General features: G+C 37.8%; 1 protein-coding gene and 1 non-coding gene across 3 annotated transcripts; one reads left to right on the plus strand and one right to left on the minus strand.

The window, feature by feature from the left end:
• Positions 1-245: 245 nt before the first annotated feature.
• TTC27 (tetratricopeptide repeat domain 27) lies at positions 246-240,323 on the plus strand. 2 transcript variants are annotated; one of them, XM_036752705.1, is made up of 20 exons: positions 246-538; positions 8,787-8,964; positions 10,894-11,023; positions 21,096-21,236; positions 27,359-27,461; positions 50,145-50,309; positions 56,024-56,157; positions 58,144-58,256; positions 60,481-60,547; positions 109,403-109,516; positions 137,931-138,026; positions 142,975-143,097; positions 157,644-157,871; positions 178,415-178,513; positions 179,376-179,428; positions 204,062-204,227; positions 222,216-222,413; positions 227,434-227,545; positions 234,843-234,943; positions 240,079-240,323. In XM_036752705.1, exons 1-20 carry the CDS (start codon positions 451-453, stop codon positions 240,199-240,201), a joined length of 2,532 nt encoding a protein of 843 aa, XP_036608600.1. In that variant the 5' UTR covers positions 246-450; the 3' UTR covers positions 240,202-240,323. The 2 variants fall into 2 exon arrangements, with proteins under 2 accessions (XP_036608600.1, XP_036608601.1); XM_036752706.1 differs by having other exon boundaries at positions 292-538; positions 240,082-240,323.
• On the minus strand, positions 26,543-26,650 carry LOC118845125. Its single transcript, XR_005010009.1, has one exon. It is a non-coding gene; the product is annotated as a U6 spliceosomal RNA (small nuclear RNA).
• Positions 240,324-288,358: the final 48,035 nt, after the last annotated feature.

A 288,358-nucleotide genomic window follows, 5' to 3' on the forward strand; every position in this document is an offset into this window, starting at 1 on the left:
CAAGTACGATCCGTCACCTTGCCTTTCCCTCCCAGGATCCCTGCCGAAAGCCCTTCCGCCCGCTCCAACTTCAAGTTCTGTTCCTCCCCGTTTCCAAGCGCTAATCGCTTTCCGCCGGGGAGAACACGTAGCTCCACCCCCGACGGGGCGGGTGCATATTCTGGGCATGCTCTGTAGCTAGATTGAGGCCACCGCCTCCTAGGCGGAAGTGAGAATGCTCCTCCTCTGGTCATTTTATTTTTCCCAGAGTGCCCTGAGGCACTGTCATGGACGCTCCCTGGGACCGTTTCTAGCACATGGGACTGTAGCACACCAGGCATAGGGGGTCGGTGCGGCAGCCGGAAGGAATAGCGGGCTGACTTAGCGTTCGGGCGCCCTTGGGCCCGTTTTCTTCGGTCCCCCGGAGCAGTCCCCGGAGAACCCTTGCTGGTGCCTGGCTCCGGCTCTGCCATGTGGCCCCCAGAGCTGGCGGTGCTGAGGGGCTACCCCACCGACGCGGAGCGGCAGCAGTGGAAACAGGTGGACGTGAGCGGCGCAGGTGAGGGAAGGGCCTCGCTGCCCACCTGCTCTGGGGCGGGATGCGCAGGCTGCCTCGGGGGCCACCAGCCCCGACGTCTCAAACGCCAAGTTCCCGGCTGACACCCCCTCTTCTATTCCCGCAGCCACCACCTTCGTCTTGGTCTTCCTCATCTCACGTCCCAGCCATTGTCAGCAAACACTTACTGTGGGCCAGGCATTGGTCCCTCTCACTCTCAGCCATCCTTCAGCTGCCAAACTGATTTTCCTGAAGCACAGGTCTAATCGTGTCGCCCCCCTACCCAGTGAGTTCCAGTGACCTGGAGTATTTGAGCCTAGAGATATTAGGGAGCCATTGGAACTCTTTGAACTGGAGGGTGACATGCCCAGCATTGGGAATATCAATTTTGTAGCTATGTTAAGAATGGATTGGAGATTGGAGAAACCCAAGGCAATGAGTCAAGTTAGGAGGATATGCAATACACACTTCAGGCAAGAGATGACTGTTACTTCTAGGATCAAATAAATCCGCCTCTCTGCCCTTTCCATTAACCTGGCTCTATCCTGCTTTTCCAGTCTTCTTACACATTACTACTTTCCATGAATTCTATGATCCCCTACATTTTGCTTGTTCTGAAACCTGGGTATACTGCCTCCCATCTCTCTTCTTTTTGCCATAGTTGTCCCCCACTCCTGGAATGCATCCTGTCCTCAACACCTCTCTGAATCCTTGGTTTCCTTTAAGACTCAGCTCAAGCTACCTACATGAAGCCTTTCTGGATCCTAATTAATAGTGTATTTTCTCTCCAAACTAACCTGTATACATTTTGTATATATAATGTATGTATGCCCATCTCCCTGATAATAATGCAAGCTCCTTGAAAACAGGGACCCTTTCACTTTTGTCTTTATATCCCTAATGCTTTGTGAAGCCTCATAATATGTACTTAATAAGTGCTTGTCATTTGGTTGACGGGAGTGGAGATGACTAAGGGACCCACAAAAGATGAATTATCCAGCACTAGGGGCAGAGACCTGGCCCTTTTCTCCTTCTGATCCCTGGAGTCTGATGGAGATAGTACTTTCAGTGCTGGTGGCTTTCTTTTTAGGGGAGGGAAAGTTAGGTTTGATTGTGCTTCAGTGTTTCCTCTCTCCAGTAAAAAAGGATTTTGAGGGTGGGCTACTTTTGGGATGTACCAGGAAAAGAAGTAGAAGCACTTGTAATTTAGCTCCTGTTCCTTAATTATTGTGGGTGAAGTATGGAAGGTGGAAAGGTGATGCTTTAATTCAATTCAACACACATTTATCAAGCAACTACTATGTGACAGGCACTGTGTTGGGCACTGGGGATACAAAGACAACAAAAGGGGCGTGTGTGTATGTAGAAAATCGTGCACACAAGTAACTAAGTATGTGATAAATTCAAAATCTTTTTTTGTAGGAACGGGGGCAATATTAGCTTGGTGGGGGGATCGGGAAAGGTTACATGTAGGAAATGGCATTTCAATTGAGTCTTGAAGGGAGCTAAAGATTCTAAGAGGCAGTAGTTATAGAGGACAGCATGTGCAAAGGCATGGAGGTGGTAGATGGAATATCTTGGATAGGGAACAGCAAGTATTCCAGTTTAGCTAGAATGTGCATGGAACCAAGTGCCAAAAAGCATTTTTATTTAAGCCTAGAGGCACCAGGGAGCTATTGGAACTCTTTGAGCAGGGGAGTGATATGGTGAGCATTGGGGAAATCATTTTGGTAGCTATGTTGAAGGTGGATTGGAAGGTGGAGTGACATAAGGCACTGAGTCAAATTAAGGAAATATTTACAATATGAGATGATGAGAGCCTGAACTAAAATGGGTGGCTGTGTGAGTGTAGAGAAGGATATGGATGTGAGAGTGGTGATGATGGCAGAATTGACAAAACTTGGGCTAGATCTGGGGATAGAGGAGGTAGTGGTGATCCAAAGCGACTCCATTGTCTTTCAATCCCGGAAGGATGATGATGCCTTAAATAGAAAATTAAAAAGAAAGAGTGATGGGTTTGGGGCAAAAAAAAAAATTCTTGACTTCCAGTATTGAATTTCTAACTGCTTATTAGAAATTCTAGAACTGGATGTCCCGCAGACATATTAACTCAACAAGTCCCAAGTCCAAAACTGAACTTATCCTTCCCCCCAAACCACCTCTTCATAACTGCCTTACTGTTGAGCCTACCATCATCTTCCCAGTCACCTAGAATTGTAACCTAGGTGTCATCCTCAACTCCTTCTGCCCTTTCTATCCATCTGCCCATCCTTCCTTGCCAAGGCTTGTTGATTTTACCCTTGTAATGTTTCTTGTAATATAGATGTTTCTTTTGCATGTGTTGCTTTCTTTCCTCTGACACTGAACCTCCTTGGTGCGCATTCTCATCACCTCATGCCTGGACTTTTGCAAAAACCCAGGTTGGTCTCCATGTCTCATTCTTTCTCCACGTCAATCTTTCCTCCACTCAACTGTCAAATTGACCTTCTCAAGAATATTGGTTTGACCTTATCACCTCTCTGCTCAATAAACTTCAGTGGCTCCCTATCATCTCCAGCATTAAATATAAATATAAAGTTCTCTTTCCTTTATAACCCTTTGTAATCTGGCCCCTTTCTGCATTTATAGTTTGGTTATACCTTATTCCCCTACATGTCCTCTGCCATCCAGTGGCCCTGGTTGGTGTTCCTAGCATAAGACATTCCATCTCTCAGCACCAAGTGTTTTCATTAGCTATTCTCCATGCCTGGAATTCTCTCCCTCTTCATCTCTGCTTCTGACTTCCTTGACTTCCTTTAAGTTTCAGCTAAATTAGTTCCACCTTCTGCAAGAAGCCTTTCCCAATTCCCCTTAATGCTTGTGCATTCCCTCTGTTGATTATTTCTAGTTTATCCTGTATACCGTTTGTTTGTACAGGGTTGTTTACCTGTTGCCTCTCCCATTAGACTGTGAGCTCCTTGAGGGAAGTTGTGAACTTTTGCCTTCCTTGGTATCTCCATTGCCTAGCATAGTGCCTGGCACATAGTAAGTTCTTAAAAGATGCTGGTTGACTGACTGATATAGGACTAACGATCAGGAGAGACTAAGGTTTTATTTTATCGAATAGAGATAACAATTCAACACACTGAAGCCAGTGAAATGACTGAGAGGAGGTGAAGAGATAGAAGAGAGGACACAGGGTAGAGCCTTTGGGCACACCCATATCTAGTGGGCTGGATGTGGATACTTGGGTAAAGGAGACTGAAGTGGCTTCACTAGACAAGTCATTGACAGCAGACAGAATGAAGTAAGAACAGGGCTCCATGCCTGGAATGCCCTCCTTTCTCTTCACCTGCCACTTCTTAAAATTCTTAGCTTCCTTCATAACTCAGCTCAAGCACTGCCCCCTCGGTGAGGCCTTTCCTGATGTCTAACCCCCTCCCTCCTTTATTTATTTTGTATATATTTCCTGTATGTACAGGTTTATACTTTGTATCCATAGTACCTCACATAGTTTCTGGCACATTGTAGGTACTTGTTAGTTGGTTGCAGTCGAATATATTCCATTTCAAAATGTCTTGAGTCATTCATTCATCCAACACTTTTTTTTTAAATTTTAAAATTTTAACTGAAATTTTTTTTTCATCCAATACTTCTGAGTGCAGAGCACTGTGGTAGGTACTTGGGGAGATAGAAAGTTAAGGTAGAGACACTCCCTGCTTTCTTGAAATTTTAAAAGAGACAAATAAGCAAATATAAGTCTAACTAATAATACTGCATGAGTTAGAAAACATTGCCTTGTTAGGGCTGAGAGAGATCATTGCCAATTTTGAGTATTGGGGAAGGCTTCACGGAGATGGTGGCATTTGAGTTTGAGTTTGAAGGAGCATGGGAATTTAGCAGGTGAAGAGCAAGAGGAGGGGCCCTTCCGGTTTGGGGAGCATGAACAAAGGCATATGGACAGAAGAACATAGTTTGAGGGTCAGTGTGGTCCGAACTGTCTGTGGCATGGAGGGTAGTAATATGTGGTAGACTGGTGTCAGATTTTGGAAGGTCTCAGTGCTAGGTTTGAGAGACTGAGCTTTACTCAGTAGGGAGGCATTGGTGATTTTTGAGTGGGTGAGTGGCATGATCCTATAATCAAGGTAATTTTGGCACCATTATTTAGGACACTTTGGAGAGAGATGAAAATAGAGGGGAGAATACTTTTTAGGAGTCAATGAGTATACACCATTTCCTGAGTTCTGTCCCTTTTCACTGTCCATTTTCACCCCATGCCTGGAATACTCTTCCTCTTCACCTCCACCATCTGGCCTTCTTCAAGACTGTGCCTTAATCCTACTTTCTGCAAGAGGCCTTTGCTGGTGCCCCCTCCCTATCCTCAAACTTCCTAGATTCTAGGAAGTAGGGCCTTCCTCTAGGACTCTAGGACCTCTAGGACCTCTGAGATTATCTCCCATACATAGTTCACATTGTTTTCCCTAGTAGAATGTGAGCTTCTTGGGGGCAAGGACTCTGTTTTTGCCTTTTCTAGTGCTTTTTTTTTCCCTAGTGCTTTTCTAGTGCACAGTGCCTGGTATTTATTAAGCACTTGATAAATGCTTGTTGACTCAGGAGCCTTTTGAAATAATCGAAGTGAGTGGTAAGGAGAGCTTAAACTAGGGTGATTTCTGTGAGGACAGAGAAGAGAGGACTGATGTAATGGATGTTGCAGAGGTGGAATTGATAGAACTTGCAGATAGATTCTGTTCCCTCTTCCTCAACGCTCATATCTGAAGATAACCCTGATATGAGATGTAGAGGAAGTGATGGTGTCACGGGCAGAAATGGTGAAGTTCAGAGGTGCCAAATTTTGGAGGAAAGATAAGTGAGTTTTTTAATTTTAGGTAATGGGAAGATATCTAAGATTTGGGAGTCAGTAATTTCGAAAGTTATTAAGAGATCTGGACAAAAACAAAAGACCATGGAGGACCAGGGGGTCAATTTTTTTTTTTTGAGGGAGAAGGCAGGGCAATTGGGGTTAAATGACTTACCCAAGGTCACACAGCTAGTAAGTGTGTCAAGTGTCTGAGGTTGGATTTGAACTCAGGTCCTCCTGACTCCAGGGCCCGTGCTCTATCCACTGTGCCACCTGACTGCCCCCAGAGCAATTTCAGTAGAATGATGGGTTTGGAATTATGATTGCATAATGTCAAGCCACTCTTAATAAAGAGATCAAGCTTTCAAGAAATTTAGGACAGAATGTGGAGTAAAGAAGATAATTTGAAAAGATAAGAGGATCAAGGGGGAGGGCTTTGTTAGGATTAGGGAAATAATGTGAAGCTGAGGAAGACCTGGGTTCAAGGCCTGCCATATTTTAAGAAGGCACATTCCTTTGTTATCAGTCAGTAAGCTTGTATTAAGTGCCTACTGTATTCCAGGCTTGTGCTGAGAGATGGTGCTACAAAGGTAAAAGACAATCCCTTGCTTTGAAGGAGCTCCAGTGGGAAAGATAACATACCAACTATGTGTAAATAAGCTATTTGCAGGATAAATTTGAAATAATCAACAGAAAGAAGGGGGATCAGGAAAGGTGAGATTCAGGATGGGACTGGAAGGAAGCCGGGAAAGCAGTAGATTGAGATTAAAAGGAAATGCATTCCAGATATGGGGGTAGCCAGTGAAAATGCCTGGAGTTGGGAGAAAGAGTATTTGAAGAATAGGCAGCAGGACCTTGGGACTGGATAGCAGAGTGCTAGGGAGGTAGGGGGGTATGTAAAGTGTGAGAGGACCTTGGAGGTAGGGAATGGGGCAGGTTAGGATTTTATTTGATCCCAGAAGTGATAAGGAGACACTGCAGTTTATTGAGTCAGCTAGGCAGAGCAGTGGGTAAGGTGCTAGGCTTGGAGTCAGGAAGACCAGGATTCACATGTGGCTGCAGACTACTAGCTGTGTGGACCCTAGGCAAGTCACTTAAACTCTTTCTCAGTTTCTTCAGCTGAAAAATGGGAATGATAATAACACCAACTTTCCAGGGCTGTTGTGAGGATCAAATGACGTAACTGTGTGTCTGGCACGTAGTAGGTGCTTAATAGATCCAGCCTTCTTTCCTCCCTGTTTCCTTCTTTCTTTCCTTCCTCCCTTCCTTTCCCCCTTCCTTTCTTCCTCCCTTCCTTCCTCCCTCCCTTCCTTTCTTTCTTCCTCCCTCCTTTCCTCCCTTTTTCTCTTTCTCCCTTCCTCCCTTCCTCATTTCCTTGTTTCCAGGGAGTGGGGAGACATGGTTGAACAAAACTTTGTACCTTTAGCAGGATCACTTTGGCAGCTGAGTGGGGGATGAACGGGAGCAGGGAGAGACTTCTGGTAGGAAGACCAGCCAGAGGGTTATTGCCACAGCCCAGGCATGAGATGAGGGCCTATACCACAGTGGTGGCAGTGTTAGAGGAAAGTAAAGGGCACATGAGAGAGGTATTATACAGGTAAAATCCACAGGCCTCCGCAGTGGATAGAATGTGGGGGAGTGAGAGAGAGTAAGGAATTGAGTTTGACACCTAGGTTTCAAGCCTGGGTAACTTAGGAGGGAATAATTGTTCTCTTTTTGACTTTACACAAGTTATTTCCTCTCATCTATAAAACTAAAGGGTTGGATTAGATAACCAGTAACATCTCTTTCAGCTCTAAATCCTGTGTTCTTTGTTCCAGTCCTTTGTATATATTATTGTGAAATTAATCTCCATAAGGCACATCTGTTCAAAAGCATTCAATGGCTCCTTGATTGCTTATAAATTTAAATTTTGTACTCCTTACAGTGGTATTCAAGGGTCCCTTTGGTATATGCCTCAAGTTGTCTTTCTAACCTTATTTCTCATTCTCATACACAAACCATCTGTTTGAGGTGAACTCTACTACCCATGGCATCCTTATCATGCTGAAGTTTTTTTTTCCCCTTTCTTCCATGACTTGGTTCGTTTCCTATCCTTATTTCAAGGCCCTCGCCATCCATAAAGCGGGAAGGTTGTAATAGATATCTTTACGGTTCTCAAAGGCTTTGCACAGTATCCATAGTAGGGCAACAAGGCTGTTTGTGGGATGTTGAGTTCCGCTGGTATAAAGATTGGTTGATGAAATTGTTTAGCCCGGAGAAGAGAAGGGTGTGTGTTGGGGAGGATGTGGGATGTGGGAAAGTGTTGAGGAAGGAAGTAGAGACATGGTAGCTAGCATTTCTTTGTGAATTGGAAGGACTCTCTTCTGTGAGGAATAGATCTGTCCTGCTTGACCCTAAAGGTTGGAACTAGGAACAATGGACAGAAGTTGCAAAGAAGCCAATTTTGGTGTAATGTGAAGAAAAACTTCCTAAATAGAGAGAGTTATCCACAAGTGAAGTGTGCTTCTTTGTGAAGGTTGGGGACATGAGAGAGGGGCTCTCTTAAGCCTTTGGATTCCTCCTAGCTAGGAATGATAGATATAGCCCTTTCCTCAGGGCTGCTGTAAGTCTGTTTGTACCTCTATCTACCATAGTCTTCCTGCTATCAAAGGTCATGCGTGTTAGCTAGGTATGTTACAATGCTATCTACACAAATCATACATGGTAGCTACATATGTCACCTGTGTGTTACATAGGTCATCTGAATATGTAAAGGGCTTTGCAAATCTTAAAGCATCGTATAAATGATAGTTATTATTGTTAATTTATGAACTTGTATTATTCTCCCTGGTATTTTATAAGGTCTTTGAGTTTAGAGGCTATATTTTACTTATCATTGTGTTTCCTGTAGTTATTAAAAAGAGGCAAAATGGTATAGAGGAAACAGGAAAGATGTGGATTCATATCCTTCCTACCCTACTTTACTCTGCTTATCTGTGTTGTAAACTTGTTAAAGGCAGACCTTTTTTTTTTTTTTTTGGTATCTATCTCCATTGCCTGGGAGTGGGTGGTGGTGGTTGAGAACTTTGATTTGACAAAATATGCCTCTTATGTGGTACATACTGTGTGTCTTTGCCAAATTTGTGATTTTGAGGTAGATTTAAAGAAAATTTACATGAAAACTGCCCTCTTTTTTTAACTATAATAAAAAGCACGTAAACATTAATTCCTAATTTGCCATTTGTAGTAGCTATAATACGGTGGTGACTTTGTTAGTCTAGGAAATATAGCTCTGGATGTTATGAATTTGCCCATTATTTTATGGCTAATGAGCACATGTAGAATATAGATTCTTTGTTTTTCTGATTTTTTAAAATGTCAAATGACTACATCATTTGCTCCAGCTTATTTATTTTTTTCTTTGAATTACAGATAGTGGATCCTTTTTACAGTTGCTCTTAGAAGGGAACCATGAAGCCATTTTTCTAAATACAGTTACCCAAAACATTTTTACTGAATCCATATCAAAAGAGGAGAAGATTGACAGCTACCTGGAAAAGCAGATTCTTACATTCCTGGACTGTTCAGGAGATTTGTATGAAACTGAAAGGTAGGACTTTTTTTTTTTCTTTTTCTTTAATTGTAGTTGTTATAGTGGAAACAGAATTGTAGTTAACCTGAATAGAAAATTGTTAACATTAATTTCATTCTTCATCACTTTACGTGGGTGTCTGAATTCTGCCTAATAATCTCAGTTTGAGATTTCTGCAGCATTTGACCTAGATTTTGTTTTGTTTTGCTGCATTGGTTCAGGATAAGAGCGCTTGGTGTCACAGAACCCAGTCTTCAGGTACGCATTTTTTGGACAAATATGTCAGCTTTATTTTGTTCTTCCTTTGTACTGGGATACAGATTCTATAACAAGTTATAGGAGAAGCCATGCTCCTTTGGTTGCATTTTAAAAAAATTGATTATGCTGGTGCTGTATTATCCTGTACCTAGGTTCCCTAAGGATTTTTTAAAAAATAAGAAGTAATTATTTTTAGGGTCAAGTGATGGAGGGTGGGTCTTCCCAGAGACCACTTTTCCACCAGAGACTCCCTCATTTTCTAGTTAATTTCTTTAAAGTAAATAAGAAGATTTGCTGCTGCTTCTACTCGCCTTAGCCTACTCTTCCTTCTGAGCAAGGGTGTATCTCACCCATGACATTCTTTTGGAGTTTTTCTCTCCATGCTCAAATGTGCTCCACTAGGTATTTTTTTCTAATAAATTTCCTATATCAAGGTTGTTAATTGTTGTCTCTTAGATTTTCCCAGTGTGGGCAGCAGCTACCCTGGTATTGAGAATACAACTTTGAACCCTTTTTGTTTTGGCTGGTATTTTCTGTAATTGAATTTAGAACTAGAATAAACCAGTCTGCGATGGATAAATTATGCCCCTAACAAATATAGGCTCCATACTAGCTCCAGCTTTCTGTTCTAAAATTACTTTGTATTACCCCCTTACATGCATTCTATGTTCCAGACAAATTAGACTACTGGCTGTAATTCTTCTTACCGTATCTGTGCATTTTTATGGATTCTCTCCCAAGCTTGGGCTGTATTCCTCTTAGCTTCTCCTCCTTAGACTCTCTAGCTTCCTATAAGGCCCTTCTCAATTGCTAGCCACTTCCCTTTTGAAGCCTTTTCTGATTTCTATAGTTTTCACCATCTTAAAGTTATTTTGTATTTTTTTTATTCATTTGTATACGTTTCTCCCCTTATACCTTGCCCCCTTTAAAATGTAGGCTTCTTGAAGGCTGGTATTTTGGGTTTGCCTTTGTATTCCCAACATAGTGCCTTGCACGTAGTATGCACTTAATAAATATTTGTTAAAATGTATTGAAAGTGTTATTGACTTGGAGTTTGTAGTTTTCTTTGCTCTATTTAGATGGGTTGACTTCTTTCCAGCCTGTTCAAGGATATTTTAGAGGATAGCATTTTTTTTTAATTTTTCTCACAGATATTTATATGGCTGGTGCAGCATGAGAATTCCTTTGGAAAATGAACTCAACAAAGCCTTTTATCTAGGGTTTTCTTTCTGTTTTCAGATCATTATTCAGATATCTTCAGAAAATGTGAGAGCTACTGAAATTAGAAAAGGCCATAGGTTCACAGGATCATGGCTCTGGAGCTGGAATGGATCTTAGAGGTTATCTAGTTCACACTCCTAATTTTGCAGATAAAGAAACTGAGGCCCATAGAAACTAAGTGGCAGTCCCTTAGGTCGTAGTCTACAGAGCTAGGATTTGAACTTCAACCCTGTGGTTTTAGTTTCAATACTTCAAGTTCAATGTTCTTTCTACCATACTATGGTACCTCATGATTGGGATGGGTTAGTTTGTTCCAGAACTGTTTTGATAAGAATGCTAGATATTCTCAGCCATTCTGAACTGACATCATAGATTTTCTTTTTATATAACTAAGACCAGACCACATGTACCTGTACATGTATCCATAAAAGGACTTTGTGTTTATGTTTTTCACTTTCTCCTTTGCAGACAACAGATGATATTTCTGCTTGGAGTGAGCAGCTTACAACTGTTTGTTCAGAGCAACTGGACTGGCCCTCCTGTCGACTTACAGCCCCAGGACTTTTTGCCATCTGTTTTATTACAGCAGTTCAGTGAGGTATGTTGGCTCAAGCTTCCCCTTTGGGTTCTTACTGTGTGTACCATCAGAGAAAAGGTGTGAATACACGTAGAACTGGGGACCTAGAGGATAGTAAAGATGCATATACGATTCTTCATCATGTAGGAAATTACATGAGTCCTTTTTCCTTCATTAGATTTCTGAATATTTTGAAAAATTCCAATTCTGCTACTTTTTATTTTTTTTTAAATGAATTTATTTTTTATTTTTAGTTTACAACACTCAGTTCCACAAGTGTTTGGGTTCCAAATTTTCTCTCCCTCTCTCTCCCCGGCCCCATCCCAAGACGGCATGTAATCCAGTGTAGGTTCTGCATATACCTTCACATTGAACTTATTTGCATAATAGTCCAGTTATAAAGAAGAATTATAACCAATAGAATGAATCATGAGAAAGGAGAAATGAAACCAAAAAAGAAGGAAAAAAAATGATAGCAAAAAGTTTGCCTCAGTCTGTACTCAGACTCCATAATTCTTTCTCTGGATGTGCATAGGTTTTTCCATCATGAGTCTTTTGGAGCTGTCTTTGAACCTTGCATTGATGAGAGGAGTCAAGTCTTTTGAAGTTAGCCATCACAGATACCGTGTGTCTGTAATTGTGTATAATGATCTCCTGGTTCTGCTCCCCTCACTCTCTGCTGCTTTTTCAACTCCTATTCAAATGATGATAACCTAATTTATTACACATTTGGTTGTGTTTCTCATTATAGTGCAGATACCTCCACCTCTTATTTGCAGTTATGTCTGGAATATATAAAAATGCTAGAAAAATGTATATATGTGAAACTTCTAGATCATGTTACAGATCAGAATTATTGTTTGTGGGACGTGTGGTCCAGGAAATTAAAGAAAACAGAGTTATGTTTCAGAATGGTAACTGGTTAAATTTACTATGGGATCCAGGGCTTTGGATATAGAAGACACCCTAGATAGCTTTGTTCAACTCTTACATTTTATAGATGAAGAAACTGAGATGTAGAGGGTTGAAGTGACATATAGAAGGTGTCAAGATAATATGTCAGATTGATGCTGCTGATTGGTTAGTTAACCAACCATTCATCATGTTAAATATCTACGCCATGCATATATAGGACTGTGTTAACTACTGAGAGTGATTAAAAAAAAATCCAAGAGCCAAGAAATAGGAAATATACTGCCTCCTCCCCACAAAGAGAAAGGCTTCAGAGCAGTCACATAGATGTTATGAAGTCCATTATTGTCCACCCACAATTCTAACAATTTTAGTTAGTTGCCTGGTTTCCTAGCCCCATAGCAGAGGGGAATTGTTAAGCTAAAATTTGTAGGGTTGTTAGAGGATGATCCTCACAGCAGTGGAGGAGACGAGCTCCAAGCAGTAAGAAGCTATAAGAAGGAGATCAGAATTCAAAAAATGCAGTAATTTGGAGCCAGGAGGTATAAGGGCAAACTGTCCTGCATAACTCAATAACCTCTGAGACCATTGCTCTTCAGTAATTGATGGTCATGATTATGCTGAATCATCAAAAAGTTAAAGTCAATGAAGGTCATAATTTAATGAATTCGCTTTAAGAGAACAGGGAAACGTGTACTGAGCCATGTGGACAGAAAAATGGTTACTCAATGCTTCGGGAAAGTTCCACTTAAAATTTTCGTAGGGACCTCTGAGGTCCCCTGGTCCAGCCTCCTCATTTTACAGATGAAGAAACTCAGTCCTAGGAATGTAACGTTATTCACCCAAGGTCACACAAGTAGTAAGTCACAGAGAAAACAGGTCCTCTGACTCTAAATTCAGCTTTTTTCTATCACACAGTATTGTAACATCCTGCTTTTCAAATATTTAAAATTAAAAAAAAAACTGTGGCACTTTAACTGCTAGAACTTTACCCTTATAGGACATGTTTAGATTATTTTAATGAGGTAATGTACCTAAAACATTTTACAAAGCATAAATATTATATAATGTCAGTTATTTTTTTTTTAATTTATTTAATATATTTAGTTTTCAGCATTGATTTTCACAAAAGTTTGAATTACAAATTTTTTCCCCGTTTCTACCCTCCCCCCACTCCAAGATGGCGTATATTCTGGTTGCCCCGTTCCCCAGTCAGCCCTCCCATCTGTCACCCCACTCCCCTTCCATCTCCCTTTCCCTTCTTCTCTTGTAGGGCAAGATAAATTTCTATGCCCCATTGCCTGTGTATCTTATTTCCTGGTTGCATGCAAAAACTTTTATTTGTTGTTATTTTTTTTTGAACGTCTGTTTTTAAAACTTTGAGTTCCAAATTCTCTCCCCTCTTCCCTCCGCACCCACCCTCCCTAAGAAGGCAAACAATTCAACATAGGCCACATACGTATCATTATGTAAAACCCTTCCACAGTACTCATGTTGTAGAAGATTAACTATGTTTTGTTCCTTCCTACCCTATCCCCCTTTATTGAATTTTCTCCCTTGACCCTGTCCCTTTTCGAAAGTGTTTGTTTTTGATTACCTCCTCCCCCTGTCTGCCCTCCCTTCTATCATCCCCCCTTTTTTATCTTTTTCCTCCTTCTTTCCTATGTGGTAAGATACCCAATTGAGTGTATATGGCATTCCCTCCTCAGGTCAAATCCGATGAGAGCAAGATTTACTCATTCGTCCTCACCTGCCCCCTCTTCCCTTCCTACAGAACCACTTTTTCTTGCCACTTTTATGCGAGATAATTTACCCCATTCTATCTCTCCCTTTCTCCTTCTCTCAATATATTCCTCTCTTATCCCTTAAATTGATTTTATTTTTTTAGATATCATCCCTTCATATTCAACTCACCCTGCGCCCTTTGTGTGTGTGTATATATATATATATGTATAAATATATATACCTACATATGTACATACATAGACACATATGTTTATGTATGTATACACGCATATATATATATACATATATATGCATATTCCTTTCAGCTACTGTGATATTGAGGTCTCATGAATCATACACATCATCTTTCTATGTAGGAATGTAAACAAAACAGTTCAACTTTAGTAAGTCCCTTATGATTTCTCTTTCTTGTTTACCTTTTCATGCTTCTATTGATTCTTGTGTTTGAAAGTCAAACTTTCTATTCAGCTCTGGTCTTTTCACTGAGAAAGCTTGAAAGTCCTCTATTTTATTGAAAATCCTTATTTTGCGTTGGAGCATGATACTCAGTTTTGCTGGGTAGGTGATTCTTGGTTTTAATCTTAGCTCCATTGACCTCTGGAATATTGTATTCCAAGCCCTTCAGTCCCTTAATGTGGAAGCTGCCAGATCCTGTGTTACCCTGATTGTTTTTCCACAATATTCAAATTGTTTCTTTCTGGCTGCTTGCAGTATTTTCTCCTTGACCTGGGAGCTCTGGAATTTGGCGACAATGTTCCTAGGAGTTTTCTTTTTGGGGTCTATTTGAGGAGGCGATCAGTGGATTCTTTCAATTTCTATTTTACCCTTTGGCTCTAGAATATCAGGGCAATTCTCCTTGATAATTTCCTGAAAGATGATATCTAGGCTCTTTTTATGAACATGGCTTTCAGGTAGTCCAATAATTTTTAAATTATCTCTTCTGGATTTATTTTCAAGGTCAGTGGTTTTTCCAATGAGATATTTGACATTGTCTTCCATTTTTTCATTCCTTTGGTTCTGTTTTATAATATCTTGATTTCTCATCAAGCCACTAGCTTCCACTTGCTCCAATCTCATTTTTAAGGTAGTATTTTCATCAGTGGTCTTTTGGACCTCCTTTTCCATTTGGCTAATTCTGCCTTTCAAGGCATTCTTCTCCTCATTGGCTTTTTGGAGCTCTTTTGCCATTTGAGTTAGTCTATTTTTTCCTCTACTTCTCTAACTTGCTTTTCCAACACCTTTTTGAGCTCTTCCATGGCCTGGAACCAGTTCATGTTTTTCTTGGAGGTTTCTGTTGTAGGCTCTTTGACTTTATTAATTTCTTCTGTCTGTTTTGGTCTTCTTTGTCAGCAAAGAAAGAATGCAGAGTCTGAGACTGAATCTCGGTGTGTTTTCGCTGCCTGGCCATAATCCCAGCCAACTAACTTGACCTTTGAGTTTTTCAGTGGGGTATGACTGCTTGTAGACTACAGAGTTCTATGTTCCACGTTTGGGGGGGAGGTGCCAGCTCTGCCACACCAGCACTGCTCCTTCCCCAAGGACCCCCAACCCGAACTGGGCTCAGATCTTCGGCAGGCTGTGCACCCCTGCTCTGATCCGCCACTTAATTCCTCCCACCAGGTGGGCCTGGAGCCGGAAGCAGCAGCAGCCGTAGCTGCCCCACCTCCGCTGCCCCCGGGGCTGGAAGCCGAACCGCGAACTCCTTCCGCTCCCGCAGCTTTTCCCACTACCCTTCTCAGCAGTCTTTGGTGTTTGTGGGTTAAGAAGTCTCGTAACTGCCACAGCTCACTGAATCAGGGCGCTAGGGCCCCCTCCGCCCGGCTTCTGGTCTGGATGGTCCAAGTCGCTCAGGCTGGGCTCTGCTCCACTCCGTTCCCAGCTCCCAGCTCCGTGTGGAATAGACCTCACCCAGAGACCATCCAGGCTGTCCTGGGCTGGAGCCCTGCTTCCCTCTGCTGTTCTGTGGGTTCTGCCGTTCTAGAATTGGTTCAGAGCCATTTTTTATAGGTTTTTGGAGGGGCTCGGCAGGGAGCTCAGGCTGGTCCCTGCTTTCCAGCCGCCATCTTGGCTCCGTCCCCCCTAGTCTATTTTTTAAAGTGTTATTTTCCTCAATATTTTTTTCAGCATTTTTTTGGGTCTCCTTTAGCAAGTCATTGACTTCTTTTTCATGGTTTTCTTGCATCATTCTCATTTCTCTTCCCAATTTTTCCTCTACTTCTGTAACTTGCTTTTCAAACTCCTTTTTGAGCTTTCCCATGGCGTGAGACCAGTTCATGTTTTTCTTGGAGGCTTTTGGTGTAGGCTCTTGGACTTTGTTGACTTCTTCAGGCCATATGTTTTGGTCTTCTTTGTCACCAAAGAAAGATTTCAAAGTCTGAGACTGAATCTGGGTGTGTTTTCGCTGCCTGGCCATGTTCCCAGCCAACTTACTTGACCCTTGAGTTTTTCGTCAGGGGTATGACTGCTTGTAGAGCAAAGAGTATTTTGTTCCAAGCTTAAGGGGATGCACCATTGATTTCAGAGCTATTTCTATACAGCCAGCTCTGCCACACCAGCACTCCTCTTTCCTCAAGAACCACCAACCCGGACCTGATGCAAATCTTCAGCAGGCTGTGCACTCCTGCTCTGATCCGCCACTTAATTCCTCCCACCACGTGGGCCTGGGGCCAGAAGTAACTCCAGCTGTAGCTGCACCTCCTCTGCTGCCCCTGGGGCGGTGGCTGAACCTCAAACTCTGTCCCCCGCAGCTTTTCCCACTAACCTTCTCTGTTGTCTTTGGTGTTTGTGGGTTGAGAAGTCTGGTAACTGCCACAGCTCACTGATTCAGGGTGCTAGGGCCTGTTCTGCCCAGCTCCTGGTCTGGTTGGTCCTGCTGCCTCCCTGCTGTGCTCAGCTCCTCTCCACTCCATGTGCAATAGACCTCATCCAGCGACCATCCAGGCTGTCCTGGGCTGGATCCCTGCTTCCCCCTGCTATTTTGTGGGTTCTGCAGTCGTTATTCTTGTTTTTGTTATTTGGAGAACACAAGAAATGCCGTGCATCTTGATAAGAGGCATAGGGATTCATTGTGTGATTTCATGGGTATGGGAAACTTGCAAGTTAGGAAATTGTTTCTCCTGGTGCAGGTAAGCACTTCTTATTGCAACTTAGAAATATTTGTAGAGAAACTTAAGTAACTTGTGCTGAGTAACATAGCCAGTATGTTTCAGAAGTGGGACTTCAACTCAGGTCTTCCTGGCAGCAAGGCCAGCTCTCTGTTTTCCTTGCCTTTCCTCTTCATCGTACTCTATAGATAAAGTATTAGTAAATAAGAAATAATCTTTAGTTTTCAGGAGCTTGTAATATAGTTGGTAATTTGAGAAAAATCCATGAAACAGTTAAGTAGTAATGAAAGACAGTATGTGATTAAGTTGAGTGACTAAAATTTGTCGTAAGTGCTATAGAAGTTCGGAAAAGGGGGAAATTAATGGAGGAAGCAGTTTTCAATGAAGACCTCATGGAACAGATCCTTGATCTGGGGTCCAACAGGCAGGTAGGAATGGTTGGCAGCATCTAGGAGAGAACAAGGATCCTAGGTGGGAATATAGAGAGGTGAGGCTTTAAGCAGAGCTGAACTCTTATACTGCAAGGTTGTAGAGGCATTTACTCGGTGAAGGGGTAGGGTATAGGTTGAAGAAGTAAGAACAGTGTTTGCAGAGCTAGTCTAGGGTCATTTTGTAGAGGACATTGAGTGTCAGGTTTAGTGGTTCTTCATTTTATGGTCACAGAGGAGCTGCTGGAGGTTTTTGGGCTGGGGAGAGACCTTAGCATTGGCTGTGGATTTATGCTGATGCATCTTCCTCAGTTCTCCTGGTGTATTTTTGAGACAGTTTCTGAGGAAAAGGGTATGGCCAAGGATTTGTAGCACCACAGCAGAGCTAATCTCTTGTGATCCAACTCATTACTTTCATCAGGTTTGTTACTTTAGCCTGCTGAGCTAACTAACCACAGACAGCAATATGAACTAAAGTTTCATGTACAACCTTTGTACATCTGGCTTGATCGTTGTTAACTGATCCTTCATTCTTTTTGCTCTGCTCCTTTAGATCGGTAGTTCGTTATCAGTAGTTCAGTATCTTTTCATTGCCATTTTATTAAATGATTTTTTAAATATGCCACATGCTTGACTGTGACTGACTATTTTATTCCTATGAGCATGATAGCCTTAGCCTTTTAAAGTTAGATACATAAAGCCAGATATAATGCTGAACTCCTGTAATCCTTGGCTACCAAGGAAGTTGAGGGCAGTGTATCTCTTGATTAGGAGTTCCAAGTTGTAGCAGGCTCTGCCAGTCAGGTGTCTGCACTAAATTTGGCACTGATATGGAGAGCCTCTGGGATCAGGGACCTAGTAGGTTCAGCTTGGAAAAGGAGCAGATCAAAGATCCTATGCTGATCATTAGTAGAATTAGGTCTGTAAGTAGCCCTTGTACTTCCAACTTGAGTGAAACCAGTCTTTAAAAAGAATTAAAAAACTCAAACAATTTCCTTTTAAAACTACATTGTTACCTGAACCCTTTGGGAGCACATTTAGAAGTCAAATCAGAATGCCAGTGTTAATTCGTAGGCACAGATGAGATACTTAAACTCTTTAATTTTCTTGTTTTGAAAAAAAAATGTTTAATTACTACCATATTTCATGTGCTTTCAGAGGAAAGTTGAATAAGAAATCAGTGATTTATGGGGTATCTAGCAGAACCCAAATAATTTCCAAGTTAGTCATCAGAGAGTGAAATATTATCTGATTAAATGATGCAGTGCTTTTGTCTAAACTACATGTCTTATAAATGTGTAATGTGACTCTCTCTCTGATGCTGTTTATAGCCAGTGATTCTGCTTTCAAGAAAATGGTCTGAAATTTATGCTTAGAGCTGATAAGCTTTGACATCAAGTCAAGTCAAGTGGGTTAAGGATGAGTTTTCTCAATGTTGACTCTTCTCCTGTCACTTTTCCATGGTGTCAGTTTAACTTAGCTTTTTTCTTTCTTCCAAGTTCTCCAACTTGAATGTTAAAGGATAAAGCTTGTAGATCCCCTGCATTATAGTTTATGTGGATCAAAGAGAGATAGCTGTCTGTGTTTGACCATGTTAAGAGTGTATCCATTGGAATATAATATCCTGGATTCTAAAAAATATAGTTTTTTATTTATCAAAGTTGTGCTTTTTTTTAGGAAAGAAAGCGTAGGGGCTCCAGTACCCTACCTCTTTGCCCTACTTTAAGTAAAATATAGTATGAGGGACATACTTTATTTTTTGAAAAATACATTTTATTGATGCCTCTTATCTTTACATTACAGTCAGTTTAAATCCCTCCCTCTGGATTGAAGCCTTCCTTGGGACTAGGAAAAACAATTAAGCAAAAATGTCTGATACAATGATTATATATGACAGTGTAAATAATAGTCTTTCTTATTGTTCCTTTTCCGTTCTGATATGAGGGAGGTCCATTTCATTATCTAATCCCTAGGACCTTCATTGATTTTCTCATTACTCAGAATTTGACATCCTTTGAACAATCTTTTCATTTATATGTTGGGAACCATTGTTTCCTTGGTTTTGCGTATTTTGCTTAACCTAAATTCGCACAGATTTTCCCTTGTTTCTCTGAATTCTTTATTCATCAGTTTTTCTGTGCAATAACATTCCATTGCATTCACATGTTATTTTCTAGTTCTATTTTTTTTTTGAGGGGGGAAGGCAAGGCAATTGGGGTTAAGTGACTTGCCCAAGGTCACACAGCTAGTAAATATGTCAAGTGTCCGCAGCTGGATTTGAACTCTGGTCCTCCTGACTCCAGGGCCCATGCTCTACTCACTGCGCCACCTAGCTGCCCCAACACGTTATTTTCTTAGCTATTTCACAGTCGAGAGAGAACTCTCCTTTGTTAATCCCATACTTTCGTGCCTAAGTGAATACAAGAAGCCTCTTTAGTTCATTCCTTGCTTTCAAAATGGTTTTTTTTTCCTAAAACAAATAGTAGAATAAACATTGAATTTTGGAGTTTAAGGATTCTTACTTAGTGTTTGTGTGACCTTGGGCAAATAATTTTCCTTCTCTGGGCCTCAGTTTCCTTATCTGTAAAATGAATAGGTTGAGCTAAATGGTCTCTAAAGTCTGTTAGTTCTAAATGCTAGGATCCTATCCTCCTTTCCTGTAACTTTTATCATGGATTCATCCATTCATTCACAACTGTTTATTAATGCCTGTACTGCATACCTTCTCAACCTCCCCTCAGATTACTTTCTTCCTTGATAAGTAATTCTCCTGCAGTTGGGTGATAGAAAGAAAGCTTTTTTTTTAAAAAAGGAGAGACCTTAGCATGTTCATGACAGAGAGGAAGAGAGCCAGTTGTCTTAGAGATGCTAGAGAGAGGAGAGAGGAGAATAACTGAAATATGCTGGAAGTTTCTGTGTGTGATGTTCATTGCAGCTGTTTCTTGTGTTCCTCACACTGTAGGAAAAAATCTTCCATGTGGTAACTTGGGACACTGGCTGCCTTCTCTTCACCTTAATGGCCCACAGAGCATTTTTCTCCCCTACTGTGATGATAGGGATCCCTCAGGAGGCATGGGAAGGCAGCTAAGGATAACAAATTAGGAGACCACATCCAGTGAGGAAAAGTTGAAGCAACTGGTGATGTTTAGCCTAGAAAAGAAAAGGCTTGGGCAATGGTACATAATTGCCGTCTTCAAATATTTGAAACTCTGTCATATGGATGAGGAAATAGACTTGTTTTGTCTGGGTCCAGAAAACAGAACTAGGGGCCGCTGTGTGGAAGTGACAGGGAGGCAGATGTTAGCTCACTATGTAGAAAAAATTTCTAATAGAAATTAGAGTCATATGCAGTGGGGGAGAAAACCAAAAGTTGAGCGAGTGTCTCTTGAGGAATAGAAGGTATTTCCTGTACTCTGTGAGAAGTTCTACTGAATAGAATCAGTGAGGTTCAGAAACTGGGTTCAAATTCCAGCTCTCTCACTTACTACTTTGGTGTCTTTGGGCACAGACTTTATCTCCTGGGCTTCAGTTTGCTCATCCAAAAATTGAGAGAGATAGATTAGATGATTTCTAAGGTCCTTTCCACCTTTAAATCTATGAGCCTATAAATCATATCTCTGTGATGCCTTGTAATCTGCAGTATACTAGTTGCCCCTGGTCAGGAGTGGAGTACTTAGTTAGTTAATTGAGATATGATATATTCTCTATAAGAGAGCAAAATTTCTATATGTCACATATATACATATATGTCACATATATACATATATGTTACATATATACATATATGTTACATATATACATATATGTGTATATATACATGTGTATGTTTTCTTTTTTAATGAAAGATATCTCATCAGTGAGATCGATATGTGATCACTTTGCATATAATTTTTTTTCTTTCAGAACAAAGAATTTTGCACAGTTGTTTTGAGTCTGTTGGTTCTAGATGGCGAATCAATCTACAGTCTGACTTCTAACCCTGTATTGCTGTTATTAGCTCGAATAATACTGGTGAACTTAGGACATAAATTCCCCAATTTCCAGGTAAGAAAAAAAATACCATGTAAGTTATTTCCCTGGTGGCGTGTAGTAGGTATCAGTGTTAGACTATTTAAATGGGAATGATAATGCTTATATTTCCTACCTCATAGAGTTCTTATGGGTAAACCTTATAAAGTGTTAGAAAAATGTGAAATGTTCAGTTCAATTCAACCAATATTTATCAAGTTTCTGCATTTGCCAGGTATTGGGTTAGGTGCAAAGACAAAAGAGAGAGAAACTCTGCCTCAAACCATCTTATATTTAAGTGGGGTGGAAGGTACATTGTATACATAGATGAATAAATATGAGATACGGGGGAATTGAGAAAGGCCACTCGTAAAAAGCAGCACTCAAGTTGGTCCTTGAAAGCTGAGCATCAGAGTCTAAGAGGCAGAGGTGAGGAGAGTGGCTATTCTATGAATAGGGACAGCCTATGCAAAATCATGGAGGACCATAGGATACCATGTACAATGAACAGTAAGTAGGAATGTGTGAGGGGTAGTGATGTGGAATCACTGGAAAGATAGGCCACAGCTAGATTGTCAAGGGATTTAAATGTCAAATAAAGAAGTTTACATGTTATCCTTGAGGCACTAAGGGAACCCCTGAAGCTTCTAGAGCAGGCGAGTGGCATGGCTGTACCTGTGCTTTATTAAATCATCCTGAAAGCATGAAAACAAACCAGGATGTTAGCAAGAACTCCACTAGGCTATATTTGTTTATTTTGACTGATGAAATGATACCTCAGGAAATGGGTGTTTAAGTAATGTTTCAGGTTAGGTTTATATTAATCAATCAACAATTGGTAAACATTTATTAAGTGCCTACTGTGTTCCAGGCACTGTTCTAAGCACTGGGGAAACAAAAAGGCAAAAGACAAATCTATGCCCTCAAGGAGCTTTTGTTGAATTGAAGATTATATTTAGACTCTGTGGAAATAAAATTTTAATTTTTTTCATAATACGTTAGTGATAAGTTCAAACATAAATCACCCTTCACACACCTCTACTATTACACAATTGTCTTCAGCCTTTTCTAGGTTGTTGTGAACAACAACAACAATCTGAAGAAGTGGATTTCATAAATGCAGAGAATTTAAGTTCATTCTTTGTTTTTGTATCTTGGCATTGGATTACTAACAAACATCTCACATTTCTATCCTTCATTGATGTTACTGAGTGGTTTCCTCAACACAATCCTGTCAGGAAGGCAGTATGAGAATTATTTCCATTTTTTGGCTGAGGAAATAGAAGCTGAGAAGGGCTTACATAGCTTGTAAGGGTCAGACAGCTGATCTGGCTCCAAATCATCTGCTCTTTCATTAAATGTGGCTGCATTGTAATGGTTTGCAATACTTTTGGTGTTTATCCTGGGCTGATATTTGGACCTACCATTTAAGCTCTGGAATATGAATATATATTTATATGAACATTTAAATGTATGTATATACACACATATATGTATTTGCATGTATATGTGTGCATATATATAAATATGTATATGTGTATATCTCTCTATATCTATATCTGTAGAATTTGAGGTGGAGGTGTTGGATCTGTGATTCAGGAAACTCCTGGTGTAGAAACTTCCTCCACCAGCTTGGCTTGATTCATCTCTAGACTATTTTTAGTGAGGTACATGGGTACGTTGACAGGTACATTGAGACACTTGCCCATGGTCATTCACGTAGCCACTGTGTGAATCCATATCCAGATTTCCTAATTCCTATACTGCCTCTCACTGAGGAAGTGCCAGGACAGCTGCAGAGTGTCTTAAAATGGGCTTTTCATTTATTTTAGTGTGAAAAACCCTAGAAATGGGACTTAACCTGAGTCTATCAGAAGCCTGTAAGACAGTGGTTGTTAAATACAAGAAAACACTTCTAAAACATTTTAGTTTGTAGATTGTAGTGTTAACTCTTTTTTCTTCCTTTACTTTTGTTTTCCTCCTGACCAAGATAGTCTTGCTACATAACAATAAAATGCTGCAAGTTTGCTTATGGAATGAACAGAATCCCAGTCTTCCTCTTCCCAATCTCTGCCAGCAGGTGGCAGGCTAGGTTAATATCAAGCAGTACTGTGACATTGTCATAAATCTTTTACTCAGAGGTTTTTTAAAATTTTGTTTTGTTGGCATAAATTTATACCCTCATCTCCCTTTTGTATTAAAATACACGTATATTTTCTTGGTGTTTTAAAGAATAGACCTGAATCCATTGCAATTAGGAAACTTCCCAAAATTCTTTCAGTGTTCTGATAAGGGGGGATAATAAATTGTCTTTATCTTACAGTATTGTTTCAAGGATTAAATGATTTCATCTACATGAGAGAGCTTTGAAGGGCCATGTACATGTCTGTCCTTGTTGCTATTAATCTTATGGTGTAAAGGCTGCTGAATTTGCCTTCAGGGGACCTGGGTTGCAACCCATCTCTGTCATATGGTGTATGACGTTGGGCCAGTGCTTAACCTTTTTTGGGTTTCATTTTCTTTAACTGTAAAATGAAGTGGTTAAATTAGATGCCCTCTGAGATTTCTTTTATCCCTAAATCATGATTCTGTGATCATAAAATTTTAGTCATTGTTTAAGGGTAAAAAAGGGTGAAGGAAATGGAGGATGTACATGTTAAAAAAAAGAATGAAAATCACTTTTGAAAATTTTAAAAAGAAGGAAGCCTGAGAGGCTTTATATTTGAAATGTTTTTAAATAAAATGTGACCAAATTGATGTGTTCTCCTGGTTCTTTTCCAGAGCACTTCTAGGATGAGAACTTGCTAACTAACCACAACAAATACATAGAGAGTTTAGAAGAAATTCTCATCATTGAATGCATATCTTCTCCCAAATAACCTCTAAATGCAGCATTTGGAATTTTCTGGGATCTATTTCCCAAACCACTTAATTTTGAAAATTTTTATTTATATTGTCTCTGTGTTGCATAACAAAGTGATGAAATATGTGGGTTTAACCTTTTGACAGAATCTTTTCCTAGTAGTCCTCTCAGTCATTTTGTTAGATAACACTTATTTCTTAACTATTCATAGTGTAGTACGCATTTGAAAAAAATCATTTTTGAGGGAGGTTATATGAAGTGTATGTAGCTGATTTGTTTAAACATTTGGGTTGATCCTCTAAAGCTTTCAGTGACCTTTGTCCTTTATTACACGTTTGCGATGTGACCAAATCATACTGTTGTTGATTCTTTAATGGGCATGTCACTTGGTTTCTCTGTGGCTCTACTAACCATCCCTGTGACAAACCCAAACAGTTTTCCCTGATTACTTCTCCCTTATATGTTTTGTTTTTCCTTACTATAATGTAAACCCCTTAAGGACATTTGTATTTGTATACACAGTACTTGGTATATACCAAGCACTTAACAAGTACTTTTCATTCATTCTTTCATTCATTCATGATAATTATGTATTAATGAACTTTTCAGTGAACGTCAGCTCCCTGATAACCCGGATTGGGTCCTTTGTTGTACTTGTATCCCCTGCATAGTAACTCGCTGCCTGGCGTGTAGCAGATGCTTGTTGTTGATCAATAAATTGATTGCTCAGATGTGACATTTATCATATTGGTCTTTGAATTAATTTCTTGAATGCATGAAATGACAATGTAATTGAATATGCTGTCAACAATTGGCCAATAACCTTGAATCATGGCCCATTTATTATATTAAAGAGCAACTGCTTTGAGCTCTGTTTTTGAGTTCAGGATGTTTGCTTCAAAGAATACACCCTCTGTGGTCCTCTGAAATGTAGGAGCTTCTGAATTGTTTGATACATTATTTGATAAGAGTGTGAATTGAGAAAAGACAGTCCTGGCTCTAGATGTGGGCCATGTTTTGAGTGTTAAATGAATAATCTGTTTTGAATGTGGAGTATAGATTTAAGCCCCTGTGTAGAAGACTAGTTTCTTATGTTGATAAATATAGTCCTTGACTCTTCAAGGAGAGGGTTCAAGAGTGATAGTGGTGGTCTCCATCAGCTTTCATATACTCACAGCTTCTGCATTCAGTACATTTGCACAAAGAGAATCTTCAAAAATGTGGGTAGCAGCGTTGGTGCCAAATGTCACCAATACTGAGAATTTGTATTTTGTAGTTGAACAATGATTTCTTGTCATGTGGATTTTAATGACATTACTCTGAATAGAAAATTCTTTTCTTAAGTTGGTCTTAATTAAAATGTCCTTGGAGGCAGAGTATATCTTTCTCCATTGGAGACTAACTAGCTATGAGCTTCAGAAAAATGTAATATGTAGGCATAAGGCTGCCATATGACATTTTTTTTCCTTTCAAGTGAGATTAATGGAGCAGTAATGAGTGAGCAATGCAATCTTAAGTTCTGTCGGTCATAAACCTTTCATCGATAACTATGGTGAACGTTATTTGAAAGAAGATACTATTCACTATCATCAATACAGTGCAATAAGTAAATAAGTTAGCCATCCAGCTTGGACTTCATGTTTTGTGAGATTTAAGAAAAAGCTATCTTAATTTCCTTGCAGTTGCTAAATGTCTCTTGACTTTGGTTTAAAGTCCTCTCTCATAGTTTTGTGACTTTTTATGTAGACATCATTTTTTGTTCAGCTTTTCCTTTTAAATGAAAACTGGCCATTCTAGCTCATATATGACAGTTCCTCGGACTTAAACTCAGAGATTTTTCTATTTCCTTTACCAAAATAGGGTTGATTTTGTTGTGGTTCTCTGGGCAGGCTGATTGGTGGGTCATGGCCTATCTGTTATTTGAAAACAGCCTCTCTGCTGGATATTGTAAAGAGTAGCCACAGTGTAGGAAGAAGAAAAACTGTAGATACTTAATAGAAATTCATAATAGATAAAAATCCAAGAAAGCAGTTAGCAGTAAAATCCATGACCTCATTGTTTACACCCAGATGCACAAAGTATGTGTAATATGCAAGTTGGACCAGCTATTTTAATGCTGGGAAGCAAATCTGACTTCATAGGTGCTAGAGAGTCATGGTAGCTGTTGATGGAATATGGCTTTGGAAGGACATCCCTTACCCATATAGTTCATGATTTGTAGAAAGGTTTATAATTTGGGATATCAGCTGGGGTATCAATTTTTTTTTTTATCACGAACTTGACAAACAACAAACATGAACATTTTCAAAATTCAGATGAAATTGCACTTCTATTTAATAAAGTTTTTCAAAAAGCGTAAAGTAGATTTATCATGATGATGTCATGATAGTGCTTTGCTTATCTCTGTCCCTTTTTGAAGTTCCTTTATTTTCTTTTTTATATTTTTAAATGTTTCATTTGTGCTCCTTTCTTTAAAAAAAAAAATCTGGAATGCTTTACTAGTTTGCTTGTCATCCTTGCCTAGAGGCCATGCTAATTTTTCTCTGTATGGTTCCAGTTTTGCTGTATGTGCTGCCAAAGCAAGCACAATTCTACACTTTTCTTGGATCAGTGAGTTGTCAGTTTTGTCATTTCTCCCTCCAGAACATTTCTCATGTCTGTTCTCTTATGTCTACTCACACAGCCTCTACCCTAGTTTAGGCCCTCCTCATCTCCCAACAGCACTGTTGTAATAGCCTTTTCATTTGTCTCAGTGATTAATTTGTGGCGGTGATGGGACATCCAAATGGAGCTGGCCCCATAGGCAAATAGAGTGCATGTTAGAACTCATGGCAGTGCGTAGAGTTTTGATAGTAATATCTGCTGGAATCATCTGATGAATAAGTTGGACTTGTTTAATCTGAAGATCAGGCTGGAGAGGGGCACGAATTAGATTTAAGCTTGATATAAGGAAAACTCTCCAAGAGTTAGTACTATCTATCAGCGGAATGGTCTATCTCAAGAGGCAGTGGGTTCCACACTCTGGAAGTCTTTAAAGTCTTTTTGACCACTTGTTTCGTATTATTGAGAGAATTCTTCTTCACATATGACTTGGACTTTGACTTTTGAGAGTTCTTCCAGCCCTTAGATTCTGTGATTTTGTGAGTTTAACAAACTCGATTAAAAGTTGTATTTAAATGAGTCTAGAGGTATACTAAATATTTTGTTATTTGGTAAACTAAATATTTTATGGGGTGTGGATTTTTCTGAATTGTGGATTTATTTTACCTTATTAACTTTATTTTTTCTGTTTTAGACCTTACCATGGTGGACCTTAAGATGTGTGAACATTCACCAGCAGTTGTTAGAAGAGCGCTCACCTGAGCTCTTCAGCCTTGCCCAGACCAGTATTGAGCAAGGTGTGTGTTGAAATTTTCATTTGTGTTAGTATAAAATTTCAGTTGAAATGGTTTGTATTTGTTAAGTTGTAACTTATGACTTAACATCTGACTTTTTAAATAAGTGTTTTTATAATTCTGATAAAAGCATTGAAATCATGCAGTTACATGTGTTTAACTAGATGTTTCTGACAGAGGCAAATAACCAAAAACCAAGTTGATAGTTTGGGACTTGGAAAAAAAAGAGTAATGGGTCTGAATATAGTCTCAACAACAACAAAACCAAATAAGTGTATGTTTATAGCTATTTACATATTTTGTGGGTCTCATCTAGAATCTTCTCTTGATTGAAAAAACTTTTTCTTGATATCTTTTATTTTTACATTACTAACATTTCCCAACATTTAAAAAAAAACCCTAGTATATCAAAAATCTGATTGTATATGCAATTTTTCATACCCAGCGTCACTTACCTCTGTCAAGAAGGATAGGGGAGTTACCTGTTTACATTTAAAAATGAATAATGGATTTCAATACATACTATCCTCATATTTGCTTAATAGTTACTTCTATATACCCATCTATTTTATGTTCATTAATTTCTACATTCATATATACATTTTAATTTTTAGGTAATTGTAGTCATTGAGAATTGTATAATGTTATGTCTGGTTTTGCTTTCTTTAAATTGCTTTGCTTCATCTAATTCTTTCTAAATTTTTTATATTCCTATATGTTTATCATTTTAAAATGTTTTATAGTTTTGCATTTTATTGGTATATCATAGTTTATTCAGCCATTCATATCTATTATTTCTTTATTAATCATTTTAGTAGATTTGTCATATTGATGGCTCTTATTATAGTTTTCTTTATTTCTTCATGACCTATTAATTTTTATTAATCTAATTGTTGACTTGTTTGGTATGCAAACTTAACATTATTGTATATTATTTCAATTTATTTTAGTACTTTTCTGCTTTTTTTTTTCTTTTTATAATTTTTTGGCTTGAAATCAATTTTATCGGCCTTTGTTAATACTCACCGCATGATCTTGGGCAAGTCACTTCATTTTCCTGGGACTCAGTTTCTTCATCTATAAAATAAAGACAAGGCAACTTCTTTGGGTATTCTGTATTATTCTGTGATATTGATGAATTTATTCAAACTGTTCTGTAGCTATACTTTTTAATAGGAAGGTTCAGACTATTCACATTTAAAGTATAATAAATTTGATTCTGTCACTTTCATTTTTTTTCTTAATTTTATCTAGTGGGAATAGTTTAGTTAAGTTTTCTACAATTTCCACTGCTAAAAGAAATGAATAAACATCCCCTTTTAATTAAAAATAAAAGTTTCATTTTCAGGCTATCAACTCCTTTTATTCTTTCTCTCTGACTCTTTTTTGGAGGGTGGGACTTCCCAAATGTTTTTGAACTCTTCATATTTTCCTTAATTACAATATGTGCTTCTATTATAAATTAATTTTTTTACTAGTGTTCCTTTGTAAATATTTAATATTCCTAAGTAAAAATATTGACAAACTTACTGTGATGGACCCTTTTCATTGATGATATCTTGTTCTTATATCTGAAATTCTCCTCTGATTGTAGGGATCTTTGACTTTGTGGACTTTTAAAAGGTGTTAGGGTTTTGTTATTATTTTTAAGTGGTTTTTTTTTTTTGGCCCCAAATAAAATGTTCAAATTAGGAGGAGCTTATGTAACTTTTGCTGCTTTTAAGTTGTGTATATTTTTGATCAATTCTTCCTCCTTTATCCTGGGGTAATGATTCCTCATTGAAAAATCTGGGAAGATTTTAATGGGTATAATATTTATCATAGAATCATAGATTAGACCCAGAAGCATCTATGGAGGCCATGTAGTCCAACCCCCTTATTTTACAGTTAACGATCTAAGGACTGGAGGGGTTAAATGGCTTGCCCAGTGACAGGAATTAAGTCCTCTGAGTCCAGATTCAGTACTATTTTCACTATACTTTGTTGCTTCCAATTTAATTTTTCTTAACTTTCTTGACTCATTTGTAATTCTTTCAATGTCATAATTTTCAAATGTGGTAATTTTGTTTCTTGGAAAGTTGAGTTTGGATTTCAGTGTGGTGAGGTCAGTGACTTTTTTCTATTTGCTGAGTAATTCCTATTGTTCATTTATTCATTCAGGGAATAGTTTCTGATTACTTCTTTTAATATGGTGCCAAGGTTTTTTTTTTTCCCTTTTACTCTCTGGGATCCCAATTATGTTTGAACTTCTCAATTTATCTTCCAAGACTGTATTTCATCCCCTATTGTCATTGTTTCTCAAGTTCTGCGACAATCTGTTTATTTTCTGATTTCATTCTTCTTGTCTGTTTATCTTTGCTCAGCTGTGTTTTATTTTTTACTTCTTCCATTGATTTTTGCATTTTTTTTTATGCTGTATTGCATTTTCTTTAAGTTTGTTTCTTTTTCCTTTCCTGTTTTTGAACTGAATTTAAATATTCCTTTGATTCCTTTAATATGTTTATTATACAGTTCATTTCGTCTTTTGGCATTCTATTGGTTTTATTACTGATTTATCTTATAATTCTGTCTTATTTTTAAAAAAAATTTGAAAACTTCTTTTTCTTTGATTTGATTCATTAACTATCATTGAATTTTTTTAATTCACTATGGTTTTGGTGGAAATTTTTTCCTGTTTATTGAGAGGTGGATAGATGACATTCTATTTAAGAGGTGATACTTGTCCAGTTGAGAAGGTGGTAGCTGGAATTCAATCTGGATTCTATTACTCCTTCCATATTTTATGGGAATATCATGGAGGAAAAGTAGATTGGGCTGGTATTGTAGGAAAATGGTAGTTATTTCTAGGTATTTAAGGACTCTTATTCTCTTGGTTGGGCTGTTACTATCCCATTGGGCGTTTGCTGCAGGTTTTCCCTCAAGGCTGAGAATTGACTCTCCCTTAACTGTCCCTCTTGTTTGAAATATGTTCTTTTATTTCATTGTGTTTTTCTGGGAGTACAATACCAAGTAGATTTTTTAAAATGCTATTTTATAGGGCTTTTGTTTCTAATTGTAGATATCTTACATGTTCTTTCAATTTTACTGACTTCTGATACTGACTTACTGTTACTGAATCATTTAACTTTTGAGCTGTTTTTGCTCCGTTTTCTTTTTTCTAAGTGGCCACTCCTCTTTTATTCTAAGCCGTTAATGCTCATCTTCAGTTTTTCATTATGAGTTCTACTATTGATCCATACTGTTGAACTCTGTCAAAAAGCCCTGAATTTCAATCCCAGCTCAGCTTAATGTATGAGCTTGAGCATATAATTTAAACTCTCTCAGTCTGAATTTCCTCATCTTTAAAATGAGAATAATAGATTTATGTCATTTACCCTACTGGGTTGGTAAAAGGCTCAGATGAAATAAGGTGCTTTGCAAACCCTACCTTGATTATTAAATGCCAGCAATTTTTATTGTCTTGATTGTTCAGTTCCTTTATTAGACCTTCAAACTACTTTTGTTATTTGTGGCCAGTCAGTTTTCCAGTGTACTGGTGTAAAGAGCACTGGTTTTGGAGTCTGAGAGATTGGTTTCAGATCTCAGTTCTGTTAATTGTGTGACTTTAGTCAGTCAGTAAACATTTATTAAGTGCCTACTATGTGTTAGGCACTATTCTAAGCTCTGAAGATACAAAACCAGGCAAAAAATATTTATTATTCTTAAGGAGCTCACAGTCTAATGGGGGAGACAACATCTGCACACAAATATGTATAAACAAGCTATGTAGGGTAAATAGGAAAAATTCACAGAAGGAAGGCACTAGCATTAAAAGGGCAAGCCACTGAACCTCTATGGCCTTAGTTTCCTCATCCACAAAATGATGTTGGACTGGGTATAACTTCAAAGGACTTCTCCAGCCCTAAATCTCTATTTCTAGGATCTGTGATCCTATTCTTTTCTCTTGAAGTTTTGGTCTGGATTTCTCATACCGTGTAATATTTTTTTCCTTCTTATCAAGAATATTTCTTTTACTCATTTCCCTAATTTGTCCATTAGTTTCTCTACCCCCACATTCCCTCACAGAGGTGATCTAATCCTTGCTCCCCATGATAGCCCTTCAACTATTTGAAGACAAATATTTCCCCTAAATCTTTCCTTCTACAGACTAAACATCTCTAATTCCTTCAGGTGAGCTTTAGTAAGGCATGCACTAGAGACTCTCTTAAACATTCTGATTACCTTTCTTTGGATGCTTGCTAGTTCATGGGTTCTTAACCTGGAATCCACAAAAATAGATGGATTTGATCAGGTCCATGAATGGGTATGGGGAAAAAAAATTATAGCTTTTAAAAGATCTTTTATTTTTAACCCTGGACTGAAGTTTATAATTTCCTTCATTATTTAAAAATATTATTCTTAGAAGGAGGTCCATAGACTTCACTGTATTGATCAAGGAATCTGCAGCGCAGAGAAGCATAAGAACCTCTGCTGTAGTTTATGAGTGAAATTCCTAGTGCGTATCATCTCGAACTTAACAACAGATTGAGTCTCACTGGGGCAGAGTGCAATGGAACTATTAACTAGATGGCACAGTGATAGAGTTTTGGGCCTGGAGTCTAGAAGACCTTAGTTCAAATATGTCCTCAAACATTAGCTATATGACCCTGCTTCACTTAACTGCCTGCCTCAGTTTCCTCAGTTGTAAAATTGTGATAATAATAGCAACTACGTACCAGGGTCATGATGAGGATCAAATGAGATAATATTTGTAAAGTGCTTAGTATCCAGACTGGCACATAGTAGGTGCTATATAAATCTTAGTAGTTATTATTATTAATTATTACTTTAGTAATACAGAGGATTTCATAGAAGGAATTTAGTTGATGATGGTATTCTCTTTTCTTGATGTGCTATTCTACAACTATTACCAATGAAATTATGATAGATTTTTTTAAAGCTTAGTAATATATATGTACATATATGCATGTATATTAAACTTATAGAATTTAAAAATGCATGTTTTATACCTTGTTATTATAAACAAAACATAGAAAACATTTAAGTGTTTTTTTTTGATTATAAAATAAATTGGTACATTAGTTGTAAAACCATTCTGCTTGTCTGTTTCCCAGATAATCTCCTTCTGTTCCCTTCTGTGTATTTAAAAAACATACTTTAATGATACTTTTTTTTTTTTTTTTTTTTGGTTTTGCTCTTACTGATTCCCCTTCTTTTGCCTCTTAATAGGTGTGCCATCCCTCCCCCAAACCTTTGCATGTAACAAATAAACATAATAAAGCAAAATGAATTCACACACTGATTTCGTCCCAAAATATATGTCTTATTTTGCTTCGCTAGTCCATTACATCTCTTTCAGTAGGTGGGAAGCGTATTTGGTCATTAGTCCTCATGGTTAATCATTGCATTGATCAGAGTTCTTAAGTTTTTCAAAGTTGTTTTTCTTTATACTGTCATAATCATTGTATAAATTTTTCTTCTCATTCTCACTTCACTCCATATCAGTTCAAAAGAATCCTTTCACTTTTTTTCTGAATTTTTGTCCCTTTTGTCATTACTCAGGGAATGTAATGTGTCTCATTAACTTCATATATCGTAATGTGCCTAGCCATTCCCCAATTGATGGGCACTTCCTTAGTTTCTAATGCTTTGCTGTAACAAAATTGCTGCTGAGAATATTTTTGTGAGTATAGATCCTTTCTCTCTTATTTCTTGTGATATCACTGGGTCAAAGGGTATGCACAGTTTGATCACTTTTTAGGTATAGTTCCAAGTAGATTTTCAGAATGGGTTGAACAGTTCTCAGTCCCCCATCATTTATGTGTTGGTGAATAGTTCATTTCTTTTTTTTTTTTTTCCTGTCTCTGCCCTCCTCCCCACTCATAGTATTTTATTTTTTCCAATTACATATAAAGATAGTTTTCAACATTCACTTTTATAAGATTTTGAGTTCCAAATTTTTTTCTCCTTCCCTCCCCTCCACTCTCCCCAAGACAGCATGTAATCTGATATAGGCTATACCTTTACAATCATATTAAATGTATTTCCACATTAGTTAGGTTGTAAAAGAAGAATCAGAACAAAAGAGAAAAACCGTATTAGAAAAAAAAAAAGAGAAAATAGTATGCTTTGATTTGCATTCAGACTCCATAGTTCTTTCTCTGCGTATGGATAGTGTTTTCCATCATGAATCTTTTGGAATTATTTTAGATCATTGTATTGCTGAGAAGAGCTAAGTCTATCAAAGTTGGTCATCACACAGTGTTGCTGTTACTGTGTGTAGTGTTCTCCTAGTTCTGCTCACTTCACTCAGAATCAGTTCATGTAAGTCTTTCCAGGTTTTTCTGAAATTTGCCTGCTTATCATTTCTTATAGAACAGTAGTATTCCATTACATTCATATACCACAATTTGTTCTGCCATTCCCCAATTGATGGGCATCCCCTCAATTTTTAATTCTTTGCCACCACAAAAAGAGCTGCTATAAATATTTTTATACATGTGGGTACTTTCCCTTTTTTTATGGTCTCTTTGGGAAACAGACTTAGCAGTGGTATTGCTGGATCAAAGGGTATGCATAGTTTTGTAGTCCTTTGGGCATAGTTCTGAATTGGTTGGATCAATTCACAACTCTATCAACAGTGCTTTAGTATTCCAATTTTCCCACATTTTCTCCAAGATTTATCCTTTTCCTTTTTTGTCATATTAGCCAATTAGATAACTGTGAGGTGATAACTCATAGTTGTTTTAATTTGCATATCTCTGCATTTCTCTAATCAGTAGTGATTTAGAGCACTTTTTGTATGACTATAGATAACTTTAATTTCTTCATCTGAAAACTGCCTGTTCATATCCTTTGACCATTTTATCAATTGGGGAATAGCTTGTGTGAGTAGTTTATTTCATAGAATTTCCTCTCTGGTAGGGATCTTAGAAGATCATCTTGTCCATTCCCTCTCACCTGCCACATACTGCATCTCTCTTTTTTTTTTTTTTTTTGCTTTTTGGCAGGGCAGTTGGGGTTATGTGACTTGCTCAAGGTCACACAGCTAGTAAGTGTGTGTCAAGTGTCCGAGGCCGGCTTTGAACTCAGGTCCTCCTGACTCCATGGCCGGTGCTCTACTCGCTGCGCCACCTAGCTGCCCCTCTGCATCTCATTTTTACAAGTGACAACACTGAGACCTCTACAGTTTTGTTTCATTGATTTTATTTTAGATAGGCTTAGATAGCTGTGATTTGTTTTGTTGAAAGGAATAGCTAAATTGAAAAGATGGCAGATTCATTGTTATTTTGGGATATAATAAGTAATATGTTTTAGAAAGGCCACTGTAGAAATTAAATTTCCTTGCCCACCTTTGCAAGTATGATGGGATATTTAGTTGATCAGAGACTCTTATTTCTTAGAATATGAGAAGGCTTTCTTCCTGTGTCATTCATGGTTTCTTCTGTGGGTAGCAGTTGCGGCCTAGCAGCTGTAAGGAATTCCTAAATATCAAAGCTGGTAGGTTTTTTTGCCCTAATTCTTTACGGAATTTATTTTTCATGGCCTCTTAATGTCATTTGAAACAAGTTTTAGCATATACGAAAGAAGGAATGAATATCTTTTCATTTTGGGAAGGAACCTCTCTCCAGTTGATGTTTGTTGAATGCGTGGTTGTTGTATGCCAGGTGACCTGCAACATAGTTATCAGTCTTTCTGATTGTACTTACTAAAAGTAAGTGATGTAAGGATAAGGTTAGCTTGGAGGGAATCCTGAGGAAGTCAGAGGAGGAACTTACTTCCCCATGTATTCTGTTGAAGAGTTTATTTGAATATAAACCATAGCAAACTTTAATTGTTCTTTGAGGGGTAGCATTTGCTGGAGACCATAAATATGGCCAAAGAATATGGAAATGGCACTTAGGAAAGTTGGGATGGACAGCTGGCCACAGACTAAGTACCCACATACCCACATACCCACACAAGAGGTATGTGTGGTAGGTGATAGGACTTTGAAAGCCTTCAGGGATGAATTGTCAAGACATCTTAAATGAAGAGAGGAACCAAGCCATTGGGTAAAAAAAGGGGAAAAAGTGGTGATTGAAGACCTTTAGTGAGGGGGAAAAAGCCTTATGACAATAACACATTTAAAAGTGGAGTGACTGAACATGTTCTTTGTAGACAATAGCACAAAAATTTGATAATACAGGGAGAACATGCAAAAGATACAGACCTAAAAGGAGCCTTAATAATGACAACCTGAGTAATGAGTTGATTGAAGAAAACACTATAGAAATAGTAACTGTGAAAGAGAATGAAAAGGAAACATAAAAATTTCTGGAATGTGGGTAGAGTGGCCTTCAGGGGAAAAATTATATCCCTGAGAAAATTAACAAAAAGAAAAAGAAAGGATTAATGACCTGAACATGCAGTTACAAAAATAAAAAAAAAATAAGTCGAGAGTGGTAGATAGAGCCCTGGACTTTGAGTCAGGAAGATACAAGTGTGAATCCTGCCTCAGATTATTGCTAACTGTACAAGTCTTTGAGCAAGTCACTTAATCTCTGTCAGCCTTAGTTTCTTCATCTGTAAAATGAGGACAATAATAGCACTTCACAGGGTTTCTGTGAACATCAAGTGATGTAAGACATGTAAAGTGCTTTCCCAATCTTAAGGTGTCCTTTAATTGTTAGCTCTGATTGTTCTTATTATTGGTGGGTTCTCTCTTACTGGAGCTCTTTAAGCAAAAACAATCACTTTTCAGGTCTGATGTAGAGTGGATTCTTGTTTAGGTGTGGGTTGGAGTACATGTATATTTTGGCCTTTGAGGTACGTTCCAAGTAAGATTCTGTGGTTCTTTTCTTCTTATATTATAGCTATTCTTTATGGTATCCAACTTTTTGGAGGTACACACACGTGTACACACACACGTGTACACATTCATATACACACAAACATGCAGTTTTTTTCCCTTTTCCTTTCCTTTCTAGTTTCAAACTCTTTTTATTTTGTTTTAAGAGTCTAGACAAATATCATCTTATCAATCTTCATTTACATTTCTGGCCAGAAAACTATCATTTCCAAATTTTAAGGTGCATTCCAGAAATCCAAACCAGTTTTTAGATGTGATCCTGTTAACCTGAATTGTTCACTTTCCAAACCTGCCATGTAGATTCTTTTTCCTTTGTTCTCGTTTTGAAGCACTTTTATTAATATTTGGTCATGGAACAATAATTCATTCACTCCTTAACAGGAAAGTAGATAGGTATTCTTCCAGCTCCTTTAACTTTTCTTCTAATAGGGAGATCACCTTGCCTTTTTGTGCACACAGCTTTTAATAGCAACCTGGCAGAAACAAGAATGTAACCTTCAAGCTTTTATCATTCACCTATACTAGAGCAGTGTCCTCCTAGCTAGTCTCCCTTTTTAAATCTCTTGCTTTTCCAGTCAAATTGTTATTCCTAAAGCACACGTCATATTTCCTGCTCAGAATGCTTCAGTTTCCTCTTGGATGAAATAGAACCTACTCTGTTTGGCATTTAAAGTCTTTCGCAGTCTGGCTCCAGCTTATTATTTTTTCCCCAACAAAATCAGAAAACATTTATTAGATGCTTTCTAAGTGCTGCAGATGCAGAGATAACAGCTCTAAAAGATTCCATAGAATCCTATTTTTGGATAAGACCTTAGGACTCATCTAGTCCATCCTCCAGCTCTGTTCAGTGTCTATCTACCTTTTGCTTAAAGACCTCTAGTGAGGGAGAACACCTCTCAGGGTATTTCTTCAAGATAAAGACAATTTCCTCTTTGTACTTTCTTATTTTGCCTCACAGTATTTTCTTTACTCCAGAGTAGCCCACTCCTCACCCCATAACCCAGTCCCTGACCCTTCTTTTTCCTTTAAAAATTTCTTTTTTGTGAATTCAGTTATCAATAAACATTTAAAGAAGTAAACAACAGGGAAGAGAGTTGTATTAGAAACTGTCAACTCATGCAGTGTTTTTTTTATTTTTAATTTTTAAAATGTTTTTATTTAATATATTTAGTTTTCAGCATTGATTTTCACAAGAGTTTGAGTTACAAATTTTCTCCCCATTTCTACCCTCCCCCCCACTCCAAGATGGCGTATATTCTGGTTGTGCTGTTACCCAGTCAGCCCTTCCTTCTGTCACCCCACTCCCCTCCCATCCCCTTTTCCCTTCCTTTCTTATAGGGCAAGATAAATTTCTACGCCCCATTGCCTGTGTATCTTATTTTCCAGTTGCATGCAAAAACTTTTTATTTTGTTTTTGAACATCTGTTTTTAAAACTTTGAGTTCCAAATTCTCTCCCCTCTTCCCTTCCCACCCACCCTCCCTAAGAAGTCAAGCAATTCAACATAGGCCACATGCGTATCATTATGTATAACCCTTCCACAATACTCATGTTGTGAAAGACTAACTATATTTTGCTTCTTCCTAACCTATCCCCCTTTATTGAATTTTCTCCCTTGACCCTGTCCCTTTTTGAAAGTGTTTGTTTTTGATTACCTCCACCCCCATCTGCCTTCCCTTCTATCATCCCCCCCTTTTTTTATCTTCTTCCTCCTTCTTTCCTGTGGGGTAAGATACCCAATTGAGTATGTATGGTATTCCCTCCTCAGTTCAAATCGGATGAGAGCAAGATTTATTCATTCCCCCTCACCTGCCTTCTCTTCTCTTCCTACAGAACTGCTTTTTCTTGCCACTTTTATGCGAGATAATTTACCCCATTCTATCTCTCCCTATCTCCCTCTCTCAATATATTCCTCTCTCATCCCTTAATTTGATTTTATTTTTTAGATATCTTCCCTTCATCTTCAACTCACCCTGTACTCGCTCGCTCTCTCTCTCTCTCTCTCTATATATATATATATGTATATATATATATACACACATATATATACATACATATACATAAACATATATATATGTCATGCAGTGTTTTTAAAAAAAGAAATAGCTAACAAAATCACTGTTGTATTCCCTTTTGCACTTTTTCCCCAAGCATTTCAAACATGGTTTATTGACTTTTTTTCTGAAGTCTACCACTACCCCAAAATAGACTCTTTCTTCTGTAAAGCAAATGTTTATAAGCCAAAAAAAAAAAATCAGCCATTGATCATGTCCGAGAGTCACATCTGATTCTGTAGCTTTAGTCTATCATTTTTATGCCATGAGAGGTTTAGTTTGCTTCTTTCTCAGTCTTTTGATGTCATAGTTGGTTTGGTTGGAGTTCTGGTCTTTCAGAGTTGTTTCCTCTCACATCATTATTTATATTTATTGCTTAAATTGTTCTCCTGGTTTTGCTCACTTTACTCCTCATCAGTTAATACAAGTTTTTACATACTTCTCTGAATCAGTCATATTTCTCATTTCATATAGCACAATAAATATATTTATGTGCATATGTATATGTTTATACATATATGTATTATATATGTATATATTTATGTGCATACACACACACATATATATATGTATATATATTTATGTACCTTGTTTTGTTCAGCCATTCTCCATTTGATGGGTTCCTTGTTTATTTCCAGTTCTTTACTACAAGTGCCACAATTAGTATTTTTATACACGTGGCTCCTTTTCCTCTGTCTTTGACCTCATTGGGGTACATAGCTAATGTAGTATCTGTAGATCAAATGTAGTTTAGTAACTTTGGGGATATCATTCCAAATTGTTTTCCAGAATGGTTTAGTCAATACACAGCTCCACCAACAGAACAATAATGTGTCCATCCCCCTATAACTCCTTCAATTATTGCTGTTTTCCTTTTTTTTTTGTCAGCTTTGCCAGTCTTACGGGTATGAGTTAGAACCTCAGAGTTGTTTTAATTTGCATTTCTCTTATTGTTGACTTGGAGCATTTTAATATGGTTCTTGATAGTTTACATTTATTCATTTGAGAACTATTTGTATCCTTTGAATACTGAGCTCTTGGAGAATTGGTATTATTTTTATGTTTTTTATACCAATTTTTTATAGCTTTAGAGCTTGGATCGATTTACTGTTAAGATTTTTTCCAGTTGTTTCCTTCGTGATTCTAACTATATTTAATAGGGTTATAGAGAAACCTTTATGTAATTGAAATGACTAATTTTATCCATTTATGATCATTTTTGTCCCTTGTCTTCTCCTAGTCATGGTTATGAAAAACATTTCCTTTCTTTGTCGTTGCGTTTTTGAGAATAGTATGACCTTTTCTATTTAGGTCAAGAATCCATTTGGAAAGGTAGCATGGTATGGTGAAGACAGAGCCAGCCTGGAAGTCAGGAAGAAGTGGGTTTAAGCCCCACCACTGACACATGCTGGCTGTGATGTTAGGCAAGTCACTTAATATCTCAGTGTACTAGGTGACTCTAATACTATAAATTGTGGGAAAGGATCTGATCTGCGTTGATAGAAAGTTTCCTTACCTGGGAATTCCCTTTTTTAATGAAATCATAGTCCTAGTCCCTATCCACATAGTGTCCATTTGGAATTTATTGTGGTTTATTGTATAAGATGATATAAACTCATCCTCTGTCCAAGTCCTTCTGACAGTTTTCCTTGAAAGGGGGAAGCCCTAAACCCCTTAATAGGGATATTTGGTTTTATTGGATGCTATGCTACTATATTCATTTATTTCTTAGTCTTGCCCACTTGATCTTTTCCATTGTTTAGTTTTTCTGTTTTTTAAACTAATACCAAAGAGTTATGCTTACTACCTGATAGTATAGTTTGAGATCTGGTACTATTGTCCAGTCTATCTTATCAGGCTAATTATACATCATTCCCCTTCATTCACTCTACCTTCCTGTCAAACTGTCTTACTTACTCTTCCCCATCTATGTCATTCTGTCTGCCTCCACTGTACTTTTGCCCAGGTTGTCCTCCTTGAGTTACCATGTTGTTCCTCTTTATCTCTGCTTCTTGGATTCCCTAGATCCATTCAGAACTCAGCTCAAGTGCCACTTCTTTCAGTAGACCTTTCTTTTTCTCACTAGTTGTTAGTATTTCTTATCATTCCCCAAATGCTCATCACTTTGTGTGTATATATACACACACACAAAGAGTATTCAGTTGTCTGTGACATATTTCACCCTCCTACCCCCCTGGGGTGGAGGTGGAGAATTCTGGAAAGCCTAGAGTGGAGGTGACTGAGAGCTCTCTACAGACCATTCCTGTCTTAATCTATGTACCAATGGGCTTGTGAAACAATACAAATTAGATATTATCTTCTCCCAGTAATATATGCTTATTCTGATAAGAAGGGAAAATTAGTATTATTTTCATTATTAGCTAAGCTACTACTTTTTATGTGAGTACTGCTTTTAATGTTTAGTTTTGGGGTTGTCAGTTTCAAATTTGTAGTTTTGCTGATGCCCCAATTTGCTCTGTAATCTTGGTCAAATAATTTAACTCTCCTCAAATTGTAATACTCTTCAGTAATATTGGACTATTAATGCATCTCTTATACAGAAATAATAACTATGACTTAGATTTAAAGAGCACTTTATAGTTTACAGAGTATTTTTCACATTTTCTTAGTGAGGTAGGCAGGTAGTGCATGTATTTATTATTCCTATTTTATTGATAAAGGTTGGAAAAATTAAGTGACTTGCCCAAATTAACCTAACCTAGTAATTTTGTACCTGGAACTGGAATAGAGATCTCATACGTCCAAATTAAGGGCTCTTTACATGATACTACATTGCTACCCCAAATCAAAAACACTTGGCTGCTGTAAAACTTTTATATAAATGAATAAAAATTGTTTTGTATTTCCTGCTTTCTATTAGTTTGCAAATTTAGTACTCATATTGATATTTACACCTAGTTGAACAAGACCCAGTTTTCAGCTTGGATATGAAGCTGGGTAATGTAATATATTTGTTTCCCAGTCAACACAGAAACAAATTTAGTGCCAAAAAGTTGTTTCTTAAAAAAATCATGTCAGGATTATTGGGATATAAATTTTAAACTTTCAGCTAACTCCGCTGCTTTCAAAATAGAAGTGCTGAAATGGAAATTAGATGTTATAATATGCTGGTTGATTTAGGTGGAGATAATTCATTTACATATCCAAGTGGTGTTAATTTCTCATGTACTTGTCTTCATATTTTCAGACTCCGCCTATATATATCCTGGCCTTCTGACAGACTGCTTCAGCAGAATCCAATTAATGTTGCTGTCATTCATTTCATCATTGAATTTTAGGAATGTGTGTTGTTTCTACCGTCCATAATAGGATTTAAGAAAGGATGGTTAAAAATACATATTTTTTAAAAAGACAAAAGAAAATAAAAGCAGTTTAGTTGACATTTCCCACAAGCATTTACCAAACTCCTTATTAAATTATTTGTTCTTAATTTACCAAAAGTCATGGCCTAATCAGATTTTCATCTAATGCATAGGAATTTGCTATGAGAAACCTTTCTTAGTTGAATAACATTGTCTGAACGTCTTAATGAATTTGTAAGCAGCACTGTTTTTCAAGTAGTACATGATTTCATCTTTTTCTTTAGAAACATTTACGGCTTTATTATTTTTTTTGCTGCCTGTAGTAAGGCTTATGTTATGAAATGATCTAAATTTTACTTCACTTCTGCACAACTCTGGCAGTCATTTTATCAGAAAGAAAGGACCTTTTCCATCATGTTGAAAGTTTTGGTCTTTTAATGTCAGATTCAAATTTCAGAACCCAATTATGCGTTTGTCTTATTATATGTGGTTAGCTTCAGAGAAAAATTTGATATAAGGCAGGTTTGCTTGTATAAGTGCCTTTTATAAAGTTCTTTTGTTTATTAATGATGGTTCTAAGTACTTTCCCCCAGTGATTGAAGTTGTCACAAAGATTTAACATATTCTGTGTTCTTCATTTCTCCATTTTACACTGAAGCAGAAACATCCAGCAACAAACTGAAAGAAAGCACAGAGAAAAGTAAGCATGGTACAGTAGGAAAACAGAAACCCAAAGCACTGGATTTGGAGTCAGAGGACCTGGGTTTAAATCTTGGCTCTGCTATTTACTGTGTGAATTGAGGCAAATCATCTAATCTCTGTGGGTCTCACTTTTCTCCTTAGGGAGTTCATTAATGATTTGTTCAATTTCTTTTTATGAGATAGAGTTATTTAGGCATTCTATTTCCTCATTTGTTAATTTAAGTAATTTATATTTTTGTAAATATTCATCAGTTTAATTCAGATTGTCAGATTTATTGGCACATAATTGGGCAAAGTATTTCCTAATGCTTGCTTTAATTTATTCTTCATTGGTGATGATTTCACTCTTTTCATTTTTGACGATGGATATTTGGTTTTCTTCTCTCTTTTTAAAAATCAAATTAGCAAATATCTTATATATCTTACTGGTTTTTTCATAAAACCAGCTCCTAGTTTTATTTATTAGCTCAATAGCTTTCTTTCAGTTTTATTAATCTCACCTCTCATTTTCAGATTTTCCAATTTGGTGCTCCCCTGGGGAGTTTTAATTTGTTCTTTCTCTAGTTTTTTTCCTAGTTGCGTGCTTAATTCATTAATTTGTTCTTTCTCTGTTTTGTTAATGTAAAAATTTAGAGAAATAAATTTTCCCCTAAGTACTACTTTGACTGCATCCCATAAATTTTGATATGCTGTCTCATTGTTGTCATTCTCTTTAATGAAATTATTGGTTGTTTCTATGATTTGTTCTTTGACCCACTTATTCTTTAGGATTAGATTATTTAGTTTCCAATTAATTTTTAATCTATCTTTCTACTGTCCTTTGTTGAATGTAATTTTTATTGCATTATGATCTAAAAAGTATACATTTAGTATTTCTGCCTTTGTACAGTTGATTTTGAGGTTTTTATGCCCTAATACAAGGTCAGTTTTTGTGTAGGTGCCATGTACTGCTGAGAAAAAAAAAGTATATTCCTTTTTGTTACCATTCAGCTTTCTCCAAAGGTGTGTTGTATCTAACTTTTCTAATATTTTATTCCCTTCCTTAGTTTCTTTCTTGTTTATTTTTTGGTTGGATTTATCAAGTTCTGAGAGAGGGCAGTTGAGATCCCCTTCTAGTATAGTTTTGCTGTCTATTTCTTCCTGTAACTCACTTAGCTTTTCCTTTAAGAATTTAGATGCTATTTAAAAAAAATATTTACTTTTAGTTTTCACCATTCACCATTCCACCATTCACTTCCATAAAATTTTGAGTTCCAAATTTTGAGTTCCAAATTCCCCATCCCGCTGACCCCCACCCCAAGACTGCATGCAATCTGATACAGGCTCTACATATATATTCATATTAAACATTTTCATGTTAGTCATGTTGTAAAGAAGAAATAGAACCAATGGGAGAAACCATGAGAAAGAAGAAACAAAAAAAAGAGAGCAAACGGTATGCTTTGTTCTGCATTTAGACTCCATAGTTCTTTTCCTGGATGTAGTTTCCTTCCTTATCTCTTTTAATTAGGTCTATTTTTGCTTTGTCTGAGATCAGAATTACTTCAGCTGAAGCATAATAGATTCTGCTCCAGTCCTTTACCTTCACTCTGTGGTGTCTCTCTGCTTCAAGTGTATTTCTTGTAAACAACGTATTGCAGGATTCTGGCTTTTGATCCACTTTGCCATCTGCTTCCATTTAATGGGAGAGTTCATCTTATTCATATGTTTACTAACTGTATATTTCCCTCCATCCTATTTTTCCTCTTTTTTTCCTCTCTCCCCCCGACCCTTTCACTCCTCACCAGTCTTTTTCTTCTGTCTGCTATTTCCCTCGAAGTGCTCTCCCTTTTGTCTTCCCCTTATCTGCTCTCCTCCCCTCCTACTTTCCTGTTGGGTAAGATAGATTTCTATATTCAGCTAATTGGGTATATTATTCCTGCTTTGAGCCAATTCTGATCGGAGTAAGGTTCAAGTGGTGCCCATCGCCCACTTTCCCTCTTCCCCTCCACTGTAATGGGTCTTTCATGCCTCTTTGTGTGAAATAATTTATCCCATTCTACCTCTCCCTTCCTTCTACACCCAATGTACTCCTCTTTCTCATCTTTTAATTAATTTGTATCATTCCCTCAAATTGACCTTATAGCTGTACCCTCTGTTTATGTATATTCCTTCTAGCTGTACGGTTGGTGGTACAATTTTTTAAGAATTACAAGTATCATCTTCCCATGTAGGGATGTAAACAATTTAGCTCTATTGAAACTTTTATGTTTTCTTTTTCCTTTTTGTGCTTCTTTTGAGTCTTGATGTCGGAGAACAAATTATTTGTTCAATTCTGGTCTTCTCCTTATGAGAGCTTGAAATCCATCTATTTCATTGAATGACCATTTTTTTCCCCTTTAAGTATTATGCTTAATTTTGCAGGGTGGGTTATTGGATGTAATCCTAGGTCCTTTGCCTTCCTTCACTTTTCTTACATAGGAACTGAGGGTGTAGGTTTAGAGACTTCCAAAGTCCCTTTCAGTTCTAAAACTGTGATCCAAAGTATGGATGCCTCTTTGTTAACAAGCATTTATTAAGTGCCTATCCTATGTCAGACATAATGCTAAAAAAAAGCAAAAATAGTTTCTACTCTCAAGATCACAGGCTACTGAGAGTATAAACTTAATAGTACAAATTCTAAATCACCATTGCTACTTGGATGAAAGTCAAGTTTCATCAGTTTGGGTAATCCTCTTGTTCTGAGCTGTTCTTGTCCTTGTTTTCCCATAAGTTTACCATAGAACATCTACCAAGTGCATTGCATTTGGGGGTGGGGGTTAAAAGTCAAGAGTTTTCTTGACTTTATAAATTTTAGATGCCACTGTGCCACTAGGACTCTATCTTTTTTCTTTCATTCTCAGAATGTTTTTGGTTTGCTCTCTTTTATAGTTACATGGGACCTCTATCTTTTATGACATTTGTTCCTTGCAAATCCTCATTGGTAACATAAGATCATAGGAACATATATTTAGAGCTGAAAGAGAACCTTAGAGGCCACTGAGTCCAGGCCCCTCATTTTACAGATGAGGAAACTGAGGCATAGTTGCCAGACCCTGCTTATACCTGAGATCGATGTCTCGTGTTACCTAATAATAATAATAGCTAGCATTTATATGTTACCTACAATGGGCCAGACACTGTGCTAAGTGCTTGTAGCAACAACTCAGCTAGCAGCTGTTGTGGGGTGTAAGACCCAACAAGACCAGCAGCAAGAACTGTCAGCACAGGTTCTTTTGATCTGCTTTACTAAGGAAAGTAACGTTAAGGGGTTAACAGTCTTACTTTAATCCAACCTACAAATATCATTCACTTAGTTCAGGAGGAAAAGACAGCAACCTGAACTTCAGAGCAAATACAAACCAATTACAAATATACACAATATAAACAGACCAAATCACAATTCATAATTACCAGGAAAGCATCAACATCTTGGTTGAGGAGCCAGGAGGCTCTTAGAGCGGCTGCCCAGAGTCTCCACATCAATACTCCTCCAGGAGTGAGAGCCTCAAGCAAACAACTCTATTCTCTCTTTTTATACAGTCTTTAGATGTCATCAAGCATCATCTAAGCAACCAGACTTTAGGCGCCTAATATTGGCTCTGGTCTTAGCAACTCCCCTTAGAGCCCTGGCGGTTTCACGCCCGCATCGGCTTCAGCACCTAGTAGTTAGGGGTTTGAGCCTGGGGCTTTGTACCTAGTAAGACTCAATCAAAGACAATTAATTTAGCATTCTAAAACAGTAAAAAATTCTCACCTTAATTAATATTACAGTGCTTTACAAATATTATCTTATGTGATCCTCACAGCAATCCTAGAGGTATTTGCTATTATTATCCCTGTTTAATAGTGGAGGAAACTGAGGCAAGCAGAAGTTAATTAATTTGCCTGAGCAAATTGCTAGTAAGAGTGAGCTTAGATTTCAACTCAGGTCTTCCTGACTCCAAGCCCAGTGCTCACTCTACTGTGCTGCCTGTCAGCTTCTGTCTTGAGTCTTCCATTTCCTTTCGAGGTATTTGTAATTTTAATTCTTCTGACTATGTGGTATTCTATGATTTGTAACTATATAACAATTACATTCTTAACTAAATCTTAAAGCTCCCTGGAGACAGAGACTATACAAGACTGAAGGCCATTTTATGGCTTTGTCCATTTCTTAGATTGTCATGGCCTTTCCTCTCCTCCCAAAAAAAAGGTTTTTTTTTTTTTTTGGACTGGATCAGTAATTGGAGTAGGGAACTCCCACAAAGAAGTTCTCTGAAGATCAGAAACTATTCTGTAATTTGTTGTCTTGACAGTAGCCTGGAATACTAAAAGGTTAAGTGATTTGTTTAGGGTCCCAGTATGTGTCAGGCAGAACTTTCCAGGTCTTTCTTATTTTATCTATGGCTATTTTATCTACTTTATCCACTGCTCAGAGCCACAGTGGCTCTCAGTCTGTAGAATTGCCTGAAACAATTTTGGCTTTTGTAGCATTAAGCAATTTGGGATCATTGAAAGCCCTGTGCATTTTTTCAAACAAGAACCACCCCAATTTCTTTTACTAAAGCCCTGCTCATTTACCTCATTATCATGACTGTGATGCTGAGTTCTTCAAGGCTTTGCACAGAAGGCCATTGCTGGCAGGTTCTACTGATTTGGAAAGTGGAACATGGTAACAGACTATTGCTGGTTGTTGTTTGCGGTTAATCCCAGCTTCCTGTAAGAACATTCCTAACCAGAAGTTTGACTTCAAGTTGGTAACTTTTTTTGGGAGGAAAGGAAAGGCCATGACAATCTAAGAAATGGACAAAACCATAAAATGACCTTCAGTCTTGTATAGTCTCTCTCTTCCTGGAGCCTTCAGATTTAGTTAAGAATGTAATTGTTATTTAGTAATCATGTATAAGGAATAATTTTCCAATTGTTTAATTTTAATGTTCTTCAAAAAAATTACTATAATTGTCTCCTTGTTAGGGTCAGACCACATCAAAGCTATAATCTATTTAAACCTGGGTGTCACTTTCTAAGAGCAGCATGGATAACCTATAACATATACACAAGAGGTTAGCTGGGATAGTGGAGAATCCAAAAGCGTGATGTGATTAATGGTTGGGGGACTTGGGGCTGTCTGGTTTCAAGAAAAAAATTTGGAGGAACTTGATTATTGTCATATGGAAATAGAGAAAGGTTTTTTTTTTTTTAAATTCTAGAGCCCAAAACCAAGACTTAACAGATTGAGGTAGATATCTACTCAGTGTAAGAAAGAACATTCTGACAGTCAGAGCTATCTGGCAATAGAACAGGATTACCTTAGGAATTAGTGAGCTTGTTTTCAAACAAAAGCTGGAAGGCCACTTGCCAGTGGTGCCAGAGAAGGGACTTGTGACTATCAATGCCTTGCACATAATAGTCATTTGTTATTTAATAATTGCTTCTTGTTTGTTCAGTTGTGTAGGAAGTCCTGTTAGACTACCTTTTATATTACTTATGACTCTTAAGTATCTATGGTTCTTATATTTGTGTGTGTGTGTGTGTGTGTATGTAATATATTCTGTAATAAATGAATGTTTTATTTAACTACAAACACCTATAGTTATAATTTAATATATAATATATAGTATATATAACAGTTATCATTTAATACATAATTTATATATGCACTTGCTGGGTCACTATTTTTATACTGCATGAATATTTTATTTTTAATTTAAATTTTTTCATGAACCATAATTGTTTTTCTCACCCTCTTTTCCTGCCACATTGTAATAAAGAGGAAAACAAATCCCTTGTAACAAATACAAATGCATAGTTTTTTCTGAGTTACTGTTTTCCTACTCCCCACTCTTTTTAGTGGAATAATTCAGAGGTCATCTCTATTATTTAGACCCTATGAACTCTTCAAAACTCCATGTCTTTAAAATCTTCCCTGATCACCTGGAATTTATTTTCTACTTCTCTGGAACTTCTTTTCATTGGAACTCCTTCCCTGGGGCTGAGCTGTCCTGGTAGGTGTGTCACATAGCTCTAAAACAGACCAGACTATGTTTCGTGTTCTATCTAGTTATCCACTTTGGCCGTTTTCTTGCCATTTACCCTGATTTTATGTGTTCTCCACATCTTCCATACATCTTCCTACAACCTCCACTTTCCACTTTATGGTCTAAGAACCTTGATCAAATCAGTACTAACATTGTTTATGAAAATGACTCATTTGACTCCACTGTAGCTCTATTCACTGTACCTATGACTTCTTTTGTCTTTGTATCCTCAGGGCTTAGTATAGTGCCTAGCACATAGTAAGTGTTTGCTAAATACTTGTTTATTCATTCATCAGGCAGCTAGATGATACAGTGGATAGAGCACCAGGCTTGGAATTAGGAAAACTCATCTTGAATTCAAATCTGCCCTCAGGCATTTACTGGCTGTGTGACCCTGGGCAAGTCACTTAATCCTGTTTGCCTCAGTTTCCTCATCTGTACAATGACCTGGAGAAGAAAATGGCAAACCACTCCAGTATCTTTGCCAAGAAACCCCCCAAATGGGGTCACAGAATCGGACATGATTGGAAATGACTGAACAGCAACAAAAATTCAACAAAATTGTGTCTAACAATATTCTTTATTTTCTATGTGTTTTCAACATACTTCCCAACAAACAGCTCTTCCTATGAAGTGTATTCCCTGAAAACAACTTATTGACTGTTAAGAGGAAGGAGGGATATATGCCCTTTATCTTTAACAGTATATTAGTACCAGTTTGTTTTAATGTGGATTTCTGTATAATATGTTTGTTATTGGGAGGGCAGGCCCTCCATCATTTGTTGCCATTTGCATTTTTGGCTAGCTCTATAGGCTGTTGTTGCATGTCCTCCCTTAATTCCCTCTGCTGCTGCTGCTACTGCATCCTACTCTTTTCTCTTTGTCTACCATCCCAGTCCTTGACAGCACGTGGAGACAGCTTTGGTTCCTGCCAGGGGGAGTCTAGGGATCAGTCCATGGCAGAAACTGTAATGATGATTGGAACAACTGCAAAAGTTATAGCATTTTCTTTGAGATCTCTCTTATAGAATCTTTTTCTGTTTCTTTCCCTACTGGCCAGTGGTTATGTATGGTTATGGCTCAGTGTTTTTCTCTAGCAAAATAGTCTCAGGAGCGATACTGGTTCTTACCTCTACCCTGAGTCCGTGGATGGAGGATCAAGCAGGTAGTGGGAGCATATTGTGGGTATATCAGAGGTATCTTAAAATGCCTTCTCACTAACTGTCCCTCTGAAGCCAGATCTTTAATCACTATAACTTATTATTATAACTTTTAACAATTACTATTACTTTCTTCTCTTCACCTTTGAATGGGGACATCAGCTGGTACTTTGCCTCTGTAGAATTTTCTTTTAGTCCTGGAGGAAGACCTTGTGCTTATGTCCGGGGTAGCTGTGCCTCTGGGCCATGGTGAGAGATGGATAGCAAGCAGTAGTGAAAACAGTAGTAGATTATAAGTGGTAGAGGTCAGAGTGTATCTCATTTTTTTTTGTCAGCGCTTGGCACGTATGTGGAGCATAATAAATTGTTGTTGATTTATTGATGGGTAGCTGTAGCAGCAACTGGATCCCTTGTTGTCAGCTCTATTCATTGTTTTTCCTCTCATTTTGGCCACAGTTCTACATTTTTTATTGGTGATTGATGTTAGGTTTTCTTGCCTTGTGAGTACAATAATATCTTTGCAGGAGATAAATTCTTAATGTCTTCTCTTGTCTTACAGTGATGAAACTAGAAAATCTATTGGCCAAGGAGACATGTGGATACCTGAATGTGCAGTTCCATCTTGAGTGTGCTCATACGTATTTGTATTATTATGAATATACAAAAGCCAAAGACCAGTTCAACATTGCTAAAGATATAACCAAACTGAAAATTAATTTAACAGGTAAAAATCTACTTTCTTTTCATTTTAAAAATTTATGACCAATTCATGTATTCAAGTTTTAAAATTAAGGTTAATATATCTTACTTTTATGTTTGCTGAGTGCTTTGGAATACCTTCTTTGCCATGCTCTGCAATTTGTCTCTTCTGTTGTCCTTTTCTATAACAGGGTTTAACATTTTATTTAAATTTTATAACATATGCCAAGTTTAAATATGTGCACTCAAGTTATTAATGTCAGTAAGATGGTTTATTATTCAGTTCTATTTGAAAAACTTTGTTAAGGTTCTACTATGTGTAAGGTACTGTGCTAGGTCTTGGTGGATGCAAGGTCAAAAATGAAAAACTTCCCATTGTAGGAGCTTGCATTTTTTTAATTTAAAATTTTAATATGTTTTTATTGATATTTTCCACCTTTATATTGCCGTAGTATCCCATGTATCCTTCCTCCTACCCCTCCTAGATATAACAAATAATGTTTTTTTAGAGAGGAAAAAAAGTCAGTACAATTGATTGATACATTGAACAAGTCCAAAAACATGTGCGTTTTATAATACCTATGGATTTCTCACCATCACAAAGGGGAGGTTTAGGGCTATCTTCTTGTATTTCTTCATTCTGTTCCCACTTGATCTTTATAATTTTGTTATATTTGCTTTTGATTTTTTTGGTGTGTAGTTTTTTTTCTTATTTATATTGTTGTAGTTACTGGATATATTGTTTTGTTGACCCTTCTTCATTCTGTTTCTCTGTAGTCCTCATGCACATCATTTCTTCTTTTTTTAGTGGTATTTAATTTTTTCCAATTACATGTAAAGACAATTTTTAACATTCCTTTTAAATAAGATTTTGAGTTCCAAATTTTTTTCTCTCTCTCCTTCCCCTTCCTATTTCCATATTAGTTATATCGTAAAAGAAGAAACAGAACGAAAGGAAAAAAACTATGACAGAAATAAAGAAAGTCACAAAGAGTTAGATGTGACTAATCAACAAAACCACCACAATTTGGTTAGCCATTTGCCAGTGCAAGAGTTTACATTTATAGGAAGATAGTGGAGTTTTGCCTTGGCTAGAGTATTTCCCCTAAGCTAGTATTTACTTCCCCCTCATTCTGTGGTGGGCTTTGGCCAGGCCCTACTGCAACCTCTGCTAAGGCTAGATTGCTATCCATAGAAAAGCACCCTAAGTATAGGAGGCACAGTAGCAGTTTAACTAGGTGGCAGCAGGAAATAGAGTTGTAAAATAAAGGAAGGAGTAAGTGTCAAGAAGAAAAAGGGTTGTAAAATGTATACTAGACATGCTTTAAGTTCTTTAGACCCTGTCTTGACAGTTCTGAGCAGCCCTTGAGCATTTGGGAGAAGGGTCAGGTCATAAATAGGCCTTGAACTTGAACTGGTTGTTGTGATCGCGTACTAGAATGAGGGATAGGCTTGGGTAGTTGCCCCAGTCACTGACTGCGCTTGTTTTGGCTTTGATTTTACATCATTCATACTTTCCCTGTGTCTGAAAACTATATTCTTATTAGCTAAGTAAACACAGATACACACACACACATAGACACACACATATATACACATATCCTTGCTTATTTTAGGTCATCCATTGCATCATTTTAATGCCTGATGTTGGAAGGACCATAACCTTATACCACATCTTGTTTCTGGCTGATAATATATTGAATTTTATTTTCTAAAATTATCAGGGCTTTTTTTTTCCCCTCTCTCACCTCCCCCCTCCACTAAAGAAAAACAAAAGATACATACTAGAAATCTATGTAACATAGATGCATAGTCAAGCAAAAGAAATTTCTTATATTGGCCGTATCCAAAATATGTCTCATTCTACATATTTGGATTATTTCCACTTTATCAGGAGGTGGGTAACATTCTTGATCATTGGTCCTCCGGAACCAAGATTGATCATTGCATTTGGCAGATAATGCGTCAATCAATCAACAAACATTTATTCCACGTGCCAGGTAGTATGCTAGGCATTGAGGATATAGGTACAAAGAATGATATAGTCCTATCTTGCATGGAGCTAATATTCCAGTGTGGGAGGCAGCAAGTACATATATAAATTACACAGCATAAATATAAAATGAATAAACAAAGTAGATTGGAAGGGAGGGTACTAGCAGTTTCTATGATCAGAAAATAAGATTCATATAAAAGTTGGTGATTGAATTGCATCTTAAAGGAAAAAGGGGACTCCCTGAAATGGACATAAAGATGGGTGCGTTCCAGGTATCTGGAATGGTCCATGCAAAGGCAAGAAGATGGGAGATGTAGTGTCATGTGAGGAACTGGGAGAAGATCAGTTTTGCTAGATCGCAGATTATGGGGGAGAGAGTAATGTCTGGTAAGGTTGTGGAGGGCTTTAAAAGCTAAACAGATGAGTTTGTATTTCTCCTAGAGGCAATATGGAGCTGCTGGAATTTATTCAGTAGGGGAGTGATACATGTAGTCAAATCTGCACTTTGTCAGCTGGCTGTGTGGAGGGTGGATTGGAGTTAGGAAAGACTGTTAGGCAGGGAGATGAATTAGGAGGCTATCATAGAGGTCTGTGCTAGAGATGATGAGGGCTCCCACTAAGGTGGTGTCTATGTGGTCAGAGTGAAGGAATGTTATGGGATGATGTGGAGCCAGAAAAGGCAAGATTGGGCAAATGACTAGCTATGTCTAATGAAGGAGAGCGGGGAGTCAAGGATAATGCCAAGATTATGAGTCTGGGAGACTGCAAGAATGGTGGCACCTTTGACAGAAATAAGGAATTTTGGATGGGGTGATACTTCGGGGAAAATATTACGAGGGGATGGGATTTAGGGCACATGTCAAAGTTGGCCTTGGCACCACTTTTGTTAGAGACTGGGGGAGAAGGAATTGGAAGTGATGTGGAGGTGTTTTGAGATGATAAAACTGGGAGAAGAGGGAGCTCACATTGAGTAGCTCCAAATTTCTCAGTACAAATAAGAGGCAGCCTTCAGTTAGAGGGGAGGTAGGGGAGGCTTGTGGGCTGAAGAGAAGGTTTTGAACATCTTCTGTGGGGAGGGAGATGGGGAATCAACTAGGAAGGAGTAAAAGGACTGTCTTGCTGCAGTGAGGGTACAGTTGAGGCTGGATGACAGATTTGTAATATACCCAGTCAATATGGTTGTAAGATATTAAAGATAGATGTGGATCAGGAAGGTGGAGGTCAGTAACTTAATTTTTTTCATGTAACTTTTGTTCTTGTTTAATTTCATTTGTATGCCAACCTGGAGGATAATGGGAAAGATATGGGTGCTTTTTAACCTTTATTTCTGCATACCCTGTGCTTTAGAAAAATTTTTTTTGGCAATTCTACAAATGACTTTTGGGAAGACAAGATCCTTGTCTTGGGTTAAATGGGAGCAGTAAGGCATTTTCTAACACTGTTAGTAATCCAAGACCAAGGGGTTTGAATCAGCCTAAGACAAACAATCAAAAAATCTTAGCTTGAGGACACTCTAGCTGGTTTTTGTTGATTCTTCTCTGCTGGACATCTCTTTCTCCTCTCTGCCACATATTATATTGTTTTGGCTTTAAGGCTCCCTTGTTTTTGCTGTCTTCTCTCTGCTGTCTTCAAAATTTAAGCTCTTCAAGATCTCTCTTGGGTTCCAGAGGTCCATATCCTCTATTGGGGGGGAGCAATTTCTGGAAAGCCTGTCTCTGACAAAGAGGCTAACAGCTCTTTTTGCCTATAGCCAAAGCTATAAGCCACTGCACCCACCCTTTTATTCATTGAATACCAATTGTTGTCATTCAATATTTTAAAGTTTCTTTTAAATTATAAATTTTAGGTTTTTATCTTTTTTTGTTACAAATACAGTATTTCCCCTAACATGGCTATATACCTTGAGTAAAATTTTATTTTGTACTGAGAGAATCTGTTTTATCATCAAAGTTTCTTTTTTTGATGCATTAAAATTTATCTCTCCTGTACAATTGAGATAAAATTGCATTCTATTCCATTTTTTATAGATTGATAAAGCCCCAAACTTTTTGCTAGAATTTATTGTGGTACATGCCATAAGATGTTGCTTTAAATTTATTTTCCTGATAGTTTACCATACAAATTTCCCATTTATTAAATAATGAATCTTCTTCCCAATTTTTATTTTTTATATTTTTTCAAACACCAATCTCTCTGGGTATATTTTGGGTCAAGGACATCCATTCAATTACAGTGATCTGTTTCTTTCTTTTTTTGACCAGTCCTTGATAATTTTGATGACAGCCTCTATGTATAAATTTGGTGTCACCGGATTTTTTTTTAAGTGCCACCTGATGTTCTAAACAAATAAAAACATTTGGGTGTGTCATTCAAAAGACCAGATATAGTTTTCTTTTTTGAATAGAAAAGACCAATCATTACCTAGAACTGATTCTATATTATTGGCAAGTCCTCTGAACATCCATAGAATTTGCTTTTCCATGTAAATTTTGCTGTCATTTTACCTAGGTCAGTTAAAAAAACCAATGTTACAAGCAAATAAGAACATTCACTTCATGTTATTAAGTACCTATGATGTGCCAGGCACCTGGAAAACTTTGCCTGCTTATAGGGAATCATTCTGTATTTTGACTTTGTGAAGGATGTGTTATGTGGTAGGGAACAGTGGTATTCTAATGTTAATCCTACAAATACCTTTTTTACCTTGTGATTATAGTATTTCTGTCCCTAATATTCTGTGAAATAGAAATGATGAAGGTGGGTACCTTTGTTTTGTGCCTCTTTTTTGTGAGGATACTTCTGATGTTTTGCTACAAAATTTTGGCTCTTGGTTTTAAGTATATACTTTTAATCATTGAGGAAAACTATCTCTTCTAGGTCTTCATTGTGTTTTAAACATGAATGAATTTTGGATTTTTTTATTGATGTAATTAGAGATTATGATGCTTGATCATGTCATCAATATTTTTAACCCTGCAAACATTTATTCATTGCTTACTGTGTAGAGAGAACTTCTAGTGACCTGAAGGGTAATACAGAGACACCTGATGGGCATCAGTAGCCTGCAACATATTATCAATTCTTCTCCTTCCCTCCCCTTCTCTCCTCTCTTTTTCTTTTGACTCTTCTTTCTCCTCTCCCTGCCCCCCCCCCGCCCCCATTTACTCTAGCATGGATGTGACTATAGTCAAGATGGATTATGAAGGACCAAGAAGCCACTAGACTTAATGGAAAACCTCTCTCCCTTTTTCTCTCTCCCTCTCCATCTTGCTCCGATTGGCAGAGAAGAAGTAGTGGCACAGTGGGAAAACCAAAAGGCTGGATTTGGAGTTAGGGGACCTGGATTTCTGTCCTGGTTCTGCTCCTTACTTACTACTTGTATTACCTTGAGCAAATCACTTAAACTCTGCGGGCCTTAGTTTTCTCATCTGTAAAATGAGGGAGCCTCCAGTGCTCTTTGCCTCTAAATGTATGATGAGATGGTCATTTGACTCAATCTTTTATTTTCTTGTATTATTTAAACATTTCATAAGTCTGTATTGTAGCAATAAGTGGGATGAGATAGACGTGATGATCTTTCAGATTTACTACCTCACGGGAATGTTTGTTGAATAAAGTTTGAGAATTATTGGCCTACAGCATGTTTTTACAGCCATATAAAGCAAAAATTTTTGATTGTCTTTTAATAATTAGGTAGCATGCCTCAGCAGCAATTAAACCATTGTATCTTATTTTTTCAATAGGAGCTTTGGGGAAAAGGACACGGTTTCAGGAGAATTATGTGGCACAGCTTATTCTAGATGTACGGAGAGGAGAGGACAGCCTTCCACATGATGAGCTTAGCCCAGAACCTACTCCTCTGGAGAATTTAACAAAGGTAAGCAGGGAAGCCAGGTGGTCATAACTGACCTTTTCAGGCTTAACACTCTCAATCACTGAAAGCTAGTGCAGAAGAACACTGAGTTTGCTAGCAAGAAATGTAGACCTAATACGAATGTGATGGAATACTATTATACTGTAAGAAATGGGGAAGACAGGGACTTCATAATAACCTGGAGAAACCTACACGATATAATGCTGAGTGAGTGGGGCAGAACTAGGACAACATTATACACAACCACAGATATATGGATTCTGTGATGACAAACCTTGATAGACTTCACTCTTCTCAGCAATACGAGTTTCAAGGACAACTCCCAAGGACTCATGATGGAAAGAGGTATCTACATCCAGAGAGAGAACTCTGGAGTCTGAATACATATTGAGGTGAACTATTTGCTCTCTTTTTTCTTCTTTTTTCTCTTTTTTTTTTTGGTTTTGTTTCTTCTTTCTCATAATTCATTCCATTGGTCGTGGTTCTTCTTTGCAACTTGACTATTGTGTGGATAGGTTAGGTGGGAAGTTGTATGTAGGGGATATGTCAGATTCCATGCCATCTTGGGGAGGGAGGTGGGGAAGAAAATCTGGAGCTCGAGATCATGTGGAACTGAGTGTTGCGGGCTAGAAATAAAAAAATCTTAATTAAAAAAAAAAAAAAGAAAAGCAGGTCCAAAAAAAAAAAAAAAGAAATGTAGACCTAGCTTTTACTTTGTCTAAGACTTCTGAGGTCACCTTTTTCTTTAAGTCTCTGGCATGCTCTATTTGAGAAAGAATGGAGACTGGTGTTTTATTAACTTCACTGTGGTTTCTAATTAATCTAGTGTTACCAGTCTAGCTGGATACTTTCCCTCAGGTGGAAATGAATAAAACAAACTAATCACAAACTCATTATGTTCATTATGGTGTTGCTTTTGTCTCCCTTGTACTTGTTACAGTATCCAAAAACTTATACTTCTTACTTTATCATTTTTACAAAGTATTTATAGGCTGTTTCACTGGTTTTATAATTTGTGTCACATTCCTCTGAGTCATCAGTGGGTCGATTGCCAAGGATACCGTCTCTGCCCTGGTCCATCAGTTATCCTTTCTTATATATAGAGTAAATTCTTCTCTTTTCATTGACTTTCAGCATTTGTCTTCCAAAAAGGCACTGCTTCCTCCCTCTCTTCATGCAGCCTTTCCTTCCCCTTTCCCAGTCCTCCATTTCATAGCATGATAGATTTTGAACTGGAAGGGAACATAGAAATCATCTATTCCAATCTCTTCATTTTAAGGATAAGGAAAATGTGGCTTAGAGAGACCAAGTTACTTATCCAAGGCCATAAAGTTATTACCTGCCACAGTTAGGACTGGAGCTTAGTGCCTCTAACTCCAAGTCCCATATTTTTTCCACTGTAGAACACTACTACCCTATGGAAAGTATTTGTATAGGTTTTATTTTTCCCAGAGGCACAAATCCAACATTATAGGGGATCTTTTGTTGATTCTTAGTGTTATAAGCCAGTGTTCCCCAGCTTTTCATTACTTGACAAACATATCAGTCTTCGCATTTGTAGTGATCCACTAGAAGTGTTCCATAGAGGTCCTTATCATGACAGATAAGAATTGGCATGGGTTAATGGTAGAATGTAGGATCTGCCATTGAAGCGAGTCCATATTTCTATGATAATAAAAAGAGAAGGCAGCAACCATTCTTTTACATGGCTCAGATTAGATGCCATAGGCCTCCTGCACCCATACCAGGTGGCATCTTGATTTGGTAAGGTAGATGGAGGAAGAATTATGTGTAGATGGGCAGATAGGGAAGAGCAAAGAGGGGCAGGATGAAGCTACTGTGGAACCAGATATGGGTGTCAATTTAAAAAAAAACTGTGCTGTACTCGATGTAGTTTAGGAGATTAAAGATAATATAAAACAACCAGTAAGCATTTAATGAATGAGTTAAATGATCTCTTTTGCTGTGTCCTGTTTTTTCCCATAACAGAATCTTGAGCTAAATGATGATACAGTATTGAATGAGATAAAGTTAGCAGATTGTGAACAATATCAGATGCCTGACTTATGTGCTGAAGAGCTTGCTGTTATCCTTGGAGTCTGGTAAGTTACTTGGAAATCTTTATACTTTAAATAGATCTTATATTGGTATTCTTATGAGCACTTCGCATTTGAGAAGACTAGTATTTTCAGGTGCTTATGAATAGGGGAGTCTTTGAATACCTTTAATTTAAAAAAAAAAAAGAGTAAGTGAAGTAGCCAAGGGAATATTTGTCTGAAGTAAATGACAGAGGATCCTCAATCCTCCATCTCCCAATCACCAAGAGATGCTTCTTAACCCAAGGGATTCTTTACTTTGTGGAATATGGGAGGATAAAATAGATTAAAGAAAGAGGAAAAGAATGCTACTGTTCCCTAAGAAATAATGTAAGGGATGGTTTCAGTGAAATCTGGGAAGCCTTGTATGAACTGATACAGAATGAAATAGTATAACTGGGAGAATACTTTATGCAATAACAGCAACACTGTAAAGACAAACTTTTTTTGAAAAACTTAAGAACCAACCACAATTCTAGACAACCAGTGATGAAGCACGTTACCTACCTCCCGACAGAGAAGTGATAGATTCACTTTGCGGACTGAGGCATATATTTTTGGACACTGAATTTGTTTTGCTTCAATATTTGCATCTGTTACAAGGGTTTTTCTTTTTCTTTTTTTTTTTTTTTTTACAGTGGGTGTGTGGAGGTAGGAGGGAGAAAAAAGAGATTTTTCTTCATTGATAAGATAAGAAAAACTTAGTTTAAAAAAAAACCCATAGAATAGTTGGCTAGGATTTCCAGCTAATTCAGTCTGCACTTTAAAAGGAATCACCTTAACCCTTTTTCTTTCCCTCCTTTACCCACACAGTAAGCAATTATCTATCTACTGTTCAGAGACCCCAAGTAATGGGCAACTTGTTACCTTTTGTTTTTGCTTAATCCACATTTGTACAGTTCTAGTTGTTAATAAGTTAAATTATACGAGTATTTGCCTTTATAAAATTTCCACTTATCACTCTCAGTCCTTTCCTCTGAGGCCAAAGCCTAATCTTCCTTCCATCTGATGGCTTTTCAGGTTTGAGGCGGCTTGGTTTTCTTGGCTTATCCTGGCTTAGTCACTGAACCCCACAAATATTAGTCTATTAAAGAATAAACTATGAAATTAGTAGTGTAGCATGTTAGCTGTATATACCACTTCTTCATCTTTGTGATCAGTTTTACCCCCTCACTCCCATTAGTGACAATAAGACTGAACCCTAACTAACTAGAAACCTCTATTAACTGGATTACTGCAGTTGTCTTTTAGGAGACTAAACCAAAGAAAACTGTCAGTAACTGCTATTTAACAACAAAACAGAAAAATATTCTTCCATCCTATATCCTGAGGCCAATATGCACAGTCATCTAAATTTCTTCTACCTTCTGTAGCTATAATAATACTATTCGGTGTTGAGTGATGTCCAGAATCTTTTGACTCCATGCAAAACTTATAATCATTAGATAAGAAAGTATTCTTATATATTTTAGAAAAATTCATAACAACAAAGTTTAAATTAAAAAAAATTCTGCTTCATTTTTAGGTTTTTTTCTCTTTTAATCACTTAAACAGGATAGCCATTCCCAGGCATTCTGACTACAAGGTATTACTATTTTAGTTTTGTGTTGGGAATGAACCAAAGATAATTGGAGTGTCTGTGTACTAAGAAGCTTCAAACTTCCTTTTGTTTTTTTAAATAAAGAATTTTGTTCTTAAAGTCTCCTTAACAATAAATGTGTAAATTCATGAGACAAGTCTTCCATAATAGACTCTCAGCTCTGAGGCCCTCTTACATATGCTTGATGTTGTCACAGAGTTGTGCTGAAATTGGAGTCAGTGCCAGGTGTCCTGTAGTTCAAAGCATTCAGTTACTTCAGAGAGAAATAGATCTGTTTTTCTGTATAGATTCATACACACATATCCACACACTTGTATATGTATATATACACACATATGCATATGTATACAAATACATATATCCACATGTGCATATGTGTATATGTATATTTTATATACACACATACACATATATCCACACACATATGTATGTATACATACATATATAATTAAATGCTATTATATTTGTAAAATGCTAAGTCCAGCACCTAGTACATAGTAGGCAGTTAACAATTTCTTGTTTCATCTTCCTCCTTATGTGCACGCATTCCTGTGGCATACTGTTTTTGTGTTTTAATCAAACCAGTTCTGTAAATTAGGATTCTTGAAATCAATATACTTTTTTTTACAGTACGAATTTCCAGAAGACCAACCCAGTGCATAAATTAACTGAAGAGGAATTGTTGGCATTTACATCAGTATGTAATCTTTTCTTCTTTAAAATTTCTTTTCTTGCTTTGTCGATTGTTTTGCCCTTTTCTTGAGGCATTCTCCCATGGTCAGAGGATGTCAGGAATGGAAGTAATGAGAAATAGAAGCAGAGTTGTCATCCAGGCAAATTACAGACCACCCTAAGAGAAGGATAAAATAAATGATGTGTTCCAGGAACAGCTCCCATGCCTGGCCCAGAGGTGTGATGTAGAAGTGATGGGAGACTTCACTCATTTAGTCATTTTCTGGATTCCTTTTTCTGTGCCTACAGTAGAGCAGTTCATAGTTTTTTGGCTTGCCTTAATGATAATTTCATCCTTGAAAAGTTCATGAAAGCAATAAGGAAAACTTTTTAATTTCATTTTCAACAGCAAGGAGCAACTTTGGAGGAAAGTGACCTCTTTAACTTACAGTTTTTAATAAAGAAAGAGAGGAAAGCCAACTGTAGTTTAAAATGCATTCTAGCTTTTGGGATGAAAGATTTCAAGGATTTAGAAAAGAGACTTCATAAACTGATAATTTACAGAGAAGTCAGCCCAGAAAGGCATGAGGAGCAATCAAAAATGAAATTCTGAAGATACAAAGAGAAGTAAGTTGGGTGAGCAAATGCAGTGTTGGCTAAAGGGAGCAATGTAGACTGTACAGAGAACTAATTGACCAAACTTAAATTTTCAAAAAGCACATGTAGAGGATGGCAAGTAAAGGAGAATGAGTGCAAAAGTATGGGATGGACCTATAAGAATCATGTTATGAATACTAGAGCTTTAATGAGCTGAAGTTGGTAAAGGATACTAATTAAAAAAAAAGATTTCTTAGATTTATTTGGGAAAAGGAAGAAAATCAGAGAAAGAAAAGAACTACTCCTTGGGTTGTATGAGAATGATAACCAAAGATGGAAAGAAGCCAGAATTGATTTTTTTCTGATTGGTTCTTTGACAAGAAGAATTTGTGTTCATCATGGAAATGGAAATATGAGATAAGTAGGACAATAGAGAAGATGTAGTTGCCTTTGCTGAGTTTAAGCCACCAAGCCCAGGTAGAATATGTTTATGGATCTGCAGCTTTAAGGGTCCTTATAGGTCATTTACGAGGTGTCCCTAAAGTCTGGACACATAGGAAATCTCATTAACATCTCATTAACCGTTTCACCGAAGGCTCTGTGTTGTTCAGCAACTTCTTTTTTTCTGGAGTATGCTAAAGGAGAAGGTGTACTCAATGAAAATCACAGATACAACACACTTGATTGAACGCATAAAGAGTGAATGTGCTAAAATTGATGGCAATGTGGAGTTATTGCATCGAGTTCACGTGAATCTTGCAAAGCGCATCAACCTTTGCACCACAAGTGATGGAAATCATATTGAAGATGTTATTTGTTAATATTCCAATTAAATAAAATGTTGTTGAAAATTTCATTCATTTCTTGAAAATATTCATTTTTGCCTGTGTGTCCAGACTTTAGGAACACCCTGTAGTACATTCTCCTTATTTTAACAGATGAAGGAACTTAGATGAGGAGAGATGGTGACTTTTTCAGGTTCATATATGTGGTGTGTGTATATATATGTGTGTGTGTGTGTGTATGTGTGTGTGTGTGTGTGTGTATATATATATATATATATATATATATGTATATGTATGCCACGTATATAGTTTAAACCCAGGTCTTCTGATTCAACAGACTGTGACCTTTTCAGTATTCTATAAAATGGAAAGAACTGTTAGATAATTAGGCAGCTAGGTGGTGCACTGGATAGAGTATCAAGTCTGGAGTTGGGAAGACTCATCTTCGTGAGTTCAAATTTGGCCTTAGACACCATCTGTGTGACCCTGGGCAAATCACTTAACCCTGTTTGCCTCAGTTTCCACATCTGTAAAATGAGCTAGAGAAGGAAATGGCAAACCACTCCAGTATCTTAGCCAAGAAAATCCCAAATGGGGTCACAGAGTTGGATAAGACACAACAACAACATTAATCTCTAAGGGGCAGCTAGGTGAGTGATGCAGTGAACAGAGCACTGGGCCTGGAGTCAGGAAGATCTGAGTTCAAATCTGGCTAATTAGCAATTAACCTGAAAAGGATCTGGGAGTTTTAATAGACTATGTGTTCAGTATGACTTAATAGTATAATATGACACCCAGCAAAGCTAACACATTTTTTTGTTGGTACAAGAAAGTTGTGTCAGGCTGAACGTCTTTGAAAGTTATGTGTTGAATTTATTATATACTTAAAAGAGAAGGCATGCTATGTATAATATTCATATTTTCATGTATGGTGCTCTTTCTATTTTTTTTTGTATGTGGAAATGCTAATTTTATTTGTATTTATTAAATACAGAAAAAATTTAAAAAACCCACCTAACTAAAGGACCATGCACAGATCAGTTATTATTACTTAAGATGCAAATTGTCTTATAAAACTATATACAATATTTACAGTGTTCAACTATTTACCTATCTCTACCTACCAATCAATTAAATGACAGTAGTAGGATAATTTTAAAACAATGTCCTACAAATGACAAAATGAATTTTTTAGTATTGAAAAAAATAAACTTCTTTACTAGTTATAATTAAAAAAAAAAGTTTTACTGTCCAGATCTAGGGACATTATAATCCATCTGTCCTCTTCTGGTCAGACCACTTCCAGAAGACTTTACTCTGTTCTAAGTGCCACATTTTGTGAAGAACATTGATAAATTTGAGTATCTCCCTAGTGAGGCAGCCATGGTGGTGATGGGCCTCGAATGACCTTTAAACAAATTGAAATGAGGGGATTAGTTTGGCTTATGTTGACCTAGCTTCCTCAAGATGATTAAGATGCCATTTTATTAGCTCTGAAGTTGTAGAAGTTCTAAGGACAATTCAGGGTTAGCCACTCAGGAGAATGGCAGATAATTAAGAACAAACAAGTGAATTCTGAGCACTGGCCAAGGGAGTATTGTTGGATGGCATTGTTTGGACCACTCATTAATAGAGTTGAAGGAGCATTCTTGGAGTTTGAGAAAGCTAAGAATGAGGGGACCTTGATCAGGTTTGTCTCTCCATTGCAGTTCCTTTGTTTGGTGACTAATACCTCTCTAAATGAGTGACTGTGTAATGACTCAATCATATCTATGAAGTACAACAATTTTGTGAGATATTATTACCTTTATTCTTTAGAAATTGAGTCTTAGAGATATTGAGTGATTTGGAGGAAGTCACACAAGCTTAAAAGTTAAAAAGCCAGTCTTCAACCTAGGTCTTCTCATTCCTGGGGGTGAGAGTTACTTTTTATCAATGGAGTTGAGAATATTCTAGATACCAGGATCAGAAGGAATGGAGTTTTTACAACTCCCTTTGTGATCACCAGTCATGATAATATTTCTGAGGCTGTAGGATCTACTTTTGAGGCAAATTTAATCAATTTTTACTTTATGGTAGATGAGGAACTACAGTAGTCCATTGTATAGTCCACTAAAACTTTGGCAGTAGGAACCAAAGATTCCCCTCTTTGGCTGAGCCTTTAATATTTCAGGTAATGGAGAATTCAAACAGCTCCAGCCCTCTGTAAGGTCCAGCCCAGTTCACCTGTTGTGTGTTGAATTGAATCATACTTAGCTTAGCCCATTCTGACTCATGAGTGGTTATTGATATATACCATCTGTTCCTTTTGGAGGAATTTGACCAAATGCTGCTAAGGGAAAATTCTGGGAGGCAGTGACTAATGCTGGTGAAGGCTCTGGGTGAGGGTTTGCCACATTTGCTGATTGCCCCAGCTGTCTCCCATCTCTATGAGCCTTTGTTGCCACATGGAGACTGGAATGGGGAACAGCAGGAGAGAATGCAGAAAGGAGAGGGGAGCTAGTGGTATACCTCTCTTTTGTTTTCCTATGTGGATTACAGCCTTTTTTTCTTGGTTCATTTCAGATGGTCAGGGGCGCACTTTTACTTCACTTGGGCATGGAGTTTGAAGGTCATCTTATCAGCTTTTAGCCCGCTTGATTAAGGTCCTAATGAGGAGATTGAGGCCTAGAGAGGTCATGTAACTGCTTAGTGGTCAGGTTTTATAACTGCAGTGCCCTGGAAGAGCAAGTCTGTCTCCTCTCATTACTGCCTTTGAGCAGGTGGAAAGTAGTGGAAGTAATAATCGTCATCATCATCACTAACATTTCTATAGAGTTTACTCTATGCCAGGCATTGTACTAAGTGCTTCACAATTATTATCTCATTTGAGCCCCATGACAACCCTGGGAGGCGATGCTATTATTTATCACCCCCATCTTACAGACAAGGAAACTGAGGCAAACAGAGGTTAAGCAACATGCCCAAGGTCACACAGCTAATGTCGCAGGCTGAATTTGAGCTTAGGTCTTCGTGACTCCCAGCACTCTGTCCACTGAGACAGTAGTAGAACAGATGCCCTGAGCTTCGAGGCTACAGGTCCAAAAGATAGTAAAGCAGAGTCATAGATCTCAAAGTCTTGGAACTTTAGGTTCCAGAAATGGAAAACACTGGCAATCGAATGTGAATTATACAATTCTCCTTTCATTCTCTTCTTCCTCTTGTATACTGGATTGGTTGGCATTGAAGCAATTTGGCTCCAGGGTCCAAACTGTCCTGTTTTTGAATCTCACTGATGATGCTTTCCACTGCTCATGGAAGGAGAAATGCAGTGACTTACTCTCTTTAACATTTTCTTTCTTGAAGATACTCTGTAAATTTAAAAGCCCAACTAACCCTGGGTCTCATGTGTGCCTTGACATTTTTTCCAAGATACTTTTAATAGGAAGTTTATTTCAGGATTCTTCTTAGCTCTTCTGTAACATGGTATCTGATTTCATTTATTCTCCTCCCCTCATTCCCCCTGGCTTCAAAGGCAGAGAGCATATCATATTATTAGCACCTCCCTCAAAGGGTTGTTGTGAGGATCAAATGAAATATTCCTAATAAGCAGCACAGTCCTTGGCACATAATGAGTGTCATATAAAGCTTATTCCCGCTCTCCCCTCTTATTCATTTTGGTATGACTCACTATGCCTAGCTGAGTGCTTGCACATTATGGTAGGTGCTCAGTGAACATTTGTTACTTGAATGAATAACTTGCTAATCTTGACTTCTGTCAAATGGTATGCGATACTTGGTTCTTTTAAATTACATTTTATTGATGTCTTTTGTTTTTTACATCACCATAGTTTCCCCCAGTATGTTCCACCTTCCTTTTCCAAGAGGGACATCTTATATAAGAAATAAAAAATTATTAAGACAGAAAATAAAAATAAGAGAAACAGATCAGCACAGTTGAACGGTAAGTTGAAAAAGTCCAAAAATGTGTGCAATTGTTTAATACTTGTGGACCTCCCACCTCTTTGAAGGGGTGGGTTGGGAATGACCTCTCATATCTGTTTTTTCAAGCCATGCTTGTTCTTTGTAATTTTGTTCTTTTTTCAACAGTGTAATCACACTCTTCTTAAGTGGTGGTTTTAGGGAATACTGAAATTCTGGCATAGTGTACTGAGCAGTATTAGTGTTTCAATTCAAAAGTGTCTGAAGTCTTTTCTCAAAGAAATACTTTGCTTTTCTTAGACTGTCATTATGATAGGCAGTCCACCAAATCTTGCAATTACACATTTCAGGAAACAGAATGAGTCATAACAAAAATAACCTATATTGTGCTAGTGGGCCATTTGTGTAATATCAGCTAGATAATTTAAAATTAGCTGTGTTATCTACGTTATTTCCTTATAGATGAGCCAAGTTCAGGGGCATTCAATGGTGTTTTTAATTTCCTTTCATTGTTGAAAATGTGAATAATCTAGTTTATACATACAGGTGTTTAAGTTTTCATTGGCAAAACTTTTGCTTAGGTATGGATTAATACTGGCAGCTTGCCCTTTTTTTTTTTTTTGGCCTTTGCCTGAAATCCCAAGGTCTTTCTGCAGTTGAAGAGATGAAAAAGGGCCCTTTCTGCTGTGAATTCCAAATGTACTTTATGAATAGGGTACATGTTTCATAAAATAATTACATCTTAACACCCATTTCATAAAATTATGGTTGCCCTTTATTTTTCTTTTGGAGAATTTGGGTCAGCTTTCCTTTTTTTTTTTTTTTTTTTAAGTAAAATTTCTTAGTAAATGGAAACACAAAGTAATGGTAATTTTGTATAAGAGATGCCTTTTGTGCTTTAGTAGTTGTTGTTAGCATATGAAGGTGACCAGATGTTTCACATTATGATGTATGTGGAACATAAGCCTTGCATTTTAAAATCTTTTCTGTCCAAACTCTTTTTTCTTTATTTCAGTTCAGCACTTATTTGCTAATTTTTTCATTGGAACATGCGGAAATAGAGAGTCTTCATTCTTCTTTCACAATCAGTCAATCAACAAGCATTTCTGTAGTGTTTACTGTGTGTCAGACACCAAGTTAGGTGATGGGAGTATGAAGACAAAAGTGAATAGTTCCTGCCTTCAAGGAGTTTACCGAGGATGAAGACAGGCTAGGATTCTGAGCCCCAGACCACCAGCCCTCTTTCCTGGCCAGCCTTGTGCTGTCGTTTGGGGAATCATCTCTTAAGGAGATATGACCATAGTGCCTCAACAGCCACAGTGGTTGAAGACTTGAAAAGATTTCTTGCCACCATAATCTTGAAGGGAAGAAAATGAAAGCCAACAACTATTTGGGATTTTTATGCCAAATTTAAGCCAAAGACACAAACATTTTACACGTATAAACTGTGCCTGGTGGCATAGTTCCTAACTTGCAATAATAGATGTAAGGAGATGATTTCATTCTTTGAGTGCTGAAACTAAAAATCTACATACATCATGAGGGATGATGGCAAAGGGGATGAGGGATTTATGGCAAAGCTTAACGCAGATTACCAATATATACCAGGACTTGATTGTCATATGATATTTGCAGTATCTTTATTCAGGAGGTCTCATTTTGTTAGGGATTCATTAAATTTCTTTTTTGTTGTTGTTCAGTTGTTTTCAGTCATGTAAAACACTTTATGACCCTTTTTAGGGTTTTCTTGGCAGAGATACTGGAGCAGTTTGTCATTTCCTTTTCCAGCTCATTTTATAGATGAGAAAAATGAGACAAACAGGGTTCAGTGACTTGCCCAGGGTTACCCAGCTAGTGAGTATTTGAGGCCAGATTAGAACTCAGGAAAATGAGTCTTTCTGAGTCCAGGCCTGGCACTCAATCCATTGTATAACCTAGCTGCCTGAGCTTCATTTTATAAAAGAAACTAATTCCTGACAGTGATAGCTAACACATATAGCCCACTATTTTCCCCATTACACCATGCTACTTTTAAAAATTTTCGTTAGAAGACATAGTTATAGGCATTCTTTAGTAAGAAGCCAAGGGAATATTTCTGTTTACTCTGTGATAGGGCAGAAGGCAAAAAGATGTTGTTGGTCAATCGGGAGAGTAGAGATAGAATGTTAAAATGCCTCTTTAGAGTTAGGAATCATTGGGATAGAGCATTGGGAAGAAGGACATAAATGATAAATGGAAGAAAATTAAATTTTTGAATGTTGAATTATCAATAAGGTAGTAAGGAAGTACTAGAAGGAAAATGAGTAAAAAGAATGAGAAAGTGATTTAGAAAAGCAAAAAACTTTAGAATAGAGATCAACTTTAGACATTTTAAAATGATTAAAAACAGAAGAGAATGGAAGAGCTGAGACTTTAAAAAGGAAGATTCTATGTACTCTGAAAGGGAAAGATAACTTCATCTAAAACTTTGAATCTGCTCCCAAAGCTGTTTTACTGTGCTATAAAATTTGAGCTGCTGCTGTTGCTAGATATGCTGTTTCCTTGGCAGCCCCAGAACCTGTCATATCTCCTCATAGCATCTTTTTAAGACCATCCATTTCCTGAGGTTTTTTATTTATATTTTTATATATTTTGCCTTTTATCCTATCTGCTACCATCTGGAATGTTCATATTGTATGCAAAGTAGAAATCCCCCCTGAACATTTCTGTATTGGGCAGTGTGAAGAAAGTTTGGCAGATCGGGAAAAAATTACATTTGGTATCCTAGATCTAGATCTGAATGACAATATCAGTGGCCCTCCTTTTCTTACAGTTGAGGAAACTGAAGTTAAGTGACTTGCCCAAGGTCAACTGGGTAAATAAATGCACCTTGTCTTCTGACCTCAAAGACTCAGCTTTGGTCCCTGTATCAGTGGCCTCCCTTGGTTTGGAGTTGTTACCTCTCCTTCTGGGCTTGAAGAAAGATTCTTATTTAGTCCCACTTATTTTATAGGTTGTTCAAAGTAGCACCCATTCATTCTTACTAAGTGATTAAGTTAGTGAAATGTCTACTTCAGATGTCCACTAAAACATTATTAATTTGAGTACTGCTAATATGAAATTTGTTATAATTTCATTTAGGAATTTGGCTATTCTTCTTTGCCTTCATTGTATCAAAAGCATCTGTTACTGTCAGGATTGAATTTTAACAAAAGGGTAAACTGAGGAAGATCTCTGTGCAAGATAACATTTTTTAACAGGGGCATGCTACATGTCAATAAATGGGTCCATGGCTTGCCATCATTTATGTCAGAGACTCTGAGCAACAGGGCAGTTTCCCTTATATAGGTTTTGGGGAATAGAGAACCAAGAACAGAACAGGGTAGATGACATTATAGAATTAGGGGCAACATGTTTGGTTCCAGTACTGAGGCACAAGGAACAACATAATCAGTTGGAAGGTTAGTAATGAGGGGTAGCAATGACCCTCCCTTCTGTCTTTTTTTCTCATTGAGACTAAGAAGTGCTTTTTTAATCCAGATGGGAGATAATGGCCCAGACCAGGGGTGGGAAACCTGTGGCCTTCTAGGTCCTTTGGTACAGCCTTTTGACTGAGTCCAGGTTTTACAGAATATTAAGGGGATTTGTTCTACAAAGTTCGGGTTCAGTCAAAGGGCTGTACTTGAGGACGTAAAAGGCCACATTTAGCCAAGAGGCCACAGGTTCCCCACCCCTGGCCCAGACTTTTGGATAGCAAATCAGACATCCTTGAAGGATAGCTTGGTGGAGTAAAGATACCATGCCTAAACTCCCTTGCTTTCTCACACATTCTCCAAGGTTAGCAAAATTCCTTGAGCAGTAGAGCTGGATTTTTAAACTTAACCCATTATAGGACAGCTGAACTCTGAACTACACTCAGAGACACTTAAGCATTACAGGACAAAATCAATTAACTAAATGGGGTCCATAAAAAAAATACAAAATCAATTTTAATTTTCTCATATTGTTGGTGGAGCTGTGAAATTGTACAACCATTCTAGAAAGCAGTTTGGAATTTATGCAAATAAAATGACTAACATATCCATACTTTTGGAACCAGAGACTCCATTACCGGGTTTATATCCCAAAGAAGTCCCTATATGCTCCAGAATATTTATAGTACCACTTTTTGTGATAGCTAAGAATTGGGAACAAAGTAGATGCCCATCAATGGAGTAATGCCTAAACCAATTGTGGTACATCAATATAATGGAATATAGTTATAGCAGAGTGAGACTAACAACAGCTACAACAATAGGAATGGAAGGAACAACACAGCACAAAACCATTATAAAGGTCAAGCAGAACTTGAATGGAGATGGGAAGACACCTCCAACTGTCCCCTTCATGGAGATAGGAGGGCCACAGGTATTACATAGTGCATGTTTTTGGACTTTTCCAATGTATTAATCAGTTGTGCCAATTTTTTTTCTCAAAAAATATTATTTGTCATATGGGATGGTTCTTGGAAAGGGAAATGGGAGACCATGATGATGTAAGAAACAGAAAATATCAGTAACAAAAAAATTAAGCTTTTTTAAAAAACACAATAATATGTAAAAATTATAAAGGTAGAATGCTTAGAAAATTGTGAAGACAAACTATTTTCAGTAATGATTATGAAAATAACAATTGTTTACATAGTACTTTAAGGTTTACAAAACATTTTACATGCAACTACCTCCCAAGGTTGTTGTGAAGATCAAATGAGATAATAATTGTGACTGGCACAGTGACTGGCACATAGTAAATGCCATATAAACGTTAACCATTAGATATTATTGCCATTTTTTAATTACTTGATCTTCACAATAACCCTGGGAGGTAGGTGCTATTATTATCCCTATTTTGCAGATGAGGAAACTGAGGCTAAGAAGGGTCAAATGACTTGCTCAAGGCATATACCTGATTCTTTAGAGTCTAATTGCCATATAAGTAGGGACCACATGGTATAGTAGGATAAGCATTAGGTTTGTCAGCTTACCTCCTATGGCCTTTGCCAATGCTCTGACGCTCCTAAGTTTCAGGAAATATGCTGATATGTATTGGTAAAGGAAGATATTCATTGGGAGCTCCTAACAGATGAAATCACAGGTCAGACAAAAACAGGAACAAAAATGTACTGGGCTCTAAATCAGGAAAACTGATTTAAATCTTGTCCGTAATGCTAAGTATCTCTGTGATCATAGGATGTTACCTTAGAGACCATGGAGTACAAACTTTTAATCTTGTAAATGAGGAAACTAAATCACAGAGAAGTTAAGTGAGTTGCCTAAGACTGTGTGTTTACCTTTTCAGGATTTGAACCCAGTTCTTCATAATTGCAAGTTCAGTGTCTTATCCATTGCACCATGTTGCTTCTCAAACACGAATCAGTTAAGCTTTTCCAGCCTCAGTTTCCTCATGTTAAATCAGACATAATTACATAGGGTGCCAGATCAAGTGGGGAAGATTCAAGGAGAGTTCAAGGGGGCTCTCACAGTTTAAACCCCATCATTCTCCCCTCAAACAGATGGGACCCAAATTCCTTTTGGGTAAGGGGTGAAGGTCTCAGCTTCTGAAACTTCTTCCTGCTGTCAAGGGGTGTAGAGCTGTCCCTGCCTTGATGGGTCCAGTTCAGAGGGTACATAGTCTGAGCAATCCTCTGGAAGTTGATGGCGTGGAGCCTGGAGGAGACAAACCTGGCAAGGAGGTTAAGCAAACAAGGACCAAAGAGGCACAAAAGGAATATAGAGAAAGGACAATCTCCCTGGCATAAATGACAATTTCCCTGGAGGGAATTAAAGATGACTATGGCAAGGCCAAAACATAGAAGGAAAAGGATATGTTTGATAGGGCAGTTTTTTTCTGTCAGATACCCCTTTTCTTTCCAAATTGTTCCATGGGCATGTAAAACGTGGAAAGCATATTTTGAGTATGACTTCTTTTCTTGTCAGGGTAGAAATGAGACCTTTGAAGACTTTAGCATTTGTCAATCATCCTTTGACCTATGGTCAAATTTCCAAAAGAAACACAAATTCACATTTATTTTTTTTTTGTCCCTAATCATGATAGACTCTGGTAGATATCATTGTGTCATTGAACATTTATCAGAATTAGTGAAAATCAGCTCGCTGTTTCCATCTTTGTCCAAGTAGCTAGGTCATTGATTTGCCTCATTGGTCTTATTGTATTGGAAAGAACAATAGACTTAGAGTCAGAAAATCTGAGTTAAGGGCTCACTCTTCCACTCACTAGCTGTGTATCCTTGGTCAAATAACTTGCCTTATCCAAGATTCATATGAAGAATCAGAGCATTAGGCTAGATGACCTAAGGTCCCTTCATTATCTAATTATCTTTGAGTCTGAATTTTTGACTTCCCTTTTTACTATTTGTGATCCTGTGATGTTCAATATATTGTTCAGGCTAGCCATCTCTTATCAGTTATCTTTTCTGCATGGCTAGCCTAATAGCCTTTCTGTTCTTCCTCAGTCTCTCATCCTTCTCACATTGACCTCACCTGTTGTACTTATTGCATGCTGTAGGATTATATTAATTTGTGTACCTGACTCATCTCTCAGTAACTTCTAACTGCTTCAAGGATAAAGTGCGTGACATTTGAAATTTTTGTATCTTTAGTACTCAAATACACTCTGTGTTATTGATACTTAATACTTGTTGAATGATTACATCATAGACTATCTCCAGTACATTTGGGACTCTTAATCACCTAAGGAAGTCTTCTTTTGTGAAGTAAGCTCAAAAAACATTTTATGTCATTCTTTCCTTTTGTATGACTTGGCAGCTGAAACTATGTTCTTTGAACTTTTTTTTTGGACCAGCATCATGATCATTGTAGGCAGCTCTGCAAAGTTAAATGGTTTCTGTTCCAGTTCCTATCCATGGCTCCTTGTTGTTCAATGTTTTATGAATGAGGAAGAATAACCTAAGATAGAATGATGTCCAACAGAGTTTGTCATGATGAGAGACAATAGATACAAATAGGAATTTGATGATCTTTTGGAAACTTGAACATAGGTCAAAAAATGATTTACACGTGCTAAAGAAGAACAGATCTCACCAGAATCTTGCCATCTATCAGCAAGACAGTTACAAATAATATCCCTTATTTATTTTTGTAAAGTACCTTGTATGTGTGGATTTGCGCAAATTTGGTAGAATTACATACTAAGGAAAAAATTTATACTTGTAAAACAAGTTTGTTTGATTTTAATTTTTTTAAACCTTAAGGGGGAGAAAAGATCAGCACATTTTTCTGTTATTTATTTTAAAAGGTTTAAAAAGGCATAAATTATTTTTGTACTTATCTTTTGCTTTGTTATGTTTTTTTCGGTTAGTGGATATTAGTCTTTCAGGGGCACATGATTCCATTGGCTTTGAGGATGAAACATATCAATTTTTGTCATATTTGTTCATTAAATATCCTCCTGGAAATGTGAAAACTGTTATTTTGGAGATTAGTATAGCGCCTAAAACATATCCTATCTCATTAGTGGATTAGGTAAGTGATATTAATGGGTTAGGGCCTCTGATCTGGTTAGACTTGTTATCTGGTTTATTTATCAAATGCTGTTTTTTAATAGAACTTTGAAAAGTTAAAATAATTAACTTAAAAGAGCTTCAGGCTCCTCGGGGGGCAGAGCCAAGATGGCAGCTGGAAAGCAGGGACTTGCTTAAGCTCTCCCCCAGGTCCCTCCAAGCACCTGTAAAAAATGGCTCTGAACAAATTCTAGAGCTGCAGAACCCACAAAATAGCAGAAGGAAGCAGAGCTCCAGCCCAGGACAGCCTGGATGGTTGCTGGGAAGGGTCTATCGCACGGAGCTGGGAGTGGAGCAGAGCAGAGCCCAGTGTGGACCACTCCAGGACCAACCAGACTGGGAGCTAGGCAGAACAGGTGGTAGGGCCCTGAATCAGTGAGCTGTGGCAGTTACCAGACTTCTCAGCCCACAAATGCCAAAGACAGCAGAGAAGGTTAGTGGAAAAACTTCTGGGACCGAGTGAAAGGAGTTCCCATTGGCCACCGCCCCAGGGGCGCCAAAGGGGTGCAGCTCTGGGGCTGCTTCCAAAGCTCCAGCTGCAGTTGCTTCCAGCCCCAGGCCCACTCTATGGGAGGAATTAGGCAGTGGATCAGAGAAGGAGTGCAGAGCCTGCCTAGATCTGGGTTGAGGTCTGGGTTGGAGGTTCTTGGGGGAGGAGGAGTGCTGGTGTGGCAGAACTTGCTGTGTAGAAGTAGCTCTGAAAACAGTAGCAAAGCCCTTAAAGCCTGGGACAAAGTACTCTCTACTCTACAAGCAGTCATATGCTGACAAAAAGCTGAAGGGTCAAGTAGTTGTCTGGGAACATGAACAGGCAGCAAAAACACTCTCAGATTCAGACTCAGACTTTGGAACCTTTTTTTGGTGACAAGATCAAAACATACAGCCAGAAGTCAACAGAGTCCAAGAGCCTACATCAAAAGCCTCCAAGAAAAATATGAATTGGTCTCAGGGCATGGAAGAGCTCAGAAAGGATTTGGAAAAGCAAGTAAGAGAAATAGAGGAAAAATTGGGAAGAGAAATGAGAGTGATGAGAGAAAACCATGCAAAACAAGTCAATGATTTGCTAAAGGAGACCCAAAAAAATACTGAAGAAAATAAAAAATAGACTAACTCAAATGGCAAAAGAGCTCCAAAAAGCCAATGAGGAGAAGAATGCCTTGAAAGGCAGAATTAGCCAAATGGAAAAGGAAGTCCAAAAGACCACTGAAGAAAATACTACCCTAAAAATTAGATTGGATCAAGTGGAAGCTAGTGACTTTATGAGAAATCAAGATATTATAAAACAGAACTAAGGAATGAAAAAATGAAAGACAATGTGAAATATCTCACTGAAAAACCACTGACCTGGAAAATAGATCCAGGAGAGATAATTTAAAAATTATTGGACTACCTGAAAGCCGTGTTCATAAAAAGAGCCTGGACATCATCTTTCTAGAAATTATCAAAGAGAACTGCCCTGATGTTCTAGAGCCAGAGGGTAAAACCAAAATTGAAAGAATCCACCAATGGCCTCCTGAAAAAGATCCCTAAAAGAAAACTCCTAGGAATGTTGTCACCAAATTCCAGAGCTCCCAGATCAAGGAGAAAATATTGCAAGCAGCCAGAAAGAAACAATTTGAGTATTGTGGAGACATAATCAGGATAATACAAGATCTAGCAGCTTCTACATTAAGGGATCAAAGGGCTTGGAATATGATATTCCGGAGGTCAATGAAGCTATAATTAAAACCTAGAATCACCTACCCAGCAAAAGTGAGTATCATGCTCCAAGGCAAAATATGGATTTTCAACAAAATGAAGGACTTTCAAGCTTTCTCAGTGAAAAGACCAAAGCTGAATAGAAAATTTGACTTTCAAACACCAGAATCAAGAAAAGCATGAAAAGGTAAACAAGAAAGAGAAATCATAAGGGACTTACTAAAGTTGAGCTGTTTTGTTTACATTTCTACATGGAAAGATGATGTGTGTAATTCATGAGACCTTTCTCAGTATTAGGGTAGCTGAAGGGAATATATGTATGCACACACACGCACACACACACAGGGCGCAGGGTGAGTTGAATATGAAGGGATGATATCTAAAAAAATCAAATTGAGGGATGAGAGAGGAATATATTGAGAGAGGGAGAAAGGGAGAGATAGAATGGGGTAAATTATCTCACATGAAAGTGGCAAGAAAAAGCAGTTCTATAGGAAGGGAAGAGGGGGCAGGTGAGGGGGAATGAATGAATCTTGCTCTCATCGGATTCGAACTGAGGAGGGAATAACATACACACTCAATTGGGTATCTTACCCCACATGAAAGTAGGGGGAAGGGAATAAAAAAGGGGGGACGATAGAAGGGAGGGCAGATAGGGGGAAGTATTCAGAAGCAAACACTTTTGAAAAGGGGCAGGGTGAAGGGAGAAAATTGAATAAAGGGGGACATGATAGGATGGAGGGAAATATAGTTAGTCTCTCACAACATGACTATTTGTGGGAGTGTTCTGCATAATGATACATGCGTGGCCTATGTTGAATTGTTTGCCTTCTTAGGGGGAGTAAGTGGGGAGGGAAGAGAGGAGAGAATTTGGAACTCAAAGTTCTAAAAGCAGATGCTCAAAAAAAACCTGTTTTTGCATGCAACTGGGAAATAAGATACATAGGCAATGGGGCATAGAAATCTATCTTGCCCTACAAGAAAGTAAGGGAAAAGGGATGGGAGGCAAGGGGGAGTGGGGTGACAGAAGGGAGGGCTGACTGGGGAATGGGGCAATCAGTATATATGCCATCTTGGAGTGGGGGGGAGTGTAGAAATAGGGAGAAAATTTGTAGTTCAACATCTTGTGGAAATCAATGCTGAAAACTAAAAAATATTAAATAATAAAGTATGGAATTAAAAAAAAACCCCAAAACCCAAAAAAACAAAAACAAAAAAAGAGCTTCAGCAATAGATGGTCCATTTTGTTTGCTGACTGACGGAGTTTTCTTTTTTGAATCAATACTTCATGGGGAATGCAGGCTAAGAGGAGGGGACTATGCATAAAAAATATTCTTTTATGTGCCTTTTCTACTGAGCAGAAATTGGCCTTATTTTAAAAATATCAGATGCTCATGTGTGTACAAAATAAATGCACATAGTATTTTGTCTGGAATTGTTCACCAAATCTCAGAAGGCTGGAATGAGGGAAACCCCTTGCAGTTTAAAAAAGATAGTTTTTAGGGGCAAAATAAGAAGTCTAGTACTGCTTTGTACATTGGGTAGTAAACATATGGAACTTAAAGAGGAGGCTGAAAATAAAAATAGCTTCAAGAATGGTTTAGAAGTATTGATTGAAAAATAGATTAATCGTAGATAACTATAGCAATTTAGCTATATTTGAGATATATCCTATTCTTTAGAAGTTGGTGTCAGGGACTGATGATATGTGAGTGACCTGGTATGGAATTTCTAATTTTCCTATGCTCTAATTTGTTTAAATTATCACATTAGTTCATCAGATTGCACTTTCAAGTTACTATTGTCACACTTTATCTTCACATACTTTAGAGGTTAGCATGTTTCTTTTTTAAAAGTTATACTGATATCTTTTGTTTTTGCACCAATCTTATTTTTCCCATACTCCCATTGAATCTTGCCTTCCACCAAAAAAAAACTTGTTAAGCAGAACCATCTGATTAGGAAACCAAGTCTGCAACCTTTAGTCCTCCATTTTTCTAACCAATGTATTTCATTAATTGGTAGGTTTTGAACCCTTTTTTTCAGGGTGTCATATCAGGGACTCAGGAAGAGGAAGGCATGATAAGCTTGCTTGTGAAATGATAGTAGAGGCAACTATAAATGAGGTTTATAAGAAAAAAATCTTATAGGCTAAGCAGTAATGCCTAATATTTAAGTATAACTCTTTTAACTGTTAGGACAGATGAAAGAAGCTTGATATTGGTGGCACAGAAGATGATTGCAGAGAAGTGACTAGTATGGGACATGGCCAGGAGGAATAAAAATCAAATTGGTCTTTTAAAAAAGATTGCTTTTTGTATATTTTTGCCGTTCTGTTTTTCTCATTATTATTCTGTAGAACAACTGGGCCTTACTTGAAATCCTAAGTTTTCAGTAATATTTTAACTTCATTTTTACCTCCTTACTAAATTTCATTTTTCTTAAGATACCTGCTTTTCTTTTCTTTCTATCCTTATTTGATCTTTGCTAAACACTTTGGACAAATAATGATTTCCAAGTTTTGGTTTATTTTGCTAATATGATTTCATTGTACTTTGAGTCTTTTACTTGACGTATTTAAGCTGCCACCTCTCATCGATAGGTGGTTAATATTTTCCCATTTGAATGGGAGAGTTTTTTTTTTTTAAACTCAATTTGAGTTTTGGCCATAGAAAATGATTACTCTACTGTGAGGTGTGCTATAAAAATCTTCTAGTGTCATGGGATCAAATCTAAACCCTACATCTTTAAGTGGAGATGATTACATTGTTGCCAAGCTGGCAGTGGTAGAGTAAATGGGCATACATCTTTGGAAAACTAAGAGTAAATGGTACTTTTGGGAGAAGTCATAATTGCCGTTTTATTACTAGTGAAAATGGAAGCCATTGCCTGGTGTGATTGTTAATCAAATGGCTCCATTAAAAAAAATAATTTTTCCTTTTTCTTTGGGGTTTTACTGTGGATCAAGACACTATGTAATAAAATCTCAGAATTTAAAATTGGCTTTAGAATTTTAAAATTGCTAAGGTTGTTTTCTGGAATGAATGAATGAAAAGCATTTGTTATGTACTCATGTGTCAAGAAATGTGCCAGGGATTGGGAATACAAACAGGAAACCTGAGACAGCCCCTTCCCTTCAAAATGATTACATTCTAATAAAGGAAGGCAAGGTGGTGGCCAGGAGAGGGGTACATTGGTTCTGCAAGTTACAGGGATGGAGATTGGAGTCACTGGGGGATGGATTTATACACCCATTCCAGGAGCAGTGTCAGAACTGATTTCATCATGATTTTGGAATTGGAGGTAGGGAAATGTAGCAGTAAGGTGACTGGGACAAAGATCGTTAGGAAGTAAGGAGTGAACAGAATTGTTGGTGAGATCTCTCTGAAATGAGAGACTTGGTGAAGTAATCACCAATCAGGACAAGTATGGCCTCACTGTAGAAATTCTGGAGATGAAGAGATGAAAATTTCTTGGATGTGGTCAGCCTTCTCCAAACCCTGCACTGTGTCCATCCTCCTCATCTCTCTCCTACTAGAACTTGGACTCTGCCCCTGGGACCTTGTGGTCTTATAGATGAAAAGAACCTTCCTTCTTTCTTCCCTCCCCCCTTTCCTTCCCTTTCTTTTCCCTCCACTACTTCGTCATCTGAACAGATAAATATGTCCATATGTATTTGAAAAGGGATAGAACACTAACCAGTAGGGAAAACTAGGATCAAGAAAAGTTTCCTATACGAGAGTGTGCATCCTCTGAGCCTTGAAGAAAGCTAAGGGTTTTAAGAGGTAGAAATGTCTTAGAATATAGAGTGATGTCAGAAGTGGATGGCTTGGGGATGCTTAGTTAGAAAGGGTACTGAATTTGGAGTCAGAGGGCCTACCTTCAGTTCTTAGCTCTAGCACTTACCACCTATGTGAATAGAGTAGATCCCCTTCCCTGTTTGGATCTCATTTTCATCTTTTGTAAAATGAAGTGGATGGACTGTTTTACATGTAAGGTCCCTTCCAGCTCTCAAGTCCCGAATGCTCTGGCCTATTGAATAACATAACTGTAGGGAAATTGTTAGGACTAGACTGTATCCCTTTGAGTTTTGAGAAATTTCAAAGGTGAATTTGTGAAATGCACTGTAATACAAGACTTGTCCATAGCTCTGCTTGAATACTGGCATATTGCTAATGAAACTTACTATCAAGAGCTAGGTTCTCAGGGGACCAAATATTTAACTAGATGTCTACTGCAGGGGAAAGACAGAATGACTATGGACTTGTGTTAGGGGAAATCATGCCTGAGCATCCTGTTAGCATTCTTTGGGTAGTGCAGGTGATGTATATAGACGATTAACAACAACAAGAAGCATTTATATAGTGTTACAAGATTTGAAATACACTTCACAACTATTATCTCATTTTATCATCACAACAAGCCTAAGAGGTAGGTGTTATTATTATCCCCATTTTACAAATGAGGAAACTGAAGTAGATAGAGATTAAGTGATGTCACCAGTCATGTAGCTACTATCTGGAGCACTACTTGAAATAAGACTGACTCCTGACTCCAGGTTCTATACTTGTTGCCTCTTATATATCTATATATAAGATGATTGATTGTCTATAGATAAGGGGGAACCAGTGAGGCTGTATTTTAGACTTTTTAAAAGCCTTTGCCAGAGCTCAATTTAATAAACATTTGGACTATTGTAAAAAGTGAGTGATATAGAGAGAACTGACGGGTTCTTGGGAAAATGAGTAGGAAATTTTGAGATGGAAAAGAGTGAACTTTTGATCCCTTAATGATTAATATTAGATTCAGATTACTTAATATCTTGTAGATGGTTTGAAAGTGGGAGTAGAGAGCAAAGTTATGAAGTTTATAAATGACACTGTGCATTTAACATTCTTTATTATTTAGCAGCTACAGTAGCTAAAGTAGCTACAGAGCTACAACTCTTCCTGTGATTTAATTCAGATGGGGAAATCCCAATGAGAAAACTTCTTCCAGCAATATGGATGGGTACCTTCTTTACAACTTATAGAGGTTGACTAGGACGATGAGAAGTTAAGCATATTAAAAGATCACAAAGCTAGTATGTATCAGAGACAGAATCGAACTCAGGTCTTTCTAACTTCTAGGCTAGATTCTTGTCCATTACTTCATGCTGCCTCTCATAGCCAAAATAACGTGTCAAATTGTTAACATCAAGGGGCAGCTAGGTGGCGCAGTGAGTAGAGCACAGGCCCTGGAGTCAGGAGGACCTGAGTTCAAATTCAGCCTCAGACACTTGACACATTTACTAGCTGTGTGACCTTGGGCAAGTCACTTAACCCCAATTGCCCTGCCCCTCCAAAGAAAGCCCCTCCAAAGAGTAAGAAAAATGTTAACATCATCATGAGCAATGTTAGAAATAAAAGAGAAACTCTTAACTTTGTACAAAAACAAGTGGAGCTACATTTGAATACTTGACATCATTTTGCATACCCCAAGATAGGAATAACAAATGATCAAGGGAGTTTGAGGAGGCAGGGATGGATGTTGAGATAGTCATAAGAGAGTGGATTAGGGTTGATATCCTCATGCACTAAAGCTCTTGATGCAGCTGAGTTGACCATAGATTTCACCCAGTCCTGTGCGTCAGGTATTTGAAGGGGAAGCAGAGCAAGGATCCAACATCTTGTCATATGATAGGATTCCTCAGCAATCTTCGAATTTCCCAAAGGGTGGCCTAGGAGAATTTCACTGTTGTCTTGATAGATTCCTAAATTACTAGAGTTGGAGGGGAACTTGATATCTACAGCAGGAAATAGAGTATTGCTCTGTATCCATTCATTTGTTCATTCATTCAACATATATTTATTAATGCTGTGAACTAGGCACAATTACAGGTACTGGTGATAAAAATACAAAAAAGAAAACAATCTTTTTTTTTTCTTTTTTTCTTTTTTTTTTTGATGGGGGAAGGCAGGTCACACAGCTAGTAAGTTTGTCAAGTGTCTGAGGCCGGATTTGAACTCAGGTCCTCCTGACTCCAGGGCTGGTGCTCTACTCACTGTGCCACCTAGCTGCCCTAAGAAAACAATCCTTATGTTTAAGGAACTTATATTCTTTAAGGGGGAAACATGTCACAGATAAGTATACACAAAACATATGCAAAATAGATTCAAAATAATTGGGGGAGGGTCAGGAAGGGAGAAGTTAGCAACTGGGGGGATCAGGAGAAGCTTCATGGAAGAAGCCCTTGAGCAGAGCTTTGTAGTAGACTAAGGATTCTAAGAGGTGAGCACGAGGGGAATGACGTTTCAGGCACAGGAGCAGCTTTGCAAAAACACAAAATGTGGAAGATTGAAGGTGTTGTGAGAGGAACAGGAAGTTGACCATTTTGGCAGGTTAGAAGAGTCATCAATAAGCCTGGAAGTCAGGTGAAGAGAAACTGAAGGACTTTAAATGTCTACCAGAGGATTATGCATTTTATCCTAGGAACAGAAGGAAACCACTGGAACATCTTTACAAGGGGAGTGATATGGACCCAACTATGTTTTCAGAATGTCACTTTAGTAGTTGTGTGGAGTTTGGATTTGAGTGGGGAGAGATTTGAGGGAAAGAGAGCAATTAGGAGTTTATGGCAATAGTTCAGGTGAGAGGTGATGAGAACCTGAAAAAGGTTGGTGGGAATGGAAAAAAGTTAAACATTTGCCTGATTAGTTTTAAACTATTCAATAATTTGATGCCTTCTTGAATAAGTTGCCTTACGCCAGATATGTATACCTAATTTTATTAGCTCCATTTTATTCTCGAGGGATAGATTATTGCCTGGTAGTATTATGAGGAGCTATTTGATTTCTCCTGGAGGACTTGGCTGCAAGGCAGGGGTTTTCATTCAGCTGTAGGGTTCTCCTTCCTTGGCTATATTTAGCTCAAGTCTTTTTTTACTAATGCCATATTTTGAATTAGGCTTGGCTTTTTTTTTTTTGTAACTGGAGTGATGTCATCAACCCTAGAAGTTTACCACAAAATTGTTTACCACAAAACAATGTTCTCTCTAATTGGAGGGGAAAGAGTACATTCACAGCAATAGAACGAAACTTTTCATAGATTCCTTTCTATTTTTTCCTAATCTCTTTAGTCAGAATGAGGGAGATTTGGTTGCAATATGTCAGGAGAATTGAGTTCATAGGGATTTGCACATCCCTGTAGACTAATATACTGTTTAGAGTTACAGACAGTCAATATCTGGAAACTTTTTAATGTAAAAAAAAATGAAGTTGGTGAGTATTCTTGATAGAAGTGAGGAAGAAATGGAAAGATAAGAGAAACCAAATTCAAATGGATTATCTGTTGTCTGTTTCCAATAATTGCCTTTTGAATACAGAATTAAAATAATTAATTAGAAAAATTTTATTATCATTTAACATTATAGGTTGCTTCATTTGAATCTAAAGTTGATAGTGGAAATTAGAAATATAGTTTATATTTCTGATTAGCATTTATATTTCAGTGGAGAAATTACCAAGCTAGACTAGACAAAGTGCATCTCTAAAAGTCTGTTTCTAACTAGACAGTCCCTTGGTATAGATTGATCAGGATGTCTTGGCTTTGATTTCAAGTTTGAAATTAAGAGATGTGTTTCTAATTGTACTGGGAAGAACTTTCAGCCCAGCTCTGCTTATGATCAAGTAACACCTGTTTGAGAGGAATGTTACTTAACTACCAGGATTAGTTCTGTGTGTGGAAATACATAACTTTAGTTTCTGGAAAAGGCATTCTGATTGTGCAGCTTTAAATCAACTAAGAAATATAGAGTAGCAGATTAATAATGAGGTATTTGTTGGAGGTTCTTCCACTAAATTTGAATAACTTTGTTGTGAAAGTTTGTGTTCCTTGAGTTACACATGTATATGTACACATGCATATTGTACAGATTCTATGTCATATTAAAAAGGTTATAGGAAATAATTTTGTTCAAGTTTGGTGAGGAGATTCAGTTCAGGTACAGAATGTTACTATTTTAAAGAATTTCTCCAGTAGAATATAAATTCTTTGAGAGAATGGGTGGTTTCATTTTTGTCCTTGTATCTGTGGTGCTCAACATGTAGAAGTTACTTTGTTAATGATTGCTTGTTATAGGATTGCACACTGAAAAGAAAGCAGATAATATATAGTGATAAAACAAGACCAACATTAAGAACTTTTTGGTAGAAACTGGTCTTGAGAAATTTGAAGAGAATACCCAATAGGACCACAAGGTTTTAATTTTCAACTTGGTCAAGACCTTTCTGGTCCTTCATAGGTTTTGGCATATAGCCTTCACAGAAAAGGTCTTTAATAAAATCCAAAATTCATTCATGTTTAAAACACAGTGAATTGGAATATTTTTCCTCGTTACTTAAAAGTATACACTGAAAACCAGAGTCAGAATAATATAGAGAAATATTAGAAGTATCCTTACAAAAAACAGGCACAAAACAAGGTGCCCACTTTCATCACTTCTTTATAAGAGTATTGGAGAAAGAAATGCCGTCAGCCACAGTGGAGTAAAAAAAGGTATTAATTACTAGGTTTAACATTAGAATACCATTGCCTCCACCTTATAATATGTCCTTCAAAAAGTCAAAATATAGAATGATTCCCTATAACAGGCAGTATTTTTCAGATGCCTGCCATATCATGTATATTTAATAAATGTATGTCATGTGATGTGAGGTGAATAGAATGTTCTTATTTGCTTGTGACATTGAAATTATGGTGTTTGATCATGTCATCAATTAATTTTGCAAATTTGTATTCATTGCTTACTGCGTAAAAATGACTTCTAGTTCTTTTACCCAAAAGACAATACAGGGGCACCTGATGGGCATCAGTAGCCTGCAATGTATTATCAATTGATGAAGAAATGTCATTAGAAGTTGGCGTATGAGAATGAATTAGAAAAGAAGTTGGACTGGTCATATAACAAGAGTGAGAGGGCTTATAGATGGACAGACAGCTTTAGAGTTTTACTAGTATCATAGAGAACATTAAGAATATTAATAGAATATTGAGAAGCTATAGCATGTGCAGTGGCCACACCCAGGTAAAACCATCTTGTCAGATGGGCCATACCCATTCGGTCGAGGGTAACTGACAGGCCTCAAACCCATTGGGACATTTGGGGAGTGTCTACCCCAAGCATGTGAAGACTTCCCCAGGTGGAATAGGTGGATGACAGCAAGTTATTCTGATGGCCTTGAAGGCAGCTGAAGCAGGTGCTGTGGCACGCTTAGAATTTGGTCAGATATTGAAGACACCAAGGTCATATGCTGCATCCTGGGCCATTGCCAGTCATCTTGACTTTTGTCTTACCACTGGACTTTGATGACTCTGGAAGAGAGAACGACGCTGATGACTTTCTGCAATTCAGTCTCACTTAAATCCGATTCATGTGCAAGTTAAGACATCATTCTGTGATGTCATTGATCTTTGAAAACAAAGGACAAACAACAAAAATAACAACATATGGCTTTTAACTCTATAATAAAGTTGATGGAGAGAGTGATGATTTGTGATGATTGTTGGCCTGGCACTGGCAAAACTTCTGGTATAGTCCATTTGTGCTGAACCTATCTATTTCAAATCATCTTAGTAACACTTGTGAATGCCAAAAAAGCAAGGCATATTTATTCTGTGATATTTTATCACAGAATAATGTTAGATTTCCATTTTTTCTCTTGGGTTCTTTCAAATGTGTTAATCAGTATAATGTTTTTGAAGTGAAACTTTATTTTTGCATAATTTTTCATTGTGTGATCATCCTATACAGCCTATATGCTTTTGCAAAATGGCTTGTGACTTAGTGATTGTAGCATTATCACATTTACTTTAACACATTTGCTCAAATTGTTGCTTTGTGTTTAGATATAATTTCACCCTTTGTGTTTAGAGGAGGGATTTAGGGTTTGGAGTTCTTTCGGTCATCTTTAATTTTTAGCAGTTCAACTTTCAATCTCCAAATTCTCTTGATTCTATCTCAAGACAAGTTAAGTTAAGTCACTACTCTGATGTAGACTTTCATCACCTCATGCCCAGGAAACACAAGACTCTCCCCTTTCTGTCAAAGTGATCTTCCTAAAGCTCAGGTCTGAACTTCCAGTTTCTTTTTTTTGGGGGGGGGGGCGGTGGGTTAACAATCTCAGTTTAATCAAACATACATATATCATTCACTGAGTTCAAGGGGAAAAGATCAGCCTCCAAACTTCAAGGCAAATACAAACAGAAATTACAAATATCAGTAGACAGACCTGGTCTGATTCAAATGACAATTCGTAGTTTCCAGAGAAGCACCAACCTCTATCTGGGTTACAAAGCTGGGGGAGGGAGCTGGGGGGCTGGTTCAACAGCTTGCCCAGAGTCTCATCACTCACATTCTTTCAATGAGTGTACCCTCCGAACTTTCACTTTCTTTATTCATGAGCTACAGTGGATCCCTATTACTTCCAGGATCATATATAAAATCCTCTGTTTAGCTTTTAAAGCCCTCCATAACCTGTCCCCTTCCTACCTTTCCAGTCTTTTTATACCTTAATCTCCTCCCTGTACTCTAAGGTCTAATGACACTGACCTCCTTGCTATTCCTTGCATAAGATACTCCACTTCTTGCTTTAGGCATTTTCACTGATTTCGCTGTGTTGCCTATGCCTGGAATTCTCTTTCTCCTCCTCCTTTTTAATTCCTGGCTTTCTTGACCTTCACGTCTTAACTAAAATCCCACCTCCTGCAAGAAGACTTTTTCAGTTTCCTTTAATGCAGTTGCCTTCCCTCTGAGATTATCTCCAATTTGTCCTTATATATCTTGTTTGTACATAGATATTTTCATGTTGTCTTCATTTTTTTACCCTTCTTCCCCTTGCTTCTAACTTCCCCAACCTTACCAACATGGTTCAGCTGCTGTCTTACCCCTTACCCCTGGAACTTCCACCAGCACCTGAGAGTTCCTCCCAGAACATTTATCTACCTCTGCTGCCTTCTAACTCCTGGAACCTCCCTCCAGCCAAATTCTTTCTTCTATTGGTGAGTTCCTCTTGAGGCCTTAGAGAACAGAACCAGGAATAACGGATGGGAGTTTCAGACAAACAGATTTTGGATTAATGAAAAGAAAAAACTTCTTAATAATACAATCAAAAAGAGGAATAGGATGATTTGGGAAATAGTGGGTACCTCTTTACCACAAGTCGTTAAGGTGGAGAAAGGTTATATTTTATATATATATATATACATACATATATATTTGCCAGGTATGTTATAGAAAGAATTCCTATTTAAATATTGATTGCATTAGGTGATCTCTTGGTCCTTTCAAACTAATTGATTCTGTAAGTATACTACCTTCCTTGCTGTTTTTTCTGTCTACATTCTCCCTCCTTTCCAGGCTATCCTTCATAACACTTCCTGAGTGTAACCTTTTTAATATTTCGCTTTGATATGACAAGCAGCATGGTATAGTGGAAAAAGTGCAGGCCTTGGCATTAGAAGAGATATGGGTACAAGCCCCAGTCTTTCACTTAAAAGCTGCATGACCATGGGTGCATCACTTAAACTCTCTGGGCTTCAATTTCCCTTTCTGGTAATTGGAAATTATAAAACTTGAGTACTTACAGGGTGGTTGTGAGGGTCATACGAAACAGTATAAGTAAGGCCTTCTACATACTGGCTACAACCTTCCTTTCCAGCTTTTTACATTCAGTGGGCTTCTGTTATCTACCTCCTAGGTTGACTGTGAGAGTGGAGAGAAAGGGATATAAGTGAGAGTATTGAAATAGAAATGATTAAATTTATATGTTATAGGAGAGATGAGGGGTCAAAGATTTAGGACCTGTGTGACTAGAATGGTGGTACACTCAAAAGAAAGAAGATTAGAAGGAGGATGGGTTCGAGTGGAAAGATGATGATTTAAGTTTTAGCCATGTTGAGTTAGAGATGCCTATAGAACATTGTTTGAAATGTATAAGACAACTAGTGACATGGGATGGGAGCTCAGAAGAGATGGTTGGGTTGGTTTTATTGATCCTGGGAATCATTTGTATAGAGATGATAATTAGATCCATGGGAGCTGATGGGTTTGTCAGGTGAGTATAGAGAGAGAAGAGAAGTTGATGCTGCATAGAGCCCTGGGATATATCCACCCTAAAGGGATGAAATATGGATAATGAGCTCACAAAGGAGGATGAGAAGATCATACAGCTAAAAGGAGAACTAAGAAAAAGAAATGTCACAAAAATCCAGAGAGTGGAAAGTTTTTCAACAGCGCCAAATGCTTCAGAGGTCATGAAAGATGAGGATAGAGAAAGTAAAAGGTGGCTTTTGTTTTTTTGTCTTTGTTTTTATAACAGAGAGACTTTGACAAAGTTGTAGGTGTCAGGGAAGGAGACAATTGACCATCAGAGATTGAATATTGAGTTCGGGGAACTCACAAAGTCTTCAGCCTCACTCTTTCTTCAGAGTTATTGTAATCCAGTGGCAGAACAAAAGTAAAGATGATTGGCAATCGCCCAAAACTTGGCAAGATATCCACCTAAGCAAAGTTATTCAAAAGGACTTTCAAAGGTGAAACTGGAAGGAAGAAATACAAATAGAAGAAAATTGTGAAAGATTCACTAAAGCCATTTTCACAAACTATTGCCTCCATCAGACATAGTGGAACTTCTGTACTTGGTCCCTGATGTTCCAGTCCACATTTTGCTTATAGAGGTTGTACTGTTGAATTGGCACTAAAGAGAATTGGGAGGGGATAGTGGTAGCAGTGGATTGAACCCTGAACTTGGAATCAGGAAGACATACCTTAAGACTTTAACTACTAGCTTTACAACTCTGGATAAGTTACTTACATTCTCTGAGCCTCAATTTCCTATCTGCAGAATTAAGGAGTAATACTTGAGAGTCTCTGTGGTCCTTTCTAGATCTAAATTGATGATTCTCTGATCTTAAGATAAAGGATTTCAGCAGAGTTTTGTTCTTCTTTCCCTCCCCTCGCCTTGTGTCCCTTCCCATCCCATCTTTTCCATCAGGTTTTCTTATCACTATTTTTGCAGATAAGGATGCTGAGTGCCAGAGAAGTCCATTAAGTTGGCAAAAAGTCTTACAATTAATATTCAAAAATTAGATTCAAACCAAGATCTTTTGACTCCAGTGGTTTTTTCCTTTTTTTAATTCTTTAACATTTTTATTTAAAGTTTTGCATTCCAAATTCTACCCCTCCTTTCATCTCTTCCCCCTTTCTGAGATGGTAAACAATCACCTATGGATTATATATGTCAGCAAGGAATTTCATGATAGGAAGACCATATGGTTATGGATATACGGTAAGAGCAAGAGATGATAGTTGGACCTCCAAAATTTTCCTTTGGTACATCAAGGATATGAGCAAGTGAGAAAGCCTCCTGAAATTTGGTGGACTTCTTGTGTTGAACTTTTTGGAGAACATAGGCAAGAGATGCTCGGGACGTGTTTCTGTGGATGTGCTACAGTCTGTATCCTAGGAGAGCACTCAAAAATGGATGGCATGTCAGATCCATTTAAATATAATATAGTTATGTATGTAAATGCTGTTTCCCCAATAAGGCTTCTTCAGGCCAGGGACTATATTATTTTAGTCCATTATATTGCTTTTCATAGAATCATAGCGTTTTAGAGGTATGAAGGTCCAAGTCCTTCATTTTATAGGTGAGTTGACTGGAGTCCAGAGAAATAGAGAGATTTTGTCCAAAGTTCAGAAAATTGTTATAGTGTGGCTTGGGACTAGAACTTAGATGATCTGATTCCTGGGAGGTGTGTGGGGGAGGGTGGAAATGTCATCTCAGTTTTTACATTAAAAAAAAGTCATGTTGAACTACACTAGAACGTTATTATAATACCATTAGTTGTAGAATGTAATTCAGTATAATTGATCCCTAACCTGTGATCAAATCATGTTGCCAAAGGCTTTATAAAAATTTCTTGCATTTCTTGGAATTGAAAACAAAATTTGGATGCATTTTCCCACTGAAACGGTCTTATAAAAGGGGGCTAAGTTTCTTTGGGACTGCTTAAAAAAGTCTATTTATCCTCCATCATGTATCTCAAGAATAGTAATACTCTCATCAACCCGTATTTTATAACAATGTTTTTCTTGGAAAATGAATTCTACTTCTAGCTAGGCAACATTTTCCTTCATTCATAGCACTTGGGAAAAAGATGCCTTTCTTTTGGGAGAGGAAATAGATATTCCTGACTGTCAGGTTTTTTCCTGTCTCTACCCTTATCATAGTAGAGGGATATTTCCCCATTTTCGAATCTGCATAAAAGAAGACATCTTTTTCTGACTGACTGCATTACATGAGGAGCCCATTTCTGAATTGTAGGACAAAGGATGGGGTGAACTGACCTTTGTTTTCTCCTCTGCCTCTTCAGACAGATGAAGGACTTGTAAGTTGAAGACAATTTGAGCATGGTAATCTGACTTGGACATTGTCCAATGGACTCTGTTTCTGAAGTATTAAAATGTCTTGTTAAAATACAGTCTTGTTCACAATACTGTTCCATGGCATGGACCTCAAGGGCAGCATAACACTGTGGCTCTAGGATGTTTTTACTTTTCCTCTATCAGTGTCGCATCAATGTTATTACTGATGGCAGTCCTTAGAAGGCATTTATTTTAAACATGCCCTATCTAAAGTTGACCCCTTCTAGAAAAAGACTTTGTTAAATGTTTTTTCCCTAGCCAGACTCATCAAAGAGAAACACATTCTTTAGTGATATCATTTCCCAGACTTTTCTTTCTTTGGAGCTTTTCAAATGTCTCTTTTCATCAGATTGCATTTTACTTTTAACTTTCCATGAGATTATTTTGCTTGTCATGTACACAGCCCTCTGGTCTTGCCAGGGTGGAAAGAGGCTGCTTTTGCAGTTTTCTGGTGAAAATGTTGGCTTGTTTTGTATGTGTTCCTTTGGGACAGCTATGTTTGATTTTGGCCTAACATGGAAAGCCTTAGTGCTACCCTGTGGTTCTTATGTTAATAAAAAATAAATGGTGGATTTGGTAGGTTTGGCCCACTGTACCTATTCTGGTTACTAAGCAAGGAAGATTGAGAAATGTCTCCTTATGATTTTCTGCTGAGTGTAAGATTTAGCATTATAAATGGCATAAGGAAAAGACAAGTTAAAGGAAAAAGTGTGCATTTTTCAGCTATTAATTGTCAGGAAATACCCTTTTACACTCTAAAATGGATCACTCTAAATAAGCCTCAGAAAGATAGTGTCCTTAAAACATTGTTTAAAATCTACTGATTCAGTATACAGAGGACCTCCTCCAGACCAGTCTTATGATTTTGGCACAGGGTTATAAATGAGTAATCTTCTTTTTGTAAGATGATGCAATGAGGATCATCCACATTGTATTTAATATAATCAGTCCATACTTTTAACAGAATGCAAATAAAATTCTTCTCATGAAAAAATTCTTACATTAAAGCTTTGTAGTCAAATCTTAATTCTCCCAAATACTAAAACCAAAAATCCTAGAGGTATCTGAGACCTTACTGGTCATCTAGTTCTACCTCACACCTGGTGGATAAATAATCTCTGAAACATTCATCACCACGAGTTGCTCAGTCTCTGAATGGACAACACCCAAATTAGGAGATTCAGTGTTTTTTTTTTTTTTAATGAATTACTATAGTCAAGGGAAACACCATTTTCCAGTTGCCGAGCCTTATAAGTTAGATGTCATCTTGGACTGTTTTCTCTCAATTCTGCTCTCCCCCCTTCCCCCACATCTAGTCAGTTGCTAAGGCCCGTTGATTTTACTTTCACAACTTCTCTTGTGTATGTCCCCTTCTCTCCTCTGATGCTGCCCCCACTCTGGTGCAGGTCCTCATTACTTTATGCCCAGACTATTGTAGTTGTCTGCTGGTGGATCTGCCTGCCTCAAGTCTCTCCTCACTCCAGTCCATCCTTCATTCAGCTATCAAATTGATCTTCCTAAAGCACAGGTCTGACCATGTCTCTCTCCACCCCATTCATTAAACTCTCCATTATCTGTAGGATCATATATAATATCCTCTGTTTAGCTTTTAAAACTCTTCATAACCTGGCACCTTCCTACCTTTCCAGCCTTCTTACATTAGTCCCCTCCATGTACTCTAAGATCCAATAAATCCAGTGATACTAGCCTCCTTACTGTTCCTTGCACGAGATTTTCCGTCTCCTGACTCCAGGCATTTTCAGTGGCTGTACTCCATGCCTACAGTGCCCTCTCTGTCTTCATGTCCTCCTCTTGGCTTCCTTGGCTTCCTTAAGTCTCAGCTAAAATCTTACTTTCTACAAGAAGCCTTTCTCTGTCTTCCTTAATGCTAGTGGCTTTCCTTTGAGGTTACTTCTAACATAGCCTTTATATTTCTTGTTTGTACATTATTATTTTTGTGTTGTCTTCCTGATTAAATGGTGAGCTCCTTGATAGCAAGGACTGTTTTTGCCTTTCTTTGTATCCTCAGTACTTATCACAGCCCCTGGCAAATGGTAGGTGCTTAATAAATGTTTATTGACTTGACTTTCATCAGCCAGAGTATTCTTCTTTCAAACAGTTGTTCATGTGAAGAATTTCTGCTTTATATTGAGCTGAAATTTGCCTTCCTACACCTTTCATCCATTGTTTCTTTTCTTCTTTTTTGGAGTCATGCAAAGTAAGTCTAGCCAGTCCTTCTTTGTGGCAGCAGTTCAGATACCAAACAGTTATCATATCTCTTCTAAAGATTCTTATCTCCACGTTAGCTCTCTTTTCCTAAACCTGGTCCACATACACTTACACATTTTGAACAATTAAAGAAATAGAAAAATAAAATGAGTATCACTAGAAATAAATATCAGTATTAAATATTAAAAAATAAAATGAGAGTAAGATAGAAGAAAAATGGAAAAAGACATATAAAAACAAGCTTTTTTTCAAACATTAAGGTTAGTCAGTGTACCAAACTTGGACCCCCAGCATATCATGTGTACATGTAGAGGAAATTGAAATACGACCAAAGAAAACAAAGATGGAAAAAGCGTCCAGGTTGGACTAAATATATAAATGTGTGTGTTTGTGTGTGTGTGTGTGTGTGTGTGTGTGTTTGTGTGTGTATGTGTGTAAGTGTGTGTACACAAACCACTGAGGAATTGTAAGACAGGAAGAGACTATGTCCTTGTCATGTGACATGAAGAAGAGATGATGGACGGAATACTCCCCAGGTATCCTTGTATGGGTGGGACCTTTGATTCTTTTTTTCTTTGTGGGGGGAGCTGTACTATCACTAACTCTCTTTTGTCTACCTCTCCATTTTTAAAAAAAAGGGAAAAAAAACCATCAAAACAAATAAGCATAGCTAAGCAAAATATATCCATGTTAGCCATGTATGAAAACGTATGTGTACTTCTTCACCTTGAATCCATAACCTAACCACTGTCAGGAGCTGAGTAGCTTGCTTCATCATCAGTCCTTTAGAATTGTTTTTACTCATCGTGTTGTTCAGAGTTCTTAAGTCTTTCAATTTTAGTTTTTTTTACAATGTTGCTATTGTGGCATAAATTATTTTCCAGATTCTACTCACTTTATTTGCATCAGCCCATACACGACTTCCCTGAAACTGTCTCTTTCCTCATTTGTATGGCATATTAATATTCCATTGTATTCATATACCAAAATTTGTTCAGTCTATACCCAAAGAGCTATAAAACTGGGCATACGTTTTGATCCAGAAATACCACTGCTAGGTCAGTATCCCAAAGACATCAAAAAAGTGGAAAAGGACCTATTTGTACAAAAATATTTATAGCAGCTCTTTTTTGTGGTGGCTAAGAATTGGAAATTGAAGGGATGCCCATCAATTGGGGAATGGCTAAATAATCTATGATATATGGTTGTAATGAAATATTTTGTGTTATAAGAAATGACAAGCAGGATAATTTCAGAAAAAACCTGGGAAGACTTGCATGAACTGATACACAGTGAAGTGAACAAAACCAGGAGAATTTTGTACACAATAACAACAATATTGTTTGATGGAGAATTGTAAATGACTTAGCTATTCTTAGCAGTACAGTGATTCAAGATAATCCTAAAGGACTAATGATGAAGCATGTGATCTGCCTCCAGAGAAAGGACTGATATTGAGTGAATACAGACTGAAGCATGCTATTTTTCACTTTCTTTCATTTTTTTCTTTTATTCTAGTTTACATGATTGTACATGTATAACGTGTATCTGATTGTTCACCATCTAGGACAAGGGAGAGGGGAGGGAGAGAGGAAGGGAGGAATAGAATTTGCAACTCAAAACTTTATTTTTTTTCTTTTTTTAAATTTAACATTTTTAGTTTTCAGCATTGATTTCCACAAGTTTTTGAATTACAAATTTTCTCCCCATTTCCACCCTCCCCCCCCACTCCAAGATGGCATATATGCTGTTTGCCCCATTCTTCAGTCAGCCCTCCCTTCTGTCACCCCACTCCCCCCATACCCTTTTCCCTTACTTTCTTGTAGGGCAAGATAGATTTCTATGCCCTGTTGCCTGTATATTTTATCTCCTAGTTGCATGCAAAAATAACTTTATTTTTTTGAACATCTGCTTTTAAAACTTCGAGTTCCAAATTCTCTCCCCTCTTCCCTCCCCACCCACCCTCCTTAAGAAGGCAAGCAATTCAACATAGGTCACACATGTATGATTATGCAAAACACTCCCACAAATAGTCATGTTGTAAGAGACTAACTGTGTTTCCCTCCATCCTATCCTGTCCCCCTTTATTTAGTTTTCTCCCTTCACCCTCTCCCTTTTCAAAAGTGTTTGCTTTTGATTACCTCCTCCCTTCTATCATCCCCCCTTTTTTTATCTCCTTCCTCCTTCTTTCCTGTGGGGTAAGATACCCAGTTGAGTGTGTATGTTATTTCCTCCTCAAGTCAAATCCGATGAGAGCAAGATTCACTCATTCCCCCTCACCTGCCCCCTCTTCCCTCCCAACAGAACTGCTTTTTCTTGCCACTTTTATGTGAGATAATTTACCCCATTCTATCTCTCCCTTTCTCCCTCTCTCAATATATTCCTCTCTGATCCCTTAATTTGATTTTATTCTTTTAGATATCATCCCCTCATATTCAACTCACCCTGTGCCCTCTGTCTTTCTATACATGTATATTCCCTTCAGCTACCCTAATACTGAGGTCTCATGAATTACACACGTCATCTTTCCATGTAGGAATGTAAACAAAATAGTTCAACTTTATTAAGTCCCTTATGATTTCTCTTTCTTGTTTACCTTTTCATACTTCTCTTGATTCTTGTGTTTGAAAGTCAGATTTTCTCTTCAGCTCTGGTCTTTTCACTGAGAAAACTTGAAAGTCCTCTTTTTTATTGAAAGTCCATATTTTGCCTTGGAGCATTATATTCAGTTTTGCTGGGTAGGTGATTTTTGTTTTTAATCCTAGCTTCATTGACCTCCGGAATATCATATTCCAAGCCCTTTGATCCCTTAATGAGGAAGCTGCTAGATCTTGTGTTATCCTGATTGTGTTTCCACAATACTCAAATTGTTTCTTTCTGGCTGCTTGAAATATTTTCTCCTTGATCTGGGAGCTCTGGAATTTGGTGACAATATTCCTAGGAGTTTTCTTTTTGGGATCTTTTTCAAGAGGCCATTGGTGGATTCTTTCAATTTCTATTTTTCCCTGTGGCTCTAGAATCTCAGGGCAGTTTTCCTTGATAATTTCTTGAAAGATGATGTCTAGGCTCCGTTTTTGATCATGGCTTTCAGGTAGTCCAGTAATTTTTCAATGATCTCTCCTGGATCTATTTTCCAGGTCAGTGGTTTTTCCAATGAGATAGTTCACATTGTCTTCCACTTTTTCATTCCTTTGGTTCTGTTTTATAATATCTTGATTTCTCATAAAGTCACTAGCTTGCACTTGCTCCAATCTAATTTTTAAGGTAGTATTTTCTTCAGTGGTCTTTTGGACCTCCTTTTCCATTTGGCTAATTCTACCTTTTAAGGCATTCTTCTCCTCATTGGCTTTTTGGAGCTCTCTTGCCATTTGAGTTAGTCTATTTTTTAAGATGTTGTTTTCTTCAGTATTTATTTGGGTCTCTTTTAGCAAGTCATTGACTTGTTTTGCATGGTTTTCTCATATCACTCTGATTTCTCTTCCCAATTTTTCTTCTACTTCTCTTACTTGCTTTTCCAAATCCTTTTTGAGCTCTTCCATGGCCTGAGACCAACTCATATTTTTCTTGGAGGCTTTTGATGTGGGCTCCTTGACTTTGTTGACTTCTTCTGGCTGCATTTTTGATCTTCTTTGTCACCAAAGAAAGATTCCAAAGTCTGAGTCTGAATCTGAGAGTGTTTTTGCTGCCTGTTCATGTTCCCAGCCAACTACTTGACCCTTGAGCTTTTTGTCGGGGTGCAACTGTGTGTAGAGTAGAGAGTGCTTTGTCCCAAACTTGAGGGGATGTGCTGCTATTTTCAGAGCTACTTCTACACAGCAAGCTCTGCCACACCAGCGCTCCTTCTCCCCCAAGAACCGCCAACCAGAATTGCGGCCCAGATCCAGGCAGGCAAAGCAGGCTCTGCACTCCCGCCCTGATCTACTGCTTAATTCCTCCCACCAGGTAGGCCTGGGGCTGGAGGCAACTGCAGCTACAGCTCTGGAAGGAGCCTCAGAGCTGCACCACTTCTGCACCCCCAGCGTGGTGGCCAACAGGAACTCCTTTCACTGTGTCCCAGCAGCATTTCCCACTAACCCTCTCTGTTGTCTTTGGTGTTTGTCGGTTGAGAAGTCTGGTAACTGCCACAGCTCAGTGATTTAGGGCCCTACCACCTGTTCTGCCCAGCTCCCAGTCTGGTTGGTCCTGGCATGGCCCATGCTGGGCTCTGCTCTGCTCCGCTCCCAGCTCCATTTGATAGACCCTTCCCAGTGACCTTCCAGGCTGTCCTGGGCTGGAGCCCTGCTTCCCTCTGCTATTTCGTGGATTCTGCATGTCTAGAATTTGTTCAGAGCCATTTTTTATGGTTGTTTGGAGGGACCTAGGGTGGGGGAGTTTAAGCAAGTCCCTGCTTTCTAGCCGCCATATTGACTCCATCCTGAAACTTAAAACTTTAAATGAAAATGTTAAAAAATTAAAAAAAAAATTGTTCAGTCATTCCCTAGTTGGTAGGAACCCCCTTTCCATCTAGTTCTTTGCAAAAACAAAAATAGGTGTTATGGATTTTTTTGTACAAATAAGTTCTTTTCTTCTTTTTTAATCTCTTTGGGGTAGAAGTCTAGTAATGACATTGGTGGGTGTATTATGAAGGCAGAATTTATGATTTCAAAGAGAATCTCATATATTTCTGAAAGGTTCGGAACTGCAGGATATAAGGAATTCTCTAGGTAGAAAGCAGAAGAACTAAAGCATGTGTTTAAACTCTGCAGTAACAGACCCACAAACCAGCGTCCCCATTTTGATATTGTGATCAAAAGCTTCCAGGCCCAATAAGTCCACCTCACAAGAGTAACCACGAGGCCACAGAGAAGCATGATGGTGTAAAGCAAAATTGTGTACATGCTTCCCCTCTACGGTAAGAAGATTACCCACTGGTCACAAGTCCTTGCTCAGCACTCCTTGCTCCGCACGTGGGTCAGCTCTGCTACCGGCAGCTCCTGCATCAGCTTCGGCTGTAGGCGTCTCTGGCTCCAACTGGAAAAGGAAAAAGGAGTCTTCAAGCCGTCTTCTCCCCTCTTAAAGAGTTTTTGACATCATCAAGCGCCGCCTGAGTGACCAGGGCGATTGGTTCTTGATTGGCCCCTTCCCGTAGGTTAACACCCAATAGGGCATGGCTCTGGAGTCAACACCTCCCCTCAGCCAGCCCCATGACTCATCACACAGGAAGTTCTCTGTTTCCAGGCATGGGCTCTGGGCTTCCTGCCCTGGAAGAGAAGCCCCAGCACCCCGCAAGGCTCAATGAGGTAAGCTGAGTCATTCAAAGAAAACAAAGGCCATTCTGGTCACAGTGGGCCATAAGACACACACATAAATACATACATACATATATGTATGTGTCTATACACATAGACACACACATATACACACACATATATTTAGTGACTTTTTGGCCATAGTTCTAAATTGTTCTCTGTAGTAGACTAATTCACAATGTACTAGTATGCCCACCCTCTCCCAGCTCCTTCAACAGTTGTCATTTTCCATTTTTGTCATCTTTGCCAGTTGAATAGGTCTGATGCAGAACCAGAGTTCTTGTGATTTGTATTTTTAAAATGTCAGTTATTTAATTTTTTCATATAATTTGGATTGATAGGTTATATTTCTTCCTTTAAGAGCTACCTGTTTTTATGTTTTGACCATTTGGCTATTCAGGGATGACTCTTATTCATATGAATTTGAATCAGTTCTTTATAAATATTTGCTATTGAATATTTTTCAGAGAAACTTGTTGCAAAGATTATTTTCCAAATTATTTATTTTCCTTATAATTTTAATGTAGTTGACATACAAACTAAATGCTGCATAATCAAATTTACCTATCTTGAGGCACTGGGATACATTATTTTTAACTGCATTTTTGCTTATTTAAAAAACCCCAATTCTATATAATCAAAACCATTTTGAGGAATTGTGATACATCAGATTTAGGTCTCAAGTTCTGGATTTAAATTGCAGCTCTGTCCCTCTCTGTGTGAACTTGGTCAGGTTACTTTTTGCAGACACAGTTTCCTCATCTGTAAAATAAGGGGATTTGATTAGATCATGTTTAAGTCTGTTCCATCTCCAAATATAAGCTCCTGTGATCCATTTTTTATTTTCTGATCCTCTCTATCCCTTTCTTGGTCATGAACTCTTCACCTGGCTTTAGCTGTGAAAGGTATGTCTTTCCTTGCTCATCTGATTTTTTTTTAAAACTTTATTTATTATTAGTTTTCAACATTCACTTCTGTAAGTTTTAAATTTTCTTTGCCTCCCTCCCCAGCCCCCTCTCCCCCAGACAGCATGCAATTCAATATAGACTGTCTGTATACATTCTTATTAAATATAATGTCACATTAGTCGTGTTGTATAGAAGAATTAGAACACGGGAGGAACCATGAGAAAGAAAAAACAAAATAGAACAAAAAAGGAGCAAATAGTATGCTTCGATTTGCATTCAGACTCCATATTTCTTCTTTAAAAAATGTATTTATTTATTTTTAGTTTACAACATTCAGTTCCACAAGCTTTTGAATTCCAAATTTTCTCCCCCTTCCTTGCTTCCCCCCTCCCCAAGACAGCATGCAATCTGATATATGCTCTACATATACATTCACATTAAACATATTTTCACATTAGTCATGTTGTGAAGAAGTATTATAACCAATGGAACGAACCACAAGAAAGAAGAAACAAAACAAAACAAAAAAGAGAGAGAGAGCAAATGGTATGCTTTTATCTGCATTCAGACTCCATATTTCTTTCTCTGGATGTGGATAGCATTTTCCATCATGTGCCTTTTGGAGATGTCTTAGAACCTTGCAGTGCTGAGAAGAGCCAAGTCTATCAAAGTTTGTCATCACACAGTGTGGCTGTAACTGTGTACGATGTTCTCCTAGTTCTACTTACTTCACTCAGCATCAGTTCATATAAGCCCTTCCAGGTTTTTCTGAAGTCAGCCTGCTTGTCATTTCTTATAGCACAATAGTATTACATTACATTCATATACCACAACTTGTTGAGCCATTTCCCAATTGATGGGCATCCCCTCAATTTCCAGTTGTTGGCCACTACAAAAATTGTTGCTATAAATATTTTTGTACATGTGGGTACTTTCCCCATTTCAATGTTCTCTTTGGGATGTATGCAGCCCTGGAAATGATATTGCTGGGTCAAAGTGTTGAGGTTCAGTCTCTGCCCATCTAGGGCCAAAAATTGTTGCAGTTTCATGATGTGTTGTGGTGGAATTGTCTCAAAGAATTCAGAGTCAGACAACCTCTAAACCAAGTGTAGGCATTTATTGAGATTGAGATGCTTCTCATGCAGCAAGCTAAGTCCAAGAGGAACCAGCAGCTTCAGAGAAAGCAAGATGGATTTTTATAGGGTAAAGATGCAATTATGGAATGGAAATTTACATAGAATATAGGAATATGATTAATATTAATAAGGCAGGAGTTAGTTAAGGAATTAGGCAATGGAGGAAGGGTCCTAGCCTCAGTGGAACTGTGCAGGTGATATTGTAGGGTGGGCCCCTTCTACAGTTTGGTGGTCAAGCATTCTGGTCATGCTGCCCTCCAATTGACTAGCTATTGTGATTGTCTCTGGTGAAGATTGATGATGTGATTGTGATTACACAACTGTTTTGTGGGAAAGGGTTTCTGTGGGGCAGTGCTGGGTTTCTGTGGGAACAAAGTTCAAGGACATGCCTGTTGTTCTAGTGAGCAGTGAGGCATAAGTTAGGACATTGGGGGCTGGGGCTGAGTGGCTAGGTACAGTGGAGAATGAAGTTAGAATATTGGGGCCGGGGGACTCCATCAAAAGGGCATGCACATTTTTATAGCCCTTTGGGCGTAGTTCCAAATTGCTCTTCAGAATGGTTGGATCAGTTCACAATTGCACCAACAATGAGTTAGTGTTCCAATTTTTCCACATCTTCTCTAGCATTTATAATTTTCCTGTTTTGTGATGTTAGCCAATCTGATATAATATTTATATGATATGGTACTACCTAAGAGTTGTTTTGATTTGCATTTCTCTAATCAATAGTGATTTAGAGCATTTTTTTTTCATGTGACTATAGATAGCTTTCATTTCTTCCTCTGAAAACTGCCTGTTCTTTCCTTTGACCATTTATCAATTGGGGGATGACTTGTATTCTTATAAATTTAACTCACTTCTCTGTGTATTTTAGAAATGAGGCCTTTATCAGAGACACTAGTTGTAAAAATTCTTTCCCAGTTTTCTACTTCCCTCCTAATCTTGGTCTCATTGACTTTGTGCAAAAACTTTTCAATTTAATGTAATAAAAATTATACATTTTGCATTTCATAATGTTCTCTATCTCTTGTTTGGTCATAAATTCCTCCATTATCCATAAATCTGACAGGTAAACTATTTCTTGCTCTCCCAATTTGCTTATAGTATCAGTCTTTATATCTAAATCGTGTACCCATTTGGACTTTATTTTGTTATACAGTGTAAGACGTTGATCTATGCCCAGTTTCTGCCATACTTTTTTCCGGTTTTCCCAGCAGTTTTTGTCAAATAGTGAGTTCTTATCCCAGAAGCTGGAGTCTTTGGGTTTATCAAACAGTAGATTACTATAGTCAATGGCTACTGTGTCTTGTGTACCTAACGTATTCTACTGATCCACCACTGTTTCTTAGCCAATACCAAGTAGTTTTGATGATTGCTGCTTTATAATACAACTTAATATCTGTTATGGCTAGGCCACCTTCCCTAGCATTTCTTTTCATTAATTCCCTTGATATTTTGGACCTTTTGTTCTTCTTTGTTATTATTTTTTCTAGATCTATAATCTAATTTGTTTTATGATATGACTTTTTATATTTATTTGATATATTCATTTGGAGTTTATCTTGGTATGCTCTGTGAGATGTTGGTCTGAGCTTAATTTTTGCCACATTCCGTTCTATTTTCCTCAGCAGTGTTTGTGAAGTAGTGAGTCCTTTATCCATTAGCTGGGGTACGGAGTGGTGCCGGGTGTCTTTGGTAGGAGTTGGCAAACTCCTCCCTGAAAGTCAAATCCTGCCATCAACTGGCCAGATTTGACCCTTGGGCTATGGTTTACCAAGTGCTGGTCTTTGGGATTATAAAACACTATGCAACTATGTTTGTTTGCTTCTATATGTTGTGTACTAATCTGTTCTACTAGTCATCTTTTCTGTTTTTTAACCAGCATCAAAATAGTTTTGATGATTGCTGCTTTGTAGTACAATTTGAAGCATTGTAAAGTTAGTTCTCCTTCCTTCCCACTTTTTAAAAAAATATTTCTCTTGTAATTTTTAATCTTTTTTTTCTTCCAGGCAAATTTTCTTTTTTCGTAACTCTCTAAAATAATCTTTGGCACTTTATTTGGAGTGGCAGTGATTACATAAATTAATTTAGACAGTATTGTCATTTTATGATATTGGCACAGGCCCAAGCATCAGCAATTATTTAGGTTTGTCTTTTTTTATAAAGTATGTTTTGTTTCTGTTTTCATATAATTTCTGTGTGTGCCTTGGTAGATGAGCTCCCAATTATTTGATACATTCTATAGTTATTTTGCATGGAATGCCTCTTATTTTCTCTTTTGTTGGGTTTTATTGACAAAATACTGAAAAGCCACTGATTTGCGTGGGTTACTTTATCTTGTGCTTCTTTGTTGAAGTTTGAAGTTGAATTGTCTTTTTTAGTTTATTCTCTAGATCCTTTAAGTGTACTTCATATCTGCAAAAGATATGTTTCCTTTTATTCCGTCAATTTATTTTTCTTCTCTTACTGCTAGAGACTTAGCAGTTCTGGCACTATAGCAATTAATGGTGCTGATAATGGATATCTTTTCTTTATCTCTTAGTGGATCTTATTGGAAAGGCTTCTAGTTTGTCTCCCTTATGTATACTGCTGGCTTTTAGTTCTAGATGTTCCTATACTTTTTAGTGTCTTTAACAGAAATGATAGTTATATTTTATTGAAAGTGACCTATTTGTTGATATAGCCTTATGATTTTTTGTTTTAATATGGACTAATATGTGTTATTAATATGTTTATAGTTTTCCCAATATTGAACCACCTCTGCATTTTTGATGTAAATTTAGGCTGATCATAGAGTGTGTGAGTGTGTGTGTGTGTGTGTGTGTGTGTGTGTGCATGTATATATATATATATATACACGTATATATATATTTTGATATGTAGTAAAATAGCCTCTTTGCAAATATTTTAGCAAAACATTTTCGCATTATTGTTCCTTAGGGATGTTAGTCTATACTTCTTTCTCCTTTTTGTTGCTCTCTGCTTTAGGTATAAAGATTATGTTTATATGGTAGAAAGAATTTGGAAAAATCTCATTATTATTTTACAACATATTAGAATTGATTCTTTGCTAACTATTTGGTCAAATTTACTTGTAAATCCATCTTGTCCAGGATGTTTTTCTTTTGGTAGTTAATTTATATCTTATCAATAACTTTTTCTGCGATTGGGCTATTTATATTCTTGATTTGTTATTCTCTTATTATGAGTATTTTATATTTTTGTAAATATCCATTTCAGTTAATTTGACAGTTTTTTGGGGTGTATAACTTGTCTAAATAATTTCTGATAATTTTTAATATCTTTTAGTTGTGAATTCTCCTTTTTCACTTTTGATACTAGCAATTTGTTTTTCCTCTCCAAAAAAATTAGACCAACTAAATGTTTGTCTTATTAAAAAAAAGACTCTTCTAGTTTTATTAATTCAATTTCATTTAGAAAAAAATTATTACTCTTTTTTTTGAGTTTTAGGATTTATATTTTGGTATTGGTTTTTTTTTATTTCCTGTTTTAAAATTGCACAGTTAGGGAAGTCACTTGTAATATTATGGCAGATGATAGACAGGAAATGGATAGGATCAGCTGTGACCCATGGAGGAACTCTTAATTCGATGAGATCATAGATCTGTTTGTGAGATCTTTTTAATTTGGTGTCTAGTATAGTGCCATATAATTTAGCACGAAAGCGTGAGTGAAATAAATGTGTTCATGTTGGTGATCTAGTTTTTATAGGAAATTTAATTTAGCAGTAGTTAAGATGGAAAATCTTACTAAACTTAGTAGGACTGGAAGAGGTGTTTTAAAAGCCTGATTACTTTCTTATCTGATTTCTAGTTAACACAGTTAGTTATGTGATGGTTTCTGACTTCATATATGTGAGTGAGGTTTTGGAGATTAGAATTTTGTGCTATTGAGGGAAGAGAAAATGTAGTTAGGATAGGAGACCAGATGGTAGGATTCCATTATAATGCTACCGTTGGTATTTGTAGCCTCCTGTTGAACTACATTATGGCATACAGAGAGGATGTAAATTGACCCATAGTATAAATGTATTTAGAGAATAGTAAATGTTTTATTTAATGAATTTGGACTGTATTTTGTGTTGTTTGGCACATAGATGCTTAGTAGATTAAATTGAATTGAAAATGCAGATCATATTTAAAAACCACAAAGTTCAAATGTGCTTAGTAAAGCCATTCTCATGAGCATAAATGCTCTTGTACAGCATGTAAAGACATTTTAAGGAGAATTTAGATTTTTAAATGAATTTGCAATGTATTTGAAAACCCCACCTCCCATTTTATGATCTTGGTTAAAAACAAACAAGCAAACAACAACAACAACAAAACCACACATGTAAATGATAGCAAGGGAGGGAAGGAGAGAACGGTATTTATTAGCCAAGCTTGAGGAAAATCACAAGAAAACAATAAATTCACATTAGATATTTTATCTTTTGGTACCCTCACACTTCTCATTTCAACATTTTCTCAGTCTCTAATGTGTTGCTTGATGACAAAGTTATAATAAGAATTGATATTTACAGTGATCACTGAGGCAGTGTAAAATTCTGAATTATGAGAGAAAAATTAAATCATATTTAGTGTATAATCTGTGTCCACCTTGTCATTACTTTGCATTTTGTTATTTTCCTCACTTAGGGTCATTTATTATGAACATGGGAAGCCATCTAGTGTACTTCATTTTATGGGTGAGAAATCTGTCCAGAGAAGTTAAGAGCTTTTCTTAAGGTCATAGAGCCAATACTTGAACCCACAGCTGCTGATAAACTCTAAATCCAGTGCTCTTTTCCCTGGGCCATGCTAACTGCTGCCATAGTAAAAATTGATGCCTCTGATTTCTTTTTTACTTTTTCTTGGAATAGTTTTTTAGCTTTTTAATGTTCTCCTTAAAACCACAATAGGAGTTGTTTCCCTCAGTGAATAACCTTTATTTTTACCTTTTTAAAACATCTGAATCATTTCTGGAAGTATCCTGCTTCTTTTCTTCTGACACTATATGCATCATTCTATATCTATAATTTTCACTTTCTCTATTCACACAAAGGAGATATTTTCCGTGTTAAAAGGATTGGCCATTGCAATTTTGTTTTCATATGCATCACTGTAGTAATATATATTTTTCTCTGTGTTCTCCTCTTTACTGTGCATCAATTTGTCTGCCTTCCCATGTTGCTCATGTTTAGGTATAAAGATTATGTTTATATGATAGAAAGAATTTGGAATAGCACAATAGTACTTCATTTCTTTCATATACCATATATTTTTTAGCCATTCTTCAGTTGATTGGTACCCATTTGGTTTCTGTTTTTTTGGTAGTACAAAGTACTGCTCTGAGTAATTTGTTATTTATGAGTTCTTTCTTTTCATCATTAACCTTAATTCTATACATACTCACTAGTAGGATTGCAGGGACAAAAAGTATTAACAATTCAGTGATCTTCGTTGCATAATTCCAAATTGCGTTTCAGAATGGTCGGACCTGTTTACAGCTGAGTTAACAGTGCATTGATATGACTGTTTCCTCAAAGCACTTAGTGCCATGTTTTGTTGTCTTTGACAATTTAGTATGTATGAGATGAAACCTTAGTTATTATACCTTACATTTTTCTTATTATTTGTACTTTACTTGTTATCTTCTTTGCCTCTATTCAGTGATTTCTGCTGATGGCTAAATGACAGAATCCTAGAATTTTAAAAGTTGGGAGGGACCTCAGTGGTACCATTTAGTCCAACCCCTACACAAAAGAAATTTTGTGTGTGTGTACCTTTTTACTTATACCTTCTCTTCCATCCTTCTAACCATCATTTAAGCCCCCATTTCATCTTTCCTAAACCATTGCATAATCTTACTCGTTTTTCTTGATCTAGGTTCTCTGCTACTTACCAGTCTATCTTATATGCTGCTTCTTAAGACTAATCTTCTTAATATGTAGCTTTAGTTATGTTATTCTCCAACTCAAAAGCTTTCAATGTCTCCCCGTTGCTTACCAAACTAAGTCAAAACTTCTTAATCTAGGAGTCAAAGTCTTCTGTATCCTGGCCCCATTTTGCCTTTCTAGCCTTACTTCCTACTACTTGCTAGTACGTACCTTGCCCCTAGATGCAACAGTGTCTTGTCATTTTTTGAACGTGCCTTCCATTTGCCCATCTCTGCATTTTTGTTCGTGTTATTACTATGGTTATCATTATTCTCCTTTTTTTTCTACTTGGAGTATGTTCTCTACCCCACCATCAGCTTTGGAAATAATACTCGTTCTTTAAAACCCACCACAAATGTGCTTTTTACTTTCTTTGTGATATTCAAATTCTGCCTTGTATAGTAGTTATTTTCATATTTGTCTCACCTCTACAACTGGAATGTAAGGACCTCTAAGCAGGGACCTTCTTATTTAAATTTGTATCCTTTATAGTATTTACAAAATGCTCACGGTGTGAGACACATAGTAGGCTCTTAATAAATACTTGTTCCCTCTCTTTCTTCCCTACCTTTAATTGCTGTACTTTGCCCAGGAATTCAATAAATATTCATTGTTGACAGTATAATTACGATTTAGCACGTATATACTAGGGATTTTGCATAAAGCAAAATAATCAGCTTCAAATATCTTTAGCCATGAGTGCATTATGAATAAAAAGCAGGTATTGCTTGTACAACATAGGAAATGTGCTCACATTTTAGAAAGATAGGAGTAAGGTTTGAAACAAGTGCATGATCATTGTTCAACCACTGAAGTTCTACTCAGTCTCATCTTGGCATGGAGGTGGTTTGAGTTCTTGAAGGCCATGCTGGTATAACAAACTCTGTTAGGGAACTTAGAAGACTCTGGATATGTTCTTGATGGACCGTATGGCTCTTAACTAGACTGGTTGTCAGGTAAGCACAGATTTTCCACCTTTAGATGATTGTCCACTGGGTGATGGATGGCTGTGGCCCTCAAATTCAAGGAGTTTTGATTTGCTTTGATGGCTGGAGAGGGTAGTCACAAAGGTGAAGTCATAGAACTTTCAGAATATCAAAGTAAGATGGTGTTTTTCATAAAACAAATATAGATTTCTGTGTAACCCTAATAAGTAGAAAACTGTATATTATCAGGCTTTCATTCTACAAGCATTTATTAAACACTTACTATTTGGAAGGCATAATTCTAAGTGCTAGGAATATGAATTCAAGGAGTTTGCACTTGAGTGGGGAAGACCACCCATAAAAGGGAGCCGAAAGGGGACTGGGGTATGGATGTGGGGGTGAGGGACAGTGAAGTGCTGAGTGCATCCTTGGAGAGAAATGAGCCCTGGCTGGCCTGGGCACTCTCCTTAAATGGAGGTCCTGGAAAGTTCTGATTGGGAGCATACAGGGGTGGAGGATTCTTTTAAAGTCTGAATTCTAGGGTGTCCAGGATGAAGAGGTTTCTGGGACATGGTAGGAAAAAGTCTCTTGTGCAGCCTGGAGAAGAATGAGTGCTCTCTTAATGTTCCAGTTAATGACCAAAGTTATCATTTCTTTTTCCACAGTATTACGCATACATATCCCTTTCTCTCCACTCATACAGTTCAGACTCTCATTGCCTTTTTGCTGGACTGTGGCCTAAGTGATTTTCTTAAAGTGTAAATATGACTACATCAGCCCTCTTCCTTCCTACCGTAAACTCCAAAGGCTCCCTCTTATCTCTAGGACTCACTATAACCTCCTCTCTGATTTAAGGCGCTTCCTTATTTAGTCCCTTCTCATTTTTCCTTTTTCTTCCTATATCTTATGACCTTTAAGCATTCTGTGGTCTAGTTCTGCTGGCCTACATTTTGGTCTTTTCACACAATGTGCAATCTCCTGTCTTCTTGCCTTTGCATTGGCTGTCTCTAGTACCTGTAATATTCTCCCTCTTTACCTTTGCCTTTTCCTGGCTTTCTTCAAGACCCAGTTCAAATATCATCTATGCAGAAGGCCTTTCCCAGTCCTCTGAGCTGCTAGTATCTTCTCCTCTAAGGTTATCTTTCATCTACTATGTGTATATTGCATGTATGTATAGATATCATGTAATGTGCTATTTGTATACTGTCTAAGTATGTACATATGTATGTGCATATGCATTTGAGTACATGTTGTCTTCCCCATAATATGTGAAATCCTTGAGGGTAGGAACTGTTTTTTCTTTATATTCTCATCAACTGGCATAGTGCCTGGCACATAGAAAGTCCTTAATGCTTGTTTATTAATTGGTGAACTGGGGTTTTAATTAGTGAAAAATATGTGTTTCATTAATATATAAGGCATCTTGAATGTTTTAAAGTGAAATGTTAGAGTCTTGTATATTTGTATCTATTGGTTCAGTAGAGGATATTTTAATAAAATTGCAGTATTCAATCTAGTAAACACTTATTATGCATACACTGTGAGCACCCTTGTGTTAGGGTCTAGGGATACTAACATGAAAAATAGTCTTTGCCTTTGAGGAATTTATACTCTGATTGAGTTAGGGGTAAGATTGAAAAGGAAAAATTATTTTGTTTATTTTCTTATGTTTACAGGTGATAAATAGTTTCACTTTTTTTGTGTGTGGAAAGGAAATATTGGCCATGTGAGACGCTTAGAATTCTTATTCCTGTTCCATTTTCCTTGATTAATTTATTCAATAGAATTCTATTGTCTAGGTCATTTTATGCTTCTGTTTAAAATGTGGAATATTCCAGGAAAATACTTGTAAGAAAATGTAATTTTGTTTTCAGTGTAACTGTAATTGTTCTTTTTATCATGTCCCTTTATAGCAAGGATTCTTAACCTGGAGTCTGTGTATGTAAAAAAATTTTTTTTTGAATAACTGTATTTTAATAGAATTGGTTTCCTTTGTAATACTATATATTTTATTGTATGCATATAAAAACATTATTCTGAGAAGATGTCCAGGGGGACCATAGTCCCCATTTTGGTCCATAGGCCAAAGGAGTCCATGATACAAAAAAGATTAAGAACCCCTAGTGTTAGGGCTTTATGGTTTCCTGATAAATGAAGGGTATGGAAGGAATGAAAATTTTCTTTGTAAGACAAAATCTTCAACTTTTAAAAATACAATTTTATTGATATATTTTGTTTTGTATCACCTACATTTCATAATATACCCCATTCTCTCCCTACCTCCAAAGCCATTCTCTATTATTAAAAAGAATAAAAACAGAAGAGGAAGCAGCCCACCAAAACTAATGTATCAGAAAAGACTGACATTATGTTTTCCATAGCTATAGTGTCCCCCTTCCCCAGCTCTGCAAAGAAGTGGTAGAAAGTAAGAGGGGAAAGGTACCTTGTCACATCCTTTTTGGGGGGATTGAGCTTGTTTTTTGTCATTTCTGAGCATTTTTTATTTTGTTCTATTTACATTGTTTTCTTGGTTCTGCTTATTTCAGTTTATATAAAATCTTACCATCTTCCCATGTTCCTTTTTATTCATCATATTCATAATTTCTAATAGTGCTGTAATATTTCCTTATATTCATGTGCCACAGCTTGTTTAGCCATTCTCTAGTTGATGGGCACCTACTTTGCTTCCATTTGTTAGCTAGTACAAAAAAATGCTACCCTAAATATTTTTATTTTTATGAGGCCTTAGGTTTTTCATTGAATTTCTTGGAGGGTATGCCTTGCTATGAATTTTCTAGGTCAAAGGATATGGACATATTTTAATCAACTATGTTTGATTCCCAATTGAATTTGAGAATGATCAGGCCAATGCAGTTTCTTTGCTTGATTGTAGATTACTTTCCAGAATGTTTGGGACAATTCACAGCTCCATCAACAGTATGCCTATCTTTTTGCAACCCCTCCAGCATCTTTTGTTATCTTTGCCAATTTTTACTGAGTGTGAGATGAAGCTTCAGGGTGGTTTTGTTTTGCATTTCTCTTATTTGTAATTTGGAGCATATTTTTGCATGGTTGTTAACTTTTACAGCTGTTTTCACAACTATTTGTTCATTTTCTTTGACCATTGGGAAATGGCTTTTGGACTTAACATATTTGTTAGATTCTTAAGTATTTTGGATATCGAACCTTTATGAAAGATATTTGATATAAATTTTTTTCTCTATTTGTCCTTTTCCAGTCCTAGTTGCATCAATTTTGTTCATGCCAAAATCTTTGCGTTTCCATGTAATCAAAATTATCTTCAACTTTAAATATATTATTTAAAATGAAATGCAGTGTTAAGGAAAACATTTTGGTCCATGCAAAGTGGGATGTGGAAATCTCATTACAAAGTTTATGCTATGTCTCTTTTATGCTTTGTTTTTCCAGTGTTTACTTTCACAACCTAAGTTCTGGGCCATTCAGACAACAGCTTTGATCCTCCGAACAAAACTGGAGAAAGGGAGCACTCGCCGAGTGGAACGGGCAATGATGCAGACACAGGTAGGGATGCTATGACTTTGTGTACTTCTCATTTTTTCTTCTTTTTCCTTCATCAGCCTCATCCCCTTACTCAGTATTTATGTTAATCATATAGCCCTTCTTTAAATACTGAATTTTATCAGTATCATTATGTTCACTTCTTATTTGGTTTGATTTCAAAGAAAAATGTTAATATTCCCTCTCCTGCTCCTTTATTACTTTATCATAACTTTTTTGGCATTTAAAACCAATTCCTCCTCATTCTCATCCTAATAAATTTATTTACTAAGCAGATTTTTAGGTTGTTTAATTTTTTTTTATATTTTATTCAAACTTTAAATTTAAAAAAATTTTTGGGCTTTTCTCATATTTTGCTTTTACATGACCTTCATGTTAAAATATATCCTTTCCCCCTTCTCTGCCAAGAGAACTATCCCTTTTTAACAAAGAAAAAACAAAGATGGTGGTGAAAGAGAAAGCAGTTCAAAAAATTACCCCACACAACTGAACCTGCCATTATATGCAGTGTTCCAGATCAGGCCTGGTTGTTATCATTTCACCAGTGTTCAATTTTCCTTTTTGTGTGTTCACTTTGTTGACGTTGTTGCAGTCATTGTGTGTGTTGTGTTTCTGCTTCTACTTGTGAAGCATTGAGTCTCAGCTGAAATTTTTTCATTGACTTTGAGTCATTCATAAATATCAAGTTTTTTTAAACTTTTCTGTTAAAATTTCATGTGTACAATATAGGGATTGAGGTAAGCTCTACCATCTGGAACTGAATTGCAAAATATTTTACTAGTCAGCTTGGCATAATGGACTACATGCTATATTTATTTGGAGTTTGAAAAACCTGAGTTCCATATTTTGCCTCCAACAGCGACAAGCTCTGTGGCCATGGATAATTCACATAACATGTATGAATGTGAGTTTCTGCATCTTTAAAGGGTCAGTGTTTCCCATGGTATTTACCTCACAAGGTGTTATAAAGTTGAAATGAGATAATATATGTAAAGTTATATATAAATGTAGTTATCATTAGCAATTTTTAATATGAAATGTACTACTTGAGGTAGAATCTCCCTTGGACTTGCCATGGCATCAGATATTAGCTGTGAAACAAATTATAAGCCTAATGGCAGTTAAAGAATTGATTTTTTGCTGGGGGGTAATAACAGTCCTTTATAGTTTTATCATTGTGGTACTACTTTGTATCTGGAATTATAATGATCTGAAAGAATTCATTTTCCAAATGTGCCTCATTATCTCAAGAGAATACGTAAGGCCTGAGCTGATCAGGCTTATTATGTAATCCTTGAGCTACCATCTAAACCCCAGTATTTGTTGGTTCAGATGTTTTTAAATTTATGGCATTTTTATATGTGTTGACTTCTTGGAATGAGTCATAAGTTTGATTTATAGATTAATTTAGTTCTGCTCTAATTTTAAACTAATCGTAAAACACTATTCTGGATTGCAGAATGTGGTTGTATGTCCTCTTAAGGGCCTTAGAAAGAAATGAAGCACCTAGCCTTCTTTAAAGACATTTTCCAAAGTAAAGCCATTTTTAGTATAGAAGCTATGAATGATCCATGATCAGTGAATGAGGCAAGTTCATTAATTTTTTGATTCAGAATCATAGTCCTTCAGAGCCAGAGGGGAGTGATGAGGTCCTATAGTCCAATCTATGCCTGCTAACCCTGCCAAGTGATCATTGAGTTTCTGCTTGAAAGATCTCCAGTAATGAGGAACCCACCACATCCCAAGGCAACCTATTTCATGTTTGGATCGTTCCAATTCTTACGCAGGCAGTATCTTGTAGTGAATAGAGAGTTAGCCAAATAGTCAGGAAGACCTGGGTTTCACATCTTGTCTCTGATACCTACTGGCTAGTGATCCTGGGTGAATCCGTTCACTTTTCAATGCTTTGGGCAATTCTCAAAGTTGCAAAAGAAAAAAAAGGCATCAATCTGCACTGATGGAAGGACTTCCTTAATAGGGGCATCTTACACTGATGAGGAGAGGCAGCTGGATGTCTCAGTGGATAGAGCTGTAGGCCTGGAGTGAGGAAGATCTGAGTTCAGATTCAGGCTCAGATGCTTAACCTCTGCCTCAGTTTCTTCAACTATAAAATGAGGATAATAATATCACCTGCCTTGCAGGGTTTGTTGTGAGGATCAAATGAGATAATCTTTGTAAAGTACTTGGCACATTGTTGTTTGTCCTTCTTACTTGAAGAGGACCAATGACATCATGATGCTGGGGTCAGAGTACAGTGTGTTTGACTGTAGCTCATCAGTCCAATAAGAGCTAGGCTGGCTCTACCCCAAGTCAGGCACAAATAGTCCTTTTGAACATTTGGGATGAGGATGTCTCTGAATTTATGCATTGCATGTTTCCTTTGTGTTGCTGCTATCCTGCTTTGCTCGTATAGCACAGAGCCTTCTTTGATGTGGGCAGGCCATGCTGGGCCATCCTGTGCTACCATCTCCCATGTCTCACTTTTGATACTAAAATTCTTCAGGACACTTCGAGAGTGTCCTTGTACCTCTTCTTCTGACCCCCATATAAATGTTTACCTTGTGAAAGTTCTCCATAAAGTAATCTTTTAGGTAAACATGAATTTGGCATTCAGACTATATGGCCTGAGCATCTATCTCTGCAGTAGAGTTTGAATGCTTGGCGATTCAGCTCTAGAGATCTCAGTGTCCAGTACCTTATCTTGCCAGGTCATCTTTGGAATCTTCTTAAGATGATTTAGATGGAGGCAGTTCAGTTTTCTGGCTGGCACTGGTGTACTGTCCAGATTTCACAGGCATACACAACCAAGTCAGCATAATGCTTCTTCCCTGCCTTTCATATTTCACTAAATTAATTATGTTCATCATTCCTTATGATGCAGTAATATTCTATTGCATTTATATACCACAGTTTATTAAGCCATTCTATAATCAGTGGACACATAATTTGCTTCTAATTTTTTGCTACTACAACTATTGCTGCTTTGAATTTTTTTTAATACATGGGGCCTCTCTATCAGTGACCTTTTGCGGTATAAACCTCAGTAAAGGAGCATTTTATCCAATGACATAAGCAGTTTAGAAACTTTTCATTCACAATTTGTAATTGTTTTCCAGAAAAACTATATCAATTCACAGCAATACAATCATTTTATAAAAATTTTCAACATTGACTATTTTTCTCCTCTACCTCCTTTGCTAGTTTGTAGGGTATGAGGTGATAGGTTAATGTTGTTTTGATTTGCATATCTCTTAATTGTAATTTAAAGCATTTTTTCATAGTGTTGTTGATTGTAGCTTTTCTTTTTTAAAAACTGTCTTAATTTTCTCTGACCACTTATTTATTAGAAGACAAACTAATTCTTTCTAAAATGCAGGTTTTTCTCTTGAGCTAATTTAAGAGAGCAGGACCACTGATATGTGTTTCTTTTTTGAATATAGGCAAGGAGACTTGCAATTGCATGCATAAACCAGTTTTTACAAATTTCTTCTTTTGAATTAAAGATATAGTCTTTAATTTTTATTTAAAATACAAAGCAAAGCAAAAATACATTTCACATTTAAAACTTTACTTTAAAAATTTGAATGGTTCTGTGACTTCATTAATATGTTCTTTCCATGAGTATACATTGAAACCCATCGATACTTTGTTATCCTTTTAAGTTCTATTCTCAGCCTTCCAACAATCCTGCATAGAAAATCCACCCAATGCACTGGGGAGGTGTCTCAGGTTCTTTGACTATTCGTATGTACTAGGGCAACACTTAAGTCTAGTGTAATTTTTTTAACCCTTTCTTATGTAAAATGTGATTGTTCCACACACTTTTTTGGTCATACACATCTACTTTGTCAGTGATTGCCAAACTTTTTTGATCCCTCATTCCTGTCAATAAATTTTTTAAAGTACACCCCGTCTAATATGTGTATATTAACTTAATAATTTATATATGTACTACTATACTGTTTACCCTGAAAAAATTATGCAATATGAATAAAAAGAATAAGATAAAGATAAAATCATATTTGATCCTAAATAAGGAGCCAATGGAGATCATTTTTAATAAAACTTTTTTCCAATTGTGTGTAAAAACAATTTTCATCATTAATTTTTTTGAAATTTTGAGTTTCAAATCCTCTCCCTGTATCCTTTCATCCCTCTGAGATGATATAGGTTGTATATTGTTGATATAGGCTGTACTTGTGCAGTCATGCAAAACATTTCCATATTAGTTGTGTTGTGAAAGATAACACAGACCAAAAGCAAAAACATGAAAAAAAAGTAAAAAGTGAAAAAATAGTATGCTTCAATCTGCCTTCAGACCTCATCACTTTTTCTCTGGAGGTGGATAGTATTTTTCATCATGAGTCCTTTGGAATTGTCTTGGAGCATTTTATTCCTGAGAATAGTTAAGTCATTCACAGTTGATCATTGTACAATATTGGTGTTTTTTTTTAAACCATGTGCAATGTTCTCCTCGTTCTGCTCACTTCACTTTGTGTCAGTTCATGTAAGTCTTTCTAGATTTTTCTTGAGAGCATCCTGCTTGTTATTTCTTATAGCACAATAGTATTTCACCACTGTCATGTACTTGCTCAGTCATTCTCCAGTTGATGGGCATCCCCTCATTTTCCAGTTCTTTGCCACCAGAAAAAGAACTGCTCTAAATATTTTTGTACAAATAGGTCCCTTTCTCTTTTTAAAAATCTCTGTGGGATACAGACCTAGTAGTTGCTTTGCTGGATCAAAGAGTATGCAGAGTTTTATAGCCCTTTGGATATAGTTCCAAATTGCTCTTCAGAATGTTTGGATTAGTTCACAATTCCACCAGCAGTGCATTAGTGTCCCAATTTTCCCACATCCCCTCAATGGAGTTTATTGAGAAGGTGAATGATATGCTCAGATCTACCCTATAGGAAAATCACTTTGGCTGCTGTGAAGAGGATGGATTGTAGTGGGGAGAGATTTCAGGCAGGGAGAATAGTTAGGAGGCTGTTAACAATAGTCCCAACATTTGGAATTATGGAAAACCTCAGTTTCTGAAATGAGGGTGTTCTTCCTTTCCTTTTCTGGACCCAGCTTATTTTCCATCTCTAGTGTTTCCATGTCTTCCACTTCCTCGTGAAATGCACTAACAACCCAATGGGTGATATGTCCAAGTACATTTTGTAATCTGTGCTATGTGTAGTCTTTGTTTTGGCTATCCAACAAAAAATATTTCTCCTTATGTTTTTTTTTCCTCTGTATTGTTTTAGGAAGGTACCTCACTTTTGACTGCATGTCTCATTAAGGAGAACTTAAAATATTCCAGGGCTTAATATATTCTGCACAGTATTATCTGCAAACAAGATTATCTGAACAAATTCACCATCTATTTGGAATCCTTCTGTTAGGATATTGTGCAGGACATTATCCATGGCATTGGTAGATGCCTTTAGCAGATAGGATAAGCAAGCTGCTGAGGTTAAAGCATTGCTTTTTGAGTTAGAAATCTTTGGCTTGAGTATTGGTTGCTCTGGGCAAATTACAAAATCTTGGGGTCTCATTTTCCCCAACTACAAAAGGGGGATAGTTCCTCAGGGTAAATAGGAAATGTTACGAAAACCTTATGGAGACTTAAAGGACTATAATCATTGTGAGTTGTTGTTAGGTCTCCCTATTTTATGCCTTTTTTGATGATGATCAGAGAGCATCATTGTACAAAGTTACCTCTATAGTTGCCTTCATTGTAGAATATTGTATAGTCTTAATATATACATGGGTGATATTTTGAAGAGAAATATCAAAGCTATGCTTTGTTTTACTGAATGAAATGTTTTTTAAAAATAATCAACCAGTAGAGCACTGGCCCTGGAGTCAGGAGGAACTGAGTTCAAATCTGGCCTCAGGCACTTGACACACTGACTAGCTGTGTGACCTTAGGCAAGTCACTTAACCCCAATTGCCCTGCCTTTCCCCCTTCAAAAAAAATCAACCAAAATAGGCACAATAGAATTTTACCTTCTCTTTATCTGAGAGAGAGAGAGAGAGAGAGAGAGAAAGAGAAAGAGCGTGAGTGTGAGAGAGTGTGTGTGTGTGTGTGTGTGTGTGTGTGTGTGTGTGTGTGTAAAGATGTGGGTTGCTATGAAAAATAATCTACAGAGGTTTGCCCATTTCTTTCATGTAGTTTCATCAAGGATACCATCAACGCATGCCTAGATATTCTATTCTAACTGTGGATGTTTCCTAAAATTCTATTCTAGACCCTTTTCTTTTTTCCCTCTACTTTCTCGATGATGTCATTAGCTCTCAAAGGTTTAAATGTCATCTCTAAGCAAATTACCCCCAGATTTATATAATCTAGCCACAGTCTTTTCTCCGAACTGTAGTCCTACATTACTCATTGTCTATTGGACATATTAAGCTTGATGACCTAGAGACATCTCAAACTTAGTGTAAACTGAACTCATCTTACCCTCCATATGTTGCCATTTCTACCCTCACAAGAGTTCTTTTCTTTACTCACACAGCTACCACTCTAGTTCAAGCCCATATCACCCCTTGACCAGATGATTCCAACAACCAGTTTATTCCTCTCCCTGCCTCAGATCTTTCCCAACTTGAGTCCCTCCTACACGTTGCTGCCAAAGTGATTTTCCTTAAGCTCAGATCTGACCTTATGACTCTCCTACTGAGTTAACTCCAGTGTCTCCCTATTACCTCTGCTTGTAAAGCCCTTCACAACCTTGCCCTAGCCTGGCTAGTCAATCAACAAGCATTTATTAGGTGCCTAGTATTCACCAGGTACTTTACTTGGTACTTAACAAGTGCTTGTTGATTGGTGAAGGGTCTGTTGCAGAGAGGTAGATTTCAGCTTGGAGTAAGGAAAAACTTCCCAATAACCACAGCTGTCCACATGGAGGATGTGCTGCTTCCAGAGAGATCCCTGACTTCAGATCTTTAAATAAAGACCAGATACTGGGTTGTAGAAGGGATTCTATTTCAGGTGTAAATTAGACTCCTGTGTCTTTTCCAGCTGTGAGATTATGTGACTCTAAAAACTGCATAGGCTTTTATGCTTGCTGAAGATGTTCAAGATACCTCCTGAAGATACTTGTTTGTTTCCTGAAGAATTTTTTTTTAATAATTGTATCTGTGATTTTATTGGCATAGAAGACTCCTGTTGAACAAAAATCCCTCTACTACACTAGCTTGGCCCCTGGTCTGTGGCTTAGGGAGAAGCCACCTTTGTGCAATTTGGGGATAAGTGATTTGCTGAGAATCATGCAGCCAGGATGTGTAAGAAGTGGGACTTTAATCTAGATCTTTATGGCTCTTAGGTCATCTCTCTGTGCACACTGTACCATGTAGTTTCTCCTGAAGAATAGAGGGGAAAAATGACTAGTTAACTGCATACATTATGGAAGACCCCTGTCCCACCCATTTTTTCTCTTACTGAGTATTTTCCTTTTCCTATAATTTTAGGAAATGCCAAGGAGTTTCTGTTTTTGCCACCTCAGTCAGAAATGAAAGTATAATTCTTTTGTTATTTTATTAAAATCCTTTGATCTCTCTGTGATTTTATAGATATGAGTTTTGGATCACAGCTTCTTCTTTTCTTTTGTATCCTCTGTGGTCCTTGTCCATCGCCTTCCATAAATCTTCCACAGAAAATCCACCAAGCATGCTGCAGACCCTTTTTTGATTGTATTAATATTTTGTGGTTTCTAGTATAGTATATAGTCTGTTTATGGTTTACCTTCAGACAGCAGAGGTAGAGACAGGAGAGCTTTGATCAGGGTTATCATTAACATTGTGGGACTGGTTTCTGTGTGGTCTGAAAAATCCATCTTAGAAGAGTCCTGTTCCTGTATAGTGTTTTACATGTTGGTAATGGCTAACGTCCTGCTATAACAAAAATACAATTTAGCTAGGAAAAAGGGGCCTTACAGGTACAAATGTCAGTGTTAGATTGATTCCAGAATATTAAAATCTCTACATTGAGGCTTGTCCTCATGTCTGAGAATATTTAAAGAACATGGTTTTACATATCTTATATTTATTAAGTTATGCACTGCTAGAATTTTATGTAATACTTGGACATAATCCAAAGTTAATAGCCCCAGAAGCTTTTTTTTTAAAGAAAGAAAAATACCAGCAATAAGTTAGAATAATTTCATTGCCTAATCCTTTTTTGAATAATTTTTCTAAAGTCAGGTTTGCTTGCCATGTGACTTGTCAGGCAGGCAGCTAGGTAGTGCAGTTGATGGTCTTGGAGTCAGGGAGATTCATCCTCATGAGTTCAAATCCAACCTCAGACACTTGTTAGCTGTGGGACTCTGGGCAAGTCACTTAACCCTATTTGCCTCAGTTCCTCATTTGTAAAATGATCGGGAGAAGGACATGACAAAACACTCTAGTATCTTTGCCAAGAAAACCCCAAAAATGGAGTCAGGAAGAAACAGACACAACTGAAACAACTGAACAACAATGAGTGTAGGAGCTAAATGTAGCCCACAATTGACTGAGTGGAGGCTCTTACACTCATTCACAGGACTTTTGAAGGCATGTTCTTTATTTTCCCCACATAAGTTCTTTTATTCACTATAGAAGTCATCATTGTGATACAGAGGAAACCCAGAGTTTCCTGGCTGTGTTCATTCTACCAAACTAGAAAGGTTTCCCGCATGGCTCTTGAGACAGACTGCTGTTTAGGGTGGCCAGCTAAATACAGAGTTGGTTCACCAGAAGGATTAGGCAATCGAATTTTTTGATCATGATAATCCATGAACTGGATATGAGTCAAAAATTGCTCCCAGTCTTGTTGGGACCCTTTCTCTTTTGTAGTGATAATGGTGGAGTTAAAGAGTCTAAAAACCACATAAAGTTTTTAGACTGTCCAGGAGCTATAATTTAACTGTGGCTTCTCTTAATGTGTAGTCTTTATCCAATGACCAGTGAATTGATATGGTACTGGATGCAAGGAAAAATCTCCAACACATTGATTAGATTCTCTGTGGAGTGTTTATAGGACAAATGAATAAGAATCCATGGATGACAAGGAGATTGTCATGATCCAAGTTAAGGTAACCTGAGATGCAAAGTTCTGAGCACACTCAATTTATTGGTAAGGCTAGCAGTTACCAGCAAAAGGAGTCTCTCAGCTCCCCAGCAAGCCAAAACACCCCATATCAGGCAGACAGATCACTTTTACAGAGAAAAAGAAGACTGTCCTTTAAAATAGAAGGCAGCATCATAGATGAGGAAAACAATATGGTTACAACTTTGTGTGAGGAACAATATGATTGGCTGGAAATTGGGAGTGAGGGGCTAGCAACAGCCCTTTCCATCTTGTTGCTAAGAAATGGTTATTGTTTGCGTCTACCTGCAACGACAGGTCACTGATAGTGGACCAAGTTACAGACCACATTCCTTGAATCTACCTGCATCCTTCAAGGATAACAAGGGTTTTTCAGGTTAGAATATAACAATGATTAGCAGGAAAACTGAACTTTTAAACTTAACTCCAAGACCATGAGTAATTCACAGGAAAGCTGAATTTCCAAACTTAACTTTGAGGTAAATGAAACATGAAATAGGCAGTTACCAAGTGTCAGCAGTGATACAGAATGAAATAAATAACAAAATGGAATCAATGACAAAAATGGAAGCACGAAGGCAAAATCAGCTTGATTTTCTCAAGATAAAAGGGTCATCATCGGCACTGTCAGAGATACTTCCCATATGGAAGAGATCATGTATTACTCTTAGTGTGCCTAGGTAATTCCGACACTTGAGTTATAAAATTAGAAAATTTTATCAGTAGAATCCATACATTTCATTGTACAGACCAGAAGACTTAAGACCCAGAGTGATTAAATGATTTGCCTCGAGTCACAGAGCAAGTTAACAAAATAATTTTCTACTCTTTTGCTGCCTTTCTATTTTATAAGACCATCTCCAGAATTTTCTTTTGTTCTATTTTTACATGACAGTATGTGAAGAAAAGAAAGATGAATACACGTAAGTTAAATAGTTAAACGTATCTAATTAGCAGTCAGCATAAAATATCTTCTAACCTTTAGGCATCACCTCTTCTCCTTTAGGGCCATGATTCTTTCAACCTGATAGTCAATCATTAAGCATTTATTAAGTTTTAACTATGTGCCACTCAGGTGGCTCGGTGCTAGGGATACAGAGAAGAAAGTGAAATAGTCTCAGCCCTCAAAGAGCTTATGATCTCTTACTGCTGACAATATATATGTGGAAAGATCACTTACTCTGAATTCAGAGGACCTAGGTTCAAGTTGACTGTGATGCAGATTACCCATGTGACCTTGGTCAAGTTTTTTAACTTTCTGGAGACTCAGTTTCATTATCTGTAGAATGACAGGAGTTATAGGAATAGATGGCCTCTGATGTTTCAACTTTAGATCTATTGTGCTATAATCCTAAGTATATACAATGTAGATATGAGGTGACTGGGGAGCATCTGGGGAATTCAGACAGACTTCACATAAAAGGTCATGCTGTAATTGAATCTTTTTAAAAATTTTTAATAATTTTTTATTTTTAGTTTACAACACTCAGTTCCACAAGTTTTTGGGTTCCAAATTTTCTCTCCCTCCCATTCCTCCCCCTCCCCCCCAGGACAGCATGTGATCCAATGTAGTATAACTGAATCTTGAAGGAAAAGAAGTTTTAAGGGCAGAGTTCAGGATAGGGTGTATTCCAGCATGAAGACTGGAGATAGAGTACTCATAAGAGGAATAGCAAAAAGGTTATTTTGGCTGGATTGTAATACCTGATTGAGAATAATGTGTAATAAGACTGGAAGGTAGGTGGGGGCCAGGTTGTGAAGGGCTTTAAATGCTGAACTAGAAGAATATCTATTTGCTTTTAGTTTATTGAATCTGAATGGATTTTCCTAAAGGGTGGGTCTGATCAAATCCATTCAGCAGCTACGTGGAGGATGGATTGGAGTTGAGAGATACTTAAGGCAGGGAGACTAATTAGGAAGCTATTGTGATAATCCCTGCAACAGGTAATGACAATGCAAATTAGAATGGTAATTGTGTGGGTGGAGAGAAATGGACATATGCAAGAGATGTTGTAGAATTAGAAATGTTAACATTTGCCAGTTAATTGGATATGTTAGATCTGTGAGAATGAGGAGTTGAGGTTGTAAACCTATGTGTGATGGTTCTCTTAAAAGGAATAGGGAAATTTGGAAGAGGGGTGTTTTTTGGTTTGTTTTGTTTTTTTGGTGGAAAATACTGAGTTCTGTTCTGGAAGTGCTGAGTCCCAGATAGTTATAGAATATCCAATTTGAAATGTTCAGTAAGCAGATCAGTCTGGATTGCAGGTAAGGAGAAAGAGTAGTAGTGGAAATATTCACACTCATCTCTCTGTCCCTCTCCATCTTTATATTTCTATCTCCATTTCCATCTCTATCTCTAGGAACCATCTGAATAGAGATAATAATTGAGCCCATGGGAGAAAATAAGGTTATGAAGTGAGAAAATGTAAATAGAAGAAATGGGTGGCCAAGATTGAGCATGGTGGTACACTTACAGTTACGGGGTGTGGCATAGATTAGATGGTGATCTATCAAAGGGTACTGAGAAGGAACAGTTTGACTAGAAGGAAGATAACTAAGAGAGACCAGGGTCACAAAACCCCAGTGTAGAGACTGTTTAGGAGAAAAGGGGTTCAGAAATGTCAAACATTACAAAGAAATCAGAAAGGACAAGAATTAGATTTAGCAATTAAGAAATCATTCATTACTTTGGAATGCAGTTCAGTTGAATGATGAGCTTAGAAGCCAGATTGCAAAGCAATGTCCCCAGTATCATAGACTCCAGCTCTTTTATAGGATCCCCACTACCTATTTCAAATTCTAGTCTTTTGGCCATCACTGTTGTCAACCTTAGAAATAACTGTTCATGTTGCGTGGATTATTTGTACACTTTATTTCTCCCCAATATAATGTGAGCTTTTTGCTGGTAGGGACGGTTTCTTTCTTTCTTTTTTTGGTCTTTGTATTCCTAGTACTTAGCCAAACAACAAACACATAGTAAGTGTGTTAATAAATACTTGTTAATTGCTGGAGTTGAGTATGTGGGTGACCAAAGTTGTCTATTTCATTGGATGTCCTTCCTGAGTCCATTACAGAATGATAGATTGGAACAACTGTTTGTTGGGAACAATTGTGAACACATACCGAGTTTTCTACTTAAAAGGGAAACATGCCTTTCATTCTGCAGGCCAAAGTGAATAAGCCTGTGCATTTCTCTTTTGCTTTGTGAATTCACAGATGTGCAAAGAGATTTCCAGCAAAAGCTTAGATTGGATCCAAGTTTTCTCAATTGATGTCAAATTCTGGCAGCTTTTCTATGCCCATAAATGCAGTTATGGCTATACAAGTTCAAACTCTGCCATCAGAATTCTGAAGAATTTATAATTTTCCTAGTGATTCCCACTAACTCTTCAAGGAGAGAGTCTTGCTTTCAGAATGCTGTTCAATAACTTTAGATACCAAAAGAGTAGCAGTGATTTGTTGCTGAGAAGTTGCTTCTCTAAAGCATTATCTCCTTTCCCCTCAAAAAAATCTTCCAACCCAGGCAATTTTATCAGTTTGCATTAGAATTGGGAGCCCCTCCCCTTACAATTTTCTTGGTATTCCTTGCCTGCCTCTTACTGATCTGGTTCCCTCTGCTTCGTTCTTGAAATACACATAATTTGAGTTATTTACCTAAAAGAATGAGCAGGAAAGTCATTCAGCCATCATTTCATTTTTACTTGCGTCCTCTAATGCAGCAGACAGTACATTCTTTCTCTTTCAGAACTGCACATGTGAAGGAGAAAATGCACTTTAATTAGCCTTCTGTGCCCTAGAGCAAGGAACTTGAGAGGGGAATTATTATTTCCACCAGTGGGTTGACTGCACATCCCATAGGAATGGAGGCAGTGGGAACGCTGTCTAGCTCCACTAAGATTTATAGGGTTTGAGTATCTTATTAATTAAACATGCTGGTTGTTCCAATATTGCACTTTTCAGCACAAGAGATTAAGTGCCAGCTCCAGAGAAAAGGGAAAAGACCTTGGGAGGTTATGAGATTTAAGTTTTTTTTTTTTAATTTAAATAACATCAGAGGGCATTTACATGAAAGGCACAGTTTTGTTCATTTGGAATACTTTTATGTCATTTCTGTTTTTTTTCTTTTTGGTGTTCATAAAAGTCGAGTTCGTTTTTGTTTAGTGGTTGCCCACTCTAAACTTAAAGAAAAAACTGGTGCTGTTTTGTTTCAAAATGAGATACTTTAATGTTTGGTTTTCATCCCTGAAAAGTTGAAAATGTCAGCTGTGAGAGATGGCATAGGGTAATGGGAAGATTACAGAAGAGTTGGATTTAGGGTCTTTCTGCTTTGCTTACTACAGCTCTGCCTTTTCATAAAACCACTTAACCTCTTCATTTCTTGGTTTCTTCATCTTTAAGATGGGAATAAAAACCAATTAGCTTCACGAGGTTGATATGACTAAAGCCACATTAAACTATAAAGCACTATTTGAAAATAGGCTGTAATTATCGACAGAAATGGAAATAAATTAGACATTTAAAAATAGAGATGTGGAATCTCAGTTTAAAGAGTTCAAGGGCCAAAGGACCTGGATTCAGATTTTGATTCTGACACTTTTGATTTGTGTGATCTTGAGAAATCACTTAACTTCTCTGGGTCTCAATTTTCTTAACTGTAAAATGGAAGAGTTGGGAGCCATCATTCATTTCAGAACTAAATCTGTGATTTTATAACATGTTCATAATTATCAACAAATACTTACTGAAATAGAAATGTTTAGTCTGGAGGTGAAAGTAATTCTCTTACATGCTTAAAACCTTAAAGCACCATATAAATGTGAATTGTTGTTTCTATGGCACTGAAATAATTCTTTCCTGATACCTATTACAGTAGGTGGTGCCCTCACAATGCCTTGAATTTTTAGGCTTTTAGTTCTTTTAGATACTTAGACTTGTGACCTGATGTGAGATGAGCCAAATTCCATCCTCCCAGACAGATGCATGAGACTTTAATTCTTGGGTCTTCTCAAGTGATTCTTCTCCCCTACCCTGGCCTTTTAATCTCAGGTTTCTAGACCTCAGAGTGAGAAATAGTATTTTTGTAAACCCTAACTCATTTGATCTTCAAATGGGGAGAAGTTTTGGAACAGCTGTAGGGAGTGTTATTGAGTGCTATTGAGAATTGGTTATAGAGGAATAAAAGGATTGCAATCTTCTAATCCTGTGTTATTCTTGTTAATGTCCTTCAGTAAATCCTCTAGAGTGAATCTACACAATAGATGCCTTGCCCTGTTGGGAATATTTTCCTGTCATTGTAATGCTTGGGCTATCCGTTTTTTATCCTCTATTCCCACTACATGACTATCTCATCTCCTTTTTCCTGCACTCAGTTGTGTGCCTGCTATCATTGGTTGTGCTGCTTCCTTACACTAACTCACCATTGCCCTTGGGGTCATCTACAATTATGTTTATTAAAGGTCATCATTACACATGATGCACAGTTAATATAGCATAACTGAGTTAGTCATGGTGCTGAAATGATGAGTCTTGATATCAGAGACAGTCTTTGATCTTATATCCTACTTTACCCCTTCTGTTCAATTTTACACTAAAGTTCTAGAACTATTCAGTTGTAGATTATTGTCTGTTTGCATTCCTTTTCCAAAATACTGTTGCACAAGTACACACATACATGTACTAATTAGTACTAGCCCAATGTCTTCCCATTCAACTGGTATTCATGATTTGTTCAGAGTGTATCCTTCTTGTGAGTTTGAGTATAGTGTGAGGTGTGGGATTCTTTTGAATGGTCAAAGGTCTCACTGTGGTTTGGTTGAAGGAATTAGGGATAGTCAGCCTGAATGAGAAGGGTCTTTCATAGTTCAAGCATTTGAAGGTCTGTCACTTGGAAAAGAGAATAAACTTGTTGACTCCAGAGGGCAAAACTAGGAGCTATGGGTGAACTTTTTAAGATTACTATAATGGAAATTTTCTTAACGAGTAGAGCTAACCCCAAAATGGAATGGGCTGTCTTTGGAGTTAAGGAGTTCACCTTCACTGGCGGCTAAATGACCACTCTGTCCTATTCCTGATTGGCATCGACATTCATAAGATTATTAGACAAAGTTATTTTTGGGATTGATCTAACAAGGAATATTTTATGATGTTAACATTTATGGGAGACACTTTTTGGGAGGAGACCCTGAATTTTGCATTACGAAGTCAAATGCTTTCATATAATCAAACAATAACAAACACCATCCACTCTCTATAGTAAATTTTATTTTTATGACCATAATATGAAGGAATGCTATAACAAATCTATTGCAAAACCCTGTTTGTTCTCTTCTCATACTTTCATCCATGGCATCCTTAATACACATGTAAGCCATTCACCTATTTTTTTTAATTGAGGCAAGAAGGTAGACATATAATTAGGTGATTACTCATTTCTTCTCTATTGCCTTTTGGGAGGTACAATAGTACCATCTGATTTTTCCTCCCAAGCTTGTGACTATTTTCCTTGAAAATTGCTTCTTTAAAAAATTGTGTGCCTTTGAGTACAAGTTTCTTCTGAACATATGGGCAGGGAATATTATGACAGGAAGTTGATACCCAAGATAAGCAAGGAGAGATAGTAAGAAAGGTCTTGGTTCCTTTTGGTGAATCACCTGGCTCAGGTGAATTACAACTTCTGGAATGAAAAAAAAACCAAAAACTTCTGTGACTGCTGAGTCACTGATGTTTGAAAGATTATGGAGATCCTGAGAAGTATGGGTAGTATGAAGAAGGGCAAACGTCCTGATTTTTTTAAATAGTGGAAAAGACTTAGGTCAGTTAGCTTGTCTTTGATTCTTGGGAAAATTCTAGAATTGGGCATTCAAGAAATGGTTAATTAGTGTCTAGTAAAGCAAAGAATTATTACAAAGAGTCAGTATTGTTTCATCAAAATAACTGTTTCCTTTTTTTGGCAAGGCCACTAAATTGGTACATAAGGGTTTAAGTTTACCTAGATTTTGACACTGGAGGGACCAGGCACATCAGACAATGAAAAAAAAGGTTGTAAAAAAGTTATAGATCTGAAATAAAATTTTTCTTTCTACAGTCTCTTGTTTTCTTCACCTTATGGATTAAAAAAAAAGTGCACTGGATCAACTGACACAGCTTGGTCCTCTGAGGTACTCTTAAATTCCAGTTCTAGTGTTTTTATTTTTTGGGGAAGGGGATGGGTTTCTTTGGTATGGATATCAAAACTATTTTTCCCCCCAATTTATTATTTATTCATTTCAAGCATTCTTTTTTTAAAATTTTGAGTTCCGCGTTCTCAGCCTCCCTATTACTTCTTCTCCCACCCACTGAGAAATCAAGCAGTATGATAGCAGTTATACATGTGAAATCAGGCAAAACATATTTCCATATTAGCCATACTTTTTTAAAAAAACAAGAGAAATAAAGAAAGTGAGAAAACTTTATTTCAATTGGCGGATAGCATTTTTTCATCATGACTCCTTTGAAATTGTCTTAAATCCTGTATTAATCGGAGTAGCCAAGTCTTTCACAGTTGATCATCATTACAACATTGTTGTTACTGTGCACAGTGATTGACCTCACCTTGCATCAGTTCACATAGGTCTTGCCATGTTTTTCTGAAACCATTCCCCTTGTCATTTCTTAGAGCACAATAATACTCCATCTCAGTTATATGCCACAACTTGTTTAACTATTCCCCAATTGATGAATATTATGTTGATTTCCAATTTTTTTACCACCACAAAAAAAGAGCTACTATAAATATTTTTATACAGATAACTCAGTTTTCTTTCTCTTTGATCTCTTTGGGGTACAGACCTAGTAGTGGTATTGTTGTGTCAAAGAGCATGCACATGTCTTTTGGGCATAGTTCCAGGTTGTTCTTTACTATTTTGCCAACAGTTCATTAGTGTACCCATTTTCCCCTCCAGCATTTGTCATTTCTGATTAATGGAAGGTGGTACCTCAGAATTGTTTTAATTTATATTTATCTAATCAGTAGTGATTTAGAGCATTTTTTTAACATGACTATAGATAGCTTTGATTTCTTCTGAAAACTGCCTATTTTTCTCCTATGACCTTTTATCAATTGAGTAATGGCTCTTATTTTTATAACTTTGACTCAGTATATATTTGAAAAATGAGGTCTTTATCAGAGAAACTTGCTGTAAAATTTTTTCTTTTAGGCCTGCAGTATGTAATGTAATTTCCCTGATTATCTCTTTTAATTAGTTTTAGTTTAGCTTTTGCTTTGTCTGAGTTCACGTTTGCTACCCTTGCCTTTTTTTCCTTCAGCTGAAGCATATTAGATTCTGCTCCAGTCCTTTATTTTAACTATGTGTGTATCTTTCTGTTTCAAGTATGTCTCTTGTAAGCAACATATTGTTGAATACTATTATAATCCATTCTAGTTTTTAATTTTATGGGTAAATTCATTCCATTCACATTCAGTTATGATTACTAACTATGTATTTCCCTGCATCCCTTCCTCTTCTGTTTCTTCCCTTTTTTTATCCTGTTCCTCTTGAAAAAAATCTATTTTGCTTCTAATGTCTCCATTAATTTGCTCTCCCCTTTCTCCTCTGCCATTTCCCTCCTATTTCTCTATTGGGTAAGTTAGATTTCTATATACATGTGAATGTGTGTGTGTATGTGTGTGTGTGTATTCTTCCCACTTTGAACCAGCTCCATTCAGAGTGAGGTTCAAGCATTGTGTGTCACCCCTGCCTCCATTTCCCCCTCTACTTTAAAGCTTGAGTGCCCCTTTTATGTGAGAAAAATTTCCCCATTCTACCTCTCCTTCTCCCAGTGCATCTTTCTTTCTCACCTTTTCATTATTTTGGGGCATCATTCCAACATAATCAACTCACACCCATGTTCTCTGTCTTATGTTAACTACTTTTAACTGTTCTAATAATAGTAAAGTTCTTGGGAGTTACATGTATCATTGTCCCATATAGGAATGTAAGCAGTTTAACTTTATTGACTCTCTCTTGATAACTCTTTTATGTTTACCTTTTTATACTTCTCTTGAGTCTTGGGTTTGAATATCAAATTTTCTGTTCAGCTCTGGTCTTTTTTATCAGGAATGCTTGAAAGTCCTCTATTTCATTAAATGGCCATTTTTTTTTCCTCCCTAGGGGATTATACTCAGCTTTGTTGGGCAGGTTATTCTTGGTTGTAATCCACCTAGCTCCTTTTCTCTCTGGAATATCATATTATAAGCCCCCCATTCCTTTATTGTGGAAGCCACTGAATCTTATGTTATCCTGATTGTGGCTCCACTATATTTGAATTGTTTCTTTCGGGCTGCTTGCAATATTTTCTCCTTGATCTGGGACCTTTGGAATTTAGCTATAATATTCCTAGGAGTTTTCATTTGGGGATCTCTTTTAAGAGGTGATTGGTGGATTCTTTCAATTTCTGTTTTACCTTCTGGATATTGGGGCAGTTGTACTTGATGATTTCTTGAAATGTGTTGTCTAGGCTTTTTCTTTTATTGTGGCTTTCATGTGGTACAGTAATTCTTAATTTATCTCTCCTGGATCTGTTTTCTAGATGAAATATTTCACATTTTCTTTCAGATGAGATAGTTCACATTTTCTTTTATGTTTTCATTCTTTTGACTTTGTTTTATTGTTTGTTGGTGTTGTTAGCTTTGACTTGAAAATTCTAATTTTTAGGGAATTATTTTCTTCAATGAGATTTTTTACTTTTTTTTTTTCCTATTTGCCCAATTCTACTTTTTATGGAGTTCTTTTCTCCATTGAATTGTTGTACCTCCTTTTTTATTTGGCCAATTCTGTTTTTTAAGGAATTCTTTTCTTCAGTGGATTTTTGTGTCTCTTTTACCATTGAGCCAGTTCTGTTTTTAAGGTGTTATTTTCTTCAGTATTTTTTTTGTCTTTATTTACTAAAAATTAGCTCTTTTCATAATTGTCTTACATCATTCATTTCTTTTCCCAGTTTTTCCTTTATCACTCATCTCTTTCTTTAACTCCTCCAGGAATTTTTATTGAGCTTGGGTTCAATTAGCATTTTTCTTTGTGACTTTGGTTGCAGCTGTTTTCACATTCTTGTCTTCTTCTGAATTTATGGCTTGGTCTTCCCTGCCACGATAGTATCTTTTTATGGTCAGCTTCTTTTTTTGTTGTTTGCTTGTTTTTCTGGCCTATTTCTTGACTTTGACCTGTATGTTAAAATTGGGCTCTATTCACTTAGGGAGGCACTCTCCCAAGCTTCAGGCGTTTTTGTGCTGCTGTTTTCAGAGGTAGTTTTGGGCATCTGAAAGTTTTTTTGTGCTTCCAAGATGGTGTCATCTGGGAGAGGGATGGTCACTGCTCTCCTGGTCTGCACTTTGGTTTTTGCCCAGGAACAAACCCTGTTCCCATCCAGCCAGAAGCCCTAGCACTCTTCTTGGCTCTGAAACTGTGACTAGGACCTCCACTCCCTTTTGAGTCACCATCAGTACTTCTCTGTTGCCTGAAACTGTAACCTAGAACTGCTTATGGGCAGTAGAGTTGCCAAACTGCATCTGGTCCTATGCCCACTGACAACACAGGGGTTTCCTATAATCTCTTTCTGACCAGTTGTCTGATCTCCTTTCTGTCTTGAGGCTGTGAGCTCCCAAAGCTGCTGCTGTTGCTGCTGTCACAGCTGCCTCCAGCGCCCACAGCTGGAACTGCTGCCACCCTGCAGGCCATGCCCTCCCTGGTGTCACAGAGCTCTCCTGTCAGCTTCCTAAGTTGTCTTAGGTTGGAAAAATGTCTCATCCCAACAATTTGTTATCTCTGCCACTTCAAAATTTGTTTGGAAGCATTATTTTAAAGCTGTTTGGAAGGAAATATTGGGAGAGTTCAACTGGGTGGCTACCTTTATTCCACCATCTTGGCTCCAGTTCTTCTAGTGTTAAAGCATTTGATCAGATATTTCACCCTGTTTTTGTGGAATAGAGGTGTTGGCTACATGACACTACAGTTAAGTGGATTTGGACTTGGATTTGGTGTTGGACTGAGTCATCATTAACAGTTTGCTTTCATCTTGGCAGAAGATCTCCAGGATGTTTGCTATTTGAAAAAAAAATGGGGGGAGGGCTGACATGGATAAAGGGACAAATTTCATACTTATTGAATTTTCAACTACTACAAAGCTAGGAGAGATAGCTACCACACTGTTTGCTAAAGTGATGATACAAAGATATCTTGATAGGCTAGTACACTGGGCTGAATCTAATAAGATAAAATTCAATAGAGATAAAAATAATCTTGCACTTGGGTTCAAAAAAATCAGCTTGACAAGTACAAGATGGAGGAGGCATGGTTAGGTAACAGTTTGTCAGAAAAATATCTCTGAGTTTTAGTGCATTGCAAGTTCTATGTAAGTTAGCAATGATGATATGATGGCCAAAATAGTTAATGTGAGCTTGGGCTACTCTAAGAGAAGCATAGCTTCTAGGAACAAGGAAGACATAGACTACCATAGTGTGTCTATTCAGACTACCTTGGAAGTATCGTGTTCAGCCCTAGGGGCCACAGTTCAGGAGGAACTGTGTAGAATTGGGCAAATAGAAAAAAAGAAATAAAAAATCTCATTGAAGAAAATAATTCCCTAAAAATTAGAATTTTCAAGTCAAAGCTAATGACTCTATAAAATACCAACAAACAACCCCCCCCCATTTCTTCCCCTTTGTACACATATACTCAATCATGTATAATACACACACATATAATCATCTATATAATACGCATATGTAGGTACGCATATAAAAGCTAGAGAGCATATAGAGCAGGGCAGCCAGGATGATAAAAGTCCCTCAATTCATGCCACATAATATATAAGGACTGGTTGAAGAAACTGTTAATATTTTTACCTTGATGAAGAGGTGACTTGTGGGGGTGGAGGATTGTAGCTATGTTAAAATATTTTAAGTTCTTCCACGTGGAAGAGGGCTTTGATGTCTTCTGTTTGGTTGCACAAGACAAAACCAGCACCAGTGATTGCAAGTTGTAAAGAGGGAAATTAGAGTGCTTTCAGCAAAGATTCTTAACAATTAAAAAGCTATTATGAAATAGAGTGGATTATCTTGGTAATTTCTGATTTTGCCCTCATCCAAGTCTTAGGTAGATGTTGGTTTGACCACTGGTTGGTATATGTAGGATAGTGGAGATTTATTTTTGAGTATGGGCTGCGCTAGAGAGCCATGGAAGTGTTTATCTAATTCCCATTGCTCTGATGTAGTTTCAAGTTCATAATATTCCAGTTTCATTTATAACAAGGATATATCAAGAAACTGTGCTGTTTCTCTTCAGGAAAGACAAAGTTCATTTCTTTTAGTAGGCATTACCTTTGTTCATTAGATGATGATCTCACATGAACAGTCATATTCTTGAGTAAGGTTTACCACCACCTCTTCTAAGGTATTAATGCTCCTTGCCATTTCACTTTGTTTTTTCGCTTGCCAATTTCATCTCTGTTTTATTTCTTCCAGTTACACTTTTGGCCTTTGTGACCAGGACATTCTTTTCTCTGAGGCTTTACTTGGACATGTAGAATTACTCTCTTCTGCTTTTACCTCTTGGGCTTCTCTCAGTCCGAGATATTTCTGGTGTTTTTTCCTCTTCATTCATATTTCCAGCTTCAGTTTTTGGATTGTAGGCTTCAGCTCATGGGTTGGACTTCACTCCCCTATTCCTAGGTAGAACGGGTAGGTACTGCTAGATCCTCAGGTTCGTGGCAAAGTCTAGGCCCCACTTTCTGCAAGAATCATTTGGCCTTGTCTCTTTCCTCAAATGGTGACCCTGGCTGGGGTGCTGGTTAAACTTTGTTGCTGTTGATGATGCCCTTGGTTCACCAGTGTTGGCTTCTGGTCTGGCCTTGTCTCTTGCCATTGATGGAAATAGAGCTTCTCAGTCACCCTTGCTGGGCCTGGGTGCTGGTCTGGCCCTATTTCTTGATGACAGTTGTGCCTCTGTGTGATCCTACTCTGGTTACTGGTCTGGAACAGATTTGTGTACTTTGTTGCTCCATGTTTGGTCAGCATGTGAGTCTGGACATCTTTTGTTGCAGATGAGGATGGGATCCTTGGTTTGATTGCACTAAGCATGCTACCCTGGCCCTCTCCTGTGAGATTGGGTTGTTTCACTTCCCCTTCCACCTACCCTGGCTTGTCTTTGCTCTGAAATTCCACAGAATTCTTGATGTCTTTTTGTGTAGTCCTGGTCTGAATAAAGGAGTTCATAGCTGATTCTCTTCAGTGTTCCATCTGGTGAATTTTTAGATCTTTACCATGCTATTTGTGGGAGTTCTAGGCTGCTCTAAGTTCTAATATACTGCTTGTGGATGGTTTAAAATCAGGGAAATTATTGGTATCCTCAGCTCCCTTTCTTTCCTATTTTTATTTTTGTCCATTCTTCCAATTGCAACTCTAGAAATTATAAGGGACCATGCAGGCCTGAGGGCTGTTTTGTATTCATTTTGTTTCATGAGTCTTCATAACCAGAGAATTCATTACCATTCTTCTGCTGATCTTTTTACTTAGCTTGGCATGTCCTTAGGCAGCAGGCATAGTCTATTCTTGGGTCATTTGAGAGTCCAGGACCATATCCACTCCAGGATGAGGTCCTAGAATAGGACTTTTGTGGAGTGCATGTTTACAAATTAGTATAATTAACATGGTTGAAGGTAAAGCTGGGGAAAGGAGAGATAGATACAAACTGCTCTAGAAAAGTTTAAGGAAGGAGAGAGTGCTTTCAACAGGAATAGATAAGGAACAGAGGAAACACCAGAAGAACTGAATCTTTATTGAAAAAAAAGATTTAAGCTTGAGGACAAAGAGGATTAGTAATTCAAGGGAGAAGGACAGTGCTTTGGTAAAGTGGATTACTATAGGATTAAGACCTTTGAAGGGAGGGAACTGAGGACAGCAGAGAGTGATGGACCAGGAGAAGCAGGGAAGCTTGAAATTGAGGGCCAAGAACAAGTTCAGGAGAGTGACAGTGGGAACAGCTTACTTTCCAGTAGAATGCTTCTTGAGGCTGAGATTATTCTTCATTTTTTCTTTGTATCCCTAGTGCCTAACAAAGTGCCCTACACATAGTAGGCACTTAATAAGTGCTTATTGGATTGGATTAGGAAAGGCAAAAAGATGAGAGATTGTAATCTGCTAGGGGGTAGTCATTTTAATTGATAGCTTAAGGTGTTCCTCTGTTGGTGGTTGAGGTAGGGCACAGATGAAGGTTTTGGAGCACTGAGGATATTGACCTGGCAAGCCAGGATGTGGAAGGTGGCATCAGTGGGATTACTGAAATTATCAAAGATGTTACTCAGCTCTTGAGGAATACTACTGTGAGGCAAATGTTGAAGTCATTGTGGAAATAGGGAGACTGAGATGGGGAGGTAATAGCAGAAAGAATCTACTTGGGCTAATATATTCAAAAGCATGAACTTCAAGAACAGAGGTTGTGCCTGATGGTGGCAGAGGGAGAGAGTGTGGAGAATAGTGGGGAATGAAGAGTAAGCAGAATTCTCCTCCTGGCCCTGTATCTTGTAGGGTATGAGATAGTTTTTTTTCTTTTTCATGAAATAATTCAGTAATTTCTTTATTCCAGTATTGTAATCATATGTTTGAAACTAGAAGTCATTCTCTCTCTCATTTTTATCATTCCTCCAACCTTTCCACCAGCTAAAGAACACTGGACAGAACTATGTGACCCTTTTGTTGTTTAGTTTCTATGAAGGAAAGCCAAAAAACTTTCAAAATATTTTCGCCAAGATAGTTTAAAAGTCTCATTATGTCTTAATTTGTTCTGACTGCATTTGACCGAAGGACTGAAAGACTTCTTGGATGGACAAAAGAGTGATGTAATCAGTATTGTCTCACACTGAGAATTGTACACAATATTTTATAGTGGAAGTGGTATATAAATTCAGTTAAGTATGATATAGGCAGCTCCCAGCCCTCCTCACAAATGTCACTTAAGTATGAATGTTTAGGCTGGTCACGTATTCATCTCTCTCATTTTACCTTCTGGGATTCCTCAGTCTCTTCTTTGTTCTTGGCAGAGCCTCAACCTGTCCTCTTTACATTTTGTCTTTCTGAAAATTGTGCTTCTTCACACTCACATTTTATGAGTTTTTAGCAAATAAAAGCTCTTTCCCTGCTCTGTTCAGCTACCACACTATTCATATACAAAATTTATAAGACCACTCAAGCCTTTTATTTATGCAAAAATTTTATATTCTGCCCTGTTTGGAGACCAGACTGCTCAAGTCCTACTTGAAAACTATGGGTTTTTTACACATGGATTTTTAGCAATTTTTATTAAACAAAAGTGTTCTTTTCCACTTTCAGCTATGAAACCATTCACCTATGAAAGGGATGTTACCTTATATTTTTTTCCCCAAGATGATTTATTTTTTTTTCTTTATATCAAAATATTTTTTCTGCTCTTTTCAGCAGCAAAACTGTTATATCTTAAAAGGCAATACCTTACATAGAACAACAAATAATTATTTGATTTTGTATGTATGCTGCAAGATAATTTATGCAATTAAAAGCATTTCTGGGGGGTAGAGCCAAGATGCTGGAGAAAAGGCTAGGACTTGTCTGAGCTCTCCCAAATTCCCCTCCAGATAACTTTAAATAATGCCTCAAAATAAATTCTGAAGTGGTAGAATCCATAAAAGTGTGGGGTAAAACACTTTTGCAGCCCAAGTCAACTTAGATGGATGGCAGGAAAAGTCTGTCACACAGGGTTGAGAGTGGAACGCAGTCCAGCTCCAGTGCAAACTGTGCAATAACAGACTGAGCCCCAGCAAACCAGCAGCAGGCTTCAGGCTTTGGGGCTAATTGAATCAGTGCCAGCAGTGGCGCCTTTCAGATCTCTCAGCCCACAGACAGCAAGGGGGTCAGACAACTGGTCAGAAGGAGAATATAGAAGTCCCTTTGCTGGCACAAGGTGCAGGACTCTCTTGCATTGCCTATATGCAGATTTGGGTTGTAGTCCTATGTTGCAATCCTGGGTTGCAGTCCCAGGGCAAGGTGGAGCACTCGTGCATCAGAATTTGTGACTACAGGAAGGTGGGACTTCTGGTCACAGTCCCAGAATGGAAAAGAATGCTTGTGATTGCTCATAGACCAGAGCACAGGCCAGGAGAGAAGTAAACACACCTCTCCTTAGATCATAGCACCTGGGAAGAACTGAAAACTTACAAACTCCCAGAACTAGCTTTGAAAACAGCTGCACAAAATACCTGAAGCTTGCCCCTCCACCCTGGGAGCAGAGCCCGATTTTAACATATAAAGTTAAAAGTCAAGAAATAGGCTGGAAAAATGAGCAAACAACAACAACAACAAAAAGAACCTGACCATAAAGTTACTATGGGAACAGGGAAGGTCAAAACACAAACTCAGAAGAATACCACAAAGTCAAAACCGCTATTTTCAAAGCCCGCCCCAAACAAAACAAAACAAAACTGAATTAGTCTCAAGCCATAGAAGAGCTCAAAAAGGATTTTAAAAATCAAACAAGAAAAGTAGAGGAAAAATCAGGGAAAGACGTGAGAGTGATGTAAGAAAATCATGAAAAAAGAATCAACAGCTTGAATCAAAGAATCAAAGAGGAACAAAAAAAAATAAAGAAAATAACACCCTAAAAAACTGATGATAAAAAGGGACACAAAAATCCACTGAAGAGAAAAATGCCTTAAAAAGCAGAATTGGCCAAATGGAAAAGGAAGTACAAAAAGTCACTGAAGAGAACTCCTTAAAAAGTAGAATTGGTCAAATGGAAAAAGAGATATAAAAGCTCAATGAAGAAAATAAGTCCTAAAAATTAGAATTGATCAAGTAGAAGCTAATGATGCCATGAGATATTAAGAAACAGGAAAACAAAATCAAAAGAGCGAAAAAATAGAGGAAAATGTGAAATTTCTAATTGGAAAAGCAGCTGACCTGGAAAATAGATCAAGGAGAGATGATTTAAGAATTGTTGGACTACCTGAAAGCTACGATCAAAAAAAGAGTCTAGACATCATCTTTCAAGAAATTATCAAGGAAAACTGCCCTGATAATTTAGAACTGGTTGATGAAATAGAAATTGAAAGAATCCACCAATCACCTAAAGAGAGATCCCCAAATGAAAAATGTCCAGGAATATTATAGCCAAATTCCAGAGCTCCCAGGTCAAATAGAAAGTAGCCAGAAAGAAACAACTCAAATATAGTGGAGCTGCAGTCTGCATAGCATGTGATTTAGCAGCTTCTACATGAAAGAATCAGAGGGCTTGGAGTATCACATTCTGAAGGGCAGAGGAGCTAGGATTACAACCAAGAATCACCTATTTAGCAAAACTGAATATGATGTCCTTTGGGGGAAAAATGGCTATTTAATGAAATAGAGGACAGTCAATCATTCCTGATGAAAAGACCAGAGCTTGTCCAGGGCCACATAGCAAATGAGTATATAGGGACAGATTTAACTCAGCTCTTCTTGACTCCAGACTGATCCTTCTATCCACTGAGCCACCTAGCTGCCTAAAAAAATTTCTCACCCTTTTTGTTGTTGTTCAGTTGTGTCTAACTCTTCAGTACATACTCTTCATGATCCCATTTGAGGTTTTCTTGGCAAAGATACTGGAGTGGATTGCCATTTCCTTCTCCAGCTCATTTGACATATGAGGAAAGTGAAGCAGATAGGGTTAAGTGACTTGCCCAGGGTCCCACAACTAGTAAAAGTGTCTGAGACTAGATTTGAACTCAGGAAGATGAGTTTTCCTGACTTCATGCCTGGTGCTCTATCCACTGTGCCACCTAGCTGTTGCCTTGTAGTTCTTTACAACTCTAAAATTAGTGTGACTATTCGATCCAAGAAGCATTTATTAATTTGTTTAGCCTTTTATGTTTTAGAAAGCATCTCAAAGGTGTGTTGAGATGAATATTTCACTTAAGACTTGTCAGAGTTCACCCCAAGCACCTTTTGTGAAAGCACTACTCAAATCAGCTTCTATTTCCTCATCTATAAAATAAAAGGGTTAGACTTAATGGCTTCTAAGGGTCTTCGAACTCTAAATCCATGATCCTATAATCTTCAGTATTCTAATGGAGCTGTTAATGTTCCCTCCAGTAATGTTGATTATAGTCCATCTATGGCTGCCCTTGCCCATGCCCTCCCATAAATTTGTACAGGTTGGTCCAGCCAACATATTCAGACTCTTCCTTGCTTTCTTTTGACATTGTAAGGATACCAGTGGAACACATTGACTGTCTAAAGTTTATCCCTTTTTCTTGCTATGTGACTAGCATGGTTATCTGTTTTTTTTCACTTATACAATTCTTTGTTGACATCCTTTACTTTCTTTTTGTAATTTTTTTGGGGTGGGGGGTAATGAGTCACAGTCTCCTCACACCCACGAAGGTGCACCTCTCTTTAGTTCATCAGATACTACAGTCTTATAGCCACGCAGCAAATTAAATCAGTCAAACCATATAAAAAGATGTGATTTATGCAGAGAAGGTCATGATGATTCAGAGTTAAGATCTGTAGGAATTTGGAGGTGAAAAGAAAACATACCACTTTTCCAATGTCCTTGTGAAGCTGGCTCCTAGCTGTCTTGTGATCCTGATGATATTGTTCTGCGTTTGTGTGTTTGTGAAAGAGAATTGCTATATTAATTTTAATAACAGATTATGTGAAAACTCTTACAGCTGTAGTTGCTGTTTAGATAACTGGTCACTGTTTGCATTACTTATTACCCCTTAGGGCATTGTAGAGGTGCAGTGCTTTTTCAAAGAAGGCTGCTTCAGTGCCATGCTGCTCTGTTTGTTGGTATAATTTCCTAATGTTCCATGGCCATGTGTTATTCTAGAGTATGCTACACATGAGTCCTTTGCTCATCTGTCATCCAGTTATTCCACTCCAACTACACATATAACTGCTTTAATCAAAGCTATATTTCAATAATATTGAAGAAAACTTTATAGTCAGGATAATCTGCTTTTGTTTATGTTCAATAAACAGCAAAATATTCTTAAGCAATTAAGTCTTTAATTGGTCAATGGGATTTTACTTATTCCAGAAAGTACTCATTAGAATTGGAATGGAAATGCTAATTTGAATTTATTTGCATTAACAGATATGAAAGTAGATGTTCTTTATATATCTTGAATATGCCTTTGGGGAACTGGATTATTGTGGTTAAATAAAACCATTGTTTCCTAGTCAATTTTTTATTCATGGTTTTGTTAAATTGCTTTAAAAATTTTAAGTTTCATGTTTATTAGGACACTCTTTCTTGTGTATAAGTTCCTTAAACTTGCATCATTATTATTTTTCAGGCTCTTGCAGATCAATTTGAAGATAAGAATACTTCTGTATTGGAACGTCTGAAAATTTTCTATTGTTGCCAGGTGCCAACACGCTGGGCTATACAGGTTAATTTCAACACTACCTCTTTTTTTTTTTTTTTGACATTACTTTAAGTGGTTTCTTAAATTTCACTAGAAATCACTGGTCTCAGATGCTACGAATTATTAATTTGAATCACTAGTTATAATTTACCATGTTTGAATTTTTAAAGTTTTAATTAAAACAGTTGGACATCTAGCCTGAAGAAGAGAATAACTGTTACTCCCAGTTAATGTTTTCTTTAAAATCACAGTCTGCAGAATCTTAGTGAAGTAAGAGTTTAAAAAAAAAACCTATACTCATATTAATCCTGGAAATAATACAACTGTTTTGGTACAAGCATTTATTTTCCAAAAAACTTCATACTTTTAAGGCTTAATTCTGCAGCTATAGTCACATTTCAGTTGTACTATTCCCAAGGCATCAAAAAGTTTTTTTTTCTTTAAAGAGGGGAAGTTTATTTGTAAGATCACAGCATATTAAGTGTGTAGCATAATATTAATATGTACATGGTACTTTTTGTATATGGTCCTTGTATCTGAGTTCAGTAGGAAGATAATCCTGGCCCGGACCTCATATGTAGAGCTGCATGAATACCTGGTGCAATTTGAGAAACGCTGAATGAGGGTAACAGTCCCTGGTTTCTACCACTCACAGTTTTGCAGTGGTGCAGGTGTGCTGACTTAATGTAGTGGAATGATAGAGCTGAAAGGGACTTGGTGGTCCTTTAGTACAAGCTCCTTAATTTGCCTCTGAGATATCTAAGGCCTATTGAGGTAAGTTGACTTTTCCAAGAACACACAGCTTAGTAAAGAAACTAGGATTGGAATTTCAGTTTCCTCTTTCCTAATCTTGTTATCTTCTCATTGATCACTTTCCTGGGTTAAGTACTGTGAGTTCCTCCCCTCCTTCCAAAAAGTGGAGTGATGTATTTTCCAGCCCTAGCAGAGGCAGTCTGGAAATGCCCAAGGTGATTCTACAGTTCTAATCTGAGTGTAATCAAAATAATAATTTGAAACCATTGCTGTCTTAGGAGAAAAAGAGATACATCAGAATTCAGGCAGTAGCTTCTTTGTGATGAAACCACTATGTGTTTAGACAGTTACATTAATATAGATTCACAGTATGGATTATATCTTAATGTTCAGTGACACATGAGTAGGTCTGGGTGCTTGCTTGCTGGAGGTCCTTTTATATTTTGAGGTAGTCTGCAAAAAATATTGGAAAGTAAAAGGCTTTAATACATCATTCCCAAAGTAATAGCCTTTTCATCAGGAAGGTGTTAAGTTAGCAGCTGAAAGATTTTTGGCATCTGTATGATTCTGAACTACGTAATTTGTTAAATGCTTTGGACCATGTGGCTTGTAGGATAAAAATATCAAAATCTGTAAAAGTACTATAAAGCTTATGTCTGTTGAATGTCCATCTTTTCTTTGGAATCTGTCTAGAACAATCAGGCATTGCTCCAAGTCATTGTTATTCCACCTTCATAGCTCTGGCCATTGTATGGCATTATTCAGGAGAGATTGCTGATGCTCCCTTTTTCACTGAATAATTGATATAATCTCACAGTGAGCAATCACTATCCTTTTTACTCAGAGACCCATTTGTATTGTCTATTCAGAACACATTCCCAAACGAATACTTTAGTTTTCAGGTTTCCCTATTCAGGTTTTGAAAATATCTCAAAATACTGTGATTTCCCCCAATAGTTCATGTTTATGTTACATGATAGGATAATTTATTGTTCTTTCTGTCTGTTCCATTGTGTTCCATATTTACCTTTGAGAGGCACCATAGTGAATAGAGGGCTGGACTTGAAAATAGAAAGACCTGAGTTCAAATTTTGCTTCTGTTACATATTGGCTATAGGACCATGGATGTGTCACTAAACCCCTCTGATCCCAAGGTAACTCTCTAAGACTATAAACTTCAGATGAGTTGCCATCTACACTCCCACAATCAAGTGTGTGCATATATATGTGTGTGTGTGAATATGTGTGTATGTACACACAGATTTGTTTATAAATTTATATATAATAAATAGGTATTATAAGTTATATATGTGTGAAAAGTAAGATGTCATATACATATATAATGATTCTGTGTGCGTGTGTGTGTGTGTGTTTGTGTGCATGAGAAAGAAAGAGACACTGATATAGTAATATACAGGGTGTTCCAAAAGTCTTAGTGCAGTTTAAACCTTTTATTTGTGTGTATCGCACACATGCAATCTATGTATCTATATTCACACAGAGAGTCATTTTTTAATCTTAATGGTAGCCTTTCAGATTTCTCTCTTTTTATCATTTTGTCACTTTTGGGACAATGGTTTTCTTCTTGTTAAAAAATTTTGAAACCCTGTCATCACACTAATCCATGAAGTAATTTAACGAAACTTTAGAACTTCAGGGATTCAGCCATTAATGTGAGTGCTAAGACAGACTGCAAGCCCTCAACCCCTTAAGACGAATTTCGAAAGTTGCTATGGCTGAAAATTCAATCCTTCTCCAGCCAGCCTGGTGATGAATTATTCAAAACTTGGCTGGGGGTTAGTCTTGGAAGACAGAGGTATAGTCCATCATCCATCCTTGTTGCAGGCCACTCTGAGCCTTTCTAGCTTGCTGTAATGCCTATCCAAGTCTGTGATGCACTGATAGAACCTTTGAAGACCTCAAGCTACTGCCTCACCACAAGGAGGAAGGGGCTTTAAGTGGAAGAGTGTGATGATGAAGAGAAAAGCCAATTATTATTCTGGTCTCACTAAGATGAAGGAGTGTCTTGTTCAGGAACCTCACCTACTTTCCTGTCTTTCCTTTTTCTTCCATTTTTAGGGCCATTTATTAGCCGCCAGAGCTTAAAAGTAGTCCCCCAACATGGGAATGAATTTGTAACATTAAGTAAGTTGATGTTCTCCAAGAATATCTTTGGAGTATATTTGAAAAATACTTTGTAAAAACTGTTTCTTTCAAATTGTTTATGATGTGTATCTGTAGAAATACTGCTAATTGAGTGAATTTAAAATATTGTGGGAATAGTGTATTAAAACCTCATTGATTTGGGTTAGTTTGAGAAGGTTAGACTGAAGTAGGTAAAAGTACTGAATCTTTATTATTATTTAAAATTAAAGGTTTATTATTAGTACATTGCAGATGCCTCAGTATTTAGGACAGTTTGTTTTATTAAATGTATAGATAGTATCAATTTGTCATTGCGAGGTGATGAGCTCATTTATCTAGCATCTTCAGGAACTACAGTAGTTCATTTACCTTGCATCTTTATTTTCACCATTGGGGATAGAAATTTTATAAAATATAGCATAGTACAGAATTTGACCTTATGCTAACTGGCCCCAAGTAGCTTTGCTTTTTGAGCTTTTATTTTTATATAGCTTCCTCCTTTTCTTCCCTTGCTTTTGGACTCTATCCTCCTCATTGCACACTGTGGTTTACCCTATGTAACTTGCTAGGAGTGAGCTGATGAACTAAGTTTATTGGAATTGTATCTATATTAAGAGTAAATTGGTTCTGAATGAGAGCCTGTGTAGTTTACATATTAAGTTATCAAAATCACAATCTTTTTAAACTTAATTTTTATTAGCATCTTTTGTTTTTAGATTGTCATTTCCTAACATATTCCTATCCCCATCCAGAGAGCTATCCCTTATAACAAAATAAAAAAAAAAAAAAGAAAAAAGCAGTTCAGAAAAGCTAATCAGCATCTCAATCCAAAACCACATCTTTAAGAAAGTTATCCCTAACAGGCCACATTAGTAAGATGCAACTGGCTTTTGTGATAGAAGTAGGCTAGTTGACAGCCCTTCTCTTGTATGCATAAAGCACTTAAGCTTTCCTGTTCTAGCCATCTCTGTATGTGGCATTTCTGACTTCACAGATTAGCAATGAATATAGTATTACCACTTACCAGCAATACATATCAATTATGTAGTCCACTAAGACTTTTGGAGTACTCTGTATATAAGTGCTTGTGGGCATTTGATACTCCTTTGTTCTCTTAAATATTTTAAGAGACAGCCCTCCCCCTTCCCCCCCCCCCACCTCTCTTCCTTCAGTTTTCTCATATGTGTCCACCTTCACTCTTTATGGAGCAAGAGCTTATTAAACAAAGGTCACATTCCACAGAATTCTAATAAAGAGGCTTTCTGCTTATCAGCTGATCCGCCTCTCTAAAGAGAGTGATTATGATACTATGTTGGTCTCACGTAGGCCTTACCGCTTAAATAGGATCTCTGTAAGAGGAAAAGACAGACAGAAGAGTATCGGCCTGGAGTCAGGAAGACCTGAGTTTAAATTCAGCTTCAGAAGCTTTCTAGCTGTGGGATCCTGGCCAAATAACTAAACTTTTTTCTGCCTCAGTCTCCTCACCTGTAAATCTGGGGAATAGCACCTACCTCCCAGGGTAGTTGTCTTGATAAGATGAGATATTTGTGAAGTACTTTATAGACTTTGAAGTGCTATATAAATGTTAACAGTTTTTGAACACTAGATACAAGTGTCTCAAGTGGACTATTGTTAGACCATTATGGGATATGTGTATGTGTGTACATGCAGACACACATTCATGCACATACACATGCGTGTCTATATGCATATATATATACACACACTTATATGTATATATAACTCTGCGTCTGTATCAGGGAATGTCAACTAATATTAACTTGACTCAAAAATAACACTGATTGTAAGCCTCTCTCAAGCATCCTAGTATAGTGTGTGTGTGTGTGTGTGTGTGAGAGAGAGAGAGAGAGAGAGAGAGTTGTCTAAAAGTCTTGGTGCAGTTTAAAGTTTTTACGTGTGCTCGTGTGTATGTGCGTGTGTGTATACACATAGAGTATTCCATATACACACATATACACACATATATACATAATGTTCTATACATTGCATTCCATATATATGTCTTCCTGTCTGTATTAAGAAGTGTTAACTCATATTAACTTGCTTTTCCTAGCGCCAGCTTGCAACTTTGCTTTTCGAATTGGGATGCACTAGTTCAGCCCTTCAGATCTTTGAGAAATTAGAAATGTGGGAAGATGTTGTCATTTGTCATGAACGAGCTGGACATCATGGGAAGGTATGTAACCGAAAATCATCTGTACTGATGTGACACTTCATTTATTGTGCATCTTCTAAATAGTTTGTTTTTTCCAGTGTGGTATGTCTGTTTAGGTTCTTCACAATTGCCCATCTCTCCTCTAAGTGCTTTATTTAATATGCTCTTCCAGACCTTTTTTTCAATATGATGTTCCCACTTCATTCTGTTCATATTGTGTGTGTGTGTGCTAGATATTAAAAGTTTCAGGAAGAACAGTGAACTTTTAGAACCCACTACGTTTTATTTTAGTTTTCTTTCTAACTGTTCTTCCATCAGTTTTATGTAGAACAACATATGGAAACTTCACATGCAAGATGCAGAAAGTTAGACGATTCCTTCTTGATGTCCATAGGTTCCCTGTTGTGTAGTCAGCTGTGGGACAGAGAAGTGACGTAACTAAGAGGGAGAACAGCTGGCAGACCCTATTCAGGAAGGTCCAAAGGGTGTGACAGTCCCTCTTGAGGAGGACAAATTGTCAGACATGTAATGCATGTTGGATTCCACCCTTATGTTGTGTGATAGGGAAAATGTTGCAATATTTCTGTTGGTTGCTAGTACTGTTGTTTCCCCCCTCCTTCTCCCAGATGAACATAACTTGAAAGGATATCAGTGGGTGTTAGATTATAACTGTCCAACTAGGTGGACATACTGAAATCAAATAACTTTGTGAATTGAAATTTAAAATGGATAAAAAGCTGTTGAAAATATAGAAAATGTAGTATAAAACAGTAAGTCAACTAGCATTTACTAAACTCATATTTTGTGCCAGGCACTGTGCTAAGTGCTAGGGATATAAAGAAAAGCAAAGGCCAGTCCCTGCTCTTAAGGAGCTCACAATCTAATGAGAGAGACAGCATGCAAATAACAATATACAAGCCAGATATAGAGGATAAATCGGAGATAGTCAGTAAAGGGAGGGCACCAGCATTGAGGGAAACTAGAAAAGGCTCTTCACAGAAGGTGGGGCTTTAGCTGAGACTTGAAGGAAGCCAGGACAGCCAGGAGGTAGAGATGAGGAGGAAGAGAGTTCCAGGTATAAATATGTACTGAGCTGGGAGATGGAATGTCTTGTGTGTGGAACAACAGGGAGGCTGGTGTCACTGTGTCAGAGTCCATGGAGAGGGCACCAAGGGATAAGAAGACTAGAAAGGTGGGAAAGGCTTGATTATGAAGGGCTTCAAAAGGCAAACAAGATTTTATATTTGATCCTGGAGACAACAGGGAACCATTGGAGTTGCTTGGATAGAGGGGTGACATGGTGAAATCTAGGTTTTAGAAAGATTGCTTCTGCAGTTGAATGGACGGTGGATTGGCTGAGCAGCCCCTCAGCCGTCGCATTACTCCAGGCGTGACATCGTGAGGGCTTGCACCCACCGGTGGCAGTGTCAGGGGAGAGAAGGGGGCGTGTATGAGAGGTGTTTTGAAGGTAGAAATGACAGGCACTGGCCGCAGATTAGATATGGAGAGTGAGAGAGATTTCAGGATGACCCACAGGTTGTAAGCCTGGGTCATTGGGAGCATAGTCTGCTTTGGACAGTAGTAGAGAAATAAGAAGAGAAAGGAGAGGGTTTGGGGGAAAATCGTGAGATCAGTTTGGGATGTGCTGGATTTGAACGTCAGTGGGGAATCCCATTCAGGACACCCGCTGGATTGCTGGGGATGCAAGGCTAGAGGCCAGGGCTGGACAGGCAGACCTGCACAGTGATGATGATTGAGACAGTGGGAGCTGATGAGATTGCCAAGGGAAATAAGATCGATCCAGAAGAGAAGAGGCCCAGGCCCGAGCCCTGGACTGGCATCGTGTGGGTGGACACGTAGCAAAGAAGGGGAAGTGGTAAGACAGAGAGCAGGAGAACCAGGAGAGAGCGTTGTCTAGGAAAACCTAGAAGGAAGAGAATGTTAAGTAGAAAACGGTGACAGCGGTAAAGGCTGCAGAGAAGTCAGAAGGAGAAGGATTAAGGAAGCCAGATTTGGCAATTAAGAGATCATTAGTAACTTTGGAGAGAGCAGTTTCAACTGAGTAATGAACTCAGTAACCAGAATGCAAAGAGTTAAGAATAGACATAGAGGAAAGGGAATGGAGGCCCCTACTGTAGATGGCCTTCTAAAGGAGTTTAGCCACAAAGGAAGGAGAGATATAGGATGATAGCTAGGTGGGGACAGGTGGATCGAGTGAGAGGTTTTTTTTTTTTTTGAAGGATAAGGGAGATATGGACATGTTTATAGGTAGTAGGGAAACAGTAGACAGGGAGAGAGGGAAGATTAGTTGAAAGTAAGGATGATAGAGGGGACAGTCTTCTGGAGAAAATAGGATTGAATTGGATCACTTGTGTATGTAGAGGAGTTTGCCTTGGTAAGAAGAACCATCTTATGTGAGATGGGGTGAAGGTAGAGGTAGTGACAGAAGCCATCTGGGAGGTGTGAGATAAAGAACAGGGGAGAAAAAGGAGCTGCGAATGGTCTGGGCAGAGAGATTGGAGGAAGCCTACTTATTCACCCCTTTACATCTACTTTATAGTCAACTCTTTCTTGGCTACGCTAAAGCAAGAAAGTAGAAGCATAAGTGACCCAAAATAGTAGATAATGAAAAATAACTTGTCTATGAAATGGGCATGTATTCATATCATCTTTAGTGTATTTTGTGTAGCTTAATAGCAAAATTCATTTCTATTACCTGGGCGTACCAATTGTTTCTTTTTTTTTTTTTTAGAGCAGTTGAATTAAGTGAATGATGTATTATGGCAAAGCCGATCTAGACTTAAAAATTTGCTCTGCGGTACTATAGAATCATATAATTTTAGATTTTAAAAAAGTGACATGAGATTCCTTTCTCATCCTTCTCATTTTAGTGATGAAAAAATTGAGTCTCAGAGAGGTTAAAAGACTTCTCCAAGGTCTCTTATTGAATCTAGATCTTCTGATTCCTAATCAGGTGCTCTTTTCACTATACCACACTGCCTTTCTCCCCTAAGTAGACCATCCACCTTGGTTAATCAAAAGTTAGAGATATAAAAGTCTCAATTAACATTTTAGATGAATAATGTAAGAGTATGAACTCCAAAAAAAAAGAATCTGGAGTCCTTGACTTAGAAATGTGGTAAAGTTTCCTCCTTCCTTATAAGCATTCCTTTGACACTGAAGCAGCAAATTTTGAATATTCTTTTTTGTATATTTCCTTGGACATACTATGTGCTTTATAAATGTTTGTTGAATTGAGTAGGATCTAATTGCCCTACTCTTTCCTTAGGGAAGGGTTTTACTATATTCTGGTATCTTTCTTTCCTTTTCTCTGTCCTCCCTCCCCAGTTGCTTTTTAAAATGTTGAAAACCATTCTGTAAAATGTAAATTATGTTAATGTATATGAAATGCATGTATTTTATGAACGTGTGGTTATTTGTAGTTAATCATTAAATGTTTATTAAATGACTGTAATATGCCAGGATTTGTGCTAAGGGCTAGGGATACAAAGAAAGGCAAAAGACAATCTCTGTCCTCGAGGACCTCACAGCAGAGTGGGAGAGGTAACGGGTAAACAAGTATGTGCAAACAATCTATATACCGGACAGATAAGAAATAGTCAACAGAATGAAGGCACTAGTATTAAGAGGAATTGGGAAAGGCTTCCCTAGAGAATGTAGATTTTTAGCTGGGAATTAAAGACTGGGAAGATATCTAGTGAAAATGCCTAGAATTGGGATATAAAGTGTCTTGTGGGAGGAATGATCAAGAAGCCAGTGTCACTAGATTGCAGAGAGGGAGAGAAGGAAAGGGAGAGACAGAGAAACAGAGAGAGAGATAGAGAGAGGGAGACAAAGGGAGTATGCAGGGGTTGTGAGGGGGTTGAGGGGTAAGAAGATTGGAGAGGTCACAATAGGTCAGATTATGAAGGATTTTGAATGCCAAACAGAATTTTATATTTGATCCTAGAGAAAATAGGGAGCCATTGGAGTTAACTGAGTAGAGGGTTAATATGGCCAGATCTGAGCTTTAGGAAGATCATTTTGACAGCTAAGTGGAAGATGGCCTGTAGTGGGGAAAGATTTGAGGTAGAGAGACCGACCACCAGGCTACTATGATAGTCCAGGCCTAAGGTTACATGGGTCTGCACCAGAGTGATAGCAGTATCAGAGGAGAGAAGAGCGTGTATGTGAGAGAAGTTATGAAAGTAAAGTGTACATGCCTTGGCAGCAGATTGGATATGGGCATGAGAGAGAATAAGGAATTTTGAGCATGACTGAATGGAAGGATGGCGGTACCCTCAACAATAATAGGAAAGTTAGGAGGAATGGGTTTGTGGGGAAAGATAATTAGTTCAGTTTTGGACATGTTGAGTTTAAGATGTCTGTGGGACATCCATTTGGAGCCACTGGAGATGAGAGACTAGAGATCAGCAGAGTAAAGTTTAGGGCAGGATAGATTTGAGAAGCATCAGCATAGCGTTGATAATTGAAACAGTGGGAGCAGATGAGATCACCAAGTGAAATAACATAGAGTGAGAAGAGAAGAGGGACCAGGCCCAAGCCCTAGGGACACCCATGATTAGTGGGCATGACTTGAATGAAGATTGAGAAAAGGAGATTAAGGAGTGTCCAGACAGGTAAATAGTGTCACAAAACATAGAAGACAGTATCAAGGAGAAGAGAATAATAAACAGTGTCAAAGGCTGCAGTAAGGTCAAGAAGGATGAGGATTGAAAAATGCTGTGAGATTTGGCAATTAAAAGGATATTGGTAATTTTAGAAAGAATAATTTTGGTTGTATGATGAGGTTAGAAACCAGACTGTAGAAAGTTAAGAAGACAGTGAGAGGAAAGGAAGTGGAGGCACTTATTAGAGATGACTTCTGAAGGAATTTAGCCATAAAAGAGTATAGAAATACAGGACAATAGCTAGGGATGGAGGACTCAGACGAGGGTTTTTTAAGGATGAGGGAAACATGGGAATGTTTGTAGGCAGTAGGGAAGCAGCCAATAGACACGGAGAGATGGGAGATTAGTGAGATAGGGATGGTAGAGGGGGCAATCTTTTGGAGAAGATGGGATAGAATGGGATCACTTGTAGATGTAGATCAGTTTGCCTTGCAAGGAGAACCCTCCTGTGAGATGGAGTGAAGGTGCAAATGTGGCAGAAGCCATCTTCTGTGATGAAGATGTGAAATGAGAAACAAGGAAGAAAAGGGAGCTGTCTATGAATGATCTTAATTTTTTTCAATGAAATATGAGGAAAGGTCAGTTGCGAGGGTGAGGTTTGCTATGACTTATTATTAAGCATCTTTTGTGAATTACAACAAAACATCAGAGATGATTTAGATCCTATGTATTTCAAAACTTATCAAACACAAATACTTATATCACCAATTTTTATTATATTGCATTTGCAGAGAAGTTTACATGTGGGCTGAAGTTTTTTCTTAGGAAAATATAGGAACTCAGCTGGTCATTTCATTGGTACAGGGAACCTCAGGGTGAGAAACCTTCCTGTGCCAATGTTGGTCTGCAGCTACGCTGCAATTTATAGTTTGAGAGAATTGCCTGGAACAGTCAGGTTAAGTGACTTGCCCAAAGCCACACAACCAGTATATGTCAAGAAGTGGAATCCAAATTTTTAAAAAATAAATTTATTTATTTTTAGTTTTCAACATTCACTTCCATAAGATTTTAAGTTTTGAGTTTTCTTCCCCCACTTTCTCCTTCCCCCTCCCCAAGATGGCATGCAATCTGATAGAGGCTCTACTTATACATTCATGTTAAACATATTTTCACATTAGTCACATTTCACATTAAAGAAGAATTAGAACTAATGGGAGGAACCATGAGAAAAAAGAAACAAAACAAACCAACAAAAGAAAGGAGAGCAAATAGTATCCTTCCATCTGCATTCAGACTCCAAAGTTCTTTCTCTGGATGTGGATGGCATTTTCCATCGTGAGTTTTTGGAGTTGTCTTGGATACTTGCATTGCTAAGAAGAGCTAAGTCTGTCAACGTCAGTCATCGTACAATGTGGTTGTTATAGAATCCAAATCTTGTTGACTTCAATGATGGCTTTCTATCTGCTATGCAATATTGCCTCTCCCCGAAGAGGCTAGCAAATATTTTTTTCCTAAAATAGCACCTTCTTACAATTGAACTAATCTCAACCATTTTGATTTAATTCAGGGTTTTGTGAAGTTTCAGTCCTAGTTAATGGCATAATATTCTTTTAAATAGAAGATTCAGAAAAACACAAGTTTTGTGATCTAGAAGCATGTGTGAGTACCCACCCACTTTTGAGATTTTCTCCACTTTTTTTAGTCAGACATGGACATCATAAGGGGGCCATCACATGTTTGAATATAGACTGATAAAGTAGGTGTCAGAACTGTTTCTCATTTGCCAGCAGTATTTCCTTGAACTCATTTGACTCACAAAACTCCGTTTTCCTCTCTTTTGTAGAGTCAATTTGGCCCAAGTCTGAAGGGCAAGTGCTTGTTGTCATTTTTGACTTAGGGGAAGATTCTTGCTGTAAGTGCTGTTTACCAACAATTTAATGATAAGGGGAGAAACATCTTTCTAGCCCTTGTTGCACTCATACTGACAGAGAAGGCAACACATTAGAGATTGTGATATTCTCTCCCTTCAGATCTCATCTCTCCCGAATGAATGAAAAAGGAGAGCAACCAGATTTAAGTATCTAGGGCTGTAAGGGCTGAAAGCATTGGGGGATTCTTCTTTCTCGTAGTGGTCACTGCTTAATTGTTTTTAAAACATGAATTAAATCAGTAAATTTAAACTGTGTTTCCTTCAAATGGGAGAAATGGGCCAAATATGGAAAATACTATATTACTTTATAATGCAAAAACAGGAGGTGATTAGCTGATCAAATGAACAGCCTGCCCAAAGCTACATTTCTAATTATTCTAATATATTTTGGACTTGGAATATTTGTGTTGGCGGTTTGTCCTCCTAAAACCAGGCCAGAGCAAACTCCTATAAGGCACCTAAATGTAGAATGCTGTGAGTGGACAGTTTGCTTACTGGGACAAAGATTAGTGCTAGGAACTACCACACAAAAAGAGCTGTGATTGGGAGTGACTTTGTGGGGTGAGGTGAAGGGGCCTGTGTGTCTTGTACTTTTCACCTCCCAGTTCTTGCTCATACAGCAAGAATTCAGTCCAGGAAGAGCTTGCCTCTTTCTTTCCAAAGATGAAAGGATTGTGTCTGGCAGCTGTTAGAAGAGAGAGCTGTTCTCTCACTGCATGGAGTCTTTCCAAGATTTTTAGCCTCATCGGAGTATCCCTAATTGAGTGACTTGCTGGGAGGATGTGTGTCCTGCCTCTCTGTTTATGTTAGGGACATCAACATGTGGCCTCTAGTGTTTCCTCTTCTCTGTCTATATCAACAAACAAGGGGACACCCATGTGTTTCCCTCTCATTATTTAGGTCATAGAGATCTGACACTGGGGCATCAGTTAGTGATTCCCCCTATCAGAAGTTGACAGCAGTATAGCAAGCCCCTTGTACTGTCCAGCTGTACAGTACCATTGAGTGGTCAGTCCATGACCATATCTCTTAGAAATAGCAGTTGCCAAAGATAGAACCCTCCACTCCTAAACTAGCTACAAACTATGCTGTTTTTGTCTAAAATACTCTTCTAAGAAAGCAGTTTTCTACAATACACTCTGCTTCAAAGGTTTTAGTGGCAGACTGGGCCTTAGCGTTCACAGTCCAGTTTCTTTTCATTCATCAAGCTATTATTGTCATCTGTGTGCAAGGCACTATACTAGATGGGGATGCAATGACTTTAGTCTTTTTTTGAAACTGTCCTTACCCTCAAGGAACTTACATTTCACTGCAGGGAAAGAAGATATATACAGATAAGTCAAGACAAAATATCTACAAAGCAACATAAAGGGGACATGGGGAGGCTACTGACACCTAGAGAGATCAGGTGTGGTTTCTTGTAGGAGGTGGCACTTGAGCTAAACTTTAAAGGGGCCTACCTAGGGCTTTGGAGCAGCCGGGGTGAAGAGTGAGTGCCTTCTAGGCATGGGGAATGGCCAGTGCATAAGCACAGTGACTGGAGATGGAATGCTTGAGTGAATAATCTTCAAGTAGACTGATATGTCTCAGTCTGAAAGAGGGTAATGTTCAATAAGCATGAAAAGATAGTCTAGAACCAGACTGTGAAGAGCTTTAAATGCTAGTAATGTGTGTTTTTATTTTATTCTAGAGTTACTAGGTCACTCTAAAGTGTCTCAAGCAGAGCTGTCCTTTAGGAAAGTCAGTTTGAGAGCTGGATGGAGGATGGATTGGAAAGGGGCAGGATTAGGGGCAGGGAGACCAATGAGGTGGATATGGCAGTATTGAGTAAGAACTTGAGACCCAGAGGTGTTAAATGATTGGCCAAAGTCATGGAGGTGGTCAGTGACAGTTTCAGGTTCTGAGGTGGTGTGCTTCCCTCTTCCTCCATTTAACTCATGAGGTCTAGTCAAAATGCTAGTGTTAGATATATCACAGATTTAGATCTGGAAAGGACTTCAGAGGTGATCTTTCATTTTAGAGAGGAGAAAAGTGAGCCCCAAGGAAGAGAGTGCCTAATGTCACACAGGTAGCAAGCAGCAGAGTTAGGTATTGAATCCAGGTCCTGGAACTCCAGAACTAGTGATCTTTCCATTGAACCCCTCCGCCTTCAGATTAAGAGAGGTCCCATATCGGCTCAAGCAGCTACTGTTATGGAATGGAAAGAACATTGGGCTTGTAGTCAAAAGATGTGAGTTCAAATGCTGGTTCTCCCACTTCTCGTTTATGTGAATCACATCACTCCAGGGCCTCAGTTTCTTCTACTGTAAACAAGGGAAGAAAGACTAGATGACCTCTAAGGTCCTTTGTTGCTCTGAAAGTTATGATTCTCTGTTCTGTGTTTCAAGTTCCCATCATTCAGACTGCGAACTTAATCTCTACCCTCTCCCTGACGTTCTGAGGCCGTAGAAGTGGTCAGAAAGTTCTGTCCCTATAAGCAGAAATAATTCACAATCGGGTGTGTTAGGGAACGTTCGAGCCGTTACACCCAGAGAAGGTAATGTTCATAGGTATCCACTATCCTTGTACCTTCTGATCTTAATGTTTGACTGTTTCTCTTTAAATACAGCCCATGGCTGGGTACTCTTTCAGTTACAAAAACCCCTCAATTCCTCATTTCTTACAAAGACTATTGAGCCTCCTTACCCTCCAATCATTAATGTGATCCTAACCTTTCTGGCACTTTACCATAAGCCTCTTTCTCCAGTAGTGCTCATCGTGACCAGAATGGTTAACAAACTATAGGCTCAGGGACACACTTTCTTTGCTCATTAGAATAGCCTAGGGAAATAACTGTTTATCTTTCTTTCCTAATTTCACCTTCAAGTCATGTGTCTAATTCTGCATCAATCAAAATATCATCCCCTGACACAGCTCTAGCTCTGTGTTCTAGCTGTGAGGAGAGCTTTGTTTTCACCTAGAAAGCCTTAAGAAGATCAGACAACACCAACTGTTCTTTGCTTCCTTTGGCATCGACTCTGTGGGCCAATCATTTTTACAAAAGAGCCCTTTCCATCTGGCCAGCAGATTCTATTTCCTTCTGTTAAAAGGAACCAGGCTTCCCCCTCTTCCCTAAAGTTATGACCTATTGGTTTGGGGGCAGGGCAGTTTTAGCTATAGTTCTGAAAGACTTTCTTCTACCTTAGAGATCTGTAAGGCATCTGTCTCCTCCTTCACACTCAATTGTATTCAAAAACAAAAGTAACCCTAAAACCACCATTGCTTAAACTTAGCCTCCTTTAAAAAACAAAACTTTATCGCTATGTATGCATCATTCATTTTAAGATATTCTCCACTGCCTCTCTCTCTCCCGTGTTCTCAGTGAATTTCTGCTTGTGTAACAAGGAAAAACAGTTAAGCAAAACTGACGTAGGTACCTCATCTGACAGCCTAATGCAACATTCTGTGCCCATAGTCTTCCACCTCTTCAAGTAAAGGACCTAGGTGCATTTTGGACCTAACTTCTTGCCAAGAATATCAGTTCATTGTTGTGGTCCTACAGTAGATAGTCCTAATCTTGACCTATCTCTGGTCATCCAGCTACATTGTCACCTTTTCATGACAATTGATAAAGACAATAAAATTTTTGTTTTTTTTGAGAAATTCTAGTTAGTTACCAAGTTTTTTTCCCCCTGAAGAAACTGTTGAGTCCATCCCACCTTCTTGAGAAAAAATCTCAGCCAAGTCATTCTCTCACATTTTGGTTGCCTCTTTGGTCCTCAGGCAAGATCAGAAAGTTTGGAGTGGTCTCCTGCTGCTGATTTTCTGTCCTAATAGAATAAGGGAGTTCAGGGATCTCATTCCTTCCAGATGATGATAGGTCTTTGAAGAAATTAGAGTTGTAATTTGATGCTTCTTTGTTGTATGGATGTAAACCTGGGTTCCTGAATTATGTACCAGTGGAGCAGAAGTTCCACTCCTGTCAAGCAGTGTGGTGAAATGCAATGAATTCTGCATCTGGAGTCAGAAGTCTTGGGTTCAAAGCTTGTTACTATCTGTGTTACCTTGAACAAGTTACTTTATCTCTCTGGGCTTTAGTTCTTCATCTGTTCTGTGAGGAGATGACCTCTCAAGTCTCTTCCACAGTTCTAAATGAATGATTTTGTCATTCTAAGCTAGAAAATCTGGCAATGGACCATGTGGTTATCATCAGAAGACCAGCCTAGTTAAGTACAAAGAAGCTCATTACCAAAAGTTTTGCTACCACTGATGAATTTTTTACTCGGCTTGTTTTTTATTCAGTATTTATTGATACCTTATGTTTTTACATCACGTTCATTTTAAAATACGCCCCTTCCCTACCCACTGAAACTTCCCTTGTCACCAAGAATAAAAAAATAAGGAAAAAAGCAGTTCAGCAAAACTAGCCAACACATCAGTGGAGTCTGACAGTATATGCAGATATACCAACCTGTAGAAACTCACCTCTGCAAAGAAAGGAGGTCCATTGTCTTTTTTTCTTCTCTGAGTCTAAGCTTCATAGCAAACTTATGAAATGAAGCAGCATTGTTTTTTGTTGGTGGAGGAAGTAACCACACTAATGAAATCACAGATCTTGCCAAGTACTGAATGAAATTCTCTTAGTCGTATCTCATTTAGTCCAACTCCTGTGTATTTTCCACTGGTGTGTGTAGGCCCTCCTTGAGGCTTTTAATGTACTTAATTTTATATTGAGATCCATCATCAGTGTTTACCCATCTCCCTAAAAGTGAACTAAGAACAAAAATTAGAGTCATGGGACAAGTTGCAACAAATACATTGCAAAAACTGTCCATTTTGGGGCAGTGGCAGCACTTCTGGAGTTTTAAAAATCTAATAAATTTTCTGCAGATGTGTTCCAGAAATTTTGCAGGCAGTTCTTTATTACATTTTTTTGCATATTTTGGTCAGTTTTTTACCTTATTGAATAGAGTTTTACCTGAATAACCTCTTGCATGCTCAAAAATTTTGCTTTTCTATTTGCTCATTGCTCATGTATCAGCCTACAGTTAGGAATGATATATCTTTTTCATGCCCTGAAAATTTCCTGCTACCCACACGTGAGACTCGGCAGAAGCTCAGCATAGCCCTTTATAGTGCCTTTACTGTGCCATAGTGCAGTCAGCCAATGCAAAAGGAACATTTTTGGGTAACATTTCTAATAGGGGAAAAACACTGTGCTATGAAAGATGTGCTCTTTGAAGACCACTGATTGAAAATGAATGTATAAGTAGAGAGAAGAGGGCCTTTTGGAAAGGAGGTGGCATAGACTGAGGAGTGAAATGTGACTAGGGAATAGAGGAAACATATTGCATGTGAATTCTGCCCTTGGGAAAGATCATTGTTTTGGCAAGAGGGAGAGGTGTCAGTATTTCAAGGAGAAACAAATTAATTTATCCAACACATAAATTTGGGCCTAGGAACATTGAAAAAAAAATTAAAAATAGAACATTTTACCCTAAAGAGGGGCCTTGTGTTTTTTTGCCTCTCTGCCAGTCACCTCCCCCCCCCCAAAAAAAAAAAAGCTCAACATTCTTAACACCCCACAGTTTGTCTGGCAGAGAGTGAAATACCTGGAATCAGCATTGGTTAATAGCATACAGCTGCATAACATCAATACTCCTCACCTTTCCATGTGACTCATTCCTCCTCCTCCCTTACCACCATCAAAGTAAAATAGTCAAGAAGAGAATGGAGGTTGCTCTGTGAGATAATTTGAAACCACCCAAATTTCCTAAATTAATTTTTGGCATGTCAGTGTTCTTTTTCTATGAATAAAGTGTAGGCCTTTGGAGGGACAGATACTGTGTGCTCAAATTCTGCAGGTACTCACATGGTAACCAGCCTAGCTTTGAAATGGTGATGACCCTTGCTCTTAGAAAGCCAGAAACACAAACTTACAAAAACATATAAATGACAAAATATACAGTACTATTCCAACTGTGCTTTGGGGCACTTTGTTTAGAGGTCCACATCCCTGTGAAATACTTAGGACCATGCTCAGAGTTAAAATGACTCCTGGTTTGGCCCTGGCCACTGTGAGGCGCTAGGGTTGTGTTGCCCATTTGTGGGTAAGTGGTTTTCAAAGAGGAGGGTATTGTGGATTCTAGGGGAGAAGTGCATTGGGGCAGATGATATGGACAAAATTAGTTTGGGACGTGAGTTGGCTCTAAGTTAGTGACATGTGAAAACTTTCTTGGGCAAGTTAATTTTAAAAATCTGTATCTAAACCTGTGATTACATTTTGGCCTTTGGTTCTCAAAGTGAGTGGAGCCAAGTGGGACAAGAGCTAGGAAGGCTTCATAGATAAGATCAAATTTAATACAAGTTTGGAAGAGGAGGCAATTGTTTTGTGGAAAGGCTTTTTAGGGCTGACAGTATTATTTTGTCTGATTTCATACACACACACACATATATACACACATATATATGTATATACATATACATCCACACACATATATTTTCTAGCATTCTCGAGTTTTTAAAATAATGCTTTTCATTGACAGTAAATAAAACTGATTTGAAAGGGTTGCCCTGGCCTGTAGTCCCAGTAGGCAGTAGACAGCTAAAGCCCATAATGGTGGCAACAGGAGTTAGGAAAGTGAGGAGTCAGAAGTGTGAAGTATAGTATGACTTAACATAGCACAACATAACATCACAACTTATACCACCACACACAAAGATGCACAACACAATAAGACATAATAAAGATGGATCTCTCTTTAGTATTCTTTGTGTTTTCTTACAAGCTATCCTCACGTACTTGAAACGAAATTACTCCTTCTCTTTGCCCCTCTGAATCCTTATCTTCTTTCAAGGCTTGTCTCAGGTGCCTCCTGCTCCCATGAAGACTTTTCTGCTAGCCTCAGTTTTTAGTATTTGGACCCTCCTTCAATTATTCTATGTTTGCTTATGCGTATTTATGCCAATAGAATATTAGCTCCTTGAGGGGTAAAGAGTGATTCATTGTTGTCATTATGCTTTGCATATAGTAGGTGCTTAATAAATGCTTGTTGAATAAAATTCCTTTTGAGGTGATTTGTATATTGTGTGTATGTGTATATAAAATACATTTCATATAAAATATATAATACACAATAAATGCATAGATATTAAATATAGAAAATATATAAATACATTATAGCACAAATTATATATAAATATATATAATACATTTAAACTAGTATTATCATTCCTGTACCTTTACTGGAAGAGTTCAGGCAGAGGCTGGAGGACCATGTGGTGGTGGGGAAAATGATTTAGAGGAAAATCCTGTTCAGCTGGAACATATATATGTTGGAATATAACAACAGGAACAGAAACGATAATAACTAGCATATGTGCCAGGTACTATGCTAAGAGTTTTACATATATATTATCTCATTTGAGCTTCACATCCACCTTGCAAGATAGGTGTTATTATTATCCCCATTTTACAGTTGAGGAAACTGAGGCAAACAGCAGTTAAGTGATATGCCTAAGATCACGTAGCTATTGTCTGAGGCTAGATTTGAACTCTTGTCTTTCTGATTCCAGGCCCAGCATCTTATCTTCTGTACCACTTCCCTGCCTTGTATGTAGACTTTGAGATCCCCACCTATGCTGAGATTTTGTGATTCCCTCCGTGATAGGTCAGCGATAATGTATATATTTCACACATCTTTCTTCACAGTCTGGGTGTGAAGTTGCCTGTCTGGTGTTACAACTTATGGTCAAAGCAGGCACATAACTCTCAAACAATGGAGTTGACTTATTTCTTCTTTCTCCCTTAATCGTAAGTATTCTTGGAAGGGTAGTTCTTTTCTGGTGTTCATCTCTAATTCAGTCTGTGTCCAAGATGTTTTATTCAGTTGGATAGGTATTCCTAAGAAACCAATAAAAGTTTGGAAACATGTGGGATTACTCTGTGATTGAGTAATGTATTGCATGCTTTAGATTGGCCGTTGGCTTTCTTTATTAAGCAATTGAATTATTTCTGTTATTATCAGGCAGAAGAAATCTTAAGACAAGAATTAGAGAAGAAAGAAACACCATCTTTATATTGTTTGCTTGGAGATGTGCTTCGAGATCACCATTACTATGACAAGGCCTGGGAGCTGTCCAGTCATCGAAGTGCTCGTGCCCAGCGTTCCAAGGGGCTCCTTCATCTTCGCAACAAAGAGTTTAAAGAATGTGTGGAGTGCTTTGAACGTTCTGTGAAGATTAATCCCATGCAGGTCAGGAAACAAATAGACTCTCACCTGCTTTGTTGGTGGGATTATGCTCATTCCTGTCTCCCCCCGCTCCTGCCCCATTTACTCTTAGTGAATCAGTACCATTTTTCCCTCCTAAATGACTAAAGTGTCTTTAAGATAATGGTACACAGACCTTTTCCCTTCTCTTTTAGCATAAATAGTGCAGAGATAATATGGGTTTCCTCTGTGTACTACAAATTGCTCCGTTTCCCACATCATTGCTTCTCTCTGAACCTCATTCATCCCATCCCAGGATTCAGCTGAAAGAATTCACTTTGAGGTGTGGTATAGAGGGTGGAATGACTTTTTAAAGCAAAGATTTTTAGAAGAATGAGAATCATGAACAAGAAGCAAAGACACAATTGGCTCTGCAAGTAATTGCTGCAGTTGCTAACTGGTGTTAAAGATAAAAATGTACATTTTACTGGAAAAAGATCTACAAAGATGACTAAATGCAAAATATGTACAAAGTGAGCACAAAGCGATGACAGGCATGTTGTCTGGAACAGAGAGGAAAGAGCATTGAAGAAGCCCTGAGACTACGAGTGAGAAAAATAACATAAAAACCAGAGGTTTTTGTAACAGAACTTAGTGACAGTTGAATGTAGCACCAAGGATATCTGATTCATAATAAGAGTTTGTTTTATTCATATCATGTTTTAACTTTTATATCTTTTGTTAATAAATGAAAAAGTAGGTAGAAAAGGAACAAAGAAACAATCTTGTGCCCATAAAGAATTACAGAGGAGATGGAAATGGAGTGTTTACCACATTATCATAGATTTGGGGTGTTTTCCAATAATTTCCAATCATGATTTTTTTTAATGAGGGTGTTTTTTTCTATAAGTTTTGGGAAGAAGAGAGAAAGAAAAAAAAGCCCCCCCCCCTTTTTTTTAGTAAGTGGGAAAGTTTAGTATGTATATGGGCTGAGGAGAGTAGAAAAGATGGCAAATAAAGTTTGGCCAAAGCAGAGGCTTTATAGAAAGTAGGAGTGAAATTAGAGAAAAAGCAGGAAATAATGGTTGTGAACAGAGAGTGAGTTGCTGTAAAGTGCCAAATTAAAGATGTTTGGATTTTATTCTGTAGGTAATCATGAAACAAGTTAGGTTTGAGAAAGTAGAGAGGCAGTATGTGCAAAGAGGTGTTTTAGGACCAGTAATCTGGCTCTCAGTTTGACTTGCTTAGAGAGACTTAGAGCACGAAGAGACTGGAAAGAAAAGATAGCTAGTTAGGAGGTAGTTGTCATAAAATAATCCAGTCAATATATGAAAGGTTAAGGCTAGTGCTAGCAGGATTGGAAAGGAAAGTACAAATGTGAGAGATGTTATGGTGGAGTAATATAATTAGGAACTAATTATTCCAGGGAAACAAAAGGAATGATAATTGTTAAAAACCAGACACAATGTAAGCAGATGTTTTAGAAGGTTTTCCCGCATCACCACATGTGAATCCAATTCAGGCAGGCTCTAAGTCATGTCAGAGTAGACAGTTCAGAGGATGTATGGTACTAACACAAGACAAAGATGGAAATACACTTTTGATCCAAATCTAAACTCCCTAGAGAAGAAAGGTTAGTATAGACCATGGAGTTTTTAAAAAATTCTTTTTCAAATCTTAGCAAAGAGAAAGTAAGAGAAATTGAAAGCAAAATAGAAAAATCTATCTTTCAGTGGATACACTATTGTCAATTTCAGGTATTTCCAATTCACTTGGTACCATGCTATGCTCTTTTGAAAACAAAATTAGGGCAGAATGAAGTGCTATTTGAATAATTTATGTGGTCTTAACCTCTTGTTTGTTCGTGTTAGTGTTAAGTAACATGCATTAATATGGATACAGTGTTTTTCCTATTCATTTATATTCAAATGATATTTAGAGTCCCTGTTCATATTACTTCCTGATAGCTAAAAGGTTCCTACCTCACAAAAGATCAAAATAAACATATTTAGATACATTGCAAATGTTTGTAGCAACATTTACTAATTGTGTAAGTTGCATATATTTCCCCTCTGAAGTTTGAGAGCCATAAAACATATCTGATTCTTACACTTTCATACTGGAAATTCCACTTTTTTTTACCCATCAGTTTTCATTCTTTTGTATTTTCTCCCAGTCCACAAATTGTAACTTCTGAAGCCACTACTGCCAAAGTTACTGAAGTTTCCATCCTCAGTTTTTTGTAATTGGCGTGAAGAAACACATTAGAGAAGGTGTTTGGGAAGTTACTATGAATTTTTTCCATACCAGTAGCCATTGGACCTATGTTATCTATATCTCGCTCTGTGCAAATATTCCTTAAACCTAAATGCTGATATGTTCTCAGCAAAGTGGGTACTTTTTCCAGTGATATAGATCATAAAGTATCTATGGCCACTATGAATCCCTCGCAGAAGGAATCCTCCATTGAGGATCTACATTATGGGGGCACAGTGCAGTTCTTGGTATGCCCCTCTGTTATTACTTGCTTGTGCTCCACAATCTGCCTTCTTTTCCAATTATACGTTTCTTGGACATCTTTCATGCCAGTTCTTGTCCTCAAGCCATGTGTGCAGCATCCTGCATATGCCCTCAGTGTGTCCCCATTGTCCTTTGTGTCACCCCTAATAATTCTCATTCTTTTGAGATAGTCGTGTTCTATGAATTGTAGCTCTGCAGTCTCACCAGAAGAATACTGATGTGAAAAAGATGGTTTGTCTGTTTTGTTTTTTTTTAAACATATTGCAGCTTGGAGTCATTGAAAACATTGCACAGTTTCTCAGATGCAGTCCAAGTCTTCTTCTTGCTGTTTGACTCTGGACTCAGCTCATTGTCTACCTTGAATCCTTCCAAGACAGATACACTGATGCACTAACTCAATGAGTGGCCAGTCCAGCTCCCTGTTATAGTCTGGATGGATTCTTTTTCCATTTTTTTTCTGTATAGATTATTGTCAATCTCTTTTGAGTGGCTCCAAGATCATAGTTTTAGAGCTGGAAGGGACCTCAGTGATAATCCAGTCCAGTTGCTTCTTATCACAGGCGATAGTGTGGTGGTGGCACCAAGCATCAGAATACTACAGAATACCTTACCCCCACCCCAAGAGATCCACGCCATGATGCAGTACCTCTGTATTGGGAGCCAGAAGACCTAGGTTTGTATTTCAGCGCTGCCGTATGCTACCTGTGTGGCCTTGGGCAAATCGCTTCACTGCTCTGGGACTCAGTTTTCCCATCTGTAACATGTGAGGGCTTGACTAGGTTTTCTCCGAGTTCTGATTGTATACTTCCTCTTCCCTTGGGATTTTGCAGAGTACATCTTTTGTGTTGGTGGTATGTAGTCTGATTAACATGTAGTCTTCCTGTTCTATGCTTTGCTTAATATTGAGAATCAGAGGGTTGCTGAACAAAATTTTCTGTCTATATCAATCAGGGAATCTCATGAGTTTGACATAGACATGGAAGACCCATTGAACAAGGAGAGTCTCTGAACTTGCATTTTGCTGAGTCAAGTGCTTGAAAAAATCAGTAAATAATAAGCCCCAGTAAAAGGTTATGTTCCCTATACCCTTCAGTAAGTTGCTCTAAGGCTTTCAGTTGTGTATTTGTGAAGATAAAGACACTTTTAGAAAATTGTGCATGAAAATTTGCTTATTCTCTTCTATTTTCTTCAAAGATATTTTTTAATGCAAGTGTAGATTACTTTCATAAAGAGTTTTTAGAGATTGGGATATAAATGTGGAATGGTTGTTACTGATGTCTATTGGATCACCATTTTTTGCAATACAAGTTGTGACTTTTCTCAATTTTTTTCATATCTTCTCCCATTTCAGTATCTGGGAAATCCATCCTTCATTGCTTTAAAAACCCAGAGTATGGATTTTTTTTTTTACCATGTCCAGATCTGGTCCAGATTTGTGTGCTTGTATAAGGGGCAAGAGGAATGATAGCACCTTGCTCACATCTTATGACCCCTTGGGCACTGAGTCTAAATGTAGAGGCCTCATAGGGACTGTCTTTTGCTTTTCTTTGTATCCTTAGCATAGTGCCTAGCATCTAGTAGGCACTTAATAAGTGTTTATTGCCTGCCTGATGGATGAGAATAAGTCACTATAGAAACACCTGCAGGTGTTCTATTTTTCATCCATTTGTTCTCCCAGTTTCATCTATAAATACGCTTGGGATAGTCTGACTTACTTGAATCTCAGGCTAAACTTTCTACAGACTTCTTTTCTCCTCTAGCATTCTTTGTGCTTTTATAAGGCAGTACTGATCATAATTTTCCATACTTCTTCTCTGTGAAGTTTTATAAATTAGTTTATATTTTTAATGTGTGTGTTCTGGGACTGCCATGTTTTCCAAAGAGTTCAAATGTTTGTTGGTCAGTGCAGTTTCTGAAATCTTCTGGACTGCTGTCTGAAAGGATGATTCCTTTGCATATTTAAACTTCTGTTGGAAAGTATGATAATTAAAGTCATTTTTTTCTTTTACCCATTTTCCATTCTTCAGTAGTTTGTTTGAGTAGGCCAGTTGGGTTTTAGCTGTTGTAATTGCATGCAATGCTGTCGTCTCATATTTCTTTCCTCTAGTTTGGTGTTGATTTTGACCATTGCTCAAACTTGTTCATGGTTTGACTGTCCACTGATAGCTGAGCCAGAAACAACTTCTATATTGGTAACCATTCATTTTCTGTCTTTTAAAATATACTCAGGTTCATTTTGTGATGTTTTTCAGGGCCTGTAATGTCTAGGGCATTCTGACTCTCTGCTGGGAGAAAGTATTCATGATGTATAAGTGTGCAGCTTTTGAATAGTACATAAATATTTGTCTTTTCCTAACCCAGAGCCACATTTTCCAAAATGGTTTTTGCTGTCTTCTTCATACTGACACATTGAAGTAACCAAGTGTAAATTTATATATTCACATAATTTAGAGTTAGTCATAGAATTCTTTTATCTTTTCATTCTCTCTAATAATTGTTAACCCATTAACTGTAAATATCCTGGTTATGCCAGCTTCTAGAACCTCCTCTACTAACTTTCCATTTACTTTATTTGTATCATTGTATATATGTTATTTATATTATTTTTGTATATGTCATCTCCTCCATTAGAATACAAATACCTTGAGGGCAGGAATTCTTTACTTTTGTTTGTATCTCCAGATTTTAGTGTGGTACCTGACAGATGGTAAGCAGTAAATGCTTGTTGATTGGTTGGTAGTCTTTTTGCTTCTGCTTGTCATGAAGATTATAAGATTAGATAAAAGGCGGTCATATCTATATTTCTTATTACCTGTGGATACCTGATTAAATCAACTTCCTTCATTTCCTTTATTTACTTCTCCAAGGAAAACATATGAGCCATACTACCATCATGCAAATAGCTCCAACAGATATACTTATAACAACTGATATGATGAATACCCAACTCAAAACCTTTTCCTCCTATCTCTGGTCTTTCCCAAGCTAAGTACTTTTTTCCTTTCCTTATTCTTTCTTAATCTTCTCTTTAACTTCTTGCATTTTTTTTTTTTATAAATGCAGAGCAGAGGTCCCAGAATAGTCTCAGTTTTACACAGTGCCTTAGATAGAAACTAGGTAAGTAATCCTTTCTTCCTTTTTTTCTTTTAAGTTTAATGCCTTTTTTCTTTTACATCATAACCATTTCCAGATATCCCCACCACTCCATGCCAAAAACAAAGAAAACAAGTAACAAAGAAAAACAGCTAAGCAAAACCAACTATCCAAGTGATTATGCATGCCAATGAATGCAATGTTCCATAATCAGAGTCCTGTGACTCTCCACCTAAAGGATCATGGTATACTAGGGAAATGAAGGACAGGCTATCCAGCAGGTTCCTAAGTGAACTCTAAGGTTTTACACCCGTGTCAATACATGTGACACCAGCATCCTATTCAGTTGCCTTGCTGTTAACAATGTTGCAGTAGGAGGGAGAGAGTTTATTATGGAGACCACTGTGTTGTGTGGTTCCAATTAAGAGCACCTTTTTCTTTAAGCATTTTAAATTTGTCTTTGGGGATGGCAGGAGGTCTGAAATGAATACCCGGAGCCTTCCTTAATTTGTTTGATTTTAGAGAATGAAACAAAAAATAAGATACTGTTTAGACTTTTGAAGTGTTTATTTCACAAACCCTGATAATGTTACTGTTTCTATCCATTTGATGTAAAGTATGTGACTGTAAAACCCTGTGTACAATAATCACATTTGAATAACTAAAAATAAGTGTCTACTGTTTAAAGTAAACAAAACAGCATAACAGTTTTAAGTTCAACAATGTTAAGTATTATAATAGAGGTGTCAAACTCTGACCAAAGTTGCCTGTAAAACTTCTAAGTAGGGCTGTACCAGATTAAAGTGTCATTGGGAAATGTTTAACAGAATAATTAAAAATACAGTGCAATATAGATAATGTTATTTTATCATTTTCTAAGTCAATATGCAGCCCACAGGGATCCATTTCTATTTGAATTTGGTAACATCGTTGTTCAGAAACATATATTTATCTGACATTTAATTGTTAATAATTATGTGTATAATGTTACTGATGTAAATTATTTTTAAGAAAGAAAATAGTATTATAAAGGATCATGATATCATAGGATGGAGGCGCTTCCTCGTCTCTTCTACTTGAGATAAGATTGATGATCATAATCACTCGGCTTTAGGCTTTATTTTTTACCCCTGTTAAATTATTATGTTCATTGTGTATTGTTCTCTTGGTTCTGCTTGCTTCACTTAGTATTTTCCTCTTTTTTTAAAAGATATTACAAAGTTTAATGATCTGCACTGATGGAGAGTTTACAAAGACTAGGCAGAAAATCAGTAGCACATATTCCCTAACCTCATGAACCTTAAAATCTGGGGGCTGGGGGTAAGGAGAAACGGGAGAGCTAAGACCCAAACACTGATAGCTATAATTGGTAGTATTCTATGACCAGTACTTTAGCGAATTTTTTTAAAGAATGGACTATTGGAGTTTATTGTCCACTAAAGTAATCAGAGAGGATTTTATGTAGTACCTCACATTTTATAAAGTTCTGCAAATTACAAAGCCCCATGAACTAATAAGCAGTGCAGGTAATATCCCCATTTTACAGATGAGGCAACAACCTCAGAAAAGACATCATTTACTCATCTCACACAGCTAATAAGTTGTCAGTGTCTAAGTATCTCTGGACTCCAATTCCAATACTTTTTCCTTCAGTCTACACAATCTCTTCATAGCCAGTTCATGGAAGAGGTGGCTTTTGAGTTGGGTTTTCACGATTGTGTAGGAATTCAGCAGTGAAAGGGGGGGAATTAGAAAGACATTCCAAGTATAGGAAAGTGTGAGCAAAGACCCAGCAGTGGAGAAATGCAGTACCTATCTGGGAGGAAGAGAATATGTCTTGTTATCTAGAGCAGAGTACATAAAGGGGAATAACAGATTAAGGTTGGAAAAGTAGGAGGTAGGTGAGACTGTGGAGGGCCTTGGAAATACCAAGGAATACCAAGGAAAGGTATTTGGGCTTTACTCTCCAAAGAAAGGGAGCCACTGAAAATTTTGGAACAGAATAATGGCAGGTGTGAGACTGTGTAGGGAAAACAGAGCTATTTCCAGAATGAGGAAAAAGAACTTGGTTTGATTATTTGTAGGTCAAGAAAGTAAGAGAAAACCATCAAATAATGACTGACCAGGGAAAAGGAAACCAAAACCAAGTGCCAAGTGAAGCAAGTACTTATGGAAATCATTTGAAATAGAGAAAAATCCTTTGGAGAAGGGCAATCTTAAGGAGTGTGAGATCTCTGCTTCCTTAGGAAGGGGAATATTTTAGACATAGTAAAATAATATTTCAATTTTTTTTTATAGTTGGTGGACTTCCTTTTCAAAAAGTAATGCCTGTGGACTAATTTGCTTTTTTTTTTAAACAATATTGTTCTCATTGTATGATTTGATATTGGGCATATTTTTTGATGGAGTCACCTGTATTTTGACATTGCTGGATTAGGGTGGAATGTGTGTTGGTTTAAAACAAGGTTAATACTTTAAGCTTCACTGCATATGACTAGTTTTTAAAAGTCCATTCTTTCTTCTCTTTGAAAATTAAAGTCCAAAGCAATTGTTCCCTAGAGTATGTTTATTTTTTTTGAGTGATTCATCAAGAGAAGTGAGGAAAATGAGTACCTCTGATTGCTCATCCTTTGTAAACTCTGTGAAATGTGATGGCAGCTGTTGAGACAAAGAAAGGTTGTCTGTTGAACCCGGAAGTTAGAAAAGAGAGACAGCTGTTTTACAAATAAATTACCTTCATCTGTGTTTCTAATGATTCTTGGTCTTTGTGAGTCACCTAGAGTCTCTAAAGGGTGTATAGAGTGTTAAAGGAAGATTGGTATCGCTGGTGTGAGGGCTGCTGTGCCTTTCAGGGCTACTTCCCAGCTTTGATGTCCACTTGCCACCCAACTCTCCCCTGTGCCTCCAAGAAGCTATACCATGCACAGCAACCACACCCTTGTAAAACTATTTTGGCAGATGGGCTAAACCAGGCTGAGAATAACCCTGTCAGTGAGTTAAGGGAATGTCTATCCCAAGCATATGAAGACTTCCTTGGTGGAAAAGGAGGATGTGAACAGTTTGATCTAACAGGCCACGAAGGTGGAAGAAACAGGTGCTGTGGAGTGCTTAGAGCTTGGTTAGACATTGACGATGCCAAGGTTATCCACTGCATCCCAAGCCATTGCCAGTTGTCTTGACTTTTGTCTTGCTACTGGACTCTGCTGACTCTGGAAGGGAGAGGCTGATGACTTAGTGTAATCTTGCTTCACTTAAATACAATTTATGTGTGAATCAAAAGACATCACCCATACCATTTTACCTACCCAAAGTCCTGTGGTGATGGGCAGATGATGAAGCAGCAGGTACAGATACACTGGGAGCTGTGATCACAGTCCTACACACAGGTGGCCCAGGCTATAGGATCATCTTTTTCCCTGGGACTAAAGCAACAGTGGGAATCGGCAGCCCCCGGATATCTGAGTAGCCTTTTTGAAGGACTGCATTGCTCACCTCCTGGCATGAGGAAGGGGCTAGAAAAGGTACCCTAGAAATTGTCTGCTTCACCAAACCTAACCCTGGCCTGCTTACCACAGCAGGTAGGCATCCTGCAGTTGAAACACAAAAAAGATCAACAAAAACTTTTGTGAAGATGATTCCATTTACCATTGGTACATGGAATGTATGTACACTTATGGACAGCACAAAACTCAGTAGACCTGAAAAACAAATGTTTTGTTATAAGAGAACTCAGCAAGTATTGCATCTAAATAGCAGCCTTGAATGAAACAAGGCTGGCCAATGAAGCCTAACTTGCTGAAGTCTGAACTAGATAAATTTTTTTCTGGGGTGGTCACTGATGAGGGGCGCTGTGAAGCTGGCATAGATTTTGCAATTAGATCTGATCTAGTCAACAAGCTTGTATGCCTCCTAAAAGAAGTGAATGATAGATTCATGATCCTTCACCTGGAAGATAGTTACCTACCTGAGAGCCAGTGTGGCTTTAGAAAGGCTGAAGAATGATTAATATGGTGTTTGCTGCCTAACAGCTTCAAAAGAAACCACAGGAACAGAACAGAGGTCTTGTACATAATGTTTGTTGATCTAACCAAGTCCTTTGATACTATCAGTCACAAGGCCTTGTGGAAGATTGTGGCAAAAGAGAAATTCATCAGTATTGTACACCAGCCATATGATGGCGTGCTTGCAAGAGTTCTGGATAACGAAAAATGGGCTTGTATTTTCCCAGTCACCAGTGGAGTGAAGTAGGACTGTGTGCGTGCTTTTTAGCATGTTTTCAGCGATATTGTTGGATGCTTTCAATGAGGATGAAAATGGCATCAGGGTCTGCTACCTCAATGACAATAAATTATTTAACTGGAAAAGGCTACAAGCCAAGACTAAAATGGAGGGAGAGTTGGTGGGACACTTTTTGTTCGTAGAGGATTGTACATTCAACGCCACCTCTGAGGTGAGATGCAACAGAGTATAGATTGATTCTGAGCTCCTTGTGCTGATTTTGTCCTGACAATGAATACCAAGAAAACAGAAGTTCTCTGTTAGTCAACACTATATTATCCATATGTGGAACCATCAGTTAAAACAAATGGAGAAATTCTGAATGCTGTGAATAAGTTCACTTACCTTGGCAGCATACTTGCTAGGAATATACACATAGGTGATGAAGTTGATGCATTGCCAGAGCTGGCTCAGTGTTTGGGAGGCTCCGAAGGAAAGTGTGAGAAGAGGTATTAGGCTGCCTGCTATATGGTTATGCTGATCTCATTGTTGTAAGCCTGTGAAACCTGGATGGTATATTAGTGCTATGTCAGAAAATTGAATTGCTTCCATTTGAATTATCTTAGAGAGATTCTGAAGGTCACTTAGCAAGATAAGGTATCGGACCCTGAGGTCCTTTCTTGAGCTGAACTGCCAAGCATTCAAACTGTACTGCAGAGAGTGAAACTACTCTCAAGGTCTTTCTGAAGAACTTTGGAATTGGTAGTGAGATATGGAAGACACTGACACAGGACCATCCGGCATGGTATGCCCACATCAAAGAAGGTGCTGTGCTCTGTGAGCAAAGTAGTTCAAAGGAAGTGTGACATCTGCAAATTTAGGGATATCTCCATTCCAAATGACCCAACTTGTAGAGTCTTCCAAGATCATTTGGGTTTGATCAGCCATAGTTGGACACACTATACATTATGTATGTCTGACATAGTAATGTCATTTTGGTCCTCTGACTGCAAAGGACAACAAACCAACCAGTGTCCCCAAACATCTTATATAGGCTGGGACACAAATATTAAGTGTCAGGGTCTGTGCAGTTTTTTAAAAAAAATTCTGCATTATACTACTCTGATGTGCTGTGTTCCACCTGTAATATGCTTATTTTGTCACTAGGGGGCACTTGTGCCTTTTTAAAAATTAGTGGCACTTCAGGTTGGATCAGTCAGTCAGTCAACAAAGATTCCCACGATACCCACTTCTAAAGAACATTTTAAATGAGAGTGCTTCAGATTGGTAACTATTCAGATTCTTCCATTAAAAACACAGTTATATATAGGGAGATATAAGGATACAGACTAAACTTATAATTTCATTGATACTGTGAATTTCAAGATGAGGAAACTATTCAATGTGGGTCAGCACCTTCTCTAAAATGTACAGTCTTAGAGAGTTTCCTAGAGGTTCAGTGACTTGCCCAAGGTCACATAACCAGAAGATGTCAGAGCCAGGACTTAAGGCCAAGTATTTGTGGTTTTGAGGCCAGCTCTCTATCCACTCTGCCATGATGCCTCCTGAAAGTTGTATGCGTCATTAAAGGCTTGTTAGTATCAAACATAGTATACATATAGTATACATTTAGAGTAAGAGAGGAATTAAAGGCATAATAAAAACTTTTCTGTCTAGCCAGAGGTTCTTAACCTTTTTGGTGTCATGGAACCCATCTCAGAATAATGTTTTTAAATGCATAAACTAAAATAAATAGGATTAACAAGGGAACCAGAATAAAAGATGTAATTTTTTTCCCCTGTCTAAGGTAATGGATTCCCGGAAATTTATCCATGTATCCCCTCTGGCTCTCAAGTTAAAAGCCCCTGATCAAGACTCTCTAAAATTCTCTAATGTTCCTTTGGAATCGGGAGACCTCTGTTTTTTGGATCTTCTAGTTCAGATGCTGTGCTCAGCGTTTTTGATCTTGACTTTGAATATTTAGCTAAGCTTCACATTTTTCTATGAAGATAAATTCTTCATAAATTGTACTTGAGTACTCTTTCACTTATTAGTCCTTGTTCATCAAACTTGGCTGCCCTTATTCAGCCTGGGTGATAAGGTCAGATTGACTGCCCCCGGGTACTTTTGGGTTCTTTGCGAAATGTAAAGTCAGACTGTTCCCTTGCTTCCTCTTTCTTTGCCTGAGTGGTCTGTCGAATCAGGAGAGGTTTTTAGTAAAAACTCTAAAAACTTGATTTCCTAGGTTTCCTCAGCATATACTTTAGCTGCATGTTTTCTTATGCAATAGATCAGGGCTGTCTAAAATGCGGCCGGCCGGTTCAATTTATGTGGCTGCCTACAAGCATAGAAATTTACGCAAATGCTTTAGTAAATGAAGCTGAGCTACCGCAGAGCTCTCACTAAAGTGGCAAATCAAAATATATTGTCTGTTGTTTCAATAAAAACCTAAGGTTGGACAGCGTTGCATTAGATTGTTAGAAACCTCAGTTCCTTCTGGATGCTGGCCTGCCAATTATTTTTCTGGTAATCACTGATTTATCAAAACTGTAAATTACGAGAGTATACATCCCTTGTATTTCTCCTAAGCTCTAATCTCATATCACAAGCTGTGTTTTCAACATTTTTGAACTGGATGTCCCATATGTGTCTCAAGATCAATATGTCTCATCATCCTCTTTCCACCAAATCCATCCCTCCTCTGATCTTCCCTATTACTGGCATCACCATACCACCAGTTACCCAGGTTCAAACCCTTGGTGTCATCTTTCAGGTCCTCATTCTTACTCATGTCCATATATATATATATATTCAGTTGCCAAGTCTTGTCACTTTTATCTCCACAACATCTCATATATATCCTCTTCTCTTTGCTCATATAACCACTACTGTAGTTGAGGACCTCATCACCTTTTTGTGGACTATTGCAATAGTTTTCTGTTTGGTTTCCCTGCCTCAGATCTCCTTACTCCACTTCATCTTCTACCTAGCCAGTGGTTTTCTTGAAGTACAGCAGGTCTTACCAAGTCACTTCCCCATCTGTGCAAATCCAGCGGTTCCTCCATTTCCCCTAGGATCCCAATGTAAATTCCTCTATTTAAAGCTCTTTAAAGTGGTTCTTTCTTATCTTTCCAATCTTCTTGCTCATTGCTCTCCTTCTACCTCCCCTTTTCTCCCCCCCTGCCCCATGCTGTGGTGAAGGCAAATTGGTCCACTCACTGTTCCTCACACATGATGATCCATTTTCCAACTCCATGCCTTTATACTGGCTATCCTCTCTATCCTGGAATGCTCTCTCTTCACCTCTGCCTCCTGGACTCCCTGTTTTTCTTTAACATTCAGCTCAAGTGCCTTTCCTGATCTGGACTGCACTGTTTTCTCTCACCACAGAACCCCCCCCCCCCCATTTCCTTCCCTTCCAAGATCATTTTGTATTTGATTCGTATGTATCTTGTGCATACCTAACATATGTACATCTTCCCTCTCTTGTTAGAATGGAAGCTCTTTGAAGGTAGGTGTGTTTTGCTTTTGCCTTTGTATTCCTGATGCTTGGCATATTACTTTGCATATAATTAGTGTGTAATAAATGCTTGTTGATTGATTGAGACATCATATAATGGGCAGAAGCTCTTTCCTAGTGAGATACGTTATAAGAAAATTTCTTAAGTAGAAGCAAACTACTTTCCTGCTTTCCTCACATGTCCAATTTGATACTAAGTTGTGTTTTTTAGCTGAATATCATCATTAATTTAGTTTTATTAAAAAAACAGTCATTACTTATTGCATAAATGTCAAGTAAATATCATTTTCTTGACTTGATTGCACTAAAAATGTGCATAAACTATGCACTCAAAATGCAGTAACTGCCATATGCCTTAGGATGTAGGACCAACCATAGATAGGATAGAAAAAGGGAAATTGATGTCTTGGCCAAAGTTGGTGGCTTTTTTGTTTGCTATTCCTTTGATGTTTGTGAAGTAAGGGTGTTGGTGGTATTTTGTGATTTTTCAAGGAAATGTCTGGGGAGTCATTCTTTTCTTCGCTCTTAGTCGGTTTTTCTTGTTCTTTCCTCTACTCATGTCTTCTTGAGAAGTACTACATTATTCCTCTTTAGTTAATATTTAGTCTTGCTCACATACTGTTTTTTTAATCATGTGATAAGATAATTTTATATGTTTGTTTTTGATTTCATTTTTCCTTTCTAGTACTTTTTTTGCAGGAATGTGATTATTCACAAACCTTGGAATTTGTCATTTCTACACAGTAGTTCAGACGTGTATAATTAGCTTCCAAATAAGGATCTGCCACATGATTTCATGCAATAGAATCTATGTAGCATCTCCATAACCATTTTTATTTAGTGCATAGTTTTACTTTATCCATAAATAAAGGTAACCTAAATGTCTATTCTTAGCACATAGACCAAAATTCTTAAGATCACAATGTCAAGAATAGTAGTAGCCAGGAAAAAAATAGTAAGAGCGTAGTGTATTAAATTAGGCTATCTACTTAATTCTCTTACCTTTCCCCTTCTTATTTATTTTCTTTTCACCCTATCTCATTTTCCTTTTTCCCTTTTCCTTTCTACAGTATTTTTGAATTCTTTTTAAGCCCTAGTTATAAGAGCTGATCTTGCTTATGTAATAAAATTTGTTATCCTGGGCAAAGTTGAATCTATCCCTCAATTTGAAAGGGAAAGACAGCAAGATGGAAAAAAACCTTCTGGTCATTTATGATCATTGTTAGGTCTTTTTTAAGTGATTTGAAACAAACAGCCTTTATTTATAGCTTGAACTTATACTCACTAGTGTGTTATACCAATTTATATGCCCATGTTATTATGGGAATAGTTTGTCCTTTGCTGCCACCAAAATAGCAAATAGAGCACTTGGTGGATGTGAGTCCCTTGGGGATAATTCCTGTCATTTTTATTTTGGTACCAGAGGAAGGTCTGCCTGAAATTTCTTGAACAAAGAATGAACCCTTCCACTCCACAATTAGAGCTCAAACTTAAAATGCAAGTATATCTTAACAGGTGTATCTGCTGGGATGTACCAGTGCCTGAGGTCATGGGACTGGCCACTGCCTTTCCCCTTCTGTCATCTAAATATTTTTCCCATTAAGTTGTTTGGGGAATGTTTTCCCTCTGGTAAAAAAAAAAAAATGCATGTATTTACTTTATAATAAGTCAAGGGAACAGTAGGATTCCCTTTATTTACATTGATTTTAAAAGCCATTTTTCCTTGAATGTATCCTAAAACTATCTCACTTTTGTATAATTATAGCATTCCTGAAAAATATGCAGAAGATTTTTGCATAGAGTACCTAATTCATAGTGTTGTTATGAGGAAAACATATGTAAAGTACTTGAGAGTAAAGTAGAGAGTTGTATCAGATGGTCTAATGTCTTGTGATACTTTTGAATACTCAAGAATTGTGATAGTTTTAGTAGGAGGTTCTCTTAAAATTTTAAAGTATCAAGTGATAATTTGATATATATACACACACATCCATGTAGTGGTTATTGTTTGTTGTTATGTAAACATCATTAGTCTAACCTGTCATTTCATTGAGAAACTATCAAAGTGAACACCTCTATCAGTACACATTAGCATCTTATCTGTTATTCCTTTGGTGTGTGTATGTATATGTGTATATTGTGGGGTAAGGGTGTTGGTGATATTTTATGATCTTTCAAGAAAATGTCTGAGGAGTCATTCTCTTCTCTCTGTTTTTCTTATTCTTACTTCTACCCATATCTTCTCGAGAAGTGCTACCCTATTTCTTTACATTTAATACTTAGTCTTACACCCATAGACTTTATTTTTTTTTGCATTTTTTAAAAATTTGTTTAACATATTTAGTTTCCAGCATTGATTTTCACAAGAGTTTGGATTACAAATTTTCTCCCCATTTCTACCCTCCCCCCCACTCCAAGATGGCGTGTATTCTTGTTGCCCTGTTCCCCAGTCAGCCCTCCCCTCTATCACCCCCCTCCCCTCCCATCCCCTTTTCCCTTCCTTTCTTGTAGGGCAAGATACATTTCTATGCCCCATTGCCTGTGTATCTTATTTTCTAGTTGCATGCAAAAACTTTTTTTTTGTTTTTGAACATCTGTTTTTAAAACTTTAAGTTCCAAATTCTCTCCCCTCTTCCCTTCCCATCCACCCTCCCTAAGAAGTCAAGCAATTCAACATAGGCCACATGCGTATCATTATGTATAACCCTTCCACAATACTCATGTTGTGAAAGACTAACTATATTTTGCTCCTTCCTAACCAATCCCCCTTTATTGAATTTTCTCCCTTGACCCTGTCCCCTTTCGAAAGTGTTTGTTTTTGATTACCTCCACCCCCATCTGCCCTCCCTTCTGTCATCCCCCCCTTTTTTTATCTTCTTCCTCCTTCTTTCCTGTGGGGTAAGATACCCAGTTGAGTATGTATGGTATTCCCTCCTCATTTCAAATCTGATGAGAGCAAGATTCACTCATTCCCCCTCACCTGCCGTCTCTTCTCTTCCTACAGAACTGCTTTTTCTTGCCACTTTTATGCGAGATAATTTACCCCATTCTATCTCTCCCTTTCTCCCTCTCTCAATATATTCCTCTCTCATCCCTTAATTTGATTTTATTTCTTTTAGATATCTTCCCTTCATCTTCAACTCACCCTGTGCCCGCTCTCCTCTCTCTCTCTCTCTTTCTATACACACACACACACACACACACACACACACACACACACACACACACACATATATACATACATACACACTTACATATACATATATATATATATATATATATATATATATATATATATATATATATATATATATATGCATATTCCCTTCAGCTACCCTAATACTGAGGTCTCATGAATCATACACATCATCTTTCCATGTAGGAGTGTAAACAAAACAGTTCAAGTTTAGTAAGTCCCTTGGGATTTCTTTTTCTTGTTCTTTTTCTTGATTACCTTTTTGTGCTTCTCTTGATTCTTGTGTTTGAAAGTCAAATTTTCTATTCAGCTCTGGTCTTTTCACTGAGAAAGCTTGAAAGTCCTCTACTTTATTGAAAGTCTGTATTTTGCCTTGGAGCATGATACTCAGTTTTGCTGGCTAGGTGATTCTAGGTTTTAATCCTAGCTCCATTGACCTCTGGAATATCGTATTCCAAGCCCTTCGATGTCTTAACGTAGAGGCTGCCAGATCTTGGATTATTCTGATTGGGTTTCCACAATACTCAAATTGTTTCTTTCTGGCTGCTTGCAGTATTTTCTCCTTGATCTGGGAGCTCTGGAATTTGGCAACAATATTCCTAGGAGATTTCTTTTTGGAATCTATTTGAGAAGGCGATCTGTGGATTCTTTCAATTTCTATTTTGCCCTGTGGCTCTAGAATCTCAGGGCAGTTCTCCTTGATAATTTCTTGAAAGATGATATCTAGGCTCTTTTTTTGATCATGGCTTTCAGGTAGTCCAATAATTTTTCAATGATCTCTCCTGGATCTATTTTCCAGGTCAGTGGTTTTTCCAATGAGATATTTCACATTGTCTTCCATTTTTTTCATTCCTTTGGTTTTGTTTTATAATATCTTGATTTCTTATGAAGTCACTAGCTTCCACTTGCTCCAATCTAATTTTTAAGGTAGTATTTTCTTCAGTGGTCTTTTGGACCTCCTTTTCCATTTGGGTAATTCTGCCTTTCAAGGCATTCTTCTCCTCATTGGCTTTTTGGAGCTTTTTTGCCTTTTGAGTTAGTCAATTTTTAAGGTGTTGTTTTCTTCAGTATGTTTTTCAGCATTTTTTTGGGTCTCCTTTAGCAAGTCATTGACTTGTTTTTCATGGTTTTCTCGCATCCTCCTCATTTCTCTTCCCAATTTTTCCTCTACTTCTCTAACTTGCTTTTCCAAGTCCTTTTTGAGCTCTTCCATGGCCTGAGACCAGTTCATGTATTTCTTGGAGGCTTTTGTTGTAGGCTCTTTGACTTTATCTACTTCTTCTGGCTGTATATTTTGGTCTCCTTTGTCACCAAAGAACGATTCCAGAGTCTGAGACTGAATCTGGGTGCGTTTTCGCTGCCTGGCCATATTCCCAGCCAACTAACTTGACTCTTGAGTTTTTCAGCGGGGTATGACTGCTTGTAGAGTTAAGAGAACTATGTTCCAAGCTTGGGGGAATGTGCTAGCTCTGCCACCCCAGCACTCCTCCTTCCCCAAGAACCCCCAACCCGGACTGGACTTAGATCTTCAGCAGGCTCTTCACTCCTGCTCTGATCCACCACTTAATTCCTCCCACCAGGTGGGCCTGGGGTCGGAAGCAACTGCAGCTCTAGTTCTGCAGCTGCCCCACCTCCTCTGCCCCCGGGGCAGTGGCTGAACTGCGAACTCCTTTTTAAACTCTGTCCCCAGCAGTTTTTCCCACTAACCTTCTCTGTTGTCTTTGGTGTTTGTGGGTTGAGAAGTCTGGTAACTGCTGCAGCTCACTGATTCAGGGCCTGTTCCGCCAGTTCCTGGTCTGGTTGGTCCGCGCCGCCCACGCTGATCTCTGCTCCACTCCACCCTGCTCTGCTCCCAGCTCCCTGTGGGATAGACCTCACCCAGAGACCATCCAGGTTGTCCTGGGCTGGAGCCATGCTTCCCTCTGCTATTTTCTGGGTTCTGCAGTTCTGAAATTGGTTCAGAGCCATTTTTTATAGGTTTTTGGAGGGGCTCGGTGGGGAGCTCACACTAGTCCCTGCTTTCTAGCCACCATCTTGGCTCCGCCCCACCCGTAGACTTTTAAAAAAAAATTAAATGATGAGATAATTTGATGTGTTTGCTTTTGCTTTCATGGTTCCTTTCTAGTTCTTGGTCTGTAGGAGTGTGATTATTCACAAATGGTGGAATTTGTTTTTTTCTATACAGTAGTCAGGCATGTAAAACTTTTTAGTACTTAATTTTTTAGCAAATAATTATTTAGCATTTTAGAGAGTTTTGTAGTATGGAGAAGTTACTATCTTGCCCATAGTTACACAGCTAGTGTGGATCATAGTTGGGACCTAAACACAGGCCTTTCTTATCTCCAAGGTTGGCTCTCTCTTTGCTGTAGCATGATTCCTGTCATTATTGATAATAATAAATCATATTTTTATAAGAACTCATTATTCAAGGTGCCATGTGATGAATCTTGTTTAAAAAGAATCCTTTTGTAAACTTGAGTTCACGACACAAATTATTTCATGTGCAAGTTTTAATATATTTGGTTTTCTTCTTCTTTTTTTTTTTTTTTTTAAAGAAAGGGTACTTTTGTGTTCCTTGTGAGAGACATCTATATTAGAATATGGATGAATGCTTGGTAATTCACACTTTGAACCCATTCATTCATTCAGCATTTGTTAAATGCTTCCAAGGCACAAATTACTGTGGCAGGTGGGCAGAGGTCATACAGGCAAAAAGAAGATGCCTTCTCTAATGAGCTTATTTTCGGTTTTGGAGAAACAACATGTGTTTAGAAAATTAAACACAATATATATACAAAGTATTTCTAGGGGAGGGCAGTAATAACCAACAGGCTTCTGTAGGAGGTAGGCTTGCCTTCCTTTGGCCAATGACAGAATGTCCCTACAGAGCTATTTTCTGTTCAGCTTCAGGGTATACTTTTGAATGTATTGAAACGATTTCTTTTTTTAAGACAGGCAGGAGAGACATGTGAATTGTTTCTTGAAAGTACTCCATCAGTAACCCCCCAAAGCTAGAAACTTTCTACGGAAAATAAATCCTAAATAGCACAGTCCAATCCAACAGCCATATATTAATCCTCTGCTATGTACAAGGCACGATCATTATAATAGTGCTTTTTCAAATTGACTATTCTTATACACACACATATATATGTATGTATGTATTTACATATGCTTATATATAGAACTGCTGACTTGATTTGTTATTGGAAAGATTTGTAAATAGAAATCTGTACTGGCCTAATGGAGACTACTTAAAATGAGTTGACATTTCATTTCCTCTTATGCATTTAGCATTCCACACAGTTCCATTAACTGTGCCTTCAAGACGGATTAGCATGCTTTAGTGAAAAGGGAATTTAAGTGGGAGTCTGAAACCTGGGTTCCCCTCTCAGCTCTGCCACTGATTCACCAAGTGTTCTTATGGAAGTCTTTTAATCTTTCTCAGCCTCAGTTTCCTCATGTGTAAAAAGGAATGGTTGGATTTGATGCTTTAATGCTTTGTGATACTTTTAAAATACTAAACCATTCTGTGATACTTTGACTAGGAATCTCTCTTTTAAAGTTTTAAAGTGTTAAAGTTTGTGTGTTTATGAAAGATAGATTGAGCATCTTTCCATCTTTTCTGTTAACTGTGAAAATAACCAAAGATGTATAAAACTCATTTTATGGAATCATAGCTCTAGAAGCAGATAGGGACTTCAGAGGCCATCTACAGAGGTGGAAACTGAGGTCCAGAAAGATGGTGACTTGTCCTAGGTCCTGTAACTAAGATTTGAACCCATATCATCTGGATCTGAAGCTAGTGTTCTTTCCACTGTCCAGATACTGACCTTATTGTGTTTCAGGGATACCAAGTTTGCGAAATAAAAATGATGACAAGTTAGTGTTTCTATACTATCTGCTTAGAAGAGAAATTAACATTTGGAGTAAATCCTGTCCATAGCTTTATAAATATCATTAAGTATTGCCCCTTGGAAAATGTTTGTTTAATTTTATCTTCATGCTAGAATGACTTTGACTTTTTTTTTCTCTTTTCAGTTGGGAGTATGGTTTTCCCTGGGGTGTGCTTATATAGCGCTGGAAGACTGGGGAGGTTCAGCAAAGGCCTTTCAACGCTGTGTGACATTGGAGCCTGACGTATGTTTGGTTTTATTGATTTTCTTTCTCTGTTACAACTACAGGTGACCATCCCTAATCAGTCATTGAGGCTGTGGACCAGTTCAGCAGAGGGTTGTGATATTGGGAGGAAACCATCCCTTCAGGGAGACAGGAACAGAAAGAAGTATAGTGTGTCTAAAACCAGAGTTACCCTGAAGTCTGGGGATTAAGCAGACTGTCTTCTTGTTTTAATGAAGAAAAAACTTTGGGTAGATATAGTACCTACTGCCCAGGTTTGTTGTGAGGATCAAATGAAATAACAACTTATTTGTTTAACACTTGTTGTTGTTGCTATTTAGAGCTATTTCTTTAAAAAGAAGTCTCCATTTTATACATCCCTTACATTAAAATAAAGTTTCTTAGTCAGTATGTTCTTATTATCAGGTGATATCATGTCCTGTCTATAGTAACAGTACATGTTTAATTAAACCAGTTATTGAAACTCTTCTTTGGTGAAAAGCTAAAAAGTTTAATTCATGATTGGGCTTCTCAAAAGTACCATGTTAAGCCATAATAACAGTACCCTACAACTTTCTATGGAAAATAAATCCTAAATAGCTCAGTTCATTCCAATGATCATTTATTAATCCCCTACAGTGTACAAGGCATTATTATTATAATAGTGCTTTTTCAAATTGATTATGCTTATAGCATTTTGAAGATTAAATTTTAAAATTTATCAAAATTATTGTCATTAAAATTAAGTTTATTTTCTTTTTCTTTTCTGGAGTAAGAAATATAAAAAGATATTAGAGATGCCATGTTTTAGATACAAACATTTTTTCCCACCAAATTAGAAATACTTGGTTTTGTTAATTACATTCTCTTTATATCATTATAGAATGCTGAGGCTTGGAACAATTTATCTACTGCTTATATCAGATTAAAACAAAAGTAAGTACTTCAAACAAATAAGAAGAACGTTGCTTCCAAAGTAAACAAATCAGATTTCCTTCTATCTTGGCACTGAACCTATCACTCCCACAGTTTTTATTACTCTTTGACTTTTTCCCGTTCTCTGATTTTAAGTTTGCTCACACATTAGTTTGATCTGGGGTTTGCTTTTTAATGTAACAAATACACACACACACACACACACACACACACACACATACCTTTTGGGTATTATATGTGAAAAACACCAATTGTGCAATAAAAATTTAAATCTTTTATCTTTGGATACTAAATCTACAAGGGCAAGTCAATAAATTTAAACCATTTGTATTAATCATCAAATATTTACTGTGTTTCAGTGATTATAGGCCCCTCTCTTCCCTCCTCGAATCAAATGTATTATAGACATCTCAGTTTCCCCCTGCTGTGCACTAAAATAAAGTTTCATATAGTGCTACGTTCTTATTTCTTGTAATAGTATGCTGACCAATGTTAACTATGGGTATTTAATTAAAATAGTTGTTGAAATTTTTCTAAATGTGACCTGTACTCAGGCTGTTAGTACTACAGACAGGGCCTCAGAATCACTGGTCTTCCCATTAGCAACAACTTCTCCATAGGCTTATGCTCATGTTTCTACCTGGAGTGGGTTCTAGTGCTATATACAAGGTGGCTCTTGCTACTTGTGCCTTCGTGGTGACTGACTGTACCCTGGCCTTGGTCCCTTAGACATAAGAGCTCATCATTTCTGTTTCCTTCCCTTCCATCTCCCTCATAGATAGATCTGATCTAATCCTTGCCTGCAAGGTAGAAATGCCACAGTGCATTGATATAAACCTTGGGAAGGTGTTCCTACCATCCTAGAATTTGGGATACAGAAGGGAAGGAAAATCAGACATAGCCTGTTGTGCACCCCTAGCTTTTTACCTCAGGGAACACATTTCAGAGGGTTCAAAGGCAGGTTATCATTTCATGGCCTAAAGTTCTGCATTGTAAATCTACCCAGGACACACGGGAAACTCACCAGAATGAAATTCAGAAATAATGAAGAAAAACAGTTCAGGGAAAGAGAAGAAGGAGGAATTGTCTAAAGAGAGTGATCACTTACCAACTAATTCAGATTTTACAGAAGGTGGAAACAAGGGTAGGTAAACTAGGATGGAAAGCTTTAGGAGTGTTAAAGCCATGGCAGACAAAAAGGTTTCTTTCAAGCTGTATTGAAGGCCGCAAAGGGAAGGTTTACAAGTGACAGTGTGTATCAAGGAGTGTATGTACCCAGTGTGTTAGGGGCATGAGAGAAGGATTATATAATATTGGAGAAAATGGCCAGGGCCAGTGTCTGCCAGAGGAAGTGAGGTTTCTGTAAACATAAGATGGAAAGAATGTGACAGGAAGAAGTCTAGGTTGAGTGGGAGCTTGCTAATGGTAGAATGAAAGGTTTCAGAGAGCATGATGAAAGAGAAGGAAAGAAGGGGATTGGTACTATCCTGGAGTAGGGCTAAGCAGGATGTGAATAAAAGAGGAGGGAGAACTAACAGGCTGAGGGATTTTTTTTCGTCAGGGCCTACAGTGATTTTAAATCATAGGGATAAGGAGAAGAAGGGAGCGAAGTTTCTTAGGTATAGAGGAGGTATCAGATGAGCAGAATCTGTACGTTCTAGGGTCCTGGGCCGAATGAAGGAAGGTTGCCTCAGCTTATTCTTTCTTCAAATAACAGAGATAGAATATGGAAACAGAAGGGATATCAATTCAAGCACTTGAATTGGCAAATATTTGGTTATTGGTTGTGAGTCCCTTTTCTTATACCATAAAGGTGAGAGATGAGACCCATCCAGAAGGTGCTTGCATGCAGAGCATGCACTCTCTTCTCCATCAAGCCTGGTGTCTAATCTGGGATAGGTTTGTGGCAGTAAAAGACCTGGTACCTGTTTGCTCAGTTGTTGTAGAGGACCAAAGCGTTGTGGATTTGTTTGTTTTTTCCTTACTTGGGATACCATCCTCCACTTCATTTCAGGTGCATCTGAATGCAGTTGGAGAAAGTCATGCAAACATGCTACTGGGTCAACTACAGAATTGTTATTTAACCTCAACTGGACCCTGACTGCCTCAAAGCAATGCTTCTAGCCCTCCTTAATGGATTTTTTTTTAAAAAATAAATTTTTAATGTCTTTTTGTTTCCCCCCTTTATATCTCTCATTCTTCCCCCTCCCAGAGAGCTATCCCTTTTAACAAAGCATTTTTTAAAGTAAAAAGACAAAGAATGGAAAAATTGTGCTAGAAAGATCAATGCATCAAAAAAATTTGACAATATATACCGTGTTCTATACCTGTGGATACCCTACCTCTACAAAGGAGTGGGAAGAAGTATTTTCTCATATCTCTTCTTTGGGACCAAGCTTGCTCTTTGTAATTTTGTAGTGTTCATTTTTTATTGTTTTGGGTCATTATTTTTTTCATTTCAATGTTATAGTCATTGTATATATTATTTTCCTTGGTCTGCCTACTCACTTTGCACAATTGCCCTAAGTCTTTCTATGCTTCTTTTTATTCATCACGTTCATTGTTCTCACAGAACAGTAATATTCAATTACATCCATGTACCACAGTTTGTTTAGCTTTTTTTCATTCAGTGGTCATCTACTTTGTTTCCAATTCTTTGATACCTATTTTATCTCACACACTATAGGATCTATTCCATATCATCCCTGCTTGGCTAAGGACCTCACTTAATACTTGACTGAGAATATTGAGGCCATTTGTCATGAGTTCATCTTTTCTCCTCTTCATCTCATAATTCCTCAACACTGTTTTGTACTCTTTTCTCCTTTGATGGTCTCTGATGAAGAGGATGTGTCCCTTTTTGTCCGCCAACTCCTCTACATATAACTTTGGCTTTTCATGACACTGCTCTCTCTTGATTCTGCTTTTAACTTTCTGACATTGTCCCAGTCTCCTTTGCTGGATCATCATCCATGTCGTACCTCCTCATTTTGGGTGTATGCCCAAGACTTTGTCTTACCCATCTCTTTTCTTTCTATATTCTCTCACTTAATGACCTCACTAGGTCCCATATGTTTAACTTATCATCACTAAAGTAGATATGCATATTCATGTATCTATATATGCATTTGTATTTTACATAATCCATCCACCCATCCATCCATCTATCTGTCTATCTATCTGTCTATCTCCTGCCTTAATTGCTCAAGTTCTAGTTCTGCATCAAGGAATGTGCCCTGGATTTAGAAGACGTGGATTTATATTCTGCTTATGAAACTTACTACCTTTGTGACTTTGGAAAAGTCATTTTGACTCCATAGACCCCAGTTCCCTTATATGTAAAATGAAAGGGATTAGATTAGATAGCTTCTGAGCTTCCTTTCAGTTCCAGAACTAGGATTCTGTGATCCTATAATCACTATCTATTGAGCACTTTGAACTGGGTTTCCCATAGTCTCAAACTCATCATGCCCCAGATAGAACCCATTTTCTTTCCTTGCCTAATCTAGCTGTCTTCCAAACTTCTCTCCTTCTTTTGAGGGTATCATGCTGGTTTTCAGCCTAGGAGTCATTCTTGACTCATTCTCATTCACCCCATATATCCAGGTTCACTGATTGTAAAGGGTGAGGAAAGGATAGGTCCTTGAATGACAGTAGCATTCCTACTTTACTTTGTCATGGAAACTGAAATAGAATAGGTACAGCCTTCACATATTGTGGGTTCTGGGGTGAGAGATCCTCTAAACACAGGACCTTGAATTAAACTGGATGTGGTACCCTACGCTATTAGCTCTAGTAATGATGAAGAGGGAGTAGATGCTCGTGTAGGGGCCTTTTGTCTCATGCCTACTTATTTCATTTCCCTTGAGTGAGTCTGCAGTAGTTTAAGGGGAAGGGAATTTTTTTTTCCTATCTCTTTGAGATCCTGAAATGCTTCCTCTGGCATAAGCTAACAATCTCCATGAATAACATACGGCTTGTTCTTCCTTCACTCTTTCAGTAAATCATTAATATTAGGTTTGTGATAGCAACTGATTATATTAAACCAAAAGTCAGCCAAGTAAGTTTTAAAAGTGGTAAAGGCACTGAGGGGGAGGCAGGCCTGGCATACTTGCAGGATGATCTCAGCGATATTTTCTAGTAACTCTGATAATTTTGAGTTACTAGACTCTTGGTGCTCCTTGTTTTTCTTTCAGCCCATCAATCTTGTGAGCACAGCTCTTTCCTAGGAGTTCCTCCCCCTTGCCTTTTAGCAGCTTCTCTGAATTAGCTCATTGTATAGAAGTAAAGTTGTAACGTCCGAGTTAAGGCTCCTTTCCATTCCTTCTCTCTTCTTGTGGCCGCGCTACACGTAGCTCATGTTAGGCTCGTGAGATCGTGACATCAGGAGTAAATCACTGTTGCTTCTTTAAAAAAAAATGCTAGAGTTGATTATGGTATCTTAAATCATCTTGTTCTCCCCACCACCGCAGGATTTTTTGCCATATAGTATTTTCCAACTGCTCTGTTTAGTACAACTTTAAATATCTTCAGTGATGGTTTCCAAAATTCCGTTGGGAAATTTTCCTTTTCTTGTTAGCTTTCCACATTAGGCTTCTCTAGTAGAGGGATACCTTGATTAATAGATCTTCTGGAAATGAAACTCCCTTTTTGAAGAAGTCAACTGAGGTTATGGTGTTTTGTTTTGTTTTTGTTTTTAAAGAAGTTTCACCATTTGTGGAGCCTAAGAAACCTTGGCATAGAATAGGATTGGGAAGATGAAGTTAGGAAGTTCTGAACCTCACCCTTGGGTTGTGGCAGCCATGCTGGATCTTAGACAAGTCTTTTTCACCTCTCTGAAAACGAATTCTGTCATCTGTAAAATGAGATCAGTAACATATTTGTACTCACTACCTTATAGGGTTGTTATGAGGATTAAATGAGGTAATCTATATGGAAAAGCTTCTGAAAAGTGCTATGTCAATGTAATTTAATAGTACTCTTGCATACTGTATATCTAGCTGAGTGATTTTATTTTTCATGTGCTCTACATAGATACACTTAGAGAAATCTCTTCTTTTTGTGTTAGTTTCAGAATGATTGCTTCTTTTTTTGTGTTATGTATTTTTATATATTATGTGTGTCTAATGACCCCATCCTTCTTTTTTCCCTCTTTTCTTTAAGAGCAGTCATTGAGAGCCAGAAATATGGAGCTATGATATTGCAGCCAGAGAGGATGATGGGAGAGAAAGGAGCAGTCTCCTTATTGAACAAATTAATGAATGAAAAACATTTATTAAACCTTTACTATTTTGCTAAATGCTGGGAGATGGAAATATAAAAACTGAACTTCCTCAAAGATGCTTACATTTTCATAAGGGGAAATGATATTGATAGAGGACTGGCAGCTAGGGAGGAACAATTTGTAGGTTATAGAGATGGGGAGTAGAGAGCCTTAGGGCAGTAGATTGATTATCCCTTCCAGAAGAAGCAGTAGTATTGATTGGTTACTACTAGATGGGTTTTGAAGTGTGATCTAAAGCAAAGGTTCTTAACCCTTTCGGTCTTAGGACACTTTATACTCTGCAAAAATAATTGAGGACCTCCCCAAGAACTTTTGTTTATGTGGGTTATATTATATTAGTATTTAATACATTAGAAGTTAAAACATCTTAATTTTATAAAAATAATTTTGTCTTTGTGGACCTGTGGGAAGAATCTCAGGGGTTCCTCAGGAATCCCTGGACCACAGTTTGAGAGTCACTAGTCTGGAGGGTCTGGACTGGGGCCAGATAGATATAATATGCTTTGGGAATTTGTGTTCATGCATTCAAAGATCAGAACAGCTTGACTCAAGGGTGAGAGTTCCAAAGCTGAGTGAATTAAATAAAGCGGTGTTCATAGTGAAGGTGCCATGAGGGAAAAAACTGAGATTAGTATATAATATAGAAAATACTGACCTATACTTGGCCTCTATAAGTTTAATTTTTACTGCAAAGAACTAAAGTTTAAAAATATGACACTGGAATTTATATAGTGGGTTCAGAGTTTCTTTGCAACTTAGAAACAGTCTAGGTTAACTTATAAAATTAAAAATAAGAAAAAAGGATGATATTCTCTTAGAGCAGCCTATCTAAGAAAATTGCATGTTAGAATTTTTTTTTTGTGGAGAAAAGTAGATACATGATTTTTATGGTAGAGAGAAGATATAGCAAAATAATGAGACATTTATTTTGTTTATTATACTTTTGGAAAGTAATCAGTCGTAAATACATTTGAAAACCAATAAATAGAAAGAAGAACTAATAGTACTGGTTCAGATTTCAATTTCTGGCAAAAACGAAACTGCTTCTTTATTTACTGGTTACGTTACACAGTTTGATTTAGATTTGTACTTTTGGGAAGAGTGCTGGACCTGGAGACAGAGAACCTGTGTTCAAATCTCGGTCCTGCTGCTTCCTACCTTTGTGAATAAGCCTTTCCCTCGTTTGTTCTTGGTGTCCTCATCTGTAAAATGACCTCTGAGGTCTCTTCCAGCTCCAAATCTATTATCCTATAATCCTTTTTTCTCCTTGAAATAGTTTGTAATAATAATAATAATAATAATAATAATAATAATAATAATAATAATAATAATAATAATAATAATAATGTCTTCTTGTGATTTAGTCAGAAACCTCAGTCAGAACCAATTCAGAAACCTCTAGCAGAAATGAGATTTGGCTTAAGCAAATGGGTTTGGGAGTTAAATAGAGATTCCTCATTTTTGCCAGTGTCATTGTGCATTTTTATTTTGCTTAATTGCTTAACTTTTCCCCTTTATCCCTTTGTCTGTTAAGGAAAAATTATGATGGTCACACTCATTTACAGTGAACTTAGTAGAACTATCCAAATTATTTTGCCTTGGTAGAATTACTATCATTACCATTGGGAGAGGGGGAGAGGTGAGAGTTAGTCATAAGTGTAGGGAACTCTTTCCACTAATGCAAATGGACAACTTTATAGTCTTAAAGAGTCACCTGGTGCACTTTGAGGTCAAGTGACTTTCATGCGGCTAGTATGTGTTGGGGGCAGAGCTTTCTGACTGTTATAACAAATATTGTTTGAAATAGCAGGGCCATTAAGAGATCATTTTTCCTCGAAGATGTTTTGATTGTCATAATGTGTCATAATGAAAATTGCTCCGTGGTGAATCATAAAACCACTGAGTGTTAGGGCAGTAAGAAAACTTAGGAGTCATCTAATCCACCTCCCAGACTCTAGATGAGAAAAATGAGTCTCAGAGAAGTAAGTTAACTCAACCAAATTTAACCAGTTAATGGCAGACATGAGACTAGAATCCAGTATCCCACTACCTAGTCCTTTTTACCACACTTCCTCCATTTTCCTGGTTTTGCAGAGATTTATAGCAATCAATGTTGTTGTTCATACTTTGTTTTCAAAGAGAACCATGACACATCATGGGTGATGTCTTGACTTGTATGTGAATTGGATTTAAGCGAGGCAGAGGTGCATATGCTTAGTTAGCTGCAAGTAGCAGCCTGGATTTAGTGAACTGCATGTATAAGGTAGTTGTAGTAGATAAATGGTAGGAGACGCTTTGGATCTCAACCTTGGAAGTCAGTAAGGAGGACTAGGTTGGGGGGAAGGGGAAAAACCTTTTCCTTGTCTTATTCTTACACTTGTAAAAAGTGCTAGCTAATAGCACGGATTTGCAAGATAAATGAGCAGGGCTAGGTTGTGCACTTTGTTCAGCTGTTAACAAAGTTCTGTATGATAAATCAACTGTTCTGTCTGGAAGTCAAAACTCTGGTTCTCTTAACTCCATGATTTTTTTGTTTTGCTTATGAACTCCAGAGCACTGTTGACAGAACTTAGGGTTTAGAGTTATCCCTTCCACAATCGTGACTTTCCCCACTGTGGTTTCGATATATCACAGGTTGGCATAATAAATTAAATAGGAATTTGGCGCAGAAGCCACAGATGACACACAGAAGCCAATAGACAGAGAGAAAGCTTAGAAACTCAGAAATGCATAAAATATATAGTATTGTATAATATCGACATATTTTATCTTTTAATACCATAATAATTCAGACTTCTTCTCTGGTATGGAGGGAAGGCCAAAGTATTTTATGCAGATTTTCCAGAATGTAAGGGCACTGTGCCCTTAATCCCTGTGATGTGTAAGGGAAAGGACAACTGTAGGTTGAAGTTACCATTATAAATGATCCTGCACTAGAACAGGAGTTCTTAACTCGGGGTCCTTGAATTTATCTTTAAGATATTTGAATGATTCAATATAATTGGTTTCCTTTGTAATCTGTTTTGCTTCATTCATTCAAAAAGCCCTCAACATTCTGGAAAGAGATCCACAGGCTGCCCCAGATTGACCAGAGGGGTCAGTGGCCCAAAAAAAGTTTAAGAAGGGTCAAAAGCTCCCTGGCTGTAGGAGGTTATGTCTAAAACTTATATGTAAAGCCCAGTGCCTTCTACTTGGGCAGCTAGGTGGCCCCAAGTCTGGAAGAGTGATCATTCTGCATTAAGTTCTGGCCTCAAACTAGCTTTGTGACCCTGGGCAAGTCACTTAACCCTGCTTGCCTCAGTTCCTCATCTGTAAAATGTTCTGGAGAAGAAGATGGCAAACCACTCCAGTATCTTTGCAGAAACCCCCAAATGAGTCCGTGAAGAGTTGGACAGGACTGCACACACTGAACAACAGTAAGCTCTGAGTGTAGTAGTCACTTAACGAATGTGTCAAGTTGAATTCATTTGAATTGTGAACTTTCCAATAAATTTATCAGCTAATTAGAATGGAGTGTTTAGTTTTCCTTTTACATAAGAGCAGCAATACTTACTGGACTATAATAATCAGGTCAGGCACATTGCTTTGGGGTGGGGATAGTAGAGTGAGTCCAGAACACACCACTTTTATGTGTTAAATTGCCTTTTGAACTCCTGTATGATTTATCTTTATTTACCATTCACTAAGCACATGGTATTTTGTATTGTTGTTTTCCATACATATACATATATGCATTCATGTGAATGTCTAAGTGTAAATACATGCATCCAGCCTCTTTTAAAAGAACACATATGTCTAGATTATAAATTTCTTCAAGGCAGGGACTTTACATCTAGCCTTTTATCCTAATACCTAGCATAATGTCCTATACTTTAGCTTGTACTCAGAAAATATTTATGCATGTTGATAATGATGATGTCATCAGAAAATTGGAAAAAGTTATTAGATGTAATGGGCTGAGCCTGACTGAGGAAGGTCTCTTAGTAATTTATGTCTGGTACTGGAGTGAAATGAAACATTCCTAGGTCATTCAGCAGTGAGCCAAAGGAGGTTTACTTAGTCATTTCATAGAAAGGATACTGGAAAAGGATGTAGCACTCATTTTAATTAGACATGGCCCCCTTACCTCCATATGAAAACTTAAGTGGTCACACAGGGCCGGTTACTATGACTCATCTACCAAGTCAGAAGGGCCCAAACCCCTCAAGGGATAATGTTTTCTGCCTTTATGTGAGCAGGAGCCAAGTCAATATGGACTGAGACTGTCAGGCCGATGAGTCAACAGCTAGGTGGCTTGCCTTGGTCCCCTAGGCCAATCAAGTCTTGGGGATGGGTCCTTTGTCTTTTATGCAGAGGACTAGCCTAACCTTCATGGTCATAAGCGGGGGAGGAGAAGAGGACTTAGCATATCATGTTTGGTTATTGCAATTGAGGGCTGCTGTTTCACATATACGTTTCCTAGGAATTGTTTCTTTAGAAATAGGTGATACACTTAAAAAAATACCTTTAGTTAAAAGTTCACAAATAATATGTAGATTACAGTGCTTTTAAGAAGAGCTTCTGTCGTCTCAATTAAGTATTAGTCCCTTTAATTATCTGATTGAGGTTAGGGACGTTGTTGCTTTTGGATTCCTTGGACCTTAGTACGGTGCCTGGTACATAGTCTTTACTTAATAAATCCATGATGATTGAGTTGATTGTGAGAGCGTCTTTCATTATGTGTGTGTGTGTATACATACACATACATATATATACACATATATACATATATGTATATAGATACATATAGTGATATATGGATATATAGATATGTGATGGGGATATTTCAAGCTTGAAAAGGTAGAGATAGGGACTGGACCTCTCATTACATTGGCATAAAGAACTCCCTGGTGAGTTAACTCCTTCTATCCACACAGGTCGACACCTTCTCCATTTTGTTTTGTTTTGGTTTTTTTGGCATGGCAATTGGGGTTAAGTGACTTGCCCAAAGTCACACAGCTAGTAAGTGTGTCAGGTGTCTGAGGCGAGATTTTAATTCAGGTCCTCCTGACTCCAGGGCTGGTGCTCTACTCACTGCGCCACCTAGCTGCCCCTGACATCTTCTCTGAAACTTGTAGTTTAAAGGAATTCTGAAATTTGCAGAGTGTGCTTAGTATATATATTCAAATGAAATCCTAAAGGAATCAGAAAATTAATACCAGAATGTCCAACTCCTACTCAAACAAGAATCCTTACTACAAAATACTTGAGAAGTGGTCATCCACTTTTTGCCTCAAGACCTTTAGCAAAGATGAACTCACTACTTCTTGAAGCATCCTGTTCCATTTTTGAAGAGGTCTTATTGTTAGAAAGTTTTTCTTATGTCAAGTCTAATTTTAGTTCTTTGCATCATTCTATTAGTCAACAAACATTTATTAAGTGCTTACCATGTACCAAGCACTATTGGCCTAGTACTTACCATTGGGGCCAAGCAAAATGTCTAATCTCTTATACTTGTCAGTCATTTGGTTATTTTTTATAAGTCGATTTATTTATTTTTAGTTTTCAACATTCACTTCCATAAGTTTTTAATTTTCTCCCTCTCCTTCCCCTCTCCCTCCCCAAGACAGCATGCAATCTGATATAGGCTCTACATAGATATTCCTATTAAACATACTTTCACATTAGTCATGTTATATAGAATAATTAGAACGAATGGGAATAACCATGAGAAAGAAAAACGTAAAACAAAACAAAAAACGAAAATAGTCTGCTTTGATCTACATTTAGACTCCTTTTTTTTTCTTGATGTGGATGGCATTTTCCATCATGAATCTTTTGGAATTGTTTTAGGTCCTTGCATTGCTGAGAAGAGCTAAGTAAAGACTAAGTAAGTCATCACACACTGTGGCTGTTACTGTGTAAAATGTTTTCCTGGTTCTGCTCATTTCATTCAACATCAGTTCATGTAAGTCTTTACAGGTTTTTTTGAAGTCTGCTTGCTCTTCATTTCTTATAGCATAATAGTATTCCATTACATTCATATATCACAGCTTGTTCAGCCATTCCCCAATTGATGGGCATCTCCTCAATTTCCTGTTCTTAGCCACCACAAAAAGAGCTGCTATAAATATTTTTGTACATGTGGGTCCTTTTTCTATTTGTATGATCTCTTTGGGATACAGCCTTAGAAGTGGTATCGTTGGGTCAAAGGGTATGCACATTTTTATAACCCTTTGGGCATAGTTCCAAGTTGCTCTTCAGAATGGTTGGATCAGTTCACAGCTCCACCAATAATGAATTAGTGTTCCAATTTTCCCACATCCTCTCCATCATTTATCATTTCTCTGTTTTATCATGTTAGCCAATCTGATAGGTGTGATAATGGTGCTTCAGAGTAGTTTTGATTTGCATTTCTCTAATCAATAGTGATTTAGAGCATTTTTTCATGTGACTATAGATAACTTTAATTTCTTCCTCCAAGAACTGCGTGTTCATATCCTTTGACCATTTATCAATTGGGGAATGACTTGTATTCTTATAAATTTGGCTCAATTCTCTATGTATTTTAGAAATGAGGCCTTTATCAGAGACACTAGTTATAATTATTCTTTCCCAGTTTTCTGCTTCCCTCCTAATCTTGGTTGCATTGGCTTTATTTGTACAAAACTTTTCAATTTAATATAATCAAAATGATCCATTTTGCATTTCATAATATTCTTTGTCTCTTGTTTTGTCATAAATTCCTCCATTCTCCATCAATCTGACAGATAAACTATTCCTTGCTCCCCTAATTTGCTTATAGTATCAGCCTTTATATCTAAATAGTGTACCCATTTGGACTTTATTTTGGCATATGGTGTCAGACATTGTTCTATACCCAGTTTCTGCCATACTATTTTCTAATTTTCCCAGCACTTTTTTTTTGTCAAATAGCGAGTTCTTATCCCAGAAGCTGAGGTCTTTGTATTTATCAAACAGTAGATTACTATAATCATTGACTACTGTGTCTGGTGTACCTAACCTATTCCATTGATCTACCACTCTATTTCTGAGCCAGTACCAAGTAGTTTTGATGATTGCTGCTTTATAATGCGATTTAAGATCTGGTATGGCTAGACCACCTTCCCTAGCATTTCTTTTCATTAATTCCCTTGATATTCTGGACTTTTTGTTCTTCCAGATGGATTTTGTTATTTTTTTTTGTAGCTCTATGATATAGTTTTTAGGTAGTTTGATTGGTATAGCACTGAATAAATATATTAATTTAGGTGGAATTGTTATTTTTATTATATTAGCTCAGCCTATCCATGAGCAACTGATGTTTTTCCAATTATTTAGATCTGACTTTATTTGTGTGAAAAATGTTTTTGTAATTGTGTTCATATAGTTCGTGGGTTTGTTTTGGCAGATAGACTCCCAAATATTTTATAATGTCTATAGTAACTTTAAATGGAATTTCTCTATCTCTTACTCTTGGGTCATTTGAATATTTTAAGACAGCTAACTGCTGCGAAGTCTTCTCTTCTATTGGAAACTCTCTCTCTATTCCCCTCTACCTCCAGTTCTTTTACCTGACTCTCAGATACATTTGGTTATCAGTCTCTGGACACTCTACTATTTGACAATGTCCATACTAAAATGTGCCCAGAATTAGATGTAATTCCCAAGGTATGGTCATACCAGGGACTTACCACCTTCCCCAGTACTTGACACCATGTGTTTTTTAATGTACATTACATTAGCTTCCTTGGCTGCCATATCACATTATTGGGCTTTTAGCCACCTGAAATCCACAGGTCTTATTTTTTTTTAAACATGCTCTACCATCTATCTCTATGACTCTCCTGTATGCTCACTTTTCTGGATTCAAGTATAAGACTTTATATTTGCCCTTATTGAATTAATAGGAGATTCAGCCTAGTATTGTTTGAGTCCTGAATCTGACATCTACAGTGAGAGGTTTCCTTCTCAGTTTTGTGTCATATGCAAATCTGATAAGCATGCCATCTATGCCTCTATTAAAGTCATTGATAACAATATTAAAATAGCTCAGTAAAGTTAAATATTTCAACGGAGTTGCTTCTGCCCTTCCCCAAAATACTCTCCTGTAGGTAAGTATTTCAAATTTGTGTAATTTGGTGTCCCAGCAATTCTAACACTGTGGAAATAGTATTTCAGAAAAGTTTGTTGCCAAGTTATCAGGCTCCTAGGGTTTTTGACATTTTACAGATCTGTTCAAGGAAGCAGACTTGTATGTGTGTATGGGTATGTGTGTGGGTATGTGTAGTCTAGTATTTCTAGACTTGTTTTCGTAAAGATGATAACTGCAGTATTTGGAAAAAACCTGATGGGACTAAAATACCTGCTGTTCCCTGTGGTTTTGAAATTGTTAGGTCTGTGATAAGAGGAGACAGCTTCTTTCGAGAGGAAAAAGGACAGGCATGCCAAGAGTTCCTTTTATAATTGTGAACAAAATATACTGCTTATAAAACTTGATGAGTTGCTTCTCATGTTCTTAAATCACTTGCCAATTAAAGGCATTCAAATCTAGAGGGAGGCTACATGGAGGAGTATCAGTCATTTAGGACCCACTTCGTATTGAATTTCTTGATTCAGTCTGTGGGCAGTTTGTGTGTTATTTAGGCACATTATATTGTTTGCCATAGGGGGAAAAGTCGGTCAATCAGCTAGTATTTATTAAATGACTACGGTGTGCCCAGCACTGTGAAGAGGGCTGGGGATACAAAGAAAGGCAAAAAAAAAAAAAAAAAAGAATAGATAAAATCCCTGCTCTCAAGGAGCTCACAGAGTAAATAAAGGAGACAGCAAGCAAACAATTATGTACAAACAAGATAGAGAACAAATTGGGGCTAGTCTCGGAGGGAAGACACTAAAATTATGGAGGGCTGGTAAAATTTTCTTGTAGAAGGTGGTATTTTAGCTGAAACTTGGCAGGAGGCAGAGATGAGAAAAGAAAGCATTCCAGGCATGGGGCATAGCCAGTGAAAACACCTCGAGTCAGGAGATAGATTCTCTGGTGCAGGGAACCACAGAGAGGCCAGTGTCACAGGCTGTGTGGAAGGGAGTAAGGTATAAGAAAACTGGAAAGGTAGGAAGGGGCGAGGTTACAAAGGGCCTTAAAAGCCAAATGGAGTGAAAACCAGGTTATGTCAGCCTTGTTCATTTCACATAGTATTGTCACAAAATTGGCACAGCCAGTTAAATGAGGACAAGGACCAAAAATTTTCTCCCACCTTTAACCTGAAGTTATAGAAGCTGTAGAATTCCAGGACTAGAAGACACCCCATTTAAAAGATAGCAAAACTAGAGACCTAGAGTGGGTCAGTGATCTGCCCACAGTTACATATCAGGTTCTTTGCTGACCCTGCTCTTTCCACAATACAGTCAGTTGTCTTAATCTGCCTTGTAGGCTGAGAACCTAAGGAGGTAACTTTTTCATAAAGCAGACTATAGATCTATTCCAAAGGTATTTTCCATGAGGATTTCTATCAGAAATGACCATATAACTTACTTCTCATTCGTTTTTCTTTGGATGGTTAAAATCTAAGTAACAAAAGGAGTCCTTACATATTTACAAGGTTGTATATGCTCCTTCTGTAAGAGCAGGCACTGTGGATTGTATCTTGCCATTCTTTATATCCATAATGCTTAGCATAGTGCTAGTAAATATTAAGTGCTTAATAAATGCTTGTGGACTGGCCAACTATTGTGGATTGGCCAACCTCTGCTCGATTTTTTTTAAATCATGTGTTTTGTTTTCACTGTGATTCCTCATGGAATCTGGAGAGAGCTTGGCATAGTAGATGGAATGTGAACCTGAAGATAGAAAGACCTGTGTTTGTATTTCACCTCAGATACTTAGTAGTTGTGTGGACTCTATGACCAAGTCAGTTCACTTCCCTGTAAGTGAATTCCCTACCCATAAAATGGGGGTTATAATAATTATAATATTGACCTCACAGGATTGTTAGAGAGAACAAATTAAATAATGCATGTAAAAAGTTTTGCAAACCTTAAAGCACTATATAAAGGCCTACTTATCATTAATAATAATAATGAGTCTCTAAAATGCAGAGTTTCAAAATAACTCCTAAAGTTGCCTGAAAGTTTGAAAAGATCTTCATTAAGTTTATATGGGTTTACTCTTCATTGAAAGTCTGTTGGGGATTCCTTCATTGCTGTTTAGGGATCAATAACTCTTTAGATTCCTTCTCAAGCATTCTGATGCATACTTGGTTAGTAGCTGCCCAGACCATGTGTTATTCTGTTTCTTCCCTTCTCTGTCCTGCCCCACCTAAGCCTTAATTCTCTTTTACAGACATCAGTCATGGCTAAGCAGAGTGTTCGAATTAGAGGTGATAATTACCTTTGAAATTGACCCCTATTCTTTGGGTGTTTTTAAATTTGGCAATACAAATATTTTTCTGGCTGTAGGCGGGGGGAAGACAAGAAAAGAAAATCATAGGCTTAGTAGAAATCTACATTGAGGAGCTGGAAAGCATCCTCATATTATAGAATTAAAATTTAGGTTAGAGTTAAGATTTTTACATTACTGTCCCCAAGGGACGGTTTTGGTTTGAAGAGAAATTGATTGAAAGAAAATTGGGTCTTGTTTTATTTTGTTTAGTTCCAGTGAATGTTTGCATTTTACTCCATTCATATCCTAGTTCTAATTTTCTTTAGGACTAATAGACTTTCATATTCTTGATTACAACTATTTAACTTTTTTTTTTTAACCTGTAGCTATATATTTACAAAATCTGGCATAGGAGTGCTCAACCTTCTTGTAGTAGTTCATTTCATTTCTTTTTTGAAATTAAATTAAATTTATTTTCTCTTGTTCCCATCTTACCCCAACTTTGAGGGAAAAAAATAATAAAACAGAATCAAACCCTTGTAGCAAGTGTGCCTCTCAAGAAAAACAAATTCCCACACTAATCATGTCCAAAAATACCTTTCTCCTTCTACACCCTGAGTATGATCTCTCTGTCAGCAGGTGGGTAACATCTTTCTTCATTGCTTCTCTGTAATCATAGTTCATCATCGCTTTCATCAGAGTTCTCAAGTCTTTCAAAGTTGTGATTCACTTTATTTAAACCATTCATTAAGCACTTTACTTTCTCTGTGCTAGGCACCTGGAATACAAAAGACTAAAAAAAGAGTCTACCTTCAAGAAATTTATGTTTCACAGGAGAATATAACACATAAACAGAATGGTCAGTTTATAGGAGGGAGAGAGCTTTAACAAAGGGAGAGACCAGGAAAGATCTGGAGGGATAGCTCCTGAACTGAACCTTAAAGGAAAATAAGCCTTTTTTGGCTGTGACATAAAGTGCATGAAGGAGAATAATGAAATAGGTCAAGAGAGGCAGATTGGAGCCGGATTGTGAAGAGCTTTAAATGCTAAGCTGGAGAGTTTGTGTTTTATTTCAGAGAGTTTATACGGTATCCAGTAAGCATTTTGTACTTAACTGTGTTCACAGCACAGTGCTACACCGTTGGGGATATGAAGGTGAATAAGATACAGATCCATGTCCTCTGTGAGTTGAAAATCTAGCAGTTGAAAGAGTATACTGATGTACAGGTAATAGGAGAGGTAGAAACAATACTGAGAAATATCGGAACAGAGAGAGGTTACTTCTGTAGGAGAACCAGGAAAGGCTTCATGGAGTACACAGCATTTGAGCAGGGCCTTGAAGGATAGATGGAATTTCAATAGATAGTATCAGAGATTACTAGGAAATAGTGTCTGTCTAGGGACCTCCCAGAGATGAGAGATTACTAGGAATTGGAAAACATGGAACAACTCATGGGAGCAGTGAGTCGGTCAGTTTAAAGATTACAGAAAACCTTAAATGCGAAGCTAAGGAGTTTGAACTTTATGTAATTGACAGTGGGGAGCCATTGATGATTTTTGAAGAGGGCAGGGACATGATCAGCATATTCATACTATGGCTGTGATATGTAACAAAGATTCAGGAGACTGGATTCAGGGAAATAAGTTAGAAAGCTCCTGTGATATTCAGGTGAGATATCATTTAGCCCCATAATTTAGTACTATGATGGTAGCAGAGGAAAGGGAAAAGAGGAAATGGATTTAAAAGATGGGTGTGTTGTATGTGTGTTGCAGAGCAGACAAAAGTAACTGTCATACCCTCCTTCTTCTATATGCATTATTGGAATTTGAAATGGCAAAGTGAAGAGAACCACCATACCCTCTGGCTTTATAAGCAGTGAGGCACAAGGCTAGTGTGTGTTTTTGGCCGGGAGGGGTCTCTACTGCAGATCTGGGCTTCACTAACTTGGTCAGCAAGTGATGGAATAGGGATCCACTTTAGGGCTTCTGGGTGATTGTGGTGGAGTGGCTCCTGACTTGTGATCAACGTTTAAGTCAGTAGGCTGAGGAAGTCCCAAGACTGTGAGGAAGTTAAGTAGGTCACAATTTCACATATACTGGGGATGATTTCATCTTATGTTGAAAACATCTGTGCCGTACCTTGGCATATTCCTAATATAGAAAAACAAGATAGACATCAAAACACTGACCTCCCCCCTGCCTCCTCACCCTAGTCTTATTTTACCAGTGACTGAGCACAAGAAGGTAGTATTCTATATTTCTTTAATACATGAAAAGCAATTGTAAGGACTTTTTCCTTTCCCACTCCAGCCTGCCAATGGGCAAGCCAACAGCCAGGCAGACGCTAGTACCTCTGGACACAGAGGTGGATACAGAACCATGGGCCTTTCCCTTCTACCCAGTCCACTTTCAGCTGTTTGGCTGACTCTTTCCCCCCTGCCCCACTCCCAATGCTCACCTCTGTTAGAGGCATCCCTAATCTCAGTTCCTTCAGACCTTGCCACTTCCCCTGCTAAATACTTCCTGACCTTTCCATCTGCCATGAACTTAATCCTCTTTTATGTATTGTCTTTGAGAGGAGAGACTGTCTCACGTCTTTATTTGTATCCCCAGCACCTAACATAGTGCTTGGTCCATAGGAAGTACTTAATAAATGTTTCTCCATTCCATTTTAAGGGCAACCTAAACAGTATCATTTGTAATGGGAAGCACGTACCTGAGGAATCAAGGTCCTTTGGTTCTAGCCTTGGCTTTGCTAGACCCTTGGCTGTGTAACCTCAGACAGGCCTATAAATCCCTATAAACCTCATTTTCTTAATCCTCAGAATAGTTGAAAAATCTACCCCATAGGATCGTGAGGATATGTAAAGCATCGTGCAGGTGTTAAAATGGTATATAATTGTCAGCTGTTATTTTTTCCCTAGGAGAACATTGCAGTGGTAGTACCCTTCTTGATTTCTGTGAAACCATAGTCTGACCTATAAGTGGTGTTTTGTCTAAGGGTTTGACAACAGTCAGGAATTTGTGTTTATAAAAAAGTAGAACTCTATTAACATAGCAATGTTAGCCAATATTATATGGGGCAGGTTTTTAAATAAATAAATTGCCTAGGTAGAGGTTAGTGCCTTTCTTGTTTATCTTAGACTGAGTCACAGCTTCATCTTTCCTTGGTATTTGATTAGAATGCTCATTCTAACTCACAGAGGATTCCCTCTTAAGAGTAATTCTGTACTTAGGACTGATATATAACTGGACATTTCAACTGAGGATCAAAAGTCCTTTCCAATGATTTTTTCTTAAGTATTCTCCTGTACAGCACAGTGTACCTTTTCCAGCTTTTCATAGCCACTGACTATAATAGAACTGAAAGAATATTTCCAGTGATTTCAGGCTTCTTTATAACCATTGAGGCAAATTCCCCCTAGTGTTTGTCTTCTCCTCTGTGCAATCTCAGAAGGAGAACACAAGAACCATATAAGGTATCTCTGCATTGAAAGCACAAAAGCCCCAGTGGCCAACCCCACCTTTTTTCCTCTCAATGATCAGGAGTAAACTGCCTTTAAAGAGAAAAACAGTTTCCTTTCCAACAGACTTTTTGTTAATATCAACTGTGTAGGTGTTCACATTTGAATATAATGATTTCCTAGTAATAGCCATAACTTTTACAAGTTTTTAAAAATTTTTTTTCCTGATAGAACTTCTCATATTGCTCTTACCATAAGCCATTTAAACAAAATATGAACATGGTTTTCTGAACACATTTAAAATAATTTCATCATAACTAGAAGATCTTTAAATCAAATTGAACCAAGTCTGTAGTGAATTCCATTAACTTGCTAAAGCCTGAAATGACCTCACTTTTTTTCACCTGAGAAATAACTTAACCAAATTAAAAACTAGGAGGCCAGTTTGAACTGGAACTCAATTTATTTTATTTTTTCCTTTTAAAAATAGACATATAACAAAAATAGTTATTATTTTATATATGTGTGTATATATACATATGTATGCATATACATGAATATATATACAAGTATATGTATACACATATATACACATATACATATATGTGTGTGTGTGTATGTGTAAATGTATGTAAAAACACAACTCATACCTTCCAGTAATTTCGTTGTTGGTTTTTGTATAGACAGCTAGGTGGTACAGTGGATAGAGCACAGGGCCTAGAGTTGGTCTTGAATTGAAATCTAGCCATACTCACTAGCTGTGTGACCCTAGATAAGTCATTTAACTTTTTTTTGCCTCAGTTTCTTCAGTTGTAAAAAGGGGATAATAATAGCACCTACCTCCCAGGATTGTTGTGAGGATCAAGTGAGATTATAGTTGTAAAGTGCTTATTAGCACAGTGCCTGGCACATAGTAAGCACTTGATAAATACTTGTTTGTTTCCTTCTGTCATAGTACATAAGTATGCTGCTTTGTTTCTGCTTTATATTATTTTTTATGTGTTAGTGAAATTCTTTATGTATTTCGTATTCATCCTTTTGAATGGAGCAGTGACACTCCATTGCAGTTATATATAGTAAGTATTCTGCCAACCCTCAGTCTTTGCACAAAGAGCTTTTTTGCTTTCTATTTTGTTATTTTTACATTTCTTTTAATATCCTATTATAACCTATAATAGGAAATAATGTCTTATATATCCTAATATAGGATATAATGTCCTATTATAAAGAACTGTCTCTAGTACGGTCCTTTACAGGTCTCTGCTGAACCCACTGTCCTGTCAGCTTTTGGATATGCCTAATTATTCGGAAGTTTTCCTTACATCAAGCCTAAATTTGTTTCTCTTCAGTTCCTACTTATTACACTTAAATAGTTCGTAGGAATTTTCCTAAAATTTTGTTTAACAATTTTATTAATGACTTCAATAAAACCCTAGATATAATCATTATCACATTTGCAACCGAAAGAGATTTGAGAGAGAGAGCCAGTGCGCTAGATGGCAGAGTCAGGATTTAAAATGATCTTGACATTACTAGAATACAAGTCACTCCCCAGTGGATAAATGGTCAAAGGATATGAACAGGCAGTTCTCGGAGGAAGAAATTAAAGCTGTCTATAGTCATATGAAAAAATGCTCTAAATCACTATTGATTAGAGAAATGGAAATCAAAACAACTCTGAGGTACCACATCACACCTATCAGATTGGCTAACATGACAAAACAGAGAAATGATAAATGCTAGAGAAGATGTGGGAAAATTGGAACACTAATTCATTGTTGGTGGAGCTGTGAACTTATCCAGCCATTCTGGAGAGCAATTTGAAACTATGCCCAAGGGTTATAAAAATGTGCATACTGTAACTTTGACCCAGCAATACCACTTCTAGGGCTGTATCCCAAAGAGATCATACAAATGGGAAAAAGGACCCACATGTACAAAATATTTATAGCAGCTCTTTTTGTGGTGGCTAAGAACTAGAAATTGAGGGGATGCCCATCAATTGGGGAATGGCTGAACAAGTTATGGTATATGAATGTAATGGAATGCTATTGTGCTACAAGAAATGATGAGCAAGCAGACTTCAGGAAAACCTGGAAAGACTTATGTGAACTGATGCTGAGTGAAGAGAGCAGAACCAGGTGAACATTGTGCACAGTAACAGCCACAGTGTGTGATGACTGATTTTGCTAGACTTAACCCTTCTCAGCAATTCAAGGACTTAAGACTTTTCCAGGGGACTCATGATGGAAAGTGCCATCCACATCCAGAGAAAGAACTATAGAGTCAGAAGGCAGAGTGAAGCAGACTCTTTTCTCTTTTGTTTTGTTTCTTTTCTCTAGTTTCCTCCCATTAGTTCTAATTCTTCTTTACATCATGATGAGTATGTTTAGTGTGAATGCATAAGTAGAGCTGATATTAGATTGCACACTGTCTTGGGGAGAGAGAGTGGGAGAAAATTTAAAACTTATGGAAATAAATGTTGAAAAGTGAAAATAAATAAATTAAATATTAAAAAAATAAAATGATCTTGACAGACTAGAACATGAAACTGAATCCAAAGTGATGAAATTTAATAGGGATTTTTTAAAGTAAAGTTTTGCATTTGGGGTAAAAAAAACTCAGCTCTACCAAGCACAAAGTGGGGGAAACACAACTCTTAACAGTCCTTCTGTAAAAGATCTAAAGGTTTTAATGAACTACATATTCACTGACTTTTTTTTCCTCTCTATACCTGATGTTTATTATTTATATAATGTAATATAGCATAAATGCCACGGAGCATGATTATGTGCAACACATAAATATGAACTATCTCTACACATTTGCATATCTAACTCCAAACTAAAGTACATAAAATTTAAGCCAAAAACCTGATGCCTAAAGAGTGAAGTAAAAACTAGGACTGAACACTGCAATTAAAAAAAAAGTCAAAAATAGTGCCTTGTGTATATACTTAGCTATTTACGAATGAAATTACCACAACACTGGTCTAAACTGTACTCGTTTATATGTAAAGAAACCTACAAGTTTCATACATCACAGAAAAACCTTCCATTATAACACAAGTGATATTACCAGACAAGCATCAGTGAAGTATACTGCCTTTTCTAGAGTTGTTATGGTACAATGCTGTAGATAATGCAGACCATGCAATACACCCAAGAACAACTATAGTCCTACACCCAAGTACAATTAAAATGGTAAAAGCAGCCCTCTGAGAGTGGTTCTTGGTACCACTTAAACTGTGTTGGTTATGGGTTTTTTTTTTTTTCCATGCAAAAAGGTACAATTACATTGAAAACTGAAAAAAGCTTTAAACAACCTTTCTGGAACTGAAAACACATTCAACAGAAGATATACACAAGAAATCAAACTGTTCAAATACCTTTTGCAAAGTAAGATTCATCAGATGTACGAAATTTGATTAAAGCTGCTGTATGTAAAACCATGTAGTGTTTATTTCTTCTTGTAAACAATCAAAAAACCTTACTACAGTATTGTGCCATACAACACTTTTAGCTACACAAGTGTAACGCAGACAAATCTGGGGCAGGCCAGCACACTGTTTTCAGAGACAGAATCAAATCTTTGAGTCAGTTGGATAGATTTACTCCCATGTAACTTGTTACAATGTTTTTACCCTTTGAGTCAGAATGTCTGACTTTCACAGCATTTAGTAGACTGCGAATTATATATGGCACCAAAAATATTCATTTCACTGAAAGGTCTGATCCTTTATATATAGCTTACTTTCTGCTTCAAAAGAATAAATTGTAGAAATTAACAGGGCAAAGTTTAACTATGGTAAAAGTAGATTGCCAGTGTTTTTCTGGTGCACCATTTTTTTTATACAGGCACATATACATTCCCAAAAGGCAGATATGCTGCAAACATGCAGGTTTTACATATTTGGCACATGTGAACTAAATAATCTTGTCTCTAGTATCTGTGCATTTCAATTTATGGTGCAGGCTATAAACATCCAATTTTATTCAGAGGGAGGGCATGTACATTTTATAAGGCTGTATCTATCCAATTCTGCCTGTAACAAACACCCAAACATTCTAAAATATCAATTATAAGACAGACAAGTTTAAAGTAAAACTCTCGAACATCAAAGGAAAATGCCATGCATCTGCTCTTTAATGTTTTCCTACAATATATGTATGTGGCTATGTGGCTGCATTAAGCTACATCGAGAGGATCAGTCTGTGCAGGACTTGGGATGCAATAATTCGTTGTTTTTGCTTAGACCACATTCTGTTGTTGACAGAATTTTAGGAAGGAAATTGATGAGCTGGAGATCATTCCATGTATGGATCATCTGAAACAATTAGGGATTTTTATCATCAAGAAGAGATTTGGAGGGTGAGGCGGAACTGAGGGGGCAGGATAACCATCTTCAAGCATTTGAAGGTTGGTGCTGTAGATGAGGGGTTAGGCTTGTTCTTTTGAGCCCATGAGAGCAGAACTAGATAGATGCAATGAATAGGAATTGAAGACAAGCAAATTTAGGCTTGATGTAAGGAAAACTTCCAAATAATTAGGCATATCCAAAAGCTGGGGTGGGGGGGGGTACCTTAGTACATAGCAGGTTCTTCTTCATTGGAGTTCTCGAGGCAAAGAATGGTTGCGTATTTGTTAGACTTGGTGCCCTTCAAAGCCCCTTCTAACTTTGAGACTCTATGATATAAAATAGCTGTGGATTTTTTTTAAAAAAAATAATTTGACAGTGACTTCTGAATAATGAATTTATTTACCATACAACCTTCCAGTAGTTTTCCAACTTACTCTCTACGGCTGCCATCCCTGATCCCAGGTTACTGTCATAGAATGGTAGATATCTCTGTGTATTTGAGTGTGCCCAGTGAATTTCAAACTCATCTACAAATGATTTTAGAAATACTTGGTGTTTTAGGTCATGTGAGCTTTTGTCAAGATTTGTCAGTAAGTCTAACATAATCCTAACTTACTGAATTCATTTTATAGATGGTTTTGACTCATTGTACTTGAATCTATAAATCTTTGTTATGTAAAGCTAGCTTTTCTTTTTAAATATGTAGGGTGATAGAAAAGCTCTAATGGCTTAAAACTGCTATAAGGTTTTTGGAACATCTTATATGTTGAATTCAACATGTAGCTTTCAAAATTATCTTATGTGACTGAGTCCTTGTGGGATTTTGACTATTCTCTTTTGTGCATTTAAAAAATACTTTAGTCTCCCTCTTTTGCATTTCTTTATCTTTTCTTTTTGGCTACCCTATCACTATCCCCCTTTTTCTTCTATCCGCCAATTGAAAACCACAACCAAAACAAAGTAAAGAAATTGTTCTTGTAACAAATATGCTTAGTCAAGCAAAAAAAAAAAAGAATCTTAGTTTCCTACATGTCTGAAAATGTATATCTTAGTCTGAATCCTGAATTCTTTTACTCATTTTAACTAACATAGCATATATAATATCATATAGCTATATATTTTCTTATGTTTATGTATATTACTTTCTTAATTTCACCTTCCACAGAATCAAAGCTTTTCGAACGCTGCAGGAAGCTCTTAAATGTAATTATGAACATTGGCAGATCTGGGAGAACTATATTCTTACTAGCACTGATGTTGGTGAATTTTCAGAAGCCATTAAAGCTTATCATCGACTGATGGATTTACGAGATAAATACAAAGATGTTCAGGTAAGAGAGAGATTGTCTCATTCAATTCTGCAGTTGAAATTGATCCTTAAATATATAATATAATGTAACATAATAATGGATAATAACATCATAACAATATAATACCTAACATAATGGAATGGAATGTAACATAACTTAATATACTATAACTAAAAAACTATAATATAACAATATAAAATTCTTTCAAATTTGATTGAAATGAAACTTGTTATATTTCACAATAGAAAAGTAAAAAATGTTTCTTCCTTAGGAAATATCCTCCAAATTAGGAAGCTTAGTTCTCTTTTCCCTGGTACTATAATGCCAGATATTTTAAGGCAATAATAAATTGGGAATTTTATCTTTATTTTGTACAAACCCCTGAATCAGTGGCTTGAAAATTGATATACATTCACTCATGGTGCAGAACCTACACAAAATGGTATTCCTTTTGCCATTACATTGGAGATCTCTAACTGCACTATTGCAGGGGAATCTGATTGAACAAAAAGAATGCTGAAATGAAAGTCAGGAGATTGGAGCACTAATCCGAGCTTTCTGGAAGTGTCTCACTATGTGGCCATAGATAAGTCACTTCTTCATCACTCTAACTCTTAGTTTATAAATCTGTAAAATCAGGATAATAATACTTGCATTGCTTACTATGGGACAGCTAGGTGGTGCAGTGGATAGAATACTGGGCTTAGAGTCAGCCTCATCTTCCTGAGTACAAATCTGGCCTCAGACACTTATTAGCTGTGTGATGCTGGGCAAGTCACTTAACCCCGTTTGTCTCAGTATTATCTGTAAAATGAACTGGAGAAGGAAAGGGCAAACTACTTCTATATCTTTGCCAAGAAAGCCTGAAATGTGGTCATGAAGAGTCAGACAGGACTGAAATGACTAAAAACTAGCCTTGTTTACCTTCCAGGTTTGTTGTGAGAAAAACCCTAAGTAAATGTGAAATGTTTTTGTGAGTTACTGTCATAACCGAACTGAGTCATAAAATGATAGAGCTCAGTGACCTGAGAGACAATGATGTTGAATTCCTTCATTTTACACTGAGGAAACTGAAATCCAGTGATGAAGTGATTTGGCTAAGGTCACATAGCTGGTAAGTGACAGAGCCAAGACTAGAGATCACAATTCCTGATTTATATTCCGTTGCTATAAAAATAATTTTTTTTTAATCAGACTCCTAGCCAGTTGAATAGTATCTGGAATACCCTTTGAAATTTTCCTCCCTTTTGTGTGCCAATCTCCATTGGTAGAGGGTATCCCTTGAGAATTTTTTATACCAATGAAATCATAGGTCAGGTCCAAACAAAAGCACCATCTGGGGATGTTGTCTACGGTTTGAGTTGGATGCTTTGTTAGATTATATATACGAATTGAAAAGCTCTGTCTAACATGGATACCTAAATAGGCTAACAGTTAACTAATAATTCAATCACTTGTTTAGAGCAACATTTCTTTTTGTTAATCAACATTGTATTGAAGTATTTTTCACTTATAATTAATGAATTAGTCAGTTGTATGTGTTTATAAAAGAATGAACTAAAAAATATAAAAGGCACATGAATTTTTTAAAAAAACCTCTACGTTGTTATCTGAGATAATCTCTCTTCCTAAATCACTTATGTATATACTTCTGTCATTACTAAAGTTGAGTTTAACTTGGCTTGTTTCACAACCATGATTGTGACCTACTCACAATTTGTCCTTTAAGACTAGTAGCTTTAGCTGTAATTGATGGAATTGCTTTGACTTTTAGAATTTTCAAAGCTTCCTTTAGGATCTATGGTTATTTTGGAATTGTCCAGTCACCATCAAAGACAGCTCTTGAAACTACCCCCTGTAGTCACCTGTTGCTGAGTCATACCCTCTTAAGGAGAATGCATTATGAGATAGAAATATGAAGCTTCAACAGCTCTCTCTCTCTCTCTCTCTCTCTCTCTCTCTCTCTCTCTCTCCTGAAGGCAGTCTCTGTGTTTTACTAAGTCAGCTGAGGGCAGCTTCTCTTGTATTTTAGCCTTCTTTCCTGCCTGGGAAGAACAGAAAAGAGCAATCTTCTGTACCTCTCTGGGTGATCTTTCTCTGTGCTGCCTTGGAAACTCCTTCCTCACATGGGGTCACATGGGGACCAGTTAGTTTAACCAGACCAGACTGATTATGCCAGTTTGTTGGTCTTTACTCATTGACATAAGTTTGGCTTTTCTGTTCCTTCTCCCTCTCAGGTAATTTTCCTTTACGTTAGTCCCTCCTAGATTTTCCTGAGGATTACTAGTGATTAGCCAAACTGGCTTTCTAACCTTCTAGGGAATCCTGTTGCAGGATCACTTGAACTTCTATCATGAGCATAACATTTTGGGAGATAATTTGTTTACAAAGAACATAAAAGCCTGGGTCTGGGGCTCCTGTTCCCAATAGTAAAATAATCTGTGTAATTATGGTGGCTACAAGTCAAGAACAGGTGTGTGTTTTTCTATTTTTTTAATTCTTATTTATTTTTAACATTCATTTAAAAAAATTTGCATTCCAAATTTTCCCTCCTTCCTGCCCGTCCCCTTCCCACTGAGAAGCAATATGATATCAGTTATACGTGTGAAGTCATGCAAAACATATTTCCGTATTAGCTGTGTTGCCACCACCTTCCAAAAACCAAAATAAAAACAAGAAACATTAAAAAAGTGAAAAAGAGTGTACTTCAGTCTGTACTCAGAGGTCATCAGTTCTCTCTCTGGAGGCGGATAGCATTTTGCATCACGGGTCCTTTGGCATTATCTTGGATCATTGTATTAATCAAACTAGCTCGGCGTTGATCATTGTTACAGTATTGCTATTAGTGTCCAATGTTCTTCGGTTCTGCTCACTTCACTTTGTATTAATTCATATAAGACTTTCCAAGTTTTTCTGAAGCCATCCTCCTCATCATTTCTTATAGCACAGTAGTATTCTGTCATCACAATCATATGCCACAACTTGTTCAGCAATTCCCCAGCTGATGGGCATGCCCTCAATTTCCAATTCTTTGTTACCACACAGAGAGATTCTATAAATATTTTTGTGTATACACAGGTCATTTCTCACTTTTTCTGATCTCTTTGGGATACAAACCTAGTCATGATACTGTTGGATTAAAAAGTATACACAGTTTTATAGCCTTTTGACCATGGTTCCAAATTGTTCTTCAGAATGGTTAGATCAGTTCGCAACTCTACCAACAGTGCATTAGTGTACCTGTTTTCTATATCCCCCAGAATTTATCATTTTCCTTTTCTGTCATGGTAGCCAATCTGATAGTTAGGAGGGTGGTATCTTGGAGTTGTTTTAATTTGCATTTCTCTAAGCTATAGTGATTTAGAGCTTTTTTTCATGTGACTGTTGATAGTTTTGATTTCTTCTGAAAACTGCTTGTCCATATCCTTTGACCATTTATCGGTTGGAAAATGGCTTTTATTTTATAGATCTGGCTCAGTTCTCTGTGCATTTGAGAAATGAGGCCTTTGTCTGAGAAACTTGCTGTAAAAGGCAGGAGGGAATGGGGGGAGGGGCATGCAGTGTGTGCAAAAGGAGAGAGAGAAGGCAAAAGAGAAGAAGAGGAGGAGAGGAAGAGAGGAGAGAGAAACGAAGCATTTACTAAGAACTCACTATGTACCAAGCACTGTGCTACATCTTGAACATACAATATAAGCAAACAAGACAGTTCCTACCCTCAGAGCTTACTTCTAATGAGGGAAGAAAATATATGAAGGGGAGCTGGAAAAGGAGGGACCTTTAAGTGATGAAGGCTGCTGGTAAGGAAGTTAGAATAATTTATAATGATCACATCACCTTTTCCATCATGTAAGATAGATGGACTTTTCCATCTCTCTCTGATACATTTTTTTCAGTCATTCATTCCCATCCAGCACCCCCTTCTCCCCTGCACCTCTTGAGCTCATTGGCATTGCCCTGACAGATATGAATTTGTTGAATTTAAGTTTAGCCTATATCTCTCCATAACAGAACATCTTGGATATCTCCTAAGGGCAGCTAGGTAGCAAAATGGAAAGAGAGCTGATCCTGGAGTCAGGAAGACCTAATTTCAAATCTGGCCTTAGACACTTACTAGCTATGTGAGCCTGGGCAAGTCATTTAACATCTGTTTCCCTCAGTTTCCTCATTTGTAAAATGAGGATAATAATGAGACTTACCTCTCAATTGTTGTGAGGATCAAATGACATAATAATTGTAAAGCACTCAACACAGTACCTGACACACCATAAATCTATATAAATGTTAGCTATGAATATTATTATTATTATTATTCAAAGAGTCGTTGAATACCAGCATTAAGCAAGACATAAAAGAGAGTGACATTTTGCCAGAGCTGTTTACTAGTGTCTTGTAGAAATCCTTAAGTGGCATTCAGTGGAAGAAGGATTTCCTATTGACTATATGCTCCTGTTCACAAATGATATTTTTGCTGATTATATCAATCCTATAAAGGTTTCTGAATGAGATCCTCAAATGAGATCAGTGTAATTATCTATAGGGAAAAAACCCAGTGGGTGTATAATGCATATTGTCCAGAGTATAATATGCAGTTAGACAGGCATTGCATTAGTGCATGAGTATTTGACAAGAGGTGGAAAATGAGCCTGGCCTGTTTCCAAAATGTGTTAGGAGGAAATGGGATTGTATGCATTTAGGAAATAATACAGCACATTAAATAATCCCAAGTTGCTCACTGCCGAAAAGCTCAGTCAGTTAAACACCAGTATTCTTGTGATTGTATGTGGCTATCAATCGTGGTACGTCATGGTCTCATAAGTTTCAAAATATCAGGTGACCCATAGAATAATGGAGAGATGCATAGTGGTATGGACCTTTTTTTTTTAAACACATTGCCATATTACTCTAGTATTACCATTACCCTCACTTCTGTTCAGGAAGTGGTATAAAAGACATCATCAAGGACATGCACGATGAGAAAAAGGCTAATCATGTTGTGTGAGGAAGGCATAACTGATAGAAATCCACAACCCTGTATTGGTGTCCATAAAATATTAAAAGGCCCAAAGTCAGGTCTCCACTGTAGTCCATCGAGTATGATCCTTATGAGAAGCTTCTGGAAGGATATTGATAAGACTCTTATTGATGTTTAGAGGGATGTGATATACACTGAAAGGGGAAAGATACATCACTGCCATCATTGATCCATCCAATTAGTGATATTATGTTTTATTGCTGTTCAGATATCTCTTTGAAGAACTTGCAAAGTACTGGGTTCATATAGAGTAATTTAATTTTCCATTCAGGAATTCTTTGCCATCAACATGTATTATGCATCTGGTGTGTGCAAAGTGTTATGGCTATAAAGACAAAAACAAAACAGTTTCATAGAGCTTATATTGTGGGGGGTGGAGAGGGGAAGATACAATGCAAACAAATAAGTGAATACAAGGTATTTACAAAATGATACACCATAATTTCCATCTACCCTAACATCCTATCATTTGCTATAACCCCTTTCCCCATCTCTCTTCACCTGGAACAACATCTTATACACCAGACTTCCTGAAACATTGGGAGAGTTAATTTATTCACTTTTGGAATTTCGGAACTTTGTCCTGGAAATGAGATGTTCAGATTGGTGACTGAGTACAAACTCACTGAGCTCACTATCTCTAGAAAGCCCCAGACCATGATTTTGCATTCATCCATCTCCCCTCCTTCATATTGCATTGCCCTCTCTCCCACTCCCTACCCTAGTTTCTAGATCTTGCTATGAAACAGTAATCAAATTATTATGATCATTGCAACTAAAAAAGAGCACAATAATCTATGTGGCTCCATTCAGAAATTCTTAGATTCCCCAGACCAAAATTCCCTTCCCTGTTGCTTTATAATGTCCTCTTATTAGAATGCAAGCCTCTCGAAGGTGGGGGCTGATTACCTTGGTATTTGAATCCCCAGTGCCTTGCGCAGTGCATGATGTATGGTAAGTTCTTAATAAATACTTCTTCATTCATTTTAGGAAGGAGAATGCTAATGAGTAGAGGGGAGGGCACACCAATAGGGAGATCAAGAAAGTCCTCATTTAGTGTTTTCAAAGTCAAATTTATTTCAGCTCATTTTACAGATGAGGAAACTGAAGCAAACAGGTTAAGTAACTTGCCTAGGGTCACACAGGTAGTAAGTGGCTGAGGCTAGATTTGTACTCAGGTCTCCCTGATTCCCAGCCCACAGCTCTATCCATGGTGTCACATCGGTTTCTCTTATCTACATCTACTTCTCTTTAGAGTGACTTGTCACTCCACTTACACATTCCTTGGGAAAAAGGACTACGTTCTTTAATTTAGGGGCTAGCATCTCCCCAATACTGCCAGCCAGTTGTTAATGTTGTAATCTACTAATTGGAATTAATTTGTTAATCCCTCAAACTAGGACACTCTAAACAGTAAATCTGTTTGCTGACTTATAATTGGGAGATTTATATGCCAAGAGAGAAATAAAATCAGCATAAATACATGATAGATAATGATTAGAATATTATAGGTAAGAACTGAATCTTTTTGAATGCATGCATAACTCCAGTTATTACATCTTTTGTTGACTCTTCCTAAAGGTTCCATTTCTAAGCCTCCCCAAAAATGAAATAAGCCCTAATCAGAATGGAAACATTCTTTGAAACTGTAGAGAACTGAACTACATTCAAGTACTGTAAGATGTGTGGGAAGAGGTGGCAACAGAATCTCTTCACTCCCTTGAGAGGTGCCTTGGCAGGAACAGCCTGTGATTGTCCGTTTCCTAGAGACAACTAAAGACCCAACTTCAATTGTGGCTCAGCTGTGTTGAATACTGTCTGAACTTCAATAGCCCTCAAAGAACCAGTCCTTAGAAATGTTTTGGGAGCCCCAAGCTGGGACTCTTTTTTGTGCACAATTGCTCACTCTGTGCACATACCTTCAGAAAGGCAAGGAGAGAATGAATGAAATCAGTTTGAAGGGAAGAATAAGTATTTCTTTCTACATTGGGTTTGAGTTACAGGAGAGAAAGCAGGGCTGCTGAACAAAGGTAAAGAGCACCTTGTTGTAGAGAAGCTCATTATGCTCTGGTGTGCCTGTCCTGAGTGCACATGAGAGAGACTAAGGCATTTTTTACAATTTCTTTCTTTTCTTTTTTTACATTTAATAGTGTTTTTTCCCAATTACATGTAAAGATAATTTTCAACATTCATTTTTGTAAGATTTTGAGTTCCAACGTTTTCTCCCTCCCTTTGTTCCCTCTCCTTTCCCCAAGACAGCAAGCAATCTTATATAGGTTGTATACGTACAATCATGTTAAACATATTTCCACATTAGAGGCAAAGGTGGTTTTTTTTTTTAGCCAGGACATAGTGCATTGCTTTTGTTCTTTTCATATGATTTCTCCCTGATGTCAGACAAATGTTGGATTTTGGTAAATTTCATTATAGCTCTATATTGGGACTTACTTAGAATGCAAGTCACAAGCAGTGCAATCGAATTTAGGTTCCCACTCTCATAGCATTTATAGTGAGGGTTATTGTGAGTTCCAAATGACCTAATGTATGTAAAGTGTTTTTGCAAACTTTAAATGACCTCCTAGATGTTGGTTTTTATTGTTATTTTTATTATTTTTTTATTCCTGTACCCTGTCTGACATAGGATTCCTTGTGTTTTGGTCAGAAGTTAGTAGAAATTTAGTTAATATCTAAAGATCTAAAGAAGCCAGTCCATATTTTAAATTTTTGGTCATTTACATTTCCTTTATCCTTCCACTTCCACTTCACTTAATAATATAGGACCAGCTTCATTTTTCAAATTGGAATTTTCATTTCATTTGGGAAGAACATTTCCAAAGAATTCTGAAAATAAACTAGTCTGTAATAAACAAATAGCATTCAAAGGAAGAAAAATAGACATGGTGTCAGGGACCATAATAAAGAAATACAATTTTCTGTCAGTGCTGACATTTTTGGAAACTATCACTGTAGATGGGAACTCAGTAGATGATTGAGAAGCAGTATGGTGTTGGAGATAGAGGGCCAACCTTGGAGTCTGGAAGATGTGGGTTCAAGCCCTGCCCTTGATACATAGTAACTGAGGTCTTGGGAAAATTAATTAAATGACCCTCCTGGATTAAATTATGATGTTTTTCAGCTTAGAAGCTGCTTTCAGGCATTTGACTGTACAGACAACTGATTAGACATTCTCTTATTAGCCTACCATAAAGAGCTATCCTGGCAGAATTTCTGTCAGTAGCTGTATAGAATTGATCATGGCGCGTTGGTGGTGAAGGTTGTCTCAGTAATTAGAGTAGCAGCTGGGTGGAGTAAATGGCATGCTAAGGTTGGAATCATGAAGACCTGGGCTTGAATCCTCCCTTATATGTTTAGTCTATTTTTTGACTAGGTAAAAGAAGTCATTCTTTGCCTCATTTCTTATCTAGCCTTAATCCACTGTGTGGGTATTACCTCATACAAACTGAAACTTGGGAAAGATCTTAGCTGAAAAAGGCCAAGGTCTCCCATTGCATCCAGAGCCATCTCCAGTTGTCCTATTCTCTATCTTGCCACTGGACCCAGATGGACCCAGAGGAGAGAATGAGGCTGGTGACTTTGCACAGCCCTGCCTCATTTATATCCAATTCACTAGAAAGTCATGACCTCATCTTTTTGATGTTGCGGTCCTCTTTGAGAACCAAGGATAAACGACAGATACTTGATCATTCAGCCTCTCTTGGAGTCAGATTGCTTATCTGCCCAATGCAGATAACAATAGCACCCACTTCATAGGATTTAGGTGAAGATGAAATGAAATAATGTATATTTTTCAAATCTTAAAATGCAATGAAACTATTAGCTACATAATCATTTTGTGATTATTTAATTATAATGAAATTTTTGTTATTATTATTATTTGTTATTATTTAATTTGTTATTATTTAATTTTAAAGATTATTAAATGATTTGAATAATTAATTATTGAATTATGAAATCACACTTTTAAATAGCTTCCCAGAGTCATATGCTTTATTAACCAAGAGGTTATCTCCTAGTATGCCAATAGATTCCTTTCTTGTATTCATTCTTGTTCCTTAGACATAAAATGTTCTCCATGTTGGAATATAGAATTATCTGGAAGGCTTTCCTTTTCACAACATTTTTTGACTGTTGAACTATCTGGTATACATTAGGCCAAGTATATCAACACTCTCCAGTCTTTATGACATTCTTACCATTGTCACTGTTATGACTCATTTCTTTGTTACTATTCTTCAAAATGGACCTCACAGTTTCACTGTTAACACCTGTACTTTATGTTTATATAGAAAAGGCATAACTGACTGTACTAAGAGCTAAGTGCTCCAGGATATCAGCACCTGGGGAAGGATTCTAACCACTGAGTCTTTTCTACCCTCATAAGCACTATTATCTAGTAGATTGCAGCTGTCAGGACCATAGGTAAATTCTCTAGTAGAAATTAGTTAGCCCCTCTAAGGGGCTGAGCAATGACTGTTCATCTAGTCTGTTCTAACAATCTCTACTGTAATATCCCTCACAAGTAGTCATTTGGCCTTTGCTTGAAGACATTTAGTGTGTGGTGGTGGCATTTGGGGGAAGGACTGGTTACCCTCTACCTCCAAGCACTGGGAAATCCTAAATCCTTCTTTGTAACTTCCTTTAGTCAAACAGATAAAGTGTTTTCCCTCTTCTGCAGGACAGCTCATTGGATGTTCCCTCTGTCCTCTCTTCTCCAGGTTAAACAACCCTAGGAACTTTCAGGTACATTTATTGCCCATAGTGTGAAGTCTCAGTTCTACAGACTGCTTTTCTAGGCTACTATAAAATGTCCACAATATCTTAAACTTTTTTTTCAATTGATTTGCAGTCTGAACCTTAAACTCCTGCCAGGCCAGTCTCCTCATTAGGGGTGGTATAGTACAAAAAGTGCTAGACATGGAGTCAGGAGAGGCCTGGGTTCCAATTCTACCTCTTATATTTACTAGCTCTGTGATCATGGGCTGATCATATAAACCTTCTGAACTTCAGCGTTGTATAAAATGGGGATATGAAAGGTGGCATGGCCAGGGCCAACCTTGGAGTCAGGAAGACCTAGATTCAAATTTTACCTCTCGCATTTTAGCTATGAGACCATGAGCAGGTGACTCAATCTCTCGGGGATTCTTTCGGAATACAAATTACAGACTAATTGCTGAACTGTACTAGTGGGCTAAGATTACACATAAGGATTCACCAGTGTTGTTGAAATCACAGATCCCAACCAAACAAAACAGGGGAGAAGTAATTTTTAGCACCTAGTTCACAAGGTAACTAGGTAATTGTGGAGATTAAATGAGATAATACGTGTAGAATGTGTTGTAAGTTTTAAACTAGCATAGCAATGTCAGCTGTTGTCTTGTCACAGATGTGTATTTGGGAATGTTAAAGGGTGTCTGTGCTTAAACTTCTACATGTTAATCCTTTTCTTCCTCTCATTCTTGAGGGCTAAGCTCAAACCTCACTTCCTCCATGATCACCTTAGCCTCAAGTTCCCCAGTTGTAGGGCTTACTGGTGTGTATGGCCATGTTCCGCCTACTATCCCTCTTAAGACCTCAGATTCCTGATCTGAAGAGGTGTGGTACATTGGAAAGAGTACCGCTCTAGGAATTCTAGGGGGGTGATTTTACCTTTTGCTTTTATATCCCCAGGACTTAATACAGTGCCCAGCTCATAGTAGGCCCTTAGTAAAGGTTGTTGAGTTCACCTTGTCTAAATTAGAAAGCTATCAAAAGTTAAAATACTGAGAAGGGCAAGAATGAGCTAGAATCACACTGGGTTAATTTTAACTGTGCACTTAAGCATTGTACAACCATGTTTTCTTCCCAACCATTGCATATGTGAACTCTTTTTGATCCTATCTTATCTCTAGTGATTAGAACTGAAGGTAGTGTAGAGAAAGAGGATATTCCTCCTGGACCTGAGGAAGTGGAGAAATTCCAGAGCAACATTCTTCTCCCTCCCCTGCCCCCCTCTTCCTCCATGAAGGATTGAGCCTGGTTTGGAGACCAAGTCAAATCAACAAGAGCATTTACTAAGTGCTTATTATGTTCTTAGCAGTGTGCTAATCACTGGAGATACAGAGAAAAACAAAAGACAGTCTTTGCTGTCAAGGAGCTCACAGCCTAATGAGGGAGACAATATGAACACAACCATATACAAACAAGATATATACAGGGTAAATTGGAGATAATCAATAAAGGGATGGTACTAGAATTAAGAAGGCTCAGGAAAGGAAAAGATAGAAGATAGGATTTGAGCTGAGACTTGAAGGGAAACTAGGGCAGCCAGGAAAGAGAAATGAGGGAGGAGAGAATTCCAGGCCTGGGGGACAGCCAGTGAAAAAGCATGGAGCCAGCAGATGGAGTGTTCGGTGTAAGAAACAGTGAGAAGTCTGGTATCACTGAATCAGAGAGTAAGCTGGGGTTTGGGAGCAAGAAATATAATATAAAAAGACTGGACAGGTAGGAGGAGGCCAGGTTATAAAGGGTTTTATAAAAGACAGAGGATTTTATATTGGCTCTTGGAGTTGGTAGGGAGCCACTGGAGTTTACATGGTCAGACCTGTGCTTTAGAAAGGGCATTTTGACAGCTGAGTGGAAGATGGACTGGAGTGGGGGAGAGGCTTGAGGCAGGGAGGCCAACCAGCAGGTTATTGCAATAGTCCAAATGTGAGGTGATGAGGGCCTGTGCAGGACTGCAGAGTAGATGACTTTAACTCAAGACTGTGGGGTTCAGGTTACTCCTCAATTAAAGACTGTCCCATACAGAAAGATCTGAGAAACCTTTCCTTGCTGCATTGGAATAGTTTCTTATCTAGCTATACATGCCCTAGACATATACTGCATGAAAAGAGCCAGTACACACTGGCTTATACGTTACTCTCTGTAGTCATTCCCCTAGATAGTAAATAGCAGGGACTCTATAACTGTCAAATGCAATAACATAGCTAGTACAAGTCTATAAGATGTTTATCTGACATCCGTTGTGAAACATAACCTCTGTTAAGTGATTGCTTTGTGTTGGAATTATGTGGAATTCTTCCACACCATAAAAGAGAGTAGTCCAATGCTGATGTAATGGAATATTGTTATTGAAACATTGGGTGCCCACCAATTCTGAGCCATAGGTCATTTCAAAGGCAAAACAATACGTTTAAATAGTTCATTGCCAAGCTGGAGTAAACATTTCCAGTTTTGCAGCATCGCAGAAGTTCTTAGTTAGAAGAGAATAAGTCTAACCTGGACCTGACCAAGGATGACACATGATCCTTTAGTCTCTTCCTGATGACCTCCAGTAATGGGGAACCTGCTATAGCCTGGGGAGCCCATTTCATTTGTTTCGAACAACTCTACATATTAACAAGTTTTTCCTCCCACTGAGCCAAAGCTTGCCTCATTGCAGCTTCAACTGTCTGCCTCTAGGTCTGTCTTCTTGAGTCAAGCCAAGCAAACTCTGATCCATTGTCTGCATAACAGCCCTTCAAAATCCTTGAAGAGAGCTGTCAGAGCCCTTTCAGCTCTTCTCTTCTACATCTTAACATCTCTGGTTCCTTTTATTTTGTGGCCTCTCATAATTCCCATGCCAGTCTATTAATGTCCTCCCTAAAGTGTGATACCCCAAACGGAACACAGTACTCCATATGTAGTCTGATTAGGGCAAAGAACATCAGGATTATTGATAAGCATTTATTAAATACTTATATGTTGGCTGCTACTAGAAACTAGACATTTAAATAGAAAAACTCTGTCCTTTTGAGTTCACATTTTAATGAAGGAGACAACAAGTACGTATATATGTATATACAAAAAAAAAATAGAACCAAAATAAATAAAGGGAAGTTTGGCGGGGAGGATATTAGGAATAGTGGGAAGGACAGGCTTCATGTAGAAAGCAGTGCTTTAGCTGAGGATCAGATGTGAAGATGAAGCTCCATCCGGGCATGAGAGACAACTAGATCAGAGACATCAAGATAGGAGATGTACAATCGTTCCTCTGGAAATGATGTCTCTATTCATACAGTGAGATGACATTAGCTTTTGGGGTTGTCAGTCATATGGCTGATTCCTAATGAGTTTTTAGACTCCTAAAACTTCCAGCCTTTTTTTCTACTTAAATTGTTGTCTAGACACACCTCCCCCATCATCTATAGATGAAGGTAATTTTTTCATTCTAAGTGCTAGACTTTACATTCATCCCTATCGAATTAAATCTTACTAGTTCTGTCCCATCATTCTAGCCTATTGAGATGTTTTTCGTTTTCTCTCTGAGTTTTGTATCTTCTGTAAATTTGATGAGCATGTTTAATAGATGTGTATGTGTGTATGTTATCTATCAAAAGATATGTATATATGTACACAAAAGACACATATATATTTATCAAACATGGTATCAGTAGGAAAGGACTTTATTTCCCAGAATGCTTATAAACAGAAAGTATTTGCTTAAGGATAACCAAGCAGAGGATGTGGGGGAAAAAACAACAACATAGGTTTATAGAAGAATGAAAAAACCTGGGCAGTGGCTGTCTCTTCTCATAGCACTGGGGCTTCCTAAGCCAGGGCCAGTGCTAGTAGTGGCACAGTGGAGAAGAAGGCCTGGGCCATGCTAGATTTCAGAACCAAGAAAGAGCGGGGAGACTCTAAGGAGAATCTAGAAGGAAGGAGGGTGAGGGGTCAAAACCAAGAAGGGACAGTCTTCACCAAAGAAGTGGTGCATGTTCTTGGTACTTCTTCTTTGAGGTTGTGGGTTCGTTTCTTGCTAGTCGACTGGGGACCAATTCCCACTCACATTTTTTTCTTTTTTGAAAAAATAAATGTATTCATATTTAATGTGAACAGTGATTTAATTTGTATCAAGTGAGTTAAGTAAAATATCCTAAAAGTCAGCCAAATTCATTTTGTCAGATTTGGGGCAGAAGCCACATTTATTATTATTAATGTCGCTGTGATTGAACCTGGTCCTTTCCTCATTTGACATGGATTACATATATATACCTTCATACAACTCATTGATAAATATGAATATCATAAAGCCAATGATACATTGCTGGAATGTTAGAGAACTCCTAATGTAATATCCATTAAATAACTACTCTTTGGATTCAGTTATTTTAACCTGTTCCAAATCCTCCTGTCTACCTAAAATCTCACCGTCTTAGTCCTGAAGATATCACGAGAAGCTTTGACAAATGCAGCATTTTGTCAGTAAAATTGTTCTGATTACACTAGTAACCCCAGCAAAATAGGAAATGAGCTTAGTTTGGCACTTATTCTCATGAACCTATGCTTGCTTTTAGCAATTCTTTCTCTTTCTAGATAATCACAGTGCCTCCTGATAATGATATGATCTAGGTTTTTGTCAAGAATCAAAGGGAAGTTCATCCGTTAGAAGTGTGAAGATGCTGTTCATTTGCATTTTGAGGGGAAAATCAGAACATTTACTACTTGTCCTCAGTCCTGTGATACTTCTTCCACTCTCCACAGTTTTTCAGAGATCATTGACAGCAGCTCAGCAATCACACCTGACAATTCTTTCAAGATCCTGTTATTTTGGGCTTTGTCACATGAATTTATTGAGGACATCTCAGTCCTTTCTTACCATGTACTTTTGGTCTTAAATTTTAACTTCTGGTGATTCATTTTTGTTCCATACTTCCTAGTCTTAAGGTGGAATTCATAAACAAAATAAGTGTCGAGCAATTCTACCTTTTCCCTATTAGCTATCATCAATGTACAATTCAATTTAAGCCAGTCTTATCCATCCCTTATTTAATCTTTCTCTTGCCATCAATATGTTTTTTTTTTAAATTCACCACCAGCTTTAATTCATTCTGACCTCTAGCTGCCCTCTAACATTGTTTTCACAGGACCATGCCTATCTATCACTTGTGTTCATCCTCAGTCACATGCCCTGGCTTCCATATTTTGTGTATGTCTTTTTAAAATCTTAAATTTGGCAGTGAGTTCCCTGTGTATCCATTTGAGCTCATGATGTGCTTCTCCTTTTTCTTCCTCATTGGAGTCGTATGTCCTCATGTTGTTAGAACATCAGTTTTGATCAGTGCCACTTCCCTGGGGCCAACTTTCTTCATTGAATTTTAAGAAGTGGGGTGCTACCTATCTATTTCTCCCAAACTTTTCAAATAGGGATTGTGATATAATGAAAAGAGCATTGCATTTGAAGTCAGGAGAGACCCATATGATCATGGACAAGTCACCTAGCCTTACAGAGTTCAGTTTCCTCATTTGTAAAGTAGAGATAATCATGTTTGTAAGAGACAGGCAACAAGGCATAGAGGATAGGAGGCTCACCTTGGAATTAGGACAACCTTGGCGTGGGTCTTGCCTCTTACACATGTGAGTCTGTAGCCCTGGACAAATCATTTAACTACTTAAGTACCCCAGGTAGTTCTCTAACATTGTAAGTTATAGAAAACAGTTGGGAGAGGGAATTTTCTCAGCACCAGTAATTCCAGGTTAAATAATACCTACCTCATGGGAGTGAGTTGTGAGGGTCAAATAAGGGTCAAAGATATGGATCTGGAAGGGACCTTAGAGGCTATCCAGGCTAACTCCTTCATATCACAGAGATAGAAACTGGCTCTGAGAGGGTAAGTGATTTGCCCAGGATCATTCAGATAGTAAATGTCAGGGTGGGGGAAGGGGCAGAATTCAGACTTGGCTCTTCCCTAGTCCATGTCTAGGACTCTATCCATTGCTTCATACTTCTATTTACTGCAAACTATTTTGCAAATTTTAAAGTACTGTATAAATGTCAGCATGTACTACTGTTACTTTTTGAAATCTACTTTCTGAAAATCTAGAGTGTATATCAGACTATGCCTTTCTTTGTTCTCCTTGCCTATCATAAGCTTTGCAAATGGCTACTTCTTCCCAGGGTTTTCAGTTTTTGTGGAGAACATGATTGCTTTTGGGATGTTAGATAAAAAGGTGAAATTAAATTATGCGCTAATATTACCAAAATCAGAGAATTAAACATGACGTAATTGCTTTCATGTGCATTTAAACATCTCTGAACTTTATTTTCCTCGTTTGTGAAATGATGGCATTAAACTAAACAATCTCTAAGGTGTGTGCCTTTTAGCATCAAATCTGTAATTCTACTTTCCTGTTAGTGTCAAGGTTTGGAAGGGCAGTGAGATAAGCCAGAGTAAAGACTCAGAACAAGCATGCAGATCTGCTGGGATGGGCAAAGCCAGCAACTGAGCTTTGACCATGTGGAATATGAGGATGATTGAGTACCTGGGTAAAGTGTAAGGAGTTTTATGGCAAGTGGTAAATGGAGACCTGTGGGTGGTCAGCCTCAAGAAGCAAAAGCAACAAATGTGTATCTTCACTAGACTTCATCTTTACTACCTAAAAGAATCTTATGCCATCATCAAACTTGGAAATTTCACTTTTCATTCCCTCTGATTTCTAAATGTTAATTGACAGATCCCAGCACAATCTCCAAGAAAACTTGCTCTTATTCCTATTCTTTGTTCCCTATTTCTAAGCCAATTCCTTCCTTTTCAATAAAAGAGTACTTCCAATTCCAAGAAAGCTACATTAATTTAATAGCCTTTGGTGTGGAACCTTGTGAGACACTTTGGGAAAATTTAAATATGGGTTCCTCACAATTGATCAGTCTTCTGCCCCTCTGCAAATTAAATGTGATTTCCTCTTGCAGAAACTGTGTGGCCTGTCTTCCAATAGCTAATTTTTATTTAAAGGCCAAAGCAAGGACCTTGACAGATTCTTGCTGAATCACATGAAATTGAGAAATAGGAAATATAGGTAAAATTCATAAATTCATTTCCAGATCTTCTGGCTGCAAATTAGCCACATTTCTCCTGTGCTACCCTGCTGTCTTGATTAGGAGTATGTGGGTTACCCAACATCTAAGTATTTTTTTCCTTAACAAAGTTGTTTTAGTGACCCCAGTGACTGGCTAGCAAATCACAGTGCTTTAATAGCATGCCATTGCCAGTTGTGTGGCCTTCACTTAACCTCAGATATAAAGGGGAGGTTGGACTACATGATCTCTGAGGTCCTTCCCAGCTTTAAATCATATGATCCATAACATTTGCTGTCCATTTCAGAGACAATGGGTATCTGTACAGTTTTATCTCTAAATAATACAGTATAGGAATTTGATTTAATAATAGCTCATATTTCTATAGCATTTTAAGATCTTAAAAGGGTTTCTTTAGTTTAATTCAGTACTGTAATTATTAAATACCTACTATGTGCCAGGCAGTATACTAGACCTTAGGAATATAGTGACCAAAAAAAAAATCACCCCTGGCCTCAAGGACCTTGCATTTTATTGGAAAAAATACGTGGCAGCTGATGCTTCAGTAGCATTTTAAAGCTTGTCACATATTTTGTGTACATTGTCTTATTTGTTGTGGCATCCCTATGAGGTAGTTACCACAGGTGTTGCCATCCCCATTTTACAGATGATGTATCTGAAGCTTAGATAGTTAATTGATTTGCCTGTGGCCAGATATCCTGTGGCTACTCTCTGACACTTCTAATGCCACTTCTACCCTTCCATGGGGCTGCAAAAACATGGTTTCTCCACCTCCCTGTCCTGCACAACAGAAGGCTCAAGACAGGAAATCTATGCTGCATCAAAGCATATGTATGTATTCCTTTGCTCCTCTTAGCCCCACATGATGTTTAAACTTGGGGACAGATCCTTGGCATCCCACCCACATGAAGAACCAGTCATTGGCCTCTTGTCCATATATGTTCTATCAAAACTGATTTAATGCTTTGCATGTAATGATCTGTTGAATGTAGAAGGCTTGATTTCTGATCTCAGTTCATGTATATTCTAGAAAGGAACTTTTCAAAATAAACTTATTAGAGCCTGATTCTACACAAAATTACAAGATGTTTTTGTAATTTACTTATATGCATTTTTTCATAAGGTCTTGAAAATTCTGGTAAGGGCAGTAACTGATGGGATGGCTGATCGAAGTGGAGATATTGCGACTGGCCTGAAAGGGAAACTACGGGAATTGTTTGGCAGAGTGACTTCAAGAGTAACAAATGATGGAGAGATCTGGAGATTGTATGCACAAATATATGGGAATGGTCAGAGTGATAATCCTGATGAAAATGAAAAGGTAACTTAAAAAATTCTCTGGGTACTTTTTCGCAATCTAAAATGTGATAAATCACATAAGCATTGGTCTGTTTTCTTGGTTGGATAAAGGGAGAGTTTGTTTGAGAATAAAGATCTTGTTAATATCATTGATGTAGAACTGGAAGGCATCTTAGAAGTCATTTAGTCCAATACCTTCATTTTATTAAAATTTTTTTTCAATTTAAGGAACACTAAAAAAAGAATATTTTTATTTACAAGTTAGAACAGAAAAAAGGATTATATGAGAACTTCAAATTTCTACTGTATGCAGCTTGCTTTTTAAAGCAGTATGTAATAAATTAAACTTGCAATGTTTTACGTTGTCCTGTTTGCCTGTTCTTTCCCTTTCTGTACATTTCTTCTTTTTTTAATTAGATTTTTTATTTTTAGTTTACAACACTTAGTTTTATGTGTTCTTGAGTTTCAAATTTTCTTCCCTTCCCTCCCCTCTTCCCCCTCCAAGATGGCATGCAGTTCGATATAGATTCTACATAAACCTTTGCATTGAACTTGTTTACACAATAGTCAAGTTGCAAAGAAGAATTATGACCAATGGAATGAATCATGAGAGAGAAGAAACAAAACCAAAAAAAAGAGGGAAAAAAAGAGAGCAAATAGTTTGCCTCAATCTGCATTCAGACTCCACAGTTCTTTCTCTGGATGTAGCCAGCTCTTTCCATCATGAGTCCTTTGGAACTGTCTTTGAACCTTGTATTGCTGAGAAGAGCCAAGTCTATCAAAGTTAGTCATCACAGAATCAGTATGTCTGTGGTTGTGTATAATGTTCTCCTGGTTCTGCTCCTCTCACTCAGCACTTTCTGTACATTTCTAAGGTGCTTCACTGACTTCATTTAAAAAAAATATTTTTTGGAAACACTAACTCTTCTTTTCCTCCAAAGTCCCCTCACACAAATAACAAGGGAAAAACTCATTCTTTATAAGAAATAAGTGCAGTAAAACAAAACAAATCCACAATTTGCCTTATCCTGTGTATATCTATATGCACACACATACACACACACACACACATATATATATATATACATACATATATCTATATATATTCATATCTATCTGTATCTCTATATGTGCAAATCATGACATCACCTTTCTGAGTCATCTTCATCAAGAACGAAGGACAAACCAAAGGTTCCATTAGTGTGTGGCAGAGCTGGCATTTTTCCACTGTACCATCAGGTTGCCTTAATTAGGAATAGTTTGCCCAATATTTTAGTCACAATTCAGCATTTTCAACGAAAAAGATCTTGAGTGGGTTAAGACTTGCATACATTTCATCCATTTTCCCTTCCATGAACTTTGCTTTTGAAGTAGTTGTCTGTTTCCTGGGGCAAAGAGTTTTTTTCTGTCACATGGTTTACAAATGAAGGCCTTTGATTTATCTCCCTCCTTTCTTCCCCATCCTCTTCCCCCTGTTCTGAAGAGTGGGTAAATTGGATGCAGGGACAGAAAGTACATTTGTAAAGATGAACGATTTCAAATAGCGAAGAGCTAGAGGAAAGTAACACACAGGAATGCCTGAAAACAAATTAAGGGTATGGATAGAGAGTTATGCTTTCTGATGACAGTAGAAGTTGTCTTATTCCTGTCCTCGTGGGCAGAATAAAATATTGATGGTCCATCAAGGGTTTGAGCTATAGATAGAAGAGAATCAATGAGGAAGCCCAATATCCTATCCCTAGTTCTCTGTCCTTATCTCACCTACAGACCTAGAGCCCAGATTGGGAGGCCTTGTTCTTTTATCTAAAGAACATAAGCATATCTTGGGGGGAGGGGCAGACAAGAATATTCATGTAGGCGCATACCAGAATACCAGGTTTCAAAAAATCTGTCTTGAACTCTGGGCCAGATGAACTTTCCTAATCTTCTTTTAAATCCTGCACATGGATCATACTGCAGCAGTCTTCCTTTTGTTGTATGGGACCCCAAATCCTAGTCATCAAATCTTGCTGGCTAGGTGGCATCCTCCTGAACCCTCCACAATCATCCCCACTTCTCCCTAGTCTTACTTCAACCGACTTTGCCCATCATTTACTTCATTCCACTGTTTTCTTTGTAACCCCTGCTCTGTTATGTGAAAACTCCTTCATATCAGTGAACTTTTCAACGAACATTCTTTCCACTCCTTGACTTAAACAAAAACTTAACTGTTGAGGACATCACATCCTTTGCAACTCTCTCCTCTGGTGGCCACTGTTTCTTTCACTCCCTCCCAGAGACCCAAGGAAAGGTTCAACAATTATCCCTTCCTCCTCACTGATGCTTCTTGGTCCTTCCTGTACCACCATCCCTTGAGGCATTGTGGTGAGCCTGTATGGTTTTCTCCCTTTTCTTTTTGCTGTGCCAATAACCAACTTCTCAGCCATTCTTTCAGCTTTCCAGTGACATTAGGACCTGCATTACGGTCTTCCTCTTTGCCTGATGTTTCCAGTCTTATTTTTCCAGAGTTCTCATATGACTTCTTCCCATGAATTTGAAGTTCCAGCCAATCTGAACTATTGTCTGGACACCCACAAAAACATTCACTGAACTTGCCATGCCTCTGGGCCTCAGCTCATGCTGTTCCTGTACCTCAAATGCCCTGTCTCTCCTTATTTGTCTTTTAAATACTTGCCCATCCTTGAAAGCTCAGCTCAAGTTCTGTCTCCTGCTATGGATTCTGAAAAGTTCTCCCCTTATAACACACCTGTGAAGAGTGTGGTAAAATTGTCTCCATTTTCTATATAAGAAAACAGCCTCAGAGGGATTTATTGACTTGTCTTTCTTTGTATCACCAGTACTTAGCATAGTGACTGGCCCACAGTGAGGCCTCTATTAATAGTTGTTGGGTTGAGTTTACTTGACAGTCCTAGTAAATCATACAAGCTAGTATTTAAACACAGTTCTTCCAGCTTTTAAGGCAAGTCTCTTTCTACTTCACCATATGTTTGCTTTAAAACATCTCTTCACAAAGCACCCATGATACAATGCATTACTACCTTATTATTATGGAGGTTAGACTTTAACTATAGAACACTTTTTCTCTGCTATGTCTTGAACTATCGCATTTCCCCACGTATAAGATGCACCCTTTTTCGAAAAATTTGGGGTCTAAAAACTGGGTGCATCTTATACAGTGGTTGTAGATTTTTTTTACTTACATTTCCCACTTTTTCAAGCTTGTTTTTGCACTCATTTTAGATTTTTTTACTTGTATTTCCCACTTTTTTGTGCTTGGATTTTTTTTACTTGCTTTTCCTGCTTTTTTGCGCTTGTTGTCTTTGCGCTCATTGTTTTGCATTTGTTACTGGTATATTAGGTTATGTTTTGCCACGTTCTGCCCAGAAATGGCTCAGAAAAGATTTTTGTACAGTGCTGAATTCAGGTTAAAAGTGATCCAGTTTGCAAAAGTGAATGAAATTGTGCAGCTGAACTAAGTTTGGTCATCCTCCAAATGAGAAAACAGTCCGAGACTGGCTATGGGAAGAAGAAACCCTACTGAAAACGCCACGGCAGAAGAAGGCCATGAGAGGCAAGTCAGCAAAATGGCCTGATTTAGAGGGAATTAAAGATACGGATTGAAGAGCAAAGGGCAATTGGAGTTCCTGTGTCCACAAAGATGGTTCAGCATGAGGCGAGAAGAATTGCTAATGAATAAAAAGTTACTGATTTCAAAGGAGGACCCAATTGGTGTTTCAGGTTCATGAAACAGAATGGACTAAGCTTGCGTACACACACCAGACTTGCCCAAAAGATGCCTGAAAGCTATGAGCAGATGAATAAAACTTGAGTTCAATAACTTTATGCAATACATTTTTTTTTTCAAATTTTGGCCCCAAAATTAAGGTCCGTCTTATACAGGGGAAATATGGTAATTCCCTCTCCCTCTTTCCATCTACATGACTTTTCTCACTGTCCTGCTGTACAGAGAAGATTGAAATGCAGTGGCGTGCACGCACGCACATGCACACACACCATCACACACCTAGTTATAGACTCTTTTTGGTAACAGATGAATGAAGTGAAGTAGAATCAAGTTCTCTCTGTGCCCCTAACTAAATGTCTGGCCTTGGACATTCATCATCATCATAAATGTCATCCTAGATGACAATGGCTGTCATTTATATCACTCTTTGAAGTCCTTAAGTGCTGCCCATAAACTCTCTCTTTTGATCCTTTTACCAACTTTCTGAAGTAGGCAATGCACCTGTGACTGTAGGGGTGTCATGAGAGAGTGAGATGAACATTAGACTCAGTAAGGGGGACCTTATGGTGATCAAATCCTAACTCTGCCACTTCCTACCTGTGTACCTGTGGGCAGGTGTCTTCATCTCTCTTGGCCTCATTTTTCATATCTCTAAAATGAGGGGATTGAATTAGGTGATCTCTGAGATTCCTTCCAGCTCTAAATCTCCTATCCTATAGTCCTTACAGATGAGGAAACTGAGGCCAGTAAAATGACTTTCCCAAGGCCACATGTCAGTAAGACCAAGCCAGGATACAAACCGAAGTCCTCTAACTCTATCACTTAATTTCTTTGGCCCCCAGTTTTTTCATTTATAAAATAAGGGAGTTAGTTTGGATGACCTCTTAAGTGCCTTAATTTTGACCTAACTATAGGTCAGACAGAGAAAGAGAGAGACTACTGTTGAGCAATATAAAATCTAGGAGACCAGAAGCCAATCAGTAGTATCAGAATTTCCTCTGAATCCCATTCCTGACTCTTGGTTGATTATGTAAGCTTGTGGTGCCTAGTCCCCTTCTTTGTTTTCCAGAGAGGAGGGTCTGCCTGAGCATGCTTGGATGGTTCTGTGTGTTAATAACTATTTTCTATTATATGTGCTACTATATACCCTTCATCGTGATGAATAACAGAAAACAGACAGTATCGCACAAATGCAGTTTTTCAGGTTGGAATTAGTTCCATGTGATTTCCAGGAAATACAAAGTTTAAAATAGAAATTTTTGTTTTGCTGATAGTACTCCATCTTTTCTTTCTCCAGGTCCTCCAGTATCTCACTAAGGCTTATAAGTGTGATACACAGTCCAGTTCTTGGGAGAAAGACATTGCTTCTTTCAAGGAAATCGTCAAAAGGGCCATAGAACTTGCACATGGTATCTTTTTCATGTATTACAACATTTTATATTCATTTTTCACTTTGATGAACTTCACTGATAATAAGAAAAACTAGCTTTTATATAGCGATTTAAGCTTTGAAAAGCATTTTATATGTGTTAACTCACTTACCTCACAACAACTCTAGGATGTAGGTACTGTTGTTATCTCCAGTTTGCCAATAAAGAAACAAAGCATAGAGAGGTTAAGAGACTTATCCGGGTCATACATCTAGTAAGTATCTGAGGCAGGATTTGAATTCAGGTCTTTATGACTCCAACTACTCGCTGTACCACCTAGCTGCATTTTAAAAAATTATACTACTTACTAGCTTTATAACTTAATTGGTTGTCAAGTGATTTATTGACCAGAGATCATCCTGTATTGAATATTTTTCAAAGTGAGAGGGACTTGGAATTTGTTATTTTATGGAGATTTATGCTGGGAAAAGAACACTAGATTCAGAATGAAAAGACCTTGATTCTAATCCTGGCTTGCTAATATATGCCCTGGGTGACCTTGGGCAAATTATTTTACTTTTTTAAAGCCTGTTTACTCATCTGTAATATTTCATCTGCCTATCTCATGGGGTTGCTAGAAGAATCAAATGAGAAAATGCTTTTTAACTCTAGAATGCCATGCATATGTAAATTGCTATTATCATTTGTTTTCATGGATAGCCATATTTCTAAATTGAATTTGGCCTCTTATATAGAGGACCAGTTTCATGGATGACCTTTACTTAAATGGAAATATTAAGCAAGCAGTTTTGTTGCTTTCTGCCTTCTTTTATTTACTTATAGAGGAATATTCATTTTAAGAGAATTTACAGACTACTGTAGTCATGGCAGCTTATTAACCATTGTGATGGATCCAAAAGAAGAAAACATACTGCCTAGGAGCTTATATTATTTGGTGCAAATTATGTCTGTATTGCCAGTGAATCCCAGATTGTCAACTTTTTATTATTTATACTAATGGGTGGGGACAGAAAAGTGGATATTCCAAAAATCTGCCCTCTGGTCTTAGTAATATATTTTTACTTGTATTTCAGTACGAGTGTATCTGATGTCCTGGGAATCCACTTCAAAAAATATAATGAAGTCACATTTTAAAGACCTGAATCAGGGGATTAGGAAGCTGTCCAGATGCCTTGTCTAAGATTCTTGCCAAACTCCTCCCTGCTGTCCATTCTACCTAGGATTAGATTTCTTTTTCAGATGTTTCCTGAACCAGGGAGATAATGAAGTATTTGTTGACCTCTCAACTAAATCTAATGACTTGTATAAAGCTCTTTAAATCTTGTAATTAAGCAGATGGGGCCTGGGTAGTTAGTTAAACTCCGAAGAAAATGTAGTGGTTTCTGAAGTACTGATTAAGAAGATTTTCTGGTGACCATATTACATAGCTAAAATATGTCCTTCCATATAGGCGCTTCCTTCACCAAGCAAATCACAGACCATTCCTGCCTTCTTACCTTGTGCATATCTTTTCAGAAATTCTCTGTACAATATCCATCCAACGTTCCTTGCAAAATAGTTCTCTGCTTATGCAAATGGATATGATTATTAGAAAGTTCTTTAGAAAATAACATAATGTAGATTTGTGCACAACCAATGGATCATCTTTTATGAAGTATTATTTCCTTCAGCTAGCCAATAAGGAAAGATTCTTTTTTTTCCTCTTTTTTTAAATTTAATATATTTAGTTTTCAGCATTGATTTTCACAAGAGTTTGAATTACAAATTTTCTCCCCATTTCTACCCCCCCCCCCCCACTCCAAGATGGCATATATTCTGGTTGCCCTGTTTCCCAGTCAGCCCTCCCTTCTGTCACCCCACTCCCCTCCCATCCCCTTTTCCCTTCCTTTCTTGTAGGGCAAGATAAATTTCTACGCCCCATTGCCTGTGTATCTTATTTTCTAGTTGCATGCAAAAACTTTTTTTTTTGTTTTTGAACATCTGTTTTCAAAACTTTGAGTTCCAAATTCTCTCCCCTCTTCCCTTCCCACCCACCCTCCCTAAGAAGTCAAGCAATTCAACATAGGCCATATGCTTATCATTATGTATAACCCTTCCACAATACTCATGTTGTGAAAGACTAACTATATTTTGCTCCTTCCTAACCTATCCCCCTTTATTGAATTTTCTTCCTTGACTCTGTCCCCTTTCGAAAGTGTTTGTTTTTGATTACCTCCACCCCCATCTGCCCTCCCTTCTATCATCCCCCCTTTTTTACCTTCTTCCTCCTTCTTTCCTGTGGGGTAAGATACCCAATTGAGTATGCATGGTATTCCCTCCTCAGGTCAAATCTGATGAGAGCAAGATTCACTCATTCCCCCTCACCTGCCGTCTCTTCTCTTCCTACAGAACTGCTTTTTCTTGCCACTTTTATGCGAGATAATTTACCCCATTCTATCTCTCCCTATCTCCCTTTCTCAATATATTCCTCTCTCATCCCTTAATTTGATTTTATTTTTTTAGATATCTTCCCTTCATCTTCAGCTCACCCTGTGCCCACTCTCTCTCTCTCTCTCTATATATATACATATACATGTATACATACATACACACTCACATATACATATATATACATAAACATATATGTGTATGTATATATATATATATATATATATATATATATATATATATATATATATATATATATATGCATATTCCCTTCAGCTACCCTAATACTGAGGTCTCATTAATCATACACATCATCTTTCCATGTAGGAATGTAAACAAAACTGTTCAACTTTAGTAAGTTCCCTGCAATTTCTTTTTCTTTTTCTTTTTCTTGATTACCTTTTCGTGCTTCTCGTGATTCTTGTGTTTGAAAGTCAGATTTTCTATTCAGCTCTGGTCTTTTCACTGAGAAAGCTTGAAAGTTCTCTATTTTATTGAAAGTCTATATTTTGCCTTGGAGCATGATACTCAGTTTTGCTGGGTAGGTGATTCTAGGTTTTAATCCTAGCTCCATTGACCTCCGGAATATTGTATTCCAAGCCCTTTGATCTTTTCATGTAGAAGCTGCTAGATCTTGGGTTATTCTGATTGTGTTTCTACAATACTCAAATTGTTTCTTTCTGGCTGCTTGCAGTATTTTCTCCTTGATCTGGGAGCTCTGGAATTTGGCGACAATATTCCTAGGAGATTCCTTTTTGGGATCTATTTGAGGAGGCGATCTGTGGATTCTTTCAATTTCTATTTTGCCCTGTGGCTCTAGAATCTCAGGGCAGTTCTCCTTGATAATTTCTTGAAAGATGATATCTAGGCTCTTTTTTTGATCATGGCTTTCAGGTAGTCCAATAATTTTTAAATGGTCTCTCCTGGATCTGTTTTCCAGGTCAGTAGTTTTTCCAATGAGATATTTCACATTGTCTTCCATTTTTTCATTCCTTTGGTTCTGTTTTATAATATCTTGATTTCTCATCAAGTCACTAGCTTCCACTTGCTCCAATCTAATTTTTAAGGTAGTATTTTCTTCAGTGGTCTTTTGGACCTCCTTTTCCATTTGGGTAATTCTGCCTTTCAAGGCTTTCTCCTCCTCATTGGCTTTTTGGAGCTCTTTTGCCATTTGAGTTAGTCTATTTTTTAAGGTGTTGTTTTCTTCAGTATATTTCTCAGTAATATTTTGGGTCTCCTTTAGCAAGTCATTGACTTGTTTTTCATGGTTTTCTCGCATCCTTCTCATTTCTCTTCCCAATTTTTCCTCTACTTCTCTAACTTGCTTTTCCAAATCCTTTTTGAGCTCTTCCATGGCCTGAGACCAGTTCATGTTTTTTTTGGAGGCTTTTGTTGTAGACTCTTTGACTTTGTTGACTTCTTCTGGCTGTATGTTTTGGTCTTCCTTGTCACCAAAGAAAGATTCCAAAGTCTGAGACTGAATCTGGGTGTGTTTTCGCTGCCTGGCCATATTCCCAGCCAACTGACTTGACCCTTGAGTTTTTCAGCGGGGTGTGACTGCTTGTAGAGTTAAGAGAACTATGTTCCAAGCTTGGGGGGATGCGCCAGCTCTGCCACACCAGCACTCCTCCTTTCCTAAGAACTCCCAACCTGGACTGGACTTAAATCTTCAGCAGGCTCTTCACTTCTGCTCTGATCTGCCACTTAATTCCTGCCCCCAGGGCAGTGGCTGAACCATGAACTCCTTTTTTCACTCTGTCCCCAGCACCTTCTCCCACTAACCTTCTCTGTTGCCTTTGGTGTTTGTGGGTTTAGAAGTCTGGTAACTGCTGCAGCTCACTGATTCAGGGTGCTGGGGCCTGCTCCGCCTGGCTCCTGGTCTGGTTGGTCTGCGCTGCCCATGCTGGGCTCTGCTCCCCTCCTAGCACCGTGCGGGATAGACCTCACCCCGAGACCATCCAGGCTGTGGTGGGCTGGAGCCCTGCTTCCGTCTGCTATTTTCTGGGTTCTGTAGTTTTAGAATTGGTTCAGAGCCATTTTTTATAGGTTTTTGGAGGGACTTGGTGGGGAGCTCACACTAGTCCTTGCTTTCCAGCTGCTGTCTTGGCTCCACCCCCACTAAGACTTCTTATAAACGGTAGGGTTTTGAAAGCAATGTTACCAAAAATAAGTAGAATGAGGAAGGGATAGGTCCTGGGGCAGATGGCATTAGAATATGATCACTGGCATCAGAGCCAGTCGCCGGCCAAGGAGCCATGCCGCTATGCTAATCCCTGACATGTCCACTCTACAGTGCAGGAGACAGCCCGAGTCAAGGAAAGATTCTTTCAGGAAATCTGACAGTAGAAGCTCAGGACCTCTTTGTCATTACCAAGCAATTGACTTTTAAAGCCCTATCGGTATAAATGTACAGGTTTAACGCATACCCTAGAAATAAGTCCAGCTTAGTACAGAGAGGCGCCATGGCATAGTAGATAGAGATCTGGCCTTGGCGTTAGGAATGCTTGGATTCAAGTGCAGACTTTGGTGTATCCTGGCTCTCTGACCCTGGTGATCTGTCTAAAACTCTAAGTTATAGAGAAGGTACCCACCTGTGTTGGTTATAGTTTCCTCATGTGGAAGTTTCTTACACCAAAGAAATCATGTACTCAATCCCTAACCTTAGCCCCTATCAGCTATTTATTATTGGTTATAATTTGTAAATAGTTCATTGTTCCCTGAGGCTGAGTTCTAATACCTGGAGAAAAATGGGGATTTCTTTTCCTGATTCCATTGTAGGCTTTAGTGTGTCAGTCGTGAGAGCCCTGGTGGAGATGCTTGATGGAAAAAAAGATATGCGGTCTTTTCCGTAAACATTTTCTTGGGTCAATGGAAGTTCATTTGCCAGTAGAGAATAAGGATTGTTCCTCCATGACTGTTTTTACTTGACCATCCTTCTATTTATCTAGCAAATCGCCTGTTTTGAAGAGAAAAAAAACATGTTTTTCTTGTGCATAATGCACCCTAAGCAGGCAGCTCTAACCTTCAGAAGACTTAGTGAGGGCAATCTAGCCCTTGGGATTTGGACATTTTTGCACAAGGGTCTGACAGTGTTCACTTATTTGTATTGTTTTGAGTCTTTACAATTTTGGGTGGTTAAGGGGTGCATCATATTTTTGCATGCTATTTCACAATGGTGTGTTGGTAAGCAAAATGGGCTCTTAGCACTTTGTTCAACAAGTTCCCTTGAAGAGTTTGCCTTTGTTTCTTTTGAGTAATTCAGTGTATTTCATTGAGTCTTACTAAGTGCTAAGCCCCAGGCTCTAACCTCTATTAGGTGTTAATCTAACCTATGTGGATGTGAACCTCCCAGGGTCCTAAGGGGAGGGGCTAACTCAAGAGCCAATCATAGCAGCCTAAGTTCTGGTCATTCAGATGACGTTTGATGACATCTGAAGCCCTATAAGAAGAGAGGACAGGGCCATTTATGAAGGGCTCTCGCTTGTGCTGGTGTGCTGATGCAGAGACTCTAGGCAGCTGTAGCTAAGGGCCCTCAAGCTTGTAACCCGGATGCTGAGAGTTTGTTAAACTCTGATAACTATGTATTCGGATTTGAATCAGACAAGGTCTGTCTGTTTACGTTTGTAATTTGTTTGTATTTGCTCTGAAGTTCAGGGCGCTGGCTTTTTCCCCTGAACTAAGTGAATGATATTTTTATGCTGAATTAAAGTAAACTTGTCAAACCCCTTAATGTAGCTTTCCTTAGTTAAGCAGATCAAAAGAACCTGTGCTTTTGCAGTGTGCTGGTAGCATTCTTGTTGTTGGGCTTTCACCCCCACAACAGCTGCTAGTAGTCAGTATGAAAGTGCAGTATTCTATTGGAATTCCTGAAATCTCCACTAGTGTTGTCTTTGGAATATTTTTTTCAAGGCTTCTATGTGTGTACTTTTAACCTAACTTAGAAATGAGACAGGTAGAGTACTTCTTTGTAGTTTTGCTTCTACCTTAGAGGATTTGTTTTTCTCATTCTGGAGGAATGAAAATAAACTATGAAAATTATAGTTCTTTCTGATGCAAAGTTGTAGAGATTTAAAAAGCCCAAATACTTTAGCTAGGGTAGGCCAGCACTATGCTGTAGAATACATTATATTGTTCTATTACATTTGCCTGTTTATCACATTAAAAAAAAATCTTGGTCCTCATTACTCTTAATCCCTTTAGCACTTGTTGAGGTCTGATTAATACTACAGAGAGCTAGGCATACTTCACTGTTTGCCTAAAGTATTTTTAGAAAATAGAAACTTGCCTCTTGCCCTAGTTGAGTTCTTAGTGGTATAATATTTAAAGGGGACCAAAAAAAATCATAGAAAATTTTTTAGCATTACTGTTTTTAACACCTTTTTACCTGTACTTCTCTTGCCTGCAGGCAAACTCAGTACCATAGAAAGGGCACTGCATTTTGAGTCAGTTCACCTAGTTTTGAATCCTGGCTCTGCTGTCTGCTGCTTGGTGACTTTGGTTACACCACTTAACTTTTCTGAGCTTCGGTTCCTTCATTTTCAAATGAGAGGGTTGGACAGATGACCTCTAAGGACCCTTTCAGCTGTAAATGTATAATCCTACAGTTTGGTAGGGAAAATTATGTTTGTAGCTGCCTCCTGGGAAGGGGATGGGGGTTCACTGATGTTGAATTTCTTCAGAATTCATATTCTAGCAGTAAATTTTCTTTGAAAATATGGAGGAAATTATGCAGGCAATTATGGTAATTTTCCCAAATTTTCAATTGTGCTTTCATGTTGAAATACTCTCTGAGGGCTGTTGGATATAGTGTTGTTATTGAAAATCACTGTTAATAACACATGTGCTCCTTATTCAGTTTTGATTGACTGTCCTCCTGTTTAACATCTAGTGGCATTGAACTGCAGTAAGAACAAGTCAGATCCCCAAGAAGCAGTACAGGTGCTTTCATCAGCTCGACTCAACCTACGTGGCTTGTCATCCAAAGCAAAGGTGAGGCTGGGCTATTTATTTCTTAGAAATACAGTTTATGAATGGTCCTTAAGTCTGCATTATAGCATTTTTGTTGGTTTTTTTTTAAGACGAAATTAGGGTTAAGCAACTTGCAGGGTCACATAGCTAGTAAGTGATTGAGACTGGATTTGAACTCAGGTCCTTTGACTCCAGGGCCAGTGTTTTATCCACTGTGCCACCTAGTTCCCCTGCCATGATTATTTTCAAACCCTTCCTTCTCTTCCAAACTGGGGATCCTTGTGGAGTCTGGGAGAGATTTCTATCACTGAAATACATTGCGATTTTTTTAGGAAATGTCCTTTTCATGCTAGTTAGTTACTCTTGGGCCCAAAGTCTACAGTTTAAATAACTGCCACCAAGTAGATGGTGATAATGATGATGATGATGATAGCTTACACTAGTATAACGCTTCACAATTTGTAAAATACCTGCCTATTAATTATCATAGTAAAGGCTCAAGGGTTAGACTATCTTTAAACATAGCTCGGTGTCTCAGAAACTAAGGCACACAATCTAGCCTGTTTGCTTTTACATAAAACTATGGTTGTTTATTAAAAGAGCATGTTCACATTGTAATAATGAAATCAGATTTTAAAATAAGGAATGTTAGAAAGAAAAGAAAATGTTTTATTAATCCACGTAGATTAAACATAGACTGAATTGACTAACCTTAAACAAAATAGCACTGGAGACAAAATATAAAGAAATATAATACCTATGCATATGTTTGTTCTTTTTCTTCCTTTTTTGTAATCAATAGTTACTTAATCTTGGGTCACAAACTGATTCTGACTCACTTTTAGAGTCAGATATCTTTTTAGGGTATACTCATGAGAGGGAGGTAGGTATACTTCTTCCTTTCATAGAAAGCCTCTTCGGATGGGCCTTTTAACTAGCTCTCTTTGCCTCTTTTCAAAGCGAAGCATTTCTTTTACCTCTTTAGCACTGATAAATAGCTGGCTTAGCTCTTCTATTTAGTACCTTGTCTTTACCCTTCCCAGAAGCAGAGACCTGAAATATTTGCAGAAGAAAAGTCCTTTTTTTCTACCCACCTGTTATAACAGTTCGGCTAGCAGCTGCTGTGGGGGCAAAAGACCAACACAAGCCCAACAACAAGAATGCTGCCAGCATTGGTTCCCCAATCTGCTTTACTAAGGAAAGCAATGCCAGGGGGTTAACAATCTTACTTCAATGCTACACAGACATCATTCACCTAGTTCAGGAGAAAAAGCCAGCATCCTGAACTTCAGAGCAAATACAAACAAGTTACGAAAATACACAATATAAACAGACCAAATGCAATTCATAGCTACCAGGAAACCATCAACATCTGGGTTGAGCTGGGAGGCTCTTAGAGCGGCTGCCCAGAGTCCCAAGCCAACACTTCTCCAGGAGTGAGAGCCTCAAAGGAGAACGCCAGCCTCTGGGTTTATATATCTTGTTCAGGGTGAAAGGTGAGTCACATATTCGACTCACCCATGTGACCTAAAAGCACCACAAAAATGTGACTGAAACCCAGGTGGTCTAAAAGCCTCTGATGCCACAAACATGTCACTCAAACCTATGTTAAACTAGGCTTTCCCTTGAGGCAAGGAGGTCATCAAGGACTCCTAATTTAATCAAGGAAACAAAAGCCAAACTCTTCAAGGGCACTTGATTGAATAAGTGCTAAAAGCCCCTTAATTAACAGTATACCACCTTCGCCATATAGTCCCTACATTCCTTTTGTTTCCTGCTCAGTCTTCACAGAGCAAGGCTGCACCTAGTTTTACACCCCATCAGGATTTTCTAATCAAGATCAGTTTATCTTAGGTACATTTGGCAACCAGAAGCCACCTGGTAGCTGATTCTTCCAGTCAGGATTTGCTTTTCTAGGCAACAGTTTTTAGATATATCCTCACCTTCCTTTGAAACTCACCATTTGGGGGGAAGGTGGATTTTTTTGTATAAGGATTATTCCTTAACTTCCCTCAGCAGTATCTGGAGTCTTCAGAATTTTACCATTTAGCCTAATTGTTAGTAAATGTTCCTTGTGCAGACTCTGCTTAAAGGACCCCATTCTTTTCTTACAGAAAAATGTAAAGGCCATTTGAAGTGGAAAAAATTTAAGCAAAGTCTTGTCCTTTTCTTTCATTACCATGCTGAACCAGAGCTCTTAGTTATTCTCCCTTCCTTCTGTTTTCTTTCCTTATCACTTCCTCACCTCCTTAGTGATCCGGGAGCATTTACTGAGCTTTTGACCTGATGGGACACTGTGATAGGTCATAATGTTCATCCTCCCTCATGTTCACATCAACGGTATTACGTTAAATAATGGAAAATAAAAACAAGAACTCAAAATGTCTGTAAACCATCCTTACTATATGATTGTGCAACCATGTCTATGATGTGTCCTGCAATTTTGGAATAGTAGAGAGAAACCATGCTGTGTGCATATTCTTTTCAAGACCATGACATATGATGGATAATTAATAAAAATTTTCTTTGGAGGCTTTGTTCTGAGGTATTACACTTAACTTCCAAACTGGAAAACATTTGTGACTGTCTTAAAAAAATTTAACATCTGTTTAACAGTGCAGTCATAGAAAGTTTACTGAATTTAAAAACAAGAAGTTAGGCTTTTGAAAAAAAAAATATTCACTGTCTGAAAGTTGAAAATTTTTGTTTTTTTTTTCTGTCTTCATCGTTAAGACAATCTGAACAGGCTGATGAATAATTAAAATAAGTTTTGATTTTTATTAAACCAGTATAATTTCTCCCAAGATTAATTTGTTAATTGGTAATAGTCTTACTGATAGTGAATATTATTAATATTAATTTTATGGATAGTAAGAACTTCCAAATGAACTTGAAAGCAGCTGTATTTTTATATGCGTCTTCTAAAAATCTCACTTATTTTCTACCTTCCAATGGAAGTGCCTTCCCTCCTTCTATGTAAAACTCCTACTTTATAAATCTGTTTTAGCATAACCCTACGTTTATATGAATTTTCTCATCTAGTTGCATAGTTTTGCTTTGTGATGATGGGGTTGCCAAACATGAGATGTGAGGCCTGAGAATGACTGACTGGGTTAGATTTTTGCTTTCATTCAGTCTCATTGGATCATTTGAAAAAAAGGGGAAAACTCACTCCTGGCATTTTAGTTTGAGGTTTCCAATTGTATGACTTAGTAATAGACACATGCCTCTTTTCCCTTCCCATGTAAATTGAGATGCCATATTCACTTGTAAAGTGAGAGGCACCTAAAAAGAACAGCCCATTTTTGTACATTTTATAGAAATGAAATTAGGATGGCTGCATGGATATACCCCAGCCTGAATAGACTTAGTCTGGCAGCCATTTGAGAAACTACAGGGAAATCAAGCCTGAGAGACCTATCAGAGCCAACTACTGTCTGTTTATTCCTCACTCAATTCTTGGTGAATTTAAATGCCTTCAGCAAAATATTGTTATTGATTGGGACAGCAGAAGAGGAAGGAGGATCTTTGAACCTAGAGAGAGGGGTTGAGTTTGCTATTGACCAATTCTGCGACTATAAACAGTTCACTTAACCTTTCTGAGACTGTTTTCTCTAGCTGTTTTGAACCTCTTCCCTACCAAGATATGGTACAGATTCCCTGAGAACACATGTAAAAGCACTTAATATTGTAATTAGTTAAAATACCACTTAATTCTGAGGTGTTATTAGAAGCAAATATGCCTCTTACAACTCCTAGCTTCCTCTAAGGCTAGGCTCAAATGCCAACTCTTAAAAAAGCTTTTCCTGATGTGCCCTTTCCTCCTCCTCACTGAAATTGTGTTGTATTTACTTTTTATATTTTTTATTTGTCTTTGTATGTATTGTTTCCCTTGAACTGTTTGCATTTTTTGTCTTGTGTCCCTAGCACTTACCATGTAGGTCCTGTCACATAGTAGGCACTCAATGTTTATTGGATTGAATTATGCCCCCAAACCACATGGAGGGAGGAGTCTATATATTCCTTGTTCCCTGCTTCAGTTTCCTGCCTTTCTCTCTGTTTCACCCCTCACTAGCTTTTTCTCTGAGGTTCATTGTACTCATCTGTGTCATCTGTCTGGTTCCTTGTTGCAGTGATCTATCTACCTGCTTTTTCTAGGAGTTTAGTACCTGACTTAGCTTTCCCATCTGTCCCTAAACTTACTCTGATACTTGGCTACTTCATGCTCTAAGTTGATGACTCTTTGGATATCCTGGCTTTCCAGTTTATCAAACTTTCCGACTCCCATGAACCATATCGCCACTGTACCTCAGTCATTTGTTAGACCTCACCACCTTCCGAAATGATTTTCTCTTCTTCATCTTGAACACTGAAACTCCTCTCTTTGACCACAAACTGTTTTTCCAACCCTCTTTCTGCCTCACTCCCAAACCTTTTTTTTATCCTAATGACAACCTCTAACCCTTAATTTCCTTCCTGCTCTCTCACTCACTCTTACTTTGGCATCACTTCCCCCCTTTCTCCGTCTTAAACTTCTGATTGACCAGTTCAACTGTATACTCTCCTCTACTTTGAATCCCTGCTCATGCCTTGGTAGGTTCTAACTGGGTTCCTCCCGCTTTCCACCTTATCTGCACCTTACTGAATGCTGCCAGAGAAGGTTACATAGCTATGCTTTTGAGTCTACTAGTTTTCAATTCAATAGACATTTATTAAGTAGCGCAAGGTTCTGGGCATATGCATATAAAAAGAAAACAATACCTGGCCTTAAGGCATTTATATTCCATTGTTGAGGGGATAGAATAGGAGACAACATGTCCCTAGCTAAATGGAAATATACAATATAATTTGAGGAGATTGAGAGAGTGCTGACAACTGGACGGACTGGGAAAAACACAAATTCTCATTGTTTGATTGTAATTGGATTTTCACAGACAGTCTATCAAACAATCTTTTTTTTTCCTTCCCTGATTGACTCTCTATCACACTTCCCAAAGTGGATTTTCTAAACCTCTTCTCTCCTCAAACTCTCTACACCATTTGCAGGTACATGTGTAAATAAAACTAAAGTTATTTTGGAAGAGGCAAAAGGGGGGCGGTGTCCAGGTGGTTTATATGAAACAAAACCCTTTTGTGTTCTTTTTCAAACATTGCAGCAGCTTTTTGTGGATTTGGCAAGTGGTGAGATTTCTTCTGAATTGTCTGAGGAAATGACCACAATGGACAGCTTGATAAGAGAACTCCAAGACATGAGCAACCAGCTGAGGAATCAGTATTGAGCTGTCTTTGGAGGAGCACTGGGGAGAGATTACCTGTCGGAGATGTCTGTTCTTCAGCAGTCACCCTTGCGGATCCGTAACACAAAGCAACCATTAAAATAAAACCCTGTTTTGTCATTGTTGTTTTTGTTATTGTTGTTCAGTGTTCTCCACCTCGCCCCCCACCCCCGTTAGTTTTCTTAGGCTCTTCAAGTGGGCTTTTTTTTTAAAGGGTCTAGGCACTGTGAGATAAAGTATGTTTTATTGTTCATGAAACGTTGGAGCATTATGAGGGAATAAATGATGGCTCTTTGTGGCATGCAGTTTGTTGTCTCAGCTGAACATTAATGGGATTTTTATTGGGCAAGATTGGTCTAAATTAGGGGATGGGGTGGGACAGAGTGAGAGATGGCTACTAGTTTGTAGAGACATTATGTTGGCTTCTATGTCATCCACAAGTGATTAAAAAAAAGATCTGGAGATGGAAAACTTTATACTTCTAAAAGATTATGTAACTGTGTCAGAAGAACATAGATTTGGCAAAATGAGAAACATGGACGTGTGAAAAGAAAAAAATGTTTAATTTGGATTCTTATTAAACCATTAGCAATTAACTAGTAGCCAGGCTGCCTGGGCATACTATATCTCTATATCTAGCTCTAGCTCTATTTGCACAAACATTACTATGAAACATTTTATCTTGGCATTTTTGCAAGGATGCATAATTTATAGTAGTTACCCATAATAACCTTATGAAGTGATGATTTTTAGGGCTTCTTGTCCTAAATAGATGGGGAGGGGGGGAGGGGGCGGGGGGGAGAAAGGAGGGAGAGGAGAGGAGAGAGGGAGCAGTGTATAGACAGATTGATTGATTTTTTTCATCTATATATACTGCCTATCCTAAAAATGATCATTTCATAAGGTTATTGTGGGTGAAGACTATAAATTGTAAATCTTTGTAAGAATTCCAGGACAAAATGTTTGATAGTAACATGTGCAAAATGCTGTTATAAGTAACAGAGTCAAATAGTCTAGCCACAAAAATTCAAGAACTTGTGAGTTTACGTCTCTGGTCTGTTGCTTGTTTGATGGGGCCATTTGACACACTGCTAGATTGGCCAATGTCATTACTCTCATAATCTCCCCCTGCTGTTCTTACACGTAAATGATTCTTTCCTATGTTTTTCCATACATCCTTCCTGGAAGAGCTATCTAACTTGTTAAAGGCTATCCTCTTGTCCTGTTAAATTCTTGGGGGCTGCCCAGCATGGTGTGCCTGCATCAAAGAACGCACTATGATATATTAGCAAAGCAGAATTGCAGTAGCATAAAGGAAACGAGATGTGCACATCTAGAGACATCTCCATCCCAAATGTTCAGACAGACTATTTGTGTCCAACCTGCAATAGAGCCTTCCGAGTTTATATTGGTCTGACCAGCCACTGTCAGACACATGGTGCTTTTTTTTTTTTAAGATGCACTGTTCTTTAACCCCAATTTGTGATGTCTTTGATTCTCTTTGAGTATGAAGGACAAACAACAAGAATTTTACATTATATTCTATTGGCAATAGGGAACAATAGATATCTTGCCTTTCTTAGTTGGGCTTACACTTGCTCACTCTTTTTTTCTTTTCCTTTATGACCTGTGATTTCATTTTTGTGGGAAGCTATTGATGAGGGAATCCCTCTACTAATATGCATCAGTACCTTCTCTGCAGTTTATAGTCTGAGAGAATTACTTGGGGCACTAGGAGGTTAAAGGATTTGCCCAAGGTCTTACAGCTAGTCAGTACACTGCATAGGCAAGTGGTGAACCCAGATCTTCTTTATACCAAGGACAGTTCTCTCTGTCTACTAATACTGCTTACTCAATCTTTTCTTATAATAACTCATTTTTTAAACTTTTAAAAAATTCCTTAATTTAAACTTTTTTTGATATTCTTTTCTTTTTAAAATTTGAATTCCAAATTGTCACCATTCCTTTTACCCTCTCCCTCACCCACTAAGAAGGCAAGTAATATATCAGTCATACTTGTGAAGTCATGCAAAATACATATCTACATTAGTCATATTTCAGAAAAAAAGCAAGAAAAGTGAAGTAAGAAAACTATACTCCAGTTTGCACTTGGTGTTCATCAGTTCCCTCTTTGGAGGTTAATGGCATTTTTTCATCATGAGTTCTTTGGAATTGTCTTGGATCACTATATTCATCAAAGTATCCAAGACTTTCACAGTTAATCATCGTTGCAGCATTGCTGTTACTGTGCACAATGATCTTCTAGTTCTCACTTCACTTTGCATTAGTTCACATAGGTCTTAACATGTTTTTCCAAAACTACCCCCCTTGTCATTTCTTACAGCACAATAGTACTCCATCACAATCATATGCCACAACTTCTTCAGCCATTCCCCAACTGATGAGCATCCCCTATATTTCCAGTTCTTTGCCACCACAAAAAAAGCTGCTATGAATATATATGTACATATGGGTCCTTTTCCTTTTTCTTGAATCTCCTGGAGATACAGACCTAGTAGTAGTGGTATTGCTGGGTCAAAGAATATGCACAGTTTTAGAGCTCTTTGGGTTATAAATTGTTCTCCAGAGTGATCCGACCAGTTCACAACTCCACCGACAATTCATTGGTGTACGTATTTTTCCCTCCTCCCTTCTAGCATTTGTCATTTCTGATGGGTATGAGGTGGTACCTCTGAGTTGTTTTAATTTGCATTCTTCTAACCAATAGTGATTTGAAGCATTTTTTTGTATAACTATAGATAGCTTTGATTTCTTCTTCTGCAAACTTCCTGTTTATATCCTTTGACCATTTATCAATTGGGGAATGGCTCTATTTTTTTAAATATAAATTTGACTCAGTACTGTGTATATATGTGAGAAATGAGGTCTTTATCAGAGAAACTTGCTGTAAATTTTTTTATATTCATTGTCTGTGGTACTTTTTTGTTTTAGCAAAATGTAGTTTCCCTGATTATCTCTTTTAATTGGGTCCATTTTGCTTTTGCTTTGTCTGAGATCATGATTGCTACCCCTGCCTTTTTTACTTTAGCTGAGGCGTATTAGAGTCTATTCCAGCCCTTTATTTTAAGTCTGTGTATGTTCTGTTTCAAGTGTGTATCTTGTAAACAACATATTTTTGGATTTTGAATTCTAATCTGTTCTGCTCTCTGCTTCTGTTTTAGGTGTGAGCTCATACTATCCCATTCCTATTTCCCTCTGTCCCATTATCTTCTGTTTCTTTTTCCATTTCTCTTTTTATCCTGTCCCTCCTCAAAAGTCTATTTTGTGGCTTACCATTGTCTCCCTTAATCTGCCTTTCCTTTTATCTTTCCACCTCCCACCCTTTTCTTTTCTGCCTTTCCCCTCCTATTTCCCTGTTGGGTAAATTACATTTTTATACACTATATACAACAGAGTGTGTGTGTGTGTGTGTGTGTGTGTGTGTGTGTGTGTGTGTATTTATATACACTTCCTTCTTTGAACCAATTCCTTTGAGAATGAGGTTCAAGTATTGCCTTCACCACTGCCCCCATTTTCCTTTCCTTTGTAAAAGCTCTTCCTTGCACACTTCTTTTATGTGAGAAAATTTTCCTCATTCTACCTCTCCCTTCTCTCTTCTCCCAGTGCATCTTTCTCCTCCCTTCATTTTTTGGGAACATCATTTCAACATAATTGATTCACACCCATGCCCTCTCTCTATGTAAACACCTTTTACCTGAGCTAATAATGATATAGTTCTTAGGAGTTACATGTATCATCATCCAATGTAGGAATGTAACCATTTTAACTTTATTGAGTCCCTTTTGATTACTCTTTCATGTTTACCTTTTTATGCTTCTCTTGAGTCTTCTGTTTCAATGTCATATTTTCTATTCAGCTCTGGTCTTTTTGTCAGGAATGCTTGAAACTTCTCTATTTCATTAAATATTCATTTTTTCCCCTGAAAGATTATCCTAAGTTTTACTGGGTAGGTTATTCTTCGTTGTATTCCTAGCTCCTTTTCCTTCTGGAATATCATATTCTAAGCCTTTCACTCCATTAATGTGGAAGCCACTAAATTTTGTGTGATCCTGACTATGGCTCCATGATATTTGGATTGTTTCTTTCTGGCTTCTTGAAGTATTTTCTCTTTGACCTGGGAACTCTGGAATTTAGCTATAATATCCTGTTAGCTTTCGTCTTGGAATCTTTTTTAGGAGATGATCAGTGGATTCTTTGAATTTCTGTTTTACCCTCTGGATCTAAGATATTGGGACAATTTTCCTTGATAATTTCTTGAAATATGATGTCTAGGCTCTTTCTTTGATCATGACTCTCAGGTGGTTCAGTAATTCTTAAATTATTTCTCCTTGATCTATTTTCCAAGTCAGTTTTTCTGATGAGATATTTCACATTTTCTTCTATTTTTTTCATTCTTCTGACTTTGTTTTATTGTTGTATGGAGTTATGAGCTTCCCTTGCCCAATTCTAATTTTTAAGGAATTTTTTTTAGTGAAATTTTTTACCTCTTTTCCTATTTAGCCATGTCTCTTTTGGGGGGGGGGCAGGGCAATTGGGGTTAAGTGACTTGCCCAGGGTCATACAGCTAGTACGTGTCAAGTGTCTGAGGCCAGATTTGAACTCAGGTCCTCCTGACTCCAGGGCCGGTGCTCTACTCACTGCGCCACCTAGCTGCCCCCCATGTCTCCTTTTTAAGGAGTTCTTTTCTTCATTGCATTTTAGTACTTCCTTTTCCATTTGGCCAATTCTGTTTTTTAAGGTATTATTTTCTTCAGGGTTTTTTTTTTGTGCACCTCTTTTACCCAGCTATTAATTCTGTTTTCATAATTGTCTTGCATCACTGTCATTTCTTTTCTGAATTTTTCTTTTATCACTCGTCTCTTTTTTAAAAAGTTCTAGGAATTCTTGTTGGGCTTAGGTCCAGTTAGCATTTTTCTTTGAGGCTTTTATGTAGCTCTTTTCACGTTAATGCCCTTTTCTGAGTTTGTGTCCTGGTCTTCCATTCCACAATAGCAGCTTTTTATGGTCAACTTCTTTTTTAGTTGTTGGCTCGTTTTTCCAGCTCATTTCTTGACTTTGAACTGTATGTTAAAGTTGGGCTCTGCTCACCTGGGGCACTGTCCTAAGCTTCAGAGTTTTTTGTGTTGCTGTTTTCAGAGCTAGTTCTGGGGTCTAGAAATTTTTGGTGTTTCCAAGATAGTGTGATTTTGGAAGAGTGTGGTCACTACTTTCCTGGTCTGTACTCTGCTTTTTACCCAGGAAGGACCCCTGCTTCCCTGTAGCTGCACATGCTAGCACTCTTCTCTGCTTTGGAATTGTGATCAGGATCCCTGCTCCCTTGTGGGACCACTAGCATGCCTCTCTGCCTTGGAACTGTAACCCCAGAGCTACATATGGATAATTTGCCAATCAGCATCAGCTGTACTCAGTGCCAGCAAAGGGTTCCCTGTAATCATTTTCTGAGCAATTGTCCAACCCCCTTGCCTTCTCTGGGCTCTGAGATCCTTAAACTGCTGCTGATGGGGCTGTTGTTGCTGCTAAGTGTGTAGGCTCCAGACAGACCCCCACTAGACCTCCACCCTGGTGTTACAGACTTCTCCTGCCAATGTCTTAAGTTTTCTTAGGCCAGAAAAATATCTTACCCCAACTCTTTATTGGCTCTGCTGCTCCAAAATTTGATTTGAGGCATTACTTTAAAGTTGTTTGGAGGGTAATGGTGGGAGAGTTCAGCTGGGTGGCTGCCTCTAATCTGTCATATTGGCTCTAGTTCTTACAGTGTTAAAGCTTTTTATCAGATATTTCATGCTGTTTTTGTGGACTAGATAGAGAGATGTTGGCTATATAACTAGTTAGATGGATTTGGACTTGGAGTGGGTGCTGGAATAGTCATTAACAGTTTGATTTCATCTTGGCAGAAGATATCCAGAGATCTGTACTATTTGGAAAAACATTTTTTGGGGTGTGTGTGACATGGATAAAGGGACAAATCTCATGCTTATTGAATTTTCAACTACTACAAAGCTAGGAGGGATAGCTACCACAGCGTGGGCTAAAGTCAGGATACAAAACTATCCAGACAGGCTAGTGCATTGGGCTTATTCTAATAAGTTAAAATTCAATAGAGATAAAAATAATCTGGGTTCAAAAGAATCAGTTTGACAAGTACAAGATGGAGGAGGCATGGTGGTTAAAAATAAATCTGTGATCTCATTGGTGAGGGTGCAGGTTGAAACTCTCTCTAAATCCTGTAGGATTTGTGTCTCTATCCTTCCACAAATCTCCCATAGAGAATACACTCAATGTCTTAAGGGCTTTTCTCAGGTTCTTTGGCTATCTCAAGAAAACCACGATGGCTCTCAGGCTGTGCAGCTATTCATATTGGACTTTGCCATGATTTTATTTCCAGGCATATACCAGTCATCGCTGGTTGTTAAGTAGCAACTAACTTGATTTTCCTTTCAGAAATGCTTAAATGGAAGTATTTGCTCCAAAAAAGAAAATTCTTTAAAGATGTACTACATCCTGAAAATATAATAATATTGGTGGCATTTATACTTCTGTCCATTCCTGAACTTTAAAATTAAGCTTATAGGGGTATTAATTTAGCAAACATTTATTAAGCAATTTCTACATGCAGGGTACTAGTGTTAGCTGCTGGTAATAGGAAACAAAACAAAACAATATTTGGCTTCCAGGAGTTTACATTCTATTGGAGAGATGCAGTTTTTATGCATATAAGCCAAGTAATACCAAGTAATTTAAATGAGAGAGTTCCTAAGGGGCAAGGAAAAAGATGAGGAGAGGCCTGGTTAGGAGGTAGCACCCGAGTGCTAGGTGACATGTAGTCCAGATTGGGGGACAGCCCCAGGCAAAGACAGTGTGTGGGAAACAGCTAGTAAAAAAGTTTCACTATTTCTTCCACCTAATGCAAATGCTATCTCACTCCTGGAAAAAGTGAAGGGGAAGTAGAAAAAGTGTAACATATAAATTAAAAGTATTGATCAAAGTACAATTCCTCCAAATCTCTTCCCACCATTTCTTGATATCAATCCATATCAGCTGATGGCATCTGTTTTTCTTGGCCATTTCATACAAATGCCAACAAAGATCTTGGGCTTTACAGCCAATGGAGCCAAATCAATTTTAGGGATTGTGAGAGAATTAAGGGGCAGCCAGGTGGTGCAGTGGATAATTCAGCTACCTGAGTTAAAATCCAGCCTCAAACACTTACTACCTGTGTGACCCTGGGCAAGTCACTTAACCCTCTTTGCCTCAGTTTCTCATCTGTAATATGAGCTGGAGAAGGAAATGTCAAACCACCCCAGTATCTTTGCCAAGAAAACCCCAAATGGGGTCACAGAGAGTCGGACATGACTGAAAAAGAATCAACAACCAGGGAATTACATGAGTTTTAAGAAACAACTTGAGCAAGTTGAGATAGAACAGGTATTTTTAGTAAATGCTTTACTTAGGATGCGACTCGGAGAATCCTAGTGCTGGAAGCCACTTTAGAGATTATTTAGTCAAAGTCCCTTGTTTCAACAGGTTTTGAAGCCTCTTTCTTGACCTTGCTATATTTCAGTGAGTTGTAATTATATAGCCTCAGCATAATGGACAGAAAAGGAAAGAAAAAAGCACTGAGCTAAGAGGCCAACCAAAGACCAGTTCAAGGCCAGTATCTGCCACTATCTTGCGGTGCGGCTTTGGACACATTAACTTACTTTTATCAGTTTTCTCATCTGTAAAATGAGCTGGAGAAGGAAATGGTAAGTCACTTCAGTATCTTTGCCAAGAAAACTCCAAATGGGATCATGAAGAGTCAGACACGACTGAAAATGAGTGAACGACAATCTGTCAAAACAAGGGATTTTGACTAAATGGTATTCTAAGGCCCCTTCCATCCTTAGAATTGTCTGTTTTTACTCAGCATAGAATCAATAAGAAAATTAACAGTGTATAATGAAACAAAGTGCCTAGCAAAGGGACTGGGAGCCCACCACCTTCCTAAACCTTAGAAGCCTCTACGTCTCCAAACAATACAGAAGCTATGTTGATCCAGAAGTTTTAGGAAATGTGTAGTTTGAACTGAGTGAGTTACTTCCCCACGGGCAAGAGTATCATCCCTTCAATCTCAACTCATCCATCCAATAAAGTCAGTCTTTAGATGCCATACAGAATCTCTAGAGAGATTCAACACCAGGGGATGGACTCAGGATCTGGGTAGACTGAGGAGACCGAAGCTCCAATGGCTAGTGTGAACTGGATTTCAGGAGGATTGGTGCTGGTAGACTTTTATATGACTACCATTATCTCATCACAGAAGAATGTGTATAGACTTGGCAGCCAACCCTGCTACCACAAGTGTGCCCTCGTGCCATGTCTCTTTTCCAGACCTGAACACTGGCACCTCTTCTATAGCAAAGCTGCTGCCGTAGCACAATGGAGTAAGGAATGTTGCGCATCTAAGTAAGTAAAAACATACTGAAGATTAATAGGAAGCAATGGAAAAGATAGTACTTTTAAAAAATATGGATGTCTTAAATCATTGAAAGAAAATTTTGATGAGACCCCTGAGTATTGGGAGACCAAATTAATACCCTTATGCAGTCTAGAAAATTTCTTTGACCTCTAGCATAATCAAAGATTGTATGAAGTAATGGAAAGAGTTCTGGTCTTGGAGTACAAAGACCTGGGTATTGTGAATCTCACCTCTGCAACAAATTCTTTGTGTGACTTAACCTCTGATCCTAATTTTCCCTACAGTGCATTTACTATAGGAGGATTGGGTTAGATCAGGGATTCTTAGCCTTTTTTGTATGTGTGTCATGGACCCTTGGCAGTCTAGTAGTGTCTATAGATCCTTTCTCAGAATAACATTTTAAAATAATTGAAGTAATTGAATTGCTAAATTTCAGTTAGAGATTAGTAAAAAAATAAAGATGTACTTCCCCCCCCCCCAAACAAGTTCATTGATCCCTCCAAAATCTATCCATAGACCCTTGGGGGCCCATGGATCCCAGGTTGATAACCCCTTAATAAGGTGTAACCTAGCTATGTGTTCTAATGATTTTATGGATCTCTGTAATAATGAGCTGATCTCACAGACTTATTTACTGAAGTTTCTACTTATATAAGCCTGTTATTCTTGTGTTAAAAAATGGATAGGGAAGCAAATTCAATAAGTACTTCCTGTCAGGAACTGCCTAGCTCTCCACTCCCTATTCCAGCCCTGTTTACACAGTTGCCCTGACCCTTGGGCTCAAACTTTTCAACACTCTGAATTATATATAGTTCTTACTTAGCAGAAAGTATAGAAGGAAAACCTAACCATCATGGCCTTTGGTGCAGAACCAAACTCCTTTCTTGCTTCTGGTGCCTTGTCCAGTCTTCCTTTGGGACCCCCGACTTCTCACCTTCCTGAACTCCTGACATCCTACTTGGGCTTGATCCTCAGTATTTACTGTACATTCCCTAGTCTGGGCTGTCTTCTGGTCCCCAGTTCCCTTGTCATCACTGACTTTCACATCAGGCTAACTCACATGCTTGGCCCCCACCTGGCTCCCTTCACTTTGAGTCAGATGTCTTATCTCTGGCTTTTTGCTCCATACTTCCAAACCCTCAAGCCATTTCTTGACTATTGCTGTATAAAAGCAACAAAGACTTAACAGTGAGAAATTCAGAATATTTTTAGCCCAAGATGATTTTTGGCACGATGTTAATACTTCACATTTAGAGGAGCCAACATTCCCAACTTTGGTTTTGTTACTGTGTAGTATGCAATTTTAAAATGTTAAATGTCATCATGATCTTGCAAATTTTACATCGTTCATTTTTAACAATAATAATAACAGCTAGCCTGTACGTAACACCTTTAAGTGCTTTTACAAATACTGCACTTTATCCTTACCACAACCCTGGGAGGTAGGTACTATTATAATCTTCATTTTATGGATGAGGAAGCTGAAGCAAACAGAGGTTAAGTGATTTGCCCAGGGTCAAATCACTAGTAGGTATCTGAGGCTGGATTTGAACTTTGGTCTTGCTGATTAGGTCTGCACTCTGCCCACTGTGCACCCAGCCACCTGTTGTTATGCAATATTTAAATGTTGAATATAGTCACACCCACAATGTAGTGTTGGAATAGACTCCTGGGAGTCTTGAGAGACCTCAGTTCTAATCCTGATTCTCATATTCACTGCCATGTGACCATAGGCAAGTTACTTGGCTTCTCTGTCTCAATTTCCTCTTCTATAAAATGAGGATAATGCTAGTTCCTCCCCCACGGGATTCTTGTGAGAATTAAATGCAATAATGTACATGAAGTGCTTCACAAGCCTTGAAGTGCTATATACAGTCCACTCTTGTTCTTGTCATCATCATCATGGAAATAATAGGCAACTTTGTGTATAGATAGAGAACTGGCCTTGCTTCTGGCCCATGTGGAGGACTGTGTGACCTTGGGTATGCCCTTGAACTCTTTCAGATCGTCAGAGAAGGTGCCAGTCTTCTTTGGAAGAAGGGAGCATTCTACACTGATGAAATCAATGTGCCAATAAAAAGGAATCATTGTCACCCTTATGAGGGAGTGAATGCTACAACTGCTGCTGTAAGCATAATGATAATAAAAATAATGCCTGATGTTTACATAGTGCTCTAAACTTTGCAGAGGGCTTCACTTCTATTAACTCACTTAGTCTTTCACAAAAACCCTGGAGACAGGTAGTGCAGATATTATGGTCCTCATTTTGCAGAGGAGGAAACTGAGGCTCAGAGACCCCATGGTCACACCTAGTGTCTGAGGAAAGAATTGAACCCAGGGCTCCCCTAACTCCCAAGCTCACTACATCATACACTCTTGGAACCACCGGCACATGATCACGGATTTAGAACTGGAATAGACCTCAAAGATCATCTAGTCCAAGGCTCTTTTTTTTACAAGTGAGGAAACTGAGGCCCAGAGAGATGAAGTGATTTACCCAGGTTATCCAAGTTGTAAGTAGAGGAGTGATGATTTGAACCCAGATTTTCTAACTCCCAAATCAACCATCTTTCTGCATGAGTAGCAGTGCTACTCCTGTTGCAGAAGCTGGCCCTGTAGCTATCAGATCTTCTTCTCTATTCAATGGATCCTCCTTAGGATACTGTGCCTATTTTCTATTTCTGTCAGGGTGGATCTTAGAGCTCCTACAATAGCTGTCTTAGAGGCTGTCCTAGAGAAGTATAAGCAGGGACTCTGTCAGAAGAAAAAAGCTTCTGTCTTCACTGCTGTGTGAGCAGAAAGATTCTTCTTTCTTCCTTTAGTACAGAGTTGTGTGTCTCCGAGATTCATTCATTCATTCAGCAATTTCCCCCCAGTATGTGAAAGGCACTACATTATGCCCTTGAAATACAAAGATGAAAAATTATATAGTCTCTGCTCTGAAGGAACTTATAATTTGTATTGGGAGAGACCATATGCAAAAAATAAATGTAAAGCAAGTTAAATTGAAAAATATGAGAGCAGTCAAACAGAGAGGGATAAAAGATTTGAGAGAAGAGATCTTTTACTGAGAAGATTAGTTTTAGCCTCCCCTAATAGTGTCTTGCGTGTTGTAGGTACTTTAAAATGTTTGTTGATGATATGCCAAACATTGTCCCAGAAAAGAGTTGAGAAAATGGACCTCCTGCTCTTGTGAAACATTATATATACACTCATGGAATATGGATGTATTAGTCAGTTTTGCTGAATTCCTTTTTTCCGCTTTTAATTTTTTTTTTTTTGTTACAAAGGAGGGGTACCTTACAATTCCTACAATTATTCTTGGAGGAGAGATGGCAGGAGTCAGGAGGATGAACCTCATCACTGGCCTGTCATCCCAGAAGACATAGACCTAGAGGTAGTTGTTTGGACAGTGCAGGACTTAGATGAAGGTGATGTGCCTATTGGATAGTCCTTCCATGCTTTTTATTTTAATGTTTTAAGTATCAGTCTCTCCAGAGAACAAAATAAGAATTACGGGTTACTTCATCATGCTTTAAGTCTTTGTCTAAGAAAAGTTGTGAATCTTTTAAGATTTAAGCATTTCATTTCTGGGGAGGAAATAAATAGCTGTCCTATATATAATCTATATTATACATTCCATAGCTTTTAATTCACTTTTTTGAGGAGACCATGAACATGGGCCAAACCTAAGGCTTACGCAGTTTTTTTCCAGGGCTCCAGGGTGAGTGAAGACTCAGAGAGTTCATGAAAAAAAGCCTGATTAGGGCTCCTTAAGAAAGACAGGATGAATGCCCCAGCCCTCCTGAGCCCTGCAGCAGTTCTGTGTTGTTACACCTAAAAAAATAAATACTTGTTGAATTGAAGTCCTCACAGAGGGCAGTGACTAGGATAGGCCTTGAAAGAGGGAACATTCAATAAGCATCAATGTGAAAGAAGTCTGTTCCGTAGAGGATGGCTGGTGTGGCCAAAAGCAATGAGGTGATAAAGGTTGGACAGCATCAAGGAACAAGAAACAATCTAATGTGATTGGCATGTTGAGTGCAGGATGGATGGGAAGGGACAGGATAAAGTATAAATAAATTGGAACAGATTTAGCTAAGCTTCATATGGGGCCTTAAAATGCCAGAGAAAGGAATTAATTTTATCCTGTAACAGGTGGGGAGTCACTTACTGAGGGTTTTTGAGGAAGAAAATAACACAGTCAAACGGGTGTGTGAGGCAGGTTACTTTGACAATGTTGTGAAGAATGAATTGGAGAAAGGTGGAAATGGCAGCCAGGAGACCCAGTGAGTGACTATTAGAATAGCATAGGCAGGAGGGAATGGGGTGGATGAGGAAAAAAAAGGAAATAGATTTGGATATGTTGTAGAGGCTTAAAAAAAGAATGAAAGAAGGAATGTTTTATTGAAAAATCAAAGAAAACAAAGTTAAAATTGTAGAGAACCGATGCTCTCCAGTAAGCAATTGACTCCCCCAGATCAGTCACTTTCAGTCCAAAATAGGCGTGGTCCTTCCAAAGGGTATGGTCAGACCTGAGGGTTCCTGCTTTTCTTTGTGGGCTCCTCCTGTGATTCTACAGTGGGCAGTGCCAAGCATTGTTTTTGGGCAGGGTGAAAAACCCTCTGCTGGAACAACTGTCTGGGTTTCTGGGTAGAGTATCTGTCCCCATGAAAGTGAAGACCCCCCACCCCAGGTTTTCCTTGTTTTCCTGTTTTTCCTGTGTTCGTGCTCTGGTGATGTAGCACCAGATGAGGGGCTTGCTCCAAATGACTCCATTTCCTATTGGCATTACCGCTGACCTCCAGCCCCTGAAAAGCTCACCAAGGGACAAGGCATCATTTTCTCTCTCTTTGGCCAGCTCCAGGTTCAGAGAGGATGATGACAAAGTTCAATGTCCTTTCTCTCTTTGATCCCTAGGACAGGTATTCCTTGCTCAAGGGAGCACTCGTTTCTTGTTGGGGGTGCTGAGAAAGCATCCCAAGCTCTCCCTAATTATTAAATAAATAAGGAGTAATTTTTAAAAATGTATTTATTTTTTATTCCATACTTAAACACCAGAGAAAATGAGCAGTTCATATACAAAGTATAACAGAAAAAGAAGATTGTACATGACATCACAAATCTATTACATACAAATTGCCTTTCCTTTTAAGTATATGATAAATTCAACATGTAATTTTCAAAGCTATTCTGCTTCTCCATATTTTGTTCTGGACTTTCTGTTCTTTTCTATGCCTTTAAAAATGTTTCAATGACCCTCTCACCTTTTTCCTTTTTCTTTTTTTTTTGTCAACCCTATCTATAGCCTATCTCTTCCTCTCAACTTCTCCCAATTCAAAAAGAAAGAAAAGAAAAGAAAACCCTAGTAACAAATATGCATAGTTAAGCCAAACAAATTCCTACATTGGACATGTCTGAAAATGTTATTTCCTTTCTTGTTCCTCTAATTTGTTCATGACATGATCTTTCATACTGAAGTCACGTATCCATGGGAGCCTTGTCTTGGTGTATGGTATAGTCTAAACCCAATTTCTGCCAGCTGGTTTTTTATTTTTCCAGCAATTTTTGTTGAATATTGAGTCTTTACCCCATAGTCGGAGGTCTTTGGGTTTCTGCAATACTGTGTTGCTTTGTTCATTTGTTTCTATATGTAGTCAGTCAGTTAACAAACATTTTTAAGTGTCTACGTTGTGCTAAGCCTATAGTATATACCTTATACCGACTGACTGACAGCTGTTTCATTGATGGATCTCTCCATTGTTTTAACTAGTTTTAAATAGTTCTATTAATTGCTTTGTTGTGTGGTTTGAGATCTGGTACTGATAGTCCCATTCCTTCCAACTTTTTAAACATTTCCCTTGAGATTCTTGACTTTGTGTTTGGCCAGATTAATTTTGATTGTTTTCTTTTTTTAGCTCTATAAAGAAATCGTTTGGCAGTTTGATTGGTATGACATTGAATGAATAAATTAATTTTGGCCTTATTGTCGTTTTTATTATGTTGGCATTACTCAACCATGAGTACTTCATGTGTCTCCATGTATTTAGGTCTGTATTTATTTCTGTAAAGAATGATTCATAGTTGTATTCATGTAGTTCCTGTGTATGCTTTGATATGTGGACTCCTAAATATTTTGTACATTCTGTAGTTAATTTAAGCAGAATTTCTCTCTCTCTTCCTGCTGGGTTTTGTTGGTAATTAATAAAAAAAAGGCTGATGATTTATGTGAACTTGCTTCATAGCCTGCTACTTTGCTGATGTCATTAATTTTTTCAATTAATTTTAGACAACTATGGGTTTAGGGTTCTCTGATTAGATTTTCATATCATCTGCAAAAAATAAAGATGGTTTGTTTTATCTTCATCTATGATTATTCTCTTAATTTCTTTTTCTCATCTCAGTGTTATAGCTGGCATTTTGGGCATTATATCGAATAGTAGAAATGATCATTGATTTTGCTTTATACCTGAAAAAGCTTTTTTTTTTTTAAATCTCCATTGCATATAATATAAAGCAGCTAGATGTTGCAATGGACAAAGCGCAGGACTTGGAGTCAAGAAGAACTGAGTTCAAATTCTGATTGAGATACCTACAAACAGTGTAACTCTGGGCAAGTCATTTACATTTAGTTTCCTCACACGTAAAATGGAGGTAATTATAACACCTATATTATAGCAATAATAGCACAGTGTTGTAGTAAGGGGCAGGTGAAATAACATTTGTAATATACTTTGCAAATCACTATGTTAATGCTAGCTATTATTATTACAATGTTGGCTCTTGGTTTTAAATGAATATTATTTATCATATTAAGGAAAGATCAAGTTATTTCTAGCACTCTAGTGTTTTTTTAAAAAGGGTGTTATGTTTCGTAAAAATTTTTTTGTGTGGCTACAATTATGAGATAGTTATTTTTGTTCCTAATTTTGAACCAACCTTGCATTCCTTTTATAAATCTAACCTGGATTGTAATCTTTCTGTTGTGTCTCTATAGCTTCTTTGCTCATATTTTATTTAAAAATTTTGCATTGATATTCATTAGGAATATTGTTTTACAGTTTCTTTGTTTTGACTTAGGTGTCTACATAGTCATATATTTAGGTATCTCTGATTTGGTTTCTTTCCTCTCTGATTTAATTACCAAGACTATATTTGTACATAGAAGGAATTTGGTAGAATTCCTTCTTTTCCTAATTTTTCAAACAGTTTATATAATATTGATGTGCTGGAGCCAGCTTGAAGAAGATCTAGAGAGCTGTTGTTAAATTTTCATTACAAGCATTTATAGCTCATAAATAGGAACATGCAACAATTCACAGCTTGGTGTGTTGTTTTGTTGATTGCTTAGATTTGAGAAAGTTATGGGCACCTATATGGATAGAGTGCTGGACCTGGAGTGAGGAAGACTGATCTTCCTGCGTTCAAATCTGTCCTCAGACATTTACAAGCTGTATGACCCTGGGCAAGTCATTTAGCCCCCGTTTGCTTCAGTTCCTCATCTGTAAAAGGAGCTGGAAAAGGAAATGGCAAAGTACTCCAGTATCTTTGCCAAGAAAACCCCAAATGGAGAGTCAGACATGAATGAAAATGACTGAATAACTAAGAAAGTTATGGAGAAAATGTTAATAATGCAGATCAAATTTTAAAGTGTGTCATGAATATACGTTTTTTCCCCCTGGAGAGATGGTTGTTAAACATTTAAGAGTTTACTCCTGAAAATAATTGTTCTTTGAGTGTTTGAAAGAATTACATTATAAAGCCATATAGTTCTGACTCCTTACCCCCAACTTTGGGAGTTTATGGTTGATTCCATATTTTTTTCTGAGACTTGGTTTATTTAAATTCTCTATTTCTTGTTCTATTAGTCTGGATGTTTTGTATTTTTGCAAATATTGATCCATTTTATAAGTTGTTAGTTTTGTTGACATATACTTGAGAAAAATTAGAGGCAGTAGGTGATACAATAGATAAAGCACTGGGCCTGGAGTCAGGAAGACCTAAATTCAAATCTGGCCTCAGACACTTGCTAGCTGTGTGACCTTGGGCAAGTCACTTACCCTCTGTTTGCCTCAGTTTTCTCATCTGTAAAATGGGGATAATATAGCACCTACCTCCCGGGGTTATTGTGAGAACCAAATGAGATAATAATCATAAAGCACTTAGTACACAGTAAGTGCTATATAAATGTTAGCTATGATGGTGATGATGATGACAATGACAACAAGGTGTTTTTTAGTTGCTGCCTAACTTGTTGATCCATTCTTTCCCTTTCTTCATTGTTGTTGATGAAAACTGATAAAGGATTATACCCAAGAATAACTCACCTGAAAAAATAATGAGCATAATCCTACAGGGGGAAAATGGATCTTTGATGAAACAGAGGATTTCCTAGATTTCCTGTTGAAAACATCAGAGCTGAATAGATACTTTAAAATGTAAACATAAGAGGCAAGAAAATTATAGGATGGTAAATACATTTGAGCAAATGGAAGAGACCACATGATAATGAAATATTTATATTCTATTGGGGGAGAAGAAAAAAATGTTCTCTCAGAATCCTAATGTCTTCAAAGGTCATAGAAGGAGTAAATAAGACTGTGCCTCTGATTGTGGTTTTGTTACATCTTGAAGATCTTAAGAAAGAAAGGGAAAGGAAAAAGGAATATAATGGAAAGGGGGAAAAAGGGGATGGAATTTATAATTTTGTCTGATAACAATTGGCTACACAAGCATGAGGAAGGGAGGAGAAGTGGACTACACAGGAAAATCATTCTCATCTGAACTGGACAAAGGAGGACTGAGCAGACATATGCACACAGAGAAAAACACAAGGAATTTGTTGCACAAATACATCAAATGCAAAGGGGAACTAGGTGAGAACAAGGAGAAGGAAGGGCCAGTAAGATTCAGGAAGACATTAACCATAAGCAAGGCAAACTCCACTTTTGGAGGGTTGATTATGCAGAGAAAAAGGAAAAGGAAAGCAAAAAAGGATAAGAACCTGTGATTAGGGACTGGCTGAGAGAAAAGGGGCAATGGAATGGAAGCAGATTGTATCAGATAGTGATCACTAATAATGAATGTACTCTCCTCTGTCACCACTCTCTTCTTTGTAAAGGGGTGGGGGAGGGAGAAAAAATGAAAGGAAAAGGAAAGAAAAACAAGATGGACTGGAAGGAAATATATGATTAACAAAGAGAATTGTGAAAGTGAATGGGATGAACTCACCCTTTAAACAGAGAAGGGTAAGAAAATGGATTAAAAAGTAGAAGCTTTTGTAAACAATTAGTTGTTTAAAAGAAACACCCTTGAAACATAAAGATTCACACATAGTTAAAATAAGGATCTGAATTAAAATCTATAATGCTTTGGCCAAACTAAAAAAAAAGTGGGGGTAGCAATTTTTATTTCAGACAAGGCAATGGTAAAAATAGAGCTGATTAAAAGGTAAACAGGGATACTACAATATGCATAAAGGCAACATAGATAATTAATTACTATTCATACTTGTATGCTCTGTTGTCGTTCAGTCGTTCCAGTTGTATCTGACTCTTTGTAACCCTGTTTGGGGTTATCTTGGTGAAGATACTGGTGTACTTTGCCATTTCTTTTTCCAGTTCACTTTACAGGTGGGGAAATGTTCTGAATGACATCTAAATACTAAAAGGTAAAGTTAATTGATTTATAGGAAGAAATTGAAAAAACTATAGTAGTTGGGGATCTCAATCTGGAAAGAAGAGAAGAGAAGGAAAGAGAAAAATAGCAGAACAGTCTGAATCATAAAGGATCTTCCCATAGAAAAAAATGTTTAAAATGGTGGTTAGAGTTGCAACTGGGTTTTTAGACCTTGCAGAGTCGATCTGATTTTATATATTTCAGGGAACATCCTGGAGACAACCTAGAGATCATACCAAGTATAAATTTATTACTAGTACCCATTGAGTCAATCTCGGATGCTTACCATGGGGTGTTACACCAATACTGGAACAGTGGAACAGCCTCACATTTCCAGCATTAAATATACCCACAATAAGTTGTTCCAATTACAATTACCTTTCCATTTAGTAAGGACCCCTTCCCTTGGTTTTTGCCCTCTAGTCTCTGCTAAGAAATATCTCAAAATTAAGGATCGTCTTATCTTAGGAGGAGGTCACTGAGGATTTAACTCTATCTTAATGAAATATGTATACACATCATTTTTTTATGGCTTGACCAAATATAGTTTGGACTCTAGGAATCAGATCTTTAGATTTTAGCATAAAATTGTAAGAGTAGGACTATAAAAACTTAGCTGTGTCTTTAATGAAGAACCATATTATGAGTTATAGAGCACTTGTCCAAATGTTTAAAGAAATTAGTGGAGAGTAATGCAAGGATCCCATCCTAAAACCAGGCCAAAAATAGAGCAGAGTTAGTCCAGGTTAACAATTTAGAGGTTTTCAATCAAAAGCTTTTCCCCAAAGTAAGTTCTATAATTCCATTTAAGTATAGTACAATAATTCATTTATATTATGGATTAGTCTTCTGTAGGCTATTCTGAGAACCTAATCACCATCTGTAACTGTGTAACTAAGGGAAACTATACTCTGAATCCCAAATGATTTTGGAAGTTCAGCTTTTGAAACATCATCTGTTTGTAGTCTCCATTTGGTTCAATTCAACAAGCATTTATTTTGCATGAACATTAGGCCAGGGTACTGTGCTATGTGCTGAGGATACAAAATGAAGAGTCCTTGCCCCCAAGAGTAGACATTCTGCTGGGAAGAAACGACATGTACACAGATTAGAAAATGCAAAATATATGCAAAGTAAATCCAAAGTAATTTCCAGGGGCATCAGGGAGGGGGAGATAGGAGGAATTGCTAATAACTAAGAAGACCAGGAAAGACTTCATGTATACAGTGGCAATTGAGCTAAGACAGGGTTCTGACTATAGCCACTGGGATTAAGCTTCCTCTGGTTGGTTTGTGAAGAGATCGCCGAACTTGCTAGGGAATGGTAATGGAGATGGAACAAAGAGGTCCACCTTGGGGTCGGGGGTGGGGGTGGTCCAGGACTTAGGATTCCAATGTGCATGAGCAGGGAATAGTGACCCTTATCCCTCTCTCACCTTCCATCTTTCCTAGTCTCTCTTTTTTCTTTTTCTTCCCTCTCACTATTTTCTTATTTCTTTATAGTTTTCTCCTGTAAATTGCAACAATAAGAAACTGATTAATAATAATAATCCCTAGCACTTTTTAAGGTTCTCAGAGTGCTTTACAAATATTATCTCATTTGATCCTCATGACCTTGGTAGGTGCTATTATTATGCCCATTATTATTCCCCAGTTAGGAAAATGAGGCAGAAAGAGATTAAGTGACTTGCCCAGGGTCACACAAGTTAGAAGTATCTGAGGGTAGATTTGAACTCAAGCCTTCCTGACTCCAAGTCTAGTGCTCTATCCACTGCATCATCTGTTTGCTGATTGTCACTCTTGATTCACGTGAAGATCACAATAATGTGAAGGAAAATAACTTTGAAAGACTTGAGATCTGATGAAACATGCCTTCTACTTCTTGGCTGGAATCTGATAAACTCTTAAAAATTTTTTTAAAATTTATTTTGTTAAATATTTCCCAATTGCAAGTAAAAAAATTAATATTCATTTAAAAAAATCTTGAGTTCCAAATTCTCTTCCTTCCTCCCACCCCTTACCAATTAGGAAAGCAAGCAATATGTTATTGATTATACACGTGAAGTCATACAAAATATATTTTTATATTAGCAGTGTTGCAAAAGAAAAAACACACAAGAAAAAAGAAAGTAAAAAAAAATTGCTTCAATCTGCACTCAGTGTTCATCAGTTCCCTCTCTGGAAGTGGATAGTATTTTTCATCATGGGTCCTTTGGAATTGTCTTGCATCCTTGTCTTCATCAGAGTGAGTTGATAGACTCTTGAGTTGAAGAATGAAGCCCTCATTTTCAGACATGGCCAATGTGTTAATTTATTTTGCTTGGTTATATTTACTTAGTACAAGAGAAAGCTTCTATAGGTGCTGGGAGGAGTTGGACAGGGGTGGAAAGAGTTAATGAGTTGTAACAGAGCCACCAAAAGAAAGAGCATCAATAAAGCATTAAAAATACACTGAAGGAAACCAAAAAACTTCAGAAAGGGATATGAACAGGGCAATTTTGTTACTACCATGTTAAACTTAATATATACTTAAAAAGCAAAACTGTACGTAAAAGAACTACTTGGTTTCATATACAGTCCCTTTGTTCTGTACATACTGAAATGTTTGTTGATAATCATTAAATTCATAATAATTAAGAAATATTTTTTAAAGTTTATGTTCCTGATTCCTAATTTTAAAAGCAAGCAAGTTAAATATTTTCATTTTTCTCTTCCCCATCACTAAAATTTGCTTTCTACTTGAATGCAGTCCTTGATTCATTATTTTCTTCCTGAGTCTGGGCCCCCTATAATAGGAAAAGGGGTTTCCCTACCCCCACTGTAAAATACATATACCCTCTTTTGAAAACAAATACCTTCCACAGAGGCCTTCCTGTCTCAGAGAGCCCTTTCACACCAGCTGTGTGCACTGCAGCTAACAATGTCTGTTCAAACAGCTGTATCTCATTTAGTGTTGGGTCTTTGGTGCCTAATAATGACATGGTTAAATACTTGGTATTTCCAAGCACCGTGTAAGCTTTATCCTAGTTTTCCAGTGCTAATGTTTTGTTTCAAAAACAGCTATGAAGAAATGAACAATTCTTCAGTTGGGAAACCAAGGCACTAAGAGATTAAGATACCACTTCTTTTTTTTTTATTTAAATTTATTTATTTAACATATTTGATTTTCAGCACTGATTTTCACAACAGTTTGAATTACAAATTTTCTCCCCATTTCTACCCTCCCCCCCCCACTCCAAGATGGCATATATTCTGGTTGCCCTGTTCCCCAGTCAGCCCTCCCCTCTATCACCCCCCTCCCCTCTCATCCCCTTTTCTCTTCCTTTCTTGTAGGGCAAGATAAATTTCTACGCCCCATTGCCTGTGTATGAGATACCACTTCTTAGCCATCATTTTATGGCTGTTGCTGAATGACTCTTCCCCATCCCTCACCCCACTTGTCCTATCGGTTGCCAAGACTTGTTGACTCTTTTCTCACAAGCTTTCTTGGATCTGTCCCCTTCCTTCTTTGCTCTGCTCACTAAACTACCACCCTAGTTCAAACCTTTGGGATCACCCCTTACCCTGGATTATTCCAATTCAAGTCTTTTCAGATCTATCTTCCATGCAGTTAGCCAATTACTATTCTTTTTTTTTTGAGGGGGGAAAGCAAGGCAATTGGGGTTAAGTGACTTGCCCAAGGTCACACAGCTAGTAAGTGTGTCAAGTATCTGAGGTCACATTTGAACTCAGGTCCTCCTGATTCCAGGGCCAGTGCTCTACTGATGGCACCACCTGGTTGCCCCTTACTGCCAACTACTATTCATTTAAAAGAAATATCTGACCATGTTTTTTCCCCCGGCTCAAAAATGTCCAGTGGCTCCCTATTGCCTTTAAGATGCACTACAAAATTTTTAGCATAAAACTACAAAATTTCAGCCTAGCATTTAAAGACCTTCACAAAGGCTTTGCCTAACCTTGGTTCCCACTTCCCTTTCTTGTTTTATTTTATATTGCTCCTCTTCTTACACTATTGCAGTCAGACTGGCCTGCTAGCTATTTTCTCTCCAGCCTCCTTTTCATTTTCTTTTTTAACTTTTAAAATTTATTTTTAATATATGGAATAAAACAAGTATTTCTATAATATAGTATAATAAAAAAGATGATTGCACATGAAACTGCAAATTGTGTACAATTTTCTATCCCTTTAAAATGTATAATAATCATGTAAATTTCTTTTTTTTCCCTCCCCCTCCTCCCCCTACCCTAGAGATGGCTAACATTAGACTTGCCTTTTCTCAGATTCCATGTTTAGAATGCCCTCCCACCTTTCCTCTGCCTCAGAATCCCTAGCTTGCTTCAAAGCCTATCTTGGGTGCCATCGCCCACAAAAGGCCTTTCCTGATGTCCCCAGTTATGTGCACTTTCTCCTTCTTGATATTACCATGTATAGGCTTTATATTTACTTGTTTGTGCACATTATATTCCCCAACAGAATATAATCTCTTTGAGGTCAGGTATTATTTTATATTTGTCCATATATTCCATGTACCTACCCCAGTGCCTTACACATTTTTGTTGTTCAGTCATTTCAATCATGTCTGACTCTTTGTGACTCCATCTGGGGTTTTCTTGGCAAAGATACTGGAGTAGCTTGCCATTTCCTTTTACAGCTCATTTTACAGATGAAGAAACTGAGGCAAATGGAGTTAAGAGACATGCCCAGGGTCCCATAGCTAATAGGTATTCTGAGTTCAGATTTGAACCTAGGAAGAGGAGTCTTTCTCATTCCAAGCTCAGCGCTGGGCCACCTAGATGCCTTCTTTACACATAATAAGAGTTTAATAAATATTTGTTGAAAAGACAGCTAGGTGGCCCAGTGGATAAAGTGCCAGACCTGGAATCAGGAAGACCTGATTTCAAATTGAATTGGAGTGAATATTTACAGTATGAATATTGTACAAAGACTTAAATTATATAGATATTTATGGACCTGTTGATAGCTAGATGGAACTATAAAAGGTCATTTTATTCAAATCCTGATTCCACTTTGGCTGTCAAAGGCAATTGAGATTCCACTGTCCCTTGGTAAACATTTAGCTTGTGGTCTACTATGTTTCCTAGATCTTTTAAAATCTACATATTCCTAGCTATTCTTTTGAATGTCTTTTTAGTTTTATCCATTTAGTCAACTTTCACACTAAGGCTTCCAGGTACAAGGAGGACTGTAGCGCATAGAGACTCTGAAAGAATAAGGAATCCCTTGTCTGTATCCAAACCACTGAGGAAATAGGAAATGAATCTATACTGGCAGAAGGGCCAGATGGGGGCATGTAGCAGTTGGAGATCCTTGCCAAGCTCTTCACTACCGAATCCCTTATGGAATTTGATGTGTCCTTCAAGGCTCTGCTTTTGCACAAGGAAGTTTTAGGACGATGGAAGAGAGGGTCTGTCTTGGTTGCTAGGAGGCCATGATTGATAGCATAATGATTTCTGTGTAATATGCATGCCAGCATGCATTTCAAAGTAGAAGTGAGAACAAGAATTCATGACAATAATTCGATGTTTCTGTAGCCCACTATATAGATCTAGAGCTGGAACCCTGAGGTCATTCACTCCAACCTCCTCCTTTTATATTTGAGAAAATAAAGGTCCAGAGGGGTTGTGACATGTTCATGGTCACATAGGGAGTGAGCGGCAGAGCATAGACTTGGATTCAGGTTTCTGATTCCGAATCCAGCCCTCTTTCTCCTTCACCACAAGTACTTCCCTCTCCTCATTCCCCACTCTCATCTTACAGACAAGGAAACTGAGGCAGAGAAAGGTTGAGTGCTTCCTGCCTAGGGTCACAGAGTTAGTAAATGCCAGAACTAAGTACAAACCTAAGGCTGCTGACTCTATACCCATGCAGTAAATATGCTGCTTTTTAAACTTAAGAAGTTCAGACATTTGAATATATAAATGCAAATGGCTGATTTGTGGCATTTGTGGGAAATTATCCAAGTAAATACTACAGGGTCAATGCCTACAGTTAAGAATTGTGGAAAAAACAATTTTTTTCCATCTCATTTTAGAGTTTTTAATGTCCAAATGACTTCCAACCACTGCTTAGGGACTTAACTCTTGTTTTATTGGCCAAATGTGAGGAATAAAATCCATACTTCCTCTTGTTTCCCTCACTGAGTGGGGCCTCAAATGAATAGGGCAAAGGACCCTTTGCTGGAATGGTGGAAGGCAAGCACGATAGCACAGATGGATTTTTCACAGCATACACAAGTGCTTATAAATAGATAGGTTTCAATCGACAAGTAGCTTATTTAGGCATGTGCTCAAATATAGTAGTGACATTCATTAGCCAAACATTTCTACTAATCCCTGGGCTATACTAATAAAAGAGTAATCCCTTATGGGTCAAAGGTAGCTCTGGTTTGCTTTTAACCATGAAAGTCCTTTACAAACCAAGGCCTAATCATAATTGGGGCTGTGTTGGGCTTTCCCCAGGCAAGGAGCTTAAAAAACTGAGCTGATCTTGAGATTTTTCTTTTCTTAATGGAATTAAGTTAACGGACAAAGAAGCAGTTTGAGCCTCCACTGGGCCTTACGCGGTAGAGCCAATTTAAGAAAGGTGTGGGGTTTTCCCAACTGCATCCTTCGACTGGCCATAATGGGCCTCCCTGCTTTCCAAGGGTTAGTTTTTTTTGAAAGCATTGGCCGAAACAGGTTTTGGCTTTCCCTTGCTTACAGCCCCACTGCAGTTCCTATCGTAAAACCCAGTTGTGGAATTTGGGGTATCAGAAGACCCTGGCCATTGTTAATGGCATTTCCCATGACTGTGCTTTCTGCTTCAGTTAGAGGGGAGAACAATGCCCTGTCTCTTTCCACATTATCCAGAGCTGGGTAATTAGCCTGCTCAGCACACACCAGGGTGGGTTTTTTTTCCCCTTCACTCACCAATGATGTCAGAGCTCCCTTCCTCTTTATTATTCCTACTTCTCATAAACTGCAGTGACCTGTGAGTCAACCACAGCATCTCTTGGCCCCACACCAGCATTATGATCTATGAAGGGGGAAACTAGCCAAGAGCCTTGAAGGAGAAAACCGCTATTATTAAAGTGCTCTTCTGCACAGTAAGTTTAAATTGGTGGTGGATCTTTTGTAGACAGAAGGAAAAAGGCAAAAGATAAATTGTGCTAATGATTTTTAAGGCGTTAACTGTTGGACTGCTGTCCTTTTCCAAAGTAGTTCAATCTGGACATGAAATAATGAGACATAGAGCCTGGATGGGACATTAGAGATCCTCTAGAGTCCAGGGATTCCTAACCTGGGCTCTGTGAACTTGTTTTCCAAAAATGTGTATAGGACCATGTATTGATTGCTATGTTGTTCAGTTGTGTCCAGCTCTTTGTGACCCCGTTGGGGGTTTTCTTGGCAATGATGCCAGAGCGGCTTGCCATCTTTTTCTCCAGCTTATTTTGCAGATGAGGAAACTGAGGCAAACAGAGTTAAGAAGGTCACACAGCTAGTGTCTGAGGCCAGATTTGAACTCAGGTCTTCCTGACTCCAGGACAAGTACTCTATTCACTGTGCCTCCCAACTGCCCTTTTGATAAATATATTGATAACTACATTTTTATAATTATATATAAAACTATATAGTTTGAAAGCTATATTTTTATATAATTGGTTTTCTTTAGAATCTTATGTGTTTTATGCATTTACGAGCACTATTCTGATAAGAGGTGTAAGAGGTGGACTGTCAGAGGGGTCCATGATACAAAAAAGAATTGAGAAACCCTGATCAGATGAGATAATCTTTATTAAGCATCTTTATTAAGCGTATTGCCTGGCACAATGTAGGTGCTTAATAACGACTGACTGATTGATCAGTAAATGCTTCTTCTCTTCTCGACCACCTTTTTATTTAATGAATGAGAACACAGATCCAGAGAAATCAAATGATTTGCTAGGGCTCAGAATGAAGTCCCCTGACTTCTGTAAGGACAATATTTTTTCAACTATATTACATTGCCCCATCTTATATATATATATATATATATATATATATATATATATATATATATATATACATACATATATATATATATACATACATACAGGCAGGGGTTAGCTGGAGCCAGGTCAAACCTGCTCCTGAGAGCCAATTGTGAAAATTTTAATGTGAGCATTTGTTGTTCAGTTACATTTTTCAATCATGTCTGACTCTTCATGACCCCATTTGTGGTTTTCTTGGCAGAGATACTGGAGTGGTTTGCCATTTTCTTCTCTGGCTCATTTTACAGATGAGGAAACTGAGGCAAACAGGGTTAAGTGACTTGCCCAAGGTCACCTAGCTAGGAAGTGTCTGAGGCCAGATTTAAACTCAGGAAGATGAGTCTTCCTGACTCCAGGCCCAGAACCCTATCTGCTTTGTCACCTACCTGCCCCAGTATGAGTGTTTACACCTCAGAAATTGTTCAGTGCTACAAATTGGCGTTTGATTTATTGTCTTGTTGATTGTCTAGATTTAAGATGTGATAGAGAAAATGTTAGTAGTGCAGATTAAAAGTAAAAGTGTGTTGTGAGAACATTTGGTTATTAAACATTTACCAGCACTTTTCTGTATAGGTATAGAAACATTAAAATTAGATAGGAATTTGTGCTAATCGTTATTCCGTCGTTCTTCAGTCACGTCTGACTTTTTGTGACCCCATATGGGGTTTTCTTGGCAAAGATATGGGAATGATCTGCTATTTCCTTCTTCAGCTCATTTTGCAGATAAGGAAACTGAGGTAACAAGGTTTAGTGACTTGCGCAGGGTCACACAGCTAATATGTGATTGAGGCCAGATTTTAACTCAGAAAGATGAGTCTTTCTGATTCTAAGCCCAGTACTCTACCCATGGCACCACCTAGCTACCCAGCCAATTAGCCAACGAGTATTTCTCAAACACTTCCCGTGTACCAAGCCCAGAGCATACAAAAACAAAAGGAGAAACAGTCCCTGCCCCTCAAGGAGCTTATACTCTATCAGGAGAGGTAATATGTACATTAGTAAGTATTATATACAAAATTTTACTCAAATCATATAAATTATCAACAGATTGTGCACAAAATAAAAAAGGCGAGTTTGGTAGAGAGACCATAAGAGCTGAGAATGGGGAGATCGAGAAAGGCTTCTTGGAGGAGATGTTGACTGAACTGTGTCTTGAGCATTTCAAAGGCAGCGTGATGAAAGATGAAAGGAGTATCACGTGGGAGGAGCACTTTCTTGGAACTTTGTCGTGAAGAATCTGGGTTCAGGTTTGGATTCCACAACTTTTTAGTGGCGTGACCTTGGGGAAATCAACCTTTTCATCTGTAAAAGAGGGTTTATTTTTAATAGGTAAGCTGGAGTTAATTAGCTATATAGAAAAAATGTACATTACAAATGCCTGCTGCCTAAACTGTGAAATACAGTTGGGCAGACAACCTTTCTGTGCATGTGTGGTGAACAGGCTTTACAAATGGGACAATGAGGTGGGCCCAGACTGGAATGGGAAGTGGAGAGCAGGCTACATTGCCTTTGGGAAAGAATGCAGCTCTTTCGATTATCCCAAGCCTCTTATAGAAACAAGGGGTCATCTTAAACACACACATACATACACGAACACACATACACACGCACATATTCTACCAGTGTCATGGGATACTTGTCTGCAAAAAATCGAAATTGAAGGTCACCCAAAAGGCAATGGAGAAGCTTGTGGTGGTCATGGGCAAGTTACAACATATATAAACCAGGAAATGCAAAGAAGTGGTGTAAAGCATGTCATCAGAGAAATGCAAAAAAGTAAAAGAAGATGGGCTGGTCAGCCAGGTAGCAAGACTAATGGATGAATGATGAATAGCCATGTGCTTCATTGGCATAGTCACAATGCCAAGAGAAAGCAAGGAAGGAAGGCCCCCACCACATTAGGATGAAATGGTGACTAGGTGGTGTAGTTGGTACAGTGCCAGGCCTCAGAGTCAGGTAGACCTGTGTTCAGATCTTGCCTCAGATACTCCCTAGCTGTGCGACCTTGGGCAAGTCCCTTAGCCTCTCTCTGCCTCTGCTTCCTGAACTGTAAGATGGGGACAGTAATAGGATAAAATGAGGTAATTATTAAATATCAGAGTGCCTTGCACATGGTAGACACTATAGAAATGCTGGGTATCATTTTTAATTATCAGATAAAAAGGCCCATTATTTTCATCACTGGGGGCATTATTCATATCAAGAAGATTACAGCTCCATTTGAATAAAATGGGAATCATAATAGTAGCTCCACTCCTATCTCAGGATTATTATGAGCAAAGTGTTGTTTTTTTTTAAACCAAGAAATGCTTTAGAAATGTCACTTAAAGACAGTAAAGAGCCTTAAATTTGGAGTGTGAGTACCTGGGTTCATATTCTGTTTCTCTCATTACCTTTTTAACTTTGGGCAAGTGAATTAACCTTTTGGGGCTTTAGTTTTCACATCTGTAAAGTGAGGGGGCAAGATTTTTATTGTTGTTCAGTCATTTCAGTCGTGTCTGACTCTTCATGGCCCCATTTGGGGTTTTCTTGGCAAAGATACTGGAGTGCTTTGCCATTTCCTTCTCCAGCTCATTTTACAGATGAGGAAACTGAGGGAAATAGGGTTAAGTGACTTGCTCAGGGTCACACAGCTAGTGAGATCAGATTTGAACTCAGGTCCTCCTGACTCCAGGGCCAAGCTCTATCCACTGCACCACCTAGCTACCTTTACTAGAGGGTATCCTCTTAATTCCTTCTCGGAGCCGTATCTAAGCTTTATTTAAAATGTTTTATCTGGGACTCTGGGAGTGGAAGCATAATGAATCAGAGAGGATTAGGAAAAATTTTATTCCTTCTCTCTGGGGTTAGACTACTCTAGGCCTGAAGCTGGTCTGTCTGAAACCAGAACAGGAGCTTTTTGTGGACCAGGGCCACCTCTCTGTGACATATGGAATTTATACTACTTTAGAAACAAAATGACTGAGGTTTTGATCATATAAATAAACACTATCATCTCACCACCCCTATTTGGGTGCCTTATATTTAGTTTTCAAAAAAAAATTATGCTGACATATTATGATTCTCAGTGTTATTCTTGGTCCAGGTCCTGACTCTACCTCACCTCAGTACTGCAAGAAGTATGACAAGTTTCTACGATATGAAGGAGAAAAAGATGTCTCATTAAGGGAGGGGCAAGCAGGATGCAAGGTGAGAATGAAGAATGATATAGAGAATAGAAGATAGTGAAGGAGAAAAGGAGGGTGAACATTATTTTTAATTCCAACTACAGTAAACTAGCTGGGCTGCTGTGATGGGCTGCATCCGATTCTACAAGCTCCAAGTTCCTGATCCTCATGGAAGTTATGGCTTTGTGGTATGAGAAACCGTATTCTCATGAATGGAATGTGACGGATCTCAATTGTTCTCTGGCCCCCTTTATTTCTCTCCATGTTTCAGAATCACAGAACCCTAAAGCTACATGGGACCTTTAGTTGATCTTATTCCAGCCCCCTCAATTTACAGTTAGGGAAACTGAGTTCTAGAGATGATAAGTGGACCATTTGTGGTCATATGGTTGGGATGAGATCCTGGTCTCCTGACTCCTAAATCACTGCTCTTGCTCCCTCTCAGGCAGATGCCTTCCCTATGTTTGGCCTGGATGACATCTTCTAACCTGGCTGAGGAAGGACTGAACTCTAGCAGTCAAATTCAGCTTCATTGTTTTAACAGTTGCTTAGCCAGAGCGACTAAGGTATGGAGTAAGATGCCAGAATTTCACAATTTAAAAATTTATAGCAGGGAACATAGCATGTTTTTCTTCATATAATACAATGGCTCCCCTGAGCCTCTGCATGTACTCTGGGTTGTTCTTCTGTTAGTACAAATGGGTTTACTCAACTGAAGTCATCTCCTAGCAGTATATGCTAGCAGAGTCCTTTCATATACAGAGTTCTCAAAGGCTAGGCCAGTGGAGGGTAAACTTGGTGGCTGCTACCAAAGTGGACAAGCTTTGAATGCTAGCCACTGATGATAACTTGCCTTTATAAAGAACCCAAAGGTTTAGACAGTGGCAGTTAGGTGGCTCAGCAGAGTGCTGTACCTGGAGTCAGGGAGACTCATCTTCCTGGGTTCAAATCTGGCCTCAGACAGTTCCCAGCTCCATGACCCTGGGCAAGTCACTTAATCCTATTTCCTCATCTCTAAAATGAGCTGGAGAATTAAATGGCAGACCACTCCAGTGTCTTGCCAAGAAAACCCCCAAAAGGGGTCACAGAGAATCAGACAGGACTGAAAAAAAAGATGGCAAAGGTTTGCACATAGCACTTTCCTCACAAGAATTCCATGAAATAGGTAAAAAAAAATTTGTTGTACTCTCAACGAACCAATCAATTAATCTGTAGCTGGTCATTAAGCACCTAGTGTAGATCAGGCACTGGGGATATGAAGATAGAAATGAAATGGTCCCTGACCTCAAGGAGCTTATATTCTATCAAAAAATACAACACGTCCACATACAAGAATATATTCAGTATATTCCAAATAAAAATTTGTGAAAAATGAACTAATATCAGGGGGATAGATAATCAGGAAAGGCCTTGAGGAGGAAGAGGTCTTTGAAGGAAACTAAGTGTTCTGAGAGGCAGAAATATTATTTGAGGAGGAAATATAGTCTAGACTGCATTATCATGAGTAGAAAGGCAAGAAGGCCAGGTTGGTGGAACCACAGAATGTGTGAAAAGAAGTAACAAGTAATAATCCCTGGAAAGGTAGGCTGGCACCAGATTATGAAGGGTTTTAAATGCCAAAGAGAGGATATTGTATCAGATCCTAGAAGTACTTGAGAATTATTGGACTTTACTAAGCAGGGAAGTGACACAGTCAGACTTATGCTTTAGGGCTATCACCTGTCTGCAGGACAGATTAGAGGAGAGGGGCTTGAGGAAGGGAGGCCAGTTGGGAGGAGGCTATTCTGATAGTCCTAGCGAGAAATGAGGTTCACCTGAATAAGACTGGTGACCGTGTGAGTAGAGAGATGGAGAGAGATGTTGTGGAGGTAGACTTAAGACTTGGTAGCTGAGAAAATATGTGAAGTGATGGAGAGTGATGAGTTGAGGATGACTCCAGAACTCTGAACCTTTTGGTAGAGATGACAACTTATAATTTTAGAGATGGTGTAACTGAGTCCCGGAGTCATCCAGCTATGTCAGAGCTTGGATTTGAACCTAAATCTCCTAACACAGGGCTCTTTCAACTACTCTGTGCTATCCCTTGGGTTTTTAGGCAATAATACTGAATTTATTTTTTAATTCCCTTGGGAGCTTCCAGGAAGATTGTTGAGAGCCCAATTCCTCAACACTCTCCTCAAAAAATAGTCATAGAGAAGTCCTAAAGAAGCAAAGCTACCAAAAAACCTCTAAATAAAATTTTTTAGGAAAAAAATACTCAAAGAAGCAAGGAAACCTAGCAATAACAAATTATTATGGATATAAAGAAGCCAAGGTAAAAAACACCACGAGGAAAAATGTATTCAAACACTCAGAGGAGCACTAGAAACAGAAATAGAACTGTCTCAAGATATAATTAAATGTCTGGAAACACACTCACACACACTGAAGGAATTAAAAGAAGAAATGAAATGAAGAATAATGAGATTAAATAAATCGGTATAGCTTATATGAAGTTCTGGGGATCCTGAGCCTAACTCCCAATCACATTGACAATTCAGATCCCCCCTGAAGCTAGGCTATAGCTCCCTCTCAGGGTTCCAGGGGAACTTTTGGGTACCTTTTGGATGTATGAAAGTATTCTTTGCCACTCTAGAATATTTTCCCCAATATCAATTACCAGAGATCATTACCCTAGTATTAGTGCCCCAATTAATATCAATTAGTTTTTACAAAAGGACATTTTATGTGAAGATCTGGCAAGAACTGGGGGCGGAGCCAAGATGGCGGCTGGAAAGCAGGGACTTGTGTGAGCTCCCCACCAGGTCTTTCCAAAAACCTGTAAAAATGGCTCTGAACAAATTCTAGAATTGCAGAACCCAAAAAATAGAAGAGGGAAGCAGGGATCCAGACCAGGACCGCCTGGATGGTCGCTGGATGAGGTTTATTGTGCACGGAGCTGGGGGCAGAGGAGAGCAGAGCCCAGCATGGGCTGCAGCAGGACCAACCAGACCAGAAGCCGGGCAGAACAGGCCCTAGAACCCTGAATCAGTGTGCTGCAGCAGTTACCAGACTTCTCAACCCACAAACACCAAAGACAACAGAGAAGGTTAGTGGGAAAAGCTACGGGGACAGAATTCGAGGTTTGGCCACCTTCCCTGGGGCAGCGGGGGTGGTGCAGCTACAGAACTACAGCTGCAGTTACTTCCAGCTTCAGGCCCACCTGGTGTGAGGAATTAAGTGGTGGATCAGAGCAGAAGTGAAGAGCCTGCTGAAGATTTGCATCAGGTCCGGGTTGGGAGTTCTTGGGGAAGGAGGAGTACTGATGTGGCAGAGCTGGCTGTATAGAAATAGCTCTGAAATCAATAGCGCATCCCCTCAAGCTTGGAACAAAGTACTCTTTGCTCTACAGGCAGTCATACCCCGACAAAAAACTCAAGGGTCAAGTAAGTTGGCTGGGAACATGGCCAGGCAGCGAGAACACACTCAGATTCAGTCTCAGACTTTGCAATCTTTCTTTGGTGATAAAGAAGACCAAAACATACAGCCTAAAGAAGTCAACAAAGTCAAAGAGCCTACATCAAAAGCCTCCAAGAAAAACATGAACTGGTCTCAGGCCATGGAAGAGCTCAAAAAGGATTTGGAAAAGCAAGTTAGAGAAGTAGAGGAAAAATTGGGAAGAGAAATGAGGAGGATGCAAGAAAACCATGAAAAACAAGTCAATGACTTGCTAAAGGAGACCCAAAAAAATACTGAAAAATATACTGAAGAAAACAACACCTTAAAAAACAGACTAACTCAAAAGGCAAAAAAAGCTCCAAAAAGCCAATGAGGAGAAGAATGCCTTGAAAGGCAGAATTACCCAAATGGAAAAGGAGGTCCAACGGACCACTGAAGAAAATACTACCTTAAAAAGATCTGGCAAGAACTCAGAAGTATGAACATTATACACACACACATGCACAACCCCTTCCCCCCAAATATCTGGGAGTACACTCTCCCTTATACCACTTCTGTCACTGGGGAGAAAGATTAGTATTAAAATGGTTTCTAAAAGCATTGCCTCACCAAGGTAATTTAGCATAGCTGCTGAATGAGCCCACATCTCAGCTGGTAGAGGCCCGGGTATGGAGATAAAAGCCTGAGTCCTCTCTTCCAACTCAGTGCTTATATCACTCTTTGTCTTTTCATTTGAACATAGCCAGGTAAGCTAGGTGGTTCAGCGGATAGAGCGCTGGATCCTGAGTCAGGAATGCCTGAGTTCGAATCTGACCATAGATACTGAATAGCTGTGTGACCCTGGACAAGTCATGTAACCTGTTTCAGTTTTCTCATCTGTAAAATGAGCTGGAGAAAAATATGGCAAATCCCTCCAGGATCTTTGTCAAGAAAACACCAAATGAGGTCATGAAGAGTTGATTACAACTGAAACAACTAAACAACAACCAGTAAGAGTAGAATATTTTGAATACATTCTTAGTTCTGGGTCAGTAGCCTATCAAAAAGTTTCTCATCTTCACCTGGTAAAGAACTAGACACAGAATGGTTACATGAGCTTTGAATCAGGGAGCAGGGCTCCCTTCCATTACATGTCATCGTGCTTTTGTGGAAGCAGGATCCCCAGTCTCTTTCACATATGTGGGAAACAAGCAGGGTATATAGTATATATTCCAAGGATGGGGCTCTATGGGCCAGGCCTTTGTTACATAAAGAACTAAATATGACTAAGAAATCTTGGTCAAGATGATGTTGGAATTCAATAGTTTAGATATATCTGTGGAAAAAGAAGCAAAACAAGGTCAATGGAAAACCATCATTTCACTTGAGGGCAGAATAGCAGAAACAAAGGGATGAGAAAAACATGCAAAGAAAATTATGTACCTGAAAAATGTTTTAAATCTAAGCAGAAAAAGTGGCTATTACAAAGTGCAGAAAAGGAGAGAAAATTTAAGATTATTAGCCTTTTTGTGAACTAGAAGTAAAAATGATTTGACCACTCCAGGAAATCATAATAGAAAAGTTGCCTAAGTATAAAAATAAATAAAAATAACTTAAAGAAAAGATAGAATCCACAGGACTATAAAGAGGTAAGCCCAAATTCAACTTACCCAGACATGTCACTGTCAGCATTCAAGGAGAAGAAACTATAAGCAATGAAGAAGAAAAATGAAGTCAGACATGACTGAAACAAAGAAGAAAAACATTGCATAGTAAAAAGTATACATTCTAATGGCACACTTAAAGTTCACGTGTGTATTTGTGTGGGGATGTGCATAAGAAATGACAGAAGGAAATAGAATATCATAGGATCATAGATTCAAAGCTGGAAGGGGTATTAGAAGTCAACTAGTGCAATCCTCATTTTACAGGTGAAGAAACAGAGGCCTGGAAAACTTAAGGGACTTGCCCAGGGTCACACAATCAGTGGTCAGTCGTGTTGTTCAGTCTTTTTTTCAGTTGTGTCCAACTCTTTGTAACTCCAACTTGGCAAAGATGTTGGGGTGGTTTCCCATGTCCTTCTCCAGCTCTTTTTACAGATGAGGAAGCTTAGGTCAATGGGGTTAAGTGACTTGCCCAGGGTCACATAGCCAGATTTGAACCCATGGAAATGAGTCCTCCTGACTTCAGGCCTGGCACTCTATCCACTGTGCCACCTAGCTGCCCAAAATCAGTGACCAGCAGTTTTCTTAAAAATATTTACTACAAATCAGTTTTTCAGTTCAGTATTGTTTTCTATAGTCAATGAAAAATTTAAATGAGTTTGAAAAATTTGTGGAGGTTAAAGCAAACCTTAGGGCAATTTTAATATGTGAAACCAGGGGAATACTGGGCCTGACCTTCCTTATCAAGATTAAGTACTAAAAGAATGTGTTCTTTATGAATGATGAGTCACAATTTCCTAATCTTCCTGGGTGGGTAACAAACAACTTAATCACATAAAAGATTTTAAAGGAGAAAAGGGAAGAGAGGGAGAAAAATCTGGAGAAATAAGTAGATGTTTTGGCAAGTTGTAAACCTCGAGGTGAGGAAAGAAGAGCATTGGGCTTTAATCTGCCCACCCAAACCTGCGTGTGATCTGCCTTTTGTGTTTGATCTTTCCTGATCTTAGATGAGATGGTATCAGACTAGACTGTTACCTTGTGAGCTTGGAAAGGTCACGAGAATGAGCTGCCAGAAGCCTGGGAATTAGAGTCCATGCAGAATGTTGTAGACAGTTAAGCCTGGTAAGGAATGAAGTCCTGAGGAACCTATCATATAAATGGATCAAAAAGCAGTGAAGAGGGGGCAAGAGTGATTCTTCCATTGACTATCCCAAGGTGGGAACCAAACTTGGCAGGACAGATACCTTGTAGCAACTGATTTAAGTTTGAGTCCGCTTTCCCCAGGGATAGAGGTAGTGTACGGGAGAGTGAGCGCCCAAATGTTGGGAAGAAATGCTTTGTAACTTCTGTCTTTGCTATGTACTTCTCAAAGTATACAGACCTTTGTAAAAGCTAATTTATTCTAGTTGGCTAAATGCAACCAGAGCACTAATCACTGCAGGGTGTTGACCATATTAGGGGGATATTAACTATAACTGGTGATTGACATTAGGGAGAATGCAGCAGAATGGGTGCTTAATCTGATCACATTAGAAAGACAGGATTCTAAGCTAGATGTTGCAATCAGCCAACCCAACAGAGAAGACATGAGAAGCCAGAGTGCCTGTGACTTGAACCTAAGGAGGGCTTGGAACTTGAGATTATGCGCTATAGGAACTAAACTAAGCAATTAACCTAATCTCTTTCACCTCCCCAGAGAATGAGGTGGTATAGAGGGAGGATTAAGCCCCAAGTGTTGGGGTATAAGTTTATATATTTGTGATTATACCTCTGAAGTCAATATTTCTTTGTAAAATCTAATCCAACTGTTAGTGGTTAAAGGGATCTATGGTGTGGTACCTACAATTAAGGAAACACCATCAATAGAAGCTGGAGCCATTGGTAGAGTACCTGTGTACTCCAAGCCCCCTTATGGGTACTGGAGAGCCCTGGGGGAAGGAAGAGTTGTAATGTACATGGTCTTTAAGTAGTAAAAGACCAAGATAGTGTTAAAATTATCTGGTCTTCTATGGTCAGAGAAAGGAAGAAAACCCAGAAAAAATGGAAAAGGCCAACGGCTAGGCTCGAATTCACTTAGGCAGCTCAGATACTCATAGTTACCCTAACTATCCTTATGGGTAGTCTGAGAGAAGAGAGAAGAAAGACAGGTTGGGGTGAGAAAGGGAAGAAGAAAAGAAAGGAGGGAGGGAGGGGAAGGAGAGCTCAATGTCACATGTCTGAGAACAGAAGCTATCTCTCCTTTAAAATTGACACTGATTTGATGTAACTACATTAAGGAGAGGATGTGGGTGGGCAGACTAAGGGACCACTTGGTACTTAACACATCATTGCAAAAGAGCCAGACTTTCAGCACTGAACTAGAAGACACATGGCCCACTGCTAGTTTTAAGGTACTGCAAATTGAGGAAGGAAGTGCTTCGCCCCATTTCATCTTCTTCACTTTTGATAAGGAAGGATTTGCACAGAATATTACCAATGTAGAGATAGCAATTTACACTATAATGAAATAACCAAAGGATATATTCAGAGCAGTAAAACTATTTACTATGTGTGGGCACTGTGTTGAGCACCAGGGATACAAATAAAGAGAAAGGAGCCCTCAAGGAGCTTACAATCCAACAGGTAAAGACAACATACAAAAGGAAGCTGAAAAGGGGGTGGTGATGTGTGGGACCACCAGGTGGTATCCTGCGAAGGGAATGAAGTCAAAACCAAGTGCAATTGACGATGGAAAGAGTGGAGAGTTACCTGATTGGTGACAACCAGGTACCAGCTCATGTCATGGTGTGAAATCCTTTTGTTAAAGGTTAATACAGTGGAAAACAAAGTATTAGGTGAGTCACTTAAAGTGGAAAAACAAGTTGAGAATGGAGAAAAAACTAAAAACAAGAAATGGAAAGATAAAAAAAAACTAGAGAAAGATTTGGAAGCAATGTCAACAAATGATTTTTATTTTTTATTTTTATTATATTTGAATTTATTTTAAACTTAAATACAAAATAAGAAAAGAAAAAGAAAACATTGCCATGGACACAATAGAACACAAGAGAGGATTCAATATAAAGCAATAAATTTCCATTTCAAGAAAACCTATATAATGAATACTATACATTATTTTCAAAACTGTCCATTTTTGCTTCCTTGCATTTTTTCTTTTGTTCTCTGCTGTGCACTTTTTACTTAATTTTCTCCCCCTTCATCTCCCCAGCCCTAGCTCAAGACTACAATTAAGCTTGTATACACACACATATGTGTGTATATATATATATATCTCCATAAATACACACACACACACACACATATATATACACATATAAACTCAAACGCATATACGTAAGACTACCTTATGCTTATTTCCACTTGTCATCTGTTTCTCTGTAGATGGATAACATTTTCCTTTATAAATCCAAGTCTTTCCATATTTTTCTAAATCCACGAGCTCATCATCTCCTACACCACAACAGTATTCCAACCCAACAAAATTCTACCTGGGAGATTGTCTCTGAGAGTTTTTTTCCCCAAGAGGAAAATGCAAACTACATTCCTTCTGTTCTTGGCTACATAGGTTTTTTTCATACACAAACATTTTAATTTAAAATAATAAAAATGATCCATTTTATACTTTAACACTGTTCTCACTTTATAATATGATTTAAGGTCTGATGCTACTGAATCTAGTTCCTTCACATCTTTTCCTCCTAGTTTCCTTGTAATTCCTGACCCTCTGCTCTTTCAAATGGACCCTTTTACTGTTTTTTTCTGACTCAGTAAAATAATTGTTTTTGGTAATTTAATTGGGATGGTATTACATAAATTAGGTAAATTGTCATTTTAAAAATTAGTTTTACCTACCAATGCACAATAAATATTACTTCAATTATTTAGATTTAACTTTGTATAAAAGGTGTTTTGTGTTTATATTTGTATAATTTCTGTGTCTGTTTTGGTAGGCATACTCTCGTATTTTTTTTATACTGTATAGTTATTTTATATGGTCTAAAACTGTGGATTAATATGGCCAACAGATAGTGTAATTTCCCTATTTCTCTCTTTTGATTAAATCTGATTTGAACTTTGACTTTGTCTGAGATCATGATTACTATCCCTTCTTTTTTACATAATAAATTCTACTCCTGACTTTTATTTCATTTTTATAGCATTTCCTAAAAGCAATATATTGTTGAATTCAAATGTTTAATCTGCTGTCAGTTTCCATTTTGTGGGTAAATTCATCCCATTCACATTCAAAACTATAATTACTTGTATATTTTCCTCCTTCCTATCTTCCTCATTATCCTTTTCACCCTATTCCTATCCCTCCTCAGTCCTCTACTTAATTTCTACCCACTACCTTGCCCTCCTATTCCTTAACCTACCCCCATTCCAGGAATCCCTCCCATATCCTCTCCCTCTACCTTATCCCCTTACCCTCTTACTCTTTCTGAATTTAGAAGATTTTTATACCCTTCCAAATATATATATTGTTCCCTCTTTATCCTATTCCTGTTAATCTGCAGACACTTCTACCCCCCTGCCTTATCTTATTCCCTATCCCTCCCTTCTCTTCTCCCCCTTCCCTATCCTCTTGCCCTCTTATTTCTTTCTGAATTTAGGAGACTTTTATACTCTTCTAAATATATATGTATTATTCTTTCTTTAACACATTCCCGATGAGAGTAGGCTTTCAGAACTACCAGCACTCCTCCCCCATCTAATTCCTCTGTATCAGTTCTTCTTCTTGCACCTCGTTTGTATAAGATAATTATTCTTTTTGCCTTTTCCTACATCTTTTGCCTTTTAGAATCACATCGTACTTAGCTCTACACCATTCTTTCTTTCGAATTACCCAATTACTAATGACAATCTCAGACAAACGTTTTACATTTCCACATATAAAAAGTAACAATTTGTCCTTACCGAGACCGTTGTAATTAGTCTTTGATGTTTATCTTATATTTCTCTTGGATCTTATGTGTCAAATTTTCTGTTTAGTTCCAGTCTTTCTTCAATTAAAATCCTGAAAGTCTGTCAATTCATTGAATATCCATTTTTTCTTTCAGGATTATACTTAATTTCTCTGGGTATGATATTTTTGGCTGTAAGCCCAGTTCTTTTACTCTTTGATATATAGCATTTGAAGACCTGCAGTCTTTTAGTGTAGCCACTGCTGAGTCTTGTGTGATTCTAATTGTGACTTTGCCATATTTGAATTGTTTTTTTTTCTTGTTGTTTGTAATATTTTCTCCTTAACCTGGGGGTTTTGGAACTTGGCTATGATATTCCTGTAGGCTTTCCTCTGAGGATCTCTTTCAGGTGGTGATGGGTGGATTTTTCCTATTTCTAATTTCCCCTCTTTTTTCAACACTTTAAGACAATTTTCTTTAATTGTTTCTTGTATTATTGTATCAACATTTTCTTTTTGATCATAGCTTTCAGGTAGTCTGATTATTCTTTTGATCAATTGTTTTTCTTATCAAATGTTTCACATTATCTTCTATTTTTTCATTCTTTGTATTTCATTTTATTATTTCTTGGTGTCTTATAACTTTGCTGGCTTCCCCTTGCCCAATTCTAATTTTCAAGGAGTTGTTTTCTTCTTTAAGATTCTGGATCTCCTTTTCCAGTTGGTTGACTTTCTTTTTATAATCTCCTTATTTTTCTTGGATTGTTCTTACTTCAAAAAAAATTATTTTATTTTTGAGATCTTGAAGTTTTTTGAGTCTTTTTTGAGTTCTTCTTTGAATTCTTTTGGTGCAGGTGACCATTTGATGTTACTCTTTGGTATAGGAGAGGCCTCCTCTGAAAATGAACCCTGGTCTTCTGTATTTCCATAGTAACTGTCAATAGTTGGGTTCTTTCACCTTTGCCTGCTCATTTGAAATTTTTTTTTAGCAGCTTATGATTATAATCACCTCTAATCTTGGGGTGTGGGGGATGGTGCCTCTGGCCTCATGTCCTTATTACTGTTATTTTTTGAGCTTTGTCCTGGGCCCAACTTCTGTTCTCCTTTCCCCCTCAAGCCACAGCTAGAGCCCTGCCCTGATCCCCTCATACTAGAAATGCTCTTGCTCCTTGAGAATCCTCCAGTGGCTAAGACCTTCAGTCCTCCCCTCTGGCCTGGAACCAAAACTAAGAACTCAGCTCTCCTGTAAGTGTCCGTCCATAGCCAGCTCCGTCCCTGCCACACTACTGCACTCACTGGATGTGTGCTGGTTTCTTCTCACCCAGGACTGAATCTGCAGCACAGCTGGACCTGACATCCCTTGTCAGCCCAGGTTCCCTCAATTTTCGCCTCCTCAGACCCCCCACTCCCCACACTGTCTGGGAGGTGAGACTTCCTATTACTGAGGTCAAGGCTACTTCCCAAACCAGCTGCCCCCAGGGCTTGCTTTTCAGTGGAGCTAGCCGGGAGGTGTTTACACTTTACTCCTGCGGAAAGTCTATCCTGAGATCTTCAGATCTTCTCTGGTTGTCCCAGGAGGACCAATGATCTGGCCCAACTCTTACTTATTTTTGCCACTCTAGGGTGATCCTGAGGTGTTATTTCATCTTGTTTGAGGAGATCTGGAGAGCTCAGAATTATCTGGCCTACTTTGCCATCTTCCCAGAATCCTCCCTAAAAGTGATATTTAAAGAACAAATAAAGATGAAGAAACCTCAGAATCATTGGAGTCTCAGAAAAAACTGCACATGGAAATAATTGAATCATATTCCATAAAATTATTTGAGAATGTTTTTCTGAATATGTTTTTCAAGGTAATAATCTACAAGTAAAAATCCATAAAATTACAAGAAGGAACAATTTCAAGTCAAATCAAGCCTATGACTTTGGTTGGAATGCTACTCTGTCCCTTTTTACTTATGTAGCCTTGGGCAAGTGCCTTCAACCCTTTGGGCCCCAGTTTCTCATCTGTGAGATGGTGAGGTTAAATTAAAATTCCTTCTAGCTCTAAAACTAGGGCTCTTGGCTAACCCAGGTGGGTAGTTGCATGGAGTTCTGAAGAGAACTACTTCTCTCTGGCCCCCACCTTCTGGTGGGTAGTTACTCTTTTCCAACTTCTCCCTAAAGGTATGACTTGAGATGTTTCCTTGAACCTGCCTGGGAAGGAGACTACGAGGAGGGAAGGTGCCTGAGGTCACTATCAACTAAAGAAGTGAGTTCAACTCTACTTAACAAACCTCTTTTCACCAGAATGCTGCTGGCTCAGGTTATGCCTAATTTTCTTTTTGGTCTGGATTTGGATTTTGGATTCTTTGATTCTTTCCTTTCAAATTTATAAGCTGCATATCAGTTATTGCTATAAGAATAAATAAAAATTAGATTTCTTTTATTCAACTCAAGCCTCCAGCTGAAGGGAAACTACATGGTTAAGGAACAAAATCTCTTTTTTTTAATCACCTCATTCCTGGATTAATGAAATAGACTGCTGGTGGGTTTGTCTGCCTCAAGTCTCTCCCTACTACATTCCATCTTTCATTCAGCCACCAAAGTTGATTTTCTTTTTTTTTTAATTAAGATTTTTTATTTTTAGTTTACAACATTCAGTTCTGAATGATCCTGAGTTCCAGATTTTCTCCCTTCACCCCTCCCTCCCCAAGACGGCATGGAATCCGTTATATCTTCTACATATAACTTCACATTGAACTTATTTACACAATAGTCAAGTTGTAAAGAATTATTATGAATGGAATGAATCATGAGAAAGAAGAAACAAAAACAAAAGAGAAAAAACATTTTAAAAAAAAGGAGAGAGCAAACAGTTTGCCTCAACCTGCATTCAGTCTCCATAGTTCTTTCTCTGGATGTAAATATCTCTCTCCCTCATGAGTCCTTTGGAGTTGTCTTTGAACCTTGTATTGCTGAGAAGAGCCAAGTCTATCAAGGTCAGTCCATGTATCTGTGGTTGTGTATAATGTTTTCCTAGTTCTGCTCCACTCACTCAGCCTCATATCATGTAGGTTATTTCCAGGTTATTATGAAGTCCATATCTTCCCCATTTCTTATAGCACAATAGTACTCCATTACATTCATATACCACAACTTGTTCAGCCATTCCCCAATTGATGGGCATCCCCTTGATTTCCAATTCTTTGCTACTACAAAAAGAGCCACTATAAATATTTTTGTACATATGGGTCCTTTTCCCACTTGTGTGATCTCTTTGGGATACAACCCTAGAAGTGGTATTACTGGGTCAAAGGGTCAAAATGAACATTTTTATAGCCCTTTGGGCATAGTTCCAAATTGTTCTCCAGAATGGCTGGGTCAGTTCACAACTCCACCAGCAGTGTAACAGTGTTCCAATTTTCCCACATCCTCTTCAGCATTTATCATTTTCCTGTTTTGTCATTTTAGCCAATCTAACAGGAGAGATGTGGTACCTAAGTTGTTTTGATTTGCATTTCTCTAACCAGTAGTGATTTCGAGCATTTTTTCATATGCCTATAGATATCTTTAATTTCTTCCTCTGAAAACTGCCTGTTCATATCCTTTGACCATTTCTCAATTGGGGAATGACTTATATTCCTATAAATTTGGCTCAGTTCCCTGTATATTTTAGAGATAAGGCCTTTATCAGAGATGCTAGTTGTAAAGAATTTTCTGCTTCCCTCCTAATCTTTATTGCATTGGCTTTGTTTATACAAAAACTTTTCAATTTAACATAATAAAAATTATCCATTTTGCATTTTGTAATGCTCTTTATCTCTTGTTGTGTCATGAGTTCTTTCCTTTCCTATAAATCTATTAGGTAAACTATTCCTTGCTCTCCCAAATTGCTTATAGTATGAGCCTTTATTTCTAAATCATGAACCCATTTTGACTTTATTTTGGTATATGGTGTAAGATGTTGGTCTATGTCCACTTTCTGCCATACCATTTTCCAATTTTCCCAGCAGCTTTGGTGAAATAGTGAATTCTTAGTCCAGAAGCTGGATTCTTTGGGTTTATCAAAGAGTAGATTGCTATAGTGGTTGACTACTGCATCTTGTGTACCTAACCTATTCCACTGATCCACCACTCTGTTTCTTAGCCAGTACCAGGTAGTTTTGATGACTGCAGATTTGTAGTACAGTTTAATATCTGGTATGGCTAGGCCACCTTCCCTACCATTTCTTTTCTTTAATTCCCTACATATTCTAGACCTCTTGTTCCAGAAGAATTTTGCTATTATTTTATCCAGCTCTGTAAAATAATTTTTGGTAGTTCAATGTGTGTGGCACTGAATAAATAAATTAATTTTGGTAAAATTGTCACTTTTATTATATTAGCTCAGCCTAACCATGAGCAACTGATATTTTTCCATTTATTTAGACCTGACTTTATTTGTGTGATTATGTTCATGTAGGCCATGGGTTTGTCTTGGCAGATAAACTCCCAAATATTTTATAGTGTCTACAGCAACTTTAAATGGAATTTCTCTTTCTGTCTCTTGCTGTTGGGCTTTGTTAGTAATATATAGGAATGCTGAGGATTTATGTGGGTTTATTTTATATCCTGCAACTTTTCTAAAGTTGTTTTCTGTTTCAAGTAGTTTTTTACTTGATTCTCTAAGTAAATCACCATATCATCTGCAAAAAGTGATATTTTAGTTTCTTCTTTTCCTATTCTAATTCCTTCAATTTCTTTTTCTTCTCTTATTGCTACAGCTAGCATTTTTAGTACCAAATTGAATAATAGGGGTGATAACGGACATCCTTATTTCACCCCTGATCTCATTGAGAATGCCTCTAGCTTATCCCCATTGCAAATAATGCTTGTTGATGGTTTTAGGTAGATGCCATTTATAATTTTAAGGAAGGCTCCATTTATTCCTATGCTTTCTAGTGTTTTTAATAGGAATGGGTGTTGTATTTTGCCAAAGGCTTTTTCTGCATCTATTGAGATGATCATATGGTTTCTGCTAATTTTGTTATTGATATGATCAATTATGCTGATAGTTTTCCTAATATTGAACCAGCCTTGCATTCCTGGAATAAATCCTACCTGGTCATAGTGTATTATTCTCATAATAAGTTGCTGCAATCTTTTTGCTAATATTTTATTTAAAAATTTTGCATCAATATTCATTAGAGAAATTGGTCTATAATTTTCTTTCTCTGTTTTGACTCTACCTGGTTTGGGTATTAGTACCATATTTGTGTCATAAAAAGAATTTGGTAGGACTCCTTCTTCACCTATTTTCCCAAATAGTCTATAAAGTAAAGGAATTAATTGTTCTTTGAATGTTTGATAAAATTCACATGTAAAACCATCTTGCCCTGGAGATTTTTTCCTAGGGAGTTCATTGATTGCTTGCTCAATTTCTTTTTCTGAGATGGGGTTATTTACGTAATTTATTTCCATTTCTGTTAACCTGTGTAATTTATATTTTTGTAGATACTCATCCTTATCCCTAAGGTTGTCAAACTTATGGGAATAAAATTGGGCAAATTAATTCCTAATTATTGTTTTAATTTCCTCTTCATTGGAGGTGAATTCACCCTTTTCATTTTTGATACTGGTGATTTGATTTTATTCTTTTTTTTTTTAAATCAAATTTACCAAAGGTTTATCAATTTATTGGTTTTTTCATAAAACCAGCTCTTGGCTTTGTTAGTTCAATAGTTTTCTTGATTTCAATTTTATTAATCCCTCCTTTGATTTTCAGTGTTTCTAATTTGGTATTTAATTGGGGATTTTCAATTCGTTTTTTTTTCTAGCTTTTTAAGTTGCACGCCCAATTCATTGATCTCCTTTTTCTCTATTTTATTCATGTAAGCATTTAGAGTTATAAAACCTCCCCTAAGAACAGCTTTTGCTGCATCCCATAAGTTTTGGTATATTGCCTCATTGTCATTCTCTTGAATGAAGTCATTAATTGTTTCTATGATTTGTTCTTTGGCCCACTTATTCTTTAGAATACTATTATTTCATTTCCAATTAATTTTTAGCTTATTTTTACATGGTTCTTTGTTACAAGTAATTTTATTGCATCATGATCTGCACTGGATTGTGAGGTTTTTATGCCTTAGTACATGGTCGATTTTTGAGTATGTGGCATGTACTGCTGAGAAAAAAGTATATTCCTTTTTATCCCTGTTCAGTTTTCTCCAGAGGTCTATCATATCTGCCTTTTCTAGAATTCTGTTCACCTCCTTAACTTCTTTCTTGTTTATTTTGAGGTTAGATTTATCAAGTTCAGAGAAAGGGAGGTTGAGATCCCCCAGTAGTATGGTTTTGCTGTTTATTTCTTCCTATAGGTCCCTTAACTTCTCCTCTAAGAATTTGCCTGCTATACCACTTGGTGCATATATGTTAAATAATGATATTGCTTCATTGTTTATAGTGCCTTTTAGCAGGATGTAATTTCCTTCCAAATCTCTTTTAACTCGATCTATCTTTGCTTTTGCTTTGTCTGAGATTAGGATTGCTACCCCTACTTTTTTACTTTAGCCAAAGCACAATATATTCTACTCCAGTTCTTTACCTTTACCCTGTGTGTATCCCACTGTTTCAGATGTGTTTCTTGTAAACAGCATATTGTAGGATTATGGTTTTTAATCTATTCTGCTATCTGCCTCCATTTTATGGGAGAGTTCATCCCCTTCACATTCACAGATATGACATATATATATATATGTATATATATACATATACATACATATATATATATATATATATATATATATATATAACAAAATAATCCCATATCAAGATGTAAATAACTAGCCTTATTGATTTTAACTAGGGGTTCCCCCCCCATTTACCTTTTATGTCTGTCTTGAGTTTTGTATTTGAAGATCAAATTTTCCATTGAGTTCTGGCCTTTTCATCAGGAAGGTCTGGAATTCTCTTATTTTGTTGAATGTCCATTTCCTTATCTGAAAAATTATGCTCAGTTTTGCTCGGTAATTGATCCTTGATTGTAGTCCAAGTTCCTTTGCCCTTTGGAACATCATATTCGAGTTTCTCCTGTCATTTAATGTAGAGGCTGAAAGATCCTGTGTGATCTCGATTGTGGTTCCATGACATTTGAATTGTTTCTTTTTGGCTGCTTGAAGTATTTTCTCCTTGACTTTGTAATTCTGAAATTTGGTTATGATATTTCTTGAAGTTTTCAATTTGGGATCTCTTTTGGTGGTGATCAGTGGATTCTTTCAATGACTGTTTTCCCCTCTGGTTCTAGGACCTCTGGGCAATTACCTGATAATTTCTTTGAAGATATTGTCTAGGCTCTTTTTTACATCATGAATTTCTGGTAGACCAATAATTCTTAAATTGTCTCTCCTGGATCTATTTTCTGGGTCAGTTGTTTTTCCAATCAGATATTTCACATTTTCTTCTGTTTTTTCATTCTTTACATTTTGTTTTACTACTTCTTGCTGTCTCATAGAGTCGTTAGGTTCCACTTGCTCAATTCTAATTTTTAATGAGTTGCTGTCTTCATTTTGGTTTTGAGACTCCTTTTCCAATTGGCTTATTTTACCTTTCAGGGTGTCATTTTCTCTATTTAGATTCTTAATCTCTGTAGTCATTTCATCGATCTTATTTTTTAAAGACTTGATTTCATCAGTGTTTTTTCCCCATTTTTTCTTTTACCTCCTTAATTTGGTTTTTTAAAGTCCTCCTTTAGCTCTTCCAGGAATGCTTTTTGGGCTTGAGACCAATTCACATTCCCTTTTGAGGTATCAGATGTGGGTACAGTGCCAACACTGTCCTCTTCTGAATTGGCATTTTGATCTTCCCTGTCTCCATAAAAAGAATCAATGGTCCTCAGTTTTTTCGTGTTCTTCTTCATATTGGTTAGCTTTTTCCTGGCTTTACAATGCATTTCTGCTTTTGGGGCTCAGGGATCTCTGTCCCAGGTTTCTCCTTCTGGGAATTGTGAGCCTAGTTACTGGCTTTGTGTGTTATGGCCGTTTGGTTTCCTGAGGTGGGGGGGAAGGGTCATCTGGTTGCTGGAGGTCTCCTCTTTCCCTGGGGGTGCTCTCCAGCACTGATCTCAGCTATTGTCTGTGTTGGTTTCTGCTGCTTCCCCTGGCTGTGCAAAGACAAGTCTGGGCTCCTGATGTTGACCCCTGCTGGCTCCACCCCTCTGGGACTTAGGAACTCCCACTGCTAGGCCAGTGAAGCCCCACTTCTGTCTCCTCTATTCCAGTGTTTTTCCCCGAGGAATTCTTTGGGTCAGGGAGGGAGGGATGAGAGCCATTTACCTGGTCCTTATGTCTCCTGGAAGTTCAAGAAAGTGTGTTTCAAACCTTTGGGCTGCAAGCCTCAGGAGTAGATTTCTCTCGGCTGCATGCGTTGCACTGCTGCCTCTCATCGCTTCTACAGACTCCCATCCTGTGTTGGGAGGCCTGGGGATCTCCGCCAGTTTGGGCACCCAGCTTTCTCCCAGGCTGGATCGCTGGCTGGTTTCTGCAGCTGCTTCCACTTTGGTGTAGTCTGGTGCAGCTTCTCATGCCAGGCGCTCCCCCAGCCTACAGATCTGTCCCATCAACCTTTCAGACTCTCCTGGCTTGGAAATTTGCCCCACTCAGTCTACTAGTGGCTTCTAACTCTCTCAAATCTGCTCAGATTCACTTTTTTAGAGGCATGTGACAAAACCCGTGAGAGAGCTCTAGTAAGACACTGTTTTCACCCAGCCATCTTGGCTGCATCCCCCAAAGTTGATTTTCTTAAAGCACAGGTTCAACCATGCTATCCTTCTACTTAATAAACTCCAGGGACTCTTTATTGCCTTCT

This window comes from Trichosurus vulpecula, chromosome 3 (assembly GCF_011100635.1).
Source record: "Trichosurus vulpecula isolate mTriVul1 chromosome 3, mTriVul1.pri, whole genome shotgun sequence".
Taxonomy (NCBI): Eukaryota; Metazoa; Chordata; class Mammalia; order Diprotodontia; family Phalangeridae; genus Trichosurus; species Trichosurus vulpecula.

Excerpts from the sequence above, each read along its gene's own strand:
- TTC27 (XM_036752705.1), top strand. The coding sequence starts at position 451 with ATGTGGCCCCCAGAGCTGGCGGTGCTGAGGGGCTACCCCACCGACGCG. Across the intron at positions 109,517-137,930 it reads GGGCAATGATGCAGACACAG|GCTCTTGCAGATCAATTTGA; the intron begins GTAGGGATGCTA and ends ATTATTTTTCAG. Across the intron at positions 157,872-178,414 it reads TGAAGATTAATCCCATGCAG|TTGGGAGTATGGTTTTCCCT; the intron begins GTCAGGAAACAA and ends TTCTCTTTTCAG.